At 35.1% G+C, this 288,358-nt stretch overlaps 3 protein-coding genes across 5 annotated transcripts; 2 read left to right on the top strand and 1 right to left on the bottom strand.

Moving 5' to 3' along the window:
• The first annotated feature begins 16,681 nt into the window (after positions 1-16,681).
• PolZ1 (DNA polymerase zeta catalytic subunit) lies at positions 16,682-161,502 on the top strand. Of its 3 annotated transcripts, XM_081728977.1 has the most exons (30): positions 16,688-16,932; positions 27,054-27,166; positions 32,950-33,149; positions 36,498-36,684; positions 40,019-40,112; positions 41,948-42,092; positions 46,781-46,972; positions 48,520-48,707; positions 52,604-52,862; positions 58,050-58,242; positions 64,729-66,846; positions 67,433-79,683; positions 82,584-82,662; positions 90,978-92,946; positions 98,091-98,249; positions 103,411-103,561; positions 105,445-105,611; positions 115,081-115,287; positions 115,970-116,088; positions 117,012-117,153; positions 121,027-121,157; positions 122,549-122,662; positions 130,438-130,606; positions 133,178-133,321; positions 135,736-135,984; positions 141,313-141,426; positions 141,834-142,024; positions 143,721-143,948; positions 147,518-147,746; positions 158,462-161,502. In XM_081728977.1, exons 3-30 carry the CDS (start codon positions 33,008-33,010, stop codon positions 158,603-158,605), a joined length of 20,475 nt encoding a protein of 6,824 aa, XP_081585103.1. In that variant the 5' UTR covers positions 16,688-16,932; positions 27,054-27,166; positions 32,950-33,007; the 3' UTR covers positions 158,606-161,502. The 3 variants fall into 3 exon arrangements, with proteins under 3 accessions (XP_081585111.1, XP_081585103.1, XP_081585095.1); XM_081728969.1 differs by lacking the exon at positions 27,054-27,166; XM_081728985.1 differs by lacking the exons at positions 27,054-27,166; positions 115,970-116,088; positions 117,012-117,153; ... (8 more) ...; positions 147,518-147,746; positions 158,462-161,502 and having other exon boundaries at positions 16,682-16,932; positions 115,085-115,269.
• Positions 161,503-189,614: 28,112 nt separating this feature from the next.
• LOC145662948 (G patch domain-containing protein 1) lies at positions 189,615-193,514 on the bottom strand. The gene has a single exon (XM_081729000.1). It carries the CDS (start codon positions 193,093-193,095, stop codon positions 190,624-190,626), a length of 2,472 nt encoding a protein of 823 aa, XP_081585126.1. The 5' UTR covers positions 193,096-193,514; the 3' UTR covers positions 189,615-190,623.
• A 2,302-nt stretch (positions 193,515-195,816) lies between these two features.
• On the top strand, positions 195,817-227,756 carry mRpS6 (mitochondrial ribosomal protein S6). The gene is made up of 4 exons (XM_081729014.1): positions 195,817-195,974; positions 209,634-209,773; positions 219,183-219,344; positions 226,776-227,756. Exons 1-4 carry the CDS (start codon positions 195,930-195,932, stop codon positions 226,873-226,875), a joined length of 447 nt encoding a protein of 148 aa, XP_081585140.1. The 5' UTR covers positions 195,817-195,929; the 3' UTR covers positions 226,876-227,756.
• The last annotated feature ends 60,602 nt before the right edge of the window (positions 227,757-288,358 follow it).

The following is a 288,358-nucleotide window of genomic DNA, read 5'->3' on the forward strand; positions in this document are numbered from 1 at the left end:
AATATTGTCTAGGGCGTTCTTGTTCCATATTTCAATTATATTTTATCTATTTGAAGATATCACATACTTACTGTAAAATTAGCGGTATTTTAATTTCGCCGGGATGAAGACTCTTAAGATTAGTAATTTCGGCAATGATTGACATCCACTACAACTTCCGATTTCAACTTGATCTACATATAGCAAACACGATAAGAAATAACGAAAAGCAGTTTGTTGGAATCGATTTAGCGTTCAAGAATAGGTACTATCTTATCTCTTAATTCTATTCAAACCGAAAGTGCTAGAAATTAACCACTTCTGGTTTTAAACAAGTATTTTAAGAACAGTATGAAGTTGGGAGATTTCTGATGAAAACTTGAAATGATGACATTGAGCATGGTTTTCGTACACTACGACGTCTAACTGCCGTATTAAGTGTATTTCCCATTGATAACTGCACAGTTCAAAGATTATTTTCAATTGTGGCACAAATTTGTACGAAATGAAGATAATTTGCACATACGTTCACTTGTGTTGCTATCAATGGAAGGCTCAAGTGAACTGGAATCTTCCCACATAAGAAATATACATTGTTAAACTCTGATACGATGCATTCCTAGTAGAACTGAACTGCTTTCTTTTAAAAGTTAAAATGGTGCATTAAAATATGAAATATTAAAGTTTAGTGCATCATGGAAGTATTACATATTGACTGAATGGGTATGCTGAAAAGGCATGTAAAATATATAGATGTAAATATCATACCATATCTTATAAACAAGTTTAACTATACACATCAAGAAATTACATGATTTAAGAGAAACGAATCTTGAACAGGATAAAAAGGTGTTTCAACAATCCTCAGTGTATCAGTGTGTTTCCGTTAATACATATGATGATTGCGAATATAAGTGCAGTTCTTTTTCACTAGATGAACAATGTGTGTTACTATGTATTGCCCGATGGAAACCACAACATAAACTTGTATGTCACGGTTTTTTACAAATTGTAGTATTTTAGGTGAGCATGAATGCATTACTTTAGACTATGATATGTTAAGTTATAACATGTGGTGTGTTTTGTCTAATGTGTAAACTTTTGATGACTTATATGAAGAATTTGCAAGAGTACATTGTGATATTGAAATTGGACTTTTACATATGCATTATATATTGTTAAGCAGAGAGAATATTCAATTAATTACTGAGTTATTCGTAGAAAAGGATTTACAACATAATATGCATTTTCAATAATAATAATAATAATAATAATAATAATAATAATAATAATAATAATAATAATAATAATAATAATAATAATAATGGAAATAAAAACTCTTCTGTAAATCAATTAGAAAGCAATGTGTGTAACTTAACGAAAAAAGAGGTAAAATATTTTCAGAACTAAACTAGCCAACATGTAATTGTACATATAATATTATAAATATTCATTGTATTAAACAACATTTAAAGTAATATAATAGTGAAATTTGTCAATAAATTTTTATTACTTTGTATATTTTTTGTTTGTATTATTTCCTTTCATGACTTTTTTCTTATGTATGAATACAATTTATGAAAAAGTTCTATGATGAAGAATTACTTCCTGCAACAAAACTAACTTGTATGTCTCTACGTAAGAAATGAGTTTTTTAATTTCATTCATTCATTCATTTCAGTTGTTGAACCTGTTGGAAGCAAGAAGTTAGTTGTTGGCGATGGCTTAAATAGTTTAATTTTAGCACATGCCGAGTTATTAAAAAAGAAGATAACAAAAAAATTGAGTGAACTAATAAAAGATGGGTTGGGTATGAAACATATTTTTGTTTGTTTAGACAAATGTATTTAAAGATGGTACATGGCATATGTTGTAAATGTTAATTCAAGGTCTGTGATTATATAAATAAGAGAAAAATAAAAAAGGTTTACAACTGGCGCAGTCGGTAGAATTTTTGGTAGATACAGGAGCTGCGGTATCTGCAATAGGACATACTTCATCTGTATTAAAAGGAAAACCAATAGAACCATTTAAAGGACGGCTAAATAATGCGGATGATTCACCTGTTAAAACTGTAGGTAAATCTACGGTTAAAGTTTAATATTTAAAATATGTTGTAGAATTGCCCATAATAGTAGTACAAAATGATATGTTTCAACCCATATTAGGCAGAAGTTGGTTAGATGCAATGTATCCTCAATGGAGGATTCAATTATTGGTAGTAGTTAAGAACAGCTACTTCTCATCTCCCGTGCACGAGGATACATCTTACTGTTGCACTACCTAAACACCCTAAGTACAAAGGCAAGAACTCAATCTATTACCTACTTTTTAACATCCTAGATAGTCATTGAATAATTCCTGAAAGTATGGCGTTTCTCGTCCTTCCCTAAATGGGAAGTACGGCTCCTTAACTATAACCCAATTATTGAATATGTTAAATAAATCGGAAGATATGAAGCAGTTTGTGATGAATAAGGATACGTCGGTGATTGCCTTACAGAATCAATTATTAGTACAATTTAATGACGTATTTAATGGTTCAATTAATGTACCTATTAAGGAGTTCAAAGTATCAATACCGCTCAGACAAAATGTTACGCCTATTTTTAGAAAAGCCTATGATATACCTTATTCCTTAAGAGAATCAGTTAAATCAGAATTGGATAAATTGTGTAAAGCAGTAGTAATAAAGAAAGTTGAACAATCTGATTGGGTTACTCCAATGGTAATCGTTAAAAAGAGGAATGGTACGGTTAGACTTTGCTTAAATTTTAAACGTACACTTAATTTGATAACTGAGAAAGTTAGCTATCCGCTTCCGAGGATTTACTTAATAGGTTAGCCTATGCCAATTGCTTTGTATTATTGGATTTAAAGCAGGCTTACCTACAACTAGAAGTAGAAGAAAATTCTCAAAAATACTTAGTACTTAACACGCCATGGTGATTATATCTGCAGCATAGGCTACCATTTGATCTTAATTGTTCTGCTGAGATTTTTCAAAAATTTATGGATACAGTAGTACAAAATATGGAAGGAGTAGCTTGTTACTTGGATGATATTCTCATTTGGGGAGTTAACGTACAAGAGTGTTGCCAGAGGACAGTGCAAGTACTAAATAAATTTCAAAGTCTAAATATACAGGTGAACAAGGATAAGAGTATCTTTTTTGTAGATTCTTTAACATATTTAGGATACGATATTTCAAAACAAGGAATATTGCCTCCAAAGGATAAATTACAACCGATATTAGACACACCGTTTCCTGTAAATGTAACCCAGTTACAGTCTTTTTTGGGTATGTTAAACTTTTATCACAGACATCTACCATCCTTGTCATCACACATTCCCGAATTATAGATTGTTAAAAAAGGTGTACATTGGGAATGGACTAGTAAACAGGAGGAGGAATGTCGCTTAGCCAAAAGCTTGTTACAAAAGGCAAGACTTTTACATCCTTTTGATGAGAATGCCAAAGTAGTTCTAATGACAGATGCTTCATCAGCTGCAGTCGGTGCTGTGTTATACAATGAAATAGGTGGACAATTAAAAACTGTAGTTTGTGCATCTGCTACCTTATCCGACGCTGAAAAGAAGTATTCACAATTTGAGAAAAAAGCTTTGGCAGTAATTTTTGGTGTACGTAAGTTTCATAAGTTTTTATTTGGTAGGAGTTTCAAAATTCTAACAGATTCTCAACCGGTTAAATGGATTTTTGGTTTGAAAGCTCCTCCTGATGATGCTTCTCCGCGTATGCAAAGGTGGTTTCTTTTGTTAAAAAATTATGACTATGATATTATTTATAGTAAAACAGTGAAAGTTGCAGATTATTTATCTAGATTCCCGTTAGATGTACCAACAGAAGAAGAATTAATAGCTCCAGATTATATCAGCGAGATCTCTACAAACATATTAAATAAGGAAGAAATAGAAGAAGAGTTACAAAAGGATTCTATATTTATACAAGTGAAAGATTGAATGTTGAATGGTTGGCCTAAACGATTACCACCTTGTCTAGATTATAAGGAATACAGGGAATTATTTCGCAGAAGATTTCAATTAGAGCTACAAGATAATTACTTGTTTTGGAAAGGTAGATTAGTACTTCTTCCAAGAAGATTGAGGAATATTTATAAAGAAAGATTACACAGAGAGCATATAGGTAGTTTTGCTACTATAACAATGGCCAAGGAGGAAGTATGGTGGCCCGATATGAATACAGATTTATATGGATATTTGCAAGACTGTGAAGTTTGTGCAACTATAGCTAATAACCCACCTAGGGTTAATTTTTGCTCATGGCCCAAAACAGACAAACCTTTTGAACGAATACATATTGATCATTGTCAAGTTTTTGGATTTCTCTTTTTAATAATGGTAGTTACTTTCTCACATTTGATTAGAGTATGGAAGGTAGATTCTACTAATACAGTAGCAACATTGGTTTGTTTAGAAGAATTATTTGGTTTGTTTGAATTTCCTATTGTGACAGATAATGGTCCTCCTTTCAAAGGTCGCGAGTTTCAGAACTACTGCAAGAACAGAGGCATTAGATTAATAACAACTACACCATATTCACCAGCAAGTAATGGAAGTGCCGAGAGAGCCGAGAAGTAAGAAACAACTAAAAAAGATATATATATATAAAATGGATATAGGATTACTAAACAAAATGTAGTTGGTTGGTTAAACGAAATTAATTATGCCCTGTTACATACTCCAACTAAAGTAACCAACTCTTCACCAGCTGCTTTAATTTTTTCGTTTAAACCTAGTACGTGGTATAGTGTTTCACCGAGTATTTTTGACAGTAAAAATAAAAAGCGTGATTATTGGAATCAACTAGAGTCAGATTTGTCTGAAGGAGAAACTGTATGGGTTAGAAATTATAAAGGCGATCTACCTAAGTTTATTAAAGGTCGTTTTATACAATTGTTAGGTAGTAACATTTTGGAAGTGTTAGTAAATGGAAATATTCGTAGGTATCAAAGAAACCAAGTGAGAATTCCTAGAGTGATGTTGAGTAAGAAAAATAAACAAATACAAGAGCCTTCAGTTACGACAGAAAATCAACGGAGTCAAAGGAATGACGGAGAATTTGCAGAACATACACGGCAGATTGTAAGCGACCGAAGATTACAGAATTGTGGGCAAACTGGAAATAATAAAAGCACTGTTATGTCTCAGGAGGAACCTATTGTTACTAATTATAGAAGGTCCCAAAGAATTAGAAGAGCTCCTGACAGATGGAGGTACGATCAATAATGGACGGGGGTAGGAGTTGTTGGAAGCAAGAAGTTAGTTATTGGCAATGGCGAAAATAGTTTAATTTTAGCACATGCCGAGTTATTAAAAAGATAAAAAATGGAGTGAACTAATAAAACATGGGTTGGTTATGAAACATATTTTTGTTTGTTTAGACAAATGTATTTAAAGATGGTACATGACATATGTTGTAAATGTTAATTCAAGGACTGTGATTAGATAAATAAGAGAAAAATAAAAAAGGTTTACAGAACCAATTAAAATTTTTCAAGACACATCAAACTTTTAAATAGTTCAAACCATTAATAGTAAAAACATAAGCAAATATTAAGATTTTAAAAAGGAAACGCTATACTTATTGGCTCACACTGTGAGTGTACTTATGAGCTGCCATAAGAAGCATTCCAATTAAAATTGTAATATACCAATGTTACATTTTTTTATTCAAGAAAAAATTATTATTATTATTAAATAAAAATCAAGAAATATAATTTATATATATATATATATATTCACATAGATCAATCAAAAACAAGTACACAAACATACAATATATATATACAAACAAAATAATAATGATAAATACATATAGAGATAAAAAAGAAAACCAAACAAGCTACACATGAAATCGAAAAATTACACATCAATATGTTTTATCCTTTGCTAATAGGATGTCAACTAAGTCTCTTACATATTCGTTCTTTTAATAAATTATAATATTCAATGTTAAAAATGTCCTGATTTTTCTTATTAAAATGACATTTTACATATGTTTCGTACACTGCGTTTCTCACACTTTCACCGTAATGCACCATGTCTCACTTTCTAATGTCTCAATGTCAACGTAAAGACAGTGGCTCAACATTTGTCATGTAGTGTTATAAACACACCCCTTACATAATAAAACATTATTCGGATTCCACTTCTTAACACACATTTCAATACAATTTTCATCTACAAACCCCAATGAACAATTACACTCACACTTTTCTTCTTTGCAACGCACTGTTAAATATAGTGGATATTTTTGAGGTGAACATACTAAATCCACTGGTGAAACACTTGCTTCTGGTGAATTTGTCTTACATTCATCCAATTTCTCAAATAAGCGAAGAATTTCTTCTTCCTCCCCTTCACTGAATAGGTTCGGAGATGAAGCCTCTGATGCTGTTACTCGTGGTAATTCCTCTAAGGATGCTGGACCATTTGATGATGTTCTTACTGGTGATGGTGAGCCAAATGAAGCCTGTGGCGAGCCATTTGAAGATGCTACTGGTAATGTTGGATCTACTGGCAATAATGATGGAGAACCTACTGGAGACGTTAGAATTATAACCGGATCATTACTTAGATCAATAATCTCCTCTATAATGATATCTGGAGATTGAGCAAAATCCTCTGAAGAACGTTTTTTCTTGGGAGCTTCAATAACATAAAAAGGTGAATCCCGATCTACCTCATTGCAAAGCTCAATCTCTCGTTGTGCATGAGTGTCGAAGGACTCCATGACGATTCTATGCTCATTTTCCCTTCAAAACCCAGTATATAAAGACAATTTTACCAAGAACGTCATATCACGTGATACTTCAAATTGAATTTGCTATTACTACATTTAAAATATTTATCAAAACAGCCAACTTTCTCTTTCCCAAATTTCATAAATATACGGTATAAGGAAAATCATGCTAAAAATGTTATTCACGTGATCTCTTAAAACAACAACATAGCATCATGATCTGGTCATTCACATCTTCTCAAAACGAAATTCATGTTCCATCATTAATGTAATTCATGTAATCATACCGTTCATTCACATCTACTTTCAACAACATTTCATCAATGATGCTATTCACCCCGTCATTTGAATGTCACCCATTTGCAAACAAATGGTTTACATATTTTCAAAAAGGCAATCTATGTCCAACATCAATGTTGTTCAAGTACAAATAAGTTATATTACAATATAAGACACATTTTGACTATTCCAGGTCACTATTCTCTAATGTCCATTGGTATTCTGTGACGTTAAACTTTTTTCTTTTTTATTCCCGCACGTATTTTTAATGTGTACTCATCGGGATGTCAAAGTTCTTTGCTACTATCTTGTCGGTATTCTGTGATGTTAAATTTGATTTTATTCCTCGTCAATATTTTCTCAAACCTACCCCACCATGGTGCCAAACTTCTTTTCTATTAGTCAACGACATTCTATGATGTCTAATCACCGCGTTATCAAAGTTGTTTCCGATTAGTTGGAGGCTTTTTCTGATGTCTACTCACCGCGGGGTCAAACATGTTCGCTTAATGCGTCGGAAACATTCTGTGATGTCACGTAGCACTAAATTCAATACCCTATGTCAGCAACTTTCCTTCCGCTCATACATCCGGGTTCCAAAAGCCCGCAAAAACTTCAGTTAGTGTACAAACATCACCAGTCAAAGATGTGCGAAGACCAAGCTCTGTACATGTACCTTGATCAAGCATTTTACTACGCTCACACAGTGTTCAAATATGTTATACATATCAAAGTAATGAATAAATAAATAAAGATTTAAACCGTACCAATCCTCTACTTCTTTCCTGCCAATCCACTACGCCTCCATGGTTAAACACTTCGTAGTAGTACCGTGTTCAATTCCCGTTCTGTTTACAACTATTTTTAAAACGTTCACACATAGTGTTCTGAATTTGCAAAAAGCAAATGATCCAATTTAAAATAAATAACACGATAGAATATTCCTCCACTCCTCACAAAATTCCAAAGTCTTTCAGACGGAAAAATGCGTAACACTCCACCTCCTCCTCCTAATCCAACTTTCCATTTTAACAAGGAGTATTATTATAAATAATACGCGAAAGAAATATAACTTACAAGCGAGTAATTTCAGAGCTTTCACATAGGGGGTCCCGGGTTCAATTTCTATTTTTATTTTATTCCTACGAAACTTCGTTTCTAATCCGACTTTCCATACGAAAGGAGATGTAAAAAAGACATATTTTCTACAACAAGTTTTTTTTAATATTTCGGAACTTTTTATCAGTTCACATAAAGCGTTCGAATAATTATGAGGGAAATATTTGTAATGAAAACGAAAGAATAAAAAAGATACGAACTACTACATAAGCTCAGCTTCATATGGAAGCAATTTGTTAAAAATTATGAGCTGGTTAAAATATTGGTGTACACGCCTTTGACGTGGAAGTCCCTGGTTCTATCTCCAATTTTAGTATACTCACACATTTTATTAAATATTTTCGAAATATAATTCCTCTCAGCTTCATATGGAAGCAGTCTGTTAAAAATTACGATCTGGTTAAATGTTTCTAATCCAACTTTCCATAGAAATTCTTTAACATCGACTATTATTGTAAATAATACGGGAAAAAGACATAAAGTTGTAAAGAGCCATTTACTCTAAAAGAATTTCTGGCTGTGGAAACCATTCTTGTAACACACCTATGCTAGGTTGTCAAACTTGTAACGTCAGGTTTAAGTTTTCGTTCGTAACTAATATTATATTGGGGAAAGGAAAAGAAAAAAAATCAAGTGGGTCGCCGAAACTACTTCCTTCCTTAAGCTACGATTTCGGACCAGTAAGCACAACGCTATTCCAGACTCTTGCATACTAATGGTATTATCGGTATCATGAAAGGGAAAGAAAAAAATCGTTTCAAAACAACACTACATACCTTGCATATTACATTTATTTAACTCTTTTGCGAACAGCAGATAATAGTAAAAATTGTATCAATGTTAGCGATCATAAACAGCCAGACTCAATTACCATAGGAAAGAGAAAAAAATCAGACATGTACTCCAGTCTCTTGGAGAGTTTAGAAAACTTCTCACACCAACGCAACTCAGTAGCTAGTAACAACAGCGTGTAAACATTATTCTTAGTAACAATTAAACAGTTGTTTATATTCCTCTTCCAAATATTTGAGATAGAAACTTTAGTAAGCTACATCATAACGAGTGAAGGGAGATTACAAAAATACATTACTATTTACAAACACCTCATCACAGAGGGAGTAAGTGCGCGGCTGCGTCGATTAACGTTCCTCCCCAAAAACATAACGTTTCCACTACTCTTCCGCAACGAACTGTTAAGAGGGCGCTTTCCCTCGACCTAGCTTACAACTAAACAGTGGCGGTAATAATACATATGGTAAACATTTATAGGAAGTACTAGACCAGCCAGCAATTTGGACTCTACCCCTGACACCATCACATCTAGGCGTGAATGCAATCGCAATGCCCACCGTCTTCGACGCGTCCACCTGGACTATTTAAGTAGCTTCGTAATTAAAGATAAGACATGGAAACAACTCGAGGATTTACATAAATCTTTTCCTTGCGTGGCGACTTTATACTTATACTATGAATTATATGTTAGAGTAAACAATACGGAGCGCCCACTACTGGGACGAACATGAGCTAGATGTAAGCGAGTGATACCTTATACATCTGCGCAACTCGAGAGAATAATTTCACTTGACACAAGAGAGGAATGGTGTTGACATCGGACTACCCCGTCGGCGTATGAATTGACTTACTGGATGGAGGACTCACTTCTGTCTACTCAGACATGTTACGAGCGAAACTTACAATAATAGACAACATTGTGGACATTGTAGAATTAAATTGTATATTGAGTGAATTCACTAAGTAGCAAGACAATTGAGTGATATATTATCTTTCTAAGTAAAGTGACTTGGAACAACAGAGTAAACACACGATATTGATAATATTTTACCAGCTAATTACGAACAGAGACAAACAATTGAATGAGTTATATGAATTATGGACAAGGTTCCTTTACAGTTCCCGAGACGACGTTACTTCTTCAATAGATTGAGTCAGGATAATAATAATAAGGACAAAGTTACCTGGAGGCGGTGACCAAAGCTTGTCAAACCGCTACTTAAAAAACACCCACTGGTAAACAATATCAGCACCACGGACCAGTTACACAGCTTCGGGCAGCATCTTTGGCAGCAACCGATCTCCGACAATCCTTCAGGTAGCTTAACATGCGGTGATCACAAACTTCAGCCAAAGGTACAGATTTACCAAATGGCGACCTTCTTCTTTACTCAGCAGCAACTAGAAGCACATCCTCAACTTCCACTGGGTAGACATAAATAAACCGTACAAGCTGCGTTAGCACCTCTGTCCACAACGACGACCACGGACGACGATCCAAGGGGGCGGCAGGCCTAGATCCAACTACAGCAGGATGGAGCTAGTCGGCAAAATAACAAAGCACCGATTCCCAAACTAGGAGATGAAGGAGAGGATGAGAAATCGCTACGAAGAATGACCACGCTGACGACGTCACAGACAGTCAATCCAAGGAAATGCAGCAGGGCCGAGCTGGAACTAAATCAAAGGGGTGGCTCCTGATGTAACTGACATAATTCTACCCCCACAACGGGATGATGAACAGTTAAAGAACAGCAAGTAAGTCACAATAGTAGCAGGGGAAGACACGAACAGAATTCTAGATGAGCTATTATCGTTTATCACGTGTTACACGGATTTTGCAATATCACTCAGCTACACCATTTCCTACAGAGAAACTCTTGATGAAAAACAAGTTACATAGTTGCGTAGATATAAAGAAACTTCGTATTCAAAAGACAGGACGGAGCACTATCCCCTTTCTCTCGACGCCATATTTTTGTTCAGAGAGATAGAACAAAAGAGAACGCGCTCAGAGATCCCGCTCGTTCTCTGATTGGCCGCTCCTAACTACGCAACATAGCTTAAAACTAAAACGAAGATTTTAATATTAACATATATATAACTAAATGAAAATAAAAATTACATAAATTGATATTCAATAATGTACGTCCACAACAAATTACTCAGTCTTGAACGAAATACAAAGTCCGATTTTTCAAACAACTAGTGCCATCTGTTGGGATTGAGAAATATCCACTCGATGCAGGCCATAGACATACAAAGAAAGTAGCATACTTTCACTACACATGCTAGCCAAATTGTCGACCATCTTGAATCCTTCATGAGGGTCGAGAATCGAGGAAAAATATAAAGAAAGAAATAACACTAACTAAGAGCTGATTAAATGTTTCTATAAAATAATCTCTTTGAGAAAATGTAACGCTCAAAGAGGGACGTTACAAAGTGTTCTAAATTTGCAAAAAGCAAATGATCCAATTTAAAATACATTGGGAGCCATGACAGGAGGTCCCTTGAAACACGGGGACCATGGTCCCTACACAGGGACACTCTTCAGGGGCTATAGGACAATCATAGGGACCCGTTGGGGGCCATGCTTGTGCGTGGACACACCAAAGGTCAATCACATCATCATTTAATATCATTCCACTTTCCAGGAAAACACTCAGACCTACTGTCATATGTCAAAATTAACGTCATAATTTTCTAAAGCTTGTCAAACATCTTAAAACCATTAAAATAACGGTACTCAAAAGTCTTTTACGAACCGCTGCCATGATCCAACTGAAACGTGCCGTTTTCGCCTGTCGACTCCACATGTTGTGTAGATTTGCAGTTGTCATTCAAATTTTCAAAAAACTTGTCTTTATTTTTCTATTCCACATTTTAGGCATAGTTTTGACTCTATAAGTTTAATATTGCCACTAGGACGTTAAGGTCGATTGCCTTGTGAAAGGCAACCAGTAAAGGAGCTACGTGTAGCGAGTTGATGGACATTTCAGGCACTTTGCTTTAATCTAAATGAAAACCTATTGTAAACTGGCAACTTCAAAGGCTTGTGGGCCCACAATATGGCATACTTGGATATGTAATTATAAGAAAAACATATTTGTATTTGGTATTATCTATTACTTATCGGAGTTTGCCACAAACTCACACCAACATTCTACATATTAAAATAGTACATTTATATGTTTGTCTGTAGCAATTCACTCTCTTTGAATAGTGGCGTATACTGATTTGAAGGCGTGGGCTACCACTCACGTTGTGTATTATTATTATTATTATTATTATTATTATTATTATTATTATTATTATTATTATTATTATTATTAATAATAATAATAATAATAATAATATACATAACAATGAACAAAAAGTGGTTGGTGTGTTTTATTTGAACTTCTGTTTTGAAACCATTAACATTTTCCACCGAAAATGAAATTCCATCATACATTTGCGCTGTTAACTTCTCGTTGATTGCATTCTTAAAATGTTAATTTTTACCAATGTCACTTCCCTCAAGTGTCGCCTCTGTTACTGACGTTGGTTGTCATTCCATATCAGTCCGCAAAAATTCTAAGTATAGAAACGTAACGCAAAAGTGCAGACAGTGATTATAATTGTTATATCCATTATCGCAACCAAATCGCATATTTTGCTTTGTGTTAATGCCAACGGTTACGGAATGTGCCAGGTTATCCCATACAATATTTTTCACTCCTAAATTTGCATCACGAAATATGTATAGTGATTTTGCTATTTGGTCTTAAATCCATTACTGTATTGAATTTAGCCTTACAAAACACGTTCGATCGGCAATTGACTTTGTAACAAAAATTAAAATTGATAATCGTAACATTTCATTTTCCCGCTAAATATTTCTCACAATGCTCACCAGAGTAGTAGAAATTAACACATTTTTCAATCTACAATACTATCTGCAGGCCTCATTTCTTAATGGTTGGCGCAAAATCAGCGGATTCAACTCAATGCCAATAACGCAATAAGTAATTATAACTACAATTACAACAATCGCAAAGAAAAAAAATGTATTGCGTTGACGCAAAACGCTACGAAATGATGCCCCGAAATTCTCAGATAGATCCAGTATGGCTGCTATTTCATTGTTCTTAACTTCGATTTACTTGCTCCACCTACAGAAACAGCTCCACAGAGCGGAACCCTCCCTGCCTGGAGCCTCGCTAGTATACTGTTTACGGAGGAACCTACGTAGGCGCGAAAGCAGTTATATGTTTCTCTCTGCTAGCAGACGACTGCGGTTTCCCGGGAGTTGTCAGTCAAATCATCAGTGTTTACGAAAGCGAGAGGGATTGCGTTCTAAGCATTAACGGCTGCCTTAGTACGTATTGACGTTTGCGAAAATATAGAGAAACTAATACCATGTAAAAAAGATAACAAACGGTATATACTTGCTATATTAACTTCCTTTAATAATGTTGCAGGGCTACCGCCGGTAGCCTCGGTTGCCCATAAAATATGCCACTGCCTTTGACAGTCTTCCTGTCCTTTACTTGTGTCCATAAAGGGACTTGAACAGATATAGTGAGAAGTGGGAAGGAGAGTCACACTCATGTTAGAACTGTGCACTGTCTAAATAGCACAGGATCACTTATTACTACTTAAATATCGCAAATTTTAACAATGATCATTGCTTCCTTTAGCTCTCATCGCAACTAAATTTTAAGCAGTTTTGTAAATTTTACCAATGTTCAGCATATCTCTGGAAGGGTGTGAGTCATTAAACAGACTATTGAAAACCATCTACGTCATTGGATTTGACACTTATCTAAACAGTAGTAAGATTTTCAATATCTCATAACTTTCTTCCTATTTAGTCGAAATGGTTCATATTATGAACATAACATTCAGCACTGAAGTAAGATGACACAGTGGCTAATGGTAGAACGCTTATTTCTGATGTGTGTGCTCCCTGGTTCAATCCCGGCCAAATAAGTTTGTGGTAGACAACATCGTGTTTGTGGGTTTTTTTCCAGGTACTCCCGTTTCCTCCCACATTCTCACTCACGGATTCTTCTGTCATGTAAATGATTTTCCTGGAATATTGAAGAATTTTGAAGTAATTTTATATGCAGATGACACAAGCGTAATTGTAGAGGGTAAAACCGTAAGTGAGCTAAGGAACAACACATGTAGAGTATTGGATCAAGCCAAAAAATGGTTCGAAAGTAACTGCTTATGCATAAACAACACAAAAACGAAATACCTACTTTTTCACACAAAACAAAACACGAAAATAAAAGAAACCAAAAATAAATTGACCAATCTAAAACTAGATTTCACCCATGAAATTAAATTTTTAGGATTACATATAAATGAAAATCTAACTTGGGAAACCCACGTTAAAGAAATAATAGTAAAATTAAATTCCAGACTTTATGCACTCAGGATACTAAAAGAAACGTTAAATACTAAAGCTTTGATCCAAGTATACTACGGGCTTATACACCCTATACTAAATTACGGCATCATTTTCTGGGGCAAATCTTCAAGCAGCAAAGCAGTCTTCATGAAACAGAAGCAAGCAATACGGATAATATTTGGTCTACACATGAGAACATCATGCAAAGAAAAATTTAAACAGCACCACATCCTTACCCTACCATCTATTTATGTATATGAAACTGCAATCTATGCAGCTAAACTGAAAGATGGAACCCAAATAAATCACGTATATAATACCAGACAACAAAATGAAAGACGACAATATTTTACAACACTAACATTAGTTCAGGAAGGCCCAAGCCATATGGGAGTACAAATTTACAATAAGCTGCCCAGAGAAATAAAAAATGAAGAAAATATAAATGTTTTTAAAAAGAAACTCAAGAGATTCCTGGTGGATAAAGTATATTACAGCGTAACAGATTATCTTTACAATAATGTATATTAAATAGTAGTAACATATTTCTTTTTCTAAGTGTATTTACTGTAAGAAAGAGGACTGTCTGAACCCTCCAAATACCAAATGTATATTGGTTTTAAATGGAGTAAATAAATACAATACAATACAATACAATACATCATTCACTTGCCTTTTCACCCGCCTCTCTTATCCTAAAGGGCATCATCATCTTGGGACGTTAAAGAAAAAAATAATTTCATTTTTTTTATCGACATTTAAGTACTTTGGAACCTTTAGTTGCTCACTTTAGGCAACTATAAGTGAATTCATAATTTATGTTTCTTTTTTATCATCAGGAAATACCCTCCTAGCACTTTATAAATTATTTTTGTTAGAGGAGTTGCATTCCTGGATTCATGTTCACTTTATATACTACAGATATAAATACAGCTTGCGGACATATGCCATTAAAACGACAATATATGAAAGATAACCAATATGTGCTAGGTGTCTCCAAAACCGGTTCGTTTTTCACCGAAACCGGTTTCGGTTATCTACAAAAACCGGTTCGATTTTCTTCAAAACCGGTTCGTTGCAAAACCACCACTAGTTGCAACTCTTGCAAGAGGCACAAAGTGCGGATAAGCTTATTTTTAAACCCCTCGAAAGTGGGTAGCTTATTACTTGGTTCAAGTAATTAAAGTATTATGAAAATATAATTCTGTTACAAGTGTTTTAAAAGTGACAGGCAACATGCAGGGAGACCTCTAAACACCCTTGGCCCCTTACGATCCGGAACCCCGCACCGCAGGATCTTGTGGTTTATAGATTCGGCACTGATATAGAATCATACTTAATATAATCCTTCTTATTCTTTTTGACATTTGAGACCAGTGACGGTGATAAAGAATCTATCACGGGAAAGGGAACTTTCAGAAAATGAAAATGAAATAAAATTTTTGAGGTTTACGTCCCACGTATATGCCAGCTAGGCTAAAGGAGACGGTGATGATGAGTAATGAATGAAATGGTGGAATGAAGAAAGTGGGAGGAAACGGGAGAACCCTGAGGAAACCCACGCACACGGTGTTTGTCAGGGAGCTTTCAGAGTCTTTTCAAGTTTTGAAATTTGATTTGCATAGAGCTCAATTTTAGTTCGGGGGGGGGGGGGGGAGCAAGTACAATACTACCACCACTGCTTGGAACTATGATTCGATGTCCTGTTTCTGATTAAGCACATTAAAGTTTTTAAAGAATTGTTTTTAAAGTAACTTTATATTGTTTTATTTTTGGTGTTAATTCTTATAAAAATATATATTTTATGGAAATTTCCATTAGAATGCTTCACCAATATTATCAGTGTTTATTCTAGAAATTTTTAAATAAGCAATTTTAGTATATTCCTTTAATTAACTTATAACTGGGAATCATTACAAATATTTGGTTTTACAGTTCTTCATTAACTGGTTTGGGTAAGGTATTTTAAAATTAAGTAAGTTTTACTTCGCATCGACTCGCAATATTCTCTCCACTTCGCTCCGTTAATGTTGCTCGCTATTTCGGTGAAAAAATATTACTGTATCTATACTTTGGTTCCTACATTTCTTTACTTCTCTAAATCCTTTTATATTGTGTTCTTTCTTCCTCGATTTTGCTTCCATATAATCAACATCTTTAATACACTCCTGCAGTCGGAATTTTACTTTACACCGCTTTGAAGAAAGAGCGGAGCGAAAACAAAATGGATTTGTTTTCTGGAAGTGCAGTTACAAGAAGTACAGGTTCATCCTCTGGTGGCGAGTTTAAGTCAGACTGAATGGGAGGTTGCCAAATTGTTTTGGTAAAGAATCTAATGCCACAGAGATGTGGCGGGCACCAATAGGATTGTGGGATTGCGTAAAACTGTTTGCGCACATTGGTGAAAATTGTGTTGTAGTAGCCGTGGAATGAGTGCTGCGGTGGTGCTTGGGAACAGAAATGGAAGTGTTTGATGATATTGAAATATTTTGAAATAGTTATAACACAAAAGTAGTCTAGTGAGGATTGCCTAGTAAGAAGTTACCAAGTCACCGTGTAATGTAAATAGAGATTGGTAAGCTGACAAACATGTGTGATATACTTAAAGATCGGTAGTTATATGTATTGGATTCGAGAACGTACGAGACGTGGGACGTCAGATAGCAAGTTGTCACTTGATTCTGTTGATATCGCAGACGTATTTATAATAAAAAAGCCAGGTAGTTTGCAGGATATTGAATAAAACGTAAACAAAAGTTTTTGAGCGTAGAGTACTGAAATTTAAGGTGATAAATCTGAGCGCCATTTTTATTGGATGAATATAGTTCACCGGTGCATCAATATTTTGCGCAGTGTTTTGGTACTTAATTTTTTCTTAGAAACAAAAATGAAATTTTAATTTTTGATGAATGGGTTCGTAGAAATATATTAGTCGTTAAATAGATACTTTAAATATAATTTAAAATTTTTTTTTATCTTCGTAGTGTCATTTTGTTAAAATACTGAACGCTTTTTCATATATTTATATATTCTAGTGTGATACGAGTGGGAAGTTGAAAGTTAATAATAATAATAATAAAAAAAACGATCAAAACAAAACACACACAAAAAAGCGATGCTATGTCGTATGTTTTGGTACCGCTGTTATAAAGTAGAATCAAAATTAGGTCATGGGATTTATTTCGATGCTTTGCGAACGTTGTTTGTGGTATGTTAAAATTGTGAAGTTTTTCAAAGAGTGATACTTGAAAATGTAAGTTTGGAAATTAGTTCAAGGCTTTTTTTGATTTTTCTCTCAATTAAGTACTTCACGTAAGTATTACAACATAATGAAAACATGTGAACTTGCATCAAATATTTTATGCACTTGCAACTTTTTTGTCGCCACTGTTTAGTGTTGTTCCGTTATTTAACATTCTGCGTACTTCCTGCTATGAATTAATAATATTGCCAAGCAGTGATAGTTTATGGCAAACATGATAAATTTAATACATCGTTCTGATTACAAATAATTTGAGAGTAAAGTAGTGACGGAACAGTTCTAAGCAGTGCATATAGAACAAAAACTAAATAGAACAACTTGCGAAGTCTTACTTTTTAAAATTGTAAATAGAAATAGGCAATTAATAATTTTAATTTAAAAGTATTATTTGCTATTTCTATTTACAAATTTAAAAAAGTAAGACCGCATGTTGAAGTATTTTTGAAGCAGGTTTACTTTTGGCTCAGCACTCGAAATAATTGTTACAAAATTATAATTCTTTTATTAATTTCTTTCTTATTGTCCTCTAAAAGATTTGCCGTAGGCGACATGAAAATATCTCACGTGGCATAGATAAAATTCAAGGGAGTACCAGAAGTAATTGTTGATAAATTACGATTCCTTTACGATTTGCATATAAATACGGCTGCCGAATGTATGGCATAAAAACTACAGTGCAAAAAACACAAACCAACCTGTGTTAGGTAGCCACAAAGAAAAAAAACGAATGGTATCTAAGAGTCAGGGCAGAGCGAAGCTGTGGGCCGGTGCGGTGGTGTGCGCAGGGAGCAGGTGCGTCAGTGATGGTACCGTAGGTATTCGCATAAGTAAGTGCAGTGAAAAGAAGTGGATTTAGGGAATTGTGCGAATTTTAATAAAACTTTTCATGGTTTCGTACTACTAACACTCCACTTTCGGGTTGCCAACTGGCCAGTTTTTAACCGGCCTAGTCGGAAATATTGCTTTTATTTTGATTAAGGCCGGTGATCGGTACAAATTTCTTACTGGTGCTATTGAAGCTATTTTCCTGAAGCAATAACTTAGATGCCATTTTTCACCGGCGACATTTCTGAACAGTGTATAGAACCTGTATTTTATGTTTGGAAGTGGAGTGTTACTAGTATGAAACCATGACGATTGCTCTTGAAGCTCGTGTCATTGCCAAAACCCACGTCCTTCCACTACCCTGGCTTGCACGCATAGCCAACATCGCTAACGCGCCTGCTCCCTACGGATGCACCTATCGCGAGCCCACGTAGCACAGGTGGGTTTGTGTTTTGCACGGTAGTTTTTATGCTACACATCCGGAAGCTGTATTTGTACGCAAATCATAGAAGAATTGTAATTTTTCAGCAGTTACTTCTGGTGGCCCTTGAATTTTATCTATGCCAAGTGAGATATTTTTGTGTCGGCCAGTGGAAACCTTTTAGGGGGCAAAGAGAAGGAAATTAGCGAAATAATTATAATTCTCAACAATTCTTTCTAGTGGTGCGCCAAAAGTGAACCTACGCGAAAAGCCTAATGTTTATATTCAATTTGTTCTCTACCGTCCAAGCTATTTTATTATTGGAAGCTTGTCTGGTCTGATAATTTATTTTGCTGTAATAACACCGTTGGTCAAAATATGCTTCAGGTAAATTAACATTATCTAGTACGATTTTCAACTTATTGTAACCTTTCGCGTATCAGGTGTATTAGAATCGATCCTTTATCTTCCGCGGCTTAATATCACATGTGGATGATGGCTGCTACTAGCCTATCTGATGAAGTTGGTTAGTGTTAAGTTTACATCAATAATTTGCAAAAGTATAGTATGTATTACGCGTTCGATTTAATAGTGTAGATGGCAAGATTGTGGATTGTTTACAAGTGACGTGAGACACCGTCGTTGTTGTTAGAGGTGAGATTTCTGTAATGCGCATTAGGTTTTCAACAAAACTAAAACGATAAGCCGAACCTAATCATGTGTGTAGGAATGTAGTCGTGTATACGTACTTTAAACAATTTTGCGCTAAGTATATAAGACTATTTAATACGGAATCTTATAACCATTCTTCAGTTTTATTTATTTATTTATTATTTCCGATATCAGAAGTATTGAATTTCAATACTTTATGTAGAGATTTTCTTTATCGGACCTGGAAGGCACGACGCTCAGTGGTATCCATCTTATTGATATTGATGTGCATTCATGTCCAAAATAATTGTTGCATGTTTATAAATATGTTGTTGTAGGAATATAATTTGATAACGAATTCATCCTGTATTTCTTATAATGTTAGTATGTGTATAATCAGCAAAGACATGTATGTGGCAAATTTCATGTTAAAAGAGCAGTAAATAAGAACAATAAAACGAACATAAAACTTTCTTGTCTATTTAGCGACATTTTGTTTTACTCATCCTAATTTTCGCATTTATAATTATTTTCCTATGAAATTTACCACAAATATACATTTCCTTATTATACACATAGTATCAGTATTAGAAGTACCCTGCAAAATCATTGTCAAATTATATTCTTACTAGATAGTTATAGATATGCAACAATCATTTTGGACATGAGTGTACATCTACGTCGTCATTAGGTAGGTAATTGTTGTGTTAACATGCCAGCTAGTATTATACAGCATTTATATGGACAACCGATTGAACGGATTATTAATAGAGTAAGATGCAGTAATTTTGTTTTCATCTATGAGGATTAGATGCTTCTGAAGAGGATCATGTTAAGAAGCTACATTTTGTTCTGTGGGAGCAGTAATTAATATGTACAAGGGAATGTCTGTGTGATTGACTTGCTCGTCAGTTCCTGTACCGTACACATTTCGGTTTTCCATATATCAGTAATAATGATTAAAAAATCCAACACCCATCTAAAGCAGAGTGGATTGATTTAAGTCACTTATTTTTTTAAATAAAAATCGTTGATTTAAATCAAATTCCGAAAAAAAAAAAAAAAAAAAAAGTAAGAATAAGTAAAGGCCCGTTATTTCGATTATGAAAGATAATTATCATAATACAATGAGACACAAATGTATGTACAGCACAGTATGAAAACGAGTGTCATCAAGATGATGATTAGGGAAAATCCCATTTTGAACGGGTAACAATCCTGGTTTCTCTTCGTAACAGGATTTTTAAATCATTAACTATTCCACCGGGAAAATTACCATCGACAGTTAAGACGAAAATTTTTTTGTGCGCGCGTCTGTTTGTTCCCAGATAATAGGGGCGTATTTACAAGGGGCCGATCCGCACTCCGGAACTTTTTTAGGTTTTATGACTTTAGGCGAAATTCATATATTTTATATGCAGTTCGTGGTGTAAGTTAGTTCCGATTTTTTTTTTTTTAATGTCCCCTCCGAATATCAGTAACTTTTGTGAAAAAAAATGTCATGTTGATAAAAGTTGCTGTACTTTTTCCTTAATGCTTAAGAAACATTGTTTGGGATTGAAATTCTTTAACGATTTGAGATAAATTCAACCCCAATACTTCCACAAAAATGGCATAATTAACATTTAATACTAATTCGTAATGTTTTTTCTTCAGTTCGCTACTTGTATTATACAAGGAGAAAGATTTGATATTAAAAAAATCGATTTAAACAAAAAAAAAAAAAAAAAAAAAAATCAACAAAAATTATTTTTAAAAAGTCATGATTGTTTTTCACCCTGATCTAAAGTATTCCAGTAAAAAAATAGGATGTTTCAGCGATAAATTGCTCTTTTGACAAATCATCTTCCCTGTAGAAATAATAATTGTATGTCGATGAAGAATTTTTTGTACGTTTCCTTGTTTTATAACATGAATTGTCTTTCCACCACTGCCATGTCGCGACAAAACGCTGTAACTTGAGTTACATTGTTTTGTCGCTATAAGCATTTTTGAATTTCCCACCACCGATATTTATGTTCACCAGGCCCAGCATTGAGCCGAGTCAAATACTTTTGAAAATATACCAAAGAGAATTTCGATGTAAGTAGGGAATTAGCCGGTCTGTGGCGACTTTACGGCTGTTTTTCTCAAAACTGCTCCGCCAAAGTTATAGCGTTTGGTCGCGACAGGGCAGACCAGTATCTAGACTAGTGTCTTTCCACCAGTAAGTAAATAAAACATTCACAGATTATTCATCTGTACACAAAACACTAAATCATTCCTTAACTTTTAGTCCTCACTGATATATATGTAACTGTTACCAGCGTTTGTATAACAATAACAAGTAAAATCTTGTGGTAGTTGATTATTTTGAAAAGAACGAGTTGATGCGTCGAAAAATATTAGCTGCTGAATATGTCATGATTTTCACATATTATATTTCATTAATAACTCAATTTTTACCTTTTTTACGCCAGTTAGGATAAAGTAGTATGAGTGATTTAGCATTTTTGTGCACAGTTGAATAATGTGTCTATATACTTCAAGAATAAATATTGGAAATGGGAACACAAGTTAGAAAGCAATGAAACATGAGAAAAATTCTTTTATCTACTCACAACCATTACTTCTACAGGGAAGGTGATACATCAAAGATGAAGTTCTTCAATTGAAAGTAAACATATAAATACAAGATAATATAAGTAAACATATAAAAAAAGTAAGTAAACATGTAAGTAATTTCTAACTTTGATATTCCAAGATTAAGCTAGTAGCTGTTTTTGAATGAATCTCATTTTATGATAAGTATTTTATTTTTTAAATAAGTTTTGATTCCGTAATGAGTTTGAGAAAGTAGTAGTTCCACGAAGTAAACCTTCGTTTTTACGATAGAAACAAAATAGCTTAATTTCACACAAATTTTCACTTCTTAAGTTATTCCACTTCTGCTTGGATCCAGTTCGTTTTTCAGTTTTTTAAAAATTTTTTAAACCAAACAATAATTTTCTTTCGTCATTTCAGTATCAAATAGGACAATGTAACAAAATGAATGTATATTTCTGGGGTAATGATATGAAACAAGTGAAAAAAGTAAGACCGCATGTTGAAGTATTTTTGAAGCAGGTTTACTTTTGGCTCAGCACTCGAAATAATTGTTACAAAATTATAATTCTTTTATTAATTTCTTTCTTATTGTCCTCTAAAAGATTTGCCATAGGCGACATGAAAATATCTCACGTGGCATAGGTAAAATTCAAGGGAGTACCAGAAGTAATTGTTGATAAATTACGATTCCTTTACGATTTGCATATAAATACGGCTGCCGAATGTATGGCATAAAAACTACAGTGCAAAAAACACAAACCAACCTGTGTTAGGTAGCCACAAAGAAAAAAAACGAATGGTATCTAAGAGTCAGGGCAGAGCGAAGCTGTGGGCCGGTGCGGTGGTGTGCGCAGGGAGCAGGTGCGTCAGTGATGGTACCGTAGGTATTCGCATAAGTAAGTGCAGTGAAAAGAAGTGGATTTAGGGAATTGTGCGAATTTTAATAAAACTTTTCATGGTTTCGTACTACTAACACTCCACTTTCGGGTTGCCAACTGGCCAGTTTTTAACCGGCCTAGTCGGAAATATTGCTTTTATTTTGATTAAGGCCGGTGATCGGTACAAATTTCTTACTGGTGCTATTGAAGCTATTTTCCTGAAGCAATAACTTAGATGCCATTTTTCACCGGCGACATTTCTGAACAGTGTATAGAACCTGTATTTTATGTTTGGAAGTGGAGTGTTACTAGTATGAAACCATGACGATTGCTCTTGAAGCTCGTGTCATTGCCAAAACCCACGTCCTTCCACTACCCTGGCTTGCACGCATAGCCAACATCGCTAACGCGCCTGCTCCCTACGGATGCACCTATCGCGAGCCCACGTAGCACAGGTGGGTTTGTTTTTTGCACAGTAGTTTTTATGCTACACATCCGGAAGCTGTATTTGTACGCAAATCATAGAAGAATTGTAATTTTTCAGCAGTTACTTCTGGTGGCCCTTGAATTTTATCTATGCCAAGTGAGATATTTTTGTGTCGGCCAGTGGAAACCTTTTAGGGGGCAAAGAGAAGGAAATTAGCGAAATAATTATAATTCTCAACAATTCTTTCTAGTGGTGCGCCAAAAGTGAACCTACGCGAAAAGCCTAATGTTTATATTCAATTTGTTCTCTACCGTCCAAGCTATTTTATTATTGGAAGCTTGTCTGGTCTGATAATTTATTTTGCTGTAATAACACCGTTGGTCAAAATATGCTTCAGGTAAATTAACATTATCTAGTACGATTTTCAACTTATTGTAACCTTTCGCGTATCAGGTGTATTAGAATCGATCCTTTATCTTCCGCGGCTTAATATCACATGTGGATGATGGCTGCTACTAGCCTATCTGATGAAGTTGGTTAGTGTTAAGTTTACATCAATAATTTGCAAAAGTATAGTATGTATTACGCGTTCGATTTAATAGTGTAGATGGCAAGATTGTGGATTGTTTACAAGTGACGTGAGACACCGTCGTTGTTGTTAGAGGTGAGATTTCTGTAATGCGCATTAGGTTTTCAACAAAACTAAAACGATAAGCCGAACCTAATCATGTGTGTAGGAATGTAGTCGTGTATACGTACTTTAAACAATTTTGCGCTAAGTATATAAGACTATTTAATACGGAATCTTATAACCATTCTTCAGTTTTATTTATTTATTTATTATTTCCGATATCAGAAGTATTGAATTTCAATACTTTATGTAGAGATTTTCTTTATCGGACCTGGAAGGCACGACGCTCAGTGGTATCCATCTTATTGATATTGATGTGCATTCATGTCCAAAATAATTGTTGCATGTTTATAAATATGTTGTTGTAGGAATATAATTTGATAACGAATTCATCCTGTATTTCTTATAATGTTAGTATGTGTATAATCAGCAAAGACATGTATGTGGCAAATTTCATGTTAAAAGAGCAGTAAATAAGAACAATAAAACGAACATAAAACTTTCTTGTCTATTTAGCGACATTTTGTTTTACTCATCCTAATTTTCGCATTTATAATTATTTTCCTATGAAATTTACCACAAATATACATTTCCTTATTATACACATAGTATCAGTATTAGAAGTACCCTGCAAAATCATTGTCAAATTATATTCTTACTTGATAGTTATAGATATGCAACAATCATTTTGGACATGAGTGTACATCTACGTCGTCATTAGGTAGGTAATTGTTGTGTTAACATGCCAGCTAGTATTATACAGCATTTATATGGACAACCGATTGAACGGATTATTAATAGAGTAAGATGCAGTAATTTTGTTTTCATCTATGAGGATTAGATGCTTCTGAAGAGGATCATGTTAAGAAGCTACATTTTGTTCTGTGGGAGCAGTAATTAATATGTACAAGGGAATGTCTGTGTGATTGACTTGCTCGTCAGTTCCTGTACCGTACACATTTCGGTTTTCCATATATCAGTAATAATGATTAAAAAATCCAACACCCATCTAAAGCAGAGTGGATTGATTTAAGTCACTTATTTTTTTAAATAAAAATCGTTGATTTAAATCAAATTCCGAAAAAAAAAAAAAAAGTAAGAATAAGTAAAGGCCCGTTATTTCGATTATGAAAGATAATTATCATAATACAATGAGACACAAATGTATGTACAGCACAGTATGAAAACGAGTGTCATCAAGATGATGATTAGGGAAAATCCCATTTTGAACGGGTAACAATCCTGGTTTCTCTTCGTAACAGGATTTTTAAATCATTAACTATTCCACCGGGAAAATTACCATCGACAGTTAAGACGAAAATTTTTTTGTGCGCGCGTCTGTTTGTTCCCAGATAATAGGGGCGTATTTACAAGGGGCCGATCCGCACTCCGGAACTTTTTTAGGTTTTATGACTTTAGGCGAAATTCATATATTTTATATGCAGTTCGTGGTGTAAGTTAGTTCCGATTTTTTTTTTTTTAATGTCCCCTCCGAATATCAGTAACTTTTGTGAAAAAAAATGTCATGTTGATAAAAGTTGCTGTACTTTTTCCTTAATGCTTAAGAAACATTGTTTGGGATTGAAATTCTTTAACGATTTGAGATAAATTCAACCCCAATACTTCCACAAAAATGGCATAATTAACATTTAATACTAATTCGTAATGTTTTTTCTTCAGTTCGCTACTTGTATTATACAAGGAGAAAGATTTGATATTAAAAAAATTGATTTAAACAAAAAAAAAAAATCAACAAAAATTATTTTTAAAAAGTCATGATTGTTTTTCACCCTGATCTAAAGTATTCCAGTAAAAAAATAGGATGTTTCAGCGATAAATTGCTCTTTTGACAAATCATCTTCCCTGTAGAAATAATAATTGTATGTCGATGAAGAATTTTTTGTACGTTTCCTTGTTTTATAACATGAATTGTCTTTCCACCACTGCCATGTCGCGACAAAACGCTGTAACTTGAGTTACATTGTTTTGTCGCTATAAGCATTTTTGAATTTCCCACCACCGATATTTATGTTCACCAGGCCCAGCATTGAGCCGAGTCAAATACTTTTGAAAATATACCAAAGAGAATTTCGATGTAAGTAGGGAATTAGCCGGTCTGTGGCGACTTTACGGCTGTTTTTCTCAAAACTGCTCCGCCAAAGTTATAGCGTTTGGTCGCGACAGGGCAGACCAGTATCTAGACTAGTGTCTTTCCACCAGTAAGTAAATAAAACATTCACAGATTATTCATCTGTACACAAAACACTAAATCATTCCTTAACTTTTAGTCTTCACTGATATATATGTAACTGTTACCAGCGTTTGTATAACAATAACAAGTAAAATCTTGTGGTAGTTGATTATTTTGAAAAGAACGAGTTGATGCGTCGAAAAATATTAGCTGCTGAATATGTCATGATTTTCACATATTATATTTCATTAATAACTCAATTTTTACCTTTTTTACGCCAGTTAGGATAAAGTAGTATGAGTGATTTAGCATTTTTGTGCACAGTTGAATAATGTGTCTATATACTTCAAGAATAAATATTGGAAATGGGAACACAAGTTAGAAAGCAATGAAACATGAGAAAAATTCTTTATCTACTCACAACCATTACTTCTACAGGGAAGGTGATACATCAAAGATGAAGTTCTTCAATTGAAAGTAAACATATAAATACAAGATAATATAAGTAAACATATAAAAAAAGTAAGTAAACATGTAAGTAATTTCTAACTTTGATATTCCAAGATTAAGCTAGTAGCTGTTTTTGAATGAATCTCATTTTATGATAAGTATTTTATTTTTTAAATAAGTTTTGATTCCGTAATGAGTTTGAGAAAGTAGTAGTTCCACGAAGTAAACCTTCGTTTTTACGATAGAAACAAAATAGCTTAATTTCACACAAATTTTCACTTCTTAAGTTATTCCACTTCTGCTTGGATCCAGTTCGTTTTTCAGTTTTTTAAAAATTTTTTAAACCAAACAATAATTTTCTTTCGTCATTTCAGTATCAAATAGGACAATGTAACAAAATGAATGTATATTTCTGGGGTAATGATATGAAACAAGTGAAAAAATAGGAAACCAGAAAGGAGAACTGCTCAGGTCCGTGATTCAGCTAGTAAGTAATCTAGTTTCGAAAAGGTAAGCTCGGGTTTCGCGAGTCCATTGAGCCACTTCCTTTACACATAGAATAAAGTGTCGAAGAGGATATGGTCTCTGTCGTCAGTTTTACAATTAGTTTCCAGTAATTTGGTTTGTAGTGCGTAGTAGGTTGTGTTCTTGAGAGCCTAACGGACACCTCCGAAGGAATTATCGCCGAGCTTGAACTATGTAACATCGAAAGAGAACCGTTCTGTCATGAAGGAAATACAATGACGTACTACTTACTGTTTTCTTTTGCAAAAATAGATTACTTCAGGAATATTATAATCATAGCATCGCATTTCTATGGTTTTGTAAAGCAAACTGCGATGCGATGCAGCTTGAATAAAACAATATGAGCTTCCCGGACAAAAAATTACGAAGTGATTATTTTATTGATCAATAAGACGTTACATCACCACGAACGCGGATTAATTTTGATTTTCCATGGTATGCTGTCAATGTGGGAGAGGATGACGAGGTCCAGTTTGTCCCTCTCCTGGAACAACTTGTCCCAAAGTTTCTTGATAACATTGAGTTCAGGCAAATTTGCAATCCAGGGAGATGTGGGATGTTCAGCAAACCATTTCTGCACAATCGTGGCTCGGTGAATGATGCAGTTGTCTCTGGATACTGGGACTCGCGGATGTCACCATCTCGCAGAAACTGGACAAATGGCAGTACCTCATTATCCAGAGTATACACTTAATCCACAGCCTTTATGCGGTTGGTTACCCCTCTATGAAGGGAACCACACCAGCATTCGAAATACACTCCCACAACATGACATTATCCCCACCTTTTGCACAGCCCTTGGCACACATTCCGCTTTGTAGGCTTCTCTGTCCCGACGCATCATCTTGGAGCAGCCGTCATTGGAATAGAGGCAGAGCCGGGATTCGTCTGACCAGAGGGTGCATCACCACTGGTCTCTTTTCCAGTGACTGTATTCCCTCGCGCACGAGGGGCAGTCACAGGGTTGGAAAAAACCATGGTTGTACTGAGCTTGACATACTTGTTAATATAATTGTCAAGAGTCATTTCAGAAGGACAAAAAGATAAACAGTTGCACAAATGAAACCATTATACAGAATTATATATAAATCGGGAAACTCCTGCCTTAGCCATTAAGAAAATCCTGTTATTACTTTAACTGCAAAGCAATAATGGGGAAATCCCGTTATTGCTTGGCATATAACATTTTATGGTCAACGTATCATAATCAGTATGCTAAAACTGAATTATTAAATTACAAATTTAGTATGTAGATATCATTCAATTAAATTAAAACAAAATCCAATCCGAGCTAATGTTGGAAGCTACAAAGGCAGTCGATAAATTTTGCCAATTTCTATCAATATATTCAAGCAACCGTGGCTTCTTGATAAAACAACAGGCATTCAGTTATACAATTTGGTTTCGTGTGTTTAGGCTTAACATCCTTATGTAATACCGAGGTAAGAAGAGTACTTTCGTTTAAAGTGACATCCAAACCGCTACTTGGTTTACACTTGAAAGAAGAGTTGTTGGACCGAGAATTGAAGACGAGACGCCGTGATTAAAAGCTGAAAAGAAGATTGCTAATGCAGGTGGTATGATATGTGGAAACGTCACCATGAAGTTCATACAATTTAAAGCATTTTTCGTTTTTTTTTTAAACCAGTTGGTTTTTAAAAAAACAGCTGGTTTAAACCAGCCAACTCTGGGCAGTTAGTCGTGGAGGTATTTTGGCAACGCGATTGAATATGCCTACACCATGCAGTTCTCGTCACGTGTTCTCTCCGAGACTTGACAACTGGGTCTTGCATTCTATTCCTGCTGGGTTTGGAACCGTTTAGAGGTCGCTAATCTTCCCAGATATCTACGGTCGCACTTGGACACGATGATTTTTCTGCCACTGTTGCTACGAGAGGATTGGTTTCTGCCAGACGTCCTCCGCTCTGCATGGACAGTACTGACCTTTGATTTAGACAAGCTAACGAACTATGCCACCACCCGCAGGGTATGTCCGAAGACAATGGCTCCTTTTTGTCACTCTATCACACCCCTTCGGCCCATGTTTAAACCTGTGATGATATGATAGCGCATCAGCACGCACGTCTTACCAGTCACAAATAACGTACAGTACTTACATTCGCTGTGTCTTCAAACATACTACTAAGTCAAGCCATTTACCACAAGTCCCCTAGAATGTCCACACTTAGTAATATTTTGTCTGGTGTGGATATGTTTTCGTATCATGCAAATATCGACATAGGGACAATGTTTAGGATACCAAGGTTAAGTGTTGGGTCAGTCCAACATAAAGTTGTATTTTTTTCAAATGGCACTGTCAGGTTATTACATATTTCAAATCTACTTGTAAAATGAAAACATGAAGAACCACACTTGTCATGCGATGTTACAAACTTGGGACACCAGAGTACCACATTCACACTTTGGTAGTCCCTACAGCAGTAATAACGCCGATGAGACCAGGGCCGGCCTTACGTGGTGCGGGGCTCCAGGTTTACAACTAACTTGCACCAAGGTCTGTAGAACATATATATATGTATTGGACTCTCCCTGATGATTAGTGGTTAAACCCATTTCCCTTTATAACGCTTTTCCATCTGCAAAATGTTCTGGTGAAAATGCTCACTTTGTTCATTGCTTACAGCAGCTAATTTTTCAGGGAAATATCTCAGATGGAAATGAAACCAGTGAATGAATTTTAAAATACCTATCTCACCTTTGTGTCTCGTAATTTTTCAATAAGGTTTTGCACCATTATTCCATAGTTTTCTTTTACAAGTAAACCTATTGATGTCGAAATTTATTTACTTGACCAAACTTGGCAGAGAAGTGTGGAATACCAAGAAACGAGTGTAAGCAAAATTTAAAGCGCTTCCGTCCATAAAGACGAGCACGGTTTCCAAAAACCTGATTGATCAGGATAAGCCGTAACAATGTGTTTCAAGTTTGAAAATTTCATTTTATTTGTGAAACGGGTAAAGGGATAAAAAGCACAAACACATTAACCGACACCGGGAGGAAGTAGACATCTATTTCAGGATATGCTTATCATGGCCGTCATCTTGTAACTCGCTAGACTTTTTAAATAGGAAAGGGGTCATATAATATATCAAATTGCGCTAGAATTTTACGATAAATACAATAGTGAAGCCCATGGTTCCATTAGTATATGTTTGTAAGACATAATGAAATGCATATTGATATAAATTCGTTGGTTCAACGATTTCTTAACAACTGTATCTTTTTGAAAAGAATTCAAGTTAGGAAAACCTAATGTACGTTTTGTACCTAATGTACGGAAATAAAGAGCATCGTAGGGAGCTACTTATGAAAGGTATAATCAGCTTGAAATCGTTATCGACTGCAGATAAAATGAAATGTTGGTGAGACGATTAAAAACCTTAAGGAACTGATAGAAGATGAATGGCATATTTTCAATTTGATTATTTAAGTTAGAAGACAAACCTTCATAAGCAGCTAGCACGCACTAGTATACATTCCGTTGTCCTGACTTGATTTTTAAAAAATCCACGGGATTTTTCGCAGGATAGGGCAAAGTTTGTCCTCTTGTTTTGTATTTTTAATATAGCTATAATAAGAGAAAGGGTATACAAAGAAGTCTCACTGAAGGTGATTTATTTAATACCATCTGGAATTCACGACAGTATCACATGACATAATCAGAAGAACGTGAGCAGCTTTTACTTAGTGGGGTGTTCAAGATAGAAGAGGGTGTGCACCCAGAGTAATGATATACATTTTTACACAAACTCGAAAACAATATTTTTACGCTCAGTGGTAGTGTGTAAGGAAATTTGGAGGAGTGTTGGGGGTGTGCAGAATACTCCCTGAACATAGGGGTCTAATATCTATTTTTAGAACAGAAGTTGGAAATGTAAAAACAATAAAGAAACTACTGCAGCATTAATTTCAGAAAATATTTGCTTATGTCCGGAAACTTAATACATACATTTCATTTACTTGTTAGGGAGAGGCCATACCCTCCCTTGTGGAGTCCATGGATGTACCTGTATTGCAGTGTGTTGTTGTGTGTGTTTGACAACCGAAAGTACCAGAGCCATCCTAACGGTAACATTGCCACTTGGTGGGGGACCCGCGAGCAATAGTCATACGGACCACAACACACTTGTTTGCTCTGGAGCCTAATATGCTTTTAAAACTGCACTGGAGAGTGGATTAAACTTGAGACTGGACAGTAGAGTAGGCGGCACTCACTCGGGGCCCGATTGGGAGCAATTGGCTTAACCCATTACTGCCCCTTGGCAACTTAAGTTGCCATGGCAATTTTTCGTCATAGCGCAAAAACTCATGGATTGGCATTGCTAGTTGTAACCGTAAAGTAACTTTGGGGTCTGTTTCGTTATAGAATTGTTGCATTTTCTTTGTATAATATATTGATGCGGGATTAGCACTGTTTTTTGGGTACAATGTGTTTAGAAGAGAAAGACGCAACTGGATTGATTTGAAAGACTCCAGAAGGAAGGATTGAGGGTCTGTAAAGGAAAGATTGATTTGATTTTGATAGTTATGATTTTCCAGTGTATTTTCTCCTTGAAAATTGTAACTTTTCAAAATATTCCCTTTTTTTGAATATGTTGCCTGTTGGGAACTTAAGTTGCCGGGCTAAAAAAAAACAAGAAAAAAACATAAATATTTTTCAAAAATATTCTAATATATATTTTAGAGTACTAGTAAGACCAAATAGGCGAAAAAACTTTTCAAAATACCAGTGGGAAATTCTGGGCACTAATGGGTTAAGGCCGGTCCTGGATGAGACAGATGGGGCAATGCATTATACAAAGAACTTTAGTATGTCTAATACTAATGTGATCATGATAGGACGGGGTTTCGAATGAATACGTACAAAGTTACCAGGGATTAAATATGTGACTTTTTTCAAAAGCCTTTATTTCGAAAAACTGCTTAAGTAAGTACCTCATCCATTTGCATAGACGGTTTTCAATAGATGTGAAGACCACTATTCCATTTACAGCAATTTAATATTAGAAAGCGTTCAGGAGGTATGGTAAAATCTGTTAGAGTGAGCAACATTGCTTAAAATTATGTAATTCCAAGAAATTATTGTAATATATCCGCCAAAAATATTGTTGTAATGCCATAGAAGCAAAGTAAATAAAAATTGTTTTAAAAAGTTCTCAAAAATGCCGTTTTAAGCAATATATCAAAATTTACAATTTTTCATATCTTCCGAATGGTTTGAGATACCAAATTGCTATAAACAGCACTATACTCTTTATGTTTATTGGAAACTATGTACTTAATTCAATGTGCTGCTAACTTACACACTTTTTGGAAATATAGTCCTTTGAAAAAAGTTAAATTTTTAATTCCGTGTCCTTTACTGCTTATACTTAAACTAAAGAAAAAAAAACGTAATTTTGTACAAATCTCGTAAATAAACTATCAATAAAACAGCTATTTTAGCAATGATTAATAGTTGATTACCTTGATTAGGAAAAAGTGTAACGAACAGTTTGTATAATCGATGGGCCAAGATTGTTTCTGTCAGGTTCAACGTAATTTTGTAGTAGCACTTAAAATTTATTTTGAAGACTTACGTAACGAGTAAAAACAACTTGAAATATGTTTAGTGATATTTCATAAGTTCGAAAATAACTGTGATTATTTATAAAGTTACAATTCACTGTAAAGTAAATTGCATCACTTAATGCAAATGTACGTAAATACATATTTCTTTTATAGGATTAATGACCTCGTCAGATTCAGTGAGGAAATTACGATTACATTATGATCAGTCTGAATGATGTTTGCCGTACGAATTGTTACAGTAGACCATTATATGCGTTCACCCATTCCTGGGTTAGATCCAGTATATTCCGAATTTAGAGGAAGTGAAGTAAAACATGTTCCTGTCATCAGAATATTTGGCGCAACAAACACAGGTATTTATTTATTTATTTATTTATTCTAAAACAGTGATTCTCAACCTAATTCCAGGGCTCAAAGCGAGTTACTTTTTTTTTTTTTTTTAACTAAAAGTTACTTTTTTTTCAAGTTGGTCACTAAAAGTTACTTTTTTCCAAATTTGTCACTAAAAGTTACTTTTTTCCAAATTTGTCACTAAAAGTCACTTTTTTGGGAGGTAAAGTGACTTTTTCGTGTGATTTATGTTTTGCATTGGAAGTTTTCTAAGAAAAATAATATAAAAATAAATAGAAAAAGGCAGAAACTTGTTACTCATTACTCTTCTGAAAGCTTCAGTACTTGCTGCCACATGTGAAACAGTCAGCTTAGCCTTATTCTCACTTCAGCTTTTATTCTTTCTAAAACACAGTGGATGGTTGGTGGATGCTTAAGCTCTCAAGGTGGGGTTGAGAACCCTTCTGTGTCTATTCTTTCTTCTATCATAATAGTCTTTTAGTTTTCTCTCGTAATAGTTAACGCTCCGCTCAACGTTGTGTGTGCGTGTTTTGTGTTTCATCATGTTCGTATTGTGCTATGCTTCTTGTATGTTTTTCTTAAGAGTAGGTGATGAATTTGAATATTTCATGACTTTGAGAACTTTCAATGCTAAGTTCAATACAGATGGCCCAAAAGTAGGTAGACAGTCCCGTACTGATCAACTCTTTTTTTTTTTTTTTTTTCTTGTATAATTCCTTATTGTTATCGATCAGGTAGACTTAGTTTCTTTATTTGTTCTTAATGTCCTTTTACTTATGTCTTAAGCTTGGAACTGCCGAAGCAAACAAGCCTATAAGCTAGAATGTTATACTTCATCAATACAGGGGTGTATATCTGCTTTTGGGCCACCTTGAATGTCTGGGATGAAGAAATTTGGAAATAGGTCAGAACTGGTTCTACTTACTCAGAAGCTTCTTACATCTGCTAAGTCTGCTTACCGTAACTACAAAGCATACTTAGAAAACCTGGTGTGTGTCTGATGTGTCTGATGAAGGCAAAGTTAATTTGCCGAAACTGTAACGCTATTATTTATTAGTTAATATATACTTTGGTCAGAATTTGTCTGTTAATTTATACAAGAAGTTCCAAAGCTAGAATGAGTGGTATTCAGTTAGAAAACCTAAGAAAGGAGGAAACTCAAAAAGAAAAAGTAAAGAAAAGATGAAACAAAACAACAAAGAGAGAGGTGATGGAGAAATTTACAAAGAAAAAAAGGGGCATGATGAGATTTTGGTCACTTTTTTATGTGCTTTTGATCACTTTTGGTCACTTTTCAACTGTTTACAAGAGACCAGACCACTATAAGCCCTGTAATTCCTATCACGACCCCCATTTTGTCACATCCTTTTGCCAGCTTGATATACCTATTGCGGAGATCTCACGATACCCATCTATTTCTATAATAGTAGAATTCATTTCTTTATATAATGGATACAATAACTTCCCTGAAAGCGAATGGATTAAAACCAAATTTGGCCAGTTCATTCATATTGTTTCAAAATGGAGGACGTTTGAAAATTTTGAAACTTCATAACTCCGTAATTTTGGGTTATAATGTGTGTCACGAAGATTGAACCGGACATTGCCGCACTAGTGAAGCCACACCATGTTCAGGTATCTCATTAACTTCCAATTTTAATTGTATTTCATTATGCAGATTTTGTTCCATTTGTATTTTTCTGGTATTTCAACATTATGCAGTTCTCAGTTTCATATTGTACCTTTTCATTTAAATTGATTTTTAAACAACTCAGCACCTGTTCAAAATGTTTAGTAGACCTATTTTTTTTGTTTGTTTGTTTGTTTGTTGTTGTTGTTGTTGTTGTTGTTAACAGTATGTATAAAAATAAAAATATGCCTAGCAGAACGAAATTCAAAAAATCATTTAAAAATATTAATAAATATATTCTAATTATATTTATCTCTTCTGCTTATGCCCGCGACCCCAGGTAAAGAAATCCTGTTCTAAATGATACACTTTTAATAAATCGTAGTATGTTGTGTTAGAACTCAACAAGACTCTATCTCAAAATACTTGTTGATTTAGAAGCGTGTATTGTTAGTTTACTTCGTTGGTTTGTGTTTTTATCTTGTTTCAGCTTGCTATCGAATTAATTTAGTATAAACAATGTTTATATATGTATTTATTTAAAGTTCTAATGTTTTGCGTCTGTATTCAACATCATGGTTATGAATAACAGGGTCCTGCTATTAATGTGGACTCCGAACTACAACTATATATTTAAAGTAATGATTTGAAAACGTAAAGAGGAAGAGCAAAGAATATTTCGCTGGAATGAGCAAGGACTATTTTAGTAAATTCAAGGTGTCTATCGGTCATGAAAGTCACGAAATCAGAAAGTCATGAAAGTCGAGAAAAAGTCATCTATCGCATGCATGAAAATTCGGCCCAATTTCACCCTTGAGAATGTAACTAATTTTTATGGTTTGGGAAAGAAATAGTCACCAAAAAGTCACGAAATTTGAAATTTCATTTTGGAATTTTAGTAGACACACTGTAAATTGGACGGAGATCCATTTCGGATTTCCTATAATCTGATGCATTAGCTATAACTTTCAGAGAGAATAAATACATTGAAGTTATATAGTACTGCATACGAATAGGTATCAAAATATGTGTACAATCCACCTTGAAACTTAAGACAGTGTCCTTTTGTACAATTGGTATTACATTTTGATCTTTATAAGTTAATGTGTAATCTCAAAGATAAAGGTTTATAGGTTACAAGAGGGCAGTATGATCGAACAAAGTCGAGGATACAATATCATTAAATTAATTCATCGTAGGGGGAATTTGTCAAGTTGATTCACGATCAAATGGAGATGAAAGCACCTCCTATAAAATGATAGGCAATTGTAAACTGAAATGGCGAAGACTTGGCGGATAACAATTCCGGTAACATCTAGAGTAATTTAAATATCAGTACGGAAACAACACCATCTACACTTCAGAAGTTTATTATGAATCTAACACTCATTAGAATTGTGCAGTAATTCCTATCCTGTGGCAGTACGACAAAGAAGTTTAGCAATAGAAAACAGTTTTTGCGTTACAAACACACACACAAAATGAAAAGGTGCAAACCCAGGATTACTTGGGAAGAGCCCAAGGTTTTCGAGAGCTGTAACGCCGGTGATTAATGTTATTTAGTTCAATGGGTTCAAGGCTTTATCTTAGGCGATGTAAGTTTGTAGTGAACAATTGTATTTGTGGATTTTCCTGTTTCTCACATTTTGTTTTTCCTCAAATTCATTTAGATCTTACGAACTCGAAGGAACTAATTTAGTTTTTCTTTCTTTCTATCTAGGGCAAAAGGCGTGCTTGCACGTTCATGGAGTATTCCCGTATATATGCATTCCATATGAAGGCTCGGAACCTTATGGAAGACTTGTTTACCAATTGGCAGCAAGCTTGGATAAAGCGCTCAATATTTCGTTGGGAAATGCGAATTCAACAACACAGCATGTTTTCAAGATAACAGTAGTATCAGGAATGTAAGTATATAAATCCTTTGTATTTTATTTTAATTGAGAATGCTTAAAATAGGCGTTTTTCAACGATGACACTTAATTTTTTAAATGTAGTAACTTGCCGTTGATCAACATCGCAATCCTGCTGTCTCATTTCCGTGTTTGCAGTTTTTTCGTGCAGTATTATGTAACATCTTCCATATGAGTATGTACAGCGGTGGACACTTCTAAATGGTACAGCCATATGGAGATTTACGGCTAAGGTGTACCATTTAGAAGTGTCCACCGCTGTACAAGGTAACCAAAAACTTCCTTGCCGTTTTGACGTTCTATTAATCATACCCTCACGGAGAAGAAACGAAATGACGCACGTGCAGTTCAAGCGATCGGGAGTTAGTCTGACCATCAACCTTCAGTAATACAGGCACGTTGCGCACATACAGCAGTCATAGCTCGTACAATGTCGAAGAGAAATGGAGGTATTGAAACGGCTTATTCGCGTGTGTTTGTTATAGGACTTGAAAGTGGGTCTATCAGCTGACGTATCAAGTTGCCTCAATTGCCAGACATGTGGGGAAAATGCGTGAACGAACACACTGCCAGCTTTGAATATAAGCTTTTCGGATAAACCTCGCAGTGGACGACCACATGTGTTGGGGCATCAAGGAGGACAGTCTTACGTGTGAACTTGCAGGAAGGTTCAATATTTCTGCTGAAACAGTCGAACTGCGGCAACCAACAAGGAACAACGAGTTATAGCCTGTTTGTCATTGCTCACTCGCCACCTGAACACACCCATCTTTGATTGCTTGCCCACTGGCAACGAAAAGTGGGTTCTCTATGACACTCAAACATACCAGACATCGGTTGTCGTCAGACGGTCCTGTTCTTCACACTGCAAGACCATCTCTGCATCCATGAAAGGTTATGCTCTCTGTGTGGTGGAATTGTTGGCAAGTTGTGCTCTACAAGCTCATTCCACCTAGTCAGACCATCACTGTTGACTTGGCTACTCTCAGCAGTTGCAAAGGGTGCACCATGCATTACGGCAGAAGGAGCAGGCATTGGTGAATCGCAAGAGTATGCAATTTCTGCACGACACTGCCAAACCACATGTGGAAAAGAGGACCCAGGAGATCCTTTAGCAACTTGGTTGGGTCACACTGTCATGCATCATATTAACCGGACCTTGCGCCAACAGATTGCCACTTGATTCATTCCCTCGACAACCACGTCCGTGAAAGTTCCTTCTCAAATAAGGGTGACCTACGGAACGTATTCACTGATTTCTTTGCATCCACGACCGCCAAGTTTTATCACCATGGTATTGTGCAGCTGCAGGAACGTTGGCTATAGTTGTTGCACACTGATGAAGATAATTTGAAACCTAAAAGTACTTATTGTTCACTGTATCGCTTTTTGTTTATCATGGCTCTAGAACGACAAGAACTTATATAACTCTAGAACTTTGGTTACCTTATATAATAAAATGCTGCATCAGTTGCAGCTGCTGCATCAGTTGCTTTTAATGCAGCAGAACGATTGGAAAATACTCTAGTTGACCAACCACATGACTTTTTTCCACATAACATTCGAGTCTTTATATTTATTTCTTTTATTTTTTGTCGGAAAAGTTTCATGAATTGAGAATATTCAATTCAGTAATGATTTAAACACTCGAATTGATATAATGACACTGGGTTGTAAAGTAGCAACACTGCACCGATGCTGTAGAAATGAGGGAACTGATTGATGAATATGAACATTTCGTTAGCTGTGATTTGTTGATGTGAGAAAAACGAACACATTGTTCAGTTTTGTCTGTTTACTATATAAGTTCAATGCAATGTGCATACAATGGCGGATGCGAACAATGTATGGTTAGTTACCAGACAAAGAATTGGTATTGAATTTTGTGTCAGGAAACGTATAAGTGATTAAGAATTATAAAAGAATCATATGGATAGAAGTAATGGGAAGATCGACTGTATTAGAGTCGTGGAAGCACTTAAGACAGGCAAATATAGTGTGATGGGTGAGCTGAAAAGCGGACACCCATCAACTTACGATTAAAACATTGTTAAAGCTAATACTTTATTGAAAGAAGAAAAACTTTTTCGCTTCGCCGAGAATTATCAGATACATGAGTGTCAGTGTAGCAACATGATGAAATTGTAAAGACGCATCTGAAAATATCTCGTGTGTGTGTGTGTGTAAGATGAGAGCCACTTCTCTGTATAAAGAACACAGTCTTAACCGCGTTGAATGTTGTCAAGTGCCAAAGAAACGGAAAAGCATGACTTCGATAATTCCGGCTTTGTGAACAGAATAATCGTGAGTGATGAGTCAGACTTTGAGCACGACTCGAAGCAACAGTCAAGTCTGAAGAAATTTCGCGCTTGTGGTTCACCATAGAAACAGGTTTATTTTGTGTTTTTGATGTCCAACTTTGAGTTCCCGAAAAATAAAGTATGAATGAACAGTGTTATGTTAATATTTTATAAGTATATTTTACTTGAACAATTCGTAATAAATGATCAGAAGAACGTTTTCTCCTGGAAGATTAGACTGGACCTCTTATGACCCGAGAAGCAATACAACCGTTGCAGAGTATTGGTTGATTTGATTTGGGGTTTAGCGTGCCTTTAGCAGCGAGGATATATGATTGTGGACCTATTTCTTAATGTGGGGTCCAAACTACATATGCCCCCGATGGAAATTGAACCCATTCTTCTGCGCTGAAGACGGGTATGCTATCCATGTTGTCACAAGGAAGCTCTACGCAGAAAATTGTGTAATTGTGTAGACAGTCCTTTGTATTTCGCACATCTTGCACTGCAATTTCTGGGCTTTGCCAGTGCTTAAGAAGACGTGGAGAGGAAGGAAGTTTAGCGTGGATCAGGAAGTGAATGTTGCTACATTCGCAATCTTACACAAATTCTCAAATTGTCTGCATCATGTATTACAATAGCAAGTGTGTCGCTAGGAACAGTGTACTGTGTGAAGGTCGCTATTTTGTAAAGAAATTCCAAAATAAAGCTCTTAGTGTCTCAGATTCAAAATACTAACCTCATTCCACGATCTCTTCGAACAGCCTCCATACGTATAATGTGTTTTAAAATTATTATGTTGCGTTTGAAGGGCCAGATGTACACCATTCTCCGAATAGTAAGCAATTTAATTGCAGTAAAGTCATAATGCAAAATTTAATCTAGTTTAATATTAATACTTTTTGATTCGTAGCAATATTATAAATAATGTCTGAATATAAATTTGTGCGTCATGTGTAACTCGTATGTTCAATGTTTTAAATATATTGATTTTCGTACATTTATTTCTTCTTTTAATTTTATTTCAGACCATTTTATGGTTATCATGCAAAGGAACATCAGTTTTTCAAAATCTATTTCTATAATCCTCTTCTAGTAAAGAAAGCTGTGGATCTCTTGCAGGTGAGAGCAATACCTTGAGCTTGTTTTCTCTATTGGCATTAATGGTTCGTTTGCTTATAATATTCACCATATTATCAGTGTAATATTCTGAAGGATTTGTTGCACATAGAAACACCTTTGGAAAAGTGAAAAGCAATCAAGGTTTACATGTTGTAAATGTAAGGACTTGCATTTACTTAGTACTGTCTTAGATTGCCTGTAGTAATGACAACATATAGTATTTCGCACGTAATTCAACTAATGTAGAGTGAGGATCAGAAACTAAGGTTACAAGGCCGATATTTCTGGAGTTTTGTCTGTAATAGTGGAATGAGGGGTGTGCGGTAATTTTAATACATGGAGTTGGCAAGTATGCAGAGTTTCAGGTACCTACCACCTATGGCGCTAGTTGTAGCTAAACACAGATGATGACGACCCGTTTGGAAAACTGGTCTCGGGAAGAAATCCGCTCAGTTATTCGATTTCTGTGCGGGAAACATGTAACCGCGGCTGAAATTCACTGGTAGCTGGTAGAGGTTTACGGAGAGACTGCAAAGTTTCGTCAGCATGTTACAGAATGTGGCGCGCCCGCATACAGCCAGAAGACTACCACGCTGTTGAAGCAGTTTCGCTGGGACATCATCGACCACCTTCCATACATCCCGGAACTCGCTCCAAGCGACCTTCACGTGTTCCCGCACTTGAAGGAGCACCTAGGAGGCTGTCGCTTTGCTTCAGACGAGAAGGTGAAACACTTCGTGACAACGTGGCTGAACACGCAAGGACAGGATTTTTACCGGGAGGGAATCTTCACACTCTTCTCACGATTCGACAAGTGCCTCAACCGATATGGAGACTATATCGAAAAATAAAAATAATATGTACACATTTCATTGTAGGCTTTGTAACTTGATTTTTCTGATCACTCCTCGTATATCTTTTAAAACAATTTGTGAGCTTTTGTTTTCCTTATAAGAGTAATTAATTAGTTACATCAGATATTTATGTTAATATCGTACAATTTGAAGTGTCTAATCATAAATGATCCACTAATTTAAATATTGCTGGAGACTCGTTACATCTCAATTATATACAAGGTTGAAGTATATGTTATGTAAATATTGAAAATTGTCACTGGAGAATGGGTTTGTAGAGCTTGGCTCACAAATCTCTGTCGCGATTCTAATTCTTTTTTGCCGTCAACCGCGGCAGAGATTCGTAAGCCAAGCTATACTCTGTCGTTATAAATAATTTATTACATAAAATTACGTGGTTTCTTAAGTGCATCTGATTTTCTCCCCTGCAGAAATCCCTTAATTCACTACTGCCATTTGCTGAACTGAGAAACTTATGTGTTTGTGTGTTGATGAGCTTTGTTGAAATACCAGGACAGATATGAAAACTGAGACTTCTGTGCCTGTGAAATTCTGAGGAAACTTCATAACGTTATTTAATCACTTTATTCTGCCTTTAATTTGGCGAAAGCTTCTTTGTTCGATTTCAGGCCATATGAGTTCGTGGTGAACAACATTGTGTACGTCTCCCTTTCGTCCCACATTCAATTTCTACCTGTTATTACTTTCGTTAATTGTCCATCTCTTTTAACGTACAGGACATAACTGTTGTACGTAAAATAAATATTATATAAAATTCACAAAAAGGGCTTCAAAATTTTACAGTACTTTTTTATCCTCTGAGGATAAAAAAGTACTGTAAAATTTCGAAGACCTTTTTGTGAATTTTATATACATATAAACTATATTGTTACATAAATAATGTAAGTACCTTTTTTATCCCTGCAGTAGAATTCTTTCGTTACAACATAAGTTTCTAATTTCACGATTTTAATATTACAGAATGGTGCTGTTTTGAACAAAGTATTCCAGCCTCATGACGCACATGTGCCATTTATATTACAATTCATGATTGATTACAACCTATATGGAATGAGTTTCGTCAACCTGGAAAGTGTGAAGTTTCGAAGACGGTCTTGCACATCAGGTAAAAGAAACAGCTTCAAAAGTAATTAAATATTAAGGATAGGACAGATAAATTCTGTATTAATATGGTAATAAATCTCTGCGTGATGCTGCGGTGAGTAGTGTGTCTCATTTCTTTTTTTTTTTCTTTAAGGTATTACATAGTTAATGTACCATGTTTCATTAACATACAGGACTACCGTGTTTACCCGAATGTAAATCGACAAAGTTTTAATTTTTTTTTTTAATTCAGAAAAAAGTGTTCCTTGGCTTAAAATTGGTCTATGGCTAGTGAAGTAGACGACACTTTTTATCTGTGCAATAGGAAAAAAATGCCGGAAAAATATCACAGAATACGCGACAGTAAGTTTTCGCTATCTTATAGAGTCGGTGTTGTCAAGTCAATGAATTTCCTTCTAATTACACTTGATTTGTAGATATTCGTGGTGTCGTCGTCGTTTATGCGTTTGAAAAAGTGTTAGATTTCGAATGACTTGACGACGCAAAAGACTATGATGCTCTGTACGAAAACAGTGGCGATGAATGTGAATCATATGCTGGTGATGACTGACTATACAATTAAATGGTAGAAATATGATTCTTTATGCTTTGAATGCGTCATTAATAGATTTCTTTTTTCTTTTATTTTTTTTTTTTTATTTTTTTTATTTACGGAGGGTCGTTTTATAATCGAATAAATACGGCATATATTCACAGACCTTTACAGAATACGTTCACATTACATGGAATGGATAAAAGGTAATGGCAACTCTTGCTGACACATGAGAGACTTAAGTCAAAAAGCTACAGGTATCCAGTGGGTAATCACAGCAGGTTATACCAGCATACATTGTGAGTGGGAACAGTTGTATCTTACTCAGGCAAGTACCGCAGTGTTGTGAAGTAGAGACAGAGATCTAAAATCTCTAACAAAAGTTCGAGCCCTAACGAGATGTTTAAGTAATAGGAACAATGTGCGTGGATCTAAGTAAACCTACATGTGGTCGGTAACTTGTATAGTCGATATGTATCGTAATTAATAGTGCAATATGTTGTATGTCAAAAAAAGAAATATGTCTAGCTTTTTGTCATTATTAACATTGCTGGCAACAGTTTGCTGAAAGACGATGCACCAATAGGCCAGAGCCAGAAAATTGTTCTCGCACTGGCAATACATCCAATGTCAAGGGACTTTAGATTCGGTTACAGCAAGTATATGTTTTCGCTCTCCTAAAAACTTAACATACGACATATTGTATCATCAATCACGATATGAAAGACGCTATGATGAATGTCCGTTGAGTTTGCAGTTCTGCTAACTGTGGTGATTTTTGTTGAGTGGAGCTATTATATTAGTAATCAAGATATAGATTTTAATAAGTCTAGAGTATTTTGCATGCGTAGCACATTCTAGAATTACCTAAGTATCTTGTTTATCGAAATATTTTATTCTTAGCAACAGATAGTTGTTGAGCTTAAGTTTCGTCCATGAATCTCCAGAAGGAAAATTGTTCTTAAAACTACCGAAATATTGGCTTTCTCTTGGTTTAGCAAATTGAAATGATCTTGTGGTCGGAATAGCCAGATTTAAGAATCTGGAAATCTGGTTCGAGACGAGACGAACCTGTTGCAGCAACTAAGTGTTATTTTATTAAGAAACAAGTATTGTAATTCCTAGTGAGATAGTAATAATTAAAATAAAATAAAACTTTAATGTTGTTTTTGCCAAGTAAGAATAGTTCATTTCTTACCCGTGCGTCATGATTATAGCTCAGGAAAGTGTGACGAAACAACGTCGTGATTATAGCTCGGGAAAGCGTGACGAAACAATCATCATGCAGAAATAATATAAATTATGTAGTTTGTGTATTGATTAGTGTGGAGTAGTGGGAATTGAAGGGAATGTGTGTATGTAGATAAAGAGAGTTAAATATTCATCCGTTGGAAGACATAAAAATATGCAAGGTAGAAAATTATAGGAAAAGATTCTTAAAAAAATACGAGAAACTTTTGTTGTTGTTGTTGTTGTTAGTGCACTAATGAAATTGAACTTTATTGGAAATTTTTTTGTATATAATCTATGTTTGCATATAATGTATTATATTTCTGTATATTAATAATATCACTGTTATTGCAAAAACTATTTGAAAATCTGCACGGAAGAAAGTCTAGATAGAAAGAAAGTCTAAGCCCTGATGAAAAGTGCCCTCTTGAAACACGTGGAATATAGCTTTAAAACACGTGAAAGGCACATTATTAAGATGAGTTGTTAAATATTATGATTAGTAATTTGTCCTAGTATTCCTAAGCTGAATAATTATAATCCCTATTCTTATCATGTATACCACTATCCTGATTTAGTTTAGGCATTTTAGTTCTGATGAAGGATGATTCGCCATCGATCCTTTTGATTTATGATGTAGTCTTACGGACCAATTGTGTATTTTGATCTGGATAAGTGTTTAGACAGGCCTGATACCGCAAGATCATAGGTTTTTGAGCCTCTTAAATGTTCCTTAATCCTGGTTGCTACATTTCTTTTCTTCATTGCAATTTAAGTGTGAGTTCAACTAATGGACACCAAGGATACGTATTTGTAAATAAAAATAATACTAGAATTGTACTAAATTGTTCATTGGTATGAAATAAGAATACCTCATAGCTGTATTGATAACATCAAGATTTGGCGTAGAAACGAAGTTGCGTCATTGGAGAACGAAGAAAACACCATTTCATATTTGTTTAAAACTACGTCATATTGTGTATTAGTGGATATTATTTTTTAAAAGTTAAGATTAGTACCTAGTCTCTGATGTTATGATATATAGTACGAAGTCGAATATATATATATATATATATATATATTCTGTCCTTCGTCGAAAAGTTTTCAAAATAACGTAGAGCTGGAACAGTTGTGTAATAGTTTATTAAAATAAGTAAATAAAGAAATATTGTGATTGTTAGTGAGATAAAATACTTTAATGTGATTTTTACCAAATAAAAATGACTTATGCTTTACTCGTACGTAATAATTATGGCTGAGGACTGCATAACAAAGATACCTTGCAGATAGCTTTTTATTCATAAAACCAAACTGAACAAAGCACTAAATATATTAATAATTCTTGTGTAACAACTTCAGCTATGTAACTTCACCTTCATGAGACACGTTACGGAAGGTCAATCCAAGAGTAACAACTGATATATATATATATATAGTAAAATCTTGACCGGACTACGGTACGTCCCATACTTGGAGCTATGGACCTTTAAAGTTAATTTTATCATGTTTTCGGCAGCCTATAACTCCGAAAGGAAGCATTTGTGCACCCAGGTTGGTCTATACTTTTTGTCTTATATTGGTGTGAGGAATCACCTCCCAAATATATATGGGTGTGATTTTATAAACGAAAAGTGGAAAGAGGTCACACTCAATCTCTCCAGAGCCAGTTAGGTTTTTCTGTTCACTTTTAGCATCCACCTGTACAAAACTTAAATTTTTTATTAGGTGTTGTCAATACTTCCCAATTTCTTTGCACATCTGTTATGTTCTTTCTTTTTTTTTTTTTAATTTTATACCTATTTCGCAATGTCGGTTACATTTTTAGTTCTTTTCTTGTAACTCTTTCTGTTGTATTATGTTCAACATTGCATTCCATAACTCATAAATCACAAGCCCGCGCTTCCAATTCATTGACTCATCCGCACATTTACCATGTTTCCTGATCCATGGAACTTCTTTCCATTTCCGTATCATACTTCTGTTTCCCTCTTTAGCCCTTCTATTCTTTCCCAATCTGTTTCATGTCCTATTTCTGTAACGTGTTCAGATACTGCATTGTTTTCTCTTCTTAAAATTATGTCGTCTTTATGTTGTCTTATTTCTTTCAATCTCTTTCCTGTTTTTCTCATATATATATTTCATATTAGAATTTTTACAATTGATAGAACACATACGGGGCCGTGGTGGCTCAGTAGTAAAGCGTTCACCTCTGGTGCATGGGATCCTTAGTTCGATCCCAGCTCGCGCCAACTGAACTTTGTGGTGCACAAACACCGTGTGTGTGGGTTTTCTTCCGTTTCCTCCCACTTTCTTCATTCCACTATTTTCTTCATTTCTCATCATCACAGTATCCTTTAGCGTAGCTGGCATAACCGTGAGACGTAAAACTGAAAGATTTCGTTGCAAAAGATTTTTTGATTGTATACACTACTTCTGTTTTTATCTCTTTTTCTTTCCCTTTTCTCTTAGTCTTAAAATCCGCTCTCTCCTTTCCTCTATGTGATTTTCTCAATAATGTTTTAATAACATATGTAATATATGTATATATCAGAACATATGTCCAAATTAATTGAGAAAGTATGTGACAATACGTTTTGTACAGATGGATGGAAAAAGTAAAAGGAAAAACTCAATTGGCTCTGGGAAGAGTAAGTGTGACCCTCTTTATAAGTTGATATTCTTGAATTGATCTTCCATAACATGTCTGATGGAGGTTATGTTACGTTGTTGAAACTGCAACACAAGTATTACTAATATATTTAATGCTTTAGTCAATTTTCTTTTATAAGTCATGAAAAATTGGATGTAGTTTGTATATTAATTAATATTGAATTGTGATGTAATTTAAGGACCATTTCTAGCTTAAATGTTTATAGATACATACAGTTTCTTAACTGACAATTCTTAATGTTTATACTTTTGTATAGGAAGCGAAACTAATTCCATATGTAGCGGAAACAATGCTCAAACAGTTGAGGACACTGCGAACAAGTCAGTTTCGGATTTGAACAATATTCCTGAAGAGGATCTACTTCCCGATAGTGTGGAAAGAATAAGTACTTGTGAGATTGAAGTTGATGCAGTTTCAGCGGATATACTCAATAGAAGAGCAATATCAGGTATGATACATCTTCTACTACTAAAAACTTTAGCAATAGTTGTTATGCCATCAATCATTTCATCATATTAAATGTCTGGAATTTAATTTTAGTAATTAAATATGATGTATAAACCTATATTTAAATTCGCGGCCATAAAACAACTTACTTTTCATTCCATATTTGTGATTCCATCACTCAGGATCAGTGGTAGTGTGTTTATCTCTGGTGACTGGGGTCCTTGGTTCGATCGCAGCTCGCGCCAAATGAGCTTTGTGATGGACAAACACCGTGTCGTGGGTTTTCAAGGGATTCTCCCGTTTCCTCCCACTTTCTTCATTCCATTTCATTCATTTCTCATCATCACCGTCTTGTTTAGCCTAGCCGGCATAATTGTGAAACGTAAAATTTAGATTTCATTTCATTTCATTTTTCCATCACCCAAGAAAGGTAAGTTTCAACTAATTTTCCCGATAGTTCTTATTCAGCTGTTCGTTTTCACATGTTACTTCAACTTTTTTTTTTTTTTTTTTTTTTTTAATTTTACGTCCGTCATTATCTTGAACTATTCAATCCTGGTGTAAGAAGTAAAGTATAATAAATTTGTACTCCATAGGGTTATCACTTAATTATAATTTTTTACTTTTTAATGCTAGCACAGAGGCTAGCGCCCCGAATGGATTACTCCCTTTATATGGGAAATGGTGAAAGAGAACCGTGAGATAATGGGTATAGACAGTTAATCTATGACTATTTTCCTGTATTTATTATTCATGCAAAAAAAAAAAAAAAAAAAAGTACTACAGACAGTCGTAGTACAAAATTTTTATACTATCATCTATAGGTACAAACTATAGACGAAGTATGATTGCGGCATTCTCTCTCATACTTGTGTTACATGTATTTATTTGTAAAGATATAGAGTGAAAATAAATAAATGCAAAGCATCTGTTGTATTCAGGTCTTGCAAAGGGTTTCTACGCAAGTAAAATATTTCATAAGTTTCGTATAAGTTTACGGGAGAGTTTGATACTCTTAAGTTTAGTATTACTAGCGTCATTTATACAATAAATCAAATACCTTGCCTGCTGTCTGGATTGTGGAAATATAACGAGAATTATGACTCAGGGGGCGCGGTTGCTCAGTGGTAGAGCGTTCACCTCTGGTGTTTGGGGTCCCGGGTTCAAACCCTGCGCCGGCCAAGTGGACTTTGTGGTGGACAAACATCGTGCTCGTGGGTTTTCTCGGGGTTCTCCCGTTTCCTCCCACTTTCTTCATTCCACCGTTTCATCCATTACTCATCATCACCGTCTCCTTTAGCCTAACCGGCATAACCGTGGGACGTTAAACTTAAAGATTTCATTTTTCAATTATGACTCACTTTTATAATAAAGTTCTGTTAGATCAAAACTGCGTTATGGAAGATTGGCCTGTAATGACATCGATATACTTCAAAATTTATGCAATTTAATCTTTGATTTCAGCAGTTGAATGAAGATTTTTGAGATACCATTTTCAGAGGAAGAGAGAAAAGAGTACTTAATGGAATTTACTTTCTTTAATTGCAGCCAATGTCGCATTGAATCCGGGTCTGAGGTGTTTATGGGATGATGAAAAACAACGGCGTAGGGAGTTGGGTAAATCATCACAAATAACCGTACAAGCTTCTCAGGAACGGCCAGTGTGTGCCAGTACAAAGAGTGAGGTTTTCTATCAACAAAGACTGCTTGAAAGGATTCTCGCTTCTAAGTTAGAAGTAAGTATGGTTTTAACTAACTTTTAATACATAAAAGTTGATTCTATGGTACTATTTACTTTCATCAGATAATACAGTAATTGGTGAAATTTTAGTTTTATTAATTGTATTAATTAATGCCTTAATGACACTGTTATAGATATTAAGGTAGACCTTCAATAGTATAGATATTAAGGTAGACCTTATCCAATGCGATTTAGAATGAGGATGGATGGTAATTGTGTTACTTCTCATAGGATAGGTTGTGTTACTTCTCATAGGATAGGTTGAGTTCAGAGTTAGTGTTGCGGACTCGGATGTTTATCTCAGGTATACTAGAAACCGAATTGAATGAAATTAGGAAATCCTTAGTTTATATACCACGGAAGAGATAGTACTGAAGTGTAAAAAAAGGACTGTCTTTGGTGTCTAAATCCAAAATCTCGACATGTGCAGAAAAATGTCAGTTTGAGAGAAATACACTCTCCATCACAAGTTCTTACAATTTGTTGCATATGGTTTTACATGACACGAAAGTTATACAATGGAGACAAGCAAATAATTCACATATGTAGACATAACGCTACTCTTTTCCGTCTTCTCTGGACAATTTAACAAGAAGAAACAAAATTAAGATATCCACGTGAGTGAAATAAAACACAAAGATTTCCACAAAATTAAAATACTGATTACCATTTTTACTTTCGAAGTCCATAATACAAGTACATTGTTGTACGTATATTATAAGTGGTTCTGTTTTGAAATACATTTATAGCTAGAACTCAGCTTGATATTATAATACCTAGGATATGTGATACTTGGAAGTTAATAATAATTAAGGTAAAGGCGGATATAATTTTATTTATTTGAACGTTAATGTTAAGATGCTCATTTCCAGTACACGTGACGGTCTGAACAATAGTCATAGATGCCAGTAATGTCAAAAGAAATATAATTTCTAATCTATTTTTGTATGAATATGAATACATATGCCATAATTATTCTGTAGATATTTATTGCTTTATTCAAATTTTCTATCCAGGCTCTTCATAACTAGTCGCTCCAAATAGACGAAAGAAATAAGGAACATCCCTGTCGAACTGTCCCTTCAATTACATTGTAGCTTGTCATTTCTTCTACTAGTTCTATTCTGTCTTTTACCAATTGGGAAATGACACGTTCACTTATAATCAATACGGCTTGTAATGCTTTGAAGTTGATAAGTAAGTTCAGTACCTGTGCAGCTTGAAAGGAATACACAAATGAGAATCAATGCACCGATTTTAATTTAACCTTTAAACTTTGTGTTTAACAATGTTATTAATAATGATACTGTTTTTACTAGTATTCTATAGATTGTTTTTAAAATTATATTAATTATTTTCAGAAAATAGTATAAACAGTCAAACACTAGTAAAGTATACAACGAGCTCTTTCGCTGAAATACCTAATCAAATAGAGGAAGCAATAGGGAGAAAAAAGATAAATCCCAGCATCGTGCCCCTTGGACGCTTCTCAATTTTCTGTCAGTTGAACTTTTTTCTTTTTCTTCCTCTTTCGGATGAAGTGTTTTAGCGAGAGATCTCATAATGTAAATGGATAATGAAATTACACGTTGAAGGTATGGAACACATTGTAATAATTAATTAATTACTCATCTAAAGTAATGTTTCTCCAACACATAATGTGTGTTCCTTTCCAATGTTTCAGGTGCGTCGCTCGGGCATGTTTCGTCGGGACCACATAGGCTTTTTTTTTTTTTTTTTTCATTCATTATTCTTGTATCTCAATATGTATTCATATTTGTCGGTTAATTGAGCATGGTGAAGCTTCGTATAAGGATATATCACTGGAAAGGATGTCTAAAAAAACTAGCAGGCTTTGAGTAATTAAATTAGTATGCTAACGTTAAATCTACGTATATAGCTAATAAATAGTGATTTATATTTATTGGGGCAAGTAGATAAACTACTAGTATTGATAAAAATATTGTGCAACAAAGTTCTTGTTTACTTTATGTATATTTAGCATAATAAGTTAAAGTATTCATATATACTTACTTTTATGACAGTTTACTTCACTTTACTGTCGTTATGATTATTCTCTTAACATTTTGTAATAAGTAATTCATTTTCTGTTCCCACTTTGGGATTCATTTCTTGCATATTTATTGTGAGTTTCTTCAGAATATTCTAGATCTGTTTAGTATCATATACTAAAAAAAGAAAGAAAGAAAAAGAAGACTTACGTTATATTCTGGACATGAGAATCACAACTGTTTCAGGGCTTCTCTGGCCCCTTTATCGATATACAGTGAAACCTACCTTCAACGGATCCTTTTTTAAACGGAAATATTTCAAAGACGTGTTAAATTCCCTTTATTAAGCGGAAACTGTGTTACACGGACAACGGAAATCAAAATAAGCCTTTTAACCGAAAAATTCAAGTTCCAGGTTGCATCGTTTAGAAAGTTTTCAAACATCCATTAAGAGCCAAGATACATATATACAATAGAAATACGTTGTCAGCAAAACAGATAGTAATGTGCAAATCGAAACAGACACAACGGATGTGGAAGCCGTAATTGAGAATTATACTGAAAATCTGAAAGGAGAACAGGAGGTAGAGGATGGCATTCAGCTGAAAGAGGGGTGTAGGGTAAAGACTTGCAAAGACTCTGCTAAAAGTTTAAAGGAACTGCAACAATTTGCCTTACGTCAAAATAACATGGATATATTTAGTGTGGTTTCTCAAGTTAAAGTGTATGTGGACAGTGGAGCAGCTATGCAGTAATATGTACAGAAAACTATCCTTGACTATGGGGAAAAAGAAAGTTAACGTGTGTACGGTATTTTTTCTGTTCTTTGTAAGTTTTCCCTATATGAACTCGTAGTAGAAATAAATACTGTGAATTGACTAAGGTACATACAGTATATTATTTTATCTTAGCATGCCCATTATATACATACATTTTTTGCATGCGTGTACCTTCGTTAGCCGGAAACCTATCTTTAACGGAAATTTTTGCGAGTCCCGTTAGATTCCGCTAAAGACAGGTTTTACTGTATTTTCTACCAATACACTACCCACTAAAATATGATAGTAGATTCTGTTCATCCGTAAATACCTGTGCTTCAATATAAAGTCTTTCGGAAGAGAATATAACTGGTGAAGATAGCCAAGACGTCCTGAAGCTCCAGGGACACGATGGGTCATTGGTAGAGTGCTTACCTCTAGTGCGTGGGGTCCCTGGTTTGATCTCCGGCCAGGTAAGTTTGTAGTGGATAATATCGTGTCCATGGGTTTTCTCAGAGTACTCTCGTTTCCTCCCACTTTTTCATCTACCAATTCTTGTATCATTCACTTGCCTTAATCATCGTCTTTTTCAGCCTAAAAGGCATAACCGTAGAACTTTACACTGAAATATTTCATTTCATTTTCATTTGACATACTGAAACCCGTTGTTGTGCTTTTTACATATAGGATGCTAGGAAAGATTTTTTTTTTTTCCAAGTCTTGATCTGTTATTAAAATTTTCCTAATTTAGTAACGAAGAATGTGTCTATGCAGATACATAAATTGCTAGTCTGTAGATTCGTACTTTTTTCTATAAAGAAAAGTTAGGAATAATTGTGCAGTATTTCGTCTTTCTTCTTCGTCTGTGTAAACTTTTGCTGAGACTTAAGACCAGTACAAAAGACACGTCAATTTCTAAAATGAAAGGTCTACATTCCGGTAGGAGGCATAGCAGTGCAACAAGCCATGTGAGCTTGAGGTAATACTGTGTCCATGGTTCCTTCGAAGTTTTCCTGTTTCCTTCCAGTACTATCATTCCTACAACTTCTTTTTATCATCCATTTCCTTTGTTTGTAATATATTTGTGTACTTGGCATAACTATATTTTTTCTTTCTTTTAGGGGCGAGAATCTGACTCATCCCTCTGTGATAGTGAGATCGTGTATCCTGCGGAAACTCCTGAAAATACTGATTTGCTTGATGCATCTCATCTGGATCTCCACGTACCTTCGTTATCTTCCGTTGAAGGCAGCTCCAAACGTTCAATATCACGGAATAGTTCTCATAGCACTTCATTGCAAAAAGATGATTCAATTGTAAATGAGGATATAGTGTTAAGTTTGCGGTCAGCTAGTCAGTCAACATGCCAGTCTGTATTACGTAAGTATATTTTTAATTCATATTTTATTAATGCTTATCTGTTTGATCTGTAATTAAAGTCTATGTTGCTTTATCAGTTCTACTTACATTGCGGACATACACATACCATAGAGCGGTTTCAAAAGTACTACTACTACTAATAATAAAAGTACTACTTACAGTACACAGGTACAACATACACCTTCAACAGCAGAAACTGTCCAAGTTTCTCATGCATTAGTTACAGCCTTTTAGTGTTTGTACCTTGAGTCTTACGATATAGATCTTCTGCATTCCTTTTATTCTGCATGTGTAAGGGCTTGCATTAAGCATGTGATGTACCTATTCTATCGGTAACGATACATTGTAGATTTGATCTGAACGTGGTTTGAATTTATGTCTTAGGTTTTGTTAAGTTACGTTAATTTGTTATTGAGTTTCGTATGAACTTATCATTGATAACCCCTTTTATTTAGTGTTTAATAATGTTACGGTTGTATTGTTATAGTATACGTACTTTTTATCTGTGCCATGGACATAGGGATACATAAGATCGATGCTGACTTTGTGAGTCAAAATCCCAAAGAAGCTAGATAAATATTAATACAATTTGGTAGGCCTTAGTTTAAATTAATTCGGTAATGGTAAACAATAGATATTTTGCACTGGAATTGTCTAGCTACAATATACATGTTGTCATCATTGGCCCGTATATTCTATACCTGCAGACCATTTTTGTTGGTGGAGAGCAAAACTGGTAAATAATCAGTACGTAACGGCGACCGTATAATTGAACTGCACCGATAACATAAATTTCCATAGTAGTATCGTATTTTCAGCGTGCATGATATTCTAGTTTCATAACATGGCACCATGGTAATGCATATGAATGTGAATTACCCCGTTACATGAAACGTACATATTAATGTATTTATTTTTTTAAATTTAATTATTCCGTTTTCATTAGGGTTTGTATCGGTGGCATAAAGGTGTTACTTTTAAATTTGTCCTATAATGCTGCTAAAGGGTTGTATTGTGTGATTCCTGCTGAAACCATGATGAGACCATTAACTTGACTATAGGTCGTTTACCGTTTCGCAATTCTTTGCAATATTGCAAGTATTACGCTACTCTCTTGTTTTGAGATGATTATGGAAACGTGTTACACGGCGGGATTAGGTGAGAATAAGAAATAAATTTTAGTAAGATTTAGAAAGTTAAATTTGTAGGATTCAGATATATATTTAATAATAACAATACGTCTTTGAATTTGAGCTGGTAATGATGTTTATATTTATTATTATTAGTACGTGATATACTATGCGTGATGTGCGAGTAAGCGTGTTAAGTGCACATATAGATGAAGAAAAGCAACATATTTAATTAAACTTACGTGACGACACGGAGTGAACTTAAGTTAGAAATTAGTTAGTTAGGGGAATTGCAGATTTCTGGCGAACCAATGTAAATTTTCATTTTGAACCAACCTGTGCTATGTTTTGCGATATAAGAATACTCAGATTGAAATTCGCTTAACCTATATTGGGATGTCGTCGTCACTGGTGAACGTTCGCTTCGTCCATCATTGAAATGGCATTGTGGACCCAGAATAGCTGTGAGCAGCATCAGGACCCAATCAGAAATCATCCCTGAAGAGGAGTGGCGTTTGGTTGTGTCAAGGGGCTAGTACCAGTATTTAAGTTTTGGAACTCAGGCAACCCAGTTTTTTCTTAAATTTTAGAGACAGTCAGAAAGTCGAAATTTCTGGAACCAATATGACGACGATAACGCTACCATCATAATAATTACCGGCGTAAACATTGAGTGACTGGGTTTAGAGTTGAGATATATGTGATGATGATTAATATCAGAATGTTAGATTAAATTTTGTAAGGAGCCACACATCTCAAACATTATTTGTACGTCTCTCCACTGATGTAGTTTAATTAAGTAAAGGTCCGTCAGAGTTTTCTAGAATAATGATGGTAACATCGAATAACTTTCGTTTCCATTTTTTTTTATATTGTTATTAACCTGAAATAGCTTACAATTTATATAAATCTGAATAGTCCATAAATTAGACAAATTCGGAAACCTTTATATAATCAATTTGGCTTATGGCGTTAAAACAACATAATCGTGATCTCATTTGTATATGCACTCGAGACATCAGCTTGCTGCCCTTATTTGCGAGAGACTGATCCGTAATACCAAGTTGATAATTTTTTTTTTTTTTTTTTTTTTTATGGCACTTCTCTTGTTTTAAATTTTTTTCTGTAATTCTCCCCATAACGATTGGTATGTGTAATGAAGTAACACGGAAGTGCTGTCTGGTAGGATTTTATTTAGTTTTTGCATGTCCATTTGTATATATTTCATTTTTCATTATTTCTATGATGTGTGGTTTAGTGGCTGAATTGCGTAAGTCAATATTATGGCCAGAAAGAGCGATGCCTCATATCTGCCACTGTTTTCTTTGATTCTGAAATAAAGAAAACATGAAATTGTGGGATACAGAAGGGAGGGTATTATCGCTCATTATACCAACATATTTAATAGGACAGCCTGAGTGTTAATTAGAGTCATGGAATACAATGTTGTTATAGGAGGAGAATTGTAATTTATTTACGTGCCATTTTCTTGTTTTCATGCTTCATATAATTATAGTAACATGCGATCAGTCTTTAATGTCATAGAGGTGCTGCATATGTTAGGACAATGAGGTATTGCAAAGAGAAAGTAAGATTTTTTTCAATACAAATAATAAATTTTGAATATTTGATCATTTATTCCATTATGAACAAATACATCAAGAGATTCTGTTATGAAATTAAACAATCAAAAAGTAATTTGTATAAATAGTTATGTAAATCTTTAATATTTAACGAATTTTCTATATAAACACTCTTCTTCACTCGAGCTGCATCTATGCTGTCCATCTTAACCAGAATGTTAAATATTTTGTGTTTCATCATCTGGAAGCAGTAAAGAAAGTCACTAATAGAAAACCGAACATGCTACTTCAGTCTTGTGTTGTAATTGAACATGCTATAGTACAATTTGAGTATACATATAAGAAACATAATAATACCTCATTCTACAAAAGTTGTAAATTTTTCACAATTGGCTACTACTTTGGTAAGAACTTGGAATAAAACGAGAACGTATTAAATATAAATTTCAAAGTCAAAATGGGAAATGAGAATAAACCATTAAATTTAAATAATTTAACTAGGCGAAATAACTATTTGTTTCGAATTAGCATAATTTAGTCAGTATTGCGTTTACTTTGATATTTGTTTACCTTAATTAATTGCTCCAAAAGAGTGTGTATCAAATTGGCTTTACTTAGCCAGGTTTTTGTTGTTCGTGATAAGTGCACATTTCAAATTGGCGACTACATCCAAGATTTGTGATTTTTTTTAGAGTAAAATAATGGATTTTTTTTTAGAGTTTTTTTTTTTGGTGAAATCAAACTATCCAAATTGACATTTCCAGTCAGGATTCGTTGCTAGGGAGATGAACGTAATCATTTAATTAACTGCAATCTAAGTATTTATCAAGCACATCTTGTGTGATTTAAAATCTAACCTTACGTATCACCTACAACATCATTGTTGTCATGTCCAATTCCGTATTCACCCTAGCCACTGATTTACGGTGCTTTACTAAGACATTTCACGCATTCTTTCAGCTTCGACATCAAGTACAGGCCGACAAGGAAGCATTTAGTTTCTACAGACTCTGTACTATTTGATGTGCGGTACATGTTATTTAATCCGTGCACGAAATACACAGTGCACTGTATTCATAGATCTAGACACCGCAAAATGGAGCACACAAAAAGCCTTATCCTGCTACGCCATTTTGGAAACTAACTCCTTGTCTCCGCATTAAGTGTTGGTAGTTATATAAGAAACAAACAGTTGCGCTGCTGACGGTGTGGGTTGTACTCAGTTTGTGAACTTATGTAACTTTTTTTTTTATTTATTTATTCTCTATACATATCTATCATGGATCAAAAGGATTCCGGAGTGTAGCATTTCTCTCCGGCGATTTTGGATGGCACGTCACAGATTATTCAGTGTTTGGAATCAACTATAATTATTTGTTCTGTTCCAAGAACTCCACAAGAATCACACTCCTTTGGTCCCAAAACACAGTGACCATGATTTGGTGAACGTTTGAATTTCTTCGCTTTAGGAGAACCGGAGTGCCTCAATTTAATTAACTATTGCTTAGACTCCCCAGTGGTCTACAATATCCTGGTTTCATCCCCCGTTACTATGTGAGGAAAGCGATCATCCTCACCCCAATGGGCCAAAAAATGACGTGAAGCTGTCGTTCTTTCTTTGTAAACGTCTGTGAGCATTTTTGGCACCTACATCGCACACAGTTTGTGATAACCGACATTGTCACGATTCAATGCACTGTTGTCGCAGAGACTTCTGAAAGCTCTTTAGCGAGTTTAGTTATTGTGAACCGACGATTGGATCGTACTTTCTCGTTAACACATTCTACCAAATCGTCCATCTGAACAGTAGGACTCCCGCTACGCTCATCGTCATAAACATTTGAACGCCTTTCCCGAAACACTCTGCACCATTGCGAGACTTTCCCTTCACTCATTACTGCTGGACCGGTCCGTAAATGACATAATTCTTGATGGATGTCAGCTGCATTGTGTCCTTTGGCGTTCAGAAATCGTATGACAGCTCTTACTTCTAATTTAGCGGGATTTTGTATTGCGGCAACCATTTCACTACGGAATTCCACTTGGATGATTCTCTTTGCAAACATAGAATACTAGACCATGCTGCTGCGCATACTTAACTTCACCAATGTTGCCAATCCCGCGTAAAAAATATGGACCCCTTTTTCTTGACATGCGCCTCGTACTTATATATTTCAACATTCAGGATTTTTTGTGCGTCGGAAGAGGTCATTTTTTCCATATTCAAAGCAATTCATAATGCTGTTACTTTGAGCGCACAAGAACGGTTCAGACACCGTATATATTAAGACTTACGTATACTTCGCTAATGCACCACAGAAAACTGTCCGACTAACGTAGAGTAAATCGAGATTCATTTTTTCATGTGTCCAAAAATGCCAGTCAAATTAAGGTAATGCTTAAATAATTTGAGATAGCGAATAAAACACATAATCATATTATAACAGGTCACTGTATAATGATACTTTTTCCAGTAAATTCTCAAGATGCACAACTGGTGGAGATGCTTGAAGAATTGGAGGACAACGCAGTTGAGGAAGATAGCATTTTGGGAACTCAAATACCCAAAAGTGATGGCGAAGAGGAGGACGAAGAGACAATAGAAATGAGCCAACCATTCAGGGATCCATCATCGCCCACAGAAGATAGTACCATTCAAGAAAGCAGGTATTTACATTACATTTTGCAAATTAGAAAAGATGATTTTGTTTGTCTGTGGTTTAGAATTTAGCTATCTATATTTCTTAAATGAACTGACCAACGAGGGAGAATTTCTTCATGAGTGAATCTTAGAATAGGGTGCTATATTATTGTTAATTTTAATTTCAAGTATGGCTGGTGCTAAAAATATAACATAGAGCAAACTGAAAAGTTCTGAGCCCAGTTAGTTCAACTCTCTTGGCAATATTCGAATACTCTCGGAATAGATTTTTTTCCTGCATGTCTCTCAGACTCCATGACAGTAGCTGATTAAAATCTGTACCAACAAAATGTCTCTTCAGCTTTGAGAACTGCTAATAATCCGAAGGGTTAAGATATTGGAAATAGGGGGTGAGAAACAAGCTGAGAGCTACACTCGCTCACTGTTGTCATTTTAACAGCCAACATAAAATGACACCTCAGTTTGTGCAGAAGTAAAGTGTGTATTTGTAACATTATCCAGTCACAGTTTAACCCTGAGCAAGGAAGTCCATCAACTTTGGAATTCTGAAAAATGGATGCCATGTCATCATCTCGTAAGATGGGACCACACTTGCCTGTGACGAATAGGGGTACTTTCCACTGCATGAGCTGTTATGTGTATTCCGGTTGGGTGTGGTTAACTCATATTTCATTCATATTTACGATCTTCCATCTTCAGAATCGACTTGAAGTAACTGCAAACTCTTTCAGAATGACCACAGGCATGCTTATTTCTGACCAATATTCAGCAGTCTGGGAACCCATCCACTATGACACCTTGTTCATACCCAACATTGCTCTGAGGATTTGCTGAACACGTTTCTGGGAGGAGATACCTAATAGTTACAACTCTTTCCTGTTGAGGGGGGCGCGGTGGCTCAGTGGTAGAGCGTTCACCTCTGGTGCTTGAGGTCCCGGGTTCGATCCCAGCCCCCGCCAAGTGAACTTTGTGGTGGACAAACACCGTGCTCGTGGGTTTTCTCGGGGTTCTCCCGTTTCCTCCCACTTTCTTCATTCCACCATTTCACTTATCTCTCATAATCACCGTCTCCTTTAGCCTAACCGGCATAACCGTGGGACGTAAAACTTAAAGATTTCATTTCTTTCCTGTTGAGACCATTTCTTTACATTTCCATGGATATTTTTATTACTTTTATTCCTACTTTTGCTCTTCATGAACAAGGTTTGAGGGAAAAACCGGAAACTTGGAAGTGCAAGAAATTTCCAAACATAAAAATTAAAAAAATAAGTGAAATGGCTATCACATAAGTTTCATCTTTCTACCCCTTATCATTTCATTAGAGTTTGTCAGTCAGTCTTCGTATATGTAGAAAATTCGAAAGATATTAACTTAATATATTTATAAAGGAATATATATATATATATATATATATATATATATATATATATATATATTTAATACATACCTTTCAATTAAATCAAAATGAAAAGCTTAAAAATGTTTAGTTTACATTGGTAGTGATCTTTCATTAAGGAAACTTAGTTGGAGAGCCTCCTATTGCAATGAGTGCTGTCTTTGTAAAACCACATAACCGCACTGGAATACCGCTTTTCGTGAGATCAGCGCAGTCATGCAGTGGTTAGAGGAAAGATGGTGACCGTTCGCATTCGCCTGATGGTGCCTAATTAGCATTGCGGTTTCTACCCATCGTCGTAAGGACAATTGACGAACTACTTGAAAGAAAGAACTAGTGAACTCTGGTATTGAAAGCCAGCATTAACGGTGAGGGGAGCCAATGTGCTGGCCACACATCACCCCAACGAAGTGTCACAAACCGGCATATGAACTGTACCCCTCCCTTACTGGCTGTTCCACCAAGAGTTCAGCTTTTTCTTCAGTTTTTAGATAACTATAAAGAAGCTATCCATTTATCAAGGTTTCGAGTATCGGAATACGTATGTCATAAGGAATTAAGCATTTTTTTTTTTTAAATTGATCCAACTACCATTCAAATTGCTTAACTAATTATGCCTTTGTCGAATTTGAGACTCAGAATGTCAAACTTCCGAACATTCGCTGTTAAATGCAATAGGATACATAACTCAATTAACTGCGGTATTATAGTTGGGGGAGAAAGGTTACACGGAACGCTGGTTTGCCAGTTCCAACACAGGATGTGGTATACATTTAACAAACGTTAATTCAAAATAGTATTTTTCAAAATGTCAGTAAGGAAATGAGTTATGTCTATATTTCACACATACACACAATCAAGCGCCATGAGAATAGTTGTACAAAGTTGTGCTTCACGAATACTGTATTAAATTTTTCTGAGTAGTTTTGGTTGTTGCGTACCAACGTTTCAAACACAGAGCATAACCATTTTCTGCATCTTCCCATCATAAGTCAATCTTCTGTACAGAAAAGAATTCTTCTCCCGGCGAAGCAGCAGAGAAAACACAGCCATTTGTGTGGGTTTCTTTCAGGGTTGCGTTCAAGATATGTACGATCCATAAATCACTTTCGACATTTACATATTGTGGGACGTTAAACTGAAAGGTTTCATTTATTTTTATTTTTTTTTTAACATTTACATATAAAGGTATTGTCGAATAATTTCTGTAGCGACACGGTATTATCTCAACTCTTACGCAAGTTTTATCATTTTTCGGCTCAGTAGCCGCATGCAACCATTGTCTACGGCTGAGAGATATTGTATTTGTTTAAAGGCTCATATTGCATACAAGTCAGTATCACGGTGGTCTGATATTTGAGCCATCCACCCTGACTGGACGTTGAAAAGTGTACCGATTGCAGGTTTGTAAGTTTTAAAATTAATAAAAAAGGCTTTGGTGCACGGACTTTCGAATTCGATTTCCGGTGAGGATCGTGGCTATATTGATAGCGTACTTGTGTTCGAAGCAGGAACGTGGTTCGCTCTCCGGCGGGAGCTTCTACTCGGATCCTACGTTAAGCTGTATGTCAACGATTCGTATAGCCTGGATGCCGAAAAGGGACGCTAAACTTATACATGAAGATCGTCATTGAAGAAATTTGAATATATATATATATATATATATAGTGTTAAGATATTATTTCTGTAGAAATTAGAAACGTGATTGGCTGATGGAGTCTCTGAAGTATGAAACTTGCAAAACTCTTTTTAAATTGGGTACATTATTAAAGAACTCACGTAATAGCATCCTATAATATTGTAGAGAGCGACAATGCTTTTAGACTTTAATAATTTGAATATGCGTCCAGTATTAGTAAATTAAGTACATTTGTTATCATTACTTTTTCTGAGCTTTCACTTTCCTCGGTTAGTAGTTTTAAAATTGAGAGTGATTTCATCTCGTTTTAGTGTGGCGCCTCTATCATATTTCAAAAGCAAGTATTTATTATTATTGACAAGAAAAAAAATCTTGATACCTTGTGATGATTTGTTGTTCCTGTGTTTTAATCTTCTTTCCTCTAGATCAGTGTTTCTCAGCGTTTTTTACCTACCAACCCCTTCGTAAGCCCCACTTCCCTCCTCCTCTCTTACCCTTTCGCTTGTCATGCTTTCTGTCTTACCCCTTCTATGATTTCCGATGCAGCATTGAATTCTGACTTTCAATAATATTTTTTTTAGGTTATTAATGAAACATTTATTTATTTATTTATTTATTTATTAGGAAATAACGCACATAAGCCCAATAACAATTTCCTGTACATGTAAAACACTACACTAAAACACAATAATAAAAAGATTAATAAACGAAAAAAAAGTCATGTATAGAGGTATCAGAAACAGTGATCACATATATCATGAAGAGTGACATCTGGTAAATTGTTTTTTGGTAATACCAAAATCTTCAATAAATATATCCATAAGATGAGAATAGTAATTGAGCAAAAATAGCGTGGTTTCTAGTAGTTGTGTAAGGAACATATAAGTTAACAATATTAATTACTATAGTTAACTGTAGTTTATCAATTAGGATTTCATGCAATAATTTAAGATCATATATAAAATTCTTTCTGATAATTTCAAGAGTTTAAGTAATTGTCTAATTTCATCATTGGTTTTGATTGATAAAAACTTAAATTTCCAGCGTAACCAGGAAAGAAAGAAATTTTAAACATATTCAATATAATAAAAGTACTGTATGCTTCTGTTCTAAAAACTAGAACAATATTGAAGATGACTTCTAACATTGCAAGATACAAGGTAACATAAGTTTTCATTAACACGAAATCTCTACAGGTTCATTTGACAGTGCCTAAATTTCTCCTTTGCTTTGGAGATAGTCTTATCAAAGTGCTTATTAAATAATAATTTATTATCAAATATTATATCCAGATCTTTGGTGTACTCAACATCTTAACTGAAATATTATCAACAACATATGTATTATAAATAGAATTGTTTTTATTAGAAAAAGTAACAGTAATAGTTCTGTGGAGATGTAAAGGTAAGCCATTACTGTAAGACCGTTTAACAACACTGTCAATATTTGATTAACAGTCCAGTCATCAATAGAACGATAGAGTTTTAAGTCATCAACATACATGAAAAGCGATAACTTACAAATAAAAGAAACAAAAGCGGTCCTAAGGTAGACCCTTGAATGACACCTGAAAACATATTGTGAACTGCAGAAATATAACCGCGATATCTGACCACAAATTTTCTATTAGAAAGGAATGAGACAAGCCACCTAATAAGACTAATAGACAAATCATATTCTTTCAATTTTCTTATATCTTGAGGCAATTTATCAAAGACTAGAGAAATCAAATTATGTAACATAATCTGTCCTTGGTTCTTAACTACAGGAAAGAAATCATACATGAAACATGCGAAGTTGGTACAAGAGGTAACTATATTCTCACCAATTTATGTTGTAAAATAGCCTGCTAGACCAGTAGGTAGAGCAATTTGAGTTTTCTCCTATAACCTTTCATCAGTATCCAATTATATACAAATATAACACCAATCACAATCACTGTGGTCCGTAGACCACTAGAGTCGCTAAATTTAGATTTTGGTGAATAGGATGTCCCAGGGCCCAGTCACAGGTGGGTGTGTGGTGCTTGTCAAGACCCAGTCGCAGCCAAGAGAAAGAAAATGGAATTCCGGGGTCCAACCAAGAGAAAAGGAAAGGGGGCTCCCAGGGCCCAGTCGCAGCCAAGAGGTGGGTATATGATATCTCAAGACCCAGTCGCAGCCGAGAGTGAGAGAGAAACGAATTCTTAGGACCCAGTCGCAGCCAGGAGCTCGGGTTAAAAGAAATCTCAGAGCTGCAAGCAAGCTAAGAGAGGGGAGTTGACTGTTGAGTTGAAACTGATGCTGTTGAAGGTCCTGCGGTGATTTTTATATCCTCTTCGCGGATGTTGGCGGCGCTGGTGTTTTCGGTCACGTGTTCCATCAATGATGTTGATATCCGTCATTTGCTGTTTATAGTGGTAATAATAACGGAGCACTTTTGTTTTAATACAAATATGTAGCACGTATAGGATATAACAATATTCATTTCCAGCAAGGTTTTTGCATGCCATTATAATGTAGTATTATTGTTTTACAGCTTTGATCTTAATAAAATCATAGTTCTTACTCAGTAGTTATTTGCTTTTGTACAGTATTTAATTTAACGCTTTTGTGTTACAACATTTTGTATATTTCTGATTACGAATGTACTTTTATTTCTGTCAGTAGCTTGCGTCCCCTCCTTTATTTGTAATTCACGCTCCTCAGGTTGGGAATCACTTCTTTAGATGAAATAATAATAATAAATACAGAACAAGGAAAGTATCACAAAATATGAAGATTTTTTTTTACTGAAAAAGGACATACTTTGTTTTTAGAACAAAGGTATGGTGCTCCAAAGAAAGGAAAAGAACTGTTCTTAGCGCTAAATTACCGAACAGGAAGATGAGAGAGCTGACCGAATATAGTTGTTTCCTTTGAAGCAGAGAGACAGTTTTTTTTTTTTTTTTTTTAATTCTCATAGTATGCCCTGCGCACGAAATAGGATATACAGGATGTCCGGAAACACCAAAAAACTTTTGAAAATGAATCCTCATACGAAAACATGAGGAGACAGGTCTTCGAGAAACGAAAAGCAAATAAATTAGTAACTGAAAATTGGCACGTATTCTATACTAACTTGTATATTAATGAAATCCAAGCAGAAAGTAACTACTATGTCTTTTACTCAATATTCATCCGACATTTTGTTTCTAGTTATTGTCTTTTTATTGTATCATACAGACCAATTTTAAGCGGGCTTCAACTCCGAATTGACTCATTTGTTGGTCTTTAAAGTTTCTTTTCATGTTTCCATGTGAGAATTCACTTTCTAAAGTCTTGATGTTACCGAATACTATATAATTATTTCGCTACGAAGTTGTTGTGTATGCTTATGAATGGTTCAAAGGTTGGGTTTTGATCTTAACATTGTTTATTTATGTGTTGGCGCATTTGTGTTATCCTGTATTTCTGTATTGCTGTTGTTCTCTTCTAGTGAAATAACACACACAAGTCAGGACCAGGTATGGACAGAGGAATCTTTTTGGGAAGACATTGATGACCGAATTCCTCAGATGGACGGAGTTAATGATGTCTGTGAGCAGCCAATTCGCAAAAGACTAGGAATGACGAGAAGAGTAACGCAAAGCACAGGGTCTTCTGTCAACTTTACGTCTTATGCAGCTACGGAAACGAATTCTACAGCTACGAGCCCTTGGCTTTCCTCAATAAATAGTGTAGACTCGTCTCATAGAAGTAGTGATGATAACATCAGTGTTACGCCATCCGTTCTTCATACCTTACCAGATTTGCTTGGTAGTAATTCTCATCAGTTTACTCAGGAAATAAATCAGGAACAAAATTGTGTATGGCCAGATGCTAATTTTGTTGTAGATGAAAGTGTCAATTTGGTAAATGATGAACTTACAAGGCTTAGTAGTGATTCTGTGAGTGAATTTCAAGTCGACACTGGTTTGGATGATATAGAAAGGTTAGATAGATTGGAAACAAATGATAATGTTGTGTCTTTCACTGAATCATATCCTCAACACGTTGAAACTATGCAAAACGGTCAAGAGAACGCTGCTTGTTTCTCACTGGATAAGGTAACTGAGGATTTTTTGCAAGATGTGTTAATGGGTGATCCGTCGTTTACTGCGCCAAGTAGTTCATCAGATAGGGATGAATTATCTCAGGAAAACGTTGGTAATTTGCAATGGTCAAACACTAGTGCTGTGTGGAATGCTCCAGATAAACAGTTGCTAAGTGGGGAGAACACCAAAATTAATAAAACCAGTGAAGGTTACGGAAGTGAAACTGAGGTGTTGGATATTGTGAATAGTTTTCTAAAGCAAATGGGTGTTAATGTTACGAACAGTTCATCGCCAGAGAAAGTGACTAACAGTGTGCTTTCAGTTGAAAAAGATGTAAGTGCCAGTAATGAAAATTTAAATATGTCAAAGTCTGAATTACATTATCCTAGTACAAAGCAGTTTGAATTTCCTTCAACTGAGTCTGCATTTTACCCTAATACAGTTGATAGTTACGAGAGAATTATAAACAATTTTAGTTCGTGCTTTCCAAAATCAGTCAGTTCTAGTTCTACAGTAGTTCAAGATGATGCTTCTAAAACATTAGATCATCATCAAGAACTTGCTCCAGAAAATTATAGAGCACATGTTAACGACGATGTGAGTCCATCCGGTAGTATTCCTGGCGTAAGTTGGCATAGCAATAACGTGGAAACGTGCGATGGGGTAGAGCAACAACTACTGCAAGCCAGGTCCGTTTTAATTTCAGGCAAAGATCCAATAATCCCGTGCGTAAGCAGCGCAAGTGAAGAAATAACAGAAACAAATATCAGTGAAATGGTGTCTTTTGGTGCTGATAGTGAAAACTGCAAGTCAAATAATAGTCAAAGGACATCAGAACATAGAAGTACTGTCATCGATCAAGACCTTGAAGTGATCAGTAATTTAGCTTTAAGGGATCTAACTTACAACCAAAACGAATCAAATGACTCGAAAAATAGTGATAAAATCCCCAGTAGTGTTACTGATTGTGAACTTGAATCCATCAGTGATGCTATTCTTAGTGATTTTATGTTGGAGCCAACGTTTGACCAAAATGAAGCAATTTACTCAAAAAACGTTAATAATTTCGCAATATGTGATAATATGATGACTGAAAATAATGAGGTGGAATCTAGTTCTGTTGTAAATAATGAAAGTCAAGTTGTTACCGTGCCAGTTACTTCTTATACTACTATGTTTGCTACTAGTGGCTGTGAGAATGGCAGTAGACGGACGAGAAAAGATCGCGAATCCGCTGATATGTGGACGATTAGGACTAGTCACGCGTTTGAGAGTTCAGCTTCCATGTTGACCTCCATAATGCAAACGACGTACTGTGGTAATGGAGAAAGAGTCCGGGTGTACCAAACAAGAGGCAGGCAGACAAGCTATGATAGCGATTCTGCGAACAAGGATCTGGAATCTACGAGAAAGGAATCAAAAAAGGAATTGATGCGTCATCGTAGAAAACAGCACGAGAAGCTTTCCTTATCACACAGAAGAAGAAAAAGTGATACCATTCCAACTGATGGTGAACAGGGGTAAGTAATGTTTTATTTATTTGAATGTATATAAATCAGCTCAGTGATTCCTTGGTGTATTACATATTGTCCTTTCTGATTGAAATTAGTATTTTTTTTTTTAACTATATTCTTTGTTCAGTTCTTTCATTGCAATGTAATCTGAGGGAAAGTATGATTTCTAATTGTTAACGTGATTTCAATACTATTTAAATATTAGTGTATTTGCTGTTGGTTGATTATATCTGCATATATTGTCGAAGATGCCAGTATGAAAAGCAGACAACTTCATTTTTTAAGTTAAGACATCTTTTTTAGTACTGAAAGCTTATTGTTCTACTTAGTCATAAGACCGTGTTCTATATTTTAAAGACAAAAATGGAAATTAATATAATTTTTGACATAAGATCTTTTTAAATAGTAAACGCACATTTAAAATAATTTTGCCGGGATTTTGAATTGATATCTTCAACAGACATCGAATTATCAGAGATGTTATATTTGGATAGTGAAATGCAATGTTAGTATTTTGCTGAGAAATAATTTTACTTGAGCATACCTCTATTTCCTTCTTTAAATGTACTAATTGTATCTCTTCATTTCATAGAGTGGATCCAATATATCCTTCGAAACCCGATAGATTGAATGAGAAAGAAGACCATAATGACAGCGAGGCTCAAAATAGCAAACCATCTACGTTGGATGACAATTTACCATCTGCGGTTACAATTAAAACTGAACCAACTGACACCTATCAAAGTGAAGATGCTATATGGGATGGTGATGTATTACTACGAAGATTTGATAAAGCATTGCAGTTGGGAAGACGTGATATCCTAGAAGATAACATTACTCAAATTTCTTTGAACCAGCAGCTAAATGGAAAGCATTTGGACGTTAATATTAGACCCTCTAAGATTCTTCCAAAAAGTAACGAGAATGTAGCAAGTGTGTTTCATTATAAGAAGAAAACTGTAAAAACAAAAGCATCAAATCCAACTCCGTCACCGAAGTCGGAATTCAAAACTAGAAGAAGAGATACGATATCTAGCTCTGGAAGCAGCGGTAAAAAGAACAAACTTTTGGTGAAATTCAATTTTACATACAAAAAGAAGAAGGAACTGTTTCGAGAGAAGAAAAAAGTTGTAGCAAGGAAACTAACATTTTCTGACGAATTTACTAGTGAAGAGAGCGTGCGAGGCGAAGTCGACGAAGCACAAGTGAATGAAGGTGGAACTAGGAGCTCCAGTGGTGATCACAATGAGCAAGACAAAGTTAGCAGATCGACAGTTGTAAATAAAGATTTTGCAAGGAAAAGAAAAGTCAGCCGGAAACTGTTGGTACGATTAAAGAGAAGTAGAAAGTTAGGCGAATCTGTTAATACTGTAGCAAATAAATCTAAGTATCAAGAGCAATACGTTGACTCTCATTCAGGAACTGTGAGAAATGCCCGAAAGTTTTTGAATATTATTTCGAGGCATAGTGATATTTATGCAGGTGAAGCCAGTGCTGAAGATGGTGCTCCGTATACTAGTAATAATAATAATAATAACGGTAAAGTTATGATGCATCTTGCCTTATCTTCAAAAAATCAGGCTCTTTACTCACACATAAATCCTCAAGTAGATGCATTGAGACGTCAGTTTGGTATTCGACCGTGTACTGTGTCTGTTGAAAGATTTGATGTGTTAAACTTGGTGAATATTTGTAAACAGGAAAATTTACAGTTTGGAGGTGGGACTATAAAACCAAAGCAAATAAGTAGACAGTCCAGTCATCGACTAACTGGCGAAGCTGTTGTCACAAGACCAGTGAGTTCAGAGTCAAAGTACCAGGGAGTTCCAACAATTGACGATATTTCTGAAATTTCTACTAAATTAGAACAGGTAGATATGGAAGAAAACAAGACAGACGTGAATGACAGAAGTTCCGAGATGTGCAAGATTTCAAACTTGAGTTCAGTTGAACAGAAGAAGTTAGAAACCGAAAGCACAGAAATCCTAAGTTCACGGAGAAGATTGTTAAGATCCGAATCACTTCATAATAAAGAATCTGATAGAACCGAAGATTTAAGAGACTCATGTAAAATACAACATTGTGTAACTAAGAATTACGCAGTTGGCGAAACACAGGATAGAATTTTGGAAAAATCATGTAATAGTTCATTACACGGTGATGCGCATATAATTGAAACCGACCTGGTAAAACGGTGTAAGAAGAAAAAGACTAAGAAAAAACGATCAGTAGCAACTAACACGAAATTCAGTATAAAGTTAAGGCAGAAATTCGGTATACAAAATAACCGTAAGAAGAAAAGTTCTATGAAATTAATGAAAGAGAGAAACACTCTGAAAATCAGATCTACGCACAATTTCAAGAAATCCTTAAGTCAATTAACCGATAACAAAACAAATAAAATTGACGATATAAGTCCAGACAAAACCATAGATGGTAGCAATAAAGATATAGTGGCAGCAAGTGATACCAAAGCTCAAAAATTAAAAGAAGATAAATATCTTAGAAAAGCCGACTCTGCAGCTAAATTGAAGGGTAGCTTACAATCTATACACAGAAAGCAGCTATCAGGAAAAGAGACAAGAGCTCTTTCAAAGAAATTAGAACTTTCTGTTGACTTCAATGATGAAAGCTCAGCAGAAGAATCCAGCACCAAACTGAAAGAACGGGATAAAACAAATAATTTGTGGACTATAAACAGTGTTTGTAATACAGAAGATCAAGTAAATGCAGTCACAGATAGAAGTGAATTCTCACCCAAGAGAAACAAAGAACAGGACATTGCAGGACAGTTGGAGAAATGTGATAATATACCTGAACCATTATCTGTGACTGTAGCAAATAAAGATGCTGTACAACAGCAGCAACATGATGTATCAAGAAACCAATTCAATTTAGAAAAAAACAAAACTAACTTTGGAAAGGAGCAAGAAAATTGCATTGCCGTAAGCTTTCCGGAACGTGAATTGGTAAAAGAAGACATTCTTGAATATAGTGTTACGCACAGAAGAAAACACACTCCTGTTAAATCTCGTAAAAATATCCTAACCAAATCAGAGAAGACACTGACTTCTGATGAAGATAAGGAAGATCATCAAATTATATTGAAGCATATTATGAAAGATAATTCACCCAAGGAAGGAAACGAACTTGAGAAATTGAAGTCTCCTGATAAGAAATGTACAGTAGACAACAAATTAAGAGATTTTGACAAAAATAAGCGTAACATAAATGAAGGAAAAATAAGTAAGGACATGTCCTGGCAAAAAATAGTTAATTGTGGTGAACCACGTAAAGCTCACAGGAAAGATGAGCAAAACAAAGGTGACCTAACTGAAGAGAAGTTAAATGAAGACAAGTCAGTGAATCAACTAGATAAAACTGGCTATAAAGATGAGGAAAAGAGGTGTTCTACAGACAAAAAGGAATTAATTGAAAGTAAGATGCAAGATAAATTAACACTTAAAGTAACTGGGTATGACAAAGGCAATTCAAATTACACAGTGAACACATTTTGTTCTCAAAGAGATTATTCTGTAACTAACAATAAGACATTAAGTTTTTGGGAGAAAAGATCGACAGAAAATAAAACAGAAAACGTCAAGAAGGTTGATAAGTTTAATATGAATGAACATAAATTAGGAAATCCTCAAATTAAAATCGTTAGATGTGATGAACAATTTTCTTCCAACGTAATTAAAATTCGTCCTTCAAAAACAGAATCTAACGGAAGCAAATGTAATGAAAATAAAATAGATGATATGTGCTGGGAGGACAGGACACTAGAAAGTGGATCAAATTGCGACAAACAAAAAGTGAATGAACAGAATCTGAATGAAGAAAGTTCACTGAGAAAGTTGTCCCCCAAAGTTTATTCGGAAAAAGAAAAAATATCTTCTCCAGAAATCAAGAAAAAATGTAATGTAAATGAAGAGAAACCAAATGCGGGCATGTCCTTAGGCAAATTAACATCGAAAAGTGAACCTGATAAAGTAGGTTTAATTAAAATTAAGTCGATAGAAGATCAATCATGGGACGAAAGAACATCAAAGAGACAAGCAAATAAAATTGACAAAAAACAAAACAAAAATGAACTGAATTCAAATGAAACTAACTTTAACGAAGACAAATCTACCAGTAGATCATCGTCAAAGAATGTAGCAGATAAAAGTGACAAAAAATTGGAGAAAATGGAACTGCATTTAAATGAAGCTCAGCTTCGGAACAGACCATTAAGAGGTGAAGCAGGTAAAATTGAGAAGGAGCAGGAGAAAAGGGAACTAGATTTAAATGAAACAAACTTAAATGAAGACCAGTCTCGAAGTAGAACAACATCAAAGAATGAAGCAGATAAAATTGACAAAAAATTGGAGAAAATGGAACTGAATTCAAATGAAACAAATTTAAACGAAGACCAATCTCGCAGTAGAACATCAAAGAATGAAGCAGATGAAAGGGATAAAAAACAGGGGAAAAGAGAAATGGATTCAAGTAAAGCAAATTTGAACGAAGATCAATATAGGAGCAGAACACCAAAGGATGAAGCAGGAAAAAAATATTTTAAGCTCAAGAAAAAAGAACTGGATTTAAGTGAAACAAACTTAAACGAAAGTCAATCTCAGAACAGAACATCAAAGCATGAAGCAGATAAAATCGGCAAGAAATTGGAGAAAAGGGAATTGAAATCAAGTGAAACAAATTTAAACGAAGACCAATCTCGCAAAAGGACATCAAAGAGTGAAGCAGTTAAAATTGACAAACAGGAGGAAAAGGAACTGGATTCCAGTGAAACAAGCCTAAACAAAGATCGATCTCCGAGCAGAATAGTACCAAGGGGTGAAGCAGATAAAATTGACAAACTGAAGAAAAAAGAATTGGATTCAAGTAAATTAAACGCACATCAGCCTCGGAGCAGAATAACATCAAAGCATGAAGCAGATAAAATTGACAAGAAACAGGGGAAAAGGGAACTGAATTCAAGTGAAACAAACGAAGATCAGTCTCAGAGCAGAACATCAAAACATGAAGCAGGTAAAATTGACAGAAAACTATATTCAAATGAAACAAAATTAAACGAAGATCACTCTCGGAGCAGAATAACATCAAAGCATGAAGTAAATAAAATTGACAAGAAATTGGAGAAAAGAGGACTGGATTCAAGTGAAGAAAACTTAAACGAAGATCAATCTCGAACAACATCAAAGGGTGAAGCAGAAAAAAATTACTGTAAACTCAAGAAAAGGGAACTGGATTCAAGTGAAGCAAACGCAGATCAATCTTGGAGCAGAATAACAAGGGCTAAGTCAGATAAAATTGACAAGGAACAAGAGAAAAGAGAACTAGATTCAAATGAAACAAACGCAGATCAATCTCAGAGCAGAATAACATCAAAGAGTCAAGCAAGTAGAATTGATAAACAGGTGAAAAGAGAACTGGATCCAAATCAAACAAACTTGAATAAAGATCAATCTCGGAACAGAACATCAAAGCGTGAAGCAGATAAAATTGACAGGAAACAGGAGGATAAGGAACTGGATTCAAGTGATGGAAACGAAGATCAGTCTCAGAGCGGAATTTCAAAGAATGAAACGGATACAATTGACAAGAAAATAAATCCAAATGAAACGAACGAAGTCCAATACCGGAGCAGAACAACATCAAAGGGTGAAGCAGATAAAAGTGACTATAAACACAAAAAAAGGGAACTGGATTCAAGTGAAGCAAGCCTGAACGAAGAACAGTCTCAAAGCAGAAGAACGTCAAAGCGTGAAGCAGGTAAAATTGACATGAAACAGGAGAAAAGGAAACCAGATTCAATAGAAACAAACTTAAACACAGATCAGTCTCCGAGCAGAATAGCATCAAGGATTGAAGCAGATGAAATTGACGAGAAAAAGGAACTGGATTCAGGTGAAACTAACTTAAACAAAGGCCAATCTCGAAGTAGAAGAACGTCAAGGAACAATGCAGATAAAAATAAAGGTAGAGAAAAGACACGGCCCCAGGAGGAAAATAATTTATTTCAAACTGAAGAAATGAGGTTTGAAAGTAATGATTCGAACAACTCTGTAAAACCTTATTTAGAAAATATATCTGTTAGAAACCAAGAGAGGATACATAATAATGTGTGTTGGACAAGAACAAAATCAGAAATGGAGTCAATTGAAGGTAACATTAAGGATGGGAAGAATAAGATCTCGAATGAACTGAAGCTAAGTCGAGGGAATTCACAGCAGAAAAAATCTTCTGAAGAGAAAGTAGTTAGAAGTATTGATTTAGAGAACACAGTAACATTTTGTTCTTTAGAAACAAAAATTGATAAAAGTAAATCAAATGTATGTGAAGGCATTACCTTCGTCCAAAACACATCAGGGGACGAAATAAAGAAATATAATCCGAATAAAGGGAAATCAAATGAACATAAATTGCTAAAGAAAGGAAGCCCTAAAATTAAAGTAGTGAGATGTGATCAAATCAGGAATTATAAATTAGCGGAGAGAAAAAGCAATTCGAATGAAGAAAAGTTTTGTGAGCACGAATCTTGGCGGAAAACATCTTGTTCAGAAAAGCAGCTTGCTCAAAACAAGTTTAATACAAACGAAAAGAAAACAAATACTGACAAGTGCTTGGAGAAAATAACATCAAAAAGTAAACCTGATAAGGATGATAAATATGAGAAAAGTAAAGATAATTATATTGAAGAGAAGTTAAATGAAAATAGGTCACAAGGAAGAAGCAGCTTCCAGGAAGATGGGGATGATTCATTACAATTTTCTTCTCCAAAAGGGTCTTTCAAAAACAAGTCCGACACAAATGTTGAAGGGGAAACAAGCAATGTTTCTTGTGTTGGAGTAGTAATAAAAAGCAAAAAAGATACAGATAATAAGCTGGCTGAAAAGGAAAGAGGTTCGGGTGAAGGAAAGCTGTATGAGGATGAACCTTCGGGGAAATTAAGCTTCAGAAATAAGCTTAGAAAATATCAGGATGATTCAGAACATGTAGTAAAATCTTTCCCAGAAAAGGAGTCTTTCGAAAGCAGATCTGATGGAAACAATGAGGAAATCAGAGACTTCCGGCATTGGGAGAAAGTATCAAAACATGTATCACACGAAGATGACAAGAGGGAATTAAAGGTAATGAAGATGCAGAATATTTCGAGTGAAAAGAAGGTTAATTATGATAATTCACAGGCGGAAAGTTGCTCAAAGCAGAAAATAGTTAGATGTAACAGAACTGAATCGGAAAGTAATGACAAATCTTCCTCCCTCGAAATAAAATTTGACAGCAAACCTAATGAAAAGAATGGGACAATTGTTACCATGTCCTTTGATAAAGGCACACCAAAAATTGAAGCAGATAAAATGGACAAGAAAGAAAGAAAAAAGAAATTGGATTGTAAAGACAAAAGAATCACAAAAAATAAAGAAGAGGCAAATATTAACGACAGAGAAAAGAAATGCCATCCAAATGAAAGGAAACTAATTGAAGCGAATTCACAAGAGAAAACACTCAAAACTTCTGTGATGAAATCTGACAAAAATGATTCGAGTAACGTAATAAAATCTTTGTCAGAAAAGAGTCCTTTCAAAAACAAATCAAATTTAAATCTAGATAAAGCAGATCCTAACATGCATTGGGAGAAAAGAACGTTAAAAATTAAATCTGACATGGATAGAAAGATCAAGAATAAATGGAATAAACAAAAAATAATTGAAGACACTTCACAGCAGAACAGATCCCCTGAAAAGAAGTTGATTAGAAATGACATTATGTTATCATCATCTGCAGAAACAATGTTCGATAGAGTCAAATGTCGAGCAAGTGAGGAAGAAATACTTGAAAATATGCCCTTGAGTGAAAGAATGTCAAAAACTTACATGGATAGAAGTGGGAAAAGGGACGTAGGTAAGAAACATCTTTCAATTGAGAAGAAACTAATTGAAGATGAATCACAGGATAATGTAATACCAACAAGTAAAACAGTTACATGTAACAAAGATGAACTAGGCAATGGTGCAAAATCATCTTGTTCGGAAAGAAAATCTGATAAAGTCAATTCCGTTGCTAACAATGAGAATGCAAGTGAAACCAACTCCAAAGAAGAGAAGCCGTCAATGAGTGAACCAGATAAAAAGAACAAAAGTGGCGGAAGAAAGAAACACAATTCAAATGAAAATAAAAGAATTGAAGACAAGATGCAAGAAATAGGAAGTCCCAAAATTCGAATTGTTAGATGTGACCAAGACAGGACATTGAAAACAAGAAAGAAGTCTGCTAGAAATGGAGAAGGAAAAATTGCTGATAAGTGTTTGGAGAAAACAGTATTAGAAAGTAAATCAAATATAACTGACAAATATGAGAAGGAAAAATATTCTAATGAAGAGAATTTAAATGAGAACAATTCACGGGTGGACATAAGCTGTCAGAATGACGACTGGAGTGATACGGCACTAAACAAAAAGTCTTTCGAAAACAAGTCCAATATAGATGAAGACAAAGTAAATGTTGACAAGTACTTGGAAAAAAGAGCATCAAGAAGCAAATTAGAAGACAAGAAAGGGGTAGGAGACTTCATTGAAGAGATAAATGAAGATAAACCACAACACGAAAGAAGCTCTCAGAAAGATGAAGAGGATTGGATCGATACAATAAAACTTTCTCTCCTAAAAAAGAAACTTTCCAAAGTTGGATCTGATACAAATGAACCAAAACCAAGTGACAACAGGTGCTGGAATAAGTGCACATTAGAAAATGAACCTGAAAGCGACAAGAAAATTGGGAAAATGAGAAATATTTCGAATGAACAAAAAATAAGTAAAGTCAGTTCTGAAAAGAAAGCATTCTCCAAGTTAAAAATGGATAGGGGCTACAAAGTTGATTCAGGCAACACAGAAATATCTTCAATTCAAACCAAGTTTAATGAAAGCAAATCTAATGCAAATGAAGATATTATCTGGAGTAGAAGAGCGTCTGAGAGTGAGTTAGATAAAACTGATAAAGAAGGTAGGAAAAGTCAATGTAACGTAAATGAAGAGAGAAAGGGAATCACTCAAAATAACATTGAAAACCTTGAAGATCCCAACATATCAAGAAGACATGAGAAAAATAAATTTGTCTTAAACGAACAGAAATCAAGTGAGATCATGCTTTGGAAAAACAGGTCGAAAAGTGAATTCGGTGAAGTAAATGGGAAGTCGTGTAAGGTGGGACTAGCAACGAGTGAACCAGGAAAAGATAAAAAGGAGAATGCAGTTCAATTAGGTATAGACGAGTCGTTAGAGAATATAGCACGTAATGCGTTTAGATCTAATAAAAATGATTCAGATAACCCGATGAAGTTAACCTGTTTCAAAATTAAGCCTGGAAGAGTCAATTCTGTTTCTAACAACGAGGAAACAAATGAAGTGAACTACAGAGAAAAAAGACTGTCAAAAAGTGAACTAGATAAGAGATACAAGAAAAGAGGGGAGAAGAAATGCAGTTCGCATGAAGAGAGTAATGAGAACAGTGTACAAGAAAAAAGAAGCCCCAAAATTCAAGTTGATCGAGATAACAAAGTAAATACATCCGGTCTGATAAAGAGATCTGCGAACAAAACTGACAGAAACGAAAAGAAAGCTAATAGTGATATGCTTTTGGAAAAGATGTTGAAAAATGAAACAGATGAAACTGAAAATTGTCTGAAACACCAAAAAGATTGTAATGAGAGCAGTTTACAGGGAAAAGGTAGATTTCAGATTTACGACGACGACGATGATGATGATTGGGACGACACAGTGAAGTTTTCTTTTCCAAAGGACAGCACTTTCAAAATTAAATCCGATTTAAAAGAAGATATTTCCTCTGTAGGAAAAGCATCAAAATATGATTCAAATAAAAGAAAGAAACCAAATGATAGAAAAAGAAAATATAATTCAAATGAAGATAAATTAGACGAAAATAAATTGCAAGGAAAAACAAGCTCTAAAACTAAAATGATTAGATATGATAAAAGTGATTGGAGTAGAGCAGTAAAACATTCAGAGAAAATTGTTTCAAGTGCCGTTGAAGAGAGAGCAAATGGAGACAAGCTTCGGGAAACAGAAACATCAAAGAACAAACTGGATGAGAAAGATGTAAAGAAGAAACACAATTCGATTACAGAGAATCTAAATGATAAGTCATATGAGAAAAGGCCGGCAAAAAATAATCCCGAGAAAGATGAAAAGAATACAGGTCAGAAATGTTTTTCGAGTGAAGATAAATTAATTACAGACTTGTCGCTAAAGAATGTAACTCCTAAACTTACAATTAAATGTTCTAGAGATGATTTAGCTAATCTGGCAGAATATTGTCCTAAAATTAAAGTTGGAAGAAGTAATTCTGTTGTTAGCAAAGAGGAAACAACTAAAGCTAACTCCAGAGAAAGAAGTAGCTCCAAGAGTGAACTGGATAAAAGTGGCAAGGAAGATGAAAATAAATCCAATTCAAATAAAGAGAGAGTAATTGAAGACAAGACACAGGGAAAGGGAAACCTCAAAGCTCAGATTATTAAATGTGACCAAAACAGCAATATTAATACTTCTTGTCCGAAAAATAAACCTGCTAGAATGAATAGATATGAAGATAAAACTACTGACAATGTTTTGCAGAAAACATCACCAGAAAACAAACTACATGTAGCTGGTAGCTGTGAGAGAGAACTAGATGACTCTAATCAAGCGAAGTTAAATAAGAATTTGGAGGAGGGAGAGAAACCCCAAAATGATGGTAATGATGATGATGATGATTGGGACGATACAGTAAAGTTTCCTTATCCAAAGAGGAAGTCTTTCAAAAACAAATCTGATGGAAAAGAAGAGAAAACAAGTGAAGCTAAGTTCTCAGATAAAAGTATATCTAAATATGAACCAAATAAAGATGGGAAACCAAGAAACGAAAAGAAATGTAATTCGAGTGATGATAAAGTAAACAAAGACAAGCCAAAATCTAAAACAAGCCCCAAAATTAAGGTAATTAGATATGATGAAAATAAGACAATGAAATCTTCGGAGACAAAGTCTCGGAAAATAATTTCTAATGAAAATGAAAAGAAAACAAGTGAAAACAGTATTTGGGAAAAAGGAACATCACAGAACGAACCAAGTGAGAAAGCTGAAAAGAAGAAACTCAGTTCGACTGAAGAGAAATTAAGCGAGGACAAGATGTGTGGAAAAGAAATTGTGAAAAATAAAATGGTTAGAAACTCTGAAGACGAGTCGAATAAAAAAGCTAAAACTGTAGTAGAAAAATGTCCAGTGTTGTTACAGGAGACTTCGAGACGTGGGGTGAAAGAGCAATGTCACGTAAGTGGCAGTTCAACAGAGCAGCTTCATGAAAATCAGGTTGGAAAGAATCTTGCAGTAAACGAAGAGAGAATGTGTGAAGTTTGTGGAGATTATTTGGAAGATATGAAGGTTGCGGAATTCGATGTTCCGAAGACACAAAAAATAAGTGATAATCACTCAGAAGGCTCAAAATTGAAATATAATTTTTCAGAAGACAAAATTGGGAATTTTAAACTGAGAAAGAGATTAAGCACGTGTAGTATAGATAAGGAAGTATCTTTGATAAAAGATTCATCTATTAGCATGATGGATTTGGGAGAACCTATAACAGACACTGGCGTGGATAATTCAGATATCTTTAATGCAGACAATGAAGTTGCTCAAGCTGTCCTAAGTAACGTGAGCGATGATAGAAATGGAATAGTAAGCGGCTCCTTAGACCCTAGTAAGACTGTATTGAAGTACAGTCAACACCAAGGTACTAAAGCTAGTTGCAAAGTTGTACTGAAAGATATTCGTAAGAGTATACAATCTGACACAAAACTACAAGAAGAAATTAACGTCCACGGTGGAAAAAGCAAATCTGAAATTTGTAAATTTAAGAATGCAGTTGTTTCACCTGAAGTTAAAAATAGTTTGAAATCTGTTCGAGTAGTGATTAACAAACTGCAGTCACCATATAAAAAACATACGAATTTGTTCTCTGAAGTGGGGAATACAACAATTGTAGAAAATGAATCTAAGAAAAGAAGGAAAAATGGAGAACTAAAATGCAGTGTCAAGGGTTTTGATGGCAATAGTGAACTAAGCACATCTGAAGAGTCTTCCGAATCCAATGAACAGGTTTTAAAAGACAAAGGGCATGATTCTCCGCTCACCAAACGGAAAAAGGCTGATTTAGAAAAAAGTAACAGCGACTTGACTACAGAAAATCCAGAAACAAAAGACAAAACAAATCATAAGCGAAAACTTTGTGTTGAAGGGAATCTAAAAGTGAAATCCTCAGTTCGCAGCCCAGGAAAGTCACCTGTTCCTAACAAGAAGTTGAAATTAGGAGGAGAGCAAAGCTCGTCACCTAAAAAGAGACATTATAATCCACTGAACATTATAGTTAAAAAGTCTCCGAAAAAATGTGAGAGTCCGACTAAGAATGTGAGTAAAAAATCAAGAAAATCCAAAAAGTATCCTCTTAAAATTATCATAAGTCCAACAAAAGGTATTGAGACTTTGAAAAGTGCAGACAAAGCACAATCTTCAGTGCAAGCGAATGTGAACGCAAAGGAAGCCAATGAATCGATAGATGAGCAAAGAGAGAGTAACAGAGGTACGATTTTACCAGAAAATGAAACTTCTACAGAATGTGATGCCAGTGATAATGAAAGTATGAGTATTTTTGGAGAATGTTTATCGTATTCGGCTGGTGCTGGAGAAGATTTCAATGCAAATTACAATGATGCTCTGTTGAATATGGGTTATCTTACTCCCAGTCGAGAGAGCAGTCCACGCGAGTGGTCACCTCCATTGCCTTGTTCTCCAGGTAAGATTTTGAGCTTATATTTTATTTAATTTAGTCACATGTACTAAAACTGTATAGGGCATGTTCATGCAGTCATGAATTCGTGCTAGAAACTGTAAGGTGTTATTGTAGGATACTAATTGTAAAAAATAGAAATGTTGCATGATTTTAGTTTCTCACAAATTTGAATTTGTTAAATTTATACTAATGTATTCTGAAACATCTTCTAACTTTCTGGCTTGATTGTAGACGGTCACAATTTAGTCTTGACCATGTACATAAATTTTCATTTTAACATGTATAGCCCTGTTCATCTTAACAGGCATTCTGTGCTGCTTATTCATAAATGGGTTTGTGATGCCATAGTGATGTCACGTTGCTTTCAACGACGTTATACAAGTACAGACCATAGTTGCGATTTATGTCTTTCTGCAATATCAGAATTATGAAGAATAATATGTACTATTACAGTAGGGTCCGAAGCGCTCTTTAGGTTTAACCTGAGTCACCGTTCTCGCTACTGACAATCTCACTAAAGCCCCGAGTCAGTCAATCAATTAATTGACTGTTATTCATTGTACTTCTAAGAGGTTTTGTACCTGCAATCATTTTCACTGAAAGCGAGCGCGTTAGCTATGAGAAAACTACAAGCACCATAGACACGAAACATACATAAACAACAGAAGTAGGCAGGTATGTTAGTACGCATCTCATTTCGCATGAACAACAATAATTGCGTTTGGTTTGTTTTACTTGCAGTTCATGTGGTGTGGTTGGATACAGCGCTACAAAATAATCTTAATAAATGAAGGTAGTAGTGACGATAATAATGTAGACTGTTTGGGTAATATAGTTTCGTATTTCCTCTTTTTATTTAAATGAAAATGACTCAGGGCAATTAGTAAAAATTTTGAGACGTTGGCAAGTAAAATATACCGGTAAATAAAATATGATTTTGCATACTTCTTACTGATGCCAAAATACATTTTTTTTTTGTACTAAGATAAAACTATTCCCAAATTCCACATTTTGTCCCATTATAATATATGTATTCTTTCTCTGTCAAGTTTTTCTTTCTTTCTTAAGTCTACGCGAATTAAATAAAAGTAAAAGTCTCTCCTGATGTGAGTTGATTCTTCACAAAGGTTGTCGTTACTTTTTTTTTTTTTTTTTTTAAAAAAAAACGACGAGCTTCAAGCAAAATGAAGTTCTATAGTATTCTTGAATACTAACGTAAAAAAAAAAGTCACGTTAGAACTAACTAGATATCAGGGGAGAGTACCATAAATACTTTTCGACTTGAATAGAGTTTAGTTTTCGCACAGCAGCGTAATCAATATAAAGTTTGAGTCACAAATAATAGTTTTTAAACTTTCAGAAGCGTTAATCAATTAATTTTATCAGGAGTACTTTGTCGTTATTCTTATAGTGATTGCTAATAATAGAATTTCATCTGTTTAACAGCTAGTACCTACAAAGTTATTTATATTCTCGAAGAATGACCAATCATTGAGATTTCTAGCTACTGGGCATTATGATGTTCAAGCAAGGTGTTCAAATTTCTTACATTTACTTTTGAAGGATTGGTCTGTTTTCGTAGGTAAAACAGTAGGTAGATAGGTGTAAGAAACTTATATAATATACTGTATGTATATACGTAACAGAAATAGAATAGTATAATGAAGCACGGTAACTGGAATAGTTAATTGCGAGACTAAAGATATTAAAGTGTCGGGTGATTAATCAAATCAAATCAGTGCTCTTGCTAGCAGTAAGTAACATAGATTTAAAATGTTGATGATCAGATACTAGTAATGATTCTTCTTGTCCTGTGTATATGAAACGGGACGTTCTATTTGATGGGACCTGATCCTCTACTACTGCGGGTTACCACGCACATTAGCCATTCGTTTACAAAGATCACTAATAGCGATATCCCATAATAATGTATTCATGGTAATCTACTACTTCACAACTTCCATAACTTCTGAGCTGAAAAATACACCAAAAAGTCAAGACTACTTCTAGAAGTGGACATTTGTTACAAGATCATATTTTTCGAAAATACTTTCTAAGAAGTGTGACATTACTATTCAGCAAACCCATCTCGTCTCAGCACTCAGCACTTCATATTGATAGATTGAACGATAACATAACTCAACGCAGTTTGGCATGTGAACTCTACTATTAATAGTTTACTTAGTCGATCGAAATGAAAATTATTTAGAAACATCTTTTTAAGTTAGGAAAAATAGTAAATAGGTTTTGTCTCGTGGTCTGTAAGAATAATACTCAAAATTAGCTGAAGTAGTGATATTTAAAATTTTTACAAACTAAAATAATAAAATTTAGAAAGAACTGATAGGAAATTGTGTGTTTGTTTCGAAAATATTACCTTTCAAAAAAAACATTTGTTCGAAATATTCCTAAGTTTCACGTGACTTCGGTGTTAGAAATTTCTTTTTTACATGTACAATAATAACCAACTTAGAGATATGTGTAAACTTTAAGTTTTATCTGTGTAATTTTCTTTAAATATTTTCTAATTAAATCATCTTTTCTGAATGTATTAAAATATTTTTATGCATTTTTAAAATTATTATAGTTCTTTCTTGTGACGGATAGAGTCTTAATTCTTTAGTATCTTGGGTAACATTGAATTTGGCATGTACAGTAGTTATACTAGCTAGATTTTTCTAAATGCTTTCGAAGTGATAACCAAACATAACCCGAAAATATAAACTTCTGTGAAGATCGGTAAAAATAATAATAATAATATAATAAAATATACATGTTACCATGTGTCACGGTGATCAGAATGTGACACAGGCACATCTTCGTTGTAAGAATATAAGTTTAATTGGCTCATATGACGCTCTTGACTTTTCTTTCTTTTTTCTTTTTATTGAACTTCTTTAAAGGCAGAATAGATCAGCTGAAAGTGGGAGGTCAGCAGAATCAGTCAGGTGATGAGAATGAAGAAACAGTAGATATATACAAGTGAGTCTCAAAAATCACTTCTCCTGTATTTCACCTTCACGTAATTGAATATCCTAGTAATTTCGTGCGAGGTAGGTGGTTGCATGGGTATAGCGTGTGTATTGGGTAGTATCTAGCCTTATTTTAACATTCTATCTTTTCTCTTGTCTATTAACTGTCTATATAAACTAATTCTTTTTAATTACTTAGGTACATAACATCTATTTGTAATATTGGGAAAACTATTAACATGAAAGAAATTAAAGGGAGATCGGCCATAATATGTGTATAAAATATAAACACGAAGTAATTCATTCTTCTACGTACGAAATTTTTTTTTTTAAATGAAATGTGTACTTTAAACTGACTTTTACTGCATTTACAGGGTTAAATAGCGAACTTTCGTCATTTGATAGTAAGTCCAAAAATGGAATGCGTTTTATACGCCGACATAAAAACTATTTCAGTTTCAGTAAGTACTCCCGATTCTGTGTTGATATTTTCCATATATTCTTATGGTGTGTAACATGTACAAATCAGTGACTCTAAAGGTAGTATGGTTATAATCGTTTTATTTACAGTTTCATAGTATGTATGCTTTTCTCTGGACGCACATACGCTATATAGGCATTCCCAGACGCGTGTGCGATTCTATATTTAGTTAAACATTATTAACTCCGCATATGTTTCTTGCTAAAATAATGCTTTGTATTTTTTAAAAAAAAAAAATCTTTATAATGTGCAGTGAAAATATTTTTGTTCAAAATTGAATTAAAAAAGAAAAATAGGATGCATCTTATATGCTAGTAGATGCGATAATTTATTGATGAATTTATTATTTCTGGTTGAATTGTGTTACAGTTATTAACAGTAGTATCAGGCAGTTCGTACTAACTGTAAGAATCCATCAGTATCAACAGCTCTAGATTTCAGCATTTTTCTGGAACTTGGTGTGTACGAGGTCTTCGCAATGTACGAGTCTTTCAAACCCCTATTGATCATCCTGAATAGTTCCTTACCTGATTCCTCTTCTTTCCACATCATTTTGTACGTCATCCTTCCATCTGTTCATTGGTCTTCTCCGTGGAGGTTTTTATGATCGTTTCATGTGTAGGAATTTGCATACATATATAAATATGATAAAGTATCAACCACACGTTAGGTAAGGTAAGCATTCTTTGCACATGCCTGTACCAGCGTAGTGTAGACTTTTCAACTCTTTTTCGGAAACTATCTTGGTTGAGTGTATTTTTGACAGTTTCATTTCTTGTTCAATCTTTCCTTGTCTTCTGGAAAGCACACTTGTTTCTTGGGTTTTTCTTAACTCTTTTTTTTCACCGTTAACCATGTTTCCATAGCTAAGTTATTATGGATATGAAAAGTGTGTAGTAGCGTTTTTACTTTTTTTCTTTGTGAGTATATATATATATATATATATATATATATATATAAACAAAAGGTAATATAAACAATTTTGTTCTGCTTCCATGGTTCACTGCATTATTTAAGTTTGTTATTCAGCAACGGCGAAATATTGTCAGGATCTAGAGCGTGCCCAACTGTTCTAAATACTTTTCTCCTCCCTCTAGTTCAAGGCAATATAACCACCTTCCACTGAAATTCTAAGCTCGTTGCTATAAGCTGTAATATGTTGTTGAATAGGACGGATTATCAACTGGAATAATAACTAATCTAGCTAAAATACCTATAAAAAAAAGAATATTTTTAAACATTTCAACTTAAAACAGGGTATTCTGATTCACATCTGTGCCATTTTGGTTACAGTTTATGCTGTAATTATTGAAGCTAATATACTTTAAACAGTTTCAACAACACAACACTCTTAGCGATATAATCGACTTGGGTCTAATTCTGCAACTCTATAACCCGAAATTGTTTAAAGGAAACGGATTAAGAAAAATTGAAAGTTTCTGTTGTTAGCTAGGGTGAACCAGGTGCTGATTGAGTTCTACAATAACTTTTCCAGACTTCGCTGTACGGTCCGTAGCGACAGGCTATTCAATGGTTGGCGATCTCTGTCATTGAGACTTTTCGTTTATCCTGTTAACCCTTCGTTGGTGTGTTGCTATTAGTTCTGTAGACATCTTCGATACAGCTGACGAACTGACCACCTAAGTACAATTACACTAACTAACCGCGCATTCACAATTTAGCCTTTTTGAAACTCAGAAAGGGCTCCCATTTTGCTTCAACCGTCTGTTCGCTTCAACATACATCTTCCTTCTACCCCACATGACGTGCTACAATCACATCACATCATATAACCAAAGGGGTTAAAATTAGTTAGGGTAAAAGGAGTAAATTCATCTCCATGAAAGAAGTTTAGTGTAAAGTGCCTTGAAAAAAAGAACCGATTTTTATGAAGCATGGCGTTTGCAGTTATAGGTGAATGCACCATAAACGTAGAAAATGTTTCAGATTACGTTTAGTTATTAAAGAAATAAATTAATAAAAACTATGAATGTTGATGTTGTGTTTGAGGCTGAGGCTTAAGAATTGCATATATCTCTGTTGCTTAAGGTTAAAATCAGTCAAGTGTAACATGTAAATTCTCGAACTTAGAAAAATAAAATAAAATACTTTGCTAGTTTCTGCTTTGCGCACTATAGGCTATGTGGAATTAAAACATTCAACAATTTAAATTTAAAAATAAGTAAATTAATATATATATATATCCACTCAAGTTATATATCAGATTATGAGTTATGTCAATTGAAATTTTAAAGTTTTGATTGGAGTATCGCAGAAAAACATTTTGAGGTTGCTTCTCTGCGATAAAACAAAATGTCAATAATGACAGTTGTGTAAGTATTACATATTCAAACTGAGTGCAAGAAATTAAGTATTCAGATCGTGTCCAAAGGAAAAATATGTAGGAAAAATCGTGTTATTTTATAGCAATTTTTTTTTTATTGCGTATGGCTGGTTTAGTGCTAGTCAGTTGTTGATTTCATACAGTGGGATTTTTTTAAAGTACATTAATATCAAGTCATTATTTAATTGAGGATAATGTTTTTTTTTCGTGTGTCCGTCAACCCCTGCTGACCTGTGTCTGTCAACACCTGCTGACCAGCAATTCAATGCCGTGCCGGTATCATTCCGGCTGTTTTGAATGGAGGAACTCGTGGACCCTGCCTCGCAATGCCGGTTTTCCAAGAAATGAACCATTGAGCGAAACTAGTGGTAGTTGGAGGGAGGGCGCAACGTCGGGACATGCGGATGAAATTCCAGTTCAGAAATCTTTTGTTGCACTGTGGTTGATTGGCAATAAGAAGCGATGTCGGTTTGGAGTAAGACGCGCCTTCTCCGTACCAAACCCGGATATTTCTGACATAGAACTCCGTATAAGCGGTTCAGTTGTTAAATATAGATGTTGGCATGTACAGCACGCCGATCCGCATTGAGTTCCAAGTGTAATGGTTTATATAACAATTCCAACAAGGGTACAACATTGTCTTCGTGTCAAAGCGTCCTTGATGCACTACCGGAGTAACCTTTAGTAATGGTTGACCATTGGTTTTTGTTGCCTGGCGATTGCATGGCCGACTTCAATTACATCTCCAGAACCGCAGATCTTTGGGGTTTTCCGGAAGTTACCGACAGATATCGTTTTGCTACTTGACTTGTTGCTCGCTGAGCTCTTGTGGAACTGATCTCTGTCGTCTATTCACAAATCCAGGCCGATGAAGACGGCATTCCCTCGCTTGTTTGTGACTGTCCATGATTCCCTTGTTAATGGCACTCACAGGAGTGCAACGGAATCTCCTGTGTATTTCTTTGTTGCAGCATGGTGTCCGCCTATTTAAAACATCTTAACCTCCATTGTCAGTGCGTATTTCCACTTCTTCCATATATCGCACGGCAGTTGTAGCAACGGTGTACTTTTTTTTTTTTTTTTTTTTCAGTAAACTTTGAGATCAGGAATTACGACTGTTTCATTCATGATAATTCAGACTAATAGAATTTTTAGAGTCCCAAGCCTCCAAAGCGTTGCGCGATAGCTATGGGATTAGTCTAGCAGGGTCATTCCATATGAAAACAACACAAAAAAGCACATTTTTTTCCCCTCACATTTTCGGTTTTCGATTATTTTTACGTCACATGAAGATATCGTAGCAAGATTGAAAAATACCAAATTTCAACCTTCTAGGTTGATTAGTTTTCGAAATTTTACGGTTCGAAATTTCCAATTTTAGTCAAAAAATTGCATATATTCTTTAATTTGAAATATTTCGACTTCTAATTAATGTATCGAACTAAGACTTACGCCATTGCAAAGCCATTTTTAAAGCTTTTTTTTTTTTTTTTTTTTTTTTTTTAAGATATATAAATCAATGGGGTGTATTAAATTGCTTTTTCGAAAATTCGAATTTCTCGAAAAAGGGCAATTTTAAATCTGCGAAAAAAACATGTAAGTTAGGCCTTTATAAAGATACAGTCAAAATATAATTTTGGGATCGTGATGGGATCACGAGATACAAGTAATAGAAACGAACCGGGTAAAGTTCTTCAACCAGAAAACACCCAGGCCGTCAAGGAATTTGCCAAAGTGATAACATTTCTAGGATTATGCCAGGCATAAAAGATTGCCTTTCAGTAAGACAGTAGTAGGAAGAAAGTTAAAATTTCTAAACGTCTTCTTTTGTGTAATTTGCGGGAAGTATATCAGTTGTTTAAAGAGCAGATTCCTTATATGAACATAGGATATTCAAACAAAATTTGAAGATTTTCGCCCAAAAAATGTGTTAGCTGGAGCTAATGGAATGCACACTGCGTTTGTACGACACACCAAAACGTGAAGTTAATGATAGAAAATGCCAAGTTAAAAACTCTCACCAATGGTTCTATAACAACTTACAAGGACTGCCTACACCTCATGACGTGTGAACCTGTGCCTGAAGATGTTCTATAGGAACTTGGTCTCCTTGCCCAGGGATGATGTCATCAAAACTCTGCTAGCAGACGCCCTAGGGGAAAACTTAATCGAAACTGACTTTTCGTCAATGGTTGTCTGTTGATAGATGTACATTAGAAACTCTTCAGAAGCCATCATCAGAATTTATTGAGCTATTTTGTCAAAATTTCAATGATCTTCGTTATCATGACTTCAGAGCAAAGCAACAGTGTTTATTTTTCAACCATGTTAAAGGAAAAAATTCTGAAAGTGAATTTATTGTTGTGCGGGATTTCGCGGAAAATTATAACTTGGTTGTACAAGATGAGGCACAATCATTTCACTGGAATACTAACCAAGCTATAGTCCACCCCTTCGTCATTTATCAACGAAAAAGTACCAAAAATGACCACTATAACTTGGTCACAATACCTGACTGCCTTGAACACAATACTGTGGCATTCTACTTTTTTCAGAGGAAGTTTGTGGAAAATCCTTCGAAGCAAATATAGTACTGCCCCTGAGAAAATTTTCTACTTTTCGGATGGTTCAGTTGCACAGTATATATACCGTAAAAACTTTCTAAACTTATGCTTACACCAACAGGCTTCGGAATACAGGCTGGGTGGCACTTTTTTGCCACAGCCCATGGTAAAGACTCATGCGATGGTATAAGAAGCATTGCGAAGAGACTGGCAAGAAAAGCAAGCCTCCAGCGCCGATTCTCAGATCAAATCTTGGAACCATTACAACTTTATGATTGGCCAAAGAAGAGTATCTCAGGGATTGAGTTCATATTTGTCACTCACTCAGAATATGCTGCGACTGATGAATTTCTTTATATATATATATATTAAAAAAAAAAAAAAAAAAACTCTTCCTTTGTTCTTTGTGATAGAACGTCTGTAGTGAAGAAGCCCTTCTCCTTTTCTTCAACGCCTTGCATACACCAGCTAGTGACATCCAGAACGCTTCCATTAAGTGAAATTCATGGATATGTGACTACAGTTTATGAAGGAAATTGGCTCGGACATATCGTCACTCATCAAGAAGATGGCCAGGTGAAGGTAACATTTTTGCACCTTGCTGGATCATCACCTTCATTTTTTTTTTAATATAAGGTGAATGTATTATGGGTTGTCACAAGACATTCTATGCAAAGTGAGCCCAGTGACACGTACTGGTCATGTTCACCGTATTCCTGAAGATGACGTCAAAAGAACCACCAGAGCTTTCCAGAAATACATCTCTTCAAAAGACTTTAGCTAGAGGTTAGTCTCTGCTTATCGATGCGCGGGAAGGTTCTAGAACACAGTCCCCCCACCCATTATAGTGTTCCGACACCACTTAACTGTCGGGATAGAAACGAAAGTCACCTAAGAGGTGCGGGATAACAATACCAAATTTATAGCAATAAAACACATGCTAAATGGGGGCTTCTCCACCACTAGTCTTAGGCGACTAGAACCATGAGCAAAATTAGACAAGATGATGAATATGAATTTAGTGTTAAAATAATTTGAAAATAACCAATGCATTTTCATTGAAAATTGGTAGCAATAAGGGCGTTAAGGAATAGATGGTAGAGCAAAGGAATAGCAACTAATTTAGAACAGTCTCACCCTAATTTGAAGTCGTTCCATTCTTCTCCTTTTACTCGTAGGTGATCTTTAGGCGCTGTCCTCGAAGTTCCAGTGACTTGCAGGTCGGGATGTCTTGATGATTTCCATACTGAAAACTTGTCCGACAAACAACCATGGCATTGAATGCCGGTCCCGAAGGCAGGGAGACTCCGATGTGTCTCGCGTCGTGGTTCAGATCCAAAGAGCCAAGATCATGCTCTCTCAATAGCTTTTGACCCGACTGTCCCTCTGACGTCAGAATGAGATTGTGGTGACACCACAGAGTTTCCTGAGCGTGGTCGATTACCCAAAACTGAAATTGACCAAGTCCATGTTTCAACATGTCGTCGACTCAACACAAAGTTCTCAAACTTGCTCCTGAGATTGCTAACGTTGACAGGTAAATGAACCAAAAGGAGACTCACCTGAGTCAAAGTACTTACTTCTATATTCATTACTTCCTTGTTGTAACATTGTGTCGTGGTTAAACGAACGAAACGGACAATGTCTTGTAGTAGCCTGACTATGAGGGGCCAATGAGGTCGAACCAATTGAGAGAAGAAATTGATCTAACAAAGCAAATTAAAAGGGTCGCGTGTGAGACTGTTAAAGGGTGAAGATTCTGAAGGTCGCTACTTCTGTTTATTACAAATTACAAGTACAAAGACTTCCTCAATAACAGCAAAGCAATAGTTAATATATCTTTCGATGTAAAGTCAACTAGCGACGTACAACAGAATATTAGTGTTAATAACATCAGGCAGTGAACTCTTGAAGGCTGCTTGGTTTCCATTGATGACTGGTTGAATTTCCACAAAGATGTCCTAACTTGTCTTTATTTCATATCCCGTAACAATAGGGTAGTAGCTAGGTTGGTTCCTTTCTGTACCAAAGTTTAATATTTAATTAGTTGAGTAGTTTGAATGATTGCCAAATGTTATAGCGCAAGGAAAGTTCAGTGAGCACTATGCAAATTTTTTCTTTATTCATACAATTTCCTTCGAAGTCTTTCTCTCTCGATCCCAAAATTATATTTTGACTGTATCTTTAGGAAGACCTAACTTATATGTAAGTTTTTTTTACAAATTTAAAATTGCCCTTTTTCGAGAAATTCGAATTCGAATTTTCGAAAATTGTTTTTAGTACATTCTCATTGATTTATATACCTAAAAAAAGGTTAAAACAATGGATTTGCAATGACGTAAGTCTTAGTTCGGCACGTTAATTAGGAGCCGAGATACATCAAAGTAAAGAAGCTAATATATGCAATTTTTTGACCAAAATTAGGAATTTCAAACCGTAAAATTTCGAAAACTAATCGACCTAAAAGGTTGAAATTTGGTATTTTTCAATCTTGTTATGATATCTTCACGTGACGTAAAAATCATCAAAATCTGAAAAGGGTCAATGTAAAACTGTGGGTTGAGTTGATATGGAATGACCTAACAGGGACCCAGCATGCTTTCCATGGTGCATGATTATGTGAAGGGGAGTAGAAAATGATTTCAGTTCAACTTGATATACTCTCCGTAATTGTTTACTTTATAGTTAAAGAATACACACCACAAAATGAATAAAATCAGTATGTGTACTTGTTTCAGTATAACAGCGCAAATAATTTTTCTTTCACATTTCGGAAACTAAGAGAATGAAGTTGTGAATTGTTTTCTTCAGAATTGCTATTGAAAACTTATACCTTCTTCCCTTGTAAGAATCACAAAATTGTTTTATTTAGGTTGTGATTTATAGCACTTTGTTACAATTAATGTAGTTTTCAATGTCTTATTGTTCTTTTGCAGCGAGTTAAAGTGCACAACAAAAAATAATGAAGCAAGACCTAAGTCATTTGAGGAAGAGAAAGTTCGAGAAGAATGTTCTGAAAGTGAAAATTCTAGTTCAGATAGTAGTTTGAATTTTATATATTCACCTGATTCAATGAACAGTACCAACAAACTTCCATTCCAAAGCATCAGTAGGATCTGGAAACAAAAAGCTGTAGCTGAAATGGAAGTGTCCTCTACAAATGATAAATTAAATATAAAGAATTCGTACAGTGAGAAAGTGATTGTACCAAAAAATCGACTGCTAGATACAGAAGCTCAAATGACTAGTGAAGGAATAATACGAGAAGAAACAGATAGAAATACAGTGAAGAAAAAGGTCAGGAAACGATTGGATTATTCTTCAGATAAAGTAGCCAGTGACGAAAGAGGAGTCCTAGAAGTCTCCCAGCTTACCACGGAAAATTCATTAAGCACGTGTAATAACATTATTGCTCCAGTAAAAGAAACCGATGTAGGATCTTCTGCCCTAAACAAAGTTAGCAATAGACGTTATAGTAAAGATCTCTTTAGTTCATCAGATACCAAAGGATCTGGCAGTTCCGGATCTAGTGTTCGTCCTTCAAAGGCTTTATCTGATGACAAACTATCATTTAGTGTTACTAGTTTGAGAAACAATGGCGAAAATAATCAGTGCTGTGATGATTTAAGTGATGCTAAAGTCATGCCTCCAAGTCAAGAGAAAAACAAAACTGTTCGCAGGTTGAAAACAGAAACTGATGGTGGTGATTATAGCAACACAGACTACGAGTTCGAAAATAATGTATCTTTTAGTGGTATTACCAGTTTTTATGACGAGTCTTTCTCATCTCAGGTTGTTGATAATATTACGCAAATAAAAGATGTAACGAACCACATGCAAAATGAAACAATTTGTAGCATGTCGAAAGATGTGAATACTTGTGCAAAAAACAGTATTGTAGTTCGTACCAAACAAGTTCAAGGGAAGAAAGTGTACGTTCCTGTAATTAAACCTCCAACTTCGCAAGAGGTTAGTGCATTGATGGAAGATTTTGGTATTCCAGCTTGTAAATATCAATCAGCTTATTATAGTAACATTGCGGATGTGTCTGAGAAGCCAAAGGAAGTTGGTGGTCATTTGTTAAGATTGTGCAGCAAGTCCGTAGTAGATTTAACACCATTCGAAGGAAATTTCCAGAAACAGGGTATTGATTACTTACAGCGATCGTTGCTTAAAAATCATGGGCTTCCTTCACAACAAAATTTTTCTGATAAATTTGGGATGTTGAAATCGGCTCTTGCAGGTAATCGGCCAGTAATAATCACTCCTGTGAAGAGAGCTCCTACGTTAACAGATGTGAAAAAATGGCTGGAAAAGAAAAAGTCTGTAAATGTAGATACTGTGAAAGATGAGTGGGAAACTGTTGACAATAAGGACGAAGATAGAAATGTTCAGCGAGTGAAAATACCGTTAAGTCCGTCAGCAGCTGTGGATTCAGACGACGATAATTCTATAATTCTCTCACCTTGTACACCAGAACATGCATCCGATAAATCTACTGCCACTCCATTACCTCTCGGTTTACCAGCCAGGCATAGTACTCCTCAACCAAGTACGTCAGCAGTGCATCATAATCTCAGTCCTTTGTACACGCCCATCCAAGGCAAGGCATCAGATGCGAAATATCTTTCTTCAGTTGGGAAAATATTCAGCCACATTGGAAGAACTTCAGTGAAGGAGGCGAGAACGGTACATCGAAGAAGATCTCGCCACAGTGTAGAAATTGGTGAGAGTAGTTTACAACCGATAGCAGAAGAGGAAGACCTAGACGACAGGGAACATTCTAAAATTGAGAAAGAAGTAGCAGTTGAAGAAAGTCTTTCAAGGATGCAAACAGAAGAATTAGTTGATGGGAGTAGTTGTGGCCAGTGTAACGTAGCAGAGACTTCAGTGGAGAAGATTATCGTAAGTATTAACATTTTTCTTAGTGCATAATGATTAAATCAGAGGAGCGTGATATTTGTTACTGAAGTTGTCTTTTTCTTTTTTTCTTGCTTGCTTGCTTAGTGTGGAGTTGGAAAGAATAGACAGTTCAAAGCAATTTCTATTGCCAGTTTGCTTTTTACTTTTTGTTTCTAGGCAATTACCATAAATAAATATTTTCTGTTTTTAAGAGTTTCAAGTGAAATTATATTGTGTATTTTTATATACTTTATAAAATATGACTTAAAATTACTATATTTTGTACTGTTTACATTTATTCGTTATTGATAATTAATATACTGTAATTAAAGTTAGGGGAAATATAAAATAACTAGTCGTCGGCTAGCCGGAGACTTCGAATTCAGACCCCTAATTTGCTCGGCCTACGTTCCGGCACTTCTCATATCTCTAAGATGCCTCTAATCTTCAAGGATTTCGAAATATGACCATCTTATTATAACAGTTGCAACCTCTCGCCCTTTCTTTCCTTCTAAATGAAACCTCAAGAAATGCTGAAACACTTTTTTGATTAGCATGTCTCTGTTCTTAAGGGATTTCGAGATATGGCCATGCACTTCCACCTTTTTCTTTCCTTGTAAGGAAAACATCAAAAACATTGAAACACGTTTTCATTTATTTTAAACTGAAAGCCTAAATACCAATTTGCATGCCCCTAACCTTAATGGATTTCGATATATGGTCGTCTTATTTTAATTACTGCAACTCCGATCTCCCTCCCCCCCCCCCCTGTATGAGAAATATTTTTAAAAATCGCTGGAACACATATTGAATTATTTTACATAAAAGATCTAAATATCAAATTTCACGTCTCTAACCTTAACGAATTTTGAGATATGGTCATCCAATTATAACAGTTGTAACTCCACCCATTTCGTTCCCTTCTAGGTAAAATACATGTTAAAAAAATGAATCTCGTATCTAATTATTTTAAATGAGAAGTCCAAATACCAAAAAATGAAATGAAATAGTTCGGTTTAATGTTCCACGTTTATGCCCTTTAAACTAAGATGGATGATTAGGGCAAGAAAATGATGATGGAAGAATCGGTGGAATGAGAATGTGAGAAGAAATGGGAGTACCCAGAGAAAACCCACAAATCGAACCAGATACCCCACGCACATGAGGTAAGCGCTTTACCACTGAGGGACAGTGGCTCCATCCAAATACTGAATTTCATATCTTTAACCGTAAGAGCTTACGAGATACGGACATATATTAATAATTGTAATTCCAACTCCTTTTTCGTTCTCACCTTTTTTCTTCGCTTGTAGGGCAAATATCAACAAACACTGAAACACGTGTCTAATTATTTAAAATGAGAAGCGTACATACCAAATTTCATGTCTCTAACCATCAGAGATTCCGAGATATGAACATTTTAAGATAATAATTGCCATCCCGCTTTTCCATCGAGTTTCCAAAAATCAATCCTTAGAGGGACCTTACTTCACAAATCCTATATCTTTCCAAATTTCGAGTTTCTGGCTTAAGAGCTTTACCTGGGTATTGACCATCAGTCAGTAAGAATTTCTTCTTTTATATAAAGACTCAGTAGGTATTGCCTAAAAGTACACAACTTATTAGATTAAAAAAAAAAAAAAAAATCGCGTCAATTAAATAACGAGACAGACGCCATAAAGAAAGAAGAAAAGTTTAATAGTATTTGTAATAAAATATAACTGCATGTAACAGTTGCTCTTTACAAAGTAACTGGGTAACTTTGCACACTTTCAGACTGCATAAATGACATTGTATCACGTGGTATAACAAATCTTTTTAGTTTGAAAGTCTCAAATGGATGACATTGGATACATTTAAAACATCTTACAAACGCTCAATGAAAATAATGGAGACAAATAAATTGTCACTGTCCGAAGTTGTCCTGAAAATGGGGCAGCTTTGAACTCATTCGTGGCTAAGCGGTTGTTGTACGCGCCTTTGGCGTGGGAGACCCGGCTACGATTGCCGGTGAGAGCTCATGTGGTTCGGATTCCACGTTAATCAGTAGGTCCCGTCTCATATAGCCTTGCTGCTGAAAGGGACGTTAAACTACAAAACGCCTCAATGGGGCAGCTTTGGACATCTATTCATTTTCAGTAAATAGTAACTGATTTTGACCAATATTGGCCATACCAGTGTTAATTCTGAACGATGTCGAAAATTTTCTGATTCATAAAACATACTCCACTTAATCCTACATCCTTGTTTAGCCGTAAAATTTATTTGTAATAAATATTGTCTGAAAAAAGGTTCATGAAGTGAAAATCTAACGATTCTTCATTTCTGCAACAATATTTCAAAAACTTCAATGTGTTCTTTCCTCGGAATTCACTGTTAATCTCACAAAATAATATTTCGTCAGTTTAATACGCGTAAGACGAAGTTTTCTCATAGCTTTATTACTTTTCTGGATTTACATACTTGCAACATATATAAATAAGTAGAGATAATATAAAGTACCTACTGTAAATTTTTGACTACCCAAATTCCAGTTTAAGTAACTCATGAAAACAAATACTGAACAATTTCTGGAAATAAACATACATTGATTCAGAAGAGAAAGTAAAATGTAAGTAATGAACAAGCTGACTTGTGTAGTTGTTCTTCCAGTAAAATAACAAACGTAAAAAGCTGCGCTATTAGCGCTGCGTTCTAAAAGCAACAAGTAATTTCATTTTAATTTACAAAAGTTTATATATGTACTTGTTCTAGCGAGTAATTATTATTTTTAATGCATTTTTATACATAATAATGGTAGTTTTACAATACAAAATATCTCCTCTAAGATATTGATTACATGAAACTCTTAATATTTAGCTAAAGTAACTTAAAATTTTCCACTTAACATCATTACATATAATATTCAAAATTGTCCGGTTTATGAAAAGTTTTTCCATTTGTTTCTGCATAGCAATAAAACTTTCCGATTCATAAAAAGTTTACTCTTTGCTTCAAAATTATGAAAATTTCCCGGCTCATGAAAAGTTGTTCAATTTTTCCAAATTTTCTACAGAAAATTTTTCGATTCATGAAAAATTGTTTCACTTGTTCCTACATAATACTGGAAATTTTCTGAACAATGAAAATTTTCAGACTCTTTTTAACAATCTTTTACTTTTTAACATTTCTATACACGAATTCAATCAATTTTATGGTTAATGAGGGATTGTTACTTGATTACTGGTATTTGTTTAGAACGGAAATTTTCCACCTCACTTCACTAATTCTGAATAACAAAAATTCAAATAAAACCCAGCCTTCGTTTTTTATTCTTAAACAGTCCTATCTAGTATTTATCAACATTCAGAGATGGCAGAAAACTGTATGTTCGCCTGTCTATAGTGCCAGTCACTTTTGGAGCTGAAAGAGCAGCAATTGTGTCATCCATTGACATTTCACAGACATATTTATCATTTTTCACAAGTACATCTCTCTTGCTACGTACACACGTAAGCCTTATCACTTCATATTTATCTTTAATGAGGCACACTGGTACCTGACAAGCATAATTGTGTACTTTCTTTTCATGAGATTCAGCAACCGTAAAAGTGTGAGCATATTATTATTATTAAACTATTAGATGTTACTTTAATTCTTCTGACAATACTGTATGATAGTCTAGTTTGTTTATGTATTATCCACGGATTCTATATGCAGTGTACTTTTGCCCTACTGATGTATACCAGTAAAATATGACTATATGTATTATTATAATGTCAACTTCGTATATTTCAGAGCTTTCCTTAGGCCTGATGTGTTAATCTTTTAACTTCCTAAAAAGCTTTCTCCAAATTTTCAGCCACATAGTTCTTGTAATTTCGAGTAGCAGGTAGTCTTGCTTCTGGTCATATCCAAAATTACCTTTCTCTGCCCGTGAATAATAAACGTGAATATTTATCATTACTTCATTATCATAACCTCAAACTTAAACTTTCCCCAATTAATAACAACATATTCCCTATGATTAATAAAGAAGAAACAATATTCATACCTTCAGTGGACATGTGAAAAAGCAATAAATTAACGCAGTCATAACACAACAATATTACTTCTCAGTACAGCATCCAAAAGGAATTTAACATGCACTGAAACACACTTACACATTGAAAGAAAGAGAGAAAAAATACACCGTCCAATACGAAGTCGGGATATTACAGCTGTTTGGATACTGTCTTGAAAAGTACATTCTTTCACCGGTAACTTAAATTTTGGGAAATACGAAGACAAGCGCAGATAACAAGGTGGGTGATTCAGCATGACTACTTGTTTTTAGTTAGGATATCTGCTACCCTTATGAGTCTGTGTATTATTGTTAAGTCAGATCTTTGGATTTCCATTTGAACTTTTAATATTTAATTGCAGAATCGAAGCAAAAATGTCATGTTATATTCTCTACCATGATAATTCAAGAACTTATTTAGTTGTACGAGCGATTTGTATGATGTCTGGCGTACTTTTATGGTTTAGACTATCCCTCATGTTCCATAATGTTTTCGTGACATCACTGTCGTACTACAATTTCTATATAAAATTTAGAGCATTCTCGGACGTGCAGAGCGTGGGCTTACGTTGTTATCAGACTAAATATTCTCTATTCCTTTCTAGATGTTACTTGTATATTTATCAATATAAATTCTTCTGTTAAGTTATTGTAATTTTCACTACATATTTTTAATAGTGTGAGTACTCACAAAGTATAGGTTAAATGTTCTAAGTAAATCATGATTAGACTTTTGAATTTTTCGAAACATGTATTTGTAATAGATTAATGAGCTCCCTGTTGGCTATATGGTTAGCGTATGATTCTTTGACGTGGAAAATCAGGTTCGATTCCCGGCGGAGAGCCCATTTGGTTCTGATTCCATGTTAAGCTGTAGGTCCATGTATCATATAGCCTTGGTGCTGAAAGGAACCTTGCTGCCAAAATAAACCAAACAATCAGTGTAATTGATTAGTTTTTTTCTTAGCAATTTGCTTTCGGAACATACTGTCACTTTTAGAGTACATTAGCTAAGTATATTATATATATATATATAAAATAAACTTTTTTTTTTTTAATAATGTTCCATATTTGGAAGTTGCATTTGAGGTTTGATTTATTGCAGAACACGGAACAAAATGAATCCAACAGTAGTATGACTTCTACACCTGTGATCCAACGAAGAGCTAGTTCCAGTTGCCAGATTGGTGGAAACAGTCCTAATAATACATTTGGGTTCTGCGTGACGTATGATAATCTCCAGAATGTAAAAGCTGTTTCTGAGGTAACTATATCTGGAATACTATTTTTTATTAATTAATAGTAGTCCAGTGGCTTGTCTCACTTCCTCAAGTGACTTGGTATCTTTGCCTTTAGTGTGCTAGATAAGTGTATCACCCTTCAGTAAAGTGATTATCAGGTTAGAAGATTTGGCGACAGAGACAGTCAGCCATGCATGATAAAGTGCTTCGTGCTTTTTCTTGTGATTCAGGAAAATCGGTTGAGGAATCGGGACTGGAACATCTCACAGGTTTCCAACTGGATTTCCAGTCCCTCAAATCTCTTGACTTCATATGGGCCAGCCATTCCAATATGCTTACACTACTTATGTTGTGGACAAACTGACATTGAATATCTGTCGACAGTTGCATTGTTATCATGGCAAATTCTATCGCCACCCGTAAACAAATCCCCTATTAAGGCCTTGGCACCAAACTTCTGAACGTTCGAATATTCAATTCGGGTTCTGTAATTAGTATAAAGATGTAAGACCATTTGCCAGACCAGTACACATCACCTTTATATCGTGAACAGCAGGATCAGTGCCAACGGGACGAAGCACTTCGTGTTGTTCCCACCTGACGTCGTCTCTCGTCAGTTATAATCCGTGTGAAATCTATCTCGCTACAAATTAAATTTCCACATTTCCATAGCATAGGGATAGTATTCGTTGTCCTAGGCATAACATCGTTGTTTATTTACCGTAAACAAATACGATTAGCATGTCAATTGACTACTTCCAAGCCCCAAATGTATCAGTTCTCGTCAAACTATACGTGAGAAAGTAATTTACTAATTTGTTTGTTGAATTCGTTCATGTTTTGTGACACCATGCGTCGTCTTTGGTGATTTGCTTGCGTTCACAGTCTCTTTAGATACTGTTGGTCATAATCCGTAAGGACTTTTGGTTTGTTTTCAAGACATATTATTTTCCTTACAGATGCTTTATATATTGAGACTTCCCGTCTCTAACTGTAACTCGCGATGTTCGACAGTGTGTGTCCACCTGCCTTCCCCATCGATTTAGTGGCTAGCGCGCGCTTTTGGTACGTGTAGTCTCGGGTTAGATTCTCGGTTTGAGAACATTGAACACATTACTGTGGCTCGGATTCCACCTTAAGTCTAAGTTTATGTAGCATCGATGTTTAAAAGAGACGGTAAACTTCAATAAGCGAACAAACAAACAGTGTATCTACGTCATGTTTTTCGTAGCCATGATGTGCCCTTTTCTGAATTCGTTGGTTCCTTTCCTGGATTCATCCTGCCAAACCTGCAGTGAGGTTGTACGTTAAGAATATACTGCGTATGTAGTCTAAGAGATTGTCACTATCTATCTATAAGCTTCAAACTGACCTGCGACTTAGCATCTATAACTATGTTATACCAACAAATAAATAAGTCTTTGCCTTCTGTGTGTATTTTTAAAAGTCAAAGATATAATACGTTGTAGGTAGATAACTTTATTGCATAGGAACAAAAGAATGAATGGTTTTGTAGACTATAGATAAACCTGCCCTCTTTAAATTAAAATAAGTAACAAACTACGAAAGCTTTTTTCCCCTCCCTTTGCAATAAAATTTATCAGAATATTGCAAAATGTTAAGTTAATTCAGTTTGACGTCATAGCTTTCTTTACAATGTCGATACTTTGAGCAAGGTAAAATGATATTGTGAGCTAAAATGATATTTCCGAGATTACATTTATTGTAGAGAAATTAGAACTTACGGTCATAATTGACCGAAAGATGACTTTTAGATAATTTAAATACACTGTCTGTTTTAGTCGAAATATTTGTACTTTATTTTTATATTACTATAGAGTAAAATTTCTAGGAAACCATAGAGTAATCTACTGTAATGTAATGTAATGTAATGTATCATTGCGAAGGAAAGTAGTGCTTTTGAAAATAAACTCATCTCGTTAAAATTATTCTTGGCGCGTTGCGGGGGAGGGAGTGTTAAGATGTTCATAGATTAAAACGGATGTAATTGTAATAAATATGAAAAAGTTGCAAAATAGAATTCAGAGTACTCTGAGTGAACATTATAATTACATTAACTGCCATTCGTCTTCTGTAGTGGGACAGCGAAGCCAGATGATGTTAAATGAAGTTTGTGTTTTGTGCAAGATAATACTAACTTGCAAATTCAATTATAAGAAATTATTATTGATAATATTTAAATTCTATTTTTTTTAAAGAAAGGAATCAAATATATATATATATATATATATATATATATATATATATATATATATATATATATATATATATATCTTTACCGTATTCTTAACAAGGAAAATATATACTGGGTGTATCAGAAGTCCGAATCTTTTATGAGTAAAGATACGAAAAATTGGAAAGAGAGGAAAGTTGTTAGAAATAGGTGGTTTGAATCTAAAATTGTGGAATTTTTCCAATCACGCCATCCATTTGAGCTCCACATTGGGCCCGCACCATAACCAACCATACAACATTGTTGAGAAACGGATTTGAAGTCCCCTCACATAATAATGTGTGATTTACTCGGATCATTTTTGCATACCTTTACTTTCCGTTTGAACAACCTGCTGGATTGAGAATGATACTTTTTAAATATAGAGCACTGCACATAGAGTATTTTGTACCTTTATCATAACGGTGTTGGCCTATGGCTCCGGACTTCTGATACGTACATCTGGTATATTAGGACGGTCCTCATTTATCGGCTTCGAGTTTTTCTGAGACTGACCTCATCAAATGGTTCCATATCAGATCCGTATGAGAAAAGCTAATTCAATTACATGGTGCTCTAAGCGACCTTAAGTTTTTAATGCATTTATATGCTATGAGGCAGAGGTGCCATGGAAATTTGGAGAGACAATTGTAAGTTAATAAGCAGATATGTGAAAGTAATAACTATTAAGCAGGGTTGGCAAAAACCATGGTTTTTATTTAAAAAACAGAAAACATTTTTTGGTTTAAACCCGTTTTTTTGTGTTTAAACCAGTTGTTTTTTTTTTTAATAATAATAATAATTTGCTTTATATATTTATATCACATATGGACAGAAATAAGTTTGTTTCGCCTTGGTGTTATTATGCAATAACCGGGTTATGCTGGAAGAGGCCATATAAGCTTAAACCGGAATCCAAACCGCTTCTCGGCTTACATCTGAGAGAAACTGTCCTCCATTTAAACTCGAAACCGGGACTATTTGGCCACAAATGCGATACATCTGCCGACTTCCTCACGAAGGACTCCTGATAAAAATACGTTGTACTGATCTTTACATACTTGACAATTATATTAACAAGAGTCATTTCAGAAGGACAAAAAGATAACAGTTGCACAAGTGAAACCATTATACAAAATACATATGAACAATTTCAAAGTACTGCAGAGTACAAAAGAACTAATTTATTCCAAGTTAGTTCACTACGACTTTTATTAGTCCAAGATAAAGAAATATGACGAATTAATTTGCATATCAGTAAGAAAAGTGAATAAAAATACGAATTATTTGAGTCCACTTTGGCTGTGATCTATTTATACATAAATAGATACCAAAGATACCTCTGATTTCAATAAATGCCTCTCGTGGTGTTTGTATGACACCTCCCCCAAAAAAGTACTGCATTTCGATGTTTTTTGTCAATAGTAAACATTATTAAAACGAAACAATATTTAGAATTTTTCTTTGATTGCAACTGCGTAACAATAATAAGACTATAACAAATCACAAAATAAACATTCATAAACTTATTTAAAAAAAAAACGAAAGTTGCTTTTGTAGTATAATCTCTTTGAGTAATGTAGGTCTGGGGAATGTAGGTCTGAATATAATACGAATAATATACGGGAGTGAAACGTGGTAACTCACAAATACGTATTCATCAAGATTTTATGAACACATACACTTTTACGAACATTTTTGGTTTTTTGGTTTAAAAAAAAAAAAAAAAAAAAAAAACTGGTTTAAAGCAGCCAACCCTACTATTAAGTGATTAAAATATAAGTAAAAATTGTGTCAGATGTGCTATTTGTGATAAAAACCTACCCCAAAATGATGTCATGATCCTCTTCCTATTAAAAAAAAATGAATCTTAAATACAAGATGACGGGCTTCCAAGATGGCCGCCATGAAGGTACTACAGAGTAATAGACGGGTTCTACCTACCATTACCCCTATCCTAGATGTGGTGTTATGTCCTCCAGCCGTTCCAAACTTGCGAAGTACCTTTACCTCATATTATATACCGGAAATTCATTGAAAACTTGTGGTCAGCACCATTTTTTATTATTAATTAATAATTGAGCTAGTTTTTATCATGGATTACTTTGGTCTGATTTGGAACCATTTTATAAGATGAGCCTAAAAAATAATTGGAAGTCAAATAATAAGGACCACCCTTTTATAAATTATATACATAAAAATAAACTTAATTATAAAATAGAAGTGTTCAGTCCATGTATTGCTTGAAAGAAAGGTACTAACATGAAGACTACGTATAAATGCTATTTGGATTTTAGAGAAGAGAGAAAATGATTAAGTATTCATCTTCCCATGGAGACAGTTATCCCTTATTATTATTATTTCTTATGTATTGTTAAAAACGTAACATGTTATGTAATTGTCGACATAAGTGTTTCACAATGTTATGTGACGAATATGTCCACAGTTTTACTTCACGTTGCAGATGTAAGAGATAATAGTCTGTTAATTCACACACTATTTGTGTTCATGAAATGTATTTGTATAAATTGGTTTTCGAGTAGCATAAATGTTTTCTGTTCTCGAGTATCTCGGATTTGTTCCTTGATGGTTCGGGTTCCGTGCTAAACTTTCTCATGTAGTCTGTGTTCAGACAGATTAACCAGTCAATATCTGTAACTTACCAGGTGTAATTTGTAGATATAAAAGCATGTTCAAAATGACAATAGTCAAGTCGGTGCCTGTAATCGCAGGTGTAAACCCCACCACCAGAAAGTTTAAACATGCGACTACGAGAGCTGAAAACACTGGCACATAAAGATAGAAAAGGGCTCTAATGTAGGATTCTGTAAGTATCTTTGTGTCTTTTAAATCAGTTGTAAGTCTGTTAAAATGATTTACATATAGAAAATTATAAGAACATCTATGTTAATAAGGGTATGTACTACATAACTATTTTCTTAAATTTTCAGCATCAGTATATAACTCTTCTGATTCTGGAACTCCATATATCAACTAGAGGTGATCTTCGACCAGACCCAGAACACGACGCTATTTCTGCTGTATTTTATTATATTGATAATGATTATCCAGCTGACGGGAAACTCCCAAAGGAAGAAACAGGTATTTTTTTTTTTTTTTTTTTAATGATGATAGTACGTAAAATAGATAAAGATGCGAGATGATACTGCTGAAACTCATCAATTTATTTTAAATTGTTATTTTAAGGAATACTATTTCGCTGACTGCGAAATTCGAATTAACATAATCATTGTTTCCGTATGTGGTCATATACTCGTATTCTAGCTAGGACTCAAAAAATATGACCCGGCATTGCCGGCAAAAATTTAGCACCGAATTTTGTCTAGTGAGTTGGAGTTATATTTAACATTCATTTAAATTATTTTTCTTATTGCAATAGAAAATCACCAATAATACCTGGAAAGGTTCATTTTTGTCAAACAAAAATACTGTTTATAAAATTACGTAATAAACTAAGTTATCAGAGTATTTTATTCGTAGAGATAGAGTGATTATTCGTATTAAACCTCACTTTGTAACAATGGACTGGGGGATACAGTGTCTCAATGGTACCATGTTCACCTCTAATGCGGTGTGTCTGGTTGAGTTCCAGCCATGTGAGTTCATGGTGGACAACATCGTGTCCATGGGTTTTTCACGGGGTTCTCCCGTTTCTTCCTACATTATCATTCTAACAATTTTTCATAATCCACTGTCATAAACTCATCTCTCTTAATGTAAATATGCAAAATTTTTGATGTATTGTTGCAAACGAAGACATCTTCGAAGCTCGATAACGCGCCCGTATTGATTCGTAATCCATTGTAGTAATACATTGTATCATCTATAAGTTTAATATTAGGTAGTCTAAAAAGTATTGAGCCTTCTACTCACGATACGGGGTAGCGTCCTCAAATCTTGGGGTATATGAGGTGCAGGACATCAGGAGTAACGCCATTTCACAGCTGACAGTTGAAATTATGCCATTATTTGTACTTCAAGTTTTGAAATTCACAGTAATTTCAACCACATGTGCCTCAGTATTCGTTAGTCACTAGCAGTTGGGTTAAGGAAGCTAACTTTCTTCGAGCTATAAAAAAAGGTACACTTATATATTAAAAAAATGAATGTTTTCTTCTGTATGGAATGAATTCGAATCATATTAAGCACTAGCTTATTCATATTATTTATTTTATAAACACATCTGAAAAGAAAATTAACGTTTCATGGTTTCTTCTGCTTTCACAATTTCAATTTAGTAAATCTTACAACAAAAAACCGGCACAGTCATAGAATTGTAATAAAATCATGGTTGTGATACTGTAAATTGTAGAGATTAATTTTCGTTTTTAAGTTGTGTATGCTAGTGTTCCAGTCTTTATCGAAGTTTCCCTTGTCAGTATTAAGTTTCTGATTTTTGTTTTGGGCAAATATCGAATTATTTTACTATGATTTCCAGTATTTATGAAGCTGTTTTATTTAAAATATGTGTGTCTTTTATACTGTTTGTGCCATATGTATTTTACACAAATCAGCTTCATAAATAGCAAGAAATATATTCTATTAATCTCTACATTTTTTTTTTCACACATGGTTTTATCACTAAAGGGGTTTTGATTACTTGAAAGCAAAAGTAGCAACACCGAAACCTCCAACGTAGCAACGTGTTTTTTCAGATGTGTTTATGTAATTAATAAATAAACTTAGTGCTTAATATGGTTGAGTTGGTTCTTTAAAGAGGAAACCAAGAATATATTGTTTTTGTGTGAAAGGTATACTTAAATTGTGAAGCAAGATTTCTTATCCTGTTCTTATTTTATGTCTGATAAAGGATGATACATGAGCACTGAAATTATTATCAGTTTCAGAAGGTGGAAATCAAACAAGATCAGTAATTAAGAATATAAGATTTAATGTCCCTTGCGTACAGTTTCAAATCCGTATGTTCAGTTTTCATTCTCATGTTTCTCGTATTATTTTTACAGGTGCTATAATTGTAGATCCAGTCTCTGAAGGAAATGTAAACACTCGGGATCTTCTCAGAAGTGCTGTTTATAGCAAAGTGAAATATGTTCAAAATGAGTTGGAGCTATTACATGAAGTTGTATCTTTGGTTCGAATTTGGGATCCCGATATATTAGCTGGATACGAGGTAATTAGTGATTATATTGTACTGTATGCACTAACTTTCCATGTTCAAAATAAACAAAATTGTATACAGTAAAACGTAATGGTGGCCACCATCAGTTTCGTAGAGAAGTGATAACTCACAGAAAACAAATGGAATTTAAAGCAAAACTATGAGAGATCGTAATAAAATTAGGATGTCCACATTCTGGAAAATCAGTGGAAGTCAGGGAAGTAAAAATATGTCAGGAAAATGGCAGATTGGTCAGGGAAAGTCGGGGAAAAATCGATTTACATCCATTGTTCAATTACTGAATTTATGAAGTAGGGTTAATTTCTTTAGCGTTACTGGATTACTGGATGCAAAATGGGGTGTTCCCAATGATGGTATTGAGGTAGACAGTGTTCTCTGAAATAGTCGTTGAAACTAATTTTCTGCGAGAAACACATCTAACTGCGTCCTGGCATATTTGCTCAAAAGAGTAGACGCTGTTCTAGAAGAATTGCATGGTACCATGAGGATATCAAGATAAGTAGCTGAGAACGTGAAGAAACAATATCTCCAGCTCACAGTGAAAGCTCAAACTGAAGGATTTAGGGAACACTTCAATGATTTTTTTTTTTTTTTTTTTTTTTTTTTTTTTTTTTTTAATACTTACTCTTAGGAAATGAGAAGGACCTCGTTGACTTAGGTCTGTTATAAAGCTGTATTTCATCTTCTCTCACGGAAACGCATTTGGTGAAAGTTTTTCAATAAACAAAAATCTCATTGTTGAGAACTTACAAAAAGAATCTCTGGTGACTCAATTTAGCGTATGTGATTCTGTGTATCGTCAGGATCAACAATTCCAAGAGGTATAATAAATTCAGTGAGAAGTTCAATGAGACAATATCAGGTGTATTTGGAAAAGAAAAGAGAAATGAACGCTTGAGAGAGAAACGGAAGATTCAGCAACAACTAAAAGAGCTGGAGGAAGAAGGGAAGAAAGTTAAACTGCGGAGACAAGAAGAATATTCAGATCAATGAGAAGAAAACCATGTGAGAAAGGATGAAAACAAGTTGTTAAATGGGTTACATTTAACAACTGCACCGGCAAAGGTATGCTTTACATAATGTTTTCCTTTGTGATCAGTAAAATCATATATGAACTGTTTATTACTATAAAGGGATGGAAATAACCACTCGCTTACTCATTCATCAGTGCGGGCGAGTATTTAATATCATACTGAACGTAAGTAAATTATTTCTATTGTGGGATGTGGATTAGTTGCATTTTTCGTGGGCTAGTAAAATTTTATTTGCATCCCTGTATTATAAGCAATGTTATAATGCTATAATAAACACTTCATCAGACACTAACTGATGAAGACAACGTTAAGTTGTCGAAACCGTTACACTGTAATTTAGTTTTTAATAAACAAGTGTATATACTCTGGTCAGAAGTGTTTATTATTTCTTTAGTGATTTCCAGAGTCGTGATGGATAGAGTTATAATGCTTAGTAATTGGTATTATAATGTGTAATTTTTTCATATCTTAAATACTCTGTATACTGCACACTTTGTAGCTTTACATTTTGTGTAATATGTAATTAATATCACCTAATGTATATACTATTTGTAAATTTACATGCTTTTGGATTAAAGAAAATTGAAAAAAAAAAAAGAAAAGAAAAAAGAAACAAACGAAGAGAGAACAAGGCCAATTATATGGAGGGTAGAAGCTATACGGGGCCAACTATATGGAGTTTCTTTCTTTTTTCTGTATTTTTAAATTATTCAGTGGTCAGGGAAATCTGGAACTTTCGTCATGGAAAGTCAGGAAAAAGTCAGCGATTTTTTCGTCAAATTGTGTGGACACCCTGAAAATTACTTCCAATACAGTAACTAACTGTTAGCTGCGTATTAGTTTGTGTTGTACTATTTTAGTTGAAATACCCGTTATTCGCACGGGGAGAATAATGTTAATGCAAAAGAACTCTTAAGACTGAAGAACAGGAAAAATGCTTGGGTTCCCTATCTCGCAGCTAATGTAAAGTCTATCTCAGACAAGTTGATAGGAACTTATATCCCCACCACCCATCTGCTAGCCGTCTACTGTTTCAGACGGGGGCTGTGTTGTTGTTCCCTTTAGTAATACAAGCTCCCATGCGCTTATATGTAGATTTTTTTTTTTTTTTTTAAAGTGTGTAAACAACGGGTGGAAACTCTCATGTTATCGTGTACATACTTCTTGGTTCTTAACACATTAAACAGAGTAAACAAAACGGATTAACAAATAACCGTCAACTCAGTTTAAGTATGCTCATTAATTCAAATGGCGGGGCATGCAGAAGCGTTGGAATAGCGGACTATAACTGCTACTTGAGTGCATATTACAACTGATGGTAGGGTTGGACCTTGTACACAACTTACTGTGTCGGCACGATAATTTTATCAGGTTTCTTTTTTGTTAATACAGCCACATATGCATGAAAAATTAAAAGGGCATCTTTAATTAACGTCTCACACGCATGCCATAGATTAAAGAAGATTATGATTATTGAAAATGAATGATAAGGAAGAATTGGTGGAAGAGGAAAGTAACAGCAAAGGGAGAACCCCGAGAAAATTCACTGACACGATGTCATTAGTCACGAATTCACATGACCAAGGATCGGACCGGAAGTAAGTAATTTACCACTGAGCCCCCATTCCTCCGTGACATATGGCAACAAAAATATATCAACATATGACAAGAAAACTAAAAAGTGTGTCGACTCCTTTTCAGGCCCGTACCCAGGGGGGTTCTAGGGGAACGGACACCCCTAAATTTTTACTGGCTTCCCTAAAATTCCACGGTAGACTTGCAATGAGCAATATATGTTGATGAACAATAATATGATTGGATCTCTCCTCCCCCTAAATTCTACCGGGCCCCCTTTACGTTTTTGTGCTGGCTACTGGCCTGCTCTTTTCCGTGAAAACAGTTATCATACTGTATACACGAAAAGAAAAAAAGAATGCGAGTCAATTACAAATAACCTAATAGGGATTCAAGTTAAAGCAACTGAAAATAATGTTTAATACTATTTTCCTATTAGTTATTTTTGCTTGCCAAACTGCGTTTCCCCTTTCTCCAGCAGTCCACTGCCTATTGTATTGTTGCCCCTAGGAACTCTCATTTCTTCGTTGTGGTATTTACTAGTTATTTTTCATATTACAATTACTTGCTGCTTAAAATGTTAACGGGTATATAAAACAATACTTACACCGTCCTTTGTCACTTATCTTTTTTATATTAAGTGAAAGTATTGTCAATCTATAACAGGGCTGTCCAAATGGCGGCCCGCGGGCCGCATGCGGCCCGCCAAACCATTTCCTGCGGCCCACAAAGCTTTCATGATTTACGATTGTTATAACTGATAATATTTTAATTTATATTCATTCATTCATTTAATGTTTCCACTCTTCTTTCGGAATAAGGCATCCATTTAGCGCTTCTATACAACAAAAAGGAGCAGGCATCCAAGACAACACTGGAGTCAGTAATGTAACCGTTGCTGAAAGGGGCGATTACTTCAATGAACGAATTTATATTTGATCTAGCTTTTTAAATCAGACCCTTTCTTCCTCGAACTTTGCCTAGAAGCCATAGCGCGCAAGAAATACACCACTTCTTGTGATAAACACAATTTAGCATACTTTCCAAGCTGCAACCGTCTGACATTAGATTTTGAAAAGGAAGCGTTTAATTTTTCTGAGTTCTGTAGAAACATCGAGAGTATCATGAATGGATTTAATGCGAGATTCTCAGATTTTGACAAATTAAAAAAACTGCATAGCATTATTTACTAATGCATTGACAATAAACATCGAAGAACAAGCTCCAAACTTACAGCTCGAAATTTGTGACTTTCAGTCTGACCCATTGTTTGAGACAAGAACAAAGAAAGGAGTAGATTTTTCAGACTACTTTCTAACAAACGTTTCCCTAGCTTTTGTGTGTTGTGTTGGAAAATAGTGTCACTGTTTGGTAGTACTTATCTGTGCGAAAGTGCATTTTCCACCATGAAAATTGCAAAGAATCGCTCCAGAAGCTGCCTTGGAGATTCTTCTCTCTTACATCTGCGGGTTACATCTTTTACAAGAGGAATGGATGTAGATACCAAAGCCCTTGTAAACGCTGCTAGTCATCCTCATTAGTCACATTGAATAGGAATGTTAAATTTCAAATATATTTTTTATATTTTTCTTTTGTAGTGTAATAATAATAATAATAATAATAATAATAATAATAATATATAATAATAATAATAATAATAATAATAATAATAATAATAATAATAATTATTATTATTATTATTATTATTATTATTATTATTATTATTATTATTATTATTATTATTATTATTATTATTATTATTATTATTATTATTATTATTATTATTATTATTATTAGCTGCGGCCCTCCACCTTACTAGTAAAGACAGTTATGGCCCTCAGGCTTATTATAATTGGACACCACTGATCTATAACATAATTTAAGTTGAATAGAACAATGTTCTTTAATATATATTTATTCCTTTTTTGCTTCTCTGAGGAGGAATAGGAAATGCAAATGTTAATATTCAGAAACAGTACCGCTTTCCGTGAAATGTAGCCATGAGTAATTACAGTGAAACAAGTTATATGACTGATGAAACAGACATTGGTACCGTAGGACCAACGAAAAGTACAAGATTTGAAATAGCATATTGAAAAAAAAAAAAAAAAAAAAAAAAAAAGCAAGATCAGTTAATTGGGTTGTGTAAAAGACAATGCAAAAGAAATAATGTTGAGTACTTACCCTTTCAGTCGGTCGAATCTAGAGGCTCTACGTGCATACTATCGATATTTTTTTCACTTTCATCAAGGTTGATGAATTTTTCGACCATTCCGTCAGCAAGCGTATCAAGTTCCCAATATTTCGTTTCCTCCTTGTCTATTACATGTTGGACGCAGTCTCTCCACTTTTCAGGAGTTATCATCTCTATTCCTTCTTCTAACAGTGTTTTCACCTCTCTCAATGTGAAACTTTTGTTATTGCATGCCACATGTCCCTTCACTTGACTCCAAATAAGTTCAGTTGAATTAAGCGTACAATGGTGCGGAGGTAATCTTAGAACTTCCCTTCCTGAATTAGCTGCCATTTCGTCCACTTTATACTTGTTACTTTATTTTTCACTGCAGAAGATATGAGGTTAATTAATTCCATTATGACAAAAGAATCGTCATACGCGATATTTTTACTTTGCAACCAATTTTTTATTCTCTCCTTCCTCCAAGACATAGAGGGAATACGGTCTATCTTCACGCTCTGATAAGGCGCATTGTCCATTACTATTACAGAATTTGATTCCAGATGTGGAAGTGTTTTGAAACCAGCTTTCAAATTTTGTGTCATCAATTTCTTTGTGATAGTTTTTATGGACTTTTGTTCGAATATGTACTTACCCTGGGTAACAAAGTCTTGACAACTTCCCATATGTACAATAATTAACATTTTGCCTTTACCTGAAGGATTCTTAAGTCCAGTGGAAAGTCCAACGAGAAAGGCATCTTTCTTAGACTTCACAGTTTCATCCACCATTACTTTTGTCACGATGTGACAAGCATTTACCTACGTCTCGCCAAGGTAATAAATCTGTAATTACCCTCCTCCCTAAACTTTTTAATTAAGCAGAGAGACTTTCTCCTCCAGATCACAATATCATCCCTATCAACTATGAAACCTTTCCTGTTGCGCAACACGTATTTAAATTTCATAACTTTTAATAGTCTGTGTGCAAAGTTGCACGAGAGAAAAGTGGAAGGTAATATCGGTGTTTATTGCTGACAGAATTTTATCTAACGTTGGGAACTCATTTCGGAAAAAGAACTGATATACCTTCGATCGAATAACCGACTTCGGAAAATCATCGTATTTTTCAAGCAGGGAAATGCTTTTGCGCGTCTTTTTTGGACTTTTCAGTTTATTTTCATTAAATTTGGCCTCCCGTCGGATTCTGTATACAGTTGCTTGTCCCACCCCTGTCTGTATTGCAGTTATGTCGACCTATTGTTCTACATTTAAATGAGAATGATGATCTCTCAAAGAATTCAACACATCAAAACGCAGCGCCTCTCACCACTTCTCAAAGCTTTTCCGCGTTTATGTTTTATCACGGAACTGGAAGACATTCTGGAATCTTTCTTAACACTAAAAACACGTTACAAATAAATAAATATATTTTTGTATGTATTACAGATACATCCACTAATACACTCCATACTGCATATATATAAGCACTACATTGTTTTCACACACTACAGTCTTCACAAACGCTAAATTCATACAATCTTCACAGCAATATTCCACGTATTCGATGTCCAATCGAATATACAACTATTTTTGTTTCTTTACAGTGGAAATATATGTCAGTGATTCCTCATAGCTCTCTCCCCTTTCTAACATCAAATAAAAGAATCAGCATAAGTTTGGTTTATAAACAAGCGTTGTTATACTTTCTTTTTTTTTTTTAAACGACCAAATCAATATTTATTAGGCCTATAAAATACATAAACAATATCACACTATTGCGAGTGGTGATTATATTCAATGATCAAAAGCGGAAAGGCTATTACTCACCGCAAAAAATATGTATCAGAATTTTCTTCTACATGCAACAGGTAGCCCTTTCGGAAGATGCTACTTCCTTCATCAGCCTGTGGTGGACTTCAAAAAGGATTTAAAAAAAATGAAGGATGGTTAAAAAATGGTTAAAAGGTTAGGATACGCAAAAAAAAAAAAAAAAAAAAAAAAAAAAATCTGTCAAACATTAAAACTCACGGGAATGGAAACCCACCGACAATGTACACTGCTGTTCACTGTTTTCTGTTCTTGCTTTCCAAATGGTGAAAGTATGTAGTGAAAAGATTACTCCAGATAATATTTATTTCTTCTCTATCCAGGTTAAGTGATGGCCTTTCTTTGTGAATATAATATGATTCTTTAATTTTTCGTTCCGTTGCTGTTTTTGCTTTTTCAATCAAACATGATTCCACGATAGGATGGTTATAATCTCTAAGATGTGTTGCTAGACAGGATAACTGTTGCGGATTCCGAGATACGAACGTTCTCAATTATTCTAGTACAAATGTTCCTTTTTGTTTGACCTATATACACTTTATCACACTGACATTTCACCCGATAGACGCCACTGCTTTGTAAAGAGTCAGTAAAAAGTGTTTTAAAATTGGTTATGTATTTATCTATAGATTTTGGAGGAGGATATTAATGGAAATTGTGAATGATGGGTGTGTTAAGAGTAGCTAAAAGGAACAGCAAACTCCCTCACATCGACAGAAAGTGCGCACGTAGTGAAGTGGAAAATTTAGATTTTAAACAATACTGAATGTCTCAAACATTTCCTTCCCTGTCAGGGGTAGTACACCTGCTTTCCGCTCTTGCGGTGAGAAAGAGGGGAAGAGTAGGGGAGTTTTCCTGTTTTCCTATCAACTAGTCTGAGATAGAGCATAGTTCACTGTACATATACGTATTTTAAACTGTCCCCCCAATTCTCACTCGAGTCGAAAATCGAAATATAGCTTCGTACGCGATTAGATCTGGTGAAGATAATGTACAAAATATGGTGGCTTTAGGTGACTCATTTCTATGCAAAAATCTTATAACACACATACACATTATTTTATTTATTAGTGTAGAAGTACGTATATTAAAAATTATTTCTGAAATATAAATGTTATTTCAACATACTATTTATCTATGATAGGCTACGGTATATTCTTTACTTCTTTTTTGTTTTCATATGTGACGTTAGGTGCAGATAAGTTTGCGAGTGTCTCAACTCCTCTAAATAGCGAAAGAGCTAAAGCTCTCTATTATTCATTTAGGAACGGCTTGAATGTTATACGAATCTTGCAGTCGGTACATATTCTGACAATAGACATAAAAACGATAAACAATGCCACCATTTTTTGAAGTTACCTTTAATGGACAGTTTTCCTTCTCTGTCTATTAGTATTGTGCTCATTTATCTCGAAACGTATAATAGTAAAGGATGTTCTGGGACGTTTCTAGATAAGGAACAGGGGATTTTCCTTTTTCGCTGCTTAGATGGGCTGAGACATTGTATGTTCCGAATATTTCTCTGAACCGGCGATTGTATCTGCGGAAGTCGCTATAGGTGGAAAAGAGGAAAGAATAAAGAATATGTCGTACCTCTTTGTAGGTAATTAGTATGTTCAAGTTACATCATTTATCATTAACAGCATAAATATAATGTTGCTTCAAGTTAGCAGCGAAGTTAATAGGTTTTATTAAATAAATAAAATTATAATGTGATGCATGATATGCGAAAATAGTGTTCAGTTTACTCTATTCTTCTAAGTCTGTATGCGAGTAAGCTATTCTTTCCTATAAAAATTACATTACATTTTTTACATTACATAAAAAATTACTTCCTTTTTGTGTTTGGGTAAAAACATTGATTTGCTTATGAAACCTCACTTTAAATTTGATGATTGAAAGAGCATTCTAAATGCAGAACAGTTCCTTACATTTCCGTCTGAAAGTATTCTCCTGTTATACTTGGAGATATACCAAGATTGGATTCTTGTAAGCTAATAGTAATAATTTTATTGTATTTTTGGTCATTTTTTTATAACTAATGATCGGAATTCATGGTAAAATAAATTGCAGAATATAAAAACAAAAATAAGAACTTAAAAATGCAACTTAAAAGTGAAAGGCTTAAAGTGTATAAAAATTATCTTCAAAGTCGAAAGTAATAGGATTAGCAATTAGATAGATAGTTAATTGGCATGAAATCTTGTACTGTATTTAGGGTTACAGTTAATTTCAGTTACAGCTAGTAGGTACTTGTTTTGTTAGAAACTTTTTTTTTTTTTTTTTCCAGTAGCTCTCAAACTATACAAAAGAATGGATCTTTTGAAAATACCCTTGTTTTACGGGAACACCTACTTTAGACACTAACAAACATTTTCTCCAGTTCGTACTGTGTTATTTGCATTATTAGCTCCCGACGTAAGTATACGGGAGCTTATTATTTCACTCTATATGTATGTGTGTGTGTGGTACTTTATTTCTTAGTAAGTACTGACTGGACTTGAACGAAATTTAGTGGCAAGAAGGCCAACAACAGAAGCTATGTTTCACAGCTTTTGCACGCCGGGAGCTTCTGAATTTAGTTCACCTGGCTTGTAATAACATAGAGATAAGTCATAACACTTATTTTTTTAGTTTCTCTTCATCGTCTTTATTAACAATAATTTTTTTAAAGTTATAACACAGTGTGATCAAATTGTTCGAATACTTTTAAATAACGTGTTGATGTCATTGATCACTCGAAAAGGATTTTTTTTTTCAAATTAATGAAAATCCAAATTATAATTAGTCATACTGTATGTATTAAATCTTAACAGAAGAAAGTAAGATATGTGGTTTTCTTTTAGGTAGAGATGCTTTCATGGGGATATCTTCTGCAAAGAGCATATCAACTAAATGAAAACTTATGTCCTCTTATTTCACGAATACCAAATGCTAGAAACGAAAGCTATTTTCCTGAATCGGCTGAGCAAGATGGTGCAGCAGATTTCTTAGCAGAGTTAAAATTGGCTGGGCGCATAGTACTTAATGTCTGGCGTCTTATGCGCCATGAGGTAGGAATGAATTTCATTTTCTTCATAGTTAATAAAAGAACAAAATCTTCCAGTTTAATGTAATAAAAGAGGAGAATTTTGATCTCTCGTAGTAGTAATTAAGACTAAGTACCTTGCAAATGAGTTACATTTTGCGTTCACCTTCAATTTGTTCCATAATCAGCATGAGGGGTAGAAATTAAATTGTACCAAATAGTGTCAGTCCCAAATACTATCCTATATTTCCGAATTTTGCACTATTATTGTTCGTTTCTTTCGTTGCTTTGATGATCGTAATAAAACAGTGCCTTTTTAAAAAACCCAATAAGGGAATGCATGTAATACGTTGAGCATAAATATCTACGTAAACAATTAAGTAATATTTGCAGTTATAAAATAAAACAAACAGGGTTAGGATTTTGTGGGGTATTTTCGTAGGAGAAAAGGGAATAAACGAGTGAAAGCTTAAAAAAAAAAGTTGTGACAAATTATCTCTTTCCTAACTGCAAACAATATTTGGCACATCGAATACTTTCGGAGAGCTCATGTTTTGAGGTTTTTTTTTTTTTTTTTTTAATGCGATCTAAAAATATTAATTCCATAAATAAATAATGAACGGAATGAAACTTAACGTGTTACTTAGAAGGCTATATTTTTTCCTGTCTTGCTTCAAAAGGTGATACAGATATTTTCTCTCCTGTAGGTGTCTCTTCAGAGCTACACATTTGAAAATGTTTTTTACCATGTTCTGCATCAAAGACTGCCTCTTCATTCATTTAAAACCCTGACGTTCTGGTGGAACCATAGAACAAATTTACATAGGTACGTTAACCATATTTTGTTATAATAATGTATGAAAAAAGAATGCAGGACTTTTTGAAATACGTGATTGGCTTGGTTTTTTGAACAGGGCTGTTCATACATATTTTGGTTACCATAGATAGGAGTAAGTATATATATGTTAAGGTTGTAATTTTCATCTGCTTATTCGCAAACGTCAATAACAGTAGGAAAATTCAAGGATGAAGCAAAAGAAGGGTAAGTTGCGTGAAAAATAAGTGAAAAGAAAAGGAAAACACCACTGAAAACTACATATTTATATAATAAACAAGAAATGGTGCGTGCATCCCTTATCACAGTTGGCAGAATTCTCAGTTTTGCCGCACATGGTTGGAGCTCACAACTCGGTATGTTCATGTTCATGTTTTAGTGTACCGTCTTACTTCTTGGGTCAAATTGAGGATTCGTAGGTAAATATGTTGCATGCTACAGCAGAAGGTTCCTCCTTTCCGGAAAGCATTTTTCCTATCCCTGATGGACCGAAAAGATGCTGTCATATTGGCGGCAGAAGAATGTAATGACGTATTACAGAAAACTTGGTATCACACTATGATAAATGCTTGGATATGTATGCCGAAAATGTTGAAAGAAAGTAAAGCATACCAGTTCTGTGCCATAAATCTTTGTACACATCATTTGCCATTTGTGTTAAACCTAAAGGTTTCTTTCTTCTGGTGACTTCTATATATATTTTAATGAATACCTGTTTTGGAAATCAAGCAAGATATGTACATAATTTGTTACTGATCCTTAGCGTTTGTCATTGATAACTCACCAAAGACTTTGAGGATAATGTCGATGTTCGTACAATGTACAGAAAATATCCTCGTAAATATCGTGACAAAGTCAAAATTTCTTTATCATATTGTACTTTTTAAAAATATTTGTTTATTCTGTATTTGTAGATGGAGGACAGTTGAACATTACCTTCTACGAGTTAAGGGTATTGCAAAGCTTCTTGATCAGTTAGACTTCATTGGTCGTACCTCAGAATTGGCTCGACTCTTCGGTATTCAGTTTTATGAAGTGCTGTCTCGCGGATCGCAGGTAAGGGTCATTGTGTAAATTGTCAAATGTATGAATATGTGTAAAAAAAAATCATGCTATTCATAAAAGTGTATCTGTCTTCAAAATTTTAAATGATTTTGTACATTGGCTAGATAAAAGTAGAACAACATTGCTGTCATGCGAGAGAACGAATCAGATAGCTATAGGTATTCGGTAGGTGACAACGAAACAGCGGTGCCGCGGTGGCTCAGTGGTAGAGCGTTCACCTCTGGTGCTTGGGGTCCCGGGTTCGATCCCAGCCCCCGCAAAGTGAACTGTGGTGGACACACACCATGTGCGTGGGTTTTCTCGGAGTTCTCCCGTTTCCTCCCACTTTCTTCATTCCACCATTTCATTCATTACTCATCATCACCTGCTCCTTTAGTCTAACCGGCATAATTGTGGGACGTAAAACTCAAAGATTTCATTTCATTTTACAACGGAACAGTATGTGCCAAATGAGAATTGCTATGTCTTATTCAGGCAAATATTCCAGTATTGTGAAGTAGAGGCGGAGATTTCAAGCGCTCTAAGGAAATGTTTACAGAAATGGGGTAGATCAAAATTGATGTGGCACGTGGTCGGATACATAGGACTGTGTTCATAGACCGCGTGGAGTACGTGATAACGAAGCATTATCGTATTAGAGAGTGATCCGATGAATGAAAGTGTTCCACGAAGGCATGGATACAGTTGAGGATAGCCCTCATTCAGGACGACTCTAAACTGGTAAGTACACTATTCAGCTTCTTTTCTTTCCTTCTGGTAGGCGCATGCCTCAAAGCCGTGCTCCACATCTTGAATAACAATCTTGGGTTCCACAAAAATTGTAGCGCGGTGCACATCAGTTCACCGCTGTACAAACATGGGAGCGCTATACAGTTGCATTGGCCTCGCTGCACCGCTGCAAGAAGGAAGGTGAGAAAACTTCCTAGGATGAGTCATCACTACGGACGAAAATTGGGCTCATTCACTTTTGTAAACCATGCTTGAAGCTGCAATCTCATGAGTGGAAGCAGCCTGGATCTCCACTTCCAAAACCAGAGGGTCGATGCACCCTTCTATTGCAATTTCTTGCAACATGATCGTCTCTCATTCAGGAGAAGCAGCGGCACTGCTGACAACGAAACCCATCATTGCTCATGACAATGGAGGTGTCACACAGCTAACGCACTGCAAGATCTGTGTAAGTCGAGATGGTAGGTGCATGAACATTCACAGTATTTCTGGATGAGTCCGTGTGATGCGACATCCTCGCCAATAGGAAATAGTATTCTTCACGGAAAGCATTACTGCGAAACGTCGACAAAGATTGACGTACTGAAGGTGCCTTTCAGAGGGGTGTTGCCGAAAGTTGTAGATATGGAGGGTTATTACATTAGAGCTATGTGACTAGTATTTACTCTACCATTAATGACATTTAAGAATTATAGCAATATTGTCAATACTTTGTATTTAACTCTTTAGTTCGTAAAATCACCTCTGATAATACATTCTTCTTTTAAAAAATATGTATTGAAGTATGTTCTTGTTTTTTTGTATCTCAGTTGGTTTTGTATAATTGGACTGATAAATTCAAAAGTCATTTATTCTAGTTTTGATACTTAATGTGACGAAGAAGAAAAAATCAAAACAGAAGTTAAAAGCAGAATGAAAAGCTGGAATTTCTGGAAATTTCTTAATTATGAACAATTAGTTTTGATAAATTTTGTTACATGTATTTTCGTATAGACCATTTATCTCCTTCGCTAATATTTAACAACGTAAAGACATTCATTTACTTACCTTTTCTGTAAATCTGCTGATTATTCAATATATTAGAAAATGAGTAGAATGAATATCGAAAATGGACCTTCTTTTCTAAATATATTATGTGAACGAGAAAGAACGTAATATTGTATTGCATTTTGTCCCTTTGATTACGCTGTTCTACAAATTTTAGCAAGTTTTTGTAATTGATACATATAAACAACCACTTTTGGATAATTTTAAGATGCTGCACACGGAAATGGCAGTGGAAAGACGAGATTTGTTCTTGTTTTGAAACTACAGAGAAAAAAGTGAAAAATTCGAGAACAAAAAGAAATTAATGTATTTTCCGATTTTCATGACGGAACTCCCAAGACGTCCACAAATTCGTCACATTTTTTCATAGCTACGTATACTAGGGTCTTCGGTTTGTTCTTGTCCGAAACGTTTATCCCACTTCATTCCAAGGGAAATAATAATAATAATAATAATAATAATAATAATAATAATAATAATAATAATAATAATAATAATAATAATAAAGTGTTTCTAAAGCAATGTTGAAACGTATGTTTTTGGGATTTCCATACGGGAACTCACAAAATGTTCAAAAATCTTTACGTTTCGTATAGCCACGTATACTAGGACATTCGTACTGTAAATTATGCCACAAAGTTTATTCAGCAAAGGAAAAATTTACACAAGTAGAGTAGAAGGGCGAGAAAAGTGTTTCTAAAGCTGTGACGAAGAATTATTTTGTTCGGATTAACAAACGGAATATAATACGTTATTTTTCTAGGTATCAGATCGATCGACGAGGCAAATTTATTTTACTTCTTTATGTATTTTATTTATTTATTTATTTTACTTCTATTATTGTTTTACCGTTCTGTCACGGCTATGCCATTCATAAATAAAACGAAGATACATTTGTTTCTGTTAAGAATTTTTCAGGAGTTGATTCAGAAGAACTTCTCTCTCTCTCTCCTTTTTTTTTTTCCATCCTATTTCCGTAAAATTTCCAAGTGGCATGAACTCCGTGAATAAATATAAATATGAAGGTCTTAGTATACTTGCTGTGAAAAATATATAGATTTGTGTACATCTTGGGAGTTCCATCCTGGAGATGGCAAAAATATGTTAATTCCCCTTTATTCTCGAAATTTTCCCCATAATTCCTCTGTAACTTGGAATCAAGAAGTTTGCCATTATCATTTTCGTGTCCAGCGACCTAAAATTATTCAACAGTTGCTGTTGTGTCCGTTACAAATCCTGTGTTGAACGCTGTTATTGGTTAATTAATTGATTCCTAGTCTCATTGCATAAATAGTTGACTAAAAAAGTTCGATAGAAGTTAGTTGCATTTTGAGAAGCATTTTTAATATAATAATAATATAATTATGTACATTATACTGCGTCCATAGATAGAATGTATTGGTACATACATTTGCAAGAGAGGGTTCAAACGAGAAAGAGAATGCACTTTTTGGATCAAAAGATCCAATATATTTCAATCAAAAATTGTCTTGTACGCCTTATATCTTGAGAGCTACCTATAGTATAGCTAAACCCAAACTATCACTTAACTCAGTATGATGTGCTTATTTCGTAGAAAATACGAAAACTTAGAGGCCGTTCAAAAATATTTTGTAGGCCCTGGTCCAAGATCCACTATATTTCAGGCAAAAATTTCTTTCGCGCCGTATGTCTGGAAACTACATATAGTGTAGCCAAACCCAAACTATCACTTAACTCAGTATGATGTGCTTATTCCTTAGAAAATACGAATACTCGATTTAGGGTCTTCAAAAATTTTGTGGCCCCTGGTCAAAAAACTAATTATTGACCAAGATCGCAATCTTTTGATTCATTTTTTGATCATTACTAAAATTCTTGTCTCCTTTTCTTTCTTTCTTTCTTCCTAATGTTATACATTTTTTGTATATGACAGCGTTGTATTCCCTGTTGATTTGAAACAGTCCATATATTTGTTCCATTCCAGTCACACAAACAAATTGTGAATTGCTGATTTGAAGTTTATTTACACTTTATTAGTATCATGTTGAAAAGAAGTAATAGTTTGCTGTTATTATGAATTCTTAAATTTGTTCGTTTTGGTTACAGTTTCGAGTTGAGTCCATGATGCTTCGCTTGGCTAAGCCTCTGAACTACATTCCTGTATCTCCAAGTGTTCAGCAACGTGCAAGGATGAGAGCTCCTGGAAGTCTGCCGTTAATAATGGAGCCTGAATCAAGGTATGCTATACTGACTTAAAATATTTTTTGTTGGAAAACTAACAACTAGGTGCGTTGCTTAAAACGCCTTATTCAGTAAGAGTTACTAGTATAGAAAGAACATTTTAATTTTCTCATATTTTGGATATTTTATATTCTTAATTACTAATTATTATGGTAGAAATTGAATGCTTCCCAGGAAAAGTGTACCAAGTCCATGCATATTTTTGGTTATTTGTAATGAATTAACCAATTTAAATTTACAATACAAACGAAAAATAATTTGAACAATACTCTTTAGAGAAACAACATTAAAAGGTTTCACCAACGATCAAAATAACACTCCTTGCATAGTAAGTGTCACTTTTTCAAGTGCAAGCAGCAATTTGTATGTAAGTTTTATTTTATTCATTAGTGAATCTTTAATTAATTTTGCTCATTTTTACCCCTCATTGTAATTGGTTTCTCTGGTACTTTTATCTCTGATCACTGGCGCATATGTGATGAAAATTTGAAAGATCAGTAACTTGTTTGCGTCTAATTGTAGTGGGTTATAAATACAATTTTATGTGACGTATAAATAGCTTTTATCTAGCAGCTACCGAAAACCGTAGTTGAATTGGTTATGCATACCGAAGTTACATGCAAAAGGACATAAATGGACTGGATATACGATTCGGGTCCTACACAAATACGATTCCTAATACGTAATCACAATTGTAGTAATTGACCTAAGCTTTGAAGGGTAAGGGAAATTATTATTTAAAATATGCTGAATTGTGGAAATATGTATAAATTAGAGGATTGGTAACGAATAATGTTCCATAATAATTTACTAATTTAAACATCTTACGAACTATACGTTGATCTGACTTTGTCATGTAACTGTTTACTTATTTCACTGAATTCATCATAAATCATTCCTGTGGAAATACCAAATTTTGGATAAAGCTAACAGATCAACTGACTGACTTACATTTATTTCTATATACTAACTGGTGTGGACTAATGAGTTCAACACCTCAATATCTATCTATAAATTCAGATCTTTTACCAATTACAAACAGATGGGTCGGGATGGGAAGATAAATATTTCTGTATTTTTCCTATTCTTCCTGAAGGCACTTCGTTATTACATATGTGTTTCCAATCACAAGATAATGCAAGTAGTAAGTAGGTGACAATGAAATAGTTTTGATTAATGCTGTTACGAATATGTTTTGTATAATAGATGTGACAAATATACTAGGAAGTATTTCAAGTCAAAGTGTCATTCCAACACTCTGAATAATCCATGATCTATTCCGACATGATTCAATGAGATGCTTTGTACTATTATTAAGGTGTACGTACTTGTATTTAACAATTTTTTATGGGTAGTTGTAAATTGTGATTGTTTCTTTTGATTTCAGATTTTATACAGATCCTGTGATTGTATTGGATTTTCAAAGTTTATACCCGTCCATAATAATAGCATACAACTACTGCTTTTCTACCTGTTTAGGAAGGGTAGAACATCTTGGCAAGTAAGTAGATTTGAATATAAATTGTATAAAATTTCTACGCTTAGACAAGTCGTATCTTTTACGTAATGGATATTTGAGCTCACCTGATAACCTTTGAAAGCTAGTCTTCGAGTTTTCTTCTATGGCTGGCCCCAGTCTCAGAATCGCATGATTTTCTACCTGCTTGATCTTGGCTGATCGACGAGACTCTTACAACCCGAGCAAAATTTCTTGAACCATTTGGTTGCTATGTTGTGATCAACTGCTACCTCTTTTCTCACAATGAGTGTTTTTTAGCTGGTAAAACAAAAGCTCTCAAATTAGATTATTACACTCCTTCACCTTTGTGGCTGCCAGGTCAACACAAAACGCAGCGCTGCACAAAGTACCACTACCTCAAATCACATTCGGTGCTTAAAAATAGACTGAGTTCAGTTGCTTGGGACACGACATAACACATCACTCAATAAGTTCGTAGGATGACTAATAACATAACAACTTTTAGGCAAAATCCGACTTCATTCATCAACAGAGTTTCTTTCAAGAGTGATACATTCATTCCAACGATTCTCTAACATTTTGATGCTTTGTAGAACGATTTATCTTTGGCTTCAAAATAGACTTCAGTTTCGGCAATCACTACTTTATTGGAGCCAAATCTCTTCCCCTGGACCATTTCTTTTAGGTCTACAAACAGGTAGTAGTCGCAGGGATCCAGATCCGGAGAGTACAGTGGATGGGGAAGCAGTTCAAAGTGCAGTTTTGTCCTTTTTGCGATCGACTTGTGACACAATGCATTGCCTTGGTGAAAGAGTACTTTTTGTCTTCTTCGTTTTGGAGTCTTTTTTTTTTTTCTTTTTTCCCTTAATTTCTTCATTCAAACGCGCCAATAACGCCATATAATATTCGCTATTGATGATTCTTCCTTTCTCAAGATGATCTATGAATAAAATATACCATGCGCATCCCAAAATACGGAAGTCAAAACCTTACCAACTGACATTTGCGTTTTTAGTCGCTTTGGGCTGCTTCCACCGGTTGGTGTCCGGCTCAGCTAACTGTCGACTTGAGTCTGGCGTGTACTGATCGATCGTCCATGTTTTATCCATTGTCACATACCGCATGAAAAAGTCCTTTTTATTGCGCTGAAACCGCTCCAAACAGCGCTCTGAATCGTCGACGCGTTGCTGTTTTTGGTCGACTGTAAGCAAGCGTTGTACCCACTTCAAACAGATTTCTCATGGACAAATATTCATGTAAAATGGTGAACACACTGTCTTGTGATACCTTTAAGATGTCAGTTATCTCACGCAATTTCACTTTAAAATCGGCCAAAACTATTTTGTGAACTTCTATGTTTTCTGAAACAGTTGCCGAAATTGGGCGACCAGAGCGTTCAGCATCTTCGGTGTTTGTACGGCCGTGTTTTAATTCAGCAAAACCACTTTTCCGCCATTTGTTTGGATGGAGCAGAGTCGAATAACATTTGTCAAGCCATTGCTTTGCTTGAATAGTATTTTTCCCCATTATAAAGTAATGCTTTATTAGTACAAGAAATTCAGATTTTTTTTTTCCATTGTTTTGAAACTTAGGTTTTGTTATCAAAACTCTGTAACTTGTGAACTAAACGTCAGATTGTTACGAAATTGTGACACGTATAATTTGAAAGTTAGTACTTCCTAAATATCATATTGATTTGTGAATAGTGGCGACAGCTATAAGTCATCCTTTGAACGTATTGAGTGATGTGTTATACTACACATTACAAACGATGGACATAATATGCCAATGTGCAAAACTTATGAAACTTGAAGATATTTTATATACAGGGTGGCCCAAAATTAGGTATACAGTACCATACTGATAAGCTCATTGCATTTTATATCATTTCTTATTGTTATCCATCAAGTAGACTTAGTTTTTTTTTTTTTTCTTAATGTGTTTTTACTTATATCTTAAGCTCGGAACAACCGAAGCAAACAAACCCATAAACTAGAATGTTATACTTGATCAATGCAGGGGCGTATACCTACTTTTGGGCCACCCTGTATATATTTGTGGTCATTAATTTCTTTCATATGTCTGTGTGCTGTGGTTTTTTCAGGCGAGGAAAATATTAATTTTTCCTTGACAACAATTTATTGTACAATCATCGGCAAAAGTAATTATCATATTTCATAGGTAATTTGTATATAAAATACAGTGTAAAATGCTGAGAAACCATTTACTGTAGTGAAATTTGTGTTAACTTCTTGTTTAAAAAATAACAAAAATACAGAACTTAGCTTTTGCAAGAATAACAGTGAAGATAGGTTGTTACCTGCTTTTAAAAAAATGACGTCGGAGACGTTACGCAATCGTTGTATAACTTCACCATCCTTTGTCCAAGTTTATTGTAGAAACTGTGATTTAAACTGGACAATACCGTTTTCTCTTGTATTCCAACCGAATGCAAATATGGCAGCAACGTTACATGTCTTAGTGATTGACTGTTTCATGTCTATCGGCTGTACGTATGTTTCGTCACCCAAAGAAGATACAAATTCTTTTCAGCTTAATGGAAATGCCTAAAAATGTGCAACTTACCAGATTAATATAACGTTGGACCACGTTTCGGCCTTATAAACAGCTCTGATCCCAAGTAGAAAGGAGGCATAGAAGTCATGAATTGTAGCAGGTGGAATATTACACCATTTTTCGTGCAGTGTATCATTTAATTCCGTGAGAGAGGATGGAGAATGAAATACGCGCCGGATTCGTGTCTCCAAACCGAACCACAGATATTCAGTTATGTTCAGGTCCTGTATTGAGTAGGGGAGAGGAGATGCTCAATGTTATCTCGATGCTCCTCAAACCACGCCGCAACAGTTCCAGTTGTGTGATCGGGTGCAATAACATCCTGGAACATGGCAGCGTAATCACGGGCAGTGATGCGACCGGTAAGCATCAGCTTACGACGCCTGAAAACTAGTATTGCGGCCCACGACATTACAGAATCCGTTTCACGGTTGGGAGAAAACACTGAGGACCACACACTTCTTTGGGCATCTGCCACAAACATTGTCCGTAGTATGAAACAAGATGAACGATAACTCATCCGTTCATATCATATGTTTCCGATCATCAGCGGCTCGTGTTGCATGTTCGCGGCACCTTTGGCGTTGTGCTAAAGCGTGATGGTCCCTAATCAGCTGTTTGGCCCGTGCAATTCTTACCATATGTCCATCCATGTTTATTTGCAGGAGAGAGAGAGTAACTGTCGACACAGGCTATGGAAGGTGCTACTTGAGTTCTTCCGTCACTTGCACTCAGGGTTGTTGAAATTTTCCCGTCAAAAATTAAGATTTGGGTTGAAGTAATAAACCTTACGAATCGTGTTTCTTAGTATACGCCTAGTTTCAGAATTGCTTAAAATATGTATTTATCAAGAGATATCACTAGAACAGAATGCCATTAAAAAAAATAAGTAAATAAATAAAATAAAAGTTTGGAAATCATGCATAACGAAATTTGTTTGCGCTCGATCAAATTCGCTGTAATAGTGTTCAATTGAAAACTCGCTGTAGAAAACCGTGTAAGTGTCAAAAACAATAGTTACTGTAAAAGTAGAGACAAAAGATAGTAAATTGTGCCCAAGCATCACAAAATAGAAAATACTATTGCTCAGAAATACAACTAGCATGTAACGAAGTGAAGCTGTGTATGAAAATCTAACTAAGGCATAAACGTATTTAAAAAATGAAATAGTGAAACAATTTCAAGGTGGCACTTAATATTGTTTTCTACAGCGAGTCTTCAGATATAATCTATTATATGAAAATGAAAAGGATCTTGTTTCTGATCGCATCGCGAGAAAACGACTGAACCGTTTGAAATGAATTTTTGGATGTAGTTATCACATACGTCGAACTGGGTTTTTATCGTGTTATTCTAAGATTGGGGGCAGCGGAGGGCCAAAAACTATGCGAAGAATTGACTATCTCACGATGTTGTTAAGTTAGAGAAATAAAACTTGGTGTATAAACTCATTAGTAGAGACACGATTTTGTGGTAAATAAAATATTCGCAGTTTCGTTATAAAAATACGCTTAAAGCGGGATAAAATCGTGAATAAAAATTCAATGTAAGAACACTATTTTCCGTGGCAATTACAATTAGTTACCTTTTATTTCACCTTAATTTCCACTCATGAATCACCATGATATAAGTTTAGGCATGACTATATCAAACAATATTTGAGTTTTTAAAAAATAACGCTAAGGATCCTCACTGAATAAAAGTATCATTAAAAGGAAAAGCACACACAGAGAGAACATTAATAGAAAAAATAACCTTAGTGTTCACAGTTTACTTATGCAAATAACACTTAAGCATTGTTTTAATATTTTCTGGTGTTAAATTTGTTCTTTTGTCGGTAAGTATGTCATTGTAAGAAGAGAGAGCCCTCTCCACATCAACATTCGAAAATGATATGTACACTCATGTCCAAAATGATTGTCGCATATCTATAACTGTCTTCTTGTAAGACATAATTTGATAATGCTTTTGTAGGATACTTCTAATACTGATACTATGTGTATAATCGGGAAATGAATATTTGTGGTAAATTTCATAGGGAAAGAATTATAAATACGAAAATTAATATGAGTGAAACAAAATGTTGCTAAATAGACAAGAAAGTTTTATTTCAGTTTTATTGTTCTTATTTACTGCTCTTTTGACGTGAAATTTGCCAAGTACATTTCTTTGCAGATTATACACATACTAAAAATGTAAAAAATACGGGGCAAATTCGGTATCAAATTATATTCTTACAACAACATATTTTTAGACATGCGACAATAATTTTGGACAGGAGTGGACATTAGTTGGAGATACTTCCCAGCGATTTCTGAATGCTGATTTAACATACCACGCAACGCTCTTTCCACACTATCCACTCACTCGTAGATACCGTTTGGAGCTCGCATGTAAAATTTCAAAAATTCATAGTGGTCTGTTTTCTCAAAAATGAGAATTTTCATCACATTGCGTTGAAAAATTGTCACTTTTGAGTAAATTTCGTGGAATATCGGGACTTGTTGCAAATTTCGCAAATTCGACAGAATTTCGCGTTTAATCGCGAGCGTTATATGGCCTAACAAATGGTGAAAAAGTATATATTTTAGGTACACAACTTTTTCGCACAAAATTGATACATTTCGCGTTTTCGCGTGTCACCAAAAAATTCTCTCTCTACTCATTAGAAACAAGTGTACCCGAGACCCAGCGTTTTTGAAAATTTTTGTTTCAAGGAGGAAAAGGCGGCATTCTCTACTTTTTTTCTTTTCATTGAAAGCAATGTTTCATGTTAATTGTGGTCACATCAGAGGGTACAGTTGAACAGTTCGGAGTGAATTTTTTAATATAGTACCTGCCTTGAGCTGGTTCATACTATTTTGATTCAATGGCGAATCGTGGCAAGAGATAGAGGGGGTTCAAATTTATGTTTAAAAAAATGCAATATGTCACGAGCCCGCCAAGATAGGAAGATGATATTTGGTGTGTATAAACTCATTAAAAATAAGTAGACAAGTGCTCCATCGTTTTTGAAAATTTTCGTTTTAAGGGGAGGAGAGATTTTTTATAACTTCTTTCTTCACATTGAAAGCGATGCCTGTTGTGATCGCATCACGGAGAAACTGTTTAACAGTTTGAAATAAATTTTTGAACATAGTACCTACTGTAAGCTGGATTTTATCATTTAATTTTCCTTAAAGGTTTTATCCTAAGCGAAAAAAAGGGTTCAAACTTTATTTTTTAAAAAATAGATGGAGTTTATATTATTACATTTTCTTTGATATGCGTATCCTGAGAGGGGAAAGGAAGTTTCAGTATTTTCCGTGAACCTAATTTTCTTCGTGTAAAGAACAGGCATTTCAGATAGTCTGCAATAAAAAAAGCATTGCGACTACATTCTCTTATTACTTTTGTTTTGTAGTACATACTCGGGTATTAGTACAAACAATAAAATGTCTTTCTTCATGTGTCAGTTAATTACAGATCGATAGTGCTTCACTTATAAAAGGGAAATGACTAAAGATAAGGTATACCTTTATCTTCTCAATATTAACGGCAATCAGATCGTGAATATCCCAAATTCTAGTTGCATATCTGTTGGAGCATATGACGTATAGTACAATTATCGTATGTTGCAAAGGCCTATTAATCGTAAAATCTATTGTAAGAAAGTAAATGGCAAGTGGAAATGAGAATAACATCAATAGTAATGATAAAACATTTCTATTTACAACATTTCAATTATTCAAAAAAAATGCTTATTTAAAAAAAATCCTTGTATTTTTTTTTATTATTATTATTATTATTATCTCTGGCTCCTGAACTTGAGGTTGTTCTAACCGAGTATTAGTTCGGTATGTTTTGAGGGAAACTGAAGGAATCCTCAATCACGACGGCTGGGTCAGGCATTTGAATTCTAAACGTAATAGGAGAGTGTATTCCTATTCTATATTATATACAATTACTCGCCTCTTTGTTATTCTAGAAAATTATCTTCTTCCTTCTTTCTAGGAATCCAAATATAAGCAAATATCAGTGGTGCAAAGTGTGTCCTACGAAACGCGGATGGGACTTCATGGTTTCCCTTGGGTGAATTTTTCTCTTTTTATTATTTCTAAGTTTAGTTCAATATCTCACTATTAACCACCGAGGCTAAAGGAGGCGGTGATGGTGAGATGGATGATAATGGTGCATGTCGAAAGAGAGGAAACGGGAGAACTCTGAGAAAACCCATGCACATGTAGAGAACCCATACCATGAAGCCCACTTGGCGGGAGCTGGGATCGAACCAAGAATCCGCACCAAAAGTTAACCACCGCGGCCTTAAAAAAAAAAAAAAAAAAAAAAAAAAAAAAAGCCGTAATCTCATGTGTACAAAAGAACATGATTACTTGCAATATGGCTCTAAATAAACGTACAAAATTTAATAAACCCAATTTTACCCAATAAACCCCACCAAGTTTTATTTTTAAATAATTTTTTAGGTTTCCACCACCTAGCTTGCACCGCAATCACACGACGGTTTTGAGTAACAACTTTTAGTGGTCAGCGGTACCTGTTAATGAGGATTTTCTTCTGCTGATTATTCCTGTTCGCCGATATGGATTTGCCTTTCTTTTGTAGACCGTCATCAGCGTGGATACTGTCTTTCGCGACACTTGCCACTTTCATCACGCCCGCACCACATAACCGGGCTCAACAATTTGCCCTCTTTGAATGTCAGAGAGGTTTCCCATTTTACACTATCATCGTCTGCCGAATTCGCTGCACGCTTGCGTTCTACGCTCCTCACGCAGTACGGAGTTTGCCCTGACACACCACCAGCAACAGCCCGCCGCCTGACCTTTGCCAACCCAGACATTGACATGGTTCCGTTAAAGTAATAAACATCCATGAATAAAATGTGTTGAAGATAGAGTAAGATTAACAGTGATAACTAAACAACACAGATATATGTTGAGCAGTATGAAGTAAATTATCCGTTACTTTTTACTGAGCTAATCGAAAATAGTAAACTTACTATTAGCATTAAAATTAAACTCTGCACTTCAATAGATAGAGAACTTAAAAAAAAAAAAAAACAAACGAAGCGTCTAATTGAGCGCGATATTGTAATCCGGAAACATGTGATGTTGTTGACATTGAAAATGGAGGCAGATAAAATTAACTGGTTTTAACTGGCAGTACTGTATCATGGGATGAATATGAATATTATGTATTTTATATCTTATTTTCAGAGCTGGACCATTTCAGTTCGGTTGTACACAACTTAAAGTTCCTCGATCAGTTGCTGAGCAAGTTAAAAACATGAATATATCACCTTGCGGAGTTGCATTTATCAAACCAGAGATAAGGAAAGGAGTTCTGCCCCGAATGCTTGAGGAAATTCTGGCGACAAGACTAATGGTAAGTTATTGTAATAATCAATAAATTCGGGGAAAATTTTAACTTGGAGTGATACAATTTCACTAACAAATGAGAAGTACAATATATACATATCGAAGATGTGCTGGCTATTTGTTCTTTTTTACTATATACCCTATTTACACAAATCTGACGCATACCTGTTTTATCCAGATGTAGTATCCAAATTTATGGTGCGCATTAGAAACGATAGCACATTAAATTGGAGAAAAATTTGAATCCATAATTCACCTGTAACTATTCGTTCAAATTTATCCTATCTTACATCACAATGCATTGTTGCAGTTCTTGGCTTTGTTAATTTTATTGTTAGCCTATTATTGGATGAAGCGTTTGAATTAGGTAGTCACGAAATGGAGCCCAAATAGAAAAGAACTTCTTGTGACACTGGTTGTAAAATCCATTTTGTATAGTTGTAAAATCCATTTTGTATGAAATAAATAAGAATAAATTTGCCCCATCATTGATGCGCACTACATTCACCAATAAAATTTTATTATTACTATTATGAGTATTAAATGGGGATGCATTAGATTCGTATAAATACGGTAGTTTCAAAGGCAGGTCAAACTTCTAGTTGAGTCGTAGTAGAGAAAAATAACAAAAAATTAACATCGATGAATTCATATTTCTTCCATAGACAAAACTTAGAGCTTGTTGTGTTAAAGACAGACATTGACAGTTCAGCCGGTGACAACAAGACACTCCTAGCACGAGCCTAAAAGCAGATTCTAAAATTTTAACGTAATAAGTGAATAGTCACTCAGTTTATACACAATTTCTACAGAAACATATATCAAACACTGTTTTTAGGCAGGGCTGTATTGATGCATGGCTCGGGCGACAGATTTTGGAGGAGATGTATTTTCTCGAGCAGTGTTTTTGCTTTGCTTTGCTTAATACTCAGGTTCTGGAAGTTTCAGAAGTTACACGCACATAAATATGATACGGCATTTTTGCATTTGTTTCTGTGCATCCTTGTATCTAACACTTAAACAATGCATTTATTTCCGTGATTACGACAGATCAAGACATAATTTTGTTCCTCTTTATCGAAGGAATGCTTACAGGACTTTCCATTTTCTTTATATCGAAAATTTTGAAACTAGTATTTTGAAAAACAGAGATTATGATGTGAGCGACACCTTCGCCTAAGTAAAAGCGCGAAGGAAATCTTTTTAGTGGTGACCTCATATTGGTGAGCAATCAAATGAACTAAGATTATGTAGGCGCATGTCAGGATTATACAAATTAACAAAAAAAAAAGTTATATTCTTCCGTGGGAAAACTAAATATTCTTGAGACGTATCGGAACAAGCTACTTCCCGTCTTCAGTGGTGAGGTAACAAGGATAAAAAGAGATAAGAGAAATATGGCAGGGGAACTAAAATACATACCACCAAATTGAGCGTAACGTAAAAGAACAAGCAGAGCACAGTGGAAGAAAGAAAAAAAATTGAATTTGAAAGAAGCGTGGTGTCTATGCTACGTCACTGTTGCCAGAATTAAAATAATCAGTGCTGCCAGAATCCAGATTTAAAGGCGGTTTATATTTATGAATAAAGAGTGATTCTTTAATCTTTTTTTCCCTGACCCTATTACATTAACCTGTTTTATATTATGTGTATAGTGACAATCCCGACATATTTCCTTCTTATAACTTTTTTTGATTGTCTAATGTGTTTTCTTAATTCGGGTGTTAATATTGCTCTGGATTTGACCTATATATGAAGAATTAGATTCACACTGAGCATGATAAATATCTGACTTATTTAATGGATCGTAAAGTAACTTTTAAAGCCGGTGAGCGCTTTTCGGAACTATTTGGAGGGACACTGGAATCATATATATTAAGCTTAGCAACAGTATGTTGAAATTTTGTCGATAATTGTGGTCTAATCAAACACGTTATATGGATTTAAGTTCCTAAAAGAGCTATTCTCAAAGAAACAAAAACTTTGGTAGGAATTCCATATTTTTCACTTAATTATTATGAAATGAATGAAATATTAAAAAATTAAAAATCGAAAGATTTATTGGTGGTGGACAATAGGATGGCCCGGGTGCGAAGGGTACTTGGTTAGATTACAAGGGGCCGCGGTGGCTCAGTGGTAGAGCGTTCACCTCTGGTGCATGGGGTCTCGGGTTCAAACCCTGCTCCCGCCAAGTGAACTTTGTGGTGGACAAACACCGTGTGCGTGAGTTTCCTCGGGGTTCTCCCGTTTCCTCCGACTTTCTTCATTCCACCATTTCATTCATTACTCATCATCACCGTCTCCTTTAGCCTAGCCGGCATAAGCGTGGGACGTAAAACTCAAAAATTTCATTTCATTTTCATTTTTTTTGGTTAGATTACAGAACTTGGTGTGTGGATAACTTCGTATCCCTAGATTTTCTCGGTATCATATTAATCTGTCTCTCTTAGTTTATAGGACGTCAAAGTTCTTTCATTTCAAGTAATAAATTAATAAACGAATCTAGAATATTCTGATAAAGTATAATTAAGATGTTATTTTTTAGTGCAACATGTTAATTGCGTCTTGTTTTTTTCAGGTAAAGAAAGCGATGAAGGAATATAAAGATAACAAGACTTTACAGCGTGTTCTTCATTCGAGGCAGTTAGGATTAAAATTAATTGCCAACGTCACGTATGGTTACACATCAGCCAATTTTTCTGGAAGAATGCCGTGCATTGAGGTAAACATTATATTTTATTTCAATCTAGACTTTTCGATAATCTTCTTGTTCACCTCAACCATAGGTTGGTAGGCAGTATGAAAATTTTAAAACTTTTCTCTCCCGTGGGAGAGCTATTGTATACTTTTGGTAAGGTCTCTTCTTCGTAACTGCGTCTAGATATTCTATCCGTGGTCTTCCTCTTCCTGGTTTTCCTTTTGCCTTTCCCTCTTTCAGCACAATGATCCAATCGAAGTGTCGAATAAGATGGCCAATCATGCTGTTTCTTCTTTTCTTTTATTATCTTCATGATCTGTCGTTCTTCATTAGCTTCCTTTAGTACGTCTTCATTCCTTTTCCTTTCGGTTCATGATAGCGGCAGCACCACATTTCAAATGCTTCCAGCTTTGGTATTTCAGTTTTTCTCAATGTCCACGTCTCTGATCCGTAAAGCGCCACGCTCCATACCGCTCCACAAATCTGTTTCAAACATCCAGCGACACATTTCTGGATGTTAGCAGCCCTCTTTTCCTATTGAATGCTTGTTTAGCCTGCACTATTCTGGAACTTGTCTTTTTCACTTCCTCCGTCCGAGGATATTAGAGTTCCTAAATAGGAGAAACCTCTTAACGTCTTCGATTTTCTCTTCATCTAGCCATACGTTTGCCTCTTCCTCTCCTGCTCTTGTGCACTTCATCGCTTTGATTTTATTCTTATTTATCTTCATTTTGCATGTTTTTTCCAGTTTGTCGTTCAAGTTTGAAAGTGCTTCTTGGAAGTCTTCTTCGCCCTCCGCTATCAGTAGTATGTCATCAGCAAACCTTATTGTGCTGAAAACCTGTCCATTTACTTTTACACCTTTCTCGTTTTTATCAAAGAATTCTTTCACACTATATAGACGTTGAACAGTAGAGATGAAAGTCCACATCCAGATTTTGTTTGTTGATATGACTAAACATTAAGGAGGAATAATTCTAATAATGTTTTAAAAAATCATTTGGGTTAATGTTGAATTACATTGAGTCCTGGCAGATGTGATTGAAAATAATGCACTTCTTGTTACATTCTTATTTATAAGCAAATACATCTCAGTCTGTAAGTAACGCTAATATACAAACTTAAAACATTACGAGTTACATAAACATCTAAGCGAAAATATTTAGATATTCTTAATCCTTATAAACTCAAGGATTCTGACTAGCAGTTTTCCTAATTTTTTATAGTCAGGCTACTAGTCGCCGGATTGCTAGCTTGCAGGCAATATGCAGACGAGCCGAAGGATTGTGGGGAACAACTAGTTTTGGTAATATGCAGCTGGACAGTTCGTGCTGCTTTGCGACCTCGGCTGGTTGTCATTGGAAGATTTGTGTTCAGTCAAGGCGTTGGTTCTGGTCGACTCGATCTTGGGTCTAGGTATATCTTCGCGTTCCGTTTGGCTTGTAGTATAATCTCATTGCTAATGGTACGCGTACAGAACACTGCTGACACGCTTACTTCTATTACACTCCCAATGCCCAACTAACATGACCTCGGGTAAATACGGTCCTCCTGACAGCAACGTTCCCCCACACTGGTGCCATTTGTACTGCACTCTCATGCCACCAGCTACGTCATTCTCATCGGCCGTTCACATTTGTGTAGTGTTTTCTTGAAATCATTGCTGTGTGGGTGTCTTACATCAGAGTAGTGTGTGTCAGCCATTGCTAGACTTTTTGTTTATATTATCACTGGATTGTCCAAGGATGTGAGTTTGCTAATACCTACCGCATCCATGAAAATGTGTAAGTGGTCTAAAGGAGACTGGGTAGGCAATAATTATAAGCACAAGAATGATAATTCAGAGACCAATTATTCCATTGTAAGTCCTTACATATATTTTCACTCAGTATTTTATGTACGTCTATAGAGAATAAGTTATTAAAGTACAGAATTGTTGTATATTTTTATTACTATATAAACTTAAGTGGTTATGCAAATACCTAAATATTTTCTTTTAAGTAAGAAAATATTAAATTATTTTCGAGAACCATTTAAAATCACAAAACGCCTGCTAATGTATTATATAAATGTAATGAGTAAAAATTATTATTAAATCAGTGTTCAATCACGTTTACATTTTTTGATGGCATTACATCATATTAAGGGGAATTTATACACGTACTCTTACATAGAATTCCAAAGTTCACAAGAATTGTTTCTTTGTATCTCTAATTTCTTTCTTTTATTTTTTATTTTTTTAAATTTTTTTATTTTTTATTTTTTTAGGGTACAAAAATCTTACAAAACTTGCATTAGTAGTTGAGTATTTTGTACTTAAATTTATAGATTAAACCTTCATTTTGTTTTAATACTTATTATATAATAAGGTAATAATAAGTATTTTATATTCATTAAGGCAGTGATAAGTATTTTATACTCATTTATTTTACATATAGGTTGGTGATAGTGTGGTGAGCAAAGCAAGGGAGACCTTAGAACGAGCTATTCAGATGGTTGAATCTAATCCACGGTGGAAAGTCAGGGTTATTTATGGAGATACTGATTCACTTTTTGTTTTGGTTCCGGGAAGAAGTCGGGATCAGGCATTTGCAATAGGAACAGAAATAGTTGAGGCTGTTACTAATGATAATCCGAAACCAGTTAAACTTAAACTGGAGAAGGTTTATCAGCCATGTATTCTGCAGGTGAGTTTCTTATTAACAATATATTTAGTTATAAGCGAGAATGATCGGTTAAAAACAGTATTGATGAAAAAAGTTTGTGTGTGTTAAAAGTGGACTTCGGTCTATGTAGTGATAATTAAGAAGTTATTTATTTACTTCAACTTATTTTATGTGTCGAGATTAGGACTATAAGAAGCCTTATTTACCACCTAAACATGATAGAAAATTCTAGGCATATTTTACGATAAGGAAAATAGAAAGTGGTAAAAAAATAGTAAATTATTATATATATATGTTTTAAAGAAACTCGCTCACATTATATTTATATATGTGTGTGTTATAATACGTAATTTGAGTTTTATATCCTTATGAGCAGCTTCTCTATTGTCTCTTCTGCCTCTGTATACATTCTGTCTTTAAAGTCAATGTACAAGTAGTCTTTAAAACCAGCAAAATCAGGAAATATGTTTATATAAATTAGCTGAAATGCCTATGGAAAATATTTAAAATATATATACACATTTGGAATTATTTTTATATATTGAGAAAATATTATTGAAATTGCCTCCTTCCCCCCTTCCCCCAATTACAATCTGAATTTTCTAAAAGGTTGGGTCGGGCACATGTCCATTTCTAAAAGGAGTTTATGTACAAAAATCCATCTGCCTAACACGATGGGCTCGTCAAATACTCTATTTTGGACATAGATTTTTAACTTGCCTTCTTCACCCTTAGGTTACGCATTTTAATTGAAAGGAATATGACAAAAATCCGGCTCGACCCAAGTGCTATGTTCAGCCTTTTCCCATGCCCTCCTTTCCTCTCTTAGAAGTGGAATTATCGAAAAGATTGGGGCACGTTTGTATTACAAATTACTAATGAGAAGTCTGTATTCCAAGTTTACCTTCCTTACTGGAGGGTTTGGTAAGATATTCTACTTTTCCAGGGCTCGCATCAGTCTGAAAAACCTGGAATGGTCGGAGAATCCAACTTACTTGTAAAAAGTACTGGGAAAGTCAGATAATTTCATGAAAAGCTGGAAAAATCAGGAGGGAAATTAAACTGCGATTTTTACTTCTCAGTACCCATTTGTCTTACCCACCTATTTGGTAGGGTATATTTTATATATATATATATATATATATATATATATATATATATATATATATATATATATTGCAAAACTTCTCTACCTACTACACACTATATGCATGTACATGCATAATAGATGAGCTATACTCTGGTCGGGAAAATAGTTTCTTTGTTACGTTTATGTTAACCTAGAAACGCCAGGGAATTCGTGCTTGACAAATAAGTGGGAAACGTGTTTTGACATAAATTTTGAACCCCCGCTCCGTCTCTTGCCCTTTTTAGAATATGCATTTTAATCCTAGTGACATAATAAAATCCTAGAACGAAGTAGTAACTATATCCGAAATTTCATTTTAAACGGTCTAACCGTTTTCCTGTGATACAGTCACAAACAGGGTAACTTTTTAAATAACTATTTTATTGTACTTCATTTTATTAGTAATTGAAAATTTTCATTCAAGTTAAATGTACAGTGTACAGCAATGGCGCTTTTCTACTCATAAGTTTTCATTTGCCAGTAATTGTGGGATGTAGTGTCCGGCACGAACAAGCTTATTAGTAATGTACGGATGATTAGGTTCATAATATGATAAGAAGACAGTACTAAATCAATCGTACTATTTCACAGGTTTCGAGAAGAGAAGTTAGGGAGGAAGCACACTTTTTCCTGGCTATTACATATAACTGTGCACATTTTCGTAGTGCGGAGTCACCGTTCTTCCAACGTACAGTTAAAATTTTGAATATATATATATATATATATAATATCGGGTGTTCTAAAAATGGCGCCCACGGACCAAAGAGCACTGTTCTACAAGTCATAATAAAGCAAAAAATATATATATTTGTATACCTTTCAGGTCCTTGTCTGGAGACACGAATTGCACTATATGGCAACGTCGCAAATAAATAACCATAGAGTAGATCTACTAATCTACCAAATAGTTACATTGATGCTTCCCAAATGACTGCTAAAGTCGATATAGTTTGGTACTAGCATCACTTATTAGTGTAGCAATCGATTTAACTCTTTGATGTATTTGTAGAGTGATACTATTGGTTCCAAGTTATCTGCGACGTTACCACTTTGTGAAATTTTGATTCCGCATAACGGCTAAAGAAAGCCCCGGAGGGCAAAACATCAAATAACATTTTCACTTTATTTTGGCCTGTAGAATAGTGCTCTGTGGTCAGTGGGCGCCATTTTTTAGAACACCCGATATATATATATATATATATATATATATATATATATATATATATATATATATATATATATATATATATATAATATACACTATTAATCCATTAGCTTATCAGGAACTAGTTAAATAATAATTTTTCAGTAATAAGGTGTTCTTCAATTCAGTTTCTTCAATGTAGTTTAATGTATTAGTTACCCACTGTTTTGATCTTGTTTTTCGTAATATTTCCTAATGTACCGTACTAATAAAATTCTAGACAGAACTGAATAAGGCTGTTTAATAGGAACGCGATATCTTCCAAAGGAACATCAATTGTTAGTTAGTTTAAAGGGATTTTCATTGTCTTCTACAGTGTTCCGCAACCTTTTTCTACTTGGCGGCATAGCATAAGTTATCCACGACTCGACACACCACATGAAACCCTTATTCCCCTTTAAAACATTATACGATTATACGACACTAGTAATATAAACGTGCAATCAACCTATTATTATTATTATTATTATTATTATTATTATTATTATTAATTATTATTATTATTATTATTATTATTAATTATTATTATTATTATTATTATTATTAATTATTATTATTATTAATTATTATTATTATTATTATTAATTATTATTATTATTATTATTAATTATTATTATTATTATTATTATTATTAATTATTATTATTATTATTATTATTAATTATTATTATTATTATTATTATTATTATTATTATTATTAATTATTATTATTATTATTATTATTATTATTAATTATTATTATTATTATTATTATTATTATTATTATTATTATTAATTATTATTATTATTATTATTATTAATTATTATTATTATTATTATTATTATTATTATTATTATTATTAATTATTATTATTATTATTATTATTATTATTAATTATTATTATTATTATTATTATTATTATTATTATTATTATTATTATTATTATTATTAATTATTATTATTATTATTAATTATTATTATTATTATTATTATTATTATTATTATTATTATTATTGAATAATATCGTTCTGTTGATAGTTCAAGTAAATAGCCTATGAGTAAAGCTTGCAGTTCGTCAAAATCGAGGTGGAATTTTCTTTATTTACTCTATATGCAAATCCATGCTGAAATACAACTATTCTAATTCTGCAGACAGTACATATAATTACTTTGAGAAAAAAAAGAATGTTAAAATGTTGTTCCGATTACTGTGAGCACATAGTTTGAAATTATTAACAACACAAAATGTATACAAGAGAATGCATTGCATTAAGAAGTGCAGTATAAAAATATTTTTAGAACAGCTAGTGCCACGCAAATCCCGTGGGACTTCCATTAAACTTCCTGTATGAGCAACAAATAAAAACGAAATTAAAACAAATGAAAATAAAACAAATAAAATTTATCGGATCGTTTTCAGAAAACCTTTCGTCGAATTCCCATCGGTTTATTCTATTGGGAAAAAAACACCAAGACAATATGAGTGACGGCTTTTTAAAAAAGTATCAATATATGGTAGACATGTATGTTCCATGGGATCTATGCAGCCTTTACAGAAATTTTACTTTAGGTCTCGCGGCGTTTTTTTCTTTAAACGTAACTCGCCAGGGACGTACGTAGGGAGTGAGTCCTTGAGTCTAAACTCCCAGAAATCCTGTCTTTTCTGCATATTTTGCTTAATTTTAAGGGTAGTTTTACACATGTTGATATAATATTGTTCTCATATTGAATTCCCCCCCCCCCCGAAGCTTTCAATCCCTTCATCCCCCCTCCCGAAATAAATTTATGCGTATTTCCCTGGATAGGATGAATCACATCTTACTAGGAAAGAGCAGAATTTTTTTCAAATATTCTTGTTTTTATCCTGCTAATTTCGATAGATTTTTCATAAATTGCTCGTTAGTTCGGCTTCAATGAAGTTAACTTGACCAGGTCATGCTTTAGGGGAATTCGAATCTCAGTGAACAAAACATATATTAAATTTGCGACTTAAAATTGCTGTATTTTCTTGTATGGTAGATAGTTTTGATCTGCACGTACAGGAAACAAAATTACATTATGCGTTGAGTGTTCTTATCGTTCGATTTCCAGCCCCGTCCGTACAAGACATTTGGGATGGTGTATGGCTGTTCTGGGTAGCGTAGTAGTTAACGCATCGGCACGGCATGCCGAAGATTCCGGGTTCAAGTCTCAATCTAGTCATCCACGTTTTCGCTCTTTGTATATCATTGAATTCGCACCTATACAGAATTTGGTATGTAAAAAATCCAGTTGTTTCCTCCCTTAATACAACCGTCAAAGGCATTCTGAATATGGACACTGGATTATCCAAGCACAACAGCTAGGTTATGGTACAAGCCATATGTTCTAAGTAAAGAGCACCGACCGACATCAAGAGTGAGAGGGTGTATGGCTGTTCTGGAAGCCGACTGGGTAACACGGCATGCCGAAGATCCCGAGTTCGAGTCCTGATCCAGTCAACCACTTTTTTACACTTTGTGTTTCAGTTATTTAAGTTTTGAGATTTTTTTTCGGTATATATGAATTGTAGAATTGTTTGTTGTAGAACATGTCATGAGTTTTATTTAATATTAGTTAGGGACCACTAAATGTATGAGTTATAGTGTATTGATTTTCGACCTTTCAAGCGCCCAAAGGTAAGAACAGAGTCTTTCGATACGATCTCTCTAAGACGAACAAATTGGCACTGTAAGGTTACTGATATCGTTTAATTAAGGAAAATATACAAGACGGTTTCTGTATTTCATTTTAAGAGTTTTTTCTTCCTTCTTTTTCATTTTCTTTGAAATAGGTGAACGTCAGGCTGAATTTGAACATTCCTAAATATTTTCACCCATACGAGGCAATTTAAGTGAAAGGGTGTGGATTTTGAAAAACAGTGTTGTGAAACTGTTTTGAACCTGATGTCTAGAATCTGTAGAACTTAAACTTTTTGAGAGATTGACTGAAAACGGTTTTCTGATTTTAACTTTAAAAAAAATTGCTGTGATCCTTATGGCATGTCTCTCTTTTACAGACGAAGAAACGCTATGTTGGTTATATGTATGAATCACCTGATCAGGAGAAGCCTGTATATGATGCAAAGGGAATTGAAACTGTGAGGAGGGATGGTTGCCCCGCAGTTGCTAAGGTACGTCTCTTTCCGCCTTAGATTTGTGTATTGTTTTCTATTATGCTTGTATTTGTTCCCTTGTATTACCGAATTGTATAAAGAAAAATCATGTAATGTTAATATGAGACACAATATTTACTTCAGACATGCTTCACCTAGGAATAGAATATTCTGAGTTCGCCTTTTTTCTAGTAGTAAGCAGCGAAGAGCAGAAGATACTGCAGTGTTTGATTTGCCATTTGTTTTTTAAAAAATGTTATTACAATTGTCAGTCTAAGGTTATTGTGTTCGTGTCACAAGAATGAAAGTTCGTAATCCCAGTTCTCTGTTTCGTGATTTTTAAAAGCCATAGTTCGGTATAAATTATACATTAAAAAAAAAAAAAAAAAAAGTTCCTTTAAAATTTTCGTTTACTTTTATTACAGATGTTGGAAAAGTCACTTCGTATTCTATTTGAAACACAAGATGTGAGTCTTGTCAAGCAGTATGTGCAGCGACAATTTCAGAAATTATTTCAGGGACGTGTTAATATCCAGGACTTGATATTTGCTCGTGAATTCAGGGGAATGTCTGGCTACAGGCCAGGCGCATGTGTTCCAGCCCTTGAATTAACACGGTAAGTGGTTAAAGTGATGTCTTTGAGTTGGAACAGTGTAAATAACGTGTACAAATATTCATAAAGAACTAAATTCAATAATCCAAGGAGACATGAATTTGAGTCTTCACATCAGAGATACTTACAATCCATAAGGTAAATTTTACAGTAGTGTTTTACGTATTTTCACAAAGTAAAGAGGAGGGCTGTTCAAAAAGTAACAGACGTTTTGAAATAAAAAAAATAAGTAACAGAATGAACAAACCAAATTGTTATTACGTACATTTGAAAGATACAGTCTTAAGCTATTTTTCCACATAATCGCCATGCAAATTAAGGCACTTATCATGCTGTGGCACCTTCGCGGTAGAACTCTGCCGCCTGCGATTTTAACCACTGGCTTACACCGGCGTGCACTTCGGTGCCAGTATCAAAGCGTTGTGTAGCGAGGAATGTCTTCATTGCTGGGAAGAGAAGGTGGTAGTCGCTCGGTGCCAGATCCGGGCTGTATGGTGGGTGATCGAACACTTCCCGTGAATTGGAGATCCTCATCGTGAACGTTGGAACGGCCATTTTTAAAAATCAATGCTTCATTGTCTCACTCGGCCTTCACTTATTATTCCATGCCCTACACTTCACAGTTGGCGACGGATTTCAGTTGGCTTGTAGTCTTTTGCCAACAAAAACCTAATCACAGAACGCACTTCGCAAGAGGCAGGATTTTCTATCGCAGCGCACGTTTTTAGCACAGTAAGAGTGTCACAGTCCTCATGCTACCACAGCTGGATGCGTACTGACTGGCAACGTTCTGACACCAAGATGGCTACTTAAGCTTCGTCCACTGCCGTGATAGACCAAAACGTCTGGTACTTTCTGGACAGCCCTCGTATTATAGTAGAGAATACCACCTAATAATTTCAGATAAATGCTTATCGTTAAATGCTAAAAATAAATTCATGTAGAACTTACATCGATGTACAGAGTCTGTATTACATTATCAGTTTTTTTTCTCTCACTTTTAAACTTTCAAAAAAAGAACTTGCCAGAGGTCGAAATTCAAAAGTTATGAAATTTGAATGAAATTATGAATACTAGTTTTTGTTACTGTCTCACCGCACTACAGACAAAATAATTTATTATACAGGGTGAGTCATAAGTCTCCATACAAATGAAAATACGTAAAACATAAACATTAGTAATCTTGTATGGAAAGTTACTATCTGGAATATGAAAAATAAACATTAGTCATCTTGTACGGAGACTTACTACCTGGAAAATAAAAAAAAAATAAACATTAGTCATCTTGTATGGAGACTTATGACTCACCCTGTATATTATTTTTGCTTTGTGAAGTAATAGATTTCTCCCTTAAAATTCACAAATGTGTAATATCCAATTTTAAGATGACACCGATACTGATATATGGCTGACCTCGTTAGATGAACAATTTAAGTAGCTTTTGCGAGAAACTAGTATTAAAAATATTTCTAATTGCATAGTAGGTTTGTGATAAAGTGATAAAAGGTTAATTAATGTGACCAAATTTTGTCTCTCATGGAGGATGCTGAAAATCCTTTAAAAAAAAATATAAAATTTTGTTGTTATAGTTCGTGGGTATCACCAAAGTTAGAGATAAAATCATTAGCATGTTGTTTTGTATTTGCTGTTGTTATTGTTACTACAGAAGATAACTTATCATTTACGAACAATTTTGCAGACAGTGGCTGAAAGTGGACCGTCGAGCTGAACCCCGAATAAAGGAAAGAGTGCCATATGTAATAATTAGTGGACCCCCAGGACTTCCACTAATTCGCCTCGTAAGATCGCCGTATGATCTTCTGAATGATTCTAGTCTGAAAATCAATTCATTGTATTATATAACAAGAGTGATAGTTCCTGCTCTTAATCGCTGTTTTTCTCTACTTGGAGTAGATGTGGAGACATGGTAAGTAATGATATTAAGAAATTTGTATTTATGTTTGTCTAAGTGATCTATAACTGCTTCTTCAGAAACAAAACACCGAAAGGTAGATATTTTGCAAATATACTATCAATGATTCTTCTAAAACATCCTGCGAATATTCTGAGAAATAAGAAGTAGAGATCGTGTGTTCAGGTACTAATAGCATCGAAAATAGACAGTGAAATAGGCACTTAAAATTTCAGAAATAAATACTAAGACCTAGCTCTAAATAATGAAGATAATACCTAAGAAATTAAGCAATGTGTCGTATTCAAATAATCAAGAAAGATATTTGATTGTTGTTACATATAAAAAAGAAGTTCTTCTAAAGAAAGTATGAAATTCTTTCCACGTTTATTCTACAAATAAATTGTTGCAGCATTTTATCACTTCTCAGCAAGACAGAGATTTATAACACTTTACCCGCAACAGTCCGAAGAAGGAATCATTAATCACTAAATTTTTAAGTATATTTCGATTTAATACATTTTGGTCATCCATTATAAGGAGTCATTAATTGCGATTTCACGTGATCGCGAGATAGTCTTGCGAAGTTGTCAGTTGATAATTATATCTTTGATACTACAACACACTTTTCAAAATGTAAAAGAATCTCTCTGTTTTCTAGAATGGAACCGGAGTATATTTAAAGCACGCAAGAACATGTACATTTTCACCTTTGAGCATGTATCCAATTTTCTTTAATTTTTCCAAGTTTTTGTTAGCTGCAATAAGTCACTTACATTTCTTGCGGTGGCATTCTTTCCATATATCGACAAAGAAAAGGTTATATTACACATTTAATCTATAATAATGAAATAGACAAAATAAATTCTGCTTAAATTGAAGCGGCGTAGATTCCGTAATGGCCTGTACGTTCATTTTTATCATAGCTCGAACATCAGGAAATAGGCGTTTTACCTAAATCCGGTTTTTAATAACAATTCAACGACTGCTTTTTGTCTGCTATAAGGAAGAGGAAGGGGCAAAAAAAAAAAAAAAAAAAAAAAAAAGAGCACGAAGTTAATTGTAAGGTTTGCATAATTTGCATGGATACCTTTTTCTATATATGGAACCAATGAATTCATAGAATACCGTCGATACTGAACAATCTTGTTGTTGTCAAAGGTTCACTGATATAATTGGAATTTAATATCTTGCTATATTATTAGAATTGTAGTGTAGTCAGTAAGGCGTCTACCTGCTAACTGGACGGCCCGGGCTCGATCCCCGATGGGGATGGGAAATTCTTCTCGTTCTGCCTTCATTCTAACACTGTTCTGAGCGTTACTCATACTCTTTAAAATGTACCTGGAGCCGGACCGTGGGACTGACTACTTCATCCCCATGGGCGCCGAAGTCAGGGAAGTGTAGACACACTTCGGGCTTTCGTGACTTGTCACCACTATTACTATCAGGTTGTGTAAAACATTTTGAATCTTTGGAGGTCAAAATTGAGAATACATTTGTTGTTGTCTGAAAAGGACATTATGAAATCATATATGCACCATTTTGTTCGATGACCTGGCCATTTCTCCCGGCAGCACTATAATCCTGTCACTATATAACTTCTGTATTATCTAGTCAGAAATTGTGACCGTGGTTTTCATAGACCTCTTTAGAAACTAACTAAATACCATTCAGGGAGTTCTGTAGAGATCAAAACAAATGATAATATGACAGTACCTGGTCCGTGCTATACGATAGATGCTTTAAAACCTTTCAGCCAAGTTCTCTTAATTTCTGATGGGTCGTTAAAGATGTATACGGCCTGACGTTGTCAGCGTAGTGTACGACACCTTTTCAGGTGAGCAGCTCCGGCCGTTTCTTTAGGCTTAGTAGGTGTACTCACGTTAATTGTCGATACTACAAGTTTGAGTCTCTCGTGTTGCTCGGCAGTAACAACTCGTGATGCACGATACCTTTCCAATCCCACCAAACGCAGAGTATAACCTTCCTGAGCGTCATGTGGGTCTTGCCACAGACTATAGAGCTGCTTCTCGCTTCGCATGTCCTTTTTCGCACTTGTTGTTATAGGTTATCTACTTTTCATCATTCGTGATCAGCTGCTTAAGAAATGTCTAGAACTTCGGTATGTTCAGTACAGTTTCACAGATATAAATTCGATTGAGTAAATGGTTTTGAGTTAGATTATGTGGCACCCAAACGTCGAGCTTCCTTTTGTAATTTCTCCAAAAGGTTTAACGCTGTTTGGTGATGGAAGTTTTGGTCCTTGGCGATGTCATGATTGCGTACATGCCGATTGTGCATTAATATATATCCATCCTCCACTTTTACTGTGATTAGTCAGCCTTTGTGAGGAGCATCTTGCACATCAAAATTTCCAGAACGAAAGCTACGAACCGTCTTTTGACTATTCCTGTTGATAACTTGCCTATAAACAGCACAAATTTCTTCACGAACCTGCGTAGCCATTGTGCCTTTATCGAAATAAAATTGTAATCTGTAGCGTTAGTTTGGGGAAAATTTGCTGATCTTCACGACGGAATACCGTCCGTCCGATTCTTGGAACTCGAGCATTGTTTGCACATCTACTGGCATCATCTGTCAGCTTTCAGATGACGTTAGACCTAACCCGCTGCAAAACATACCCTGTGATTCCGGACACTAACGCCATCTCGTGCGCTAAAGGCTCAATACTTTTAGACTACCTGTATTCTGTTTATCACTCAATGTAGAGCAATAATTTCTTACTCTCTCCTTCGGTACATTTTTTGAGATTTCTAGATTGTGCTATGCTTAAGTATCGGAAGCCTTATCTTCGACCATGTGTCAACAGGTACCAGAGCAGAAAAGGTAATAAATGTCGAGAAGTTTTTTTTGGAATTGAGTCCCAAGAATAAGTTCAATCTCATCCGTTAACACAATATTCAAGCCAGAAGTGGTAGATATTAATCATTTCCAGTTTCATCGTTAATCGTCATAGAACAGAAACGATAACATTTAGTGACAAGCGGTTTTTCTGAAGGTTGTTATCTGTTGACATCGTACAGTTGAACGAGGGCAAGTTGAAGTATTCCACTGCAACGTACTGACCGTCACGCCCACTTCGATCCCGCACCAGGTGGTTTTTATTGTTGTATGGACAGTAAAGGTTATTTTTATAAACTTTCTAGCTGTGAAATGAAAACTTTTGTACTGTGAAAACTGTGAAAAAGCCGTAAATTCGATTAATTGGTTTGTATGAAAATCTTATTAAATGATGTTTAACATTTTTCATTATAGTGTACCTTTTATTTAGTGTGTGATTATGTTTTCACTACCTTGTTTCAACACGTGCTCAACTATATAGTATTATAACTATATTCATTCCTTGATCTAGCAGTGTCAGTGTTTATTAAGGCTTTCCTAACCCAAATTTAATTTTGACTCTTCATAAGAATATGAAGGACAGGAAGCTATTTCTAACTTTAAATTACAGACTGAAGGTAAGAAAACGCTCACCAAATATACTGTCAAAAATTAGTTTTCCTTTGGAGTGGAGAGTTAAATGCTATGTTCTTTTAATTCTTGTTGCTCTCTATTTTTAGGTACAATGAGATGCCAAAAGTTTTGCGATCATATTTACCGTCAGCAGTTCCCGAAGGACAGAAGAAGAGTACCATATCTCAGTACTTTTCGACAATGAATTGTGTTGTGTGTGATAATCTTACCACTCATGGGCTGTGTTCGTCCTGCCAAGAAAATCCTCAAACAGTGGTTGTATGTCTTGAGGAGAAAGTCAGGTGTTGGGAGAGGAGATATGAAAATATTACCAAGGTAAGAGTGTAATTGGTTGTAACGATAGTATAATTGGAGTGAAGTAGTAATGTTAATGTTTTCACCTTCAGCTTATTGTTCTCCCATTGGCTTCCTGCTGCAAGAGACTAATCAGTAATTTCTGATTGGAACGTGTGTGTTATTCGGACGAGTACATGAGGTTCGAATTCTACATTAGGTTGTAGGTCCATGCCTCATATAACCCGTAGTGGCGGAAGGAATGAAACTCCAAGCAGCTTAATGTAATCGTGTCTTGGGCTGGACATCATTTCAAGTGTTATACGATATAGGAAGACGTGAAAGTATAAACTATTTTTTACACGTTGTAAGAAAATACACCGTATTTGCGCGATTATAGGTCGCTTTTTTTCCCCTAAATTTGGGCTTGAAAAATCATGGTACGGCCTATAATCGAGATTTTCCCCTCAGATCATAAACTGTTAATTCCAAGATCACATATACATTTATCTTGTGGATTGAAACGAATACCATTACAAGACATTGCAGTTACTCTTGTAAAGCATTAAAGACTAAAGAAGAAAATAACAGAAAAGCATACCTTGTTCACAAAAATTGCCACCTTCATTGGGTACCGGTAACACCTTACACTGGCACAAAAGACACTTGTACACTTAATACTTTTATTAACAGGAATACCTATCTTTGTTACACAGTATATAACAGTATATACAGTAACTGTACTTGAATAAACAAAAGCAACTTTGTTCCGCAAAACTGGGTTAGCTTGTTTGCACCCACCCAAATCAAGCACAATCATTTTCCACCATCTCAGCACCACGGCTGCTCAGGGTCAGTATCACAAAGGAGGTAATCTTCATGAGTCATCCTTCCATGTCTTCCAACTCCTTCAGCAATAAAAAACACACCATATCTCTGTTCTTCTGTAGTTTCCTCCATTTTTGATGTTGCCAAACACATGTATGGCGTACTTTCCATCCAGCATGTCCAGTACAAGGCTGGTATGCAAAAACAACGTCCTGTTTTCCTGAGTTTCCATCAGGTGTCAGTTCCCATACATGCCAACATTACCAATTTGCGTTGTGGGATTTATGTTTCGTAACATGTTTTCATTTCACTGTTCTTCATCTCTTAAAGATTCACTAAGTTGACTTTTGTTCCAAGGCAGTAATCTATGTACATTGTTATAATATCATCATTGATAATTTACAGGAGGTGCCCTCATAAATTCCTTCATCAGGAGGTTTTTTGTCAGGGGATGATTCATGTTATGAAACAAAACAAAATAGCAAAGTGGCTCAGAGTACTTTTGCTGACATTAAAATTATGTAGAGCAAAAATAAGTTGATAAATAGAATCTTAGCAACGATTCTTTACTGTTGCAAACTAATAATAAAATATTAATTCTTTATTAATAATAAATTGTAATTGTTGATTTCAAGATAATTAAACATTTATATTTAATCCGCGCTTAAAGAAATCGCCTCCCAAGAGGTGAAATGAATCAAGCACTAAGATACAACCATAGTTCATGTCGAAATCGTAAATCAATTTTAACCCTTTCATGCATGAATTATGTTCTCATTGACATGTCATGATTATTTTTTTCTTCCAAATTGTTTTTGATGTACTATATGTAAAACCGAAAATTTTGAAATTTGATATTTTCTTAGCAGAATTTAATTATTATCTTTAGCTGTCCACTTGAATGGACTTCATGCATTTTGGGTAAGACAATCATTTCTGAATTGTGACACACAAAGTTTGCAAAATTACACTAAAAATAAATGGAACAAACGTTATATTGTAGTAAACTTGACAAAGTGATTTTGGTACATACCTGTTCACAAAAAGCTGGAAACTCGTTCAGAAACTAGTCCGAAAAAGTGAGCCTAGATCCGTCACAAGTCCCGCAGATCTATACACAGAGAATTACATTTTCCCTCCGTTCTTTATATAGACACTAGCTGCAAACCGTACTGTCATCCGAGCGATGTGAAAATGTAAAAACAAAATCAAACTACTTATTTCTGAAATTAATATTGATTGCACACTTCATGCACAGTTCCAATATGCAAAAACAATCAATATCTTAAGTAGAAATTGCTGAAAAAGACCGAAAATAACTATTTAAAACTTCAAATGGAGCGATACAATTATCAATATTATAACGCATTTCCTACTAAGTGCTTCCGTAGCCAAGCGGGTATAGTAATGCTGATTGAAATTTCTGAAGCGAAGGGCGACGGTTCGAGCCTCCGTGTGGAGAGTTTGTTTTTATTTCTTCCTTTTAAATATATATATATATATATATATATATATATATATATATATATATATATATGGGAACATTGTTATAAATATAAATTTCCACTTTGAAGTGCTTGGAAAAACAATCAGACGAACTGTCACTTTTCAGATCTCTGTTACATTTACTAGCCCGCCATTTCCATAATTTATGTATGAAAACGTTAACACAGACGTCAAAAATGTAAATTATTCATGTTCCTGATTTTATATATATATTTGGTCTAGGAATTAATTCGTGCGAGTGGACAAGAGATGGCGCAACGAACGGAGCGTCCCACAGTTCCGTGTATCCACACATGTGTTGCAAACCCCTGTCATCGCGTATCGTTCGTAGTATAGGGCAGTGGATTAAAGCGTCAACAACACCAGTTTGTAGTTAAGTGAACATGGCGCAATTTGTGCCTGATAAAGTGTTTTTGCGGGGTGTCCTGCTGCATTACTTTAACATGCAGAAAAGTGCGACTGAAAGTCATCGTATTTTGGTGGAAGTGTATGGTGACCATGCTCTAGCTGAGCGAACGTGTCAGAAGTGGTTTGCACGGTTTAGAAGTGGTGATTTCGGCTTGGCAGACCAAGAGCGAGCTGGACAGCCAAAAAAATTTCAAGACGAAGAATTGACAGCATTGCTCGAGCAGGATTCGTGTCAAACGCAGGAACAACTTGCAGCAGCATTAGGCGTTGATCAAACAACAGTCTCCAAACGCTTGAAAGCCATGGGAATAATTCAAAAGATGTCACATTGGGTTCCACATGAATTGAAAGACAGAGACGTTGAAAGACGAAAAACCATTTGCGAATTGCTGCTTCAACGACAGAGCAGAAAGGGGTTTCTGCATCGAATTATTACGGGTGATAAGAAGTGGATCCATTACGAGAACCCTAAACGAAAAAAGGCCTGGGTGAAACCAGGTGAACCAGGTCCATCACAACCAAAACGAGATATTCACTGTGCAAAGGTTATGCTGTGCATATGGTGGGATATGAAAGGTGTGGTGTACTATGAGCTGCTGCAACCGGGTGAAACTATGAATGGAGAACGTTATCGACGACAATTAATGCGTTTGAAGCAAGCTCTGGCCAGAACACGACCAGAATGGGAGAACAGACATGATAAACTTATTGTTCAACATGATAACGCTCGCCCACATGTCGCAAAACCGGTCAAAACCTATTTAGAAAATGTCGGATGGGAAGTTTTACCCCACCCGCCGTATTCACCAGACGTTGCTCCTTCGGACTACTACTTGTTCGATTGCATGAACAACTATTTGATTGGACAGCGGTTTACTTCTTCAGAAGATATCGAAACATGGGTCTCTGACTGGATCGCTTCCAAGGATGAGGACTTCTTTCGCCACGGAATCCGTACATTGCCTGACAGATGGGCGAAAGTGGTGGCTAGCGATGGACAATATTTTTCTTAAGGTATTTATGTATTTTGTGTTTGTACTAAAGCTTCAATGTGTGCGTACCAACCGCACGAATTAATTCCTAGACCAAATATATATATATATATATATATATATATATATATATATATATATATATATATATATATATATATATATATATATATATAATGTATGTATGTACTGTATGTGTCACAACTCTGTAGCACTTTTTTCGTGAAAAATGCTGAACTACCAAAACATGACTATGTCTTGTCGCAGCAGACTAGTTTCTCCACTTCAGCGTACGAGTAACGAAATCACTTACAGCCAAACAGCTGCAGTTCATTCATTAGTCATGGCTCATCGTGGTCAGAATGTTCGCGAGCAGCTTACTGCTCTTGTTGAATACGGTGGTATGAGTGTGAGACAGGCTAGCGAACGTCTTGGTGTTCCCTGTTCTACAGCATATACTTGGTGGAAGAAATACTCAGAAACAGGTAACGTGTCTAGAAAACCTGGCACTCGCCTTCAAAGGGTTTTAACTCCACAACAAGATCGGGCTCTAGTTGATGTAAGCCGTCGCAATCCTTTCATATCATCCCGGCAGTTAGTGATAGCGTCTCGTTTTCCTGGCTCCTTCCTCACCGCTCGGCGACGCCTTAAAGATGCAGGGCTTCACGCATATCGAGCCGCGTGTAACGAGCAATTGATGGATAGTCATAAAGTTGATCGACTAGCATTTGCTGAGGCAAATATTGGTCGTAACTGGGATCATGTAATCTTCACAAACGAAAAGATATTCTCTTCAGCAAATGATGGTCCTCGACTTGTGTATAGACCCACAGGAAAACGTTACGATCCACAGTACATGGACAGAACGCATCGAATGGGGCATGTTACTATTCACTGCTGGGGATGGCTGTGTAAGGATACAGTTGGTGAATTACACCGTATGGAAGGCCGATTGAACAGCCAGAAGTATCTGGATATTGTGCAGTATGGCTTGCTCCCCACTGCGAGAAATTTATTTGAAGACGGCATTGTAGAAGTTCAACAAGATCATAGCTCAATACATGATTCCCATCTAGTTCAAGCCTGGTTTGAAGAGGAACCCAATGTTGAGCTAGTCGACTGGGTTCCAAGAGGATCTGACTTGAACCCAGTGGAAAATCTATGGGCGGAAGTTACAAGAACTCTACACGAAAATTGGCCACCAAGGACAGCTGACGCAGTTTGGGAGTTAGTTTCTGATGCGTGGGAAATAGCACAGGGACATCAATATGTCGCTAGCTTGTTAACTCATTACCAAGAAGATTAAGATGCGTCATCGAAGCTATCGGCGATTATACGAGATATTAATACCTGAATAAAGATTTGTCTTCATACCCAGATGACCTTCGAGCTCTTTCAAGAGCTTACTAAGTTTTTCCATTTTTCCTGTAATATTGCTTTCATTGGGACGTTTGCGTTTCGTCGGAATGTGCAATATATATTTATTTCTGCTCCTTTGTTTACCCTACACAGATAGTCCAGTGGTTAGCACGTGTGCCTTTGGTGTACGGGGTACCGGGTTCTATTCCCGCTGGGAGAGGCTTGTGTTTTTACCTATTTGTGATAATTCTGTGTTCGTACCCCTGTTGTTAAAGAGGTACTGCTAAAACTATAAAACCGAGTAAAACAATTACAAATTTAAAAAATCAGTTACTGAGGAACGGTCGATAAGTCAGTTTTGTTTTAATATCTAATGTCTAGCGCGTTCGTTGTTGGATCTTATAGTCGCGGGTTCAATTCCCGTTAAGGGTCCATTAAAATTTTACTTGAACTAGAATTTATTTGTATGAATCACTCGTCTTCTTTAGCCTAAAGGACTTAAACGTTGAGAAAAGTATATAGTAAAAATGAAATAAATAATAAGACAGTAATAATACCATTATTATACACTTCATTTTCACAAGCTGCTGCATGTAGTAACTATATCGATTTCCTACTTAAATTCAGTTATAGATAATTGTTTCTTATGTAGCAGCTAATATTCATGCTATACAGTACAAAACAAGTACCTATTCAATGTAAATAAATACAAATGTAAGATATTACAGATTACTGGCATTGCGATTTAATCCGATTTTAACCAGTACATATTTTCCAAATAATTGTTCAAATTGCTTTATAAGAATCCAGATTATGAGGTACCCTAAGTTTTTGTAATGAAAAAAAAAAAAAAATACAAGCATGTATATATATATATATATATATAGGTGTATTTTAGGGAACTTCCGGGCTTGATCCCACCCACCCCGAAATTTTATGTTTATTCAAATAAAATGTAAAGTGAATGAAATATCTTGTAGAATGTTCACATTTCCAAGAATGACGTTAGCAAAGCCCCCCGAAATATATATATGAATAATTTTCATGTTGGACGTGTGGTTTTAGGTATTCAACTGTGTCCACATTTCTCATTTTAGCGTTTTCGTACATGAATTATAGACATGGTGGGCTAGTAAATGTAACATGGATTTGAAAAGTGACATTCGTCGGATAATGTGTTTCCAGTCACTTCACAGTAGAAATTTATATTTATAAAAAAGTTCTCATATATTTTTTTTTTTTAAAAAAAAGGAAGAAAAACTTTTAACTTTTCGCACGGAGGCTCGAACCGTCGCCCTTCTTTTCAGAAATGTCAGTAGCAGTACTAAATCCGCTTGACCACAGACGCAACTTACAAGAGATTGTGTTATAATATTGATAATAGAATCGCTCCAAGCACAGGTTCCTACTTGGAGGTTTAAATATCCATTTTATGTCGTTTTCAGCAATTTCTGCTTAAGATAATGGTTGGTTTTGCATATTGGAACTGTGCATAAAGTGTGCAATCAATATTAATTTCAGAAATAAGTAGTTTGATTTTGTTTTTACATTTTCACATCGCTCGGATGACAGTACGGTTTGCAGCTAGTGTCTATATAAAGAACGGCGGGAACATGCAATTCCCTGTGTATAGATCTGCGGGAATTGTGACGGATCTAGGCTCACTTTTTCGGACTTAGTTTCTGAACGAGTTTCCAGCTTTTTGTGAACAGGTGTGTACAAGTAATAAGAGTTAAAAATCAACATATTCAACAAAATCGTACATGTAACTACTACTCTATGTCCTTACCGAAATTTTCACCCCCCATCTTTCGGCTTCGTGGGTATACTTGGTTTATGTTACGTCTACCCTTGAATGGCATGATTTGCCCGTCAATGCATTCATACTCTTCATCATTCACAGCAAATTCGAATCTCTCCTTCAGTTTATTCAGTACATATCCTAACTTATAAAGTCTGTCGTTCGCATCTCGAGGCTGTGAATTATCATAGAAATGTAGATATCTCCATATGAGGTCAAACCGGTTTACGGACATTACGTCAGTTATAACTGTACAACTTAAAACTTCATCATAAGACCGAAACTGTCGTGTTCTTGCTATTTTGATTCGCATACAGATTGCTCTGGAACAATGTCATTTACAACGTCGTCTGTAAATAACTGAAAACAAATCAATTTGTTCATTTCCCGTAATACTTACATTGTTATTTTTAAGAAATGGAGAAACATTCTGAGAAAACTTATTGCCATATTTTTACGACCACACTTTTGCTTGTTGTTGTCTTTGGTTCCTTCTATTCAGGGAAGGATCTTCAGTTTTTTTAATTCATTCGCTTATGCTGATTCCCTTCCGTCATCCTCAATATACTGAGTAACATATGTTCAAGGCAGTTTGTGTGTACAGGTCTACATGTTCCTGATTTCAGTTTGATTTCAGGAAAGATGGTCTTTTTGGGAGGTGTTCTGAACATACCAATTTTCTCTGCCATAACGTGTTGGGGTCAAGTGTAGTAACATCAACTGGAAATCGAACCCAGATTTCATACATATATTAGTCAGAAGAGCCTCATTGGTTGCCACAGAGCTAATAATTCTATTTTTCTGAGTGGCAAGCACCACTTTTTGCAAAACCAATCATATCTTCAATAGATGCATGAAGTCCACTACAGTAGACAGATTGTTGCACACAAATGTGCTTCAAGTGCATGCTGTCCACTACATGGGGCTGTCTGTTTGGATGATTTTTGTAGATACAAGAACAAAACCAGATAATATAATGATGTCAGCTTGTTTCAGACATAGTAACAAAGAAAAGAAAAAAGTATCACTTGCGTGCAACACCTTCCACAGAAGATGTCAGCAGATATTTCAGAAGAACTCGCCACGCCTCCTTTCATGCCTGTTTCAAGTATGCACCGACGACGTCACACCCTTGCTTTCAGAGTTTCCCGGTAGGTGGCAGAAAAATTTAGATCGTCAGGCCACCCATGTAACTTCTGTTGAAAAAGATTTGGGTTGCGGGTAGCGAGTTCCGACAGAACACAATCGTAATCAATCAGCAGTGTCCACTCCAGTAGACGTTATGCGCGAAAGGGTTAAATAGCTAAAGAATATAAAGAAATGTGACCAGTAGCTGAGTTTTCAACGCAATCTGTACTTACAGCATATCATTTTTGCCATCTATGTACACAATGCCTTAATATCAATAGAATTAAAAAATATATCGACCCGCCACACATCGTTTTAAGTTCAATTCTGACTGCTGCTTTATGTTTCCATGTGAATATACCCATCTGCATCACAGACTTATAATTTGTAATTTTGTAACTAATCTGAATACACCTCAAGTTGTTTGAGTGGGAGGTCACTTCCAATACATTTATAATTTCAAAAATAATTATGTATACGGGGTGTCCTTAACCCTTTAGAAACGAGTGTGATAATATAAACACATCTTGACGGAGAGGACGGGTTACCTTATAAGCCTTTTGCGTTTAATTTGTCGAATAAGTCATTTAATATCCATCATAGGGTCGAATGACTTCTGGGCCATTTTTTTTTCGTAGTCTTCTCTTGAAAAAAGACTGATAGTCATCCCTAAAGCGTTACCTGCGTTTATACCAATATATATTTGTATATTTTGTTAATAATACGTGGTTGAGGAGATATATTACTGGAATGTTATGGCAGATCATTGTAGTGTCATACCAATATACTTTCTGTTGGAATTAAGTTAACTCGTATTCCAACTGAAAATTAATTTTGAAGTGTAATGAATAAAATTATCTTTTAAGATGCAAGAAATAGTCTAGAAGATCTTTCTACCAACATATGTTGGTAATGCAATAATGATCCTTTTATATATATATATATATATATATATATATATATATAATTTTCGACATCATACCTGTTGAGATTGCCAGTAATACGTAGCATATAAATTTGAAAATGGGTAAACTTAGATTTTTTGTACGTAGTACAAGGAGGCAGCTAATACCGTTTCAAAAGCCTACTCGATTGCAATTCAAATATCTCTTTTCTGTGCTTCAAATAGAGCCTGAGTCGTACATATTTTACTGAACACCAACATTTTTCCTAAAGGATCTTAAGGATATTAAAAATTGTTAAAAAATATACTATTGTTTTCAAAGTACAACTACGTGTTTAGTACAACTACGAAGCTATGTTCCTGGTAATGTAATAAAATTAGGTTTTGCAACACATTGTTTAATTTCTCAGTAGATCTCCTAATATCGTCGAATGAATTTTCGTAAGATGTATCTAAGCGGCAAATATTGGTACCATTTTGATACTTCACAGTTGCAATAAGACAATCTAGATTTTCTCCTTCTGTTGTGTACCTATATATAAATACATCCATTGGTCGGGAATGATATTAATTCACCCAACCACATTACAAGTTTACGTTGATAGGCAGTATGTACTTCGTGCTTATGTTTTTTTAATCTTTGTTTACAAGAGATTACCAAAGCATTATTCTGCCATGAATATATATAATAGTATTTCCTTCGCACTCCCTAGGTACACTGTAGTAACGTGTTTAACTCAGCAGACACTTCCGAAGTAATGGTCTCTGTATATGCACCTGTTAGTGAATCTGTGTAATTTTCGTGTCATATTGCGTTTTTTAGAACATGCTTTTTCATTAATATTGAATGTTACCACGAAATTGATTCAGCAAGTACTGACAGCTTCAGGGTTGCTCAACACAACACCATGCACTGGTAGTTGGTAGCAGTTGAGGAGGGTTCATGCTATACAGAGATAAATAAGTAAACCCCAGTTCGTAATATTTCAAGGTACATGTAAGTTGGAGAAGTATTATTGAGCGGTGTTCGTGTTAATTTGTCGAACTGAAGTTTCGTTGAAGTACGTAGTAGAGAAAGCTTCCCTCAAAATCATTTCAGTTAATATGGTCTTAGTATCAATGATAAAAAGGATAACATACCACGTACATTAAAATTTACGATACAGTGAATCCCAACAAAGCAAAGAAAATATACTACTATATGCATTATGCTTGGAGGAAAGAAATGTTGCTAATTTATGTTAGATCATGTGTGCGAAAATGCTTAATTGAGAGATTGAAAGCAAGAATGGTCTGTTATAAAGCATTATTTAAAAAAAAAAAAAAAAAAAGCTTCAAAGTGTTAAATATCTCATGATTAGAATGTGTGCTGTTAGAATACTTTTGTGTATAGCTTCTTAGTCAGTTGAGATACGCATATCCCACTTTTCCAACAAATAATTCTTCATAGTTCTGACCTCTGGGTACCAATATCTCAAAAACATCAAAAATGTAACATAGACCATTCTTGCTTTCAACGCCTGAATTGTAGTCCTTGTCTTCGTGAAAATATCTATATGATTTCGACTTTTAATACAGATATTTTTCTTCATCTGTTTTCATTGTATTGTATATTTTTTAAATCTTTATTCATTTAATTGTATTTTACTCTGCGACGTAATCTGCTCGACCTTTTTACTGTTAATTATGACCACCACATAATGTCATTGAAATGATCGGCAAAACGGAATTTGTTCCGATAAAACGGAATTGTAAATAAAGTATTTTAACTTGGATATGTGTGTCATTCGCACCTTGTTATATGAGTACTTTATTTATTTTTATATTCTAGGTGTGTCAGAGTTGTACGGGTACACAGAATCCAGTTGAATGCATATCTTTGGATTGTCCAGTTCTGTTTCGAAGAAATTTAGCTAAGAGAGATCTAGACCAAGCGTCCTTTATACGTCAGTTACAAGATCGTTACTTGTTTTGAGATTGAAGTTACCGAATTGTTGTAATATAATAAAAAAAATGATTGTATGATTTGTACAGGCAATAGAATACAGAGTAGTTTTTTACCAACAACAAAGTTATCATTAAAGAAAGTTGTTTTCATTGTCAGATGTATCAATTCCGTAAGCGTGAGGGTGAATATGTAAATAATAAAGGAAACTGGTCGGAAAGATACTGACAAACATATAAGTGGGAAAAAAAAGTTGAAAATTAACCAATATTTGTTGAAAACTAATTTCAGGTATTTTACAAGCAAAGAGTGTGATAGAGATGAAATGGGTTAAGAACATTTGGGCTGAAATACAACGAGAAGTGTTACTGTGCAGTTTTGTTTTGTAGAAAAGAAATGTTAAGAATAAAATAAAATAAGAAAATGTGTAATGCTGCATGAATTTCTGATATTGCAGTTCCTAAATGTGTCGTAAATGCCAGTAGTAATTACTTACCAAAAATTCGAGTTGCGTCCAGCTAAAATGAGAGGGGCCAACTCAACATAGAACCAAGGCTTTGGCCTTTGCATGTCAATTGTATTAGAAATAAATCTTAAGAGTGTAACTTTTCAGAATCAGTCATTTCAGTAGTCTCATATTAAAAAGGGGAGCATGTTGTAATGATAGGCATATTGGTGATTAAAAAAAAAAAAAAAAAAAAAAAATCTGCCAATTAACCATGTGGCAGATGTTGATTTGAGATTTAATTGTAAATAGATTAATATATATTAAAGTTAATTTTATAAGACTAACGATAAACGTATGTTGAAGAACTCGAGGAATGTGTGGCATTTGCGAAGAAATATAACCAGCTTTTTTAAAATTGATTTATTTATAAAGATTGTAATTGTATCGGATGTAATGTTTATTTATATTTATTTTTGATATTCTACATGTATCCATTGAATGAAAATATATGAGATTTATAAAAACAGGTGAGAGCCATTAGTTCGAACAGATACATTTAAAATAATGAAATTAATTTTAAGGATTATTAAAGTAAACTGAAGAAGGAAGAAAAAAAACTGCACGCCCACACTTCTGCATATTTCGTTTCATTTTTTAAGCAGTTGCACCGCTTGATGTGGGATATATTGAGTTTCTTTTTGATTCCTTTTACCTATGAACTGTTAATCATTCAAAAAGACAAATTTCCTAGTTTCTCAGATGGAAATTTATGCAGATAAACAGCATAACCACCTCTGTGATTAACACAATTATATACGTATGGGAACATATATATATATATATATCTAAAGCTTTAAATAAGAACGTTTGAACCTATGTCAGAAGCAAATAAATGATTTCCAGTGTTTGTTGTAATAAAGCTGGTAGATAACGCAATAGTAATAGATACAAAATGTAGATATACATGTTATTAGAAAAGAAAAAGAAACGAAGGGAACTTTTAGAGCCGTCCCACCCAGTAAAGGTAAATACTAAACTTGGGATAGCATGTAAACAGGAACAAAAAGCACTATATGACACGAAGGTAAATTTAAGTTGTGGCAGCACCTATGTAAATATTACTTTAACACAGAAACTTCGCAAAATGATCATATAACATGGCCAGAAGTTTTATTTTTGAACTCAGTGCAGATTTTACGTGAATGTTATTTCTGGATCTATAATTTTGTAACATATGAGTCATTGTAGTAGTTCCGTGTTACCGAATCGAACCACTGTTCGCACTTAAATATCACAGTTGATTAAAAGCAAGATTTTAATAAACTGAACTAATAAGCAGCTTAAATGTAATTTTGTCATATCCAGTTTTTCTAGGCTTTTGAAGAAACGTTAAATATTTTATTATTTAAGTTGTGATTTTCTTACTGTATGACAAGGTGTAAATCAGAAATTAACTCGTTAAAAAACAGAAGTTTTTCTAAATTCCGTGTAAAACGTTACAAAAGTTATGTCCTTGTAAAATTGCTTTGTAAACACGTTGAATATATCACAGTTAAACACTGAACGATTCCTATCGAGAACTTTACAAAAATTAAACTAGAAGATGACAGTGTAGAGTAGAAATAAAAAGGTAACACCCAACGCGATACTGGTTGAAACTTTTTTTTTTTTTTTCGTTTAAATATGTTTGGAAAAAACCGAACTTGAATGTTCATTGTAGCTAACCATACTTCCTCAGTCGCATAAAATTGTGTTCTAGTAAGATAATACTATCTCCTAATGTACAAATTTTTTCTAAGTTTTTGTATTGTCCATTGTGAAAATATGAAGGTTTAACCTTCAGAAAATGTTTGTGAAGCATGCGAAAAAATATATATATATCCGGAATTTGTATTAACGAAATTACAGGAAGTTTTGTATTTATGTAATAATAATAGAAAAAAGTGCGCGGTTTCTGTGTTAAAAAGAAGTCAATTTGCTGCACTTAAGATGTTTAAATCCATTCCAAGTTTCACACTAGTCCTCATATATTAATTTTCACACCAACACATTCAATTTCTTGTAATCCTTAAAACACTTGCCTTGTGAATGGATTCGACACCGTATGAATTGTTTTGATTCCTGTGATTTTTATTCAATTTTAGATATGTATATATGACGTTATTACTCGCACTTCCTGATTTTTACATATCACATTTTTTTTAAGGAAAAATAACTTCATGTAAGTTCTACGTTATGTAAGTTGAAAACAACTTCCATTTTAAATAAAGGCAATTTCAGCTTCACACAACTAAATGTTCACTACAGTTAATATTTTTTTTCTTCTTTCACTTCTTGCCAGTGTGAAGGTTCCTGTTATTGCAGTATATTGACAAGTAGTTGAGTACGTGCTAATCGTAATTGAATTTTTAAAAAGTGTTGCATGTAGGTTTGTTACGAATATATTAAAAAAAAAAAAAAAAAAAAAAAAAAAAAACAACATTGAGTAATAATAACTTTTTGCAATTTACATAAGAATTGTTTGATTTAATATATTTTTGTGAGCACATTATATGTACCTTTCATCGTTAAGTTTATTCTTACGTTATTCGTTGTAGATAATGTGTCTTACGGAGAGCATTCTAAGAAAAGCTGTTGAAAAGTCTTTCTCGTTGTTTTGTCAATTTTAAATGTTTTTTATAGCACAAAAGAATATGACTTTTTGTATTTTGCACATTGTAATAATTGTGTACAGGGAGAAGAGAATCTTCCTTGTAAATTCTAGAAAACGAAATGTAATTTTTTTAAGCCTCACGAAGAAAATATTTGTGTGATGAATATATATATAGATATAGATATATTTTTCGTTGCCAAAGATTAGAAGAAAGGTCGAACAATGTTTTTGTTAATGCCTTCACAAAGAAAAGAAAAAAATGAACAAAAGAATCGTTATAAGCTCTATTCATCCAGGGCATCTTTTACAGAAGAAACAAGGTCTGTAAATAACTGCCTACATTTTTTTTTAATTATATTAGATATTAGTTTTGAAGCAGAAGGCATATACCATTTTGTTAGACAAATGTGTACATTATATAAATATATATACATACATAACCATATATTTTTGTAACAAGAAAATACCTCGTGGAATAGTGTGTTAGTTAGTTCCTGTATGGAACAGTGTGTTATTCCTCGATTTCAGATTCTTGTTGATAGTTGCTTTTGTAGTATATGCATAATAGAAGTAAATCTGTTTTTATTATTTTTTAAATTATCACGAAATGTGTGCGTGTGTGTAAAACTGTAATTTTAACCAATTTTTTTTTTTCATGTAAAAAAAAATATATATATATATATACGTTGAGTTACAAAGATTTGTATAAAGACATTCTTGTCAGTTTGTCATTACTTAGTTGTGTATAATTAAATGTTTTATGAGAAATACTAGATAAATTGATTTAGTTTACTGTATTCCTGTACACTCACCAACAGAATTGCTTACTCACACTTGTAGAATTGCATACTCACAACTTGGAAAGGAATGGAACAGTTTTAAGTACGGTATGCGTTGGTGCAGAGAAGGTATCGCTGGAAACCGTACTAAAATTGAAGGGTAAGGAGAAAAAAGAAGGAATGTCAGAAAACTGCGATTTAATATTGAAAACCGCGTAAGAAGAATAGGGTTAGTTACATTTTTTGCCCCTTTTTACATGGACATTTTTACATCTACATATGCATGGCATATACAGTCAAATAGTACCAAGTCACCAACAGATAGGACAAAGCACCCGAAAAAGCACATACATGGACATTCCTTGTTTTTCCCCCTTACCCTTCAATTATTCCAGTACTTCCAAAATTGTAGACAAAAGAATTTACAGTAAATCCTTCATATAACGGACTAAATGGAACGAAAGGATGTCCATAAAATCGAAAGTCCGTTAAATCGCGGATTGTGTTTACGAACATTACATGTTTGAAATAGGATATTGCGCTTGAACAGGTTTCACACTGATTTTGAAAGTCAAGGAAACCCTTCAAAATATGCCGAAAGTCATTGGAAATTACTATATTTCTCAATAGAATTTTTTTTGTACTTGCAGATTTTGAAGAAGAACGCTCAAAGAATCAAGACAGATTCAAAAAGATAAGAAAAGAGCTTAAGAAGGAAAAGAATCTTAAAAATAATAATAATAATAATATTAATGATAATAATAATAAAAAAAGCTTAAGGAGCACCGAAAAGTGTTAAAACTTCAAGCTTTGAAAGAACAAATTAAATTTTAAAAAATCAACTACTGCAGAATAAAGAAAATAACAGGTTTGTTGGTTAGAGATGGGCAAATTACGATATATGTTTACGTGTTTATGAATACATTCAGAATGCCGAAATATTAAAAATATCGTTACTGTATAATTATCGTTTGGCACTAGTGTTGGATATTATTCCAAATACAGGATGTTTGACTTATGAAAATTACTTAAGAGGAGCAAACTGTTTATACTATTATTAGAAAAATGAAAAGGAGAGCGTTGTACGGCTACCAATGGAATGGAGACCAATTAAAAAATATATATATATTATAAACGTAATGATAATGTTCGCGGTGTCGCGAGTTAGTGAAAATTTACTTATTTAGTCATGGAAATTCAAGAAAATTAATAACAGAATTTGAGTGAATAGTGTTGAAATTGTGCTGTATAATGCAAAGTATTTAATGTGCATACCATATCTATATATATAAAATTGAAAATCACCATGTTTGTGACTCTCAATCTCCAGAACTGCCCGACCGATCTCGATCAAATTTGTAACATGGATGAGGTTCGAGGCTGGGCTGGTTTTAGACCTTGATGGTTTAGTCACTTTGATGGTAGAACTAAGAGGGAGAGGGTATAAAAAATTAAATAAAACTTAACTCCTGAACCACTCGACCGATCTTGATCAAATTTTCAACATAGATGAGGGGCAGGCCTGGGATCGTTTTTATGATTTAAATTTGACGGAGCAACGTAGGGGAGAAGGAGGGGAAGATAATATATAAAAATCAATTTATATAAGACTGAAAGTGACTGTTTTTGTAACTTAATAACTCTTGAACTATCCGAACGATCTCAATCAAATTTTCAAGATACATGAGGTTCGGATCTGGAAATATTTTTATAATTTCACTTTAACGGTAGATCTTAGGGGAGGGGGAGAAGAGGAGGTCGTATAAATAAAAATTAATAAAACCTAACTTTTGAACCACCCAACCAATCTCGATCAAATTTTCAACATGTATGGCGGTCGGGCCTTGGGTGTATTTTATCGTTTCACTTTGACGATCCAACCTATACTTGCCGCGACCTTATCCTGATAGCCGAGATACGCAGCTTCAATTCAGGCGACTCTGCGCACATTACATAGTTCCTCCCGTTACACAAGTAAAACATTACTTAGGAGATCAATTCAAAGAGCTAATTGAGTTCAAGTATATAAAAATGTCAATACAGAAACAATATTTAAAATAAATGATACTACATTTATTAGTAAAGGGTTATGAAAATGACGTCACGACTCAGAATCGGAAAGAGAGAAGGAAAGAAAGGAGCGAAAAACCGGCAGCTAAGATGCGAGTCTCTTGCAAGTGTTGCAAGATTATAAACTTGAAAAATCTTATAACAAAAGCAGAGGACCAGTAAAATTACTTAATTGGTCAATGTTAGAAACCGTCCACAATGGATAGGAAATGGCTTAATATTTTTATATGATATATAAATTAAATAGAGTAACTACCCCGTAAGAAACTTCATTGCCTGCTGATAAATGAAACAAAAGAAATAACGGAACTCACATGTAACTTCGGCAATTTTTGTGCAGAGAGTAACACTGCTCTGCCAAATATCGTCTTCGCGCGTGCGTTAGAGTGGGTACGTGGGTGTACTGAAACTGAAACCATGAAGAGTGTTAAGCGCGAAGTTGAAAATATGAATGAATCCGAATTATTATCATCTCAGTATTATCGCAAACACGAGGAAGGGAAACCTCTTTAAAGTCAAGCAAAGTAAATTGTCAACAATTTGTACGCTCGACTAAGAGAAACATATGCAGACAAAACTATTGAAGAAACTGTTAATATGATTGTTGCCGGTTCGCTGTGGTTTACTCAGTGCTAATGTAGAGTTGCTGTGCTTTTAGAAAAAAAAAAAAAAATCGTATTTTTAATTTATTGTGTGGGAGGGTGGCTGCTCGTATGTTTCTGTTTATGATTGACCTTTTCCAGGTAGATATATGAGAATAACTTCATTTCTTATCCTTTCTTATCTTAATCAATTGAAATGAATAAGCAAAATAGTTTTCATGCTCTCGGGTTTTAATTGTGAGGATTGCAAATACATGACGTGCGAATTTCCAATACATTTATTACTATTGTCTTCATGAATTATTAAAACAAATAGACCAAGAAACATATTTTTCGTAAGCGGCAGGAAAAGGACGAGAAATCATCGCTCCGCGCATATCAGCTGAAACTCAGAACAGCGCCAGTTGAAACCCTGGCGATTGAGAGCCAAACCAAAACACACACACATACAAAGGCTTCCCTGTGAAAAGGTTCGCGCGCCGACATGTATTAATGCGCTTGTGATGTGGCTCTCAAGTTAACATTGCGTTTAGTATAGGGGAGGAGGAGGGATGAGATATATATGTAAAAAAAAAAATAAATAAATAAATAAAATGATGACCCTTTGTGACCATCACTCTTAAACCACCTGACAAATCTCAAATTTTCAACATACATGAGTTTAGGGGCAGAGATTACTTTAAGCTATTCACTTTGACGATGCAACGTAGAGGAGGGGAGAGGAATTTAAAATTGATCAAAAATGACCAATATTAGTGTTGAATCCATACTTTTCAGGGTCGATCAGAGAAACAGTGACACTTTTGATGCTGTTTTAATCCAAGTTCAGTTCTGATAGTTGGAGAGGGGGAGGGTACAACGTAGGGGAGGGGATAAACATTTAAAAATAATTGAAAATGATTAATATTAGTGTCGAATCCATAGTTTTATGAGTAGCTGCGATTAACAGTGACAATTTTGATGCCGTGTGCCGCAGCACGGAGGAGGGGGAGCTATATATACAGTAATAATGATCGAAAATGACCAATATTAGTGTTTAATGCATAGTTTTTGGGATCATTCAGATGAACAGTGACATTTCTGATCCGGTTTAAATCCAAAATCAGCCCCGCCACTTGGGGGAGGGGAAAAAGAGATATAAAAAAATGACCATTATCAGTGTGCATTTAAAATATTTATTTCAACCCAGCGAAGCGGGTAATATATGCTAGTTAATATATATAAACACCTTATAACTGTATATTAAAACGGTGAAAAACACTCAGGCTTGCTATTTTTGCGTTGAGTGTTTTCTTAGTAACCAACGATCTGAACTGCCATATTACAATCGCATCGCTCAGTACTTCTTTTAAAAATCTGGTTGAAACTTTTGCTTCAACAATTTCTTCCTTCCAGCTACATTTGTTAACATTAGCCAAATTCTGTCCATTAAATCCGAAGTTTCGTTGGTTCGAGGACAGTTAAATCCGGGTTTAATGTCGTGAAAAAATCCTACACAATCAAAGATCTGTACATTAGAAGTGCTTTCGCTAATCGCTTCATCGAATGGGGAGGGAAAGTAGCTGTAGAAGAGTAATTTCCAGTTCAATGTTATGTGGCGTCACAGTGCTGCTCCCATTGTCTGTAAAGAAGGTATAAACGAAGAATGCAAGGCAACACTGATAGGAAAACAAAAACAGATGGTAGATGCGTTCGGGAATTCACTACTCGTGCACTTCCAACTCATTTCTAGTTAATTACTTCTTGTTCCTCTCTCTACCTATCTCAGCTGCCAGGGACCTTACCCCATGCCGTAAGCGTCGATGGACCACGGATAGGAAACTAGCGACATGTCGCCAAAAGTTAGCGGCCCCGCAGCGACGATCGGCGGTGGCCCCACTTCCGTTTTGAAAATTATACCACAGCGGCAGAGAAGCGACGAAATGCCAACGAACCACAAAATTATTCCCCCAAAATACGTTAAATCGCCTATATGCGTAATTTGTTTGCATTAAGGTGTCTAAAAACATTTTTTTAAAGTATTAAAAAAAAGCACCCCGAGCTGGGCGCGAACCACCAACCTTAGGATTACTAGTTGCGTGTTCTTCCGAATTCGCCATGGAGGCGATGAAGAAAACACAGCTTGTAGAGTGATAAATCGTTCAAGTCTTTTTAATATTTGGAATCAGATCAAATGCACTCGTCATGTAATTTTGTAACAAAATGGCAAGCGTCTATTTACTTTTTTCATAGTTCTCCCATATTCACTTGCTAGTGATCGGCAACAGTTGCCATCTAAATTCATACAATTATACGCACCCATCCCAAGATTTTTCACTACATGATGTAAAGGCAGGAGTTACTCTTGACTCCCCGGAGTTCAAGTATTGTCCTTATAATAATAATTCGTAAGGGAAAAATAATATATAATAATAAACGCATGCACATGACTGGCGATAGTTCGTGTCCTTTCGCGATTCCCCGCGACAAATCGAAGGAGCGCAGACCAAAATGTCCTCACTGTTACGCGGTGGAAACTTCAATACCACCGACTCTAGATATCTGCTGGGGACGCGGTGGCTCATCGTGGTGGACAAACACCGTGCTTGTGGGTTTTCTCGGGGTTCTCCCGTTTCCTCCCACTTTCTTCATTCCACCATTTCACTCATCTCTCATCATCACCGTCTCCTTTAGCCTAACCGGCAAAACCGTGGGACGTAAAACTTAAGGATTTCATTTCATTTTTCTAAATATCTGCTTCGACGCGTCGCTATATCGACGATCGCCATTTACCGGCAAGTGGGCCACTAGGTGTTGGCGACGTTTACGGCATGGGGTACATTCCAATGCGATCCCCACTCGGCAAGTTCACAGCTGCTTCAAGATTTTTTTAAACTTACTTTTCCTCCCTATATTATGAAGTGCGTAGCGAAAACGCTAATAATAATTATATTATTATTATTCTGTGGTAATTCCTGTTTTGAAGTTTCTGCACAATAAATATAACTTATATATCAGTACATATCAGTACAATAGATCCAAATATTTGTTTGGTGTGTGTTTCAGTGGTGATATGTGATGTACAGTTTTAGTGAGGAGTCTAAACCACGTCATCACAAAAAATCATCAAATGCCATGCACTCGTCTCCAGGACTAGAACATGTTACGAGCGAGATTAGAGCAAAAACTAATTTTACAGGGTTGAAGTGAAATAAAAGAAGTAGGTTTAAAGATCCACTTTGCACTTATTGAATGCTATTGTTTGACAACACACTTTCTTTAGAGCTTTGTTTTTCACTATAACCTGTAAGTTTTTTCTGTGAGAATTAAGCAGTTAGCTAATTACATTTATTTATCAGGACATAACAGAGATAAGTCCAGTAACAATTTCCTGTACATATAAGACATTGAACTAAAACATAATAGTAAAATAAGCAAGTGAATTTCCTTTTACAGTGTAAAACTACAGTAGACTTCCAAAGTATGGAAATTCAATGTTCAAACTTGAAGTAGTACATTTGTAACTATTGGTTGAAATAGATTAATATGATCAAAGATAGAACTTGTTCCTCGGACGCGGAATCCATATAATAATAATAATAATAATTTAAAAAATAGTCGCTATTCCGTACTGATTTTATTCTATAAAGGTTGAAACAGGAAATCGTTAATCTGAACTACCTCCGGAGAGAATCGGGGGTTAAGGAAGGAGATAGATTTGCTCTTAGGAAACTGAGTCGATTGCATTTTTTTTTTTACCTCTTACCGCTTTTGCTCTACGGAAATCAGTATTGAAATCGGAAGTAGTAGTAAATTTGAACCACTTTCTGTTTTGGTAAAGTGTTGTGGGTTATGATAGCACCATTGAGACCCTGAATCTTTTGCAGAAAATCGCTTGTCGCTGTCTAAATAAGACCATTTTTGTAATATGCCGATAAATGTTGAAACCAGAAGAGGTTAATTTGAACTACTTCCGGTTTGAATAGGACTAGTTTTATTGGAAAAAGTAACAGAGTTCTGTTGAGATTTAAAGATAAGGATTACTTCAAGACCATTTAACAGCACAATCAACAGAATGTCAGGTTTTTTTTTTTTTTTTTTTTTTTATCATCATCATCAGAATACATAAGAAAATGATAATTAATACAATTGTTCGAATCATTGTTCGAACAAATAGAAGAAACAGAAGCGGTCCCAAGGTAGATCCTTGAAGGACACCTCAGAAAATATCGTAAAATGCAGAAATATAACCACAAATTTTCTATTAGAAAGATATGAGACAAGCCATCTAATAATTAATAGAAAAATCATATTCTTTCAACTTTCTTATATAATGAGGCAATTTATAAAGACTTTAGAGAAATCAAACATATATACTATTGCGTACAGACAATAACTCCAATGAAGCAACGAATCAGTTCAATTGCCTATATACAGTCGCTCACATTAATATTCGGTTTTTATTAGGTATTGCCAAAAGCAGATTGGATTTGGATAATAAAACATGATTTATACGGCAAAAGAAAAAAAAAATGAAATGAAATCTTTAAGTTAAACGTCCCACGGTTATGCCGGTTAGGCTAAAGGAGACGGTGATAATGAGAAATGAGTGAAATGAAGAAAGTGGGAGGAAACGGGAAAACCCACGAGCACGGTGTTTGTCCACCACAAAGTCCACATGACGCGAGCTGGGATCGAACCAGGGACCCCAAGCACCGGAGGTGAACGCTCTACCACTGAGCCATCGCACCCCCCTAAGGCAAAAGATACGTAGATACATATTGAACGCTGAAAGAAAAAAAATGTGACACAAAATGCTAATCAATGCTTGGTAACGGGATGTGAAACAGATAATGGACCAAAAAACCTCCCATTACTATTCGGTTTCGATAACACCAACGGTTTTTACTCCTTCCTGTACTATGTAGAGGGCGTGGTATGGTGACAAGACATGTACTGCAGATGACAGCAGAAGACAGGTCATGGCAGAGGTGCATAAGCAGCGCTGAACGTTGTGAATCAAACAGGTTACATGGATTGTGGCGAATATGGGTAGAAAAGGTAAAAATACATGTCTCGAGCAGCGGTAATTGGTGATCTATCATCATGTAAAAGGGCGTAAATACGCTAAAACAGCTGAAATATTACGCATCCCGAAGAGTACCGTTAGAGACATTGCCAGGATGTGTAAAAACAAAAATAGAATAGAATCCACACCACAAATTGGACAGCCCAGGAAATTGTCAGATGGTAACGAACGTGCTATTCTTCGGAAAATTAAGAACAATCCCGGGCTAAGTGCAGTGAGTATTGCGGCATCCCTAAACTCCGAGTTAGTCAAGAACGTTATCGCAGAAACAGTCAGCAGAGTGTTGAATTGTTCCGTGTTTCATGGTAGGGTACCAAGTAAAAAACCGTACGTAAGTAAAGTCAATAGAAGAAAAGATTTAATTTCGCACGAAAACATGTGGGTAATTGGGTAAGTCTTATACGTGGACGAAAGTAAATTTGAGGTGTTTGGTTGTTTTCCCACCAGTCTGCCGACTTACCCACAAGTTCTCGTGCGAAATTAAATCTTTTCTTCTTCTATTGACTTTACTTACGTACGGTTTTTTTACTTGGTACCCTACCATGAAACACGGAACAATTCAACACTCTGCTGACTGTTTCTGCGATAACGTTCTTGACTAACTCAGAGTTTAGGGATGCCGCAATACTCACTGCACTTAGCCCGGGATTGTTCTTAATTTTCCGAAGAATAGCACGTTCGTTACCATCTGACAATTTCCTGGGCTGTCCAATTTGTGGTATGGATTCTTTTCTATTTTTGTTTTTATACATCCTGGCAATGTCTCTAACGGTACTCTTCGGGATGCGTAATATTTCAGCTGTTTTAGCATATTTACGCCCTTTTACATGATGACAGATCACCAATTGCCGCTGCTCGAGACATGTATTTTTACCTTTTCTACCCATATTCGCCACAATCCATGTAACCTGTTTGATTCCCAACGTTCAGTGCTGCTTATGCACCTCTGCCATGACCTCTCTTCTCCTGTCATCTGCAGTACATGTCTTGTCACCATACCATGCCCTCTACATAGTACAGAAACGAGTAAATACCGTTGGTGTTAACGAAACCGAATATTAATGGGAGGTATTTTTGGCACATTATCTGTTTCACACCCTGTTACCAAGCATTGATTAGCATTTTGTCACATTTTTTCTTTCGGCGTTCAATATGTATCCACGTATCTTTTGTCTTACAAATTATGTTTACTTAACAGTTTATTATCCAAATCCAATTTGTTTTTGGCAGTTCCTAATAGTAACCGAATATTAATGTGAGCGACTGTACATCAAATCATACATTAATGAAGTTCCGAATGAAAAAAAATGCGACTAAATTCGGGACTGAGTCAGGGTTTCTAGCCCACTAGGCATGCACTAATCATTCACTGAGTCTATACTTGTATGTGACTTGGCGTTAGAAATATCGGTTGCTTTTTCTATTATATGTATACAGGGTGTTTCAAAACTACGCCAACAACGTTTTGGAGGTGATTCTTTTCACCAAGATAAGAAAAAGTATAGACCAACCTGAGTGCACAAATGCTTCCTTTCGGAGTTATAGGCTGCTGAAAACATGAAAAAATGAACTTTAAAGGTCCATAGCTCCTAAACTATGGGATCTATCGTAGTCGGATCAAGACTTCACTTAGGAACTACTATATGCCCAAGTTTCAGAATCCTGTGGTACTTCCACAACAATTTTTATAGATGTAGTTCGTGAGTACTTCAGATTATATGCACGTAGCCGAACTTCCTCTATAAAAATTGTTGTATAATTAGCGCAGGATTCTGAAACTTAGATATTTGGATAGCGCACATATCTATATATATAAAAGAGAACGCACAAAATCCTTTGTCCGCTCATCACGCTAATACGGCTGAACCGATTTCTTTCATTTTTGGGGGGTTGTTAGGATTTGGACCCTAGATGGTTTTTATCATATCACTTTAATTTTCAATTACCAGTGTCTTGAGATAATTGACCATTCAGGTGTCCATACGTACAAATCCTTTGTTATTAGTTCATCATAGGTATAAAAATAAACGTATTTATATGCAACCCGCATGACCCTGTGACTCGGCGGGTTAACATAACTGACAGGCGCTATAAATCACTTGAAAGCGAAAAAGTAAAAATTATCTAAGTAACAAAGTTTATTGCGTTCCGGGATGACCGCAGCGAAGCGGGGCGGGTTAACATAAATGACAGGCGATATAATGTTAACATTTACTGCAATCTTCTATGGTTTTTATCATATCACTTGAAAGCGAAAAAGTAAAAATTATCTAAGTAACAAAGTTTATTGCGTTCCGGGGTGACCGCAGCGAAGCGGGGTGAACGCTGCTAGTTAGTTTCTAAGTGAGTCTTGACCCAACTACGATAGGTCCCATAGTTTTGGAGCTATGGACCTTTAAAGTTCATTTTATCATGTTTTCGGCAGCCTGTAACTCCGAAAGGAAGCATTTGTGCATCCAGGTTGATCTACACTTTTTGTCTTATCTTGGTGTCAGGAATCGCTTCCCAAACGTTGTCGGTGTTATTTTGAAACGCCCTGTATATCGTAGAGAGCATTTACTGGATTTTTGGTTCGATCCAAGGCCATGTAAGTTTGTAATGGGAGCCCCCGCCAAGTGAACTTTGTGGTGATGGACAAACACCGTGTGTGTGGGTTTTCTAGGGGTTCTCCCGTTTCCTCCCACTTTCTTCACTCTACCATTTTCATTCATTACTCATCATCACCGTCTCTTTAGCCTAATCGGCATAACCGTAGGACGTAAAATAAAGATTTCATTTCATTTTTTTTTTTTTGTGATGAGAATAGTGCGTGTGAAGGTTTTCTCGAGTTTATCCCATTTCCCACATTTTCATTCTATCAGTTACATAATTTACTATTATACTAAAAGGTGTACCGGTATATGAAGCTACTATGAAAGATAATTAATTCATTAAATATATTTACACACATTCTGTTTCTCAGCGAGCTGGAGCTGATGGTGGAGAGAGGAACACCAAAATTAACGTTTATCAGACCACGTACGTGAGCGAGGTGGGGAGAAAACATTTTGATCTCCAGTGAGTTTATTTGGAGTGGATCATATTTGTTCCTTAAAAGACTACGGCCCGCCATACCAGCAACGGCAATGAGAACACAGGAATTAGTAGGAAAAGTGAGGACACATCGCGGAAGACCGAAATGCGTCACTGGGAATCCTTGCTGAAGGTCAACTTCGTTGTGAGTAAAGATAAGAAAAAAATAAAGAGTAAAATTGTTGGCAATTTATAGTTTTAAACTTAAAATAATGGAATTTTTTGCCAATAACAGTAGCAGTTTGCTTTCCATACTGGTAAGGTGCCCTATGTTACTTCATAAATGAAAATATAACGTTTTCAGTTTAACAGGTTGTTTCAAACGAAACAAAAGACCACGCGAAAATGACACGAGGAATGTACACATTGTTATGTGAGGGAAGCTAGAAAACTTTGAATCCGTTTCCTAACAATGCTGTATTGTTGATATGGTGAGGGTTCAAGGGACAGCTTGCTGAACTGGTAATTTTAGTTTTTCATAGAGCGCATTACCAGTGCGGAGCCCAAACGGATGGTGTGATTGGAAAAATGTCACCATTTTAGGTTGAAAAATATCTATCGCTCTCTTTCCACTTTTTGTATCTTGCCACTCATAACGAAGTTGGCCTACGGACCTTGACTTTTGATACATCCTATAATTCGGTCAATACAGTGAAACAACTGTATGCCATTCATGAACCCATCACTAGACCTTGAAATACGTAGTTGGGAAACGACAGAATGGGAGGAAATGGTCTTTTTCTTGGTGATCTTGCTTCTTGGTGCTTGCGTCTCGAAATGCGTTACTTTTCTTCCAGATACAATAAGATATCAATTGCAAATGGTATGCCTGTACCTATTGTCAATTCTTCGTTCGGTCTTCAGTAATATTATGTAGTGGACTGGTCTGTGGTGTTGAAAACCAAAGAGGTACCGAAATGAACAACGTCACGTTACTTTGCTCTTTGAAAGCAAGAAATTCAAAATTATTACCGAAATTCACAGCTATTAACTAAAAAGAATATTTTCTAATAATGCAATTTCAAGTTCATATTTACAAATTAACTTTACAGATTTCACTAGTATATTAACAATATCACTAGTATATTTAAATTATAATGATTAACAGGATTAGAAATTTTAAAGGGCAATGATGACCTCAAAGCCTACGTTCTTATAAATTTATAATAGAAGTAAGATTCTTATATACTTGAATGCCTAGTCCGTCTTATACTTTGTTGTATTTTATCCTCACAGCTGTGGACATCACGTCGCCTATTCCTTACAATTCTAATGAACTTCACCTATTTACATCCTTTTTTTCTTCCAATAGTTCAGTGGAATTTTGAGAAACTGGCCTCGTGATGTCCACAGCAATTATGAGAACGAAATATTGCTAAGTATAATCAAACTACACATTACGGTAAATAACAATGTTATTATTCATTTTCATAAAGGTGCGTGCATATGCATACTGTAACTTATTAACATCCTGTTGAGTTTTCTGAAATTGCTATGACCAAATTTTAAAAAAAATATCGGTTCTGTTAATAATCATTATTCAAATATTTACATTTTGGCACTATCTCATTTTACTTCTCTTTGCATTGAGTTTTAAAAATGGACTTTGCAAATTCCTCCTCTATACATGTAATGAGGTTTTAATGCCTCGGATGTTCAGAATAGTTGTTTGCAAATAAAGCAAATGCTCGATGCTTTTTGTAAATTAAAGAGAGAGAGAGAGAGAGAGAGAGAGAAAGTCTAAGTTCTTTGGGCTACGAAACATTTTAGAATACAATATTAACATTTCCAACATTAAATGACTAAAAATTCGATACTCGGGTTCTCAAGGTTTAACAAGGAATATAAATAAAAATGTTAAAAGAAAAAAAAAAAACTATTCCATCGCGACTCTGGAACTTACAAAAGGAATAATTGACACTTTTGACCAGAGTATATACACTTATTTATTAAAACTAAAATACAGTGTAACGATTTCGACAACTTAACGTTACCTTCATCAGACACTAACTGCTCATGAGTTAGCTGCTACAGTTAGTGTCTGATGAAGATAACTTTAAGTTGCCGAAGCCGTTACACTGTATTTTAGTTTTAATAAATAAGTGTATATACTCTGGTGAGAAGAATCAAACATTCCTTTTAAAAAAACCTGTATCTATTACAAAAGGTATACCCGATGTATGTAATACATTTAAATTCGCACGGAGGATTATGTCCTTTGGATTAAATGAAATAATGGTAGGGCAATTATTTTTAACAAAAGAAGAAATACAATGAAAATTGGAAGACACGAAGAAACTTCATGCACGAAGTATTCGTCGTAAGGTCCAAACATGTACTTTTCTAGACATACGCGCACAACTACTAAGCTGTTCGGTATTCTGAACTAAAAGTAAAAAGTTAAACACGTTTTGAATGCACATGGCATAAATGCAATAGCATAAGGTAACATCTGGAAACAGACATACAGAATTGTGCACAAAAGCTGGAATAAATATAATCAAAATATTTTTAGTATATAAGCAGCCAGGATTTTACTCAAAACACATAATCTGGACATTCTAAATTTACAAAACGAAGAAAATCACACGATTAATTGTTACTACACAAAGATGATCAATTATCACATAAAGGTAGAGTTGTTTTCTAAATGTTCAGTTGCATACGAGCTCCCTCGCCACATGGTTATCGTACTTACTTTCGGCGCGGGAGCATGGTTCGATTCTCAGTGTTCATGTAGTTTGGATTTCATGCTAAGCTGTAGGTTCACGTCTGACACAGTATTGGTGCGAAAGGGACGTTACACTCCAACCAACCATATTCCATGTAAAACAGATAGGGATGTATTTCACTTATTAAAAGAACAATTAGTAAAAATATATTTCACAAACGGAATTATGTAATTGGATTCTATGCGTATTGTACTTCTACATAAATGCATAATCAGTTTTCAGAATACTTCTCCTCATTACTAGGATTGCATATAGATTTCATGGGCCCGTAGATAGTTTTTATTATTATTTAATATTTCAAGAAAAATTTTATTTTATCGCTGATAAACATGACAAATATGTCGAGGTTCCTTCCTTATGGGTGGCCCTGCTTTTTACTATATATTATCATCGAAATAACCATAGATGCATTTCAAAATGTGCATCCCGGTACCTTACACGATTTTACGAGTTCTGCCGATTGCTGTAAGAATTTGTAAGAATCATAGATGACGAAGTCTTCATTCCTGCGCTTTCGAGTTGACTAGAAAGCGGAACAGTCGGTAGGTAGATCTCGTAAAATCATATACGGTACCAGTGTTAACTCAAAATCGCAAGTTATGAGATATGCTTATTGGTTATTCCAACGAAGACGTGTTACTTCTTATCGAACTCAAAATAGCAAATTATGAGATACGCCTATTGGTTATTCAACGACGATATATTACTTCTTAACGATTCCATTTGTCTATCACTCATAATTTATAATTAACAATCTGTGACTAAGGATCGCAAAGGTTCATCGGCACAAAAATAAAATTATTTTCCAATCTATCCTATGCCATGCCAACCCACTTGAGATTCTTATTACCCACCTTCCTATAATTCTCTTTGGTCTACCCAAAGGTCTTCTTTCCTTCATGCACCCCGACCAGGACTGTGTATCCTGCGAGCCCTTTTTTTGCACCAAATATTAGCATATAGACTTAAATTAGTTTAAAAGAAAACGCTCTACAGATTAGAACATTTTGACACCAGAAGAACCGGTCCTAAGAATCAGTGTTCGAACCCATATTTCACAGCTACAAGAGGGAAAACTGGTACTGGATTGGATTTTGATAAAAACTGAGGTGACAAATGTCACGGGGTCTGGCTTTAACATTCCACACTCTTATCCATACGTACGATTGAGATCTAACAATTGTCATGTGGGTAAGAAGCAAGCTGGCGACGTAACGAAGGTAAATCTAAAATGCCTATCGGCAAATTTTCGGCACTGTAGCCATTCCTTTTTACAATCTGTTCTAGAAATGAGAAAATAGTTTTAGTAATAAGTTGGCTATGGAGATTATCTGATAAATGGAAGAAATAGCAGATATTATATTTCACCAATTCCTCTGTAGAAGCAAATTCATTTATATACAAAGAGTAGAAAAAAAATACGACTGGGCTGACAATCAAATCCGCGCCTCCAGTTTACCCTTACATTATGTGACTGAGCAAAATATGGGGTATGAATGAAACCTCTTAACGCATCCGTCAGTCACTGTATAAAAATATGATCATAATAGGAAAATACACATGAGACTCTTGATTTATAGTAGTTAAAATTTAATCAACCTTGCTTTTTAATTACAGTCCCTGTTGTTATGATCATATATTCATCTCAATTCATTTTCTTAGGCTTCATGTCATATTTCATTTTTAAAATTAGTCGACCGTATACTTATTAATATTATTCGTTTATTATTATTATTATTATTATTATTATTATTAGTAGTAGTAGTAGTAGTAGTAGTAGTAGTAGTAGTAGTAGTAGTAGTAGTAGTAGTAGTAGTAGTAGTAGTAGTAGTAGTAGTAGTAGTAGTAGTAGTAGTAGTAGTAGTAGTAGTAGTAGTAGTAGTAGTAGTAGTAGTAGTAGTAGTAGTAGTAGTAGTAGTAGTAGTAGTAGTAGTGGTGGTGGTGGTGGTGGTGGTGGTGGTGGTGGTGGTGGTGGTGGTGGTGGTGGTGGTGGTGGTGGTGGTGTAGTAAACGTGTTAAGTAAGCACAAACAAAGAAAAGTTGTAAACTTGAGATAGTTTTGACAGGATTGGCGACGCGTTTTCAGGACGTTGTTTTCGTAAGGAGGTCACGCCATTCCGAGGCGAAAAGGAAGAAAAAATTGCAAAAATATAGAAAATTTATAAAAACATTAGGTAGTATTAAAATTAAGACTCTACTTACATTTAGCAATGGGAAATGATGAAGTGAGAAAAAGCTTATTTTTATAAAATTGTATTAGAGAAAGAGTTTAAAGTGCGAAGAAATTATCAACCATTATATTGAACTTTGTAAAGCCCTGCGAAGAGAAAAATGGACGTTACGCGAAGTAATTCAAGTAGTGATGAGAGTTTGGACGAAGTGGGCAAATATGCTTGTTGCTATGAATCTATTGACGAAGTAAACAAACATGCAGTTGAATGTGTAGTGTGCCATGGTTGGTATCATTTTAATCATGTCGGACTTTCCAATACATCTGATGTAAGACAAGAGATAGAAAACAGGTCGTGAAAATGTGAGAAGTGCGAGAGTGCTACGCTGGGACCACTCGTAGTTGAAACGGTAAAATCTAGGGAGGTGCTTGTCGGAGTTCCTCCTACCATGATTTCGACCCCTATTAAGGAGTCGATAGGGGTGACTCAGTTACCGAGTAACCCACCGCAGGATCCTCCAATGATACCAACTCCGGCTCGTGAATTAGCATTCGAACCTATAAGTATAGAGCGAATAGCGCAATTAATTGCCAAAGTACCCAAATAACGCTTAGTAAATTTGAGAGGAAAATAGATGATATTAATAATAACTTGAGACAAGAGATTCATGATAGTAATAATAAATTAAAATTAGAGTTGACTCAAAAAAATAAAAATCTTTTTCGGTTTCGATCAGAGTTATTGACTAAGGTAGATAATAACAAAACCGAAATTTATTGAGAATTGGACTCTCGAACAAATGGGTTATCCAGTCAGATTACTCAAGTTCAAACCTATTTCGATCAGTGTAACTCAAAATTAGAGTTTGCGGAATCGGACTTGGAACAATGTAAAGTTAAATTAAGTAATCATGAGGAAATTGTGAAATTTATCCCGGCTCGAATTAATCAATACGAAACTAAATTGGAAAATGTTCAAACTAACTTACTAGAAACGAAAGATTAAATTGCCCGTTTAGAATCTGAACAAGTGGAGGCGAGTGCTAAGATAAAGGTAGAGGAGCTTACGGAAAGAATTCAGAAATTGGAAATTAAGGTTGACAGTAAAAAGAAAACAGTGTTGGAAGAACTGCCGCGTAAGCGTGCATACCCTCAGTTGAATATTGAATATGACAATCGAGCTGAAGATAAAATATGTGAACCACCCTCAACCTCCTTAAACATAGGTTCATATGACAATAGGAATCCCCCTTTAGTGATTCAAGGTACTAATAATTATATAATTAATATTTCTCAAAATATGAAGGTAGATTGGCCCATGGCTAATAATGTTGGGAATGAGACTTTGTATAATATCCCTATGGATTTTACTTTATTAGATCAAACATTCAATGTATATAATGGTCCCAGGGACCCTACACTTAATAGGTAATCGACCAACGAACAGAACCCGGAAATTACCATCTATGGTGAAAATAATCCATTTTCGACATTGTTCGGACATCGTAACCCGACTTATTCCCAATATCCAGTGGGACAATCTCGAAGTAATGATCCGGCTAGCACAATCGGGAATCAAAATAAAAGATTTAAATAGCTTTCCCACATATTCAGGAGATATTAATCCGGGTGCTCCCCGTCAATTTTTACGAAACTACAACGCTGCCTGGATCTGTACTAGCCTTCGGACGCGAACGCAATCCGTATAGTAAAGAAGTGCCTGATGGGAAGCTCGGAGACCTGGTTTCGATAAATGGCCCATGGACTTCATACTTATGCGGATTTCGTGCATCTATTCAAGAGACAATATTGTAACGAGAAAATTGAACGTGCACAGAAGCGGGCTCTGTATTCACTTCGGTATGATAAAGCACGTGTTCCTATTTTATTGGATTTTACTTGGTATTTAGTAATACAATGCTATTATAGCATAACCGACACTCCACAGTCTGCAGAGATTATTGATTTAGTTATAAATTGTTTGCCGGCGGAAGAATCTCGTTTACTGGCTGCACACTTACGCACGGATGTGGGTGACTTGATGAGTAAGGTCGCTGCATTATCCGGTCATCACAATGAAAATTTCCCAGATAATAGATCCAGGAATAGGAGATAAAATGTACGACAAACCAAAGTTAGTAGAGGACGAGGCACGCATGTCGATAGTTGTCAGACCGACTTCTTGAGTTACACCAACTCTAGAACTCGGAACGGCAACGGACGGAACACCCAACCGAACAACGGTAATTGTAATGGTAAAGGAAGAAACGAAAATTATTAAAGTTTCGCTAGCAAGGGGAGACTAAATTACAAAATTTTAATTCGCATTGGAGAAACAGTTGGAAATTCCCGAGGTAGAAATTATGAAAATAGACACGAAAGTCATAATACTCAAATGATAATAACACAAATCCTAGTAATAACTTCCCGCGCGGAAGGGACTATCGATACACCAATTATCAAATCCCTAATTGTAGGAATTGACGACGTAATGGGAGGCCACTGTACTTAGCGCAGACGCGAGAGAATGATTATGGAATTACATAAGGTTTAAATCAAGCTTCAATACCAATTAATGATAGTGGTAAAAGTAGGGAGCCATTTACTGAATCATAAAGATGAGTAGCACCTTATGTAATTCATAAGATATTGAGAAACAGTGTAATTTTCCCATACTCTTATGAGCGAAAACGCTGAACTGAAAATTTCCAAAACTTAAAATTATTTAACTGTTCTGAATAAAAACGTACGGAATTGCTAAAGGATTATCCATTCCTTCCGTAATAATAAATTAAGAGTTTATATATATCTTACTTATATATATATATATATATTGTTCGAATACTTTTGTTTATAGCTAAGGAAACTTAATTTAATTTCTGCTGGGGTACCAAATATAATTTTGTATCCAAAATTTTGTAACCAACGGGGAGAAATGTAACGGAATAAAAAAAACTCGTTCCATTATTTTATTTTAGTTCCCGAATTTCTTATTTTATTCTAAATTGTTTATTCCAATCCTTTTCAAAATTTTATAGTTTGGTGTAATGTTTCATTAATTTGTAATATCTGGTCTAAACAGACACAAAAGGAAATTTACTGAATTATTAGGAAATTTTTAATATAGTGAATTGGCCATACTACAATTAGATGAGAGAGCGAGAAGAAATAAAATTAAAGATTTTATTTAATTACTATTATAATCTCGGAAAAATTTAAGTAACCTTTGATGACGTGCGCCAATAGGAAAATATAATTTATGTTACGTAATTAATGGTGTGTTATGATTTGTAGATTAGAGCAAAGAAGTGTGGGTACGTGTACTTTGCAGCCAAAAAAGAACGGGGGACGGATGATCGTTGTGACCGATGACAATGATTAAATAAAATTAAGGTATTGTAACAGGGCTTAATAGTGTGATTGCATGTTGTAATTAGATTATCAGTAAACACTCGGGTATAAGTTGTATATTAATTATAATAATTAATTTAGAAGTACAGGGCTAAGAGTATCAAGTCTTTCCCTCTCTCATCACTTCCCTATATCGTCTAAAAGTAATATAGAGTAGTTCAGTGTTTGTTTTAATTTGAAATTTAAATGAAATTTTATATTATATACATACATATATACGTTAATCAGATGCTAATATGAATAATATGGATGATTAGTGATGAACGGAAATTAGTAGAGTAAGATATTTATTTATTAATAGCAGCCAAAGTATTAAAGAAGTAGTTAGTAAATGACAATAGTGATCGATGGCCTAAGCATATATATATATATATATATATATATATATATTTTTAAAGGCAGTGGCAAAGTGCGTATATGGTTTGAGTCTCTCCCCCCTCTTTCTTGGGTAATATAACAGTAAATATTTTGTTCTATTGTTAAGAGTTCTATGTTATTTTTTGTAGCTTGGTCGGTTTAAAATTTTCAGCTTGTTTTGCGATTTTGAATACCACATAGGTGGATGTAGATTGAGTTTATCCGTGCACGATACATTTAGATATACACAAATACATATGCAGATTGGTACACACAAACATGCATACTTAGAAATACTTATTTGTTCTTGTTTGTTTACATACATGCAACTAATTCACGTACATATGGTGGCACTCGGAATCATTCTCTTCCGTCGTTGGGGGAGAGAAAATGTAAAACGTTGACAGTATATGGTTTCTTAACGTAACCTTTTAGTTAATATTTGGCTCTTTTTTCTTTTCGGAAATTATAAAATAGTAGAAAGGATGGTAATTTGGGTCGTTAAATTACACTTCGGTTTCGGTGTACTCTTTTTGTTGTAGTTGCAGTTAGTTTCTTCCCGTAACTTCAGTGTGAGTTAGTGACTAGGTCAATATTGCTTAGTGAGTTAATTTACTGGAGTTCGACTATCAATGTTAGTAATAGCGATTTATAGTTTCTGTACGATACAAGCGGTAGGTGACATATAATATTAATATATCAATAGTGAACAATCAATTTAAGTATGGGCTTAGCGAATTTGTGAAGGCATTATAAAATTTCGACGTAATAATTAACCAAGTGGTTTGAGTTTGAAGTCGATTCGTACCGCTTTCATATTTTATCACCTAACTGGGTTCAATGTATGGGTTATATATAGTAGAATGCTTATTGAGATTTATATGTTTCCCGGTTTTTATTATTTCCTGTATGGATAAATAGTAGAACATTCGCAAGTCACTATAATGTTTTGGGTTCGAACGCAGGCGTCCTTGTATTTGGATATTTTAATATTAAAGTAAAACAACTATAATTCCTGGTGTGTAGTACGTATTTCTTTCTGGATGCTATGTGAACTAATAACTCCTTTAGGGATTTTAAATTTATATTGGAAATAATATTGGGATATGTATTGTATACCGATACCGCTTTAACTTCATAGTGAGGTGAACTCTGCTACATCGAAGTGGAGGCAAAAACAATGCACGTTCTTTTTTCCCCCCTATTTTTTAAAGTGATTTGTAAATAAAGACTTATGGAAATGTATGTGTTACTTTTCTTTTCTGAAATGTCTTCTCTTTGTTCTTTCTTGTGCTTGTATCATTTCTCTCCCCCCCCCCCATTAAGCCACTTTGCCTTTAGAGTTAATTGAATAATGAATATTTGGTTTCATTTTTTTAAAATTATTATTTCAACCTGACTGAAGATGGAATGCATAGCCATAGTAAATCAATGTAATCTTAATGAAAATTTATTTTATTTTACAAACTTATTGTATGTATAATTTTAATTTAATCATCGTTCTCATGCGCAAGTATATCCACCAGCGACCTTTAAAAAAAAATTTTTTTTTTCTTTCTTGAAATCGGTTTCAGTCAATGGGCAACAAAGTTTATTAATCGCTTATTTTCCGAAATAATGTACTTTCAAATTTTCGCCATGCATCCTTCGGGATTCGAACACATGAGTCTTTGTCTCGGCAACCAATATAGTGTGGTTCATCGTTACTAACGACATTTAGGGAGGAGAAAGATGTTCTATTTCGGTAACAAAACATATATCCAATTTTGATTTTTTTAAATTTTGTGTTTGTTATTTTGAAATGTCAACTCTAAGAGTGGAATTCACGTAGGTTAATACATGTAATGCGTCTTGTTTGATCAATGCTGTATGGTACAAGTATTTTCCTGATATTAAAGTTTGATTACATGAATATTTCTTCGAATTCGCATTTTGTAGATGTGCTTCCGGAATTTTGAATTTCTGAATTCTTTGCGTGTTGACTTTTTTTTCCTTCCACGTTAATGTAATGTAATACCTTATGGTGCAATATTTCAGTATAAAGAAAATAATTGTGATTTTAAATGATACCTATTAAAATTCTAGTAAATTAATTGTAATGTCACTCATGATGGAATTCAATATTAAGATCGCTCCTCCACATTTAGATTCAGATATAACTAATGTTAACGTTTATTTGTATTTGGATATCGATTAGAAACTTGTAAATTATAATTTTATTTATTTATTTACTTTTCATCAATAATTACAATGCTCATAAACGAGAAGACCGTATAAGTTCACCGGTGACATACTGACAAATTGAATATTAATTAGTAACTTGTATTGATTGTTCGCGAACATATCTGGTCTTTTTTTTTTTCTTTCTTGTAACCAAAAGTATTTATAACCATGAATAATTGAAAGCTGTATTTGAAATTGCAATTTCTCTAATGAACTCATGCTAAAATTTAAAATTTATTTACTTAATTATTTTATTTGTTGAATGCCTTGTTGAGTTTTGTTGTTTCTTGTTATTCTCTTATAGGGGACAAGGCGACAAAATAGGTAGGGACAAGGCAACAAAATTCGTAGTATGCACTCGTCAATAAACATGCACTTATTACATAACAAGAACACATTAAATATTCAAAATAAACACTGAAAACAAATTTGAGAATGTCATGAAATAAGGTGGAATACCGTATCTTGTCAAGAAAAGTCAATTTTTATAATTAATTCAAACCGTCAGAACTTTTTTTTTTTTTTAGTTTAAGGTCCCACGTTATCCATCGAGGTTATAGGAGGCAGTGATGATGACAATGAATAAAATTATGGAATGAAGTGAAAAAAAAAAAAAAAAAAAAAAAAACAATTGGTGGGACCCGGGATCAAAGCAAGGATCAAAATCAACCATCAGAATGTTTTGTAATGTGGACATTGGGCTATCCAAGCAGAGCAGGAGTACTGATACAGTACATGTGGTCCAAGTAGCTGAGTACCATCTTCAGAAGTGATGGAATACGTGGCCATTCTAGGGTCGGACCTGGATAGTGTAGCAGTGAACGCATCGGAATGATAAATCGGAGCCCAGGATTTGATTCTCTGTCGAATCGTTCATTTACTTCACTCTTTGTTTATCACGTTATTGAGGTATTAAGAAAATTCGTATAATTCATTACCCTACTAAAAACATCCATCAGGTATGTGATGAACTTTTCCTTCCTTTATCTTGTAGTCTACTGTATACATTAAATGAAGTGCTAAAAGGTAGTATTTTCCAAATACAAACACAAACTTATTTCATTAAAGCTTGTCATGTTATGCGTAGCACTAAATAGCTGAAAATAAAAATCTTTTTAGTTTAACGTTCCATCATTATGCTCTTTATGGTATGAAAGTAAATGATCATGAAATTAATTTTTTGTGCTTTCGCACTGAGAATCAAACCCAGAACTATATGTCCCAAAGGCACATGCAATAGCTGCTAGACCAAAGGGGAGGGCTTAAATATTTATAAGTTCGCTAATAACATAATGGATGAATGAACATTTTCTAAATTTATGAAATATTGGTAAACATCACGACTTTCATCAGAGTTAATAACTATATAACAAGCACCATGAAGAACACACGAAAATACTAGTTGGATTTACTTGGAAGATACTTGGTGGATTTTCTGGACATTTAGTAAATTAACTAATTTTAAGTTTCCTTAATATCTTCATAACCCAAATTATTTCCTTCCCTCCCTACAACAAAACTCATGAGAAAGAACATTACCGAAAATTAGCAGTTACACAACAACAGAACAAGTAACACGGTAGGACTTAAATTTTTGAATATATATTCTATATGATGTACTAGAAAAGTTGGCAAGTGTCCACAGAGGTGTAGCATAGAAAGGGGCACAAATTTATACAAGCAATCCATATCTGTCAATTTGCACAATCGTATTGAAATATTTATTATTATTAGTAGTAGTAGTACGAAACTAAATTAACACTCACGTATTATGTGTCCTGGGAATCCTAACTGGATTGTTATATTCCTTGTATGATTTCGGCAACCAATCTTTTAGCTTTTGACAGCTAGGAATTAATGAAAAGCTTCGGTTTCATAAATATTTTTACATTTTATTCAACTTAGTTCCATTTTATGCACAGAAAGCGCCAAAATTAGCAAGAAGTTTTTGAAATGGTTGCCGAAATCATACGAGGAAGCCAAGTAGGATTCCCAGATCAAAATAATACAGAAATTATAGGACATTCCCACCGTACAAAGGCTGATATTTGATTCTATTGATATTTATGTAATACGTACTATAGAGCTTCAATCTTATAATATTCAACAAAGGATTATTTATACTGAAAAGGGTGTTGGGTTAAATCATCATTCTTTAATTTTTCAAACGGTTTCCTCTAGGAAAAAACAATAACTTTTGGGCATGAGCACTGATTATCAAAGATCAGTATGGTACATAAGAAACAATACAGACCCAACGCTGAGATTGCCTTCTGGAATAATTCACATATACCCTAGATCAGTCGTTGCTAGCCGTGTGTTGCGATATACTGATGTGTCGTTCAGTTCCATTGGATGTGACGTGAAATTAAAAAAAAAAAAAAAAAAAAAATCATGAAGCATTTAGGCTAATACTTAGTTAAAATCAATTTCGAGACAGAGTGTACTATTTAACGCCTTCGGCGGCAGCAACAATGCTTAGTACCAGTTAGTCACTATTTTAGAGAAACTTATAGTCTCTCATTATTATAAATACAAAAATCAAATAAGTGTCAATGTCGTGGGTGCTCAGTAAAGTGTGCAAGAGCCATTCCATGTGAAATCAACGAAATTTTCAGGAAGAAAAAAAAAAAAAAAAAAAAAAAAACTCGTCTCAGAATGGACTGGAAACTTGATGTACATGTAGGCCCCTATGAGAGGGGATCATGCACCAAATTTTAGCCCTGCATTTTTTTTTTTTTTTTTTTTTTTTTTTTTTGTAGAATCTTGTCATATCTTCCGTAAATATCTTCATAACTTCAATTGGTCATATCTTCGGTAAATATTGAGCTAGAGAGAAAAATAATATATCATTTTGAAAAGGAAAGAATAGGCTACAAGATATGTCAGGAACATTTATTTTAAAATCAAATATCATTTTCCGGGAAAATTTTGGATCAGTGATATCTCAGAAACTGCCCATTTGATTTCCTTGAAATTGGGTATCAAGGTAGCCCCATATGTTAGGCATAAGTGTGTCAAATGTCAACTTGGGCCAAGAATGCATCTGGAGTCTACAATGATTTTCGTGTGACCATGTCAGAGAGACACCTCGGGTGCCAATGTGGCAACTTGCCAATTTGTCAGTACTGGTGAAGTAAGGTGTAACTGACCTAGCAGTAATGCTTCTCTTATGCAATCTGTAATTCAGTAATCCTATGGGAATCTTTGGAACATTGCATTATCAACAGTAGTACGTTGCATTGACCTAAATATGTGAAAATTCTGGAAGGTTCTCGAATCATCTGAAACATTCTAGATATTTGAACCGTCTGAAACATTCTGGCAGGTTCGTTACCTTTACAAAAGCATAAGACATTGACACTGCATGCTAGGAAGCTCTTAGTTCTAGACTGGAAGTGTCTATATAGTGTTGAGGCATAGCTAGTGAGATCACAGTGACTATACAGCACATTTCCGAGTATCAGTAGTGGATAGTCCCGTGATCCAGGTGCAGCATTCTCTGTAACTGTGTGGATTCAAAAGCTGCATTGCTGCTTAGGTGATTCCACTATGTCAGCATTGCCATGCCTCTACTGTTCCAATCCATTTGGCAGTCATATCAGTAAAGGGTTGGTTGAACTTCGCCCGGTGCAAGCCTGGATGACAGAACTGGCTCCACAACTCAAAGCTTAGAGTCTGAGCAAAGTGTGCAACAAGTGCAGTAAGAAACTAATTAGGCATTGTTCCAGAGCAGTGACGCACAGGTAAGTGATGACAAAGAATCGTCTGATGGACAGTCTCTTAATGCAAATCCTGATCAGCCTTTCACATCACCTGACGCAACAATTGACGTATTGAACTAGAGCTTTCAGGTACTTAGTGCGTCACCAAATCAGAAAAAAGAAGCTGAAGAGATTGGCACCTCAGGTGTCTCTCCCGACATGGTCACACAAAAGTCATTGTAGACTCCAGACCCATTTTTGACATTTGACACACTTATGCCTAACATATGGGGCTACCTTGTTACCCATTTCAAGGAAATCAAATGGGCAGTTTCTGAGATATGTGATCCAAATTTTCCCGGAAAATGATATTTGATTTTAAAATAAATGTTCCTGACATATCTTGTAGCTTATTCTTTCCTTTCCAAAATGATATATTATTTTTCTCTTTAGCTCAATATTTACGGGAGATATGGCCAATTGAAGTTAACAAGATTCTACAAAAAACATCAAATTTGTCAACATTTTTACTAGCCTGTATTCTAAAACTACAGGGGATACAGGTCCACAATTTGGTGCATGATCGTCTCTCATAGAGGCCTACATGTACACCAAGTTTTATCGAAATCTGATATCATAAGGTTTTGGACTTGTGATTTTACATGGAATGACCAGCAAGCAATCAACAGAAGTTGGAAACCACTGTCCTAGATAATTTAAATAGAAAACATACTTATTTTTTACGAAGCGAGGTCATGTAGATGAAATCAGCGCATCAAATCTCTATGCATTTCATATGAAAAAAAAAAAAAAAAATCTCCATGTAAATCAATGACCTACGAGTTAAATATGGCACCATTATTCTAGAACCTTAAAATTTATATAGCCATATTGAAAAAAAAAAAAGAAAAAGAAAAAAATTAAATCATCTTTCTTTCAAACCTAGTGATATTAGATATTTTAAACTTTGGTCTGCAACAAATGTCCAGAAGAAGCGAACAAGTCTAGCAAACATAAATATAAATCTTCACTTGATTTTCTATATTAAATTAAAAAAAAAAAAAGTCTACAGAGGATGCAGTCACAATTATCGAGGTAATTTTAAAATTGAATCAACGCACTAGTCAACCGGGATACCGGTTTTCGTGAGATCAGCGAAGTCAAGCAGTGTCAGATTTGGCCCGAAGAAATACGGGCGACTGTTTATACTCACCGGATGACGTTGGCCTTGCGAAGTCCACTCAGCGTCGAGAGGAAATCCGGGAGCTACTTGAAAGAAATGGCGAACACAGGTCTAGAAAGCCAGCGTTAAGTGAAGAGAGCTGATGTGCTGACTACACATAACCTCGAAGGCATATGTGTCACAAGCCGGTCCAGGCCCTTAAGGTCTGTTGTGCCAAGACTTACTTTTTCAATACATATTATTATTTTAGATTTGGAACATTAATAATAATAAAGGTTATAAGTAAAAGTTTTTACTTCCAACTATCGACAGAAGTGAGGGGACAGAACTATCGAAAAGAAGATGGTTCGTTGGATTTCGTTTACCTTCTTTTCAACTTTACACTCATTTTATATCATGGTACAACGTAAAACAAAACAAACAAACAAACAAACAAACAAACAAAAAAAAAAAAAAAAGGCATTACTTAGGCAAACGGTTCTACCAAATTTTGACAGATTTCTTACATTTTCAGGTTAGGTTAGAGCAAAAAATCGTCTAACATTCATCGCAAATATCCATTACTAACGTACGAACCGAAAGTTCTCACCGTCTATTTCTACCCAATTTGCATTCTTGTATTCTGTCGCCTTCAGCTTCAGTAAATAGTTACACATACAATACTTTCACTTCCATTCAAAATTTATTTCAATATGCTGTGCACACTTATATTTACACTCTCATTTCTTTACGAAAAATGTCACATCATATTTAACTTACAAATTTTCTATTTGGTAGAACCGTCTGACCGAGTGAATCCAAAGATTTTTACTCACCAAAACATTCGGAACGGTACGTAATCTTCCCACTTTCTTCAATACAAATCCTTCAAGAAATCAATGTTGTTTGTGGAATTACATTATCAGTAACATTCCTACACTGCAGATACAAATCATGACGAGCTGTTCTTTATGGATCTACTTCTTTACTATACAAATAACACTTGAGAGATTAGTGATACATTGTTGAGTCTTATTCGTTTTACATTAGTATTGCCTTCTCCTTACTTGTATTCAAATTCGGTGGTATGAAATCGTCTCATTCTATACCTGTCAGTGGAGGAATGTTACTAATGACGTAATTCCGCAAGCAATGTTAATTTCGTATCGTACTGACGAAAGTGAGATGTCGCCGCTGAAACATCTACAATCAAAATTACCAATTTTACCGTCCGGGTGCTTTGATAAGTAGTCTTTTCTTTTCAATATTGGATATACATCCTGTTAATTCACAAGTAAACATATATTCGGTATAACTGAAGAGCCTTGTAGAGATGTTGCTGGCAATTCACTGTTAACTGAACAATTCCACTGATTTTTTTTTTTTTTTTTACATGTTGCAGGAAAAGGGGAAAAAAAGTTACATTTTACACTGGAAGCACTGATTGAAGCACGAACCAATATTTACAACTTTCAATACAATCACAGATCACGTTAATATTTAATGTAAGAACTGATCACTCGTTTCGTATTACAAAATTATGTTTCACTTGCAGAAATAACGTTTCAACAGACGCAAAATAGATGAAATATGTACGTCAATCACTACTCTCTGAACCACTATCACTACTATTGGACTTTTTCTTTTTTTTCGAGTGTTTGTGTTTATGCTTCTTTTTTGATTTGTGTTTCTTTTTCGATTTTTTGTGTTTACTTTTATCCTTCAATGTTTTTTCTACCCAGCGAGCACGACCAGTAAACTCAGCTAAGGTTAAATCAACTTTCGAACGCTGAAACTTCGAAGACAATTCCTCCTCCCCACCAGACACTGAGGTCACTTTAGACGGTAAAACTGGACCATAGAGATTTCCTTCCAGGTCACGGGATTCTATGTTTTCACACTTATTTTTGCTTGTACTAGGTTGCTCGGTATTATTGTTTGATTGTTCCTGTCCGTTTGATGAACAAGGTTCCTTCACCCCAACCGCTATGGGCTGTTTTCGTTGATGTAAAGCGTCCAAATCTATATTAGCAAAGAGCCCTCTTGGAGGTGAAGTGTTACGTTCTTTGTTTACAGCTGCTAAATCTAACTTATTTAGATTGCCAGTACCGGTATCTACATCAGTGCGTTGATTTTCATTTGGTTGGTGACTAGAAGCAGCTTCTTCACTTTCCTCTTGCATTGTCTCTTGAGTAGATTTGTCTTTATCCTCTGTTTCCGATTCTGAATCACTACTCAAAAATATTGCCTTATATAAGTCCATTTTATTTGGTGGATCTAAGAACACTATTTCATCATCTTCGCTATGCGATTCTTTCTCACCTTCATCAACACTTGTCGCATCTTTATTTTCAACTTTATCATCTTTCTTGTTGTTTTCTCGCTTATCATTCAGCTCTTTTATATCACTTGACTGAGCCAAGCCAGCGGTGTCAGTTAACTTACAATCAGTATTCTCTTGAGCAGAGTGAAAATTTATGTTATGGGAAAAGGCATTCAAATAATCAAAGATGTTGTGTTTCGCTTCCGCCTTCCTCGATGAGCTATATGACGACGATGCACCTGGCTTTGGATTTGGGACATTAAATCTTTTACACAGTAAATTTGAAGGATACCAATCCACTCTCTCACGGGTTAATTTACCGAACATTTTCATTTTAGCTGCCGCTTTCTGATCACTCTGGACAGTTTTTGTAGTGGAAACTGGAATTTCGTTATTAGTATCATCTAAAATGGATCCTCGAACAAAACGCGAGTCTAAGTCACTAACCGAACACGATGGAACGTGAGTTCTATATTGTTCCTGTATCTGTTTGTGCTCCTCTTTCTCCCATTCTGTTAGTTGTTTCTCGGTAGAATCAGGCACGTTTTGCATATTCTTACTTACTTCATCTTCAAGTATTTGGTGTCTGCTTATTGCATTTAAATTATGGCGCCCAAAAATTTGTCCTTTTTTCATTCGTTCACTAGTCGTTCTCTTTGTATGCTTAAATCGTGTTTTACTTTTATGTTCTGGAACAAATCCCGGGGGAAGAATCGGCGGTGGAAACCACTTCCGGAACACTCGTGGCGTCCTCGTAGCTAAAACAAATCCCTCCAATACTTCTCCAGCATAATTAGGGTAAACCAGAACTCCTTCGGAGCTTTGGTTTGGAGCTTTCTTCAGTTTTTCGCGTGGAGTTTCTAGGGAAAAATCATATTGCGACATATCTTCTTTCTCATATATATCTTCATCTTCTTCTTCCAATGCACCTACACCAAATGCTTGTCCCGATATATGTAGCTTGGTATTGTCTTTGCCTTCAATAACCAATGAGGAAGGCTCAAACAAATTTATGTGTTGAGACGGTTTCTCTAGCCCTTTATAGCCTATGCCAAAAGTATCATTTTTAGCAGGATATCTAGTTATTTCTTCATAGTCAGGCGCGAAAGTAATTTCCATGTCAGACGTACTGTCATCTGAATCTTCCGATGGTGGTGGTGCACAACCATACACTTTCTTACCGTCTTCTTCCAAAGGTTTCTGCATTTCCTTCCGTATTTTTTTCTCGCGTTTTGTTAAACGTGGACCTATCCCTTGTCCAGGTCTCCAACCCATATTCATCAGAATTTCAACACCAACAGTTAGTTTTACTGGACGTAACAATTTTTCCAACACTGGTTCCCCTGGAATTGCAGATGTTTCTACAAGCGACGCACGATGTCTTGTGTCTATATCGGTGTCATAACAGTATTCATCTCTTGGGCGGAGTTTTTTAGGTGCAATACCAAATTCACTAAAATCCTCATCGTCCATAAAATCTTCAGGCTTTTGTATTCTTTTTTCAGCTTTCATATCTCGTGTTGACTTAAAAGAAGACGGTTTCCAACCTTCAATAGAGCCAACAGTATTAAAAAATCCAGCAGAAAATCCACCAGTAAACGCGCCATGAAATCGTTCTCTAGCATGTTTGTCGCGAACAGATTGACTTTCTTTGCGTCTGCTGAAAACGGTTTCTTCATCCAAAGGTGGCAAGGGGGTTCCATATGAGACAAAATCTTCATTATCTGAATCTGAATCCGATGGCATGCTTAGTTGGGCGGTACACAGTTCCAAAACAAAATACTACAACTTGTACTAGACACACATATCAAAAGTACCATCGTCACATGTCAGAATCAATTACTACGGCGGTGCACACTTCCAAGACAAAATGTTACAACCTGTACTAGACACACATTATCATAAGTACCATCCTCACATCTCAGAATCAATTACTAGGGCGGTATATAGTTCCAAGACAAAATGCTACATCTCGTACTATACACACAGATTAAAAGCACCATCGTCACACCTCAGAATTAATGAACGTTGTCTAAATTTAACTTCAAATTACACAAAATGTCAGTTTGAACGTAATTCTTGAACCAAAATTATAGAACAGCTACTTCTCTGTTATCGTTCGTGTACCAAATGTTTACTTCTTTGCGTGAAACAAAACACTGACAAAAATGATCGGGGTTGCCAGGCCTCATATCCTTCTAACCACCAAATTATTACTCGTCATTATGGACAAAGTATCGAAGTACCTTAACCTGCGCCTCGACTGCATCCAAATGGAAATGCGAATGCAAACTGGGAACTCATTTGCCCTCAATTGATTCTTAATCCTGCGAATGCGAATTATATCAGCGCACCTTTTCCAAAAGTACAATTTGAATTTTAAGCTTGAAAATTCGTAGCGGATTTCGAGAGGCAAATAGAGACAAAGGGCCTTATGCAGAGTCGTTCTGACGATCGATTAGTGTCATACTAAAGTGTTCTACTAACATATGTTTCCTGCAGTAGTCATGCCTTTAGCATGACGCTAATCATACTTCAAAAGGACTCTGCATAAGGCGGAAAGGGCCGTATGCAGAGTCATTTTGAAGTATGATTATCGTCTTACTAAAGGCCTGACTACTGCAGGAAACATATGTTAGTCGAACTCTTTAGTATGACTTTAATCATACGTCAAAACGACTCTGCATGTCCAAAAATTTTTTTTAGAGAAGTGCCTAACGACTCTTTTTAGCAACTTTTAAAATGTCTTGGCGATAAAAGTGGCGAATTCTTCCATTGGTTTGCTTTTTTTAAAATGTTGATATTACTGACTGAGCGATTGTGAAAAGTTGGATAAATGAAACTCACTAGAGTCTTTGTATTTCAACTGTGCCCTTCCTGGCGCTGCTGTCGATAAGTGATTTCCCGTACTTCCCTCGAAAGAGGAGGGACAGTTGCTGGGGACGAGATCTTTTAATTATTGGATGCGGAAGCGTTGCCACGGTGAATTATTTCACGGACTTCGTTGTGTTCTGTCCTGTTAGCCACTCTAAGTAGCCTACGATCTTCACTCATCAAGACCAAACGACTGAATGACAAATCTGCAACCCAGCTGAGGTCATTCACTTCTTTTCCCTAAGCAAAGGGAGGGTTTCATCCGCCAGAGGGTGGAGAAGAAGTATAGTTCTCATATTTTCCGAGGCAGGTAGAAAAGACAGGCTCTAGAGTAATTGGAGAATAATCTGTGTGGTTCATGATGTCACCACCTGAGCGTACCATGTGAGACAAATTAGGGCTTCTCTTGTGGTACGGTTGATTATTGCACTCCGTTTTCCAAACAGAAGAACGAACTAGGACAGTGAAGGGTGAGCTTTATTAGAAGAGGGCTAAAGAAAACGGAAAATAATCTTAATCGGCCCAATTTATTATTTTAAAAAATAAGAATAATGCATTTGACAATTCTTGTAACACTAAGCTCTATTACCAAATGAAGTTTTGGTAATCTGATTCGTACTAGGATGCAGTGATTCTCTGAAGAAAAGTTAAATATTCATGTATAGGTCTGTCCTAATACAACTTTTTTTTTTTTAAGAAACCCCATTCTTCTTTTCATTTGTAAGATTAGACATCCTATCGTGAGTCGGAGAGAACTTTTCAGAGGGCCTGATCTCGCCCGCAAGTCATAGTTTACCCATCACTCTGAATTAGACATTTCGATTCAAGTTTTGATGATGTCTAATTACAGTGTGTCTTATACAGAGTCGTTTTGACGAATGATTATTGTCATTCTAATGGCCTGACTACTGCACGAAACATATGTTAGTCAAACTCTTTAGTATGATACTAATCACTTGTCAGAATGACTGCATAAGACCCAGTGTGTACTGTGTACTGCATAGTCCTTATAATTGATTAATTCGAGTTATTAAAGTAAACAACCTGTGTTTCTTATTCCCCCTTAAAAATACCGTAGGCCTTATGCAGAGTCGTTTTGACGTATGATTAGCGTCATACTAAAGATTTGACTACTGCAGGAAACATATGTTAGTCGATCCCTTTAGTATGGTTCTAATCACGCGTCAGAACGACCCTGCATAAGGAACCGTGTTTTTTATATACATGGGTAAACTCCAAAGAGGAGAGAAAGTATGAAAGAGAAATCAGCCGGGCACATTTTTAATGGGCAACGCAGAATTTGCGGTTTAGTTTGCGATAATTGACATAGCACGTATTATCACTTTTTACCTTTTTCGTTGCGTTGTTAATAATAGGGAATGAGCTCCAGTGATGCTTTCCGAATGGTGAAGTTATTTTACGTGGTTTCTGTTTTTTTTTCATTAATTGTGTTTAAGTATACAAGATAAGTATATGTTGTTTCGAAAGAAAAGAAAAGAAAACCCTTTTTACGTTTAAATTCGGCAAATACGTGTTTTAGAGACTTTCTGGCAACTTTCGAAGCTGAATTTAGCGATATTTTACCAATTAGAGCTGGCAACAGTTCTTTGTCATCCAGATAAAAGAAGCAGAAGAACAAGAAGCCCATGTGCAAGAACGAAACAAGTGTTTATGTTTGGTTCCGTGATTTTTTTTTCACCTGAATAATGCCGACTTATGAAGCAAGTTTTATTATGCGAGCAATGTCTAGGGTAAGAGATTGACACATTTATAAGTATGTAGGTGTGGTGTTACTGATCTTTCATTAAAGAATCTATCAAATTATTTGTGGTTTCTATTACGTACAGAGACTCAAAAAAATATTCATACATCCAAAAACTTAGTTGTAGGTGAGTTATATGTGATCCCCAGATGGATATAGTATACACAAAGCTGCATCAGTTCCCGAAGGAGCAGGACACTCACACTTTTAGGGATTATTCATTGAGTATGTACGAACTTAGAAAGGGGGTAACAAAGCGACTTTTATTTACTTATCGACTAATACGAAAATAAAAAAGAACGTACCTGTACTTTATATCTGCATGTGTAGTGCCCTTGTACTTTATCTATGACTATGTGTGTTGGGGGGGGGGGGATTTAACGCATATCGCATGTCTTGTGCATATGGATACTTCTTACTATTGCACTACGTAGAAAATTTATGGTATTTCATGTAGAAGTGGTAATAGAACACAGAAGAAAAGCAGATCAGGGGATTCTCATGTGTACTATTACCGCGATACTCAAGAAATTATTCATACAGCGGGACTATAATCCTGTTCTGTGCCTTGAACACCTATATTGTCCAATTCGAGCAATCGTATGGCTCAGTGGTAGAGCGTTCACCTCTGGTGCTAGGGGTCTCAGGTTCAAACCCTGCTCCCGCCAAGTGAACTTTGTGGTGGACAAACACCGTGTGCGTGGGTTTTCTCGGGGTTCTCCTGTTTCCTCCCACTTTCTTCATTCCACCATTTCATTCATCACTCATTATCACCGTCTCCTTTAGCTTAACCGTGGGACGTAAAACTCAAAATTTCATTTCGAGCAATCGTACTCTGTCTGCAACAAGTATTCATTGCATTCTGCTGCTCTCGTTGTGAGTGCTGGTGGTCAACATGGGCGCAAGAAAAGTGAAATTTTCTTAACAACGTGATGGGGTTGTTTCTCTTTATAAACAAGGCAGGAATTATCGTGAAATTGCAGACTCTCTCAATTAGTTTTGGTACTGTTAGTTCCATCATAAAGAAGTATAAAGAAACTGAACAACATAAAACACACAAAGCTCAGGATACCGGAAAGTGATTACACGCCGCGACCAGCAGAAGATAATCAATTTAGCACGCAAAACACCCTTCAGAAGTCCTGTGTCTGTGGATGAAGAAATCTCGTCAACACCTACTTGCACTGTGAATGCTCAAACTATACGAAATGTGCTACATAGTGCCAATTTTCATGCTAGGACAGTCAGAAAAATAACATATATCTCAGAAGTAAACCGACAAAAGTGCTTAAAATTTGTCAGCGAATATCATACTAAACCTAACATATTTTGGAATACTGTTGTATTTTCCGATGAATCGAAGTTTAGTATATTCGGATAAGATGGCAACAAATTGGCATGGCGGAAGCCAGAGAATGAATTTCAATCGCAACATAATATCCCTACAGTAGGTCACTGAGGAGGAAGTGTGATAGTTTGGTGATGCAGGGCGTCTTCTAGAGTGAGAAACTTAGTTTTTATTGAAGGGGTCATGAAGGATAATAAGTATATCAGTGTGTTGCGCCAAAATTTATCAAACAGTGTGCAGAAGTTTGGTCTTAACAGGGTCTTTGTTTTCCAACAGGACAATGACCGTAAGCACACCGCTTTGAAAACTAGGGAGTGGTTACTGTATAATGCTCCATGGCGGCTTCTGACTCCTTTACAAAACCCAGACGTCAATCCTATCGAGCACTTGTGGGATTATTTGGGCAAAAAGTACAGAAACGCCATCCTTTGAGCAAGGAAGCACTACAAAAGATACCAAGATACTTTTGGACGAGTGGTCTAAGATTTACCCAGAAATGATCGAAACGCTCGTTCGGTCCATGCCAAGGCGTCTCGAGGCAATTTGTATTAAAGGTATGCACACAAAATATTACAATCTTTATTTTGTAGTACAGATTGTTAGAAATCGTCGAGATTTGTAGTTCGTGTTGCTGTATGAATACTTTTTTGAGTTGAGAAAAAACAATTATTTACTTTTTCATCTAAAGATTTCTTCTTTTGATATTTTTTATGAACAAACTGTAAATTATGTACGATTTCAAATGATTGTAACATTAAAAATAAATAAATAAATGTATTATGTAATCGTACGTCAAAAACTTTGAGTGTATGAATACTTTTTTGAATCACTGTACATACAAAGATGGGCAAATATTCGCACAGATTTTTTAAATTGTTTAATTGAATCGGTGAGTAGAAAAAGGAGAACATTCCAAAAATAAAGGATAACATTACACGATAACAATTTCTCTATAACTAAATATCCAATCTCATTACGGTTTTGGAATTTTGGGAAATGAAAGGTCTTAACATACGCTACAAATCTCCCATACAGATATTTTTACGTAAGCAATGGCATTTCCGGTAAGCAATTTTACTTTTCGTTTCTCAAATGTAACGTATTGGGGAATATTCTCCTTTTTCTACTCACCGATTCAATTGGTACTAATCAGTTTTTCTTCCAGACACGTTTTTTGGGTGGGACACTTCCCCCCGGAGCACACCAAAATAATACGTCTATAATATAATAATGGATAGAATAGTACCAGCAGTGCCCCCCCCCCCGGAACATTTTTTCTGAAAGGACGACTGGTACTAATGTCGCTCCTCAATATTAAGGCTATATTGGATGACGCTTACAGTTGAAACTGGGATCGGATTGGGTATGCTTTCGGTGCTCTCTAATCGAGAATCCAAGATGAGGCTTCGTGCTCCAAAGGCATGGACTACACGCTAGACCAGCGGGAAATGCATAAAGTATATTATTCTCGGCTCCTTGAAACGGTTAACTTTACAATGCCCACTCCAGCCAGTATATTCACTCAGAAACAGGAAAATACACAATTTTATGAAAATAACACTTCCCTAATCTTAAGCTAACCCTTTCCTACCCCTACCCTAGTTATCCCTATCTTAATCTGCTTCTCTATTGTACCCTTTTAAAGTCATCCTAAAAATTGATGTTTTTAAAAAATTTTCCTAACTGTTATCACGCTTTTTGTCATTTGTTTCAATGTAGCCAGCAAGAGGGAAATAAAAGAGGGGGAAAAGGGAAATTTTCCGAATTTTTCACCTAAAATCGGGAATTATTTTTTTTTTTTTGGTGGAAACACTGCCACCAGATACACGCAAACTATCTGAAAATAACCTTGGTACCCCTTTAATATATCCTATAAGTGTCATGGCGATATCTAACAAAGTAAACATGAAAAAAATCTCATTCTACCTCAGAAATTCACCACTTTTCTTACCATTTACAGAACATGGTTTATTATAAACCTCAACTGTACTTGCTTTAAAATGTCTTATATGAAATTAACATCTTCCAGCGTAAATAAACCTGCCATATTTTCTCCATGAGAATAGGGATCACTTCAGATTCGCCCCTTCCTCAACTTTCCAACACAATGCAATGAACTGTAGTCTGGTTATGAACAAAAGTATAATAGGCCGCGGTGGCTCAGTGGTAGAGCGTTCATCTCTGATGCTTGGAGTCCCGGGTTCGATCCCAGCCCCCACCAAGTGAATTTTGTGGTGGACAAACACCGTGTGCGTGGGTTTCTTCGGGGTTCTCCCGTTTCCTCCCACTTTCTTCATTCCACCATTTCATTCATTACTCAATATCACCGTCTCCTTTAGCCTAACCGGCATAATCGTGGGACGTAAAACTCAAAGATTTCATTTCATTTTTTTTTTCAACTGTACTTGCCCTAATTATCCTACTGAAACTTTTTATGATGCGTTGTGTAGGCTAAAGACGAGGCTTTCAGACGGTGGTACATTTGTTCGAATGTAGCCAACAAGAGGGAAATACTAGATTTAAAAAGGGATTTTTTCCAAAAAATTTCCCCTAAAATCGGGAAATTTTTGTAACTGGCAGCACTGCTACCAGACGCAAAATATCTTAAAATAAACATTGGTAAAAACACACTAATATCTCCTAGAAGTATCATGGCGATATTTAAGAAACAAAGCTTCTAATTACAAAAAATAGATTACGGTAAACAGAAAAGTAGGGAAATACTAGAAAAATCAAGGGTTTATACTGCGCGCGGTCCTCTCCAATTGATGTTAACAATTAGGTATCCATCCGAGGTATCTGCTTGACAAGTCTTAAGGAGATCTTTACAACGAAGGAAGCCTCAGGGTAAAAAGAAAGAAAGAAAGAAAAAAAAAAGAAAATTCGAATATTCTTGAATTTTTGAGTTTGGGCTGATATTTGAAAAGGAAATTCGACACTCAGAAGAAAAAGAGACTGATATGATAAGCTATGGTCCAACTATATTTGGCCAAAAAAAATATTCCGATATCTGAATTAGTGTCCACACAGGAAAGGATTAAAAAGGTGACACCCGTCTGTGTCACTTTGACCACCTGGGTCCGAAAGGGTTAAAAATTGTTTTTGATGAGTGGAGTTGCGGTATTAATTCTAATTGCGGGGAGCCAAAAGTAGGTAAGAAACAGAAATTGTACGGGATAAATGAGTTCTTGGTAGTAAAAGGTAATTAATATGTGAATAATATGTAAAGTAAATGGAATAAAAATACAGTATGTGCATTGAAGAAACAATAGTGAAACAAGAGAATATAGTCCACACTTTTTGAAAGGCATTGCCGATCTATACAAACCTTGAAGGTAAGTAGAACGTAGTGTACCCTAACCTAGCCAAAAGGACTAAATTCCAAAGTTGATCGTCCGTTTATGCAAAATTTTGAAATTTTACGGGAAGGAATGGATAATTTGTTCGTTAGTGTGCTTGATAATATGTAAGGAGAGCGGAAGTTGTTTATTCTTTTTTATAAGCAGATATAATCATGGAACTATTTGACAAACGGAGATAACTACTTCGCGCAAAGTTACCGAATAATTGTACAGGGTGTCTATCGGTCACGAAAGTCATGAAAAGTCACGAAATCAGGAAACGGTCATGAAAGTCAAGAAAAAGTTATGAAATTTAGCTTTCGGGTCACGATTTTTTTTTTTTCATCTGTACAAATATAAGTATAGACTATTATAGCTGGTACTACTATGAGCAAAATAAATGACACATCTCTTTATTTTGAAGTTTTTTGAAAATATCTCCGTTTTCTTTATATCTTCGAAATTTCGGAAGGTTTCCTCAGCAGGAAACGTTAATAACAAACCCGTTTTTAATATTTGTGTTAGATATTAGCTTAAAATAAATAAATTAGAAGTAAAAAACGTTAAATCGACCGAAATTACGAGAATTACCAACTCTGCTAAACTGGGAAATTTTCAAGAACGCGAGGGATTTCTGCAGTTCAACACGAAGCAACGACATCTATGTCATTGAGAGAAATGTGGATTAGATCTACAAACGAAACATTTCTAATATGTCTTATTACGTGCATTATCTGCAAACTCCAAATATATGAATCTATGCCAAGTATTAACGTATAGGTAGAGCAAAAAGTGGAAATTACCTGTGGAAAAGGACGAATTGGTAGCACGATCGTAATGAAAAATCATTTTTACCGTAGAACAGGTTTAGTTGACGTAAGAAAACAAATAGCTCAGTTAGTTGAAGCAACAAGCCTGTAAATCTCAGGTAGCTGGTTCAGACCCCATAGAAGTGCAAATGTCACTTTTATACTATGGTTATTTTATTTATTTTTTTATGTGGCAAAGAATCAAATTGTAACATATGTATAAAACTCATGACAATACCAAAAAAGAAAAAATGTCGTTGTCGCACTTGTATTAGTGTCCCTAATTTTTGTTTGCAAACAGTTTCGTAATTATTTTCCCTGTGCTCACTGCTCACAATATGCTCGCTGGTGTATAACGAATATTTTCCAGTAAACGCTAATTCTGATTTGGAGAATTTTATAAAGTTTCACAATGTTTATCATTAAATAATCTTCTATCTACTTGTTTGGACATTTTGATAACAGATTTCCCTATTAAATGTTTAATTTTCCTTATATATATTTATTTACGGAAAAGTTTTACAATGTATTTGTTTTAAATTGAAATTGTTTTTAATTTACCACATGAGGTAAGTAACCCAAAGGAGGAGAACTGAAGTAGCTGATATTCTACGTAAAAGCAACCAATTATAGATTGATGATGCTTCTTACCTTCAGCACATAATCTTTACGTTAGAGAGTCAGATGGAGAAAAATCCTAGTTTTTCCTCCCCTATGACCACCCGTCTTAATTAAACCTCTACATACCATGGTTCGTCTTACACAATTTCGGTGCTCCAAAGACATTCATATAATAATAATGATAATATTCCTGAATATGCCATCCTTACATAATGTAGTAACCTTAGACATCTTAGTTTAAAATGCTTTCTTTAGTAATAATTTGAGCAACCATGTGGGAGGCGGCACGACGTTGTTTTGCCCCTCTCATTTCAGTACCCTCCCAACAGACAAGAACAACGTTACTGACAAACAGGGACAACGTTACATAATTTCTGATAAGCAGGGCAGACAAAATGAATAAGAAATATATTTATAGCATCCTCTCCCCCTTCATGATTGGAATATCACGTAGATTTTTATTCTACCGAAGATTGCCCTGTGCGGTTAGGGGTAGGTAACTAAAGAGATACCTAATACATAGCGCCCCTTGATTGTAATATTACCGCTTCTTTATTTGTTTGAGGGAGCTCCTACACAATCAAGGGTGACAAAAAGAATAGGAAAAGTGTCCACTGATTTTAGTGGCTGATCCAGCACGGACTCTTGGGGGGGGGGGCGGTGAATTGAAGGATTCTTTTGATGATATGAAGCTGTCACAAATTACCACTTAACTAAACTAAACATAATAGTGTGGTTAACCGGAACCCAGTCAGTTCAAATAGATGTAAAAGTTTAATTTTTTACTTCATATTAAAGTTTTGGTTCCAAATGAGAATTTCAGTCCGAGTGGTCAATGATCAAATCTCGGAGGGCTCTTCGGTGTAGAGGCTATGGCCCCTTATGGAAAAAGCCAAAAATATTAAAATTCTTAAAGCTTTCGAAGTTTTCGTGTATTTTAAAGGAATTTTTGGCTTCATATTAAAGTGTTTGTTCCAAATGACAATTCCAGTCCGAGTGGACAATGATCAAATCTCGGGGGACTCTGCAATGTAGGAAAAATAATGACGTCTATATCGTGATACTGTTGGTGACATCACGAGTCATAACGCAAATATAGCACAAAGTAAACGCCAAATGCTGTCGGCTCTCGTAGCTGAGTGAGCTAGCGCAGCATGCTAGTAAGGAATATTGGTTTTGGCGTGGGTTCAAACCCTGCCTAAGGAGAGTTATTTTTATTTTTTAAAAGAATTATAACACTTCTTTCGTTAAAAAAGATTAAAAATAATATTCAAAAGTGATTTAACGATTATTTTTTAAAATTTTCATTAAACTTCCTTCATTAAAATAAGTTTGCCCTTGTACTAAACAGATCCATAGCAAAAGTTAGTAGTAAAAGTAGTAGTAGTAGTAATAGTAGTAGGAACGGGTTAGAATGCAATTCAGCATTCATTTGTTTCCGTGCGATGTTGCCAAACGTAACTCGCTTACAATGCCTTCTGGCTAGGCCTTAGTGTGCTTCGAAAATATGCTTGTGTTCGGGATGAAGTTCCAAGGTTCAGCATTGACTAGGAGTTTTTGCTATTAATATCTCTTCTAACAATATTGGCAGTGGACAAAAGTTAGACCGTGTTGAAGCTTTTTGCTCCTAATTTAGTTATTTTACTTTATTATTTAACGAATATATTGAAAATATATTTGTCAGCAGGCACGTATGCAGGAATTTATTTCGGGAGGGGTCCAAAGTTATCTCTGGGGGGCGCGGTGGCTCAGTGGTAGAGCGTTCACCTCTGGTGCTTGGGGTCCCGGGTTCGAACCCAGCCCCCGCCAAGTGAACTTTGTGGTGGACAAACACCGTGCTCGTGGGTTTTCTCGGGGGTTCTCCCGTTTCCTCCCACTTTCTTCATTCCACCATTTCACTCATCTCTCATTATCACCGTCTCCTTTAGCCTAACCGGCATAACCGTGGGACGTAAAACTCAAAGATATTTAATTTTTTCCAAAGCTATCTGGGGGGTCCGACTTCAATATTAGGATAAATTATAACAAATTTTTTAAAAATAACCCCCCAAATTAGGTTAAATTTACAGAAAACTTGGGATTTCAGAGAGGGTCCGGACCCCCTGATCCCACCCCTAAATGCGTCCTTGTTTGTCAGTAATGTTTCCTCATTTTGAAACCCTCAGAAACTTCGAATATATAAAGGAAAACGAGTTGTTTTCGATAAAGTATCATTTCAAGGAGACGCAACAAGGGCAAGAATTCCTTCCCTCCCATTGCGCTCTATCGAAAGGTTAGGTTTGTAAAATCTACTCCTAAGAACAAACGTGTTTGCCAGAGAACCGTGATACTGAACAGAGCTCCACAGAAATGCATGCTGAACTTTCGTTTATAGCTACCCTTTGGTGTTTTTTGCCCTCAAGGTCAATCGAGTGATAACTCAGTTCAGTCCCTGTTCTTAAGTCGTGTTCGTATTACTTCGAACAGTTTTGACGTGTGTTTTCCAACCACCTAATGAACAGACAATCAGGGCAAATCATAGCATACAATACATTTAAGCAAGTGTATTTGTCGCGAAATTATTACACATATTACCCAAAGACTCTTAATATATGAATCTATACATTTATCTATATAGATAAAGCAAACAGTGGAAATTACCTATCGAAAGAATAAATTAACAGCACGATCATAATGAAAAGCATGCCTCGTAATATAACAGACTTCTTTCGCGCAAGAAATCGACACTCAGTTGGTCAGAGCAACTAGTTTGTACGAATTAGGTTGTTAGTTCGAGCCTAATACGAGTAAGGGTTTTTATTGCTATTGTTTTTCTCTTTTTTTTATGTGAGGAAAAATCAAGTTTTGACATTGCGATATCAAATGTATTTGGTTAGGTAACTTTGTCTTAGCTAAACTTTAAATATCAGTAACCGTCGAAATTATTTCACTAACCGATCAGTTACTGAACATTTCAAACACGTCAAACCAGTGGCATTACATGAAGGTTAACCTCACATCCGCAGCCCTTAGTTACGCGTCCATACTTTCAGTGGCGGACCAAGGGCCGGGCAACCCGCGCGACTGCCCAGGGCGCCAGAATCAGAGGGGCGCCAAAACGAGCCTCAAAAAGTAAATTTTATGTGTTTCCTACTGACTTTTTTGGTTTATATTCTTGTAAAGTAGCAGCAATTACATAATCTTTTTCCATTTCACCATGGAAGAAGAGAGTTTCATAGCACTAAAGGGGACTGTAAGGACAAATGGAGAGATGGCATGTAGAATAAAGAGTGGAGGGGGAGTAAGTATTTTTTTTTTTTTTTTTTTTTTTTTGTTTGTTTGTTTGAGTTTAGCGCTCCACGGTTATGCCTTAATGGCCAAAGGAGATGTGGATACTGATTATAGTGGAATCCAAACCACGTTTATTGTTCAACAGTAACCCACCGGGAATTGGACCCAGGACCACAGAAGGCAGGCGTGCTAGCCACTAGATCAAGCTGGGTGGGGGAGGGGGCGGTGTTCGTATTGTTTATAGCAGGCCATATTCTTTGTGAAGTTTTCCTAGGTAATGAATGTCTTTTTGAAAAATGGGTTTAAACTATTAAAAACACTAGGATAAAATGTAAAATATAGGCTAGTACTAGGGGGGAGGGCGCCAAAAAGTCACTTTGCCCAGGTGAAAATTTGGCCTGGTCCGCCCCTGCGTACTTTCTATAAATTTTTTGGCTTTGCAGCTTGTGTGGTCCCCACGCCACAGGGTTGTGGGGGCGCTATTTACGCCAATGCTTCGAACGTAATTCAATAACTGTTTCAGAAATTCTACCATCAGCGTGGAAACGGGAATATATATTATTTTTCTAATAGTCCCATAGAACTTTCACCCAGAACACCAGATGCAATATTTCAGAATGGGCTCTGGCTAAGTATAAGAAGGATCTGATATTTCCTAAGTAAGTTCCTTTCAGAAAGTTTACTATTTCTTTAACGGTGTTGTAAATAAACATACTCATCGTTATTAGCCTGACACCAAACCATCCTGGACAAATCCCTCTAGAGCAACGATCGGCAAAAGTTTATTTTGGCTAATTTTATAAGCGACTCAAGGGTGAAACACTTGTTAACGAAAGCAATGCTGTGTAAACACTGCCATGCTTCTGACAAAATATAAAGTGTTTTGTAATCTTTAGACACTTTTCCTATTCTTTTTGTCACCCTTGGTTGTGTATGGCGCCCTCGAACAAATGAAGAAGCGGCAATATTACAGGCAAGGGGCGCTATAAATATATTACGTATTTCTTTTGTTACCTAACCATAACTGCCTAGAGTCATCTTCGGTAGAATAAAAAATGCTACGTGATATTCCACTCACGGAGGAAAGGATGCTCTAAATATATTTCTTATTCATTTTGTCTGCCCTGCTTGTCAGAAATTAAATACTTTCTTTTGGGAGGGAGCTGAAAATAGAGTGGCAAAATAAAACATCGTGCCCGTCCTACATTTTAAATTTTGTTACGTGGTTGCTCAAATTATTACTAAAGAAAGTACTTTAAACTAAGATGTCTAAGATTACCACATTATGTAAGAGTGGCATATTCAGAATAATAATAATAATAATAATTATTATTATTATTATTATTATTATTAAATATGAATGTCTTTGGAGAGCCGAAATTATGTGACACGAATCATTACATGTAGAGCTTTAAGATGAGTGGTCATAGGGGAGGAAAAAACAGGATTTTTCTGTCTGACTCTCTAACGTAAAGATTATGTGCTGAAGATAAGAAACATCATCAATCTATAATTGGTTGCTTTTACGTAGAATATAAGTTACTTGAGTTCTCCTCCTTCGGGCTACTTACCTCATGTGGTAAATTCAAAACAATTTCAATTTTAAAAAAATACATTGTAAAACTTTTCCGTAATTAAATATATATATAAAATTAAAGATTTTATAGGGAAATCTGTTATCAAAATGTCCAAACAAGTAGATAGAAGACTATCTAGTGTTAAACATTGTGAAAATTTATAAAATTCTCCAAATTAGAATTAACATTTACTGGAAATATTCGTTATGCACCAGTGAACATTTAGTGAGCAGTGAGCACAGGGGAAATAATTACGTAACTGTTTGCAAACAAACATTAGGGACACTAATGCAAGTCCGACAACGACACTATTTTTCTTTTTTTTTTTTTTTTGGTATCGTCATGAGTTTTACACATATGTTACAATTTGATTCTTTCCCACATAAAAAAATAAATAAAATAACCATACTAATAAAAATGACAATTGTCCTTCTATGGGATTCGAACCAACTAACTCCATTTTCTTTTTTTTGGTATCGTCATGAGTTTTACACATATGTTACAATTTGATTCTTTCCCACATAAAAAAATAAATAAAATAACCATACAAATAAAAATGACAATTGTCCTTCTATGGGATTCGAACCAACTAACTCCAGCATACAGACTTGTTGCTTTAACTAACTGAGCTATTTGTTTTCTTACATCAACTAAACCTGTTCTACGGTAAAGACGATTTTTCATTCCGATCGTGCTGCCAATTCGTCCTTTTCCATAGGTAATTTCCACTTTTTGCTCTATCTATACGTTGATACTTAGTATAGATTCATATATTTGGAGTTCGCAGATAATGCATGTAATAAGACATATTAGAAATATTGCCTTAAAATTTTCGTTTGTAGATTTAATCCACATTTCTCTCAATGACATAGATGTCGTTGCTTCGTGTTGAACTGCAGAATTCCCTCGCGTTCTTGAAAATATCGCAGTTTAGCAGAGTTGGTAATTCTCGTAATTTCGGTCGATTTAACGTTTTTTACTTCTAATTTATTTATTTTAAGCTAATATCTAACACAAATATTAAAAACGGGTTTGTTATTAACGCTTCCTGCTGAGGAAACCTTCCGAAATTTCGAAGATATAAAGAAAACGGAGATATTTTCAAAAAACTTCAAAATAAAGAGACGCGTCATTTATTTTGTTCATAGTAGTACCATGGAAGAGGGGAAGGATTCTTCTCTGGGATTTTACCAGCTCTGACACTTTCGCGTCATCTAATCTCACTCTTTCTTCTTCTATTGCAGCCCGCAGAGAATGCGAGAAAAGAAGAAAATATAAAGATCTGCTCAATACATACATGTTCGTGCCCGTAGCCATTGAATCGATCGGCATTTGGGGCCTCGAAGGGCTCGGTTTCATCAAAGAAGTAGGCCAACGTATTGCACACCTTACTGGTGACAAGCGGGCTACTACTTTTCTGATAGGGGCCGCGGTGGCTCAGTGGTAGAGCGTTCACCTCTGGTGCTTGGGATCCCGGGTTCGATCCCAGCCTCCGCCAAGTGAACTTTGTGGTGGACAAACACCGTGTGCGTGGGTTTTCTCGGGGTACTCCCGTTTCCTCCCACTTCCTTTATTCCACCATTTCATTCATTACTCATCATCACCGTCTCCTTTAGCCTAACCGGCATAAGCGTGGGACGTAAAACTCAAAGATTTCATTTCATTTTATTACTTTTCTGATACAAGGTATCAGCATAGCAGTTCAGCGAGGAAATGTGGCTTCCATTTTAGATACATTACCTCGTGAAAAATTATTAGAAGAAGTTTTCCTTTTATAACTAATTGTTCAGAATTTGCTGTTTATCAGTCTGTAAAAAAAATGTCAAATATGTTCCAATTTATAGATAAAAAAAATATTCTTTTTAAATTGTAATTTATATGAAAAAAATATTAAAATTCAATAATAATGTTATTTTAAAAAAAGTATAGACTAAAAATTTTTGTTTTATAAAACATCAAAATTCACCACCAAAAATGCCTATGGTCGGCTTTAGACGCTAGCAAATCGCAATGAAAGCACGCTTCTATCGCAAGCATGAAAATTCGGCTCAATTCGCACCGAAATTTGCTCTTGAAAATGTTACTAAATTTTATGGTTTGGGAAAGGAAAGGTCACGAAATTTCATTTTGGAATTTTAATATACACCCGGTTGTATTGTAGGAAAGTAACGAACATTTGTATTCTGAATATGCCTGCAAGTGTACAGAGAAGCTCCAGTTGGTATCCTTACACAGAGACGAGAAATTATACTCTATTAATATTAACAAAACGGGTCCGAACTTCCCTAACCCTAAGTTAACCCGACTCTACCCTACTCTTACATAACCTTACCTTACTCTGCTCTACCCTACCCTACTCTATTGTACCCTTTTAAAGTCATCCTAAAAATTGATGGTTTTAAATTTTCATAGCTGTTATCACGCTTTTTGTCGGAAATCAGGCGAATGATCAATTTCGGAATAAATGAATTAGGCTATAGTTATGAAGAGTGAATTTTTAGGAAAACATCCGGCCCCCCGTAATTAGAAACTATTTGGATTCGGGAGTTGCATATTCACTTCAGGAGGGCCATTAACGGTATAAATACAGATACAAATGTTTAGAAACTTGATTTTACGACGTTGCATTCTCAATGCTTTAGTATGAAATTTAATTGGATGTAATTTTCCTCCACATTTTAGCCTGAACTTGTTGCTACTTTAAAAAGAACTGCGGAAGCCATATTTGACAGAGGCGGAGTTATTAGAAAAATTGAAAACTTGGGCACGCGAGAACTTCCGCATAGAATGAGTTCTCATGGAAAAGTACACAGCAAAGGAAGGTAAGTAAAACTGTAATTAGTCGTTCATATGTGAGTAGAAATCAAGTTTTGGACTCGTGTGAAACTTTTCTATACAGGGTGTCTACTGGTCATGAAAGTCATGAAAAAGTCATATATTTTGCTTAGTGGTCATGAAAGCCATGAAAAAGTCCTTTATTTACCCAACTGGTCATGAAAATCTGAAATCACAGAGTATATTTTTATACTTCATACTTTTATACCTCATGCTGCATGTACTGAAAGAGTTGTATCAGGTTAGTAATTGTGAGAATTTTCCCCACCAGTTAGTGCTGGCTAACTGGTACTTTACTGTCTTCTTAGCTGCTCCCCATTTCATCTTCTAGTCTCTGTAATATAGTAACAACTTTTTACTGTCCAACTTTCTGATCTGCTATTTCTTTACTTCTAAGAAATGTAAATTGTGTATTTTTGGGCCTTTAGACTTATGCAAATAATATTATTCGTTTGAGTTTGCAGATTTTAAATTTGATGATCTATTTTTTTTTTAAAACAAATTTCTTTTATAATTTGTTTTGTTTTTGGGCAGTTCTCTGAGTGCTTAATTTCAGACAAATTTCTGCTAGATGGATAATTATACTCAATTAAAACTTCAAATACAGTATAGAGTGATTCACTGGTAAGAGCAGGCCCGTATTTAGGTAAGTGCTATTCTGTGCTCGAGCACAAGGCGGCAGAATTTTAGATTCTTTCTTTAAGATTCGCAATAAGTGATATTTAAGACTAGGAACCCGCATAGTTCCGATGCACCACTGATGGTAGGGATTTATTATTACTAATGGTAAATTTTTATCGCCATGGTCATGAAAATTTAACAAAAAGGTCATGAAAAGTCATGAAAAAGTCATGAATTTACTTTCTGGTATACCAGTAGACACCCTGCTATAGTGTAGATATACACTGATCACCAATTGAAGTAGAGACACTTCCTATTACTGTGTAGCCTCACCTTTCGCTCTGATAACTGCGGCTACCCGCCGCGGCATGGATTCTACGAAGCGCCTGAAGTGTTGTGGTATCTCAATCCATATCTGCTGCAGAGTCTGCCACAGAGCCCACAGGTTGGTCGGAAGAGGGTCCACAGCCCGAAGGTGTCGTTCCATGGCGTCCCAGATGTGTTCGATGGAATTGAGGTCTGGTGAACGTGATGGCCAGGGAAGTGTTCCCAAATCAGAGGAGTGCTCATCAAACCAGTTTCCTGCCATCCTAGAGCGGTGGGTGGCGCATTGTCTTGCTAAAAGGTGAGTTCATCATCCGGATGTTGTAGCCGAGCGAATGACAGGATATAATCATCCAGATCACGTTAGCGTTCACCTGTGAGGGAACGTGTTATACGTGTTAGAGGACCCATTTCAGTCCACGTAAACATGTCGCAGATGAGAATACAACTACCACCGGCCCGCATACTTCCCTGCTGGCACGATGGATCAATTGACTCAGGCGCTTAGCGACGCACCCGTACCCGTTCGTTGGTATCTTCCAATGTGAAACGTGACTCATCTGTCCAAACAACCTTTTCCCACATTTCCACGGTCCAGTGGCGGTGTTCCTTTGCCCATGCTAGATATTGTTTCCTGTGTTGTGTGGTTGGAAGGGGTACTCGCGTGGGCCGATAGCTTCTGTACGCCATGGCGATTAGGTAGTTGTAGATTGTGTGGTTGCTAACATGGCGTGTTTGTCCTGCATTGAACCTCTCGGCGATTTGACGCACTCTGGCCTGTCTATCGGCTGTCACGATGCGGGCCAGTCGGCGCCTACTTTTGTCGTCGACGCGCCCCTAACCGTGGCAGTTTGCCCATGCGGGTGCAGTTTTACCGGAAGCCAGGTACTCACGATAAACCCTTGACAAAATTGCCTTTAAAACTGCGAGTGCCGGAGCCACTCCCGAAATCGAACCACCCAGTCGTCAGACCCCTACGATTTGACCACAGGCAAATGCTCTCAGATCCTTCGTCTTGGCTATTTACACACTGCACTGACACGGATACCGGGAGAGGAAGACACGGCAGCAGTATACGCGCGATGTGTCATTCAGATGCACCAGTGGAGCCTCTGTAGGGCGGTTTCTGTAACTGTCCTGCTGTCTCTAATTCAACTGATAATCAGTGTACAAATTACATATTTTTGTATAAAACAATTTTCTAAGCGTATCAGAATCGAGTTTATTCGTTATGTAATTTTAAGGAAATTCTATTTTTCTATTTTTTATTTATTTGTTTATTTTTCCTTCTTCTGCCAGAGAAATGAATGTCCAAAACCTGAGAAAAGTTAGAAAAATCAAAATGTCCATCTCCGTCAAATACGGAAAATCTTCAATGTCTGTATGAATAGTCTTCAGAATTATATATGAGTCAGTCAAATAGAGATACAAGGGTGCATGTTTTTTTTTTTAAAAAAACATATATGTCTCCTTGTGATTTTTGTATTTGTTTAATTTCAGTTTAAATAAAAAGTTTAATAATTACTATAATTTGAGAAAATAAAATTAAAAGTATTCAATTACAAAAGAAAATTTGTTATTCAATAGAAAAGGAATAGGCAAATCGTGAAGCGCGATGGGCTATTCAGTACCAACGAAAGATTTGTAGAACTATTACAGTAACACTTTTAAAAGAATGTCAGTAATAACTGTGTTGGAAATGTATTGGTTATATTGTGTTTCTGGAAATTATCGTAAGTTACATCATAAGTATAAACTAAAACTTCAGTAATTCATATATATTAACAACTAAAGTCATCCTTTATCTGGAAACTTTCGAAACTGGTTAAATAACTAAGAAAATATTGTGGTTACAAATTATTTGCCCTGAGTATCTTCAAAGTAGTTCCCTCTGGAATTAACACAGATCTGCTAACCCCTGTGTAGATTCTGGCACCAAGTAGAAGAAGCCTTTTGTGGGATACTTCGTAGTTCATTTGTCGCTGCCTCATAGATAACTACAACCCATAAATCCTTTTAATGCCCTTTTTAACAGTGAAAATAGGAACGTTTCACATGGTGATATTTCAAGGGAGTATCAAAGATGTGTGGAGGACCTGTAATGTTGTATTTTGCTAAAATTCCTGTACAGCGGTGTGTCATCTGGCGCTATCGTATATATAAAAAAAAAGTCGCCGTTTAATTTCCTCCTACAAACTTTTAACATATGTAAAGAATACGGTTTATTAATCCGATGTTCTCGGGATGGCTGCCAGAGTGAAGGTTGCTGTGCTGAGCTTTCATTACCATGCAGCGGTAACATCTTAAGGAATTGCAGTGTTTCTATTGGTTGTTATTGGCCAATAGCTTGCTCTTATGTTGCTGATGGAAACTGTTCTCTGATTGGCTGTTGGTTCTTTTCGTACTGTGAAGCTGAAGCCAGATGTCAGGTAGATGATAACCTTCGTCTTTGTTGATGGAGGGCTCGTGTGTACGAATGAATAGAGCTTCGTGTATTTTCCGATCCCAAACTGTTTGCTTTTCTTTAGAACTTCAATTTAGTCCCAAATAGCCGTATGATTGTATTGTATGCAGTGTTCTGCTATTGCAGATTTTTCCGGTTGTTTCAGTCTGGTGTGTCGCTGGTGTTCTTTCATTCTGTCTGTAATATTCCTTCCCGTTTCGCCTATGTAAGTGGCGTTACATTCACATGTGATCCTATAGATGCCCGATGTCTTTAATCCCAATGGGTCTTTGCGGTTAGTAGTAAACTCTTGATCTTCGGTGAGGGGCAGTGTGCCGTCTAGATGTTGAATTTCTTCAGTAGTCTTGCTAGTTGATTGGAGGTTTTTCCTATGTATGGAATAACTGCAATATTTTCCTTATCTGCCGTATTGTCCTCTTTTGTGGCGCAATTTCTGTTGCTGTATTTATACTGTCTATATAGTTGTAATATGTAAACAGTACATAGAAAGATCGGATTTCAAGTTTTTTTTTTTTTAAATAACAGCTACAAATTCTTCTAACGTGACAACTTGCGTTTATACTTGTATTTAACGCATATGGTGAGATTGTGGGAAGAATGCCGCTATTTTTAGTCGTACTGCCGTAATGCTTAATATAACATCTACGAAAAGCTAAAATTCCCTACATTTTATCTCATATTCGTAAAATCTCTCTTTAAAAGAATCTTTCTGCTCCGCGGGAAATTTCCCTCAAACTAGCATCACTTGTGAGTGTGACATTGGCGCCAATTGATGTACGAGTCCATTTCAGTTATAAAGGTGTAAAGGTGTGTTTTACAGCCAACCACGCAAAGATTCGACTTTATTGTCCTTTTGATGTATTTTATCTGAATCTCAGTCTGCATAATATTTATTTGAAGTCATTTGGAAATGTTTTCGTAATAACGTTTTTCCTAATTTTCACATTTAAAACACACAATTCCTTTTCCTGTTTGGCACCTTCTTCAACTGATGCCTTCTGCGAACGCGTAGTTCGCAGGATTCTAGATCCGGCCCTGTAACTAGCAGCCTTAATATTGGACTAACGAAGAAATTGGTCAAATGCTATATTTGGAGTATTGGACTGTATGGTTCAGAGACTTGGACATTACAGAAATTAGAGAAGAAATATTTAGAGAGCATCGAAATGTGGTATTGGAGGAAGATGGAGAAGATGAAATAGACAGAAAGAGTAACAAACGAAGACGTTGTATAAAACGGATAGGAGAGAAGAGGACGCTTCTAGCCACCATCCTTCGTAGAAAATCCAATTGGATTGGACACATCTTGCGAAGAAATTGTCTTCTGCATACCGCTATAGAAGGAAAGATGGAAGGAAAGCGAGGAATAGGAAGAACACAAGTGATCGATGATTTGAAAAATAGAAGAAAATATTGGGAGTTGAAAGAAGAAGCTGAAAATCGAGAAACATTTCCAGGTCCAAACTGAAAATCAAGAAAAAAACTTCACTACTCCCAGGACCTGCCAAAAAGAAGGATACTTAATAATAATAATAATAATAATAATAATAATAATAATAATAATAATAATAATAATAATAATAATAATAATAATAATAATATTATTATTATTATTATTATTATTATTATTATTATTATTATTATTATTATTATTATTATTATTATTATTATTATTATTATTATTATTATTATTATTAAAGTACAGCCTCTGTCTCAAAAATTTGTATGAGCGTAGGTTGAATGACGCTTTTCTAGAGATAACATTGAGGTAGAGCAACTTTTTTTTTTAACGCTATTCTCAAAGTTGCTATTTCAAATACATAAACACGACATAATAATAAGAAAAGAGAAAAAAACTACTATCATTCTTGTTTACAACATTCCCAGCTTGCTAATTCATTTCTTCAATTTCCGAACATAACCCGTATTATTTCTTCAAACAGAATATATGAAGATCGTAGAAAGATGTTGAGCTTAGAACGTGATCTTGAGCGTTCTTTTATGCCAAAAGGAAAAGTCGTGTCTTCCTTGCGGGTTTTTTTTAGGTACAGTTGTTTTCTTGCCTATAAGTTTGAATTTAAAAACTTCCTTCTCTCCCCCCAAAACTATTAACAAAATGTATGATTTTTCGGGTACTGATAAAACAGTTACATAAGTACAACACAAGCGATAACTTGAGTTTAATAATTTAGCTGGGCAAAGCAGGTAATGTGGTTTGAAACAAATCAAGATATCCAGCCGCTGTTTGAACCAAGTACACTATGTTGTAAAAGCATTCTTTAAAATTCAAAACTAAAGATTCAATATGGAAATCATAAGACATATTGAAAATTTTCCTTATTTTTCGAAAAGAGGTTGCTTTATTTAAGACGAAAATAAACGAAAAGAAGAAAATGGAATCTCCTCCCTCAATAAATAAATAAATAAATAAATAAATAAGGATATCATGTAGCTTGGTAGGAACTGGGAAAAGAAGCGCATATCAATACTCTTACTTCATCGGAAGTTTTTTTTTAAACTTTCGATGTTTTTTTATTAAATTGACAAGGCGACGAAAGCATTTGTTGAAGTTATGTATTCTTGTGACTGTAAGTAGATCCAATGCTATACCCTTCCTGCATTTCTTGTTCAGACCGGAAGTTCAACTTCCCAAATGAGTGGACGATGCATAGAGACGGATAGGGAGATCAGACTGATATTGAATGTAGTAGAGGTTTTGTATCTGAATATTTGGCATTTCTTTCGGCAGGAGTACATTTGACCATGCCGTCCGCGTAAGTATTCTCAAAATCCTTCTAGACGCGTACTTTTCCCTGAGAAAGAGATAGAGAGACATATTTCCATCATGTTCTCAAACCGTCCTCCTTGTATTAACCGTTTAAAATACACTGTTATTTACATTATTAGAATCACACAAGTAAGCTATATAAGATTGTTTAATAATGTTGGTACGTATTTACGTTACTTCACACTGTAACACTTGAACAAAACTAATTTTTTAATTTTTTTATTTTTATTTTATTTATTTATTTATTTATTTATTTATTTTTGCAATAGATAGCGAGAATAATTATCTCGACTGAGTTCGTTAAGGATAATCTATTAACACCTTAATGGGTAACGGTGACTTACAGTTATCTGTTACTCCACACGATAACTCTTGAAAGAAAGAGAATTTTTGAAATCGGCGTTTTGCAATAGATAGCTATAACGATTATGTCGGCCGAGTTCGGTAATGGAATCTACCCGTTAATATCTTCACGTGTAACGAGGACGTTAACAATGGCTTTGCGTATCCCATGTTCTGCTATTGAAACAGGTGTATAATTCTAGAATGCTAGAAGTTACACATCGCACCGTTAGGTAGCAACAAACATCTCCAGTGATTGATATCTACCGGAGAATATTAAAATTTCCGTGTGATCCTGTTTACTGTCTTTATCAGAGTTTATTTACACTATTTCTCCCACACATTTGAATCTGCGTTATGTCCATTTTTTATTTATTATAATATTTCATATATATTATTTTTAAGAATTGTTACTTATTTATTGCTTTTTCTTAGCATTTTCATTGTCATTGTTTTCTGTCATTTTACTACTACATTCTACCATTCTACTACATAAATGCTTCCTCTTGATATTTTATTCCTTCGCTCTTCTGCATTCCTCATCCCAGTAGTTCTATCTTCTTTCACTACATTCAATTTATTTACAACCTACAGGTCCTACCATGTAATAACACTCACTTGAGACACTACATTCCACCTTAAACTTTGAAGTTTTTTTTCTTTCTTCTTTTCCGCCTTCACCTCCCCGTATGTGATGAAACGTTTAGCGAAAGTGTTCGTAGTATATGCTTTTTTAAATATGTAATTATTTTCTGGTAATTGATTCATTTTCTGTTCCTGTCTCAGAATTTCTTTGTTCCTACTATATACATACACACACACGCGCGCCCACACACAAATACTGTATACATACTGTATATAGCTTGTTCGAGAAGTCTTTACCTCATTGCCCCCGCCAAGTGAACTTTTTGGTGGACAAACACCGTGCTCGTGGGTTTTCTCGGGGTTCTCCCGTTTCCTCCCACTTTCTTCATTCCACCATTTCACTCATCTCTCATCATCACCGTTTCCTTTAGCCTAACCGGCATAACCGTGGGACGTAAAACTTAAAGATTTCATTTCATTTTCTTTACCTCATTATAAAAATTAATAATTTTTGTTAGGTCAATGATGAGAATTTAAAAATAGTGGCAAAATGTTCGCAAACTAATCAAGTTTCTTTTGGGATATTAATAAATCTCCAAATGAGCACCTTGTTAGTACATGTAGTCAATATTCAGTTGCACCCCATGTATTGGTTAACATCGTTGTGGAGCCATGAACATCGTCTATTTCAGTGTTGAGATCATCTACTGGCATCGCGTAATCTTTACATAATCTCAGAGATAAAAATCAAGGGAGCGGTGAAGATAAGTTGTCACTCTATCACGACCAATCCATTTTCCGGGAAATATCGTTTCAAGATAAGCACAGACTTCCTCATCCTAATGAAAGGGAGCACTATCTTGTTGCAAAATAACTGTCGCAAAATGTCCAGCAATTTTGGAACAGCAATTTTGTCGTTCTCCTATTGATAAGAGTAAATTGAAAGTAGTCACTTAAGCAGCTTTGTGGAAGACGACACGAGTGGTTGTGGAAAAACTCAACATTGGTCATTCGACCGTCGCATAGCATTTAAGAAGAAAGAAAGAAAAAAAAAGTGAATAGACGCTGCAGGAATGAACCAAGAACTAAGACCAGAAATGGACGTCTTAAATTCTGCTTTACACTGCTTATGCTCAAAATAAATAAATAAAAGTAATAAATAATACTATACATTTGTCGAACATATGACATGCGGCAATGAATCGTATATGACAATCAATCATGTTCTGCGTAACCTCTTTAATATCTACCGTGCATTCAAAAGTGTTGATGGTGAAAGTGAGGTTGATCCATGGTCTCAGAGGTCCATTACAGACTCATTAGCCCACGCGAATGTATCATTATCTACAAGCATTGTCTGTAAATTGATAGAGTGCAGCAGAAACTGCAACTTCTATGTTCAGCATTAGTCTAGAGGAAAGTTTCGATCAGGGTTACTTGACATTAATATTCACAAATGAGGCTGCAAAAAATTATACACATTGCAAGACTAAATTCGTGTTATCTACCATGCTTTGTCAGAGCTCTTGTCCACTGACTTAACATCGGGTCATTATTTTTTTATTCGGGATAGTGATTATGATCAAATAATAATAATAGTAATAGAAATTTCAATGATAATCGTAACTAATTGATGGGGAAACGTTTTGTTGAGTTCACCCTTATGGAGAATATTTAAACACTAGTGAAGCACGAGCTCCCTCCTGGCTATGTGAAATACGTACGCGTCTTTGGCGTGGGAGATCCGGGTTCGATTCCCGCCGGAAGCTAATATGGTTCGGATACGACCTTAAGCTGTAGGCTCATGTCTCATATAGCCTCGCTGCTTCACGGAACGCTATACTCAAATCCAATCCATTTCAAACTAGACTTCTAAGACACTTGCGCCAACTAACCGCGTACCCAAAATTTAGCCCCTTTAAAATTCAAAGAAATTTCTATTTCGGATCACTACCGTCTGACCATTTCAGCACACTTCGTCGTTCTGTTCCTCCTGATGTACCACAGATATTTATCTAAGACCTCACTAACAACGGTCAGGTGCTGTACACATATCCTGTGTTACTATCTCACATCTTAAGTGTTGTTAACTACAGGTATTTGCACTATTTTGACCATTTGTGTATATTTATTTTGATTGCAAGTTGTAGCAGTTAGAGCTTGCAGTTACAGTTGTAGTTAGACTTGTAGTAGTTCAAAATCCTGTATTAATTTTGCAACAACCCAGTAATATAGTTAATTACTTTCATTATAATTTTTGTTTGAATTTCAGTTATTTTCTGATGAAGTTTGACACCCCACCATCTGCGATCGAGGATCTAACTGAGCAATATAGAAGAGATGTAGACATTATCAGACCTTACGTTGTTAAGATGACTCCACCCCCTGAGTTTGAATGTACTCTGGCGGAGGAAATCTTACCTCCAGCGTATCGGTAAGTAGATGTATTAATAGCACACAAAAGTAAATGGAAAATAATTTTGTTAAATAATACATATGTCGAAGTACAGTATTTTACAACCTGTCCTTGTGCGTCATCCATATTCAGTTCGTGAAAATGGGGTCGCGTGGCTCAGTGGTGGAGTGCTCATTTGTGGTTCGATCCCGGCTTGCGCCAAAGTGGGCTTTGTAGTGGACGAACACCGTGTACATTATTTCTTTAGGTTTACCCGTTTCCTCCCATTTTCTTCCTTTAGCCATTTCATTCACCTTCACATGATCTTTACCGTCTCCCTTATTCCCTGGACACAATCATGGGATGTTAAATAATAATAATAATAATAATAAGTCGTTTACATGAACGACAGATTAATATTCTAGCGTGCGAAATCGTAACAGTTGAAGAAAGGAGAGGAGCGGAGACAGGAATGTTTAAGAAAACTTCATGCTGGAATGTTGTTTCGACATAGAATTCACATATTTCAATATCCATAGTTACTAAACTATGTAGAATGAGGAATACTAATAGCCACTGTTTCTCCCATTAATTACATGAATTACTGTAATTAATTTGCAGATTTTTGGCAATTATGTCATTTTATTCACATACACCCCAGGAAGTTATTAGTGGTTAATTTTTTTCTAAAAATATTAAGTGGGAAAATACCCCCAGGATTTCGCACTAAAGTACCTTGTTCAGTTCAAAAGACGCATGTAATAAACTCCTGTCCCATTTCCTTTCTTTTAGAATTCCCAAAATTGGAGCAAATAAATTATACATTCGCATATTGCAAACAATAATAAGAAACGAAAGGAATATTTTTGTTCCTTTAAGATCATAGTTTCAAAATAGATATACTGAATTCCTTTCCCTTTGGGGTTGAATTTTCAAAACTTTTTTTTTCCTTTTTTTTTTTTTTTCTTTCTTTAACCTGGTGCAAACGAGACCAGCTATCATAAGATCATTCCATACCAATCCATCAACACAACTGGAAAGAAATATGATAGTGTGTGGGTTTCTGCGTATTTTAGATTATCAAAACCTATAGTTAAGAAAAGAGAAATTGCTCGTATTTCACAAGAGACTGCCACTATTCCAACATGATTATGCTATTTTTTTTTTCTTGGCTAGTTTTGGAAATATTAATATTTCAGAAAGCATAGGAGCTAGAGACCTGTTCGTTGTTTAATTGAGTGGAGTTCGGTGTCCATTTTCGGCACTGAGGCTATATGAGACATGAACCTTAGTGCGTTCAAGTTCCACTGGCTATCAAACCCGAAGCACAAAAGACATTCGCACTATCCACTAGCCGAGCGGGAAACTAGCTAGCAGGGTTTAAAGAAACACGTTTTTCTGAAAAATCCCAACCCATATGGGCCCATATGAGTTTTCGTTTTTTTCTGGTTTATTATTTATTATTATTATTTTTTAATGTTTCAATGTCTTTTGGGTAAAAGTGTTAAAATGTAATTCATAATTCAAGATTGTCATTGTCACAATTTACAACAATTTTCTATGTACTGCTGTTTTGAAAAAAAAAAATGGATGCCATTTTGAAATTTTACATTTGATCGCCGCCAAAATATATACAGCAAATTTAGAATGTCTCGCGCTTATACTCTGAAAATTTCAACTTAAAAGACCGAAAATTTCACTTTGTTGCTTGGATACCCACTATTTAAAAAAAAGTTTGAAATTTTACATTAGATCGCCGCCAAAATCAATACAGGAAATTTAGTGTGTGTCTCGTGCTTGTAAGAGACCTGTGTCTAAAGATATTTTATAGCTCTTAAAATACTTTCTACGTATTTAAATGCAATTTCTGAAAACTGTGTCCATCATAATGAAATAAGTCTCCAATTTGGGTATGGATTTTTTCTAAGACTTCATTTTATTTGAACATTTAGATCCAGAGACAGGATGCTCATAATAAAAGGAAAAGTCATGACTTTGAAATTCACTTCTTGATTTTAACAAAGTCGCACTTTTTACTTTCGAAAGTCTCCGGTTGATCGTTATGCTGAAATTTTTCTCATGAAGTAAATCACTAATGGTGCAGAAATGATATGATAAAATTAGAAAGTGCTTTCAACTAAAGGATTACTGAATGACTATGAAAGCTTGTATCTTTGTTCTATCGTTAGCACTGAATGAAACACAATAAGAACTGTTTAAATCTAATGTAAGGAAAGAGTTAAATTCTTGAATAATAATAATAATAATAATAATATATAAACAGAAAGCAATCTCGCGTGAGATTGTTGCAAAATATAGACTACGCACTGCTTGCGAATTAACTAAAATAGAATACAGTTTAACTGTAATGACGATGACACTTTGTCATTATTTTATTAACATGATCATATTATATTGAATTCTCCTTCGTAAGTTATAAAGCTGTTTACTTTCTTGTGCGTGTGATATAATAATAATAATAATAATAATAATAATAATAATAATAATAATAATAATAATAAAAAAAGTAAATTAATTCAGTAGTTAGTTCTAGTGTTTTCAGGTTTAATATAAAATAATGTGGGCGTCAAAAGTTTCCAGAATTCTGTTGTAGCTCTTTATTGCCCCAATTTAAGTACACATGTACTTAATGGTGTTCGAAGTTGGCACCTTCGGAACACACACACACACATACTTGTTCTATTGCCCCTGCGATTGGTGGAAACACCGACGAAAGGCCTCTTCTGGTATCTTCCAAAATTCAACCGTCGCATTGGTTTTGATCTCTTCTACGTTAGCAAAACGAAAAAGGCCCATTTTTAGCTTTGGAAAGAGTCAAACATTCGATGGTACTAAACTGTTCAAGGCTATCAAACTCTGAATCAGATCTTCCCCAATTTACACTTGAGCTTGATGTTTGCGCATTGCTCGATCTGTGAAATTGAAATAACTGATCACTACACACTCCTCCGTTTAGCTACACTATTTGTACACTACCTGTTAAGACGTTTTCACACTTGTTAAATTCGGAATTAGGCAACGTAGGGATTGTGATTGCATCACAAATGCCAGAACTACAACATTCCGGGAACTTTTTGACTGCTTCTTGTATATATGTAAAAACCTTTCTAATGACACTATATTACAAACTAAACTTAAGACTTTTAAACTGTGTAAATATGCTCATAAAGAAAACTATACAACATTCACTGAAACTGTCTTTTATACTTCTGTCAGTTCTTGTGTTGTAATTTATTTCTGGTATATCTGCTATATATGGAGCTTACAGTAATTATGTTTTTTTGTTGAATTAAAAACATTATAGTGAAATAGGAAATTATATATATATTCAATTCAAATTTCCGAAACAAGAAGAGTTAAAGAATGGATAAATCAAGGTAGCGAAGGCAAGCAAGCATATTGCACGAAAATAAGTGTGAATTGCATATCAGTCTGTGATTTCTGTATCTAGGAGCAATGAAAGCGAAAGTGCTCCGTGCACTTTCGTTGTCATCGAAAGTGATTAAATTACTTTAATAATCCAAACGCTAGTAGAAAGGAAAATTAATACGGGACGTCAAATTAATCAGTATCTATTTCTCTTTTAACCCATTTTATCCCCGAGCTCCTTCGTGGCTAAGCGGTTAGCGTACGCGCCTTTGGCGTGGGAGACCCGGGTTCGATTCCCGGCGGGAGCGTATGTGGTTCGGATTCCACGTTAATCAGTAGGTCCACGTCTCATATAACCTCGCTGCTGAACGGGACGCTAAACTAAAATCACCTCAACTCAACCATTTTATCCCCGTGATGCCATATGGCAACGGAAAACAACGTTCAGGAAACCAACGCTAAATATCTGCTCATTTGCCTTGTTCATTTATTAGTAATATCTAATTTCTTAAGTAGTAAACGAACAAGGTAGCGAATGAAAAACGTTATTTTTATTTTTTTATGTTGTTAGGAAAGTACGTAAACACAATACACGAAAAAATTTAGCAAAATAATACGAGGTAATAAGGGTTAATTATATAGGTGGTGGATTTTCGTGGTCACGCCTTCTTCCAAAAAATTTTGTCTGGGAGAAAGGGAAAATTAAATTTTAAGAGGTTGAACTGAGACATTATTTTGGTGTATCTATACAGGGTGGACAATTTATCTTGATGTTTTAAACTAATGAACAAAAAATGCTAAAAAATTGTACCATGCAAATATTGGCAAGGATACATTGTGATACAGCAAAGTTAGCTGTTGCCAACTCAACGTAAAGTTGTATTTTTCTACACGACACTACGTGGAAATAGTATTAAATCTTCCAGTTTTACATGTTAAACGAAAACTTAGAATGTTAAAGTTACTTTATTATGTATAGTTGCAAACTAAGGACGCTACAGTATCACAAACATCCAAATTTTGGTAGCCTCCACAGCAATAATAACGCAAATGAGACAGGCGGGACAATGCGCATCCAAAGTACTTTAAGTGTCTAATACTGACAAGTGAGATCATAATATGACTAGTTTCGAGTGAATACGAAAAGAGTTAAAATTGATAGAAAATTCGACTTTATCAAAAGCCTCAATTTCGAAAAACTGCTGAGATAAGTATCTCATTCAATTGCATTCATGGTTTTTCAATAGATGTAAAGATCATAGTGCCGTTTACAGCAATTTTATATTTAAAACAGTTCTGGAAATATGGTAAAAACTGTTAAAGTTTACAACGCTGCTTAAAAGTATGTAATTCTGATAACGTATTACATCTCTTGAGGGCGCGCGGTGGCTCAGTGGTAGAGCGTTCACCTCCGGTGCTTGGGGTCCCTGGTTCGATCCCAGCTCGCGCCGTGTGGACTTTGTGGTTGACAAACACCGTGCTCGTGGGTTTTCTCGGGATTCTCCCGTTTCCTCCCACTTTCTTCATTCCACCATGCCACTCATTTCTCATTATCACCATCTCCTTTAGCTTAACCGGCATAAACGTGAAATGTTAAACATAAGGATTTAATTTTTACAATGACATCCACCAAAATGTATTGTTGTAATGTTATAGAAGCATAGTAAATCGATAAATGTTCTTAAAAATCCCTACGAATACGCAATTCTAAGCAATATATCAAATTTTACATTTTTTCATATCTCCCGAATGCTTTGAAATATCAAACTGCTGTAAACAGTGTTATGGTCTTTGTCTATTAGAAACCATGTAGCGTGTAGCTTTTGATGTGATACTTGTCTAAACACTTTTTCGATTTTTTTTCGAAAAAAAGGACAATTTTAAATTCCTTCAAACTTTGTTTTTTGTTCGAAATATGTCATATTAGTTTGGATGTGCACTACCCTGTCAATCTAACATGCGTTATTACTGTTGTAGAACCCTTTAAAATTGGTTTGTTTTCGATGTTTGTTATACTGTAAGTTCCTTAGTTTGCAATACTGCATGACAAGTGTGATATTATATGTTTTCGTTTTACATGTAGATTTGAAATATACAACAACCTGGCGTAATACCATTAAAAAAATACAACTTTGTGTTGTATTGGCAACACTGTTAACTTTGTGGAATCTAGGAATATGCCAAACAATGTATCCTTACCGATGTTTGCATTGTAAAAAATTTCAGCCTTTCATGTCCATTACTTTAGAAACTACAACGGCAAGATAAAGTGTCCATATTTAAGTGCCCATCTATATACTGTATATTGAAGTTGGGAGAGAGTCTGCAGAGAATTCTTAATAAAAAAGATTTCTCCGTTCTAGAGGAGTATATATAGAAACGTAATGTTTTGGATCTATGCTTGACATGGTTTCTGACATCTAGTGTGATATATAAAGTGAAAGCCTGAAAAATACGAAGAGTGAACAAAGCTTGCAGTGACACGTGGTATATATTATGTCATATAGCCAACAGACAGTACATACATTAGATTATTTTTCGGGATATGTAGTCTCCATATCGGGTGAGGCACTTGTCGCATCATGGGATGAGTTTGAAGATTCCCTCCTGGTAAAAATACTGTCTTGTGTGTTCAGCCACGTTGTCACCAAGTTTCACCTCCTCATCTGAAGCGATGCGACGGCCTCCTAGATGCTCCTTCAAGTGCGGGAACAGGTCAAAGTCGCGTGGAGTGAGGTCCGGGCTGTAGGGAGAGTGGTCGATGATGTCCCAGCGAAACTTCAATAATGTAATGGCCTTTTGAATTGTATGCGGTGACATTTTCTGTACCAGCCGCAAACTTTCGACATCATTCTGGACATGCTGACGAGGTATTACAGTCTCTTCATAAACCTCCACCAGCTGCTGGTTATTTCAGCCATGGTTACATGTTTCGCCCACAGAAATCGAAAAATTGAGCGGATTTCTTCGCAAGACCAGTTTTCCAAACGAGTTGCCATTTCTGTTTACATACAACTAGCGCCGTAGGTGGCGGTGGCTGAAACTGCAAAGTTGCCAACTCCATGTATTAAAATTACCACACACTCCTCATCTCTCTATAACAGACGGAAACCCAGAAATATCGATATTCTAACCCTAGTTTCTGATCCTTCCTCGTACATTAAAAGGAAAGCCATAGAATGTCTTTGTTTCTGCCACAGATATATATAGATATATACTTACTAAGAAATTAACAGTCGATTGAAAACAGGAAATTCTTGTTATTATTCATTTCAAATCACTTTGTCTTCGCGAATTCTCTGGAAAAACTTAAAATATATAAAATGATAATTGTGCTGCATGATTGCAAAGCATTGTCACTTACCTTGAGGAAAGATTGCAGGCTGAAAGTATTAGAAAGTACTGAGAGGCAAATATTCGAACCCAAGAGAAACTGGAATGGAAAAGGGCATAAACCTCATAACAAGGAATTGCATAATTTATACCGTTTGCCCAACATTGTATCATTAAATCTGGAAAGCTCAAGCGGGCATGACATGTAGCCAGAATGGAAGAAAATAGGAACGGTTTGAAAATTTTAACGGGAAAATCAGTCGGAAAAAGGCCATTAGGAAGACCTTGGCGCAGATGGAAGGGCAATATTAAGTTGGATCTCGCAGAAATAAGAATGCAAAGCAGAAACTGAATCCAGTTGACTAAGGATAGAAGTCAATGGAGAGCTTTTGTGAATGCGACATTGAACCTTCGGTTCCATAGTTCTTAGAGTTAATTAGTATAAAAGATTGTTCATTCTACGAATCAGAGATATCTCGCCTGATTTCCTTGTAATTGCGTGATCATTTCAATGGGAAACCTGAGTTCGATTGCTGGTGAGAGCTTACGTGTTTCGTATCCCACGTTAAGCTGTAGATCTAAGTCTCATATAGCCTCGTTGCTGAAAGAGACGCTAAACTCAAATCCATCCCACACCAATTCAACTCAAACAGTAGTTCTAATAATAACATGTTGAATGTAATTAATTATTTACTATATTTACATATGAAGATTAACTGAATTTACATATTTTTTCTTTAATTTCAGGCCTGAGATTAAGAAGATGCTACAGACAGCAAAGAAGAAGAGATTACAGAAACCAACATTTAAAACGAATACAGGACTATCATATTATCCGTTTAATTAATAGATTTCAGTGGTATAACGTTGATCTCAGAGTATAATTGTTATTAAATAGTTAGTTGTTCTTTATCGAAAGGTTAACGTGTTGTTTGCTTTACGGTTAGAATATAACGTAAATAGAACATCAAGAAAGGAGATATAAAATGTTTTGTTAGTGTTGGACTTTTAAGAGTGGTTTTGGTGTGCTATCAGTTGATCAATATTGAAGTATATTGCAAAGTAAAATATAACAGCGGTCATCAAATATATTCTTTCCAGATGTTTTGTAAGATCCGAAGGAATTTGTAAGTTAGTGTGAACCTAACAGTTTATTCAAATATGTGGGATTCTCAACAGGCATAAATATTGTCTTGCCAAGTGGCAAACTGAAACTTTGCATATACATTTTGGCATATATTTACTTTTGTACAATAGAATTTCACTTTATTGTGGGTGTACAAATGTTAAATACGTTAAGTTAAAAAGAAATTGTACAGTAATTTTTCATGATCCTGTATGTCATTATTTTGTACTATGTATTATAAAAATTTACTACATACAGTTTTCTATATATATAACTTTTATTGTTTGCAAATATATAATTTGATTCTCTTATATGAAAAGTTATGTAATTTATGTTGTTCCGTTTAATGTGGGTGAGAAAGCAAGCAAAAAAGTGTTTTGAGATTTTAATATGAACATGTGATTTAAGAACAATGTGTATTAAAAAGTGGGTGCCTAGTGTATAAAACGAAGCTAATTCACATTCAGATAGTCACTTGTCACTGAACCACCACCAAAATTAAACTAGTAAAATTGTTGATCTGTCAACTATATGATAGGATTAATACCAAAAAGTTAGTTCAATTTAGTATTGCAATAAATGGAACATACGTACAGTATATATGACAAGATTTTTGCATTTGAAAGAATATTTATTTCCGAGTCAGATTTAAGGATAGTTTTCTTGGTTACATAAAAATCGTAAGTACTGAGACGTGGGGTTATTATTATTATTATTATTATTATTATTATTATTATTATTATTATTATTATTGATCATCATCATCATCATCATCTAAAAGTGGATTTTTTTTTCAAGTGAAAGTAAATTTATCGAAGTGTATAGTACAATGCGTCGGGTATGGACTCTCGGGTTTCGGATAGATGTGCGATGAATTTCGAAACAGTATTTATTGAAGCTTAACAACGACTCATAATGTATTACAACGCAAAAGTAGGTGTGTACCCTAGTGGAGTTCGAAGGTCCATGTGATACCTAATTTTTGCAGTTTTAAATATTTTGAAATATATATGTCTTTAAAATGTAAAGAATGTTGCTGACATCTGTTTGTCGAAAACCGGAACTCGGTAGGCCTACGCTTTACGGTTACCGAAATATGGGGAAATAAAAAAAATGAAATGAAATCTTTAAGTTTTACGTCCCACGATTATGCCAGTTAGGCTAAAGGAGACGGTGATGATGAGAGATGAGTGAAATGGTGGAATGAAGAAAGTGGGAGGAAACGGGAGAACCCCGAGAAAACCCACGAGCAAGGTGTTTGTCCACCACAAAGTCCACACGGCGCGAGCTGGGATCGAACCAGGGACCCCAGGCACCGGAGAACACTCTACCACTGAGCCACCGCGATGGGGAAATAAAGAACTGACAGCATAGAGGTGTGGGGTTTGCATACTAGATGGTGAAATTTCGAAAAAAATAATTACTGAGGCTTAACAACAGCCTCAAATGTAGTTTCAATCTAAAACACACACATACCCATATTGCTATTGGAAATACCATAGGGTTTCTAACCTCCCGTTTTTAAACATTTCCAAAACATGTCTTCTAACAAGTTTTGAAAAACGTTACAGGTATGTGCTTACCGAAAATTAAAAAGTGGTACGCCTAACGGTTACCGAAATATGGGGAAATAATGAGTGACTATAGATATGTGGGGTTTGCGTACTAGAAGGTACAATTTTGTAGAATAATTATTGAGACCTGACAACAATTCCAAGACCACTTATATAATCCAAAACCAACGTACATCGAGGGTTCCATGGGGTTCGTCAAACTCGTATTTTTAAATATTTCCGAAATATAACCTAATGAAGTTCTGAAGAACATTAAAGAAATATGTTTATCGTAAACAGCAAGTCGGTATACATAACAGTTACAGAGAAACCATAAAATAAAACCACCACCATAGAAGGGTGGGGTAAGCGACTAGACGGTTCAGTTTCGAAAACTTAATTATTGAGGCCTAAGAACACCTCACACAACAGCGACTGTGCGTGACGTAACCTGATATGAAATCTTATCTCCTCCTCTCCCCTAGGCCCTAGCACACGAAGAGTATATAGACTATCCAATGTCGGTAGAACCCATCTTTTCAGTAAATGCGCATTTCATCTATTTGTAGTATCAGCCTAGGCATCTACTCATGCTTTGTAAGCTAACTAACTCTATAGCATATGGAACCCTAAGGTTCAATGCCGCGTTCACAAAAGCTCTCCACTGACTTCTATCCTTAGCCAACTGGATCCAGTTTCTACTTTGTATTCCTATTTTTGTGAGATCCATCTTAATATTGTCTTCCCATCTGCGCATAGGCGCCTTTGGCGTGGGAGACCCGGGTTCGATTCCCGGCGGGAGCTCATGTGGTTCGGATTCCACGTTAATCAGTAGGTCCACGTCTCATATAGCCTCGCTGCTGAACGAGACGCTAAACTAAAATCAAACAAACCATCTGCACATAGGTCTTCCTAATGCTCGTTTTCCGATTGGTCTTACCGCTAACACTGAAAGCGTTCCTACTTTCTTCCATCCTGGCTATATGTCCTGCCCACCTAAGCCTCCTAGACTTGATGACCCTTGAAACCAGAATTGTTCAGACATTCTACTGGAGCCTATTGGCCGAACGGGTGGTAGCAGTTCCACTATATCAGATGCATTCACTTCAGACTGTCCTGCAAACTCTTCATAAAATTTATTTGCAGTAAATGAAATATGATTAAATAACTTTTTTTTAAATTCGTTGTAATTAGATTCAACTGAACAAATCTTTCCTGCATAAAATTCAATGCTTCGTTTTTTCTTAAACTGCACCCACACATAGTCGTCCGGATTGACATTATGACTTCAATGCTTTCGTCTAATTCAACTTCTGTGTTCATCAGCTCTGCAAGCATAACATCACTATCATAATTTTCATACAGGCTTATGTTCTCAGATTCTTCATCAGATGTCTCGAAACTATTTTTTCTATTGGATTTGTTCTTTCCTTTTCTTTGCTGTTCTTGCTTCTTATTTCCTTTCTGTGTGGCTCTGTGCTCTTTCTTATCTTTCAATTCTTGCTTTGCAAGTGTGTTTCTTACTACTCTACTTCTACCTGTGAGAGTCTTTCTTCGACATTTTGTACTTTACGGAGTTTGTGCTTTCTGGTTTGAATGTACTTCCTCTTTAAAGACTGATGTAGAAGGCAAAACTTGCAAGAGTTGCACAATTGTTGCGTTTCGTTCATGCAACAGAGTGTTGTCCTTTTCACATATATCATTTAGATGACAATCCGGCCGATGGTCTCTTAGTGAAGCTGGTAAAAAGTCTAACTCCAAGAAAATGATCGTACCTATAGGATAAATCCCTGAACAACGAAAACCACTGGTGATATTTGATATGCTAAAGGAACGCGCGAATAAATAATTCCCAACACTTCGGCCACAGCATAAATATCAAAATGTTTCCCCAGATTATTATGTAAACATTCTTCCACAGTTTGGTTATAAAAACATTTAAAAGGACCGTAAACAGCCACATCCGGTGGTTGTAGTCCTGAAGTATGCGAATGGGGAGTCAGCATGACAACCTTAGCTTCAGCAGTCATCTCAACAGCCTTGAGAGATAAGTGCGTTTCATGGTTATCTATGTGGCCATTGGCCACATTTGTTATGTATGTAGTTAATCTCTTCCCTCCGTCCTCACATTTCACACTATACTCAAATGTTTCTTCCTCTGACTGTCTAAAATATTTCAGATGTCGGGATAAAATAGCTAAAGACACTTGGTAAACTTTGCAAACTTCACGAATGGAAATACGCTTCCAGGCTCTAAAATGACTGCTTTAATTGTGTTCTTGATTGAATTTGGGTTAATGGCAAGCCTTTTCTTTCCTATCTTGCCTCTTGGCATTTCGATTCCTGCAACGATAATAAAAGAATGTTCAAAAATACACTTGACAACGAGTTCATGTACCTTGAAACATGTTCCAAGGTACAAGATGTGTTTCTGTTTCATGGTACAAGAGGCTGTAGACAATTACTAAAATGCCGCAATAATGATAACGCTACATTCAGCGTAGAAAAACAAGTCACAAAAATGCTCACCTAATCCCCCTGAACTAATAGATTATTACAGATTAAACAAACAACAAACAGTAATGGCACTAAAAAACAATATTTCAATTTCTAAATAGTTCGTTTTATCCCTGAAAAAAACAATTTCACATTCATAAATCACATATGCTTCTGAGCACAACGAAAGCCATGTTGGGACTGTCTGACAATGTCAAAGCATCATATAGTTCATTGAATCACCACAAGATAGTTTAGCAACTCAGAAACATGCGAGTGTTCCAAGGTACACTATGCTCAAGGTACAACAGTTTCCCCTAATATACGAATAGTTCTGGGCTTATTACTCTATCTGAGGATTACTATGCGGAAGTACTACTTTGAAAGGATTTAGATGTTAGTCTTCGTTCAAACTAGAAATTCTTTGATGCCTGCTATTCATTTAAAGAAATTTCGAGTAATTTTAAAAAAAAAAAAAAAAAAAAAAAAAAACATGGCAGTGTTACGTGTACATCACTTGAAGGAATTTAATTTTTATGGTTTGGAATTTTCTCAATTGTTATTGAAACCCGAAGTAGTAGTATATATCATTTCCGATTTTAGTAGAGATTAGAGACGAGATAGAATATATTCCTGGGACGCTTAATCGATTGCAGAAAAATATTTCTTGTTGTCTGTTATCATTTTCACTTTATAACGAAAAACGTTAAAGCTGGAAGTCGTTAGACAGATTAGACTGGAGATGGAGTATGTTTTGGGGACGATTAATTAATTATATTAAACCTCTTCTTGCTATCTATTACAGTTTTTGCTCTATGGTGATCAATTTTGAAATTGAAGTGTTTGATTTGTACCACTTCCGGTTTGAATAAAGGATTTAAAAATGATGTACCCATTCTCAGAACGCTAAATCGATTTTTAAAAACTTTCCGTTATTTTTTATCGTTTTTACTCTATGTAGATCAATATTCAAACTATAAGTTGTATTAGTGCAAATGGTCCCGGGTTCGATTTCCGGTGAGGACATTCGGTCGAAAAAGTGTAAAAGCTTTTTCAGATCAGCCATCCTGAGTGAAGTTTTCCGTGGTTTTCCTTATTCACACCTGGTAAATCCCGGAATGGTACCTAACATAGATTCCAGGCCAATTCCTTCCTTCTCCAATCCCTTCTTTCTTCTCTTTCCTCGGATAGTGTAATCGCCGATAGGTGTCATCCCTCATACGCATGGGTACCCGAAGGGGAGGGCAGGCTGGGGCCGGCTCCCCACTCCCTTGGCTCAAGAAAATGTATTAAACTTCGTAAGATTTTCTTAATAGAAATAAAAAAAATACCAAACGCAATATAGCAATCAGGGAGATGAGCCCCCCTAGAAAATTTTCTTCGGGCGCCCATGCTCATACGTGACAGGCTAAGATGGCCATAGATGCCGAAATCTCAAAAATCTAATTCCTAAATCCCTATAAGTTGTATTAATTTCAACCACTTTCGGTTTTCTACCACTTCACCCTCTACTTTCTGACCAACTTTCATGGTTATGGATCAAGTAACTTTCGAGATTTTTTTTTTTTTTTTTTTTTTTTTTTTTTGTCTTCCGCACGGACGAACGGATATGGTAAATATATAAAGAAGTTTTGGTAACCACACTCTTTAAAAATAGTTACAATTTTAAAATCATGCTAAATATAGGCTTGGTTTAGACATGTTCTCATTATATTAAGATGTATTATTTAGTATTTACAAATTTCTTTAGTAATCATTTGAACACGCGCGCATATTCCTCCTCCTTTTTTAAAATAAGGAGAAATAAAAAAAAATATCTTGTTTTATTCTATGTGGTATCTGTAGACTAAAACTTTCCAGTCAAGTTCATTATTTTAAAGCGGTTAATAGCATTGGCATATGTAGAATTTGGTTCACAGATAGGGACTACATCCGATTACATATCGAATGACTTAAGTTATTTATTAGAATTTCAAGCCCTATAGGACTTTGTAAATATGCTTCTGAGTAGTTTCGATCATTATCTCCTCCCCACGCGTCCAAAAATGTTCGAAAGTTTTTTTCTGAAAAAGAAAAAAATGTTTCAAACCGATGATTTCAAAAGATTTCCCTCGGGGAAGATGAGTTGAGTTGATTTGATTTTGAGTTTAACGTCCCGTTCAGCAGCGAGGCTATATGAGACGTGGACCTACTGATTAACGTGGAATCCGAACCACATGATCGGGGAAGATGACTTTGAATACATGAGAGTAGAAGCAGTACTGTGGAAATATTGGTTACTGATGTTGAGGACAATTGGAAATATGTCCGGAAAGAAGTTCCGTAACTTCGGGAAATTTTCCTCTGGTGCATCCTCAAAATTCACTATTGCCTGGAAATATACTTCTGCAAAGAGGTAAATTCTTATTTTCAGAGTAATTTCAGCATGAAATTCAGTGGCAATTTCTATTCGTTGAAAACCGACAAATCATTCCAAATATTAATATTCAGGTATTCAAATATGATAGTGATAAAGAAGGAATTTGGAAGGTGTTACATATGGTGCGTGGCAGAAGCTGGACTTTGCAGAAAAGTGATGAAAAGTGGCCTGAAAGTTTTAAAATGTGGGTTTAGCGAAGGATAGTAAAGATAAAGTGCGTAGAACAGTTAGAAATACAACTGCGCTACAAAGAGTCGGTGAAAAAGAGCAATATTGAATATGATAAAGCAGTCTCGGACTGGGAGGTATAGGGCCACAGAAGGAGCCTTACTTAGTTTGTCAACTGGCCGGTTTTTGATCGGCCAGGCTGGATATTTTGCTGTTATTTTGATTAAAGCCGGTGACCGGTCAAAATTCTTGCCAACCCCTTTGTGACTTTTTTTTTTTCAAATTTGTACCTAGTTCGAAGCAGTTTCATCTAATTTGAAGTATAATTTAAAAAATGATTTTCATTCTGTAAATCGAAAACTTCTCTAATTTTCACCATCTATCAACGATTAATATATTTTGTTCATCTGTTAAAGAGATGACAGAGAATGTATCAGAGAAAATTTGAAATGACTTGTAAGAAATATTAAACATTTATTGAGAGTGTAAAAGGACTTCCTAAAGCAATTTCCTGTAGTTGAAGTATACGTTTAAAGAATCAATTTCATTTTCCAAATCCAAAATTGTCACGTGAAGATTAATATACTTTTGTTAATCTGCTTCGATAATTTTAAAGAAATGGCAGTTACTGATAAATACAATAAAATGATAATGCCGATTTCAGTTTCCCATTTTTAGCAGAATGTAGCTTATCTATTAAGATTATTAGTGAATGTACTAAGGATATGCAGAATCCATAGGTGCTAATGCACTTTTCTTCACGATAGTACATTTTCTTCCCATGGATGAGTCCGAGCAGAAATATTTCACACTTAGACCTATATTAATGAGAAATTTTGAGAGGGTACCGTTTTTTTTCCGAGTTGGCAACCCTAGCCTTACTTGAGGGGACTTTTTTTTTTTTCATGTAGCATGTAAGAGCCTCACAAAGTATACCTACCAGCAAGACTATAAAAGTCAGTCTCATTTCGACCTTCTCTAGCTCTCCCGAATACACATTTAGACCAGTGGTTCTCAAACTCGTTATCGCGACCCACATTAAATATTAAAAAGTATTTTGTGGCCCACCTGCTTTTATTCAAATACACATTGTCATTCTACGTAATGGTGGTATTTCAAACCAATTAAATTTTTAAATCTACCTCATTAACCTTTTTACCTCATTAACAAACGCTTTCAATTTTCATTTTCTGAATAGTACATACTTTTATAGCATATGTTTCTACATCAAAATATTTTTACAATTAAAAGGAAAAACTTCTCGCAACCCACCAAAGAAACGGCACGCGACCCAGCAACGGGTTGCGACCCACACTTTGAGAAACACTGATTTAGAAAATATGATTCTGGGGCCCCATTCTTCATATTGTTGAAATATATTCTTACTAGGCCCCAAACAGGACTTTATAATACTGTTATTTTCATTCCGATAATAGGACCCCTCTAATAATAAAAGATATTGCCCTGGCAGGAATCCCTGCCCTGCTGCCCTGGCCAGTCCGAACCTGTGATAAAGAAAAGAACGCTTAAGAGGATATTTCCTATTGACAGATGCTCTGGAAGGAAGAGTTTTGTTGGAGGAAAGTTCGTAGAAGAACGAGATTTTAACTAATAAATATAAAAACAAGTGAGTTCTATGCTGCTACGAAACGTACAGCAGAGAATCGAGTGATGTGGAAATTGCAGTGAAAAATGTGTACATTGGGCAGAAAATCATGAATGAATGAAATTAAATCTTAAAGAAAGAAAGAAAAAACTTTAGATTTAATGCTTTTTCACAGTAGAGCAGCAGAGAAAAATATATGGCCATTGAAAATTGCATTTGTCATCTATATTAACCATCAAGTACTATGGACGAAAATAATCACGTAACTACTATGGAACGGTCTGTCAGACCGCATTGTTGTTTCACATTTTCTGAATAGTAGTTTTATTGCATATTTTTTAAAATGTTATCCTACATATCTTAGTTGCTTATAGAAAAATAAAACATAGTAATTTCACGATGTAAAAAAAGCTTTATATTTTTAAAGCAATGAGAAAGAGAACATAGTCAAAATTTGCAACAATGCTTTCATTGTTATTCTAATATTGTAATTATTGAAATTTTCAATTACTTTCTCTGTTTCTATGTAGTCAAAATAACACTAATTTAAAATGCACTGTTCTTATAGATGCACTGAGAATAAAAAATGCAGAAAAAACGGAGAAAAAACATGGAATTTTAGCTTTTTTAAACTTACAAGAAAATACCCTTATAATGGTACTGTTACATTTTTTTGTAGTGAAAAGGTAATGAATAAAACTTATTTTTAGTTCTTATATGATGGCAAAAGTAAAGAAAATACGTTTTGCCGGTAAAGAAAGTACCGCACTAACTTTTCTGACAGCATGTACTTTCTTCAGGTAGGCACTTATATTTTTTCTGCACTACAAGGAAATCGGGAACACACACCGCTGACATGAATATCTTCTCTTTCCGCTTACAACTCAGTGGACAGAAAACTATGTTTTCCCCTTCAACTCCTTGTGCTCGATGGTGGGAAACTCACTTTCAAGCTGTAGTATGCTCTTGATTGAAAAACTCAGCTCTCGTGGCAGATGTCAGATGAACAATCTACGTTCTATGTGAGGCCTAAGAAGTTCTTTTACCAACTTTTTCATGAAATCAAGTCTTGTCATCACTGCGGACTTAGCGGACTTGATGCAAGACATATGCATTGACACCACACGCAACATCCACCAGCATAAAGAAAATTGTCAATGGCTATCGTCTTGTTCGACGACTTGATGTGTAATCTGTACATTTTTGTCTAGCGTATCCACTCCGCCTTTATTCATCTTATAAAATATGATTATTTCAGGTTTTCCAGTCTCTTGGTCATTATTTGATGTATGGTGCAAGACGTGCAACACGGTAAGACACAAAACCGCTAATAACCAGCAGATTACGAAAGAAGACTGAACAGAAAAATACTCACGTAACTACTATAGTACGTCTGTGAGACCGCTCGACCACTCTAGCGCCGCGCAGAGGGGATCAATTATAATACGAACTTCACAATACGTAACCATTTGCTAGACAGGAAAGTAGACGAAAAGATCCACATGTAGGTGGAAAATATAATGATACGAAAAGTCGCAGCGGTCTGAGAGACGGTCCATAGTACTTACGGGTTAATAATGTTAATTATTTACATCCTTATAATAGTAAGACGGCTCAGTCTGTGAGTAACATTAATACACAAACCTCAAAATATTTAAGAGTTACAGGTTGCCTAAGCATTAGGCAAATATATTTAATTTTAATCCTTATTATAAAAGCAAAAAGCCACTCTGATCCATAATAATTCACAGTCAGGCCAATAGTTCGCTCAAGCTGCTTTGCCTCCGTGTCAAGAGATGTCGCTAGCATACAGGTAATTTGCTGAGAAGCCGAAGGCGCGGGAGGAGGGGAGACAATTAGTGTTAAATACTAATGGAATAACTTCTGCAGGTAATATAACCTAGTAATGACAAACAGCGCATTAATTTGTTGCATATTCTGTAACCAGCTGTAACTTATTTAATTTCTGTATTATATTTTTAGGAATTCCGAAATTTTATTTGAAAGGGGGCCGCATTCTTTTTTTTTTTTTTTTTTATACCACTGGAAGAGAGGGTAGTTTGGGTTAATCTTCAATACATATCCAACATGTAGATTGAAAATAATAAAGTTACGTTCGTTGTAGGGCATGTCCTTGATTTAAACGAGTCCCTGCCTTGAATCAAGTTTTAAGTAATGCAATTGCATAGAAGTGTCAGCTGAAACACAGGGTCACAAAAGAATATGGACGTCACAATCTTCAGAAAGGAGTTTAGGGATGAATGTGTTTTGTGTGGGCAGTTAACCTTTTACGGTAGAGAACTTGTGTCAATGTATGAGTTCCCGTGATTACCGTGACCCCAAAAAAACAGGGAATGGGTGTTGTTAGAGGTGATACCAGAAATGAAAAGGAAAAGTTGTTACGTATGAGGTGCTGTGAGCATCTGCAAAGGCCACGCAGGTGACACAAGGACAATGCCTCACATTACGTCACACGAAGTATATTCATGAAGATGTTACAGAGTAGCTTCTATAGTGTTGCTACTGGACAATGATTCTTGGTTTGTTTCAGTTCGTTTTGTAAGCTATGTTTTACATTGTCCACATTGCTCCGTTTGCCATGATTTAATTGTTCCAATTATTGTAATAAATGGAGGTAATCTATGACCATCAACATCTGCTATCAGATAGGTAGGATATCTGATCCAACTGACCTCTAAGTGAAAGTCATGGAAGACCTAGAAATTCCTCACATGGACTTGCAAGTGGGTCGACTTCAACAGCGAAAGAGCATTACCGTATATGGTTGGAGCGGATACAACGCCCCTCCTGTTCTCAACGAAACTGTCTGTCTCTTGTTCTGTTCTTCTGTCTGCTGCATCAACATCTGTGAGTGTGAATGTACTATTTATATGTACATGGGCGCAAATAACAAAAGTCACTACTACAGTACATACATAACCAAATAAGTTTGTGTTTGCGAGTCATTTACAAAGTTACAATGTTACAAGTTACTCCTCCGCGCCCCTCCTCCTTCCTAAATTAGTTAAATTCTCTTTGAGTGAGTAAAAAGAACAGGTAAATGAAGAAAAGGCAGGAAACATTGAAAGAAACATTTTCCTTGTTTTTGAGAAAACTTGAATGAGATATTGTAGCTTGTCAGAAGATGTTCTGCGTTACATCACCTTTTTTTTTTTTTTTTTTTAAGTACCACGTTTAACGTGAAGATTTTTTTTTTTTTTTTTTTTAATCGTGATAGTTTTACATCTTATGATGTTCTATGCTCGGCAGACTACGCAAGAAGTCAATCCTAAGTAGACCTAAGTCCATCAGTCCTTGAGTCCAATGATTAATTCGTAGTAACGTAGCTATACGTCTCCCGTGTAGTGGTTGTACTTCAATGATCTTTTACAGTTACAGAAGGGAAATGAAATCTTTAAGTTTTACTTACATTCCATTATTATGCCGGCTAGGGTAGAGGAGACGGTGATGATGAAAAATAAAGGAAATGGTGGAATAAAGAAAGTCGGAGGAAACGGGAGAACTCCGAAAAAAATGCACATGCTGTTTGTCTACCACAAAGTTCACTTGGCGTGAATTGGGATCGAACCAAGGACCCCATGCACCAGAGGTGAACGTTACAAAAGTGAGTGCACATAGATTTAGAGATAAATTGAACGCTTACAAAGAGTTATATTTCCCATGCAGAATATTATTTATAAGCCAAAAATCTTAGTTTGTCATGCTAATAATAAAACAGCCAACCTAACAACCTGCGCTATTGTTTGCCTGCCTGACGCTACTAGATGTCACTAGCGTCCAAGCATTTTTTCTAATTTAAAACTATTGTGGCAATTCAATTGCAACTTGAAAGTGTGTGGTTTCAGTTTAATTACAAACAGTACCGTAAACTGGGATTACTTAGAAAGTTTTTTTTTTTCATACTACACCTTGTTATTTATTGCAATTAATGTTTTCTTCTTGTTGTGATGATTCTAGAGCTTAGTCCGAATGACCTTTTCCTGCAGTCATAACAAAATTTTAGTTAGACTGAAGCAGGAGCGTCATTTCAGATTTTGCTTGGGGGGGGGCAAAACCCCTCGATATAAGTAAAATTTCGCGTTTTTCACTCATTTACTACTACTCTATTGATAAAATCTATATAAATCTCAAACTCGGGGGGCAAATGCCCCTCCCTGATCCCCCTAAATGACGCCCCTGGACTGAAGCCTCCCACAAGTCAAACTGAGCTGTTTCCAAGTAGTCCCCAAAGCGGGGCTACTTGGAAAATACATGTTTTTTCATTGTAATAATAGCTGTATGAAAGGTAGGACTATTTGAAAAGATCTACTTGCAAGATCACACTTTCCTAAGAAGATTAATATGCAACATGCATATCGTCCCTTTGTTTGCAAAATGTCGTATCTCAAAAAAATCGATTTTTGAGTTAAGACCAGTCCCGAATTCCCCTTTAGGAGCTCTATAATTCTCTTTAATAGCCGTATCTAAATTCCTAAATGTAACTGTGGAATAAGCAATTTGATGCTCGTCGTACCTCAATTGTAGAGAATTAAATTTTTCTCGAACTGCCGTAACTCAAGATACGACTGTTTGCAAGAAAAAATAAGATAAGTTTCTATTGTTCACACAGAACCGTATCTCAAACGACTTTCTATTTGTTTATCTGTGTGTGTGTGTGTGTTCACTTTAATGTGTAATTTGTTGTAATATGTTGTGTAAGCAAGCAGAAAATATTTATATGCCTTCACAATTGGTCCCTGTGATCAAGCTAGTTCGTAGAAAGCAGCCTTCTGAGGTAGTGGAACTACAGCATAGTGACTTCCTCAACTTCAAGCAGCTCTTCAAAGAACTTAGAATTCTACAAATTCGAGAATCAGAGGGAAGTAATGCAAAAGACGTAAACTGGAAGAACATGATGGAAATAATCTAAGAGTAGCATGCTTGACATATTCTTATAGTCTTATCATAGTCACTGCAAACCACAATGTTTCTGAAATTATATCCGAATGTGCATATGTGTAGAATGAATCAGCAGTCTGTTGATTTAGAACATAATATTTAATTATGACAGCCAAGCTGTTGTCTCAAGTATTATACTCGGACATTTTGCAAATTTCTTAAATCAATTAAATGAAAACACAAAAAGCTAGAACTAAAATTTAACTTTACGGGCTCTTTTGGATGCAGAAGGTTTTGGAGAGTCGTTGTTGTCCTGTTAAGTTTCTGAGGTATTTTTCTTAATGATCTTCAGTTTGCTAAATTTCCTTCCCTTGCCTTATAGTGAAAATAAATATTTGCCCAGTTTTAGGCCCCCCAATTCGGCGGCCGTGGCATAAGCCCCGTTTTCCCCTCCCCCCTTAGTTACATCACTGCCGACAATTATTTTCTACAAAACCAGCAATCTACAATTAGACTACAAGGAACTTCAAGTTAAGCGCCTCAAGAAGAACGTAAGATTTTAAGGTCGGAAAGTTTAACTTGAGAAAGCTGAAAGACGCCCAAGACAAATACGGAGACATAATATCTCTGATCAGTGGACCTGCCCCTGTCATACAAATGTCTGAGCACAAGAAATTTTACTTGCACCTCGACCATTAGGACGATTTCAATCAACACGAGTTTCTTTCTTTTTGTAATTTTGTTAAATTCAGGACTTTTTTTTTTTTTTTTTTTTTTTGCCAATTACTTTATGGATATGGTTCAGTAATTTTTAGCATCGTATGGAAGTGCTATTAACTGTACTCATTTAAGTTACGATAGCTTATTTTTAATTTCATTATTTAGACGCTGTCTTGAATTTTATTTTTCATGCATACAGCTTCATATTCACTTCATAGTGTTAACTTACAGTATTAATTACATACCACATTGTTTCCTTTTTTTTTTTTTTTGGTGGAACTTCATAAGCCTTATTAGTTTGATCTTTTACTATTTATTTCATAAACATGCTTAATTAATTGATGAAAGAAACAGGACTTTTGGTTCTATCGTTTATTTATATCTTTTATAATTTATCCATATCAAAGATGAATACAGCAACTTAGATGTACACAAATAGACAAATTTACAATTTTCACACTTCAATTTGCATTATTCCTATATCCTAAGAACTATGCACAGTGACGTAACTCATTCATAAAATAAACATTTTTTTTTTTTTTTGCAAAGTGACGTATCTCAAATAAAATATTTTTATGGCTAAATATAACAATATTATATAATATGAACATGTGGTATTAACGAATATACTTTTGCCTACATTGTATCAAAAATTGGTAAATATTTGTTGGTAAACACGAGCGTAAGAGGAAAGTGAAATGGGTGCAAAATTTCAAATCGCTCTCCTGAAAAATGAGAAAAACTGTGATACGACACTTTGCAAACAAAGGAACGATATGTTTCCTTTATAGTGATGTCTTCCTAGGCTTTTTTAAATAAAAAAGAGACTTTTTTGCATGACCTTTTAGTTAAACACAATAAATTGTTGAATCAATTTAAACTAGTTACAGTAGACTAGTAAGCTTGTCTTCCAGAAGGCCTACAGAAACAGTAAAAAAAAAAAAAAAAAAAAAAAAGTTTTACAATATGCTTTTATAAACACGGTAGTTTTTCAAACAATGCAAAGGAAATTTTGGCTAATGTCAATACACGCATAAGCTCTTGAGACTTCTTTAAGACACTAAAACATACCCTACATAATTTTATGAAATGTATGTATGCATCAGATCGAAATTGCCTTTCATTGGTTTACAAAATTACCTGGTACCATTTTTACAAGTGTACATTTACGTTAACTCTTTGCAAAAATATTATATGGTACTGTTATAATAATAATAATGTAACGCAGTACGATAAGGACAAAAATTCACATGTTGAAATTATTTGCTGCAGTCATATGGAAAAACCTGTTCTCTGCAGTTGTAGGTAGGTTCAGGCAAAACTTCAATAATGTCATCATTGTCTATCCTCTGATCACTATTATTATTTTTAGTAGAAAAAAGGAAGGAAATAAAAAATGACCACAGATTGTCTCAGAAAGGAAGTGGAAATGTAAAGCTAATTGGTCTCATTAGGAAACTCCTGAAAGCAACAGTGGCGAAAAGTACTATGAGGCTCTGAGGCTGGGCCTACCCTGTTTTCTACCATATATTTTCTTTATCTAACATTTCGTTTTTTTCGGTAACAAAATATATGTAGTAGGTTGGAAACACTCGGAGACCTTCCGTCTGAACCTTACCACCTCACTAGGCAGGTTTACGCAGTGTTGGCATTATATTGAGACAAAAAGTCACTAAATGAGAGGTGAAATGACTCCAATTTTGGGTGAAAAGTCACTAAATGAGAGATGAAATGACTCCAATTTTGGGTGAAAAGTCGCTAAAAGAAGTTATTCGTGAAATTCGTTGTCTATAAGCATTGTTTTTAAAGTTGTAAATGTAAAATAAACAATATCTTCTATTCACATCTTTGTCAACAGGGTGGAGCCAATGATTGAATTCGGGGATCATTTCACATTGTTTCGGGTACTTTTCTTCATATTTTGGAGTCACAATAGTTCTGAAATAATTAACACTAGGGATGCGCACGAGACAAGATTTGTGGCTGTCTCGTCTCGAAAATGTGCTGTAAAAGTTATGTCTCGACTTGAAAAATGTATATTTCTCTATTGGAAGTGCTTTGTCTCGGCTCGAATTTTGTCAGGAAAATCCTGTCTTGACTCGTCTCGTGCGCATCCCTAATTAACACTACAGTACTTACTTTACGCTTTTTTTTTTTTTTTTAAAGAAAAAGTGCATAATAATTAAAAGGTCCAAAGGACAAATATAACAAACATTCACTTCGCTTTTATTCACGCATCTATAGTTAATCTCGTTGCTATCGGTAATGCTGTATCGGTTATCGGAAGCTCTGCAAACTAAAGGACATCAAGTTTGTAATTTTTCTCCGTTAGAGGGCAAGGGTAACAGACAACAATGTAGGATTAAGGGGAGTGGGTACGCTTTACCAAACTCTATCATTTGCGCTGATTAAAACAAACAAAAAGAAAGAAAATAGCACAAAAACTGTTTTGAACTAATAATGCTTCTCTACAAATGAACAGGTTGTTTGCAGCAAAAAGTCGCTAAATTTGTAAGTAAGAAAATAAATCGTCATTTAAAAATCACCAAAAAAGTCGCCAATCGTAAAAATTATTTTTTGTCGCTATCGTGGAGGTCGAATCCTCCAGATTTAGAGACTTTTCCCCCAGATCGGCAACACTGGGTTTACGGACTATGCTGCCCAGAGAATGAAGCTATTTATTATTGATAGGGATTGATTATTGATTCTTTAAAACTTTTTTCTGATTCAAAATGGCGGATTTGAACATGGCCGCCATCAAGGCAACTCTTACCATAGACCTAATATTTATCCACCTGCTTTTTATTTAATTATTATCATTAACACAAAATTTACAAGGTGGGGTAAAGGACTAATACATATGCTGCAACAATATTTAATTTCTCTGTAACTTTTTACCAATTGCGCGTAAATCAAAATTAACGTCACCATTGTTCTTCTGATTAAATTTGCGCCTCAAATCATGTATCACATGACCCTATTCCTATTTTAAAATCTTAACCTTAATTCAAAATGGCGGATTTCAAGATGGCCGCCGTCAGGTATACACTTACTATATGACTTCCCCTAGTCCTAATATGTACCCATATATTTGTTATTCACCTTTTGTCCTTACAAGAGGTCTTACAGAGCTTTTACCTCCAACTGTATGAATACTATTCTGTACTTCCATGTGATGTTCTGGTGGCTGTATCTCCTAAACCCCTGGAGCTTCGCACCTACAACTTCACTGAAATACTGACCACATTTAGTACTACTTTCTCATATGTATCTCAGTCAGCAACTCGATTCACCCAAACGTAAGGTTTACTTGTGAGCATTAACATTTCTAGTGAAGTCATTATCACGTGATGCATTAATTAAATGCAGTATTTTACTTACTTTTAATTGGGAGATGCAAGTAACAAACGCTTGTAAGAAATTTGGCAGCTAACTGTAAGAATGAACTTTCTTTTTCTCTCCCTCCAGTTTCAAACATACAGGAAATGAAAATAGCAAGTGAGGAAAAAATTCTCATTTTCCCTGCAAATCCCAGACAGAAGAAAATATGAACTGCACTTCAAAATATTTGTAATGTAGCTAAATGGGAATATTCCACTAATACATATTGTGTGTTTTTCTCATGTAAATATATGTTGAATAATAATAATAATAATAATAATAATAATAATAATAATAATAATAATAATAATAATAATAATAATAATAATAATAATAATAATAATAATAATAATAATAAACTACTTTCTGTCTGCTTTTGCTTATATAAATATTCATTCTTTCTTGTCAAATTAAACAAAAAACTACTATGTAAATACTTGCACATAAATTTGACTCTAAACATTGTTAGAAATACAGCTAAGAAAGTTGTTTAAAATAAATAGACCTGGTAGTTTTAACTCAATAAGGAAAATAGAATTGTGATTATAATTTTGAACATTTTATGATACATTAAATGTTAGGCCTATTTGCGTTATTAGTTTATCGGGCCTACCCTACATGTGGGATTACGCTTCGCCACGGGAAAGCAATGATATTTAGCACAAGCAGGTAAGAATTACTTTTCATTACGGAAACACAGGGACAATTTACAGAAAATTTGAAAAAAAAAAAAAAAAGTATCAATTGCTGTGAGAATTTTTAGACCAGTCTATAAATAAGACACAGCACTTACGACCATCCATATTGTTTCTTTTAGATGTCTACTTTTCATTGAACTGGAAGAAAACGACGTATCTGTCATAGTTCTCTCATTATTATACCGTATAACACAAAAATGCCAGTTTTCCAAATAGCCCTAGATTTTCCAAGTAACTTCAGTTTACGGTATGTGCCTTATTGTTAAGAGAAAAATAGCAATAGATACAACCTAGAGCTTAACAGTGTATTTCCATACACAGTTTTCAAACAGTAATCTATGTCAGAAGATTAAACATTATCAACTGCATCACGTTACCAACGAATGGCATACTTTTTAATGCCAGAAGAATTCATTTTTTCCTATTTTCACGAAAATTACTTTTGAGAATGTTCCCCTCAAACACGTCGCTGAATGCTATTCGTTACATCAATTGAGAAGCTGTGTTGATTTTTCTACTTCATATAATAGTCTACCGACGTCGTCTTCGTCAGGGAAGGCGTGCCATGATCCTTCCTTAACTTTTTTTTAATGCTTATAAATTATGTCAAATAAGGATTTATAACATGGGTATGTCTTTTTTATGCCATCGTAGCGTTTGCTGTGGCTGCAAGTCTGTTTTAAAACCTAATGTACAGAGACTTTCTTCATTAAAAAAAGACACGCATGTAAGATTGTTCATTGAAGAAAACCAAGAGCTTAATGTACCTAGTGATGTGAGGCGGAAAATTTTCCATTTCGGAAAATTTTCCGCTATATTTTTCCGGAAAATTTTCCTTTCTAAAAAAATATCAGTAACCAAATACCAATTCCTCAGCAATCATAAAATTGGTTGAATTCGTGTACAGAAATGTTAAAAAATGAAAGATCGTTTAAAGAATCTGAAAATTTTCATGGCGCAGACAATTTTCAGTACTATGTAGGAACAAGTTAAACAATTTTTCATGAATCGAAATATTTTCTGTCTTGTATGGAAAAATTGAAGAACTTTTTATGAGTCGGAAAATTATCATCATTTTGAAGCAAGAAGTAAAACAACTTTTTGTGAATCGGAAAGTTTTATTGCTCTGTAGAAACAAATAAAAGGAATTTTCATTAATCGGAAAACTTTCATCACTATGTAGAAACAAGTGAAAACACTTTTCATAATCCGGACAATTTTGGATATTATGTATAGTGATGTTCGGTGGAAAATTTTCCACTATATTTAACAGCACATTCAGCTATAAAATTAAATTCCTGTAGAGAAAAGTTAGACAGCAACAAATTATCATTTTCAAATTAGCTTGTGGAAACCAGAAAATTGTCTAATATTTCAAGTTAGGAAGTAAAAATATACAGTCTCTCTCTTTCTCTCTCTCTCTCTCTTTGTATATATATATATATATATATATATATATATATATATATATATATATATATATATATATATATATATATATATATATATATATATATATATATGTGTGTGTGTGTGTGTGTGTGTGTGTTTGTGTGTTTGTGTGTAAAGGTGTAAAGTGCAGGGAACATACATCTAGTTCGTAGAGAACAAGTATACCATTCCAATATTTAAAGTATAACAAGAAATTGAAAAGAAACCTTTCTGAATTTATCAATTTCAGAAACAGAAAATTCCACTACTTTTTCACATGTAGGCCTGCCTATGTAATGAAATAACTACATAAAAGTTCCTTATGAAGATTATTTTTGTAACAGAAAATAATCTTCATAATCTTCAGAAAATGATTTTATTGTGTTTAACACTCTTAAGTCATAATTTCAATATTGGAATTTTGTATAATCAACATCTTAGAGCAGATATTTGAATTGTAAAACTACCATTATTATGTATAAAAACGTATTAGAAATAATGACGATTCGATAGAACAAGTACATATATATAAGAAATATGTTTTTCATTTTGTAAATTAAAATGAAATTATTTGCTTTTAGAACGCAGCGCTAATAGTTCTGCTTTTTGTTTCTTTTATTATTTTATTGGAAGAACAACTACACAAATCAGCTTCCTTATTAGTTATATTTCACTTTCTTTTCTGAATGAATATAAGAATAAATAAATGTTTATTTCCAGAAAATGGTCAGTATTTGCTTTCATGAGTTAATTAAACTCGAATTTTGGGTAGTCAAAAATTTACAATAGGCACTTTATATTATATCTACTTATTTATAAATGTTGCAGTATGTAAATCTATAAAAGTAGTAAAGCTATGAGAAAACCGTCTTATGCGTATTAAACTGACGAAATCTAATATTGTAAGAAACTGACGAAATCTAATATTGTAAGATCAAAGGTGGATTCTGAGGGAAGAACGCATTGAAGTTTTTGAAACATTCTTGAAATTCAGAATCGTTAGATTTTCACTTCATGAAACTTTTTAAGACAATATTTATTACCAATAAATTTTACGGCTAAACAACAATGTAGGAATAAGTGAAGTATGTTTTTATGATTCGGAAAATATTCATGACTTTTAATAAATTGAAATTTTAAATAATAGAATGGGATATTTGTACTCTACGAACTCAATGTATGTTCTCTGCACTTTGCATACACACAGAGAGAGATAGAGAGAGAGGGGAGTTAAATTGAGTTGATTTTGAGTTTAACGTCCCTTTCAGCAGCAAGACTATATAAGGCGGGACCAACTGATTAACGTGAAATCCAAACTACATGAGCTCCCGCTGGAAATCGTAGCCAGGTATTCCATGCCAAGGAGGGTATGCTAACCCTTAGCAACGAAGAAGCTCGCAGATGAAGAGAGAGAGAGAGAGAGAGAGAAGCACTGTGTAAAATTTTATTTCCCAACTTGAAATATTAGAAAATTTTCCGGTTCCTGAAAGCTAATTGGAAAATTATAATTTGTTGCTAACTAACTTTCCTCTACAGAAATTCAATTTTGTAGCTGAATGTGCAGTTAAATATAGTGGAAAATTTTCCACCTAACATCACTATACATAATATCCAAAATTGTCCGGCTTATGAAAAGTTTTTTCCACTTGTTTCTACATCGTGATGAAAATTTTCCGATCTATGGAAATTCCTTTCACTTGTTTCTACAGAGCAATAAAACTTTCCGATTCACAAAAAGTTGTTTTACTTTTTGCTTCAAAATGATGAAAATTGTCCGACTCATATAAAGTTCTTCAATTTTTCCATACAAGACAGTCATGAAAAATTGTTTAACTTGTTCCTACGTAGTACTGAAAATTGTCTGAGCCATGAAGATTTTCAGATTCTTTAAACGATCTTTCACTTTTTAACATTTCTGTACATGAATGCAACCAATTTTATGATTGCTGAGGAATTGCTACTTGATTACTGATATTTTTTTAGAACGGAAAATTTTCCACCTCACATCTCTAGTAGCCACCCTATCCCTTCTGTACTGGCTTAAATACAAATTAGTAAGAAGACACTACTATCTTCACATGTTTCCTTTGATCCAGATGTTGTTTCAACCTAATGACACAGTTTTCCAAGATGACAATGCTCATTTGAATCGAATTGATGATCGGTTGGACTTCACTTCCAATCCACATGACTCGGTTGGACTTGTATGGGAGAATAATCTGCTGGAAGAAGTATATCCTGGCATAGGTATTACTAAAAGAATGTCAAACTGTAAGTATTACTAATGTTATATGTATATCACCTGTATATTGTTTTGTTTTAATATAACAAAATATTTCAGCAGATAATTTTTCTATAATTCAATTTAAAAAATGGGAAAACATTTTCCCCAATTATTCATTTTTTCTGCAGAGTAGACCATAAGCTATTTTAAATATATTTAAAGTATCACGGAAATCTTCAAGTTTTATTGAATAGATTTTCATCCAGAGGAGTCAGTTTATTATGCTCACAGGTAAATATTCTTTCAGGGATTGACTATGCATATATTTAGAAGACGGGGTCAGAATAGAATGAAGGCAAGCAGCAAAGAGTTGGATAGATCTAAACCTGTGACCAGAAAACAAGACAGAGCGGAAGAAAAGAGAAGGAGTAGCTTCTATTGGTCCAGAGCAATGAAGGAGAGGATATGCGGGATGCACACATGTATGTCAGTTCATACGTGCATCTGCACATTCAAAAAACTATTCTTACTGATATCTTCTTCGTCGTGGCATAGTTGCTGTGAGCTATTGGATCCATCAGGACAACTACGAACTCGTATATTATCTTCCATGTCGTCCCTGTGACTGGAGAAATCATAAGATCCATGTATGTACTGATATCCACTGGCGCAAATCCCTGGGGAGATGAGGGGGATATGTCCCTTCCAATCTTGGAACTGAGGGGGACTGTCCCTCCCAATAATCCGACTGTGATTTTGGGGAGAAATTTGATGATTTTTGTCCGATTGCCACAAAGGAACGTGAGATGAAATTGATGTCCCCCAGAATAAGCCTCAAATCTGCCCGCCTCCCAACGTTGAAGACAACTCTGCTCCTCTCATCCACCGCTACATTGTTTTTCAACTTCATAAATATTTTGGACATCTCAATATATATATATATATATATATATATATATATATATATATATAGATAGATAGATAGATAGATAGATAGATAGATAGATAGATATAGATATGGGAACGGTCTTACCCGTCCCCCTCAATGTTGAAGACAGTTTTGCGCCGCTGCTGATATCAGAATATAATTTTGGTGTAATCTAGTATACATCCGTTCAGGAAACCTTAACACCAAAAAGTATTTGAAAAGTAGATACATCAAAATCACGAAGCTCCGAGCTACATATTCGCAGTGTTTCAAATGTGGCTTTTGAAATCAATAAACACGATTGATTTTGTGTCCTTTGTCAACAAAATTTAGTCGAAGATATGGTACAGAGTGTTTTGTGTAACGTCTGGATCAGGGTTGCCACACTCAAGACTCGCGATGATGCCAAACACAGGCCTGAATTATGCTAGATTTTCGTAAATTATGCCAGATTTTCAAATTATCTTTCTGAACTAATTTTAAAGACCCGCCTCTACTTATCTTCATTATTTTAATTAAGTGTTTTAACTGTATTCATGTACAAAACTAATATAACGCTGTCAAGAATGATAATGAAATAAATTGGTAAATGGCATATTATATGAATTGGCCCCTAACTACCTCCTGGAGGACCCCTTTCTCAAAAAACTTGCCTTATGAACAGCTTGAGAGAATATTTGTGCAAACCTAATGCTGAACGATTACTGAGACCTGGTAAACAGGGAAAAGAATCTTCTTTAGCGATCAAATTAAAAAAATTCAGGCCAGTGTTCACAGAGAATGTTTTTACAAAATTTAAATTTGATGGGTAAATCAGAGCGAAATAGCGTACATCCAGGCGCACTTCATTTCTCAACCATCCCCAGATTAATCGAACATTTAATACATTTGAATGTAACCTAAATTTCTATTCGTAGTTATTGTTTTCAAACACGGAGATTAAGAAGGAACGGATCTACTGTACAGAATAAAATAGAAACATCTCATTCGGATTTCTATCATCCCGCAGTCCAACCCGATACTGAAACACAAGATATGAGCTTTCTGTCTTTTAAAATATAACGCGCCTTGCTGAGTCTGTACATTGTGAAGATTATGCAAATGTAATTTTAGTGAAAGTTATGCAAATGTAATTTTACAATTTTATTTACATATTACTAAATATTGAGCTAACCCGTTGTTATGTGGTTAACGTACGCGTCTTTGATTCCCGGTAGGAGCTCGTGTGGCTCAAATCACATGTTAAGCTGTAGGTTCACGTCTTATAGAGCTTTACTCCTAAAAAGGACGCTAAAATATAATTTAATTTAATATTACTAAATATTAAAAAATAATGACTTTCCAAGATTACGTGAATTTGGCAGGCATCAAATCTTTTTTATATTTCCACTTAATCCAGTGGATATTAATATAACAATTATAAGACACACGTACATATAAATATTCAGAAGCAAGCACATACACATACGTACAAATTCACAAATATGAACACTTCAAGGATATTTACATGTGCTGGACTGCGTTGGATCAAGTAGACTCTACTGTTATCTTCAAACAGGACTTCATCATCATCATCCCGTTGAATCACCCACGGATTTGTCATATATATACTTGTACTTCTTATTGCTTTTAGCATTTTCGGGAAGGTTCAGGGTTCTTTCTTCAGCGAAGGAGTCGATTCTCTATATTGAAAAGAGGATAGGGGAGGAAGGGCGAATTTATATTTTATGAATGGACAACTTTTTAAGAAATATATACAAAACATGCTGCTTCTTTTAGCGACATATTACTAGCTGTCCTCTGACGCTCATACCCCCTTACTCCTGAAGTCATAAATTGAAAAGGAACAGAAACATCCCAGATAATCACACACTCAGGTTTCAGTTGACAGTAATAAAACTATAGGTAAGTAAACCTCCTTTGCAAAAGTCATGTTTTCCTATTTTGAACATTTCTCTGAATTTAACAATACACCAGTGGAAATACTGACTTGTTTCATTGCTCCAACCATCGCTTCAACTAAAAAGAATAATTCCTGACAGTCCTTGAACTAAATTTTCGTTCGAGCTCCTCCGTGGCTAAGCGGTTAGCGTACGCGCCTTTGGCGTGGGAGACCCGGGTTCGATTCCCGGTGGGAGCTCATGTGGTTCGGATTCCACGTTAATCAGTAGGTCCACGTCTCATATAGCCTCGCTGCTGAAAGGGACGCTAAACTAAAATCAACTCAACTCAAATAAATTTTCGTTCTTTTTCTCTTCTCCAGAAGGAAGAATGAAATTATGCTAGATTTGGCCAAGATGCTAAAGTCAAGATGCTAGATGCTAAATGCATGTGAATTATGTTAGATCTAGCACCAAGATGCTAGATATGGCTTCACTGGTCTGGATACATGAGTCTTGTGCGGGTGTTTCAGGAGATGAACGTGCACTCCAATGTGATTTTTGTGCACATAAGGTCTGTTTTTCATAAATATATAGATACTTTACGTTTTATAGGATTATGAACAATATTGCTCATTGGATCAACAATATAAATATTTTTTCTTTAATGATATGTTCTTCCTCGTATTAATAACAATGAGATAAAAGAATGTGATGTCATAGAAATATTAATTTGTTTTACTTGTAGGTTGCAGTTCTAATTAGCTTATTTTTAAGGCGTTATTTCTGTGCTCTGTTATTTACAATGCAGTATTTTTATCTTTAAAGATGTATTATACCTCATCGTAATATTACAAAAATAAAATAATGCGATATTCCATGGAAATGATAATTTGCTTTACCCATATGCATTACTGTAAAATTTGCATATATTCAAATTGCGGTGCGATTTTGGCTTCACATAGTGCAATTTGGGAAACCTGTTGCGTAAATCGCACCAATCGCAGGCTTCTAAAATGTCGTCATTTTTATCATGATAATGATAAGGTATCGTTATGAAATCACTGTAAAAGAATTGGAAAACTATAAAGTTCAATACGATAAAAAATAATTTTAAATTTCTTCAAAAGTTTCGAATTAAAACCATTTATGTAAAAAGTGGTGCGATTTTGGCTACTCTCCCCTATGTTTATAGACAAAGTAAGATAGAAAGGAAAGGCAGATGAAGGAGAGGATCTTCATGTGAGAGTTTATTGTTTTAAGGAAAGAACTACGGATGAAAAGCAGAGTAAGTTTTCCACTATAACGGGTGGGGGTCAGTGGCCTAACTACTTTTTATGGGCCCACCCGCAAGAAAATATCCAGGGACCCCAGCCTTAACATTTCTCTGTGTGTGTGTCTCTCTCTCTTTCTCTCTCTCTCTCTCTCTCTCTCTCTCTCTCTGTGTTTGTGTAATAATAGATAACATAATTAGCGTTTCCAATTCTAATCAATTTAAAGCATTAAGTACTTCACTAACTATATCTTCGGCGCTTTGATCAGTTACTTGTATTAACTTCTTGAAATGTTGATTAACATTTACGTTATTTGGTTCATCAGTTCATCTAGGATTATTTCAACGTGGTGAATAACAACACTTAATTGATCCTGCTTTGAAATATCTTGGGTGGTGTCCATGATAGTAATAATTAAAAAATGGAGACGAATTCACTTTTTGTACTAAGATTAGTTGGAGGTGGGTACCAAGACAATGAATTATTTCATTCTGTATACCAGGACTTAAATATTTAATATGGCCTTTTGGTGTGTTTATGGTTTATTTCATGATAGGATTGTAGTTAGTAAGTAGCTGAACCTGAGATAAAAAATTTCCACAATGAGATAAAAAATTGGCTTTGTACCTTACTTGTTTCATGGCTTCCTAATCAAGACACTTATTATGTTTCCACTCATCACAAATAGTGCATGATGCAATGGGATCCTGGGATTTACTGTGACCCTTGATTTTTTGAAAAAACCCTGCCAATCATTTATACCATAGGACCATCCCTGATTTTGTTTTCTTGAGAACAACCAACGGTGTTTACGGTGCTTGACCTACACTTCAAGTATCCCAAAGATAGCCGAAAAAAGGGGAGGGTGGAAGAACATTGCCGACAGTAGCATCATTTCAGATTTGGCTTTGGGGGGTAAGACCCCTTGATATATGTAAAATTTCGCGTTTTTCACTCATTTACTACTGTTCTATTGATAAAATCTATATAAATCTCAAACTCAGGGGGGACAAATGCCCCTCCCTCCTAAATGATGCCCCTGATTGCCGACCGATACAAAACTGAAAACATGTTGATTCGACCTATTAGGAGGCTAGGGTGAAGGGCCCCTTTAAGTGTCGGACTCCGGCATTGCGGGGTTTCGCGCCATAGTAGTTACGCCCCTGGTGGAGTTAAGGATAGATTTAGAGTTGACTGCAATAATATCGTGAACACAAAGCACCACAGAAGTCTCTCTTTCTGTCTCTCACACACGAACACAAAGTACAGACACCAAATATTTTTAGTCTTGTCCTGTGTCCGTCATCGACACACAAAAAGCACAAAATATTAAATATGTTCGACAATAAATAAAACGCCACACACAATGCTCAGGTCAAGGAGATGGAATCTATTCTTGGGACCCTAAATTCATATCATAAATCCGTTTCTCGCTATTTACTACCACTTCTTTCTGTGAGCATCAATATTAAAACCGGAAGTTGTAGTATAATGATATCAACTAGGTCCGGTTTTAGTAGAGTGATAAGAATGGGCAAGTGGTTTTCATTCTTGATGCTAGGCGCAGATCAAGAAGTTGTTTCTTGATTTTTTTCTCTCTCTCTCTCTATTAACATTTAAACTTGCATTGTAACTTCTACCACGTTCTTTTGGAATATAAATACGTATAAGGATGGAGGTAGAATATATTCTTGGGCCCCTGAATCCAAAGTAGTACTACGAAAGTACTAATAGCCTAATTCTTATAAGCACGACCAGAGATTTGTACCGGTGAATTTCGTAGCTCCGAGGAAAGTTCCCCCGAGATATTCTGAAATAATTACCGGACAGACAATAGACGAACGGACAAACATGCCGTTCCATAAGACTTCCTATGCTTAGGCTAGGGTTGCCAACTCTGGAAAATAACAAAACGGCACCCCCTCAAAATTCCCTATGATATAAGTCTAAGTGTGAAGTATCTCTATTTGGACCCATGCACGAGTAAGAGATGTACTATCGTGAACAAAAGTGTATTAGCACTTGTATTCTACATTCACCAATAAGCTCAATACATTGTGCTATTGTGCTATATTGTGCTTAATAAATACATTGCGCTATAAATGAGAAACTGAAATCAACATTGATCATTTTATTATACAGTATGTATTTACCAGTAACTACTACTTCTTTCAAACTATCGAAACAGATGAACAAAAGTATATTAATCTTTACGCGACAATTTTGTATTTCGAAAATGAAATTTATTCTTTAAACTTATACTTCAGGAAATTGCTTTAAGAAGTCCTTTTTCACTCTCAATAAATGTATAAAATCCCTAAAAGTAAATTTCAGATTTTCTTTGTCATCCCTTTAAAATTTTGTAACAGATGAACCAAATATGTTAATCGTTGGTAGATGATGAAAGGTGAGAGTTTTGAATTTATAGAATGAAAGTTACTTTTGAAATCTATACTTGGAACTAAATGAAATTGCTTCAAACTAGATAGAAATTAAAAAAAAAAAAAAAGGTCATAAAGGGGCTAAGAAGAAGTTTGTACTGTTCATCACCTTTAACCAAAATAACAGCAATATTTCCGGCCAGGTCGGTGGAAAACCGGGCAGTTGGCAACTCTAGCTTAGGCATAGTTTGCAAATCGAAAAGGAATAGGAAAATTTCATTGATGAATTATATCAGTAGCGTACGCAAGGGGGTTCGGGATTTAACATTATAGAAATATGAATTCTATTAAAGATAGCTGGATGATCACGCGAAACGTAGAATTACGAACAGGCCCGTATCCACGGAGGGTCTAGGGGGGCCAGACACCAGTAAATTTTTGTTGTCCCCCTACATTTTCACGGTAGCCTTGCAAATGAACTATAATATGGTTGGATCGGGCCCCCCTATCTTCTACCGGGACCACCTACATTTTGGGGCTGACTATCGGTCTCCTTACGAATTAATAAGAATAAATATCCAGCGTTAACGTCACCGTTACCTACGAAGATATTAACTCCACTAACGAACTAGGCTGGGATAATCACTCTAATTGTCTATTAGCTCAAACACAATTCAAAAATTCGCTTTCGTTCAAGAATTATCGTAGGAAGTAACGGATGTATTAACATTACAATCTCGTAAGTTTTACAGTGTGATTCTAATAAACATTTACTATAGACGTGTTTCAAAACAACACCGACAACGGTTGGGAGGATATGAAAAAAATGAAATGAAATTTTTCAATTTTACGTCCCACGGTTATGCCGGTTAGGCTAAAGGAGACGGTGATTATGAGAAATGAATGAAATGGTGGAATGAAGAAAGTGGGAGGAAACGGGAGAACCCCGAGAAAACCCACGAGCACGATGTTTGTCCACCAGAAAGTCCACACGGCGGTTTGGGAGGATATTTCTGACACCAAGATAAGACGAAAAGTATAGACCAAGGGTGCACAAATGCTTCCTTTTGAAGTTATAGTTTGCCGATAAGATTTTTTAAAAAATAATGAGCTTTAAGGTTCATAGCTCCAATACTATGAGACCTACCGTACTCGGGTCAATTCAAATTATATGCCCATAGCCAAACTCCCTTTATAAAAAGTTTGTCGGTGTTGTTTTGAAACACTCTGTATAGCCTATATACAAATTACTCGTGTCCTAAAAGAATATGTGATTGTTGTTTGAAGCCCCCTAGTGTACGCCAGTGGGTGATACTATTGATAAAAGGGGAATTTTATACGTGAAAACGAAGAGATTATAGCGGAAGATTGTAGAGCATGGAAACTATTTACTTTGCGACATTGGTATACAAAATCTTTCTCTCCCCTCCTTCTCTGTAATACGCATTTGAAAAGGTATTCTAAATATTTCCCACAGCAATGTCGGTTTGTAAAGAATCTTTCTGATGTAAGTTATAAATCAAGCAATGACGTCACCCTCCTCCATCCACGATGTCGTCACTCTTTGACGCATTCCTGAGTCTTCTGTTACTGGCTGCTTGTGAATGATCGGGGAAGAAGTATTCACAATATTCTCTTTATAACCACTGCTCAACTCACATAGTTTCAAAGAGCATGTCATATATCACTCACAAACTCTTCACAAGAGATAACATTGGATAGATAAAGCAAACCGAAGTTTAGCAGTATCTAATCATCCCTTACTACATTAATCCAGGAATAAAAATTGTTCCTTTGGAAACTACTCAGTATTTCTATATTCTCTTCAATCATGCGAAGCCATATTTAACAATGTATATAGGGTTGCCAACTCTGGAAAATAAAAAAAAACCGTCACCCCTTCAACATTCCCTATGATATAGGTCTAATTGTGAAGTATATCTCTTTGGACCCATCCATGGGAAGGAAATGTATTATCGTGAACAAAAGTGCATTAGCACCTGTATTCTGCATATCTTTAGTACATTCACTAATAAGCTTAATAGATATATTGTGCTATAAATGAGAAACTGAAATTGGCATTCATCATTTTATTGTATGTAACAGTAACTGGCACTTCTTTAAAATTATCGAAACAGATGAACAAAAGTATATTAATCCTTACCTAACAATTTTGGTTTTGAAAAATGAAATTTATTCTTTAAACTTGTACTTCAACTTTAGGAAATTGCTTTAAGAAGTCCTTTTTTACTCTCAATAAATGTGTAAAATTCCTTACAACTAAATTTCAAATTTACCCTGATATTGTCCCTGTCATCTCTTTAAAATTATCTAAACAGATGATGGTGAAAGATGACACTTTGGATTTACAGAATGAAAATTACTTCTTAAATCTATACATCGAACTAGATAAAATTGCTTCGAACTAGATACAAATTAAAAAAAAAAAAAAAGGTCATAAAGGGCCAGGTAAGAAGTTTATCCGGTCAACTGCTTTAATCAAAATAATAACAATATTTTCGGCCAGGCCGGTCAAAAACCGGCCAATTGGCAACCCTAGTTGTATACTTGCGTCATCTTTGATTTTAGTCTATTAACTAAACAGGGAAGTTACTGTTTTCTTTTAAATAAATTGGATACTTACTTCTTTTTCAATTTTATTTAATGTCCCTCCTTTAAGATATATTTTCAAATTTATTTTTTTTAAATAAATAAACAAGGCATGCTTAACACTTAGAGTGCCGTTTTGCCTGGTCTACGCCTGTATTATACCAGAGCGCCCGGCAGCCCACCATGTGGGCACATATAGATGTTACTGCGCAGGCCGAGCTGTCCACAGCGTGTGTACACCGATCATTAGTTTCTTATGGTAGCTTCATTTAGTCGGCCTGCTGGTATAATAAATTGGTTTATAAGGAAAATATACGCATAACTTCTTGGTCACGAAAGTTATATTGATCATGCAACTTATGATATATACCACATTGCCCATGGCCTGCGAGAATTTAAAAAAATGGCGGCAGTTGGTGATGAAATCAGCATGGCAGCTTCAGAGTTCTACAAGAGGAAAGTGAAATCTCCACCCTTTCTCCAGTGAGTAGTAGAAAAAGGGGGCTTCTGCACCACTGACCCTCTACCCACTTTCTCAGTCCCGCCTGAAGCAGACAACGAATTTCCCAGTGCCGCCTGACACACTATGCTGGGGGACACAGTGGGGATACGAGAAATCGAGCACCTTGAACCGTTCACCCACGGTCTTTTACGACCTCCATTTTAGGGGTGTATTCATTCCCCTTTATGAGCACATTTTAGGGGTGGACTCGTTCTCTTTTATGATCACTTTTTCAACCCCTTAGCAGAGACTACGAACACATAGCAGGGTTGTATTCATTCCCCTTTAAGAGCACTTTTTAAGGGGTGAACTCGTTCCCTTTTATGATCACTTTTTCCAACCCCTATTTGAACATAGTAGAAATTACACTGAGACTATGAACACACAGCAGAGCAGATAATACATGAGACTCGTTCTCTTTTATGATCACTTTTTAGGGGTGTACTCGTTCCCTTTTATGAGCATTTTTAGGGGTGGACTCGTTCCCTTTTATGATAAGTTTTTCAACCCCTATTTGAACATAGCAGATAATACATAAGATTCATTCCCTTTTATAACCCCAGACAATGAATACCTATGTAACATAGCAAAGGGGGTGTACATAACACACAACTGTATTCGTTCCACTAGTAAAAGAGTATGGCTTATTTTCCAACCCCTATTTTAACATAGAAGAAATTACATAAGACTACGAGCACATACCAGAGCAGATAATACATAAGATTACGTAACATAGTAGGGATGTAATCGTTTCCTTTTAGGGGTGTATTCGTCAGCGGCGTGGCGTAAGGGAACGCCGGTATGCCCGGCATCTCCCATTAATAAGAAAAAGTTCGTATTTCATTGTATATAAATTGTTTGTTTGTAATTATCACAATTATTTTTACTGCAATCTTCTGTATGTGCTCTCTCGCCTTATTTTGATAAGCGGAACCTACGCATGCGCGTCACTCAGATGCACATTTTCTATCTTTCCTCTTGTCGTATGCTATGTTCCTTGGGCATCCAGGCCTACTGCAAGAAACGGGATTTTCGTCTGCTTTCTGTAGAGTGCGCATGCGCAACTTCTTGCTTACTTAACCCCTTCATCCCTTGCAACTCTACATTTTGCTTTAGATATACGCTGGCATATCTTCAAGTATTTCCAACTCTATCTATTTTGAACTAAGCTATAGTTTCTGTACAGAACGTACGAGCGCTAACGTCAAGGAAACAGAAAAAAACAGAAATGGCTAGTTCTATGCCTTTTTGAAGGATGTCGGTTATGTAAATAATAGTATAAAAATAGTTATGCTTTAATCGTAATTAAATGCGTCGTAACTGTAATCGTAATTAAAGGTAAACTATTAACCTTCATCATAAATACATAGTATGTCCAGTGGCGTGGCCAGAAACTCTTTGAGGGAGCTCACACACACAAGCATAAATATAAAGCATTCTGTAGAATCACGGTCACCGATCTGGTAGACCAAGAGAGCCAACATTCCCGCCCCTCGCAAAGATTGCTTGGGCCCTTCAGTCATTGGCACATATCCCGAGGAAATTAGGGGGACATGTCCCCTCCACCCGATTTGAAATTGTGATGACTTGTATCCGAATACCACAAAGGAAACTGGGGTGAAATTGTTTCCCTTGACTTGTTTCATTTTAAAAAAAGAATCGTGTTTTTTAATATTTCATTGTCATTAATTTTGTTAGTCTATTGTCAACTATTTGTTTAATTCCTGTAACGCTTCTTATAATGCTATTGTGATCATCATAATTTTGAATAAGAGTATTGTTGCGCCATACATAGTTGATTTTCTTTCATCGTTTTAAGGAAGTCATTATTTATATTATTACAAAACAAGTGTCCTAAAATTTTAATGTGGATCATTGGGGATGCGTAAATAGAAACATATCAATTATAAATATGCATGTATTCAGATTTCAGAATGTGTTCACGGCACTTGATACGTATCACAATTTCATCTACATATCCTGGTATATAATATCCAACAGGTTCACCTTAGAAATCAGATTCATCTACCGTAATATGAGTTTCATCACCCCTCCCCCCAGAGTAAGCCTCCAATATACCCTCCTCCCTCAAATCTGCCCTTCTCCAAATGTTGAAGACAACTCTGATCCTCCACAGCATTGTTTTTCAACTTCATAAATATTTTGAACATCGCTTTAAAAAATGGGAACGGTCTTACTCGTTCCCCGAATATTGAAGACAGATTTGCGCCCCTGCCTTCAGTATCTGGATATCTGACAACAAAATACAAACTGAGAAACAGGCCCTCAGAGTTGGTTTAAGTGTTTTCTATTTGCATCTCCAAATGATATACGTGTACACTCAGGCCTATATCCACGAATGGACGTCTGAGTTCCGGACTCAAGATGACAAATTTCTAGGGGTGACTTTTTAAAGAACGAGATTGAAGTATGGTATGCGGAGAAAGAAGCTGCACACGAGAAAGAAATAAAGGGAACTATATCGGAAACAATGTTTATACAACAGCGTGGCCGAGCTTTCTTGTCACAACGGTAGTGGCAAGAAGGAGCTGAAACAATTGCTTATTGGCTTCTAACGTAATGCACGCATTTGCTTCTGTATACCCTCACTAGGCCACCAATTAGGGGGCCTCCCCCCTTTTTTACAACCCTATATTTACCATCGGTATAGCTATGTATTGCTGATTTTAGTAGTATTGTATCGCTCAAGTGACTAACTTTGGCATCCCCATTTCGGAATACCACGCTAAGCTACTGGTATTCGTTCCCTTTTATGATCACTTTTTCAACCCCTATTTGAACATTTTACCATAGCAGAGAATACACGGAGACTACGAACACATAGCAGAGCAGATAATACATAAGATTCATTCTCTTTTATGATCACTTTTTCAACCCCTATTTAAACATTTTACCATAGCAGAGAATACGAACACATAAGACTACGAAACATAGCAGGGGTGTATTCGTTCTCCTTTATGATCACTTTTTCGACCCCTATTTGAACAAAGCAGATAATACATAAGACTACGTAACATAGCAGGGGTGTATTTATTCCCTTTTATCAGCATTTTTTTCAACATAGCAGACAATGAATACCTATGTAACATAGCAAAGGGGTGTACATAAGACTACGAACACACAACTGTATTCGTACCACCCCTATTTAAACATAGCAGAACTAGTAAAAGAGTATGGCTTATTTTCCAACCCCTATTTTAACAAAGCAGAGCAGAGAATACATAAGACTACGAAACATAGCAGGGGTGTATTCATTCCCTTTTATGATCGCTTTTTCAATCCCTATTTTTAACTATAAACAAAGCAGACAATGAATTCCTATATAACATAGCAAAGGGGGTGTGAACACACAACTATTTAACATAGCACAGATTACATAAAAACATTCGTTCCCAACCCTAATTTAACATAGCGGAAATGACACAAGCATGTCCCCAAACTACTGACCATCGAGAACAGAGGTCAAACTCAAAAACGGAGTCACATTTAGTAATAGGTCATCAAAGACCACATGTCCCAAAAGTGTTGACCATCGAAGTCAAAGGTCAAAATACTTAAAACCTAATAACTCGGAAACGGAGCCACATATAGAGATGGTATTTCCACATTTAGTAATTGGTCATTATCCTCTACAAGTTCCAAAAATAATGACCATCGAGGTCAAAGGTCAAAATACTTAAAACCTAATAACTGGAAAACAGAGCCACATTTAGTAATTGGTCATCAACTACTACAAGTTCCAAAATAATGACCATCAAGGTCATAGGTCAAAATACTTAAAACCTAATAACTCGAAAACGGAACAACATATTGAGATGGTGTTTCCACATTTAGTAATTGGTCATCAACTACTACAAGTTCCAAAATAATGACCATCGAGGTCAAAGGTCAAAATACTTAAAACCTAATAACTCGGAAACGGAGCCACATATTGAGATGGTGTTTCCACATTCAGTAATTGGTCATCAACTACTACAAGTTCCAAAATGTTGACCATCGAGGTCAAAGGTCAAACTACTTAAAACCTAATAACTCGGAAACGGAGCCACATATTGAGATGGTGTTTCTACATTTAGTAATTGGTCATCAACTACTACAAGTTCCAAAATATTGACCATCGAGGTCAAAGATCAAAATACTTAAAACCTAATAACTCGGAAACGGAGTCACATATTGAGGTGGTGTTTTCACATTTAGTAATTGGTCATCAACTACTACAAGTTCCAAAAATGACCATCGAGATCAAAGGTCAAAATATTTATACTTAAGCCTTAATAACTACTAAACGGTGTCACATACTGAGGTGCTGTTTCCACATTTAGTAATAGGTCATCAACTACAATTTGACCCAAAAGTACTGACCATCGAATTCAAAGGTCAAAAACTCGAAAACGGAGCCACATATTGAGGTGGTGTTTCCAACTACTACATGTTCCAAAAGTACTGACGATCGAGGTCAAAGGTCAAATATTTATGCCTTAATAACTACTAAACGGAGTCACATACTGAGGTGCTGTTTCCACATTTAGTAATAGGTCATTAGGTACTACATGTCCCAAAATTAGTGGTCAATCGAGATCAAAGGTCAAATATTTAAGCCTTAATAACTTTAAACAAAGCCTGTGTGACCTTTTCAGTTTTGTACCAAGCAGAGAGAAGTGAAGAATGAATAAATATGACTGGCTTACTTCGAGAAAGAAAGCAAAGATATGCCATTTTAACTAGTTGAGAATTTTAAATCATCTTGTACTATTTAAACAAACGAAAGGATAAATTTGAATGACCTATTCAATTTTGTACCAGCGAGAAATGCCATCTTATCTAGCTCAGAATTTTATATCATTTTGTACTACTCAAATAAACGAAAGAATATATTTGTGCTAACCAGAAAAAACGAATAAGGATCTTTTTAACTAACTCAGACTATACCATTTTGTACTACTCCAATAAACGAAGGAATAAATTTGTACTAACCAGAAAAAGCGAAGAAGGACCATTTTAACTAACTCAGATCTTTATACCATTTTGTGCCATTTAAAGAAATGAATATACACATATGGATGTCCTATTTCCTTTTGTAGCAACGAGAAAAAAGCGAAGAAGAACCGTTTATAACAGGCTTAGATTTTTAAGCCTTTTTTGTAATATCTGTACCAAACAGACAAAAGGTACACAAATAAACAAAGGAATAAATTTGTAATAACCACAGAAAAGCGAAGAAAGACCATTTTAACTGGCTCAGCTTGATATACCATTTGAGCTACTCAAACACATTTGAGTGACCTATTGAATTTTGTACCAACGAGAAATCTCATTTCCGGGCCATGTTTTACTCTTTAAACAAACGAAGGGATAAATTTGAGAGAGCGAACATGGACCATTTTAACTAACTCAGAATTTTATATCATTTTGTAATACTCAAATTTGGATGGATTATTTAGTTTTGTACCAAGCAGAAAAAGGAAAGAATTAACACTTTGTACTAATCAAGTGAACAAAGGTATAAATTTGTACTGACCAGAAAAGGCGAAGAAGGATCAGCATTCTATTCTTTTTGTGCCATTTAAAAATAATAAATTTATTGGGGTGTCCTATTTCCTTTTGTACCAACGAGAAAAAAGCCAAGAAGGACCATTTTTAACAGGCTTAGAATTTTATACCTTTTTGTAATATTTGTACCAAAACAAAAAAGCAAGGAAATACCATTTAACTAACTAATAATAATTTTTGTGCTAACCAGAAAAAGCGAACAAATGCCTTTTTTAACTAGCTCAGAATTTCTTGACCATGTTGTACTATTTAAAGAAGCGAAGGGATAAATTTGGGTGACCAATTCAATTTTTCACCAACGAGAAATGTCTATACCTTTTTGTACTATTTAAACAAACAAAGGAATAAATTTGTACTAACCAGAAAAAGCGAAGAGTGACCATTTTTAACTGGCTCAGAAAGCGAAAATCGACTCAGAATTTATGTATAACCTTTGAACAGTTCAAATAAACGAACGAATAAATTTGGGTGTTCTACTTTTATACCAACGAGAAATGCCAGTTTAACTAACTCAGCATTTTATACCATTTTGAAATTTTAATAAACAAAGGAATATACTTGTACTAATCAGAAAAAAGCAAAAACGGAATTTTGTACCACTCCAATTAACGAAAGAATAAATTTAGGTGTTCTACGTTTTATACCCACGAGAAAAAAATTAACATCCATTTTAACTAGCTGAGTATTTTATACCATTTTGTACTATTTAAATAAACAAAAGAATAAATTTGTACTAACTACAAAAAGCGAAAAAGGACCATTTTAACTGACTCAGAAGTTCTATGCCATTTTGTACTATTTACGAAGGGATAACTTTTGAATGAGCATTTTAACTAACTCAGAATTTTATAACATTTTATAATACTCAAATAAACGAAGAAATAAATTTGGATGGAGTATTTAGTTTTGTACCAAGCAGAAAAAGGATGAATTAATATTTTGTGCTAAACAAACAAACAAAGGAATCCAGAAAAGGCGAAGAAGGATCATTTTAACTAACTCAGCATTTTATCTTTTTGTGCTATTCAAATAATCGAAGGAATAAATTTGAGTGGTCTATTTTATTTTTGTACCAATCAGAAGAAAACCAAAGAAGGTTCAATATTTTATACTTTTTGTGCCATTTAAGAAATGAATAAATATATTGGAGTATCAACGAGAAAAAAAGCAACGATATGCCATTTTTAACTGGCTTAGAATTTTATACCTTTTGCAAAATTTGTACCAAACAGAAAAAAGCAAAGAAATATCATTTAACTAGCTAATAGTTTTTGTGCTATACAAATAAACAAAGGAATAAAAAGCGAAGAAAGACCATTTTAAATAGCTCAACATGTTATACATTTTTGTACTACTCAAACAAACGAAGCAATAAATTTGAGTGACTTATTTACTTTTGTACCAACGAGAAATGACATTTTAACTAACTGAGAATTTTATACCTTTTGTATTATGCAATTAAAGAAAGGAATAAATTTATACCAACCAGAAAAAATGAAGAAGAACTATTTTAACTAGCTCAATATTTCTGTACCATTTTGTGCTATAAAAATAATCGAAGGAATAAATTTGAATGATCTATTCAATTTTGAACCAACGAGAAATGCCATTTCAACTAACTCAGTATTTTATACCTTTTTGTGCCATTTAAATAAACGAAGAAAGCGAAGGAGGACCATTTTAACTAACTCAGAATTTTATATCTTTTGTAGTACTCAAATAAACGAAGGAATAAATTTGTGTGATCTATTCAGTTTTGTAGCAAACAGAAAAATGAAGGAATTACCATTTTGTACTAATCAATTAAACGAAGGAATAAATTTGGGTGTCTCATTTAGTTTTGTACCAACCAAGAAAAAAAGCGTAGAAGGTCCATTTTAACTAGCTCAATATTTCTGTACTATTTTGTGCTACTCGAATAAACGAAGGAATAAATTTGTGTGTCTCACTTTTTTGTACTAATCAGAAGAAAAGCAAAGAAGGTTCATTTTAACTAGCTCTGTATTCCTAATGAAATTACACTAAAAAAGTAATGTTAATAGCCGTTTGCCTTCCACACTAGTAAGGTGCTCAATGGACTGTACTTTAGGACCCTCACTACACTAACAATACAAATGTTAGGTAACGCATTCGTAACGTTGCTTAAATATCTGCAGCAACTGAAAGAATAATTCAGCACTTTTTATAGATGGTGGACAACATGGAACTTTGAAAACTTTTCTCTTCCTTGATGAGCTGATTTTTTCTTTGATATGATCTCTTCTGCCTTTTCCTCTATCAGCGCGGTGACCCAAAATGGCCGAGCATGCTGTTTCATCTTTTTTCTTTAGTACGTCTTCATCCCTTAATAAAGCTAATTGGTATGGAGTCTGCTCTACAGCATTAAGTTAAAATTCAATGTATTCAACTCTTCTCTGTAACCAATGGTAGCTCTTACGTTCAAATATGTAGTTAATGACCGGAAAACTTTGGACTTCAGTGTCGGCGTTAGTATTTTGTCAAACGATACTAAATGTAAACTTAATTCGCTAAACGCACGTCTATTAACCATATAATTATGAGCCTTACTTAGTGACGGGAGAGGCAATGCTACTTTAAAGTGTCCCTTTCTCTGGTGACACAAAATAAATATCTAGCACCACAACTAAATAGACCACTCAAACTTATTCTTTTATTTGAAACCCCCAGAAAGGTATAAAATGCTGAGCTAGAGCACATGTCCCAAAAGTGTTGACCATCGAGCTCAAAGGTCAAAACTCGAAAACGGAACCACATATTGAGTTGGTGCTTCCCAACTACTACAAGTTCCAAAAATACTAACCATCGAGATCAAAGGTCAAACTCGAAAACGGATCCACGTATTGAGGTGGTGTTTCCACATTTAGTAATTGGTCATCAACTACTACAAGTTTCAAAAATACTGACCATCGAAATCAAAGGAGTTTCAGTATGAGGCAGAGGATGAAACTATTGAAGATCCAAAAGCAAGATATAGGATAGATTTTTATTACAAAGTTCTAGACATAGGCCTAATTGTGTTAGCTTTAAGAGAAAGGTTTCAGCAACTTAAACATCACAGCAAGTATTTGGATTTTCTTTCCTAAGTAATCTTAAAGATATGCTAGCTGGACTTTTATCTGAAATTACCAAAACTAAATTGGTCACCCAAATTTATTCCTTCGTTTATTTGAGTAGTACAAAATGTACATAAAAACTGAGTCCTTTTTCGCTTAATACAAGTTTATTCATTTGTTGATTTGTGTAGCACAAAAATATTCAGCTAGGTAAAATGGCCCTTCTTTGCTTTTCTTCTGATTGGTTCAAAATTGAATAGATCATTCAAATTTATTCCTTCGATTATTTTTATAGCACAAAATGGTACAGAAATATTGAGCTAGTTAAAATAGTTCTTCTTCATTTTTTTCTGGTTGGTATAAATTTATTCCTTTCTTTAATTGCATAATACAAAAGGTATAAAATTCTCAGTTAAAATGTCATTTCGCGTTGGTACAAAAGTAAATAAGTCACTCAAATTTATTGCTTCGTTTGTTTGAGTAGTACAAAAATGTATAACATGTTGAGCTATTTAAAATGGTCTTTCTTCGCTTTTTATTCCTTTGTTTATTTGTATAGCACAAAAACTATTAGTTAGTTAAATGATATTTCTTTGCTTTTTTCTGTTTGGTACAAATTTTACAAAAAGGTATAAAATTCTAAGCCAGTTAAAAATGGCATATCTTTGATTTTTTCTCGTTGATACTCCAATATATTTATTCATTTCTTAAATGGCACAAAAAGTATAAAATATTGAACCTTCTTTGGTTTTCTTCTGATTGGTACAAAAATAAAATAGACCACTCAAATTTATTCCTTCGATTATTTGAATAGCACAAAAAGATAAAATGCTGAGTTAGTTAAAATGATCCTTCTTCGCCTTTTCTGGATTCCTTTGTTTGTTTGTTTAGCACAAAATATTAATTCATCCTTTTTCTGCTTGGTACAAAACTAAATACTCCATCCAAATTTATTTCTTCGTTTGTTTGAGTATTATAAAATGTTATAAAATTCTGAGTTAGTTAAAATGCTCATTCAAAAGTTATCCCTTCGTAAATAGTACAAAATGGTATAGAACTTCTGAGTCAGTTAAAATGGTCCTTTTTCGCTTTTTGTAGTTAGTACAAATTTATTCTTTTGTTTATTTAAATAGTACAAAATGGTATAAAATACTCAGCTAGTTAAAATGGATGTTAATTTTTTTCTCGTGGGTATAAAACGTAGAACACCTAAATTTATTCTTTCGTTAATTAGAGTGGTACAAAATTCCGTTTTTGCTTTTTTCTGATTAGTACAAGTATATTCCTTTGTTTATTAAAATTTCAAAATGGTATAAAATGCTGAGTTAGTTAAACTGGCATTTCTCGTTGGTATAAAAGTAGAACACCCAAATTTATTCGTTCGTTTATTTGAACTGTTCAAAGGTTATACATAAATTCTGAGTCGATTTTCGCTTTCTGAGCCAGTTAAAAATGGTCACTCTTCGCTTTTTCTGGTTAGTACAAATTTATTCCTTTGTTTGTTTAAATAGTACAAAAAGGTATAGACATTTCTCGTTGGTGAAAAATTGAATTGGTCACCCAAATTTATCCCTTCGCTTCTTTAAATAGTACAACATGGTCAAGAAATTCTGAGCTAGTTAAAAAAGGCATTTGTTCGCTTTTTCTGGTTAGCACAAAAATTATTATTAGTTAGTTAAATGGTATTTCCTTGCTTTTTTGTTTTGGTACAAATATTACAAAAAGGTATAAAATTCTAAGCCTGTTAAAAATGGTCCTTCTTGGCTTTTTTCTCGTTGGTACAAAAGGAAATAGGACACCCCAATAAATTTATTATTTTTAAATGGTACAAAAAGAATAGAATGCTGATCCTTCTTCGCCTTTTCTGGTCAGTACAAATTTATACCTTTGTTCACTTGATTAGTACAAAGTGTTAATTCTTTCCTTTTTCTGCTTGGTACAAAACTAAATAATCCATCCAAATTTGAGTATTACAAAATGATATAAAATTCTGAGTTAGTTAAAATGGTCCATGTTCGCTCTCTCAAATTTATCCCTTCGTTTGTTTAAAGAGTAAAACATGGCCCGGAAATGAGATTTCTCGTTGGTACAAAATTCAATAGGTCACTCAAATGTGTTTGAGTAGCTCAAATGGTATATCAAGCTGAGCCAGTTAAAATGGTCTTTCTTCGCTTTTCTGTGGTTATTACAAATTTATTCCTTTGTTTATTTGTGTACCTTTTGTCTGTTTGGTACAGATATTACAAAAAAGGCTTAAAAATCTAAGCCTGTTATAAACGGTTCTTCTTCGCTTTTTTCTCGTTGCTACAAAAGGAAATAGGACATCCATATGTGTATATTCATTTCTTTAAATGGCACAAAATGGTATAAAGATCTGAGTTAGTTAAAATGGTCCTTCTTCGCTTTTTCTGGTTAGTACAAATTTATTCCTTCGTTTATTGGAGTAGTACAAAATGGTATAGTCTGAGTTAGTTAAAAAGATCCTTATTCGTTTTTTCTGGTTAGCACAAATATATTCTTTCGTTTATTTGAGTAGTACAAAATGATATAAAATTCTGAGCTAGATAAGATGGCATTTCTCGCTGGTACAAAATTGAATAGGTCATTCAAATTTATCCTTTCGTTTGTTTAAATAGTACAAGATGATTTAAAATTCTCAACTAGTTAAAATGGCATATCTTTGCTTTCTTTCTTGAAGTAAGCCAGTCATATTTATTCATTCTTCACTTCTCTCTGCTTGGTACAAAACTGAAAAGGTCACACAGGCTTTGTTTAAAGTTATTAAGGCTTAAATATTTGACCTTTGATCTCGATTGGCCACTAATTTTGGGACATGTAGTACCTAATGACCTATTGCTAAATGTGGAAACAGCACCTCAGTATGTGACTCCGTTTAGTAGTTATTAAGGCATAAATATTTGACTTTTGACCTCGATCGTCAGCACTTTTGGGACATGTAGTAGTTGGAAACACCACCTCAATATGTGGCTCCGTTTTCGAGTTTTTGACCTTTGAATTCGATGGTCAGTACTTTTGGGTCAAATTGTAGTTGATGACCTATTACTAAATGTGGAAACAGCACCTCAGTATGTGACACCGTTTAGTAGTTATTAAGGCTTAAGTATAAATATTTTGACCTTTGATCTCGATGGTCATTTTTGGAACTTGTAGTAGTTGATGACCAATTACTAAATGTAGAAACACCATCTCAATATGTGGCTCCGTTTCCGAGTTATTTTACCTCGATGGTCAGTATTTTGGAACTTGTAGTAGTTGATGACCAATTACTAAATGTAGAAACACCATCTCAATATTATAACGACTCACCAAGGGTAGTCGTCAACCTGGTTCGATCGTCGATATATGAATTTCGAGTGGTAGTAATAGTTTGCATGTAAAAATATCTTTAATAATTATACATATTATTATTCTCACCTTTTCTATCAAAATTATAAAGTTGATGAACGGTATCAAATGGTTTATTAGTTGATACACTTTTATGTATTTTCATTCAAACTGTCATACACACATACAAGATGATTAGGTATCCATAAACAACTACATAGCAACTAATTACATAACACTATCTATATCTCTTACAGATATTAAAAACATTCTTCTTTTGTTAATATTAAATTAACATTCTATTAAGCATAGTGCACATGTATGAGCACTTTCTGCCCAAGGTACAGGTAATTAATAATCTATCCAAAGTATTTCGTTCTATAAAATGTCGCCCGACAATTGGACTGAATATAAAAGTCATAAGCAAGCTTGGCTTTTATCTTCAAGAACCACTGGTCCGTTTACAATAATGGTCTTACATTATATATGTTCATCACATTTTGATCGCCCCTCGTATGTATCTTCATTACATATCATAGATATAGATACATTTATAACAAATCTTTCACTTCATTAATACTTATCTTTTATTACATTAATTATATTTATCTCATTATCATTCATTACATTATTATTATATTTTATTATTAAAATGTCGTCGCCCATTTATTTAATCCTTGAAGGGTGCGAAGTCAAAATCGTAAGGAACAATTACAGTTAAAACATGAGTTACCATTATCCAGGGCGCTTTACATAATAATTATATTGGGTGATATTTTAAAATAAACATTGGATCAATAAGGCACCAAAATATAGAAGAATCTCATTCAAGACAGTCGTTGAATAATTAACTTAATAGAATGAATTTTATACTTAACATAATCTTTGGCAGTTAAGTTTTCAACACAAGTCAATCTAATATAAATAATCTTTGTTTTTAATCAATTATGAATCGAATTATAATTCCTCACATTAACAAGAAAGAATTAAAATCATTTGAAAATTATCATTCATTGAAACATAATGTGATAAAATATTTAACTACTCCTTTAATGTGTTGTACTTTCAAAGTCATAAGAATTGTTTTTATTATTGATATTAACACATAAACTTAAAAATAAAAGTTCACAAGAATCTATAACTAATATGGGTTTAACCTAATTTCATTAACGGTAATCAGCTTACATTCATACTTGCATATGATTCTAATAAAGTACATTGTACTGCACAATCATGATTAGGTTCCACAATATGTTGTACATGTATTTCATCGTGATTCTGATTTTGATACGAAGTGTCATCTCTTGACCTCCAATTACGTCTATCCATGTAGCTTGTTGTATTCCTGTAATTTCGCCCTATATTTCGATTGTTTTTAAGTCTACTTCTGTTGGGTGATCTGACATCAGGATTACCACGATTAATTAGGTTAGGCTGATTCCCTACATAACTTTGCCTATTTTGCTCGTTTTGATTGCTAGAATTTACTCGGCTTAGGTTATGTTCTGTATCGTTCACACTTCTGATATTTAGATTCCGGACAGGTACAAAATGATCTGAATTATTCTTATTTTTACCTACTCCTGTTTGTTGATTCATAGCATGGTATTGAGTTTCATAGCATTGGACAAGCATTAATAAATGATTGAAACTCATACACTGTGTAGAAAACAAGATCTGTTGTAACTTAAATGGGAGCAAATTTCGAATCGATGCTATTATTCTAGATTCCGATTGCAATGGATTAACGACTTTTAATTCGTTGTATGTATTTACAACAAATTCAACAACAGATTTGTGCAAACGAGGATTGAAATGTTGATTTCTAATGGTGGCATCTCGATTTGCAAGCAAAAAGTCATTTTCATAATTTGCGATCAGTGCCGCTTTGAATTCCTCATATGTATTGATGTGATCACGTACTGCTTTAAACCATAAAGAACATGGTGGGAGTAATACATGAGGGATTAATTTCATATATTGTGATCTATCTATACACATTATATTGCATTCGTCCTGAAATTTTTCCAGGAAAGAAGTAGCGTTTTCATTACATTTACCACTGAATTTACTCATAGCCCGTATTTCACTCATCTTAACACTTAACTTTACCTTCCTTTTATCATTCCGTGTACTTATTGGGTGACAATTCCTATCCATGACGTGATGTGTCGTTGCACCATCCCTTTTCCGCCCATCTGTCCTCTTCGGATGAATTTCTTCCAAAATAATATCCTCATCAGACACAGGTGAAGGCGAAGTCATCTCTGGTGAGTGGGGAAACTCCAAGCGATCACTACCCATATTATTGTGGTATGCATTGTCCTTAATCTGTAGTGTCTTAATTTCTTCCTGTAGAGTTGCTATCAATTGTGTATTTACACGTATGTTGTTAGAATTACTGATGACCTGAATCTTTTGCTGTTGAACAGAAGATTCTATTACTTCTAAATCCTTTTTTACATCACTGATTTCTTGGATTTGATGGTTGTGCTTATCCTGACAATCCTCAGATATTCTTTTTAACTTTTCCTCGAACTGCGAGGTGATGTGATTCATCGTCTGGACAATTGACTGTTTCGTTTCATCTGACTTCTGTTCCATTCGTCTACTTAATTCCTCGTATTGCTTGTTGGATTCTTCAGACTTCTGTTCTATCTTCTGTTCTATCGTCTGCTTCAATTCTTCGTATTGCTTGTTGGATTCTTTGAACTTCTGTTCTATCTTCTGTTCTATCGTCTGTTTCAATTCTTCGCATTGCTTGTTGGATTCTTCGGACTTCTGCTCTATCGTCTGCTTTAATTCGGTAGACATCTGAATCAATTGTTGCTGTAAGGCTAGCAAGATTCGGTCTTCTGATGTCATTCCTGGTGCTACACTATGTTCACCGTTGTCACTATTATTGGATTCTTTCTCAATTGCCTCACCGTTCATTTTTCTTATAATTATTCTACCACTTCTTAGTCTGGTGAAATTTGTATTCATTAACTTTATTACAAAAGTAAATTCACCCTTACTTTGCTTCGGGATATGAATTTACAGCAATTCCCGGGTGAGGTAAACCAAAATTTTTAACTAATCCCGGTGTGAAGGCACTAAAATTTTTATAACGACTCACCAAGGGTAGTCGTCAACCTGGTTCGATCGTCGATATATGAATTTCGAGTGGTAGTAATAGTTTGCATGTAAAAATATCTTTAATAATTATACATATTATTATTCTCACCTTTTCTATCAAAATTATAAAGTTGATGAACGGTATCAAATGGTTTATTAGTTGATACACTTTTATGTATTTTCATTCAAACTGTCATACACACATACAAGATGATTAGGTATCCATAAACAACTACATAGCAACTAATTACATAACACTATCTATATCTCTTACAGATATTAAAAACATTCTTCTTTTGTTAATATTAAATTAACATTCTATTAAGCATAGTGCACATGTATGAGCACTTTCTGCCCAAGGTACAGGTAATTAATAATCTATCCAAAGTATTTCGTTCTAATATGTGGCTCCGTTTTCGAGTTATTAGGCTTTAAGTAGTTTGATCTTTGACCTCGATGGTCAACATTTTGGAACTTGTAGTAGTTGATGACCCATTACTAAATGTGGAAACACCATCTAAATATGTGGATCCATTTTTCGAGTTATTAGGTTTTAAGTATTTTGACCTTTGACCTCGATGGTCATTATTTTGGAACTTGTAGTAGTTGATGACCAATTACTAAATGTGGCTCTGTTTTCCAGTTATTAGGTTTTAAGTATTTTGACCTTTGACCTCGATGGTCATTATTTTAGGAACTTGTAGTAGATGATGACCAATTACTAAATGTACAAACACCATCTCAATATGTGGCTCCGTTTCCGAGTTATTAGGTTTTAAGTATTTTGACCTTTGACCTCGATGGTCAGTATTTTGGAACTTGTAGTAGTTGATGACCAGTTACTAAATGTAGAAACACCATCTCTATATGTGGCTCCGTTTCCGAGTTATTAGGTTTTAAGTATTTTGACCTTTGACTTCGATGGTCAACACTTTTGGGACATGTGGTCTTTGATGACCTATTACTAAATATGACTCCGTTTTTGAGTTTGACCTCTGTTCTCGATGGTCAGTAGTTTAGGGACATGCTTGTGTCATTTCCGCTATGTTAAATTAGGGTTGGGAACGAATATTTTTATGTAATCAGTGCTATGTTTAATAGTTGTGTGTTCACACCCCCTTTGCTATGTTACATAGGTATTCATTGTCTGCTTTGTTTACAGTTAAAAATAGGGGTTGAAAAAGTGATCATAAAAGGGAATGAATACACCCTTGCTATGTTAAAATAGGGGTTGGAAAATAAGCCATACTCTTTTACTAGTTCTGCTATGTTTAAATAGGGGTGGTACGAATACAGTTGTGTGTTCGTAGTCTTTGCTATGTTACATAGATATCGATTGTCTGCTATGTTGAAAAAAATGCTGATAAAAGGGAATGAATACATCCCTGCTATATTACGTAGTCTTATGTATTATCTGCTATGTTCAAATAGGGGTTGAAAAAGTGATCATAAAAGAGAACGAGTAATTTCTGTTGTGTTAAAATAAGGGTTGAAAAAGTGCTCATAAAAGAGAGCGAATACAACCCCTTATTATGTTACGTAGTCTTATGTATTATCTGCTATGTTATGTGTTCTGTGGTATGTTAAATAGTGGTTATTAGCTTTGCTATGTTGATAGGGGTTGAAAAAGTGATCATAAAAGAGAACAAGTACACCTCCTTAAAATGTACTTATAAAAGAGAACGAGTACACCGCTGCTATGTTACGTAGTCTTATGTATTATCTGCTCTGGTATGTGTTCGTAGTCCCAGTGTAATTTCTGCTATGTTCAAATAGGGGTTGGAAAATATGCTCATAAAAGGGAATGAGTCCACCCCTAAAATGGAACTAATCTTATGTATTATCGGCTCTGATGTGTGTTCGTAGTCCCAGTGTAATTTCTGCTATGTTAAAATAAGGGTTGGAAAATATGCTCATAAAAGAGAATGAATACACCCCTAAAATGGAGGTCGTAAAAGACCGTCTGCTATGTGAAATTTCTGGTATGTTCAAATAGGGTTGGAAAATATGCTCATAAAAGAAAACGAGTTCACCCCTAAAATGGGCTCATAAAAGGGAACGAAGTGTTAACGTTGATAGTCTTTGCTATAATGTGCTCATTGTCTGCTATTTCTGTTATGTTAAAATAGGGGTGGAAAAAAGTGATCATAAAAGGAACGAGTCCACCCCTAAAATGTGCTCATAAAAGAGAACGAATACACCCCCTAAAAAGTGCTCATAAAAGGGAATGAATACATCCCTAAAATGGAGGTCGTAAAAGACCGTGGGTGAACGGTTCAAGGTGCTCGATTTCTCGTATCCCCCCTGTGTCCCCCGGTATAGTGTGTCAGGTGGCACTGGGAAATTCGTTGTCTGCTTCAGGCGGGACTGAGAAAGTGGGTAGAGGGTCAGTGGCGCAGAAGCCCTCTTTTTCTACTACTCCAGTGGCGGCGGTTGAACGTACAAGTGTGTGCGGGTGGGGGGGAGATATAATCTGAATATTTGTATATCAAAGTTAGTTTTCCTGGTTGCTTCTAATACTTTGTTTGACGAAAGATTGTATAACTATTTGGATACTGTATTTTGCAGTTAAAATACCGTATATCGTGTTTCATATTTTATTAAGTAAATTGGCAAGAGCAACGCAAATAGATACTAGCCCTTTTTACTCTTAAACAACGAAGGTGTAAGAAGAGATTTGATTCCTTACTCATGAACATCTTAAAATTCTGTCTGGAAAATTGTATGATCAGATTAGGGGCCTATTTAATATCAAATTTGCAAAACAAATAAATAGAAAGGATAATATTAATCATAGTAATGAATAATGAGGCTTGTTTCTGCAAAAGTTATATTGAAACTGGGAACTAATGAACAACTTATATTTTTAATTTTACGTATGCAAAGACAGTGTATATTACAAGCATTACGACATTTAAAGAAATACTTTTGCAGGTTCTCGAAACATGTTCATTGCCATTTAGGTACAGTTTTCATTTTCTTGGAATACATCAAAACTCGACAATATTTATAATCACTCCACACTCCAGTTATACAAATAATCCTAAAACCTAGAATTATGTTGAATTCACTAAATTTAATTTCATATACAAAATTGTATATGTATACTCCTAAACTCATATATTACACTGCAAAACAATGGAAAAGGTAGAAGTTGTTTCTTATTACTCTCTTTTTAATTAATATTCCTTACTGAGCTCCTTCGTGGCTAAGCGGTTAGCATATGCGCCTTTGACGTGGGAGACCCTTGTTCGATTCCCGGCGGGAGCTCATGTGGTTCGGATTCCACGTTAATCATTAGGTCCACGTCTCATATAGCCTCGCTGCTGAACGGGATGTTATACTAAAAAAAAATCAAATCAAAATATTCCGTACTATTAGAAAGAAGAGAAGACATTTTAGGAACTGTCGGTTTTTGTGCAAAGAATAACTTGTGAAGGATTTTTTTTTTTTTGGCGAAATGTTATCTTAATTAGTTCTAAAGCGGCTGACTAACATATCGAGCCCTTGTAAAAGAAATGAAAGTACGCTCGAATTGTGGCGCTCTAATAGGTTAATTTTTGGGCCATTTTTCGTGCCAATTAAAATGCAATTCCTGTAGCTTTCATAATTCCACGGGAAGACAACTAATACGTCCCAGGAGTCTGTCTTGCACCTTCACTGTGGACGAGTTTTCTCTAAATTTTCTGACCCATTTGGAGCACTGGGAATTAGAAAAAAAATATATGCATAACACATGGTTGAAAAATTGTATTGTTTAAAGATAAAATTTTTGATTGTGTTGAAGTCAAAGATATTGTACAAACTCCAATTCAAGTTTTATATTATTTATCATTTACATTGACACATTAACTTCTAATTCATGATAATCTACGATAAATCAAAGACAATGTTCGCATCATTACTCTGAAAAATGTTTAAAATATAGAGTAAAGATAAGGGAAGTTACACTTGTATTTATTAATATGTCATTGATGGAAAAAATAAATTACAATGTAACATATATTGACAGATGTAGGCTATACTTAACGAAAGAGTGTTACACATCTTCGATAACCTTGTTATCGAAGCCTTAGTACATGATACCACTTTGTTTTTCATTAAAAGTGTCATATATCGTCTACGTAAATGTTTTGCTCAAAGACAAGTTCTAGTCCAAGTAGAGCAGGAATTTGGTGTTTCTTTTCCATGTATTCAAAAACCTAATGGAGAAGCTGGAGACTAGTGAGCGAGAGTAAAGGATACGATGTACCAGGATACAAGAACTGAACAACACACGAACTGATACATTATGAGCTTGACTTCACAGTGTGAAATTACGGTAGACTTCCAAACTATGAAAATTCAATATTCAAACTTGTAGCGGATCCACGATATGGTGAAGGGAGAGGCTAAACCATACTTTGCAGCTTTATCCAGTGTAAAGCAGGATTGAAGCCCATTTTATCCAGTGTATAGCTGAGCGTCAAGGAGGGGGCTATAGATCCTATAGCCCCTCTTGGATCCGTCCATATGCTTGTCACTATTTCCGTTTCAACCATTATGTGATCATTGTTGTAACCGAAAATTAGATTTTCACCACTTCCGATATCAATAGTGTAGATGAAAATCGAGGCACAATTCAATTCATTCTTGGGACGCTGAATCTGCATCAAGAAAACCTTTCCTTTGTGTGAATAATTACTGAAACCGGAAATACTAGAAAAGTCCAAGCACGTCGGGTTTCAGTAGTGTTGCGAGTAGTAATGTTATATTCTTGATTGAAATACAAAATTACTGTTTTTATTCTATGGCAATTAACGTTAAAACCGGAAGTGGAAAATTCATATGCCAAGTACTTCGCGTAAAGCTTTGCTGGTAACAAAATAATAATAATAATAATAATAATAATAATAATAATAATAATAATAATAATAATAATAATAATAATAATAATAATAATAATAAATGTAAATAAAGATTTAAAAAATTAAAAATCATACTAATTTTCAGTATCAGTTACTAGAAGCTTAAATTATTCTTGGAAGGCAATATCACGGTTAAAATTACGATAGGGCGGGTGCATCACGTTTGCTAAGTCATTGTTCTTAGCAAATGAAAGATTTTGTCGACCACTGAAGAATAATATAGTTATTAACATTATTAGGGATAACAGGAAAATACGGAATTTTAGGGAATCAACGAAGAGTCAAAAGTGAAAAAAAAAAAGTTAGGAACATGAAGAAAAGTTAGGAACAATAAATAATTTAATGGACACCAGTTATCTTTCAACAAACAGGAAAAAAACACAACACCGGACCATCAAAATTATAATTTGGGCAACTGCTCTATTTCCGTCTTATAGAGTTGCCTCTGTACTTCAGAGGAAGAAATATAAATGAGATTTTTAGTTTTACTTTTCATGGTATGTCCTGTAAGCTAAAATCCATGGTTATGTCCTCTACGCTACGAATAGATTTAGTTTTGACGAGTTTTTTTTATTTTTTTATTTTTTTATTTTATTTTTTTTTTTTTAGTTGTGAATATTGCGTATGAAGTAAATGATTATGAAAGAATTGGAAGAATGTGAATATGAAAGAAAGCCGGAGAACTCCGAGAAAATCCACAGATACGATGTTCATCACAAACTCACTTAGCTTGGGACTGAAAAGGGACCCTTCACACCAGATGTGAGCGTTTTATCTCTAAAATGTATACCGGAATGCACAGTATGCAACATCAGACCCTGGTGAGGGCTGTTTCTGGCTGTCCGTATAAGGTGGTTGCGCAGATATTGGCCAAGCGGAAAACTGTGACTTGGATTTTTAGTCATATGTAGACAAAGAATATGATTCTCAGGCAACAGGAACATTACTTTGTCAAACGGTCACCGTCTAAAGAAACAATGGTAACAGCTTAAGGCTTATATTTTGAGAATGTTATCTTTGTTAATAGATTATCTAAAATGTAAGTCAAACCTAAACATAAGCAAATGCAATGGAAAATGAACGTCTTTAACAGTATAGAGTTAATACCTTGCGTACTGAATGTCATTGAGGATACCTGGGAATGATTGTAGAGAAATTGGTGGAATAACTAAGTAGGATGGAAGAAAAAGATAGAAAACCTGCTGTCATGATGTCGCCATAACTCACTTGCTTGGGGTCAGATCACAGACCTTCTGTATCAGAGGTGACGGCTTTAAGATTAAAGTATCATGCCCACAATACGGAAATTTAGTTTTAAAATAATGAATATCCATGAATCTAATTTGTACTATTGTACTTATTGTATTTTATGCGTAGCCTGAAACTACGTTTATCTTCTATTGCTTCCTCTGTTCTTCCTGATAGAATTAACCCAAGCATTTTTCCCCCTAAGCCTCTTAGTGATGATCTCATTCTACAGCAGAGTTTCGTAACTCTTCTAGACATCTTGTGTTAAGAGACGATTACAAAATCCAAAGGCATTGACTTCATGATGACTGCTTCTGTTCGTCTTGACTTTATATAAAACATCTTGAATTAAAATAGAACCTCATAAACATTTAATCTTCCACGAATATTTACCATAACCTCCTTTTTCTGTTTATATCTCCACCACTTAATTAGTATTCTTCAATACCGGTCAAAAACATACAGGAGAAAGCTAATAGAACTGTCTCATTTTCTTGTCCTTTTTTCTTTTTTCCTTTCTTTCTTTCTTTCTTTTTCTTCTTTTTTCTTTTTTTCTTTTTTTTTTTTTTGTCAATATGTTTATCATTTAACCTTCGATTCAAATATTCAGGGTACCTATTTTAATTTTATTGAATGCTCGCTCTTTCTGAAGGTGCTCCTGGGCACGATTTCGGTAAAGTTTTATCATACATTTCGTGTTAATCTACCAACATGCAACTGATCGGATCAATAATGATTTCAAGAAAATAATAATAATAATAATAATAATAATAATAATAATAATAATAATAATAATAATAATAATAATAATAATAATAATAATAATAATAATAATAATTCCTTCTTATTTTTTTCGTAGATTACATGTTTAACACGTTCACTTCCTTCTCTGACACCGTCCCTCTCCACTTTATTTTATCTCCCAACTTTTTTCCCATTTCACTGGAATACGTCAGTTTGATTATAGTTTTCTTTCTTTACATAAAAAATAATAAAGTATTTAGACTTGCAACCCCGCTCCCCTCACATAAAGGATCTTGTGCTGCAGTGTGTGACCCAATACCTTCCACTCAGAAACCAGGAAATGAATGTATTACAATTAGAGATCTCACAAGGAACCTTCCGAAAATGATAGTTGCAGTGAAAGATGTGGCCTATGCCAATCGAAAGAGCTGTAACAGAGATGTTCATTCCCAAAAAAATAGCTGCCCATAGCAATAGGTTCAAGAAATATAAGGGGTGGAAGTTCGGGAAACAGCAAGGTTGGACAAAGGGGGAAAAGTGCAAATTCCGCAAAAAAAGGGGGGGAATGGCAAAATACAATGCTGACAAGTAATGTATAGAAAGAGACTTGCCACAATAGGGAATAAATGAAGGCCACCAGTGGGGTTAACAGTGTTGCCAACTGCAATGAAAAGTACATATTTTGCAAAGAGCACTATATGAAGTGAGTGCAATATTCAGTGTCAATCTGTCATGTAGAACATGATATGACGTGTATAATCAGTGGTACAATCTAACAAAAGAAAATAGAAAAAAACAGAAGTATGAAAAATACGGAAAAGACGAAGTTGGCCATAATGCGCCACATTTGATCACGAGCTGTGCATATTAGAATGAACAAAACAAGAAGCACCAACTATGCAGGAAACCGACGTACCTAGAGTCGAAAAAAAAAACGAGTTCCAAAGTTGGCAGCACTGGCCATGAAAATCCAGACAATTCTAATATAGTTAGGCTACTCGCTTCACAAAAAGAAAATTCCGGCAACAGGCATTAGCCTTCGCATCATTTGTACATGCTCGTCCACATTGTACGTGCAATTGTTCGATGAGACAATGGTCCAAACCGAAGATACATTTGCAGTGAGCACAGCGGAATACTGCCAATCCGTCATACATGGTACAATGATCACCTGTGAATGTCTCGAAACAGTACTCTAGAGGTGTCGGAACCTTTGGTGGTCTTTCTATCACATATCCACACCTGTAGAAAGCAAACATAATCAAAGGCTCGATCTGTTGTGTGTTGCTGTCGCAGTACTATCACCGCCTATATGATATATCCAGAGTGTCCCACCTAACTCTGCGACTGAAATAGTTTCAAAGCAAAAAAAATGTGACACATCCAGTTGTGCAGGAATGTACAACGGGCGACAAACTTCTGTGAGACTCAAGTGCCCCCAAGTCCCTCATCATAGGGTCCCAGAAACCAATTTCAAAATTTCAATTAGCACCATCGGTCGAGTTATATTTCTTTCGATAAATCTTGGAATATGCCACAACACATATCAGAAATACTTACTATATGGGATTTCAAAATTGCCGCCAAAAATATCTGCTCGGCGACAAGAATAACGTGCATTTTTGACGGCCATTTTGAAACCCATGCTTCATATAGCAAATGTTTCTTATAGGAGGTGTTGTATCTATCCAGAGAAATATCATCCGCCCCCCGTTCCCATGTGAAATGTTGCGGTTGACCCCTCGAGCCTTATGATGGGGGCCCTGGAGGACTTGCTTCTTACAAAGTTTTCTTGGCCCTCGACATGAGTACATTCCTGTGCAATTGGATTTGCAACATCTCTTTTTGCTTCGCAGCAATTTGAGATCACAATGTTCGATGCCATGTTAAGACACAACATATATTTGTGACGGCCATTTTGAAAAACATGTTTCATATAACAAATGTTTCCTATAGGTGTTGCTGCACATTCCATGATCTATCGAGAGAGTTACCACTTGGTCCCTGTTGCCATTTGAAACTTTGAAATTGGCTCCTGGGGCCCTATGATGAGGATCCTGGGGGAACTTGCTTCTCACAGACTTTTATCACCCCCAGACATTGGTACATTCCTGCACAACTGGATCCGTCACATTTTTGTTCGTTTCTCAAATCTTTCAGGTCACAAAGTTTGGTGGGATACCTTGTATATTCCCACATACGACCCAACCATGACATAATGTTCACTACTTCTATTATCGGTTGTTGGCTCAACCCAACCATTTCATGTTCCCCGACTTGACATTGCCTCAATCATTCTAGCACTGATGCATTCCGAGTGATGCCTGTTGCCGGAATTTTCTTTTTGTGAAGCGAGTGGCCTAACTATATTAGAATTGTCTGGATTTTCATGGCCAGTGTTGCCAACTTTGGAACTCGTTTTTATTTTCGACTCTAGGTACGTCGGTTTCCTGCATTGTCGGTGCTTCTTGTTTTGTTCATTCTAATATGCACAGCTCGTGATCAAATGTGGCGCATTATGGCCAACTCCGTCTTTCCCGTATTTTTCGTACTTCTGTTTTTTTCTATTTTCTTTTGTTAGATTGTACCACTGATTATACACGCCATATCTTATGTTCTACATGACAGATTGACACTGAATGTTGCACTCACTTCATATAGTGCTCTTTGCAAAATATGTACTTTTCATTGCAGTTGGCAACACTGTTAACCCCACTGGTGGCCTTCATTTATTCCCTATTGTGGCAAGTCTCTTTCTTTACATCACTTGTCAGCATTGTATTTTGCCGTGCCCCCTTTTTTTTTTTTTTTTTTTTTTTGCGGAATTTGCACTTTTTCCCCCTTGTCCAACCTTGCTGTTTCCCGAACTTCCACCCCTTATATTTCTTGAACCTATTGCTATGGGGAGCTAATTTTTTGGGAATGTTCATCTCTGTTACAGCTCTTTCAATTGGCATAGGCCACATCTTTCACTGCAACTATCATTTTCGGAAGGTTCCCTTGTCAGTCAGGTCTCCTGTCCAATGCAATGAAGGTGCTGTGTTTCAAGGAATCATTTATACATTTTTTTTTTTTTTTTTTTTGCATGTTCGGTTAGCTTTGCACGATTAGATGAACACTCAAATCGTTAGAAATTGCATATAACTACAGTATCTTTAATAATAATAATAACAGGGGCGTCATTTAGGGTGGCAGGGAGGGGCAATTGTCTCCCCTGAGTTTGAGAGTTATATAGATTTTATCAATAGAATAGTAGTAAATCAGTGAAAAACGCGAAATTTTACTTATATTAAGGGGTCTTGCCCGCCAAGCGAAATCTGAAATGACGCTTCTGAATAATAATAATAATAATAATAATAATAATAATAATAATAATAATAATAATAATAATAATAAATTTGCCTCCTTGCCTTCCCTGAATAAACATTTACTTTAGCTTATAGAATATTCACACCTAAACATTAGGAAGTGCTGTTATTTCATACGTACAAATTAACTTCCTCCACACATAAATATTGTTGCTGTTCAAAGTTTTAAGAAAACTGAAATTTTTTTCATTTCAATACTATATGAAAGATTCAATAGAAAGGATTACAGATTGCACCAACGCCCTTTTTGATATAGCACTGGTTGTTCCGTTTATATCTGACAGTTTTCAAAGTATACTTACCTTCTGAAAAGCCATGTTGCCACCATCAGTTATACTGTATTGGGCCACCAGCATTATGAACCATCGCCCGGTATCACAATTTACATTGCAGCAACTACAGCGGATGACAGGCATAAGCATTCTATTCCATTCCTTCCTGTTATGTTCCATATATGATATATGGGGGCAATGTTCTAGGCTTTATTTTTACTATCTACATGCGCAGAAATTAATTAGTCTGGAGTCACAGCTTTTAACAAGAATGTTATGAAAAGGAATAACACAGATTTCCTTTTCCTGTATGTCATGTTAAAACCTGAGGGATAGGTGGACACTTTGTTCATATGGATTCACGCCTGATTCTTGTTGGTTCTTTATAAATAAGGGATGTCTTTTCGATAGATTGGGATCGTGATGGATAGCTGGAAGCAGGCAGGATTCACCATCACGTTTGTGTCCATCTTCCGTGTTTCCAACTTTCGCTTGTAACCCTGTCTAGTGACAATCACGATTCCTTGCGAGAAGCTTTCCCTAAAAAACTCAGCATGTCCCTTGTGAAAAGTGTTATGGTTGGTAATTGACTGACTATTACCATTATATACGAGATAAATGTAGGCACTATCCAACTGAACAACCATCTTCCCTTTTGATCCCTTCCTCAAAGTGCCTTTCCTGCAGTTTGCGGCACTTTGTCTTCTGTTCAGCAATTAACACCTGATGAAATTGGGAACTTGCAGAGATTGTGGTTAACAGTAAACTGGGCGAGATTTAATTTATAAACCACGTCACGTTGAGATGGTAGATTCTCTTGATCTTTCAGTCGACAAATTCCACGAAACACCTTAGATGACACTTTCGCTAGTAACCACAAACAGTCAATCCCCTCTTGTCAAATGTTTCTACACGATGTTCTTTTGTGTTTGCCTGGCCACGATATCTTTAGCTGTGGACCTCTAATGAATAAGTACTTTACTAACAAAGTTTCACTATTTGGTTGTGCAAAGTATGAGGGTAGAAAAGAGCTATGATCTATAATATATCTATCTCTAAGTGACGGTTCACTTTCGGCAGCATTTCTAAGATTCCTGCAAGCTAGCAATAATAACACCTGTTTCATGTTTCTGGTACAATTACACAGGTGAAAGTAACATTGCCAAATTAGTAAGATATAAACTGAATATTAATTGTGCTGATCAGGCAAATATATAGTATTGTAATTGTTTTGTATATACAAATAACGAACCAAGGGCTGGCTCATTGAGCCTCTTAAAAATAATTTTATTTACCTATAATAGCATAGGATTTGTGAGAAATACTCCAAAATAAATAACAAAGTGATAGTGAACACTAAAATATTTTGTCAGACTTCAACTATTAATAATAATAATAATAAAAAAAAATTGTGTAGAAATTCGAACATTTTCCAAAACTGAAAGATGTTTTTAAGTACACTCTTGGCATAATCCTATTTTAGACAGCGCTGCTAGTACTCCATACAAAAGAAAGGAGCATGCTAATCATATAGTGAAGGAACACTTAACAAAGTGCGCATGTTATAAGTGCTGCCCAATCTGATTTTTTTTAAATTTCTTTTAAGCAGTATTGCAAAACTTTAAGCAAAACTTTCTCTGGCAATTTTCCTGGAAAATACAAAACACTACTGAATGAAATAGTGAATACTTTTAATTCAAGCACAGTTCGCTATCTGAACCTGACATATGTGTAATTGGTTTGAAGAGGCGTTCTTTGACGATGGAGCACATATCAACACCACAAACTATTTCCCTTACGAAACAATTAAAAAAAGTAAAAACAAAGGTATGTAAATAATTTGGGATAGGTCATGAAGTACTATATGCTGTGGACGTAAGAGTCAACACTTGCTCGAGCATCGGCGCGTTAAGAAATGAGGCAGTCATTAGCACGCTGCGGACGTCTTTACCTCCAGGTTTTTCCAGATACACATTTTACAGAGCGTGGGTGAACTCCTGAGCCACATTAGAATGAAACTAGAACGGTTAATAAATCCCCCTACAGGCACGTAGCCAAGGGGGGATCCGGACCCCCCTTCGAGACCAGAAATGGAAAAAAAATTAAGGAAGGATGAAACAAAATGAAATGAGAAAAAGAAGGATCAGCGTTAAAAATAAAAAAATAAAATAAAAACTACAGGAAGCTTTTGGTTACTCTTTCTTATGAGGAGATTTGTATTACTTGCGAGGTGAGCATGATATCCTGGAAGAGTCAGGGAATTTGAAATTTCTAGAAAAGTTACAGAATTCTCAGAATTTCTGCTACTAGTCAGGGAAATTTCAAGCTTCCGAATACATAGTGCCGTTGAGTACAGCGTGGACATTTTGTATCATAATTTTTGGTCATTGCATCCTTGCAGTATCATACATGTTATTTCAAAAACAATTTTCTACTGCTCCTTTAACCTGTCATTTCGAACCGACAATAGTTGACGGAATAATAAAAACAAAAATTTATGTGGAAAAAAGTTCTATTAGCATTTGATTGGACAGAGAAAGGAAAGCAGATATTGTAAAATATTTTACAAGACATTATTGAAATACTTTTTACATTATTGAAGTACTGTTTATAATAGTGAATACGTAGTTTTTATAATAGTTGAGGTCATAATGAAAGGAAAATTGTTATATTTGAATACACAGATGAAGGACGTAAATATTGTAAAATCTTTTTCAATCGTTCTTATTATTATTATTTTACTCGAGATTTCTTCATAGTTTGTTATTAAAATACTTACCAAGATATCTTAATTTTATTGTCCTAACAAACCAATATATGTTGATAGTAAAGTAGTTTAGATTAATCAAGCTCCTGGGTCTTCAGGATTTCATGTCCCCCCCCCCCGTTACGAAATCCTGGCTAAACGAACCAATATTTCTATATGTTCCAGCAAAATAGTTTAGTGTGACCGTGCCCCTCCCTGGTGTGATGACCACAGTATTTCATATCATGGACTCCCCCTTCACGAAATTCAGGCTACGTGCCTGCCCCCTACCGGAATTAGTGTTCCTCACAAGACCAGAAATAGGTTTTTCTCTTCTCGTCTCGATTGTGGAAGATTTTTTTCATCGTCTCGTCTCGATTCACAAAAAGCTTCTGTCGTATATTCTGATTTTTTAGAACTTCATCTAGATGATATCCGAATCCTTCAACATCACGGGAGGATCACGAAAGATGTGATATAACACAGGGACGGGCTTCTGGGGGGGGGGTTGTAATACTGCTACTTAGAGCTAATTTAAAAACTCCAAACTCTGGGATGGGTTTTATTCATATATAAAATAAGAAAGTTTCCTCTTCTGGGGGGGGAAACGATCAACCCGATCCCCTCTGGATCCGCCATTGATATAACAACATTTTTTATAATCATTTGCGCATCTTTAAATGTTCATAAATGCTGTTCATTATACCCGTACAATCTTTGCAAATTTGTAGTTTTCATACTATGAATCATGTAACACTCAAAAGTGTTTGAGACCTAAGACTTGGGTGACCAGATGAGACTACAGAAATTTCTCGACTCGTCTTTTGTCGAATTTGAAAATTCGTCTCGACTCTCATCTCGTAGACAACATTAACTGGAATTCATCCCGGGGCTCCGGTTGTAAGCAAATGCCTTGCTCCGACTACGCCACCGTAGCTCTATGAAATAATTAGGTAAACATTTTATTATTATTTAATGACAGCAATATATTGGACACGTAAAATTTTAAAAAGCGGAATTGATGGGCAGCCGTAAGTTACTACTGTTGTGTGTGATAAGTTATGCAAATATAATGGAAACCGTGTTCTGTTTGCTTGTTTATTCCGTTTGATCCAGATGGCATGTAATTTAGTTCAAAACTCGAAGATGATAATTGAATGGAGTGATTCGTATTCATATATTCATGTAATATGTATATATTAATGGAATAATGTATGTATACATTATTCATGTTTACACTAATATGGAATTATTGTCCATTAAATATATCTCACTGAATACGGAATTAGTTTCCAATAAGGAGTTGTGCATATTCTCCTATTAGGTTACATACAAGGGCTGTTGATTTAATTCCCAGAGTGGTTCTGTAAAAATCATAGGAGAAATTAACCCTCTATTCGTGATTATTCCCTTCCAAGTACTTTCCTGCTGGATCTACTCACCGATTCCAATGTTGTCGTCAAAACTGGAAGCAGTCCTGGAACTTCTCATCGAGTTATCCTGGATGTTCTGGATGGTGTAATGCGTTTTTTCTTTTAGGATTTCAGTGTAGGAAACAGGAAAAATTCGCATGGAGCTCGGTCCGCGGCTTGTTTGCAAGGGAGGATAAAGACCGATTCCAGGGAGGGGGAAAAAACCCTAT

This window comes from Thermobia domestica, chromosome 1 (genome assembly GCF_964235325.1).
Source record: "Thermobia domestica chromosome 1, izTheDome1.hap1.1, whole genome shotgun sequence".
NCBI lineage: Eukaryota > Metazoa > Arthropoda > Insecta > Zygentoma > Lepismatidae > Thermobia > Thermobia domestica.

What these genes read in the sequence shown, in the direction of transcription:
- mRpS6 (XM_081729014.1), top strand. Translation starts at nt 195,930, where the DNA reads ATGCCGACTTATGAAGCAAGTTTTATTATGCGAGCAATGTCTAGG. An exon ending in TTATGCGAGCAATGTCTAGG is followed by an intron (nt 195,975 to 209,633) that starts GTAAGAGATTGA and finishes TCCACATTTTAG; the next exon opens with CCTGAACTTGTTGCTACTTT. An exon ending in ATCTTACCTCCAGCGTATCG is followed by an intron (nt 219,345 to 226,775) that starts GTAAGTAGATGT and finishes CTTTAATTTCAG; the next exon opens with GCCTGAGATTAAGAAGATGC.
- LOC145662948 (XM_081729000.1), bottom strand. Translation starts at nt 193,095, where the DNA reads ATGCCATCGGATTCAGATTCAGATAATGAAGATTTTGTCTCATATGGA.
- PolZ1 (XM_081728977.1), top strand. Translation starts at nt 33,008, where the DNA reads ATGATGTTTGCCGTACGAATTGTTACAGTAGACCATTATATGCGTTCA. An exon ending in AGTACCATTCAAGAAAGCAG is followed by an intron (nt 58,243 to 64,728) that starts GTATTTACATTA and finishes GTTCTCTTCTAG; the next exon opens with TGAAATAACACACACAAGTC. An exon ending in ATGTAAAAGCTGTTTCTGAG is followed by an intron (nt 98,250 to 103,410) that starts GTAACTATATCT and finishes TTAAATTTTCAG; the next exon opens with CATCAGTATATAACTCTTCT.